The sequence below is a fragment of the Sphaeramia orbicularis genome, chromosome 11, assembly GCF_902148855.1.
Source record: "Sphaeramia orbicularis chromosome 11, fSphaOr1.1, whole genome shotgun sequence".
Taxonomy (NCBI): domain Eukaryota; kingdom Metazoa; phylum Chordata; class Actinopteri; order Kurtiformes; family Apogonidae; genus Sphaeramia; species Sphaeramia orbicularis.
The window spans coordinates 16841508-17085300 of record NC_043967.1 but is presented as its reverse complement, the minus strand read 5'-3'; the positions used below and the strand labels follow the sequence as shown (position 1 = coordinate 17085300).

Genomic DNA, 243793 nt, shown 5'->3' with positions numbered 1-243793 from the left:
GAACATGCAAACTCCACACAGAAAGGTCCCTGGTTGGAATCAAACCCAGGGCCTTCTTGCTGTGAGGCCACAGTGCTATCCACTGCACCACCGCCTGATTTTAAATGTTCTATCTCTTCATTTCTAAAATATTTTTTGTACTCTGACCGTACTAATTTTCTACCACAACTAACCATCTACTTTCTTTACATCTCTACACAAATTTGACACCTCTGACTTACATAATTATGCTATGAGGCTAATGATGTGACTTTTAACTCTTAACCTAACTACCACAATTCACATATGATGCTAAAAAATCAGTAAAACATGGATGTTGTAAGAATTCATGGTGTATTTTCAGAAATTAAGGTCCTAGCTAAAAGAAAGCAAAGGGATTGAGAACCTGTGCGTTAGAGATTATGGGAAATGACTGAAATGTAGCAAGTAAAACAAGATAAATACAGCCACTTTTTAATAATGGATTTCCATAAAATAACATTTGCATGTTAAATAAGGTACATAGCTGATGCTCAGCAGTATTGCACATCTGTTACTTTTTACATTCACTTGAAAAAACAGTTAACAATGTTATCTACATCCAAGTTGTAAACCACTTTTTGCACTTAAGTTAATAAATTAGACATATATAGAAATCAAGTGCAACCACAAACATTTGATAGGAAGTGAGAACACAGCTCTGCAAAACAAATAAATTCGAAGTATAAAATGCTGTTTGGATCGTTCATCTACATAATGAGGCAAAGTCAAACTGATTCTGTTCTGGGTTAAAGCAGGTTCTTAATAAAATATTAGCTTTATTTAAAATTAAAATCAATGTCTTTTCCATCTACACTCAGTTTCCCAAAGCACTGTAATACAGATATTAGCCTGTTATAACTGTAACATTTTATTTGAATATTATTTGAACATAAAATAATACTGTAACACATCTGCTAATTGCTTTTATACCAAGTGTGAGATAAAGGATGACACACGTATCAGTCATGTGTGTTACACTAACCTGGGAATAATCTGGTGTAGTATAGGGACAGGAAGCTCCATAGTGAACATGCTGTAAACCTTTTGTTCAAACTCTATACAACCTAGAAGCAGAATTAAAGTACATTTTTCAGGTTTAAGGGGGTTCCATAAGGGGACTACATCTTATGGCAAAGCAACAGTGTGTCGTTGAGAAGCAGACAGTGTCAGTCTTATTGTTTTGACTTTAAAGTCCCCGACCCCAGCCCTAAAAAAATAAAAAGAAGCCAATATGTCAGACTTCTCCATAGTTTATGAGTTAACAAAAATAATATTAAAACTAAGACAAACTTGCAAGTAATTGTATAATAATAATAATAATAATAATAATAATCATTAACATTCCAGGCCTTTCCCTTTCCCATTTAGATAACTTATGTTTAATTTCAATAAATAAAAAAATAACCACAAATCACTAGTTCTGTCGAGTTGAAGCAGGAAATATGCGAGTTTGGAATTCAATTTAAAGCTCCAGTGCTTGACAGTTTTTTGGCATCACTGGGCAACAATTCCATAATTACCTTTCAGCATATTGTAATTCAAGTGGTGTGACAGAAAAGAAGAATTCTACCCACTTTTCTGTTCTCAGGCTGAAAAAACAATCCACCCTGTGATGCAGACAGATATTTGCATGCAGATATTTTCAGACAGGTAGGAGGTTACATACATAACAAAAGTGTGAAAAGGCATGTTTATTCTTCATGTATTTTCATATTTGCTTTTCTGATTTGGACTGAGAGAAGAAAGCTGCAAAAGGCAGGTGTGTATTTTGATTTGATGGCTTTTTTTTTTAAATTTCAGTGACTGTAGCTTTAAGAGTCCGTTCAGGAGAACGATGCCAATAACTGTATTTTAGTTGATGGAAGCTCAGGAGATTGCAGAGAAATTTCTTCCAAGCCTTTAAAAAAAAAAAAAAAGCTTCAGAGCTCACTGTTTTAGGGTAAATGTGTCCTGATTAGTCAGTGCATTAACAGCTGAGTATGTTTTTGTCAGTCCTATGACAAACCTGTAGGAGCGTAGCTTTAGCAGCACCAATGTGAACTGCATCAAAAATGACAGGATCAAATCTGCAAGAATGGGAGTCATGACATTTAGTGCTACGCCACTTTTCCTCTGCTTCTAGTCTTTGTGGCGGTCTGGCTAAATATATCTCAGACTCGTCTGTGTATTTGAACCAGAGATAAACCAATGTCTGCTGTCTTATCCGAGTCTGGAAATGTAAAGCATCATTTCATCACAATCTGACTAAAAATAAGTGGTATCCACCTCTTGAATTTGCTGAAAATAGGCTAATCTGTGGCTAAATGACTTCAATTCAGGACTGAGAGGCACTTAAAATATTAAAAAACAAAATATAAATTTAATGTTTGGCTAAGCTTAAATAGGAATATGGCTTCGATCAGAACAACAGGAGAGACCAAGGCCATTAGTTTCACTGCATTATCAGCAGTGATGCGTTTCCACCCTTGTTTTAATATGGGGCTAAACAATTATATTCCATAATTTAAGCTACAGGCTTGTTTCACTTTAAACTAGACACATATGTACATGTATGTGTTATAATTTTTTACATACTATTATATGTGTGTATATATATATATATATATATATTTGATTAATTTAGCCCACATATGACATATAGTATATTGAACACTACTTTAGAACATATTTTAGTGATATTAAAATACAATAATTACATTCATGTTTTATTTACACAGCTACATAATAACTACATCATTATGTGTCGCCTGTAATCACTTAAAAAAATGACAATCATTGTAGTTTCACTGTGTAAGTTCAGGCTAATGTCAGCTGCACAAAATGAGAAGATAAGTTGCACATCTATATTTATCATGTTTTTTAACTTTTACTATTTGAAGCTAAAAAAGTGAGTGATTTCATTCAACTTCTGTCAGGAGCCAGATATGGATATTAAACTAGAAAAGGTCCAGTGTATGCAGAAATTCATGTGCTTGCAACCTTGCATAAGCTGCCACACTGGAACTCTTTGCTGAGCTTGATAGTTGATACCAAGTCAGTGATGCTTACTGACGTTAAGGAAAGTAAAACTGTATTTTAGCTTTAGTTGCTGTCTTTAACAGGTATTCAGGAAATACAACCAGATGATTTTTCTGTTGCTGTGGAGCCTCTAACTATAAGCTGTGGCCAAAATTCACACACATATTTAAGGACTTGTGTCTGCTCATGACTGATTGGACCTTCCATTGCAAATTTATGATGTGAAAAGGTCAGACCATGAAATATGTCTTGGACAAAACATAATTAACAACAAACCAATACGTGTGTTGAGTTCAGGCTGCTCCAGTTACAGCATTTACTAAACCAAATTTCATAAAGACTGAGAGAACTACTACACACATGTAGGAAAGCTGTTTCTGTGAAAATGTGGTGGAAAACACTATCTAGTCATAAAGGCCAGTTTCAAATGGAGAAATGTTCCCTATGGGTCCAGGAAATTCTTTCTTCTTGGCCTCACCATGCATCAATACGAACAAAAATATGACACATATGGTAGATTTTAGCCACAGGTGGTGCCAGTGGCATTTACCACAGGGTACACACTAAGTTTTTAATGTTTGTAGCCTTTGTAGTTTACTGTAGAGATACGGATATACTGGGTTTTGCAACTTTTAGGAAAAGGCAAATATTTGCAAATGACTGTAAACTTCATAAATGTGTCAGTTACTGAGTGGGCATGATGACTCATCCCTTTATCTTACTTTTATCTGCACAGTTATTGTCAGTGGGACAAAACTACGAAAATAAATTGTGTTCAAGTTTTCAAGAATTTCATTTAAATAACTATGTGTCGTCGAAGAAGCAAAATAACCTGATCCCGTTTGACCACAGGTGATCAGTGAGGATATGAAAAACACAGACGTTAAATAAACAGTGTATGAGTGTGTGTTGCGTTGTTTGTAAATGGCCAGTCTGTACTCTCCGGTGTTGAGCTTTTCTCTGTCTTCTGTTTGTTTCATACACTTCTGATGGTGTTTCGACATGCAAAGCAAAGCACCAGGTCAGATGCTGCAGAGCTACAGTGTTGGGGTCGGTCAGTGCTTTGTGATGGACTGCTCTCTCTCTCTCTCTTATTGTGGTCACGTAGCGCGTCATTAGTGTGAGGCCCATGTACCTGCCAACACTCCCTGCTCTGCCGACTGTGGTGTCAGCGCTGTGCCGTGTCCATCTTTGGAAGACCTCTTCATTTCATCTCTCGGGCTGGTTTTCTCTCTGATCCTTCATCATACCCTCACTGTGATCTTCGGCCGTTGACACTCTTCCTCCTCCTCCTCCCTCTGACTATCATAGGCTAACACTCCTGTGGTGCTGTTTGACAAAGCTCTCCTGCTTCTCTTTCCTCATGGCTCCCTGCTCCTGCTTGTCCCCGTGCTCCTGCTGGGGCCCCGGGGTCACCACCTCCCTGCTGACGGGCCTCTGCACTGCCTTCCTGTAACACTCCTCCCCCAGGACACTCCCGCTGTCGCTGAGGTCGCCCAGGTGCTCCACCGAGTCGCACTTCTCCAGGTCGGAGGCGATGGTCTGCAGGCTGATGACGGACATGCAGTCGGAGCCGGCTTGCTCCGCCTCCAGCCTCTCCCTCTGGCCCCAGCCACTCTCTCTGTGCCTCTCCACCCACAGCCGGGTTTTCTCGCCGTCCGCCCAGTCGCTTTCTATCCCACCCATGGCTGCGCAGCTCACGTGGACCCCAACGGCGGCTCTGACTTCAGCCTCAGCACCTACAGGAGAGCTCCGACCCCCGCACATTGCAGGACGGCCCCTGTTGGCGTGCATCCGCCCCCTCTGTGCGTGGATCTGCTCACTGATCTGCTCCAGGTTCCTCAGGGCGACAGAGTAGCGTGTTTTTACTTTGGCCACCTGCTCTTCCAACTGAACCACCTTAGCCTTATGTTCCTGAAAAAAGTGCACATTTATCCCATTAGCAACACATTCTTTTGAACATAACAGCTTGTACTGATTTTCTTTAAGGTTCAGTTTGTCATATTCAATAAAATCCAATGATAGGGATGCAGATTATGAATTGATTAAAGTATCTTAACATGTGAATGAGCAAAGAAATAGTGTGTTATTTTCTACAGCTGCATTTCTAGTATTGATGAAAGCAAAAATATGAAAGAAATAACAGAGCTGAGAATTCCTTCTGTTTACTTCTGCAGCTGTTAACGTTGTTCAGAGAAGATCCTGTCACCTTTAATAAGCAGAGAAGACGCAAATCGTGAAGACAGAATTACACCAGGGTAAATGCTGATAATAATGCAGTGCTTTTTTGTGACAAGTGAGCTTCAACCTATAAATCAGGGGTGTCAAACTCATTTAGTTCAGGTTCCACACTCAGCCCAATATGATCTCAAGTGGGCCGGACCAGTAACATAACAGTGAAAACAGTAGAATTACATTATTACATTGATTACGTCTACAAGGTTTCCTCAAAAATGTGAATAATTTAGTTAGTGTAGTTTTATTTCAAGCACATAGAATCATCAGATAACAAAGAACCATACAACATGGTCAAACAAAATTTTTCTGCGCTCGAAAAGGAGTGGGAAGAAGTACAACTTATAGACTCCAGCCCCTTTTGACATACTAATAATTAAATTAATTCCGCTTCCCTTACTTTGTTATCACACTTTTTTTCTGTATATTTTTCCAATAACACAAAACATCCATAAAAACCATTCGCATACACTTTTTTGGTCACCTCACACACAATCAGATTTGCATTATCAACCGTTTTTAATATAAACTAGAAGCACTCGGAGAGCGCAGACCTCCGCCAAGGCTGATCAGTGGCCCCCCCCGTGGGCCCCCCCACCCCCGATCACCATCAAAATTTAATCATTTCTTCCTTATCTCATTTCCAACAAACCCTGAAAATTTCATCCAAATCTGTCCATAACTTTTTGAGTTATGTTGCACACTAACGATCAGTGGCCCCCCCCTGTGGGCCCCCCCACCCCCGATCACCATCAAAATTTAATCATTTCTTCCTTATCCCATTTCCAACAAACCCTGAAAATTTCATCCAAATCTGTCCATAACTTTTTGAGTTATGTTGCACACTAACGGACAGACAAACAAACAAACAGACAAACAAACGAACAAACCCTGGCAAAAACATAACCTCCTTGGCGGAGGTAACTATAATATTTATATGCACTTTAAATATTTACTACAAATACAATGATCAATAAGTGTGATAATATCTTCTAATCATAATTAATTAATTACAATAATATCTTATTTCATGCATACTTCTATGTTATAACTAGATATTCACTTATTCAGATAATGTTCTAGATTTTGTTATTATAGTGGATTTATACATCCTTACATAACATGAAAACCCTGAAATATCTGAAGAAAAATAAGTGCAATTTTAACAATATTATGTGTCAGTATATCATTTACACATGTGCATTACAACTTCACTACAACTACAGATCACAGTGGATCTACAAATGCACAAAACATTTAGTAATAGGCAGAATATTGTAAACATTACAATTATTTCTGTTAAGATATTTTATGTTGATATATTATTTAGCATATTTGTTCAGGTTACACTGGTCTACATTTTTTTTATTATCTGCCTCAGAGATTAAATATCCTAAATGTTACGTATTTTAATAAGATTAATTGGAAAACAAATGACAAAAGTGCTGGTGTTTTCAAAGTATATGACAAAGTGTTACTCCACATATACATATATTGGTTTATGTACATTTATACATTAGATTTATAAATCTTTCACTAGACAGAACCTGTAAAGTGAATGTATTGTAATGTGCAGACAGTGTTTTGAAGTAGATCTGGTAGCTCTGAGACTAATATTCCTTTGGAATTAAACCCATTGTCTTCTTAATTCTCAAATCTCACATTTTGACCCAAGACTGTATCTTGGAAAATTCAGCCAACCAGCATTTATGACTTGATTTGTCTGTATCAGTGGCTGAATCCCAATTCAGCCCTTGGCCCTCCCCCTTATCCCTAACCCTTTGTTCTGCATGTACACATGAAGGGGTAGTGTTGTACAGATTCTCAATTAGACAGAGGGGAAGGGCTAAGGCGGACGGGTGTATAGCCCTCGAAAGTAGGAGAAATTTCCCATAATTCTGTTCAAATCATTGGCAAGATGGAGGTAAACTCAGCCAAAAAGTGCAGCAGTGTGATGAAAGAAACACACAAATGTATGTACTGTATTTTCTTCGTAAACAACTTAATCATTTGATCGATCGTTTAATGCAGTTTTAATGTGTGTGTATGAATGTGTGTGAATGTTCGATGGTGGTCGGAGGGGCCATAGGCGCAGATTGGCAGCCACACTTCTGTCAGTCTGCCCCAGGGCAGCTGTGGCTACATAGTTTACCACCACCAGAGGGTGAATGTGAGAGCGAATGAATAATGGATCCACTGTGTGCGCTTTGAGTATGCGTTCATAGAAAAGCGCTATATAAATCTAATCCATTATTATTATTATTATTATTAATGTGTTACAGATTGCATTTCTGCAGTTTATAGCTGATAGCCACAAAAAGATGACCAAAGCCCATGGAACAGAGATGGTTACAGCTATTGACGGCATGGGGAATACTTTCAGAAACAAAGTTTTCGCATCTGTTAACAGCGACATCAATGACTGCTGATGACGTAACAGGTCTCGAAGGGTTGTCCCATTTCATAGGAGAATATTTCTACCCCTACCCCTTGCAGCTCCGTTTCAAGGGGTAGTGTCAAGTGCAAGGATCAAGGGGTAGGGGTAAGGGGGAGGGCCAAGGGCTGAATTGGGATTAGGCCAGTGACTCATACATGGTAAAATTTCACTACTTTTATTCTGGAAGCATTTTACTTATAGACCAGTGTTATTCACATTTTGTGTGAAAGGATGGTTTGTAAATGTTAGCTTAAACAAATTTTAACTTAACTTACTAATACAAAAGAGAAAAATTTGAAGTTGTCATTATTTATAGGTTATTATGATAGTATTTTACGCCTCTGATCCACCTTAGATCATATTAGTCTGTGTATGAAAGATGAACTGAAAATTATTTGAACACCCCTGATTGTTAATACTGTATCTTCAGTGTAATTTTTGCAATTTTCATAAATTTGTCCCACGGGCTAGATTGGACCCTTGTCTGACACCTGTGCTATAGATACTGAGGAAAACATAGACTACATAAGTCGCTGTAAGAGACTTGATTTGATAATCCACTCATAAGATGTAGAGGCTGTTCTATACCACTATACCTTTCAGTGTCCTAAAATGGTCTAAACCAGGGGTGTCCAAATCCAGTCCTCGAGGGCCGGTATCCTGCATGTTTTAGATATTTCCCTCTTCCAGCACACCTGGTTCAATTAATGATCAGCTCATCATCAAGCTCTGCAGAAGCCTGATAATGATGGAATGCTTCCAGGTGTGCTGGAAGAGGGAAATATCTAAAACATGCAGGATACCGGCCTTTGAGGACCGGATTTGGACACCCCATGGTCTAAACTGTCTGTTACATCCCATACACAGGACAGCGTTAATCCTGTGTTTTCTTCACCTGTCTCAACATTAACAATAGGGTCAAAACATCTTCAGGCATCACCGTGCTTAGTTAAATCATCCTGTTGCTGAAAAATCACTGTTTGCAAGACACTGTGCTGTCAGCCAAGGATGATTTGTTCCTGAGCTGCTGCCAACTGGAAAAAATTAATACGCACTGGATTAAAAAGTGAGCTAAGTAAGAGAGAGTACTGAATACTACTATACTACATAACCATTTAAACTTTTACTGCTTTTTAACAACTCCTGGTTAAATAAAACCCAACCTGTAAATACAGACTATAAAATAAGAGTAAAATACAATAAAAAGATCAAACTGCAGCTTTGTTTCAGGTTACATGAACAAGATGCTATCTCTGCAGACAGGGGCCAGTTCCAAGTCAAGCACTCCAAATGGGCAATGATTTAGAAAGTCAGCAGTAAAGAAGTAACAGTGTCTGAATCACAGATTAGTACAGTATTCATGTTGGTGATTTACATAAAAATAACAGCCAAGTAACAAAGACAAACTTGCAGAATGTTTGTACACCATGTTAACCCTTTATGGCACTCATTGAAATACTCCAAATTAAAAATTCCAAATTTCAACCTCAGTGTGTTATTAGACATCGTCATCTACCTCCTCATCAGTTGCCCTGACAACAGTCTCCCTCCTCTTGCCATAAAACATGCAATAAAACAACTGTTATAAGGTCATAAACTGACAAAAATCACTCATACTCAGTATTTACAGCTTCAAAATTTCTCTGAATCACTGTATAGTGTTATAAAAACCAACATGCTTCTTGACCTCACTGAGGCACGGGATTGGCTCCATATTTAATGCTTGTGGAAATTACCAAAAGTAGTCACTTGCCCGATAAAGAGTTAAAGTAGATGAAGGATGATTAGCCATATTCAAATAAGTCTGTCTCTTGTTTAGGAATGAATGATTGTGACAAAAGCTTTTAGCATTAAGGTCACTTAACATAGCTAGCTAAGGTTTTTTGGATAAATTCATGTGTACATTAACCCATAAAGACCCAGTGCTACTTTTGTGTCAGTTCTCAAATGAATTTTTCTCTAGATTTAACTTTTCTTTAGTGATTTATCTGCATTTATTACATTATTATCCTCTGTCTGCTTGTGTTTTTTAGGTGAAAATCAGGTATTTCCTTATACTTAATTCACTGATCATGTAGATGTTCATAAAAGCTCTGATTAAAGTTGAGGGTTATTATATCAGAAACAGAAAACTGACTGAAAAAGGGAGTTTTTCAGTAAAGATATCAATAACTGAACACAGTTAACTCCAGTGTTATTTATCAAACTCCATGGGGTTTATTGGTGAATCAATGTTGTAGAAGATGACGGTGTTTCCACGTTCACTACGGAGCCTCTGAATGTCCAAATGGGTCATATCTGATGACCGTGAAAAGATGACAAACTGCATTTTACACCAATTATTTACATGGAATGACAGGATTAGAGGATCAGCAGTTATGACACATTTTTGATCAGTAGATGCTTTAGGTCGCTTGTGACTATTTGGGTCTTTAATGGTTAATGTTTATTGTTTAGACACTGGGTATGATGTCCAAAAAGACAATGAATGTCATGTATTAAAATTTACAAGAGTAACGGAACAGAAACAGCCTTAGTTTCGCAGATTGTTTTCAGGCACCTTTGGCGATCAGAAACTAACACTAACAGAGTTTTATGTTATTAACCCCTAAAGACCTAAAACTATTTTAGCAGTGACATCTGAATTAAATTTTCCTCTACATTTAACATTTCCAAAGTGGTTTATCATCATTTATTCTAATATTATCCTCGACATTTTGCTTTTTTATTGAAAATTTGGTATTTTCTATTAAATAATTTACTGATCTATTCTATTCTATTCTATTCTATTCTATTCTATGTAGATGTTCATAAAGGCTCAGAGTAAATTCAAGAGTTAGAGTGACTTTTTCAGCAAAATATATCATTAGCTGAATGTGAAAATCAATACTGCCATTTGTCATACTGTCAAAAAGTCGATCAACTGCTTTTTACCTGAATTGTTTCAATGTATTGATTCAATTAGTGGTTCAAAAGTTAATAAACATTTTAGCTGAGATGATGCTTTTGGTTGTTACAGTCTGTTTAGGTTTCTGAGGGTTAAGGTTCTAAATTAATAACAAGATGGACACTTTGAGACTGCATACCTCTGCCTAGACCCCACAGCACTGTAATTTAATCTATCTCCTGGTTCGTCGCTGACCCAAGCTGAACCCTTTCACACTGCACTGGAATGATAACAGGACATCCCAGGATCCAGCCTCCTAGACCGTACTATCTCTAGAATCCCCTCCCACACAGATCTGGCTCCAGTCTGCAGAGATACTAGGCAGTAATCGATGAGGACACATTATCACTACAGTCACACAACTCACTGTCACATAACAGAAGAAATGAAAGAATATGAATATTTTGGAGTCTATTCTTATTCCTTTTCCATTCAACAGCTCATCTGATTTTGGCATTTCTTCCTTCATCTGTACCTTTTCAGTAGAACTGTGGCATACAATGGGAGAATCGAACTTGAAAATATTGTAGTGCATTTCGTTCAGGATGTGAGTCTGAATATTTTGAGACGCACAGAGGGAAAAACACAGGAGTTGCACTGTCACTACATAAAAAAAGAGTAACATTGTGACTGAAGGCAGTAGTGAAGTTACACAAAGTACAGCGGGCAGCCAGGTGAGTTATCCTTAAAATTGGAATGAAAGTTACTGAAGGTTGAATTCCTTGACTTGCAGTTTGCAAAGCCTAAAGCCACAAATGTCTGCATAATTCAAGGTAAATTTCAACTATTAGAACAGGCACATTTTGCAAACCCAGCATTAAAGCTGCAGCTGAAACTAGCTGGAGGTGAAGTACAGAAGCAAAAGCTACTCAGTCACACACAGACTGTTTCCCCGGTCACGCCTCGTCACAAGAACTTAAATCACGGGCCAAGGTTTCAGTGTGTTCTGTGTGTTTCTCTTCCAAGTGTTTGTAATGTTTTCAGGACAGAAAATCACTGCTGCATGCTACACACCTCCAGGATATGATTGAACTGTGCCTTCAGTTCAAAGTAGGGTTTGGACTTGAGGATAACCTTCTTCAAGGCCTTCTGCAGCGTCTGGACTCGAGCCTCGGCGTCCTGGCAGAGCTGCGTGACTCGCTGGTGTTCACGTTCACTGCGAAGGCGCTCCTCCTCCGCCTCGTTCACCTTCAAACACACAAATGAGACCCACTATTGATTTCAAATTGATCTGAAAGTCTCCCTAAACTCAAGCGAGTTCTTAAGGGTCAAGGTCCACAGTATATTTCACGTCTAATTTATTTTACTTTACAAACTCTAGAGATCTCATATGTTCCCACAGTGTCTTTTAAAAGTCCACTGTATAATCTTTAGTGATATCTAGTGGCTATGTTGCAAACTCCACCACTCACCCTCCCTTAAGGTGGCCACTAAAAACATAAAAGTTTCTGCTTAGAGCCAGTGTTTGTATCGTCCATTCTGGTTTATTAGTTAAAAGGATAAGGAGGTAGTTAAGGGGATGATAATAATGAATAAAGGAAATCTGCTTGAACCCTATAAGGACTACCATTATAACAGGCCGCCTAGATTTGTCTTTTCTGCCAATTCTTTTTCATCTTTTGTCATGAAGAATTTAACTTTCAATATCTGGCCATTAATTATCATTATTATATGTAATAAATTATTAAAACAGTGTGTTACAGCAAAAAATAAAACAAGAAACTGACATTTTTTTTAAATCAATTAACTTCATGAGATTACACAAATAAACTTTCAACTATTTTACATGTGCTCAAACATTTTTGTTTGTCTAGCATTCTGTTTTTATGTTATAGCTTCTTATTTTTTTGTTATTTCTAGTCATTTTTTAGCCTGTGTGATCATCTTTGTGGCACATTCTGTCTAGTAGTCGACAGAGCCCCTCATGTGACTGAGAAAAACATCCATGATCTGCTGCTTTTGCAAACAGTGCATCTATCTATCTATCTATCTATCTATCTATCTATCTATCTATCTATCTATCTATCTATCTATCTATCTATCTATCTATCTATCTATCTATCTATCTATCTATCTATCTATCTATCTATCTATCTATCTATCTATCTATCTATCTATCTATCTATCTATCTATCTATCTATCTATCTATCTATTACAGCACACTGACTGATCCATAATGTAAACAGCAAAAACCCTCAGACTGCATGTCTTAAATGATCACAGGTGTTTGCACAGAGCTCTCCACAATCAAACATTCAAGCTTCTTTAGAACTGTCACATGTATAACCCAATCTTCTAAAATGTCCATCAAGATAGGATCCCATTAATGTAATTCATGCAGGTCTGAAATGTGTTTGATTCATATCAGACTTAATCTTATGTGAATATATCTGGGATTTGGCCAAAACATTAGTATTAATGTTTAATTTGGCGTCAAAGCTGGAGGTGTCAGAGCACAAAAGAGACTGCATGCATTTACACAGAACAGCAGCTGTATGTTCATTAACAGCAAACTGGCAACGATCTGATGGATTAATGTGTTCTGCAACTGTTAGACTTTGGGACTGCAGAGTAAGAAGGATACATTGATATGTGATACAGCAGCCTGATTATCAGTGGTGAGACAGAGGTGAGTTTACATGCAGTTAACATCAGCTTTCTGCAGGGCGTCTTTGCACCAGCCAAAATGCGCGCAGCAATTTGCGCTGATCTTTTCTGAAGTAAATGATTTTTTACACTAAAGCTTATTAGCATATATCTACATACAAAAATTCCCTGGTGTACAGCCATGTAAATGACATTTGGATGGATGTAAATTACATTAGTGCTATTGTCTGGCCAGATTGCAGTGAATTCCATCCTTTGCATGTGCTGTGTGTCTCACATGCAATAGTTTTGTCTGTTTTGTGAATCTGGCCCGTAGTCTTGTAAGAGCATTGGATTTACATGTTGAGCTCAAACTGCCAAGTACTACATGTTCACTCTAGTAACTAATATTTTGGCTTTTCTTCTGTTAGGGGCAGCTGTTTTCCGTTTCCCCGATTCTGTAATCAATCAAAGATTTCAGCAGACTCAGTGTAAACGCTTACAGGGCATGATGTAAACAACCTAGACATGTGATCCCCAACCTGGTGTCAGAACCTCTCAAGGGTGGCAAGATAAAGAACAAATCAGAAAAGAGGAAAACATGAACAGTATTACCCTCATTCACTGTTCAGTTTACTTTTTTTGATTTCCCTGAAGGGTAAACTCACAGCTCAGGCTTGCTTGCTATAATCATTCCTCCTGTTCATTCTGATCACTGGGATTTGCTGAATTCACTTTGATCTGGGACGTCTTTACTGTTGCTATGAGCAGAAGGAGTGATTATAGCACGTAAAAACCTGCATCAAGGTTCAGCTGGCAACCTGACTGTTGTTGACCCATGAGTTTATGTTTGCTTTATATCATGAATCACTGCAGAATTTTACCCTTTTAATCCTGTACATCTGAAAAGTTCAGGGACTTAAGGCGATGATACACCATATTCATACGGTACGGTTGTAACCAAACATCAGCTTGATTATCATCCTATTTTGTTTGGTGAAACTATATCAGGTCACAAAATTAAAGCATATCCCACTATTTAGCTTGAAAAAGTTTATTTAGCTGCTGCAGCATCAGCAGTCAGGGGTTCATATTTAACATATTCAGATCCATTTAATGAGACTAATATTTATATTACCTTACAACCCTGTAGGTCTACATGTCAAGTTTGGACCTTTGTGTTAATTCTTCCCTATGCCCTCTGAGAGTCTACTAATTCCACTTTTCCATTACACAATTATGGCACTACTCATCTCTACTTGACTCGATTGCTCAGTTTCCGTCATTTTCCATTACAATTGAGTACCCCCTCAATGTGGGTGGGGTCATCATAGCAACACAGCTGGAAACTCCAGTGACATCATTTTTATGCGACACAAACACAACACCTCAATGACTATCACAGAAATAAAAAAAATAGGCACGATGTCCCCGTATCTCATCGGCATGTTCTATCAAGAATCAATAAAAACTTGAATTGGTGAGGTTGTCAGGTTCTGTTGCTTCGTTAGAGTCTTGTGGTCCTGATGCAGGACATCAGTCTCCCAATAGAAGTGAGTGGTACTTTCACTGGAAGATAACTCAACTAATTAACTGAAAGTCCATATATGACTTCCTATCATTGCTCAATAGTGCTCCAAGGCGAAACTGCCTTCAGCTGTCGACTTCCAGGCAGTGCAGCCTGGGAGGCTGCACAAACATTGCCCTCAGCCAACCAGATCGTGAGCTAGAGCACGGCCAATCAGCTCAGCAGAGCCCGCAATCGTTAAAACGAAAGTAACCCGGTAATAGAATTGTTATGTCTGGTACATAGACGATTTTCAAAATAAAAGCTAGTTCATTCACTGTATAATGCAATTAATTCAAGAAAGAAAGACAGAAAATAAGTACAGGACAAGGTAAATAGGGGTGTCAGGCCAAAAAAGAAATCCATATCCATATAATTTATAAAATTTTTAACGTTTTCAATGCTGCACTTCATCATTTCTTTAGACCTGGCAAGCAATGTTTCAATATAATATACTATTTTTTTAATTGCTGCATGTGTGTTATTTCTGTATAGTTTTTCAGAGCATTCAGTGATTTGTGATATCTTGTATTTTTACATCACTAGCCTCCTTAAACTGAAACCTAAAAGGTAGAATTTCTCAATACTTAGTTCAAACTTTAAAACTTTTCATTGAAATCACAATCTTTTTCATCCCTAGATACCTATATAAGATTTATGAGTGAACATAAATGTTCACAATGTACCAATGATGAGCGTTCTTTTGCTGATTTCATGCTCTTTCACTAACTTACACAGTTGTCTCTTTTGCCTTCAGTCGTCAATTCCTACTTTAATGATTATGGGCTCTGGTGAGACTGGTGAGCTGACTGGCTGTGCTCTAGCTCGTGATCTGGTTGGCTGAGGGCAATGCCTGTGCAGCCTCCCAGGCTGCGGCGCCTGGAAGTCGACAGCTGAAGGCAGCTTCGCCCTGGAGCCTCAATAGTAGCTATATTGATATCTCTAGCCATTTCCATGTTATAAGCCATCAAAATAAGGCTCATTATAAGACAAGACAAATTTGTAATACTTCAGAAATTCATCAGAAATACAAAACTCTAAATTTCACTGAACTGTGAATAAACTTTGTAGAAATTATCTCAAGGAAGCTACATATAAAATTTGAAATTATTCTGACCAGTAGTTTCGGAGAAGAAGATTGTTGAAATCTAGACAATTGTGACCTTGAGTTTGACCCTTCAATGTCACTCAAGGTCAAAGGTCATAGTACCAAATGAAAATTCAATATGACTTCCTATCAGTGGTCAGTAGTAACTACAGTATATTGATATCTCTAACCATATCCATGTTAAAAGTCATTAAAATAATGAAAATCTCTCAAAACTGAATCCAAACTTGGCATTGTCCCAAGGAAGCTACATATAAAATTTGAAATAAATCTGGCCAGTCATTTCATCTTGCTAATGAAGACAACACTGACAAGGATGAAGACAACACCGGACACAGCGCCCTCACAGTCGCTCACGAGCTATGGACTGGTGATCTAAAAAGCAGCTGTGGCCAGGTTTTAAAAATGGTGAGTTTGATTTTTGTGAAGGACTCGCTCTTATGACTCCACTGACATCATTCCCTGGCCAATCAGTGACCAGATGTCTGTTCACATCACTATTATCTGATGGAAAACCCTAAAAAACAAGTCAAGTGAAGTAGAGGCGAGTATGTACTACAGGAAAAGCCCCATAAATGATCCCTGTACAGAATAAAGCGCATGAAAAAAGCCAATGATGGAAATTAGCGCATTTGTTACAATCTGGCATATTTACAGCTGCAATTGCTGTCAGTGTTCATTAATATGCACTGTCCCTAATAAATAAATGAATAAACAAACAAACAAGTAGTGCCAGGCATAACAAACCCCGCCCCTCGCACATATTGTAGCTTATTTTGGCATCGATCCAACTGATGTCATCATGTCTATGCATGTGCTGATGTCAGAATATCAATTGCCTCTATATATGTGCTAAGTTTGAAATAAATTGAAACAAAATTGGTGTTTTTATAGACGTGAAATTTCGCTCATTGTAAGTAAATGGGAGAAGAAAAAAGATTTTAAGAATTCATCAAAAAATTTGAACTTTGACCTACTTTCCCCAAAATGTTCTCACATCTATTCTGGGTTACTGGCAATCTATAAACCCAATTTGGTATGAATTCAACCAATAGTTTTGCTGCTACAGATATTTGAAATTTCGCCCATTATAAGTAAATGGGAAAAAGTCATAAAAAAATTTGAACTTCGACCTACTTTTCCCAAAATATAATCAGATCTGTTCTGGGTCACTGGCAATCTATAAACCCAATTTGGTATGAATTGAACCAACAGTTTTGCTGCTAGAGTGTTAACAAGCAAACTGAACCAAAAATAATACCCCTTGCCTCTCCTTCTGGGGGTGGGCTAGTAAATAAATAAATATTCAATGAGCTTTAGGAGCAGGAGTCTGGGCTTGTACCTTGGAGGTGGCGTGGTTCAGCATCTCCTGCCAGGTTGGGTCCATGGTGTTCCTGTCAGCCAAAAGCCCCTGCTCGGCCACGTACACCATCTCTCTGGCGGCGGTATGCATGGACACGGCCCGTTCATATCTCAGAGCTGCTTTCTGAGTTTCCTGTTGGGCCTGGGGGTGGAATCAGACAGCAGCAACAGTATTAGAGTTCAATGAAATAAACCGATCTTATTAAAGAATAATTAAGGAGATTTCTATACTGTTATTACTGCCAAGTAGGGCTAGCTAGTAAAGCCAATTACATAAGATTTTTGCTTTCTGACAATCATGAAATATGCATAAGTAGCAAAACTGTAATTATTCCTGGAGACCTTTCTGTCAAAAATTATTATTATGTTTATGTTTATGCATTTGGCAGACGCTTTTTTCCAAAGCGACTTACAGGGGAAAACCAATCAAATCCCTCAATCAATCAAATTTTATTAATTACAATTTTGAATTTGGTTATTATAATATAGTGGTTGTGACTATAACAACAACAACAACAACAATAATAATAATAATAATAATAATAATAATAATAATAATGATGATGATGATGATGATGATGATGATGATGATGATAATAATAATAATAATAATAATAGGTCGCCAGTTCAATTCCCCGGACTGGCAGAGAGTTGTTGGCTGATATGCCATTGAGCAAGGTATTTAAACCCTTATTTACTCCCTGGCAAGCCCACTGCTCCTAGTCTGCAGTGTGTGGTGTGTTACTGCCTGTTCTAGTGATGGGTTAAATGCAGAAGGTCATTTTCAGGGTGTGGTGCATGTCTATGTGTGTGAACTACATATTGACAAAATAAAGACTCTTCTTCTAAACTCAAAAACAAAAGCCATTTTAAATCATATTTTGTCTTGTCTACATCTTGAGTTCATGTACACAAAAAAAATTTAAATGGTGAATGGGCCAAGAAAAATGACAGCAAAAAAGTTTCCTTTTTTGTTTTTCCATATCTCCCAGCTCTAGTATTGAATATCTTACAGAAGCACAAACAGTAGCTATTGGCCTACATATGAACAGGGTGTACATGCAAGCTCATTTATCTGCTCTGTGCCTCCACGGTTGTTGGAAAATGACCAGACTCAGAAAGATGCAACTACCCTGTTGTACATTCTAACTTAAAATCAAAAACTAAATAAAACTTTGTAAATTCCTATAGCAGAATCTAAGGCAGTAAAAACTACAGTCAGGGTGCTTGCTCTTTATCCAAATGAAAATTCCCAACTGCTATTTTTTTCCCCCCAGACCTTGACTTTATGTACTTTTATACTTAAGTGCCTGCTTTTAAGGCTGAGATTGTACCTGATGTGTGTAGTAGAAAAGTTCATTTTAATAAATGTATGAATTAATTAATGCATAATTCACAGTAAGTTATGTTTTACTGACAGAAACGTTTTCAAAACCTATGAAAATCACAAAAGTGCAAAGATATCACACAAACAAGTTTCATTAGAATCATTCCAGAACCAACCTGTTAGTGAAATCATATCATGTTTTTATATGCTTTCCTCATGTATTTCTTCTCTTACAAGATTATGTGCCTTTGTACAAACTCTAAAATTTGACTATGAGAGAAACTTTTTTCAATACTTTTTAAGACTTTTAAGACCTGTGTAAGCACCCTGTACAGTGAATAAGTGTGTTTACGGTAATGAAGCACCTAGTGTTACTGTGTGTTCCTGACATGTTGCAATAGTGTTTACATATGAAAGTAGAAATTAATGCACATAAATTTAAGATCAGAAAGACACACATTAGTAGAGAATGCATTGTTTGTTGTCTCTGCTTAGGGCCCCGTGGCATTGTGTGGATGCAGTAGGTCCATTAAAGTGATCATTTCTTTGATGTTAAGGTTTATTTCTAAATTTCACACCTACAAAGTTACATGTCCAATACTCAGAGAACCATATTCTGAACTTAAAATCTGAGTTGAGATTCAGATCCTACAACTGAAGATGAAATATTCAAACCCCACAGATACCAAGGCCGTTAAGTCAGACCTGAACTGACTTGATGAGACCTCAAACCACTCCGGTTACTTTCTCCAAAATACAGAAAAAGCACAGGTGTCCTTTTTGCCTAAATGTTCCCATCTGGCATTTTAATATGAATTCAGCTGATGCAAGCTCAACAAACTGGCTTTGGACCTTGAATCAAATGGAAAAATCTAATACATTGTATGGTATCTTATATGAAGTAATTTCTACTCACAGAACTCAATAAAAAAAAATGAAAGGCTGTTTTTTTCCTGACATTATGACCCTATAACTTTCAGAAGTGGTTATATTTCATTAATGGGCCTATTGATGCTTGGGATATGATGTTTTCTTTCAATATATTGTAAAATTCCAAAGCATATTAAACTAAGTAAAAATTAAATGTATACCTTTAAGAAGATGCTGTTATTCCTCCTTTTCAAAGTTGTTCTGTCTAGTTTTAAGGCAGAATATGAGATATAATAGAGATATATGAGATATATAATAAGATCTGTCTCTGAACCTAAGTTTCAGTGTCACAGGGGTTCATCTTTATTAAACAAAGGTCAGAAATCAAAGTCCTGTAAGACATACTGCTCACTCTTTCCTGCCTCAATCTGGAGGTAGCAGCATCTGGGAGAGTTAAGGAGGAGACTGTTACAGTCAAGGTTAGCCTGATCGCATGGGAGGCGCTGGTCGACGTCTCTGCATGAGAAAGCAGCGGGAAGGCCCGTCTGGACGGAGAAGGATACAACATGGAAGGTCACCACTGAAAGATTGATGATTGCAACACTGTCTGTGGGACTGTTTTTTATGATTCTGAACCATGTGAGGACCTTGGTTAACATGTTGTGATTTACAAGATGAAAGTAAATAAACAAAAGAAAACTAAAACTCCTCAACTCCTCAAACATGATGCTCATTTTCTCATTTGCATTTTTATAACTACAAATGACAGTCCTTAACAGTTCAGATTAATAATCCATTATTTGCTTTATTACTTTTAATTACGCCTCTGCTCTTTACCCAGGCAATTTTCATTAGTTCAATTAGAGTTTCAGATGACTCTGTAGCGTGTTGATTAAACGTGACTGCCAGTCATATCCCATGATTCACACACTGCATTCATCTGGTATCCACGTGAAGTGTTCTTACAGCACTGTAACCGAGGACAGAAAACCAGATTAATGTAATGTGTTTTATGAAGAAAACAGCAAGTTTTATGGGAGCATGTGATTAGTATTAATAAAAATAAGTACAACAATTATCACTGAAGTGAAACAAATAATGCTTGTTTGATACACATTGTGTAGAAAGGTCCACATCTGTCTTTAATTTAACAATATTAATACATTAAGGTAGATTGTGCTCCACACATCTAGGCTCATACACTTACTCTGGGATGCTACTCAAATGCTATTGCTATATCCGATACAGTTTTAAAAGCTGACGTGTTGGTCTATAAGGTAGACCCTCTGTTCAGCCTTATTCTGAATTTGCTGAATGTGTTCTGATTGGCCGACTTTTGACAATGTCTGTCTAACGAGGGCCCAAGTCAGCTTTGAAGGTTTCACAAACAAACAGTATTAAGTCAAGAAAGAATTAATTAAAAATTTAAACTTAATAAAAAATGTGTGGACAATGTAGTGGACAACATAAAAAACCTCAACAAGATCAGAACAGGCTGTGTGTGGTAAATACTCTATTCTTCATGTGATTCCAGTGGGATCTACTGGCTGATTTAGGCATTTTGTCATAAGCAGAAAATATAAACATCTCAAATGGCAAATAGCCACAATAACATCTGATCTCAGTATTATAATGAAAACCTGTCTTCTCTTTCCAACGTCTCTTGTTTTCTTTGTCATATTTGTTTATGTTGTGCAGCTGGTTTTAATTTCAGTGCTGATATCTTTTAGTTACTGCCAGTTCAGCAGATATGCTGAGTTGTTGTGAAGAAAAGCTTCCAGGCTCTGCTGCACCTTTCCCAGTGACTCCCAGGATCAGCACCTTGGACAGAGACACTGTTATATTCTGGGAACAATAGTTCAGCCTGTAAATGATCATAATATGATCGGAACTACTGACAGCTCTCAGGCTTTTCTACAGATACACAGTAGGATCTAAAACTACTCAGAGGCTTAGCACATAAATTTGTTATAAATATATACTGTTTCAGCCTCTGTTAACCTAATTTAATTTAAGACACATTGGAAATGTCTTTGTCTTTTACTGACTTGATGGAAAAGTAGTGGACATGTGAAGCATGTGAATATGTAAATGACATTCATTTCACAGGCATAATCCAGCCTGATTCTGATCAATGCACTGGTGATAGGTAACATGTTAGCTACAGCACATAAGTGACTTTGCTTCTGGTTTTAGAGAAATTACTCTATCCCAGGAAATGAAAATACTGCAGTAACTGAGGATTTACACTTTATTTCATCCTCTGAATCTGTATTTAAACACAGACACAAGATCAGCCTGTGAAAAGTGTATGAATTCATGTCATTTTATACTGAGAGGACTTGATAATATTTTGCCCATCCCATTTGTAGCTTACCGGCCGATAGGCTGTAAGCTATTGTCATCACGCGGCCTCCGGCGGCATCTGTTGTTGTCTGTTAAAAAAATTTCAATTGTCTTCTTCTCTGAAACTACAATTCCGATTGACTTCAAACTTGGTATACAGCTTCTTTATGATGATGTCAACAAAAGTTAGTGAAATTATTTGGATCCGGATCTGATTCTGGATTTGGTGCAACTTTGAAAAATTTCCCCATTATAAGAGATAGGAAGTGCCGTTAAGTTACAGGGCCATTGGTCCTATTTTTATCACTGGGTTTGTTCATACAATCGAGGGCATGAACAGCACCCAAATGACAGACTCCAGAACGACCAAGGTGCATTTATAAACCTTGACACTAGGTTAATCTGATCCTCACCCATGCACATACACTTCACATTCATGTGTGGCTGCACACACGCACCTCCTTGGCTAGTCTGCGAGCTTCATAGTAGGGCCTCGCTTTCTCAATGCAGGCACCGAGCTGGGAGCCCTGGGCGTTCAGCTTCCTGGCAGAATCAGTAAGAATCCTCCTGTAGCTCGATCTTGCATCCTGAGGGAAGCAAACACATGGCACAACACCCTAAATCACAGTGTGTCACTCTGTGACAGCTGAGCCTGGAATGCCAGAACTACACGTAAACAGTCAGTGTTTATAGGTGATGACTGTGACACAAACAACTTTCTCACATCCAGCTGCAGCTCCAGCTTGTTGATCTCATCACTGGCCTGATTAAGGTGCTCCAGCTCCTCCTGATGACAGAGGGAAAATATATATTATGTTATGATTTATGGAGGAAAAACAAGGCTTGAAGTATTTCAAATAAAGTTGAAAGTAGGTCTCTTCATAGAGGGGATGTGTGCAGCCCACAGGTCCAGGCTACTGCTGCCTGTGTTGGTACCACTCTGTGAAAGGAGCAGACTACTGCAGGGAAGATATGCACCTCTGCGTCTACTGATGCACATGAACTACATGCTTACATAGTAAAATTACAGATGATTCATGTGGTCATAAAATTAGGAATATATACATTTGACAAGTTCGACACTAAACTTAATTTGCATCATGCCTGGATTCTTGGATCCAGCTCCTCTTCATATTTGCCTCCGTCCTCCTGCTCCACGGTTTTACTCTGGTTCTCTGCATCCCCATCATCCACACACTTTGCTTTTCCATCCTCCGCCGTGGCTTCGTCTCCTCCTCTTCTCTTCAACATCGCACTGCTACCCTCTCCGCCTTTCGCCTCTTCTCCCGGTGTCTCCTCACGCACACCGGCCGGTTTAGGGCACCCCGCGCCGGTTGTACTATCACGCGAGGTCCCTGGCTCCATTTGCGGCCTGTCGTCGGGCTCGCGTTGTTCTCCTTTTCTTTACTCACTGTTTACTTCCAGGGATAACACCCTGTTGTGGGTAATAAAGCGCTGTAAACTCTGCTGATATTTAAAAATTAAAAGTCACGCTGTCCCCGCATAATCGTTAACTACCTTTGGTAGTGTCTCCCAGAGCTAGCTGCTAGCTTCATAGCCGGGGCAGTTTCATCAGTCATTCAGACTACCACATGACTCCAGCTCCACTCCGTAACACTTCCCACTTTGGTTTATGTCTTTAACAGATCCCAAACTTAATACTTTAGTTTTTTCTTAGACGTGGAAATACTGTTTATGATTTTCTTCCTTAAGTTATATGACAATTATTGTAAGATCATTGCTGGTCTAAGTCTGTTTATTTATTTCCTTCACAAACTTAGATGATGCCCACATGTGACTTGTACATGATGGTTTAAAATGAATAAAACCACAGCCAAGAATTCAACAGCTTCTAACTTCCCTACTGTTAATTCTGATCTAGCAAGAAACGGACACTTTTAAGCAGCTAAACCACTACAAAATAACAGAATCCACACCTAAACCTGCATCCAGAACTGATAAGGAATATAATCAGCTAGGTACTTTGTTTAAGAAGATAAAATAAAAAACACAAGGAGACTTTTATCACTAAGTACAAAGAATGACAAGTTAATCCACTGTAGTTTTGTGTGAATTTTAAAATAGCTGACAACTTTAGTGCCTAAATCTTGCTTTACTGCTGCTATATTGGGCTTTTATTTGGTTGTTTGCTTTATATGTCTGTGCAAACTCCAAATGGAAACGGTGCTGCTGTTTATTCAGCTCAAAAATCTGTTATTTGTGTGAAGTGACTTAAAAAAAAGGACATTTATTGTTTTCTCCTGAGATGCTCCCTATCGACTTTTCAGTAACAAGTGCCTTTTCAGAATTGCTTGTAGAGATTTCCACATAACACTCACTAAAACTTAAATGCTGAACTTAACTGGCCATACGTGACACTGTTGATGTCCTCAAATGGAATCTAAGTGTCTGAACCAGTGATGATTTAAGGTGTTTCCTAATAAAGGGGGGTACTGTCACATTACATCTACTATACGTGTTGTAAACATTAAAAATATAAATAATTGAATGTGTCTGGATACCTTTTATAGCCATTGTAACACAATCAATACATGGAAACACTGTCCTTTTGGTTGCATTTCTGTAAACTGATCCAATAGTAAATATGCAAGGCCTTGAATTACAAATCATCAAAATCCCTTCCACATATCCTTGGACTGAGTAGTGTTGTTCTAATCTCTCTGTATTTGTATTACACAGATTTAAGTACATTAATCATTACGGCTGCGAATCTGAGAGCTAGTTAAATAAAGGAAATTGTTCACAGGATTTAGTTTTCTTAGCAAATCCATTTAATCCAAAATACACTTAATAAACACAAAATATTCATATTCTTTCCACTGTCTCTTTCAGCTCTGACATCATGTGACGCTTCACTGGTGTAACTCTGATCACTTGTGGAGTTGTAGCTTCCTGTTCGTCGTCCTCCTCTTGCTATGTGTGAGACTTTTGCCGTTTCCAGAACCTTTTGACTTCGCTGTGTCCTTGCGGGGTCACCACCATCACCCTGTGAGTCACGTCCTGCCACACCAGACAGCCCAGACCCTGCGGCAAAAACACCTTCATTAAAAGAGCAGTGTTCCAACGGAGTAGTGACAGTACCAAGGCTTCACTAACAGGGAGTTCATTAAAGACACACAAAGGTCAGCTGCCAGGAAATGCTGTTACTACGAGGAGTTAATAATGATTATGTGTTTAAACAGGCGCAGAGAGGCAGTGAGCTGAAAAGGTCAGGGAGATGAAGAGGATGATCCTTTTATAGGGCTATTGTTGAAAGCAAACAGTACGTGGTTCAGATGAGATGACTGCAGTAATCTCGGCAGGGATTATTGGATCATCACAGGAGAATGTGTGAAGAGGAATAGGATATACAGTTGATGTGGGTGGCCATTTAAGTGTATACAAAGAACATCAAAACAGTCCACCAACACTGACTCTGATGCTCAAACACTTTGTCAAAGGGAAGCTAAGTTTGTTAATCAGTCACAAAGACGGGAAACCCATTCCTACCTGAGCTCGGTCTCGTAGCACTTCAAAGTCAGTCTGGGAGAGGAACTGATTATAGAGCACTCCTAAAGGAGACATCGACATCACACACACACACACACACACAAACACACACACACACACACACACACACAGGTGAGAAATAAGGTTAAAGGCCGTCATGGCATCAATACTCATCCTCTCCATTACATCCTACAACGGGTCAGACAGTTCATACTTGGCTCTATTGACTGCGAAGCCAGCATCTGTCAGTTACAACCTTCAGCAGGACAAATGAGGACAGCCTGAGAAATGATTCAGTTCAGAGCAGCCCTGCAGAGACCTCAGGCTCCTCTGATTCACTTCTGAAGCAGGTTTCTTCTCAGATATTTAATCCTATCCCCTTAAACATAAAACACCGTAAAATTAAAAAGTGTGAACTACTGTAAAAGATCCAAAAATGGTCACATATGGTCAGCTCAAAGGTCATTGTCTAATGATGGTAATTCAATGAGGAGTGGTAAAATATTCTGATTACTGCTCTCATGCTTTTGCTCTCCCAGTGATGTTACTATCCCCATTTTGCCATTTTCATTTTTGACTGTTGTTAAGCTTCCGTCCATAAAACAATGCATGTCCTGCAGGTATTTCCAGGGGTTCCTGAAGAGGTCCTGAGTCGACTACAAACGTGTCAGATTAATCATTGTTTTTAAAGCTATAGCAGAACAGCACAACACCACCTCACAGCACCATGTGCGGACAAATCAATTTTTCCCCCCTACTCTGTAGAAATCTGATGTCTTGAGAAAATAAATGATGAGCTACAGCATTAAAACCTTTATTGCTTCCAAGATACTGAAAGTAATGTGATCCTTTCCTTTAAGTCATAGTACCAGTATAGCAATGTAAAAACTTTCCAAGTAACTGAACAAAGCAAAACTCCTGCTTGAGAAGTCAGTACAGAATTATAAGACAAAAATGTAGTTACAGTAATAATGTAAATATATATTACTTTAGTTCCTCTTACTGATATGTTATTATAAACAACATCTAGAGACGGAGTTCTATGTACAAATCTATTGTTGGCTTTTAGATGTTTCCCACGTCCTAGATTTTTTTTTTTTTTTTTAGATGAGATACTGGATGATTTGGACATTTATGGAAATAAAACCATGCAAGATGTTTAGGTATTAATTCATAAACACTACTTTTTTGTAAGATAAGACGACAAAGAGGTCGGAAAGCACTGGATTAGTCTTTATCATTGTTTCGAAGCTTTGTATACCAACTATTATGTAAAATGTTGACCTTACGGTTTTGGGAAATGGTGTGTAGAGTACTAAAACAAATAACGGGGTATGAGATTCCAATGTGCTGTGATGTACTGTATTTTTGTAACTTATCTGATGGAAATATAGCGGGAAACGACATATACTTGGTTAAGATACTTTTAGTGGCTTGCAAAAAAGCTATTACAAGGAACTGGTGAAGGACAGAACCACCAACACAGGACCAGTGGATTGCAGTTATTGATGGAATATATACAATGGAAAGGGTGACTCAGACTGTGACTACAGGAAGCTCAAATGGACAAAAAGCGGAACAAATGGACTGTTTACAGAGCTAAGAATGGTGGGAAGACTGGATAATGCAAATGTATTGAAATATGTATAATGTACCCAAGCAATGTTGGTTTGTTCGTTTTTTGTTGTTTTGTCAAATGTATGTGTAAAAAATTTCAATAAAAACTTAAGTGAAAAAAAAATGTTGACCTTAGAAGTAACTACCACCAAATGATACGGTTAAAAAGTATAGTTTTTCCCTCTGAGATGTAGTAAAATATGTCTAAAAATAACATTACATCAAACCACTTAGGTGACGGTACTTCAAAACTGGACAATAAGTAAAAGTACTTAGTCAGGGCACTGTATACTAGAGGCATTACAAAAAAGGGTCTAATTTTGGGGTTTTTTTTGGCTGTACAGGGTCAGACCTTAGCTGACGTCCTGCAAAATTCTGTTTAGGGCTTACAACTGAATGTCCAAGTCCACCATTATGTGATACAGTAAGCAGGTAAAGAGTAAAATATTTCCCAGATGTCAGCACTGTACGTTGTGGAGCTCTCCAAGGTGCTGATCCTGCAGCCAGGGATCAGCCCAGAACATGAACACACCAAGAAATAAACCTGCCTCCAGCTGTTATGTGCCAGTCAGTCACTGACCCCGCTCACACATTCGCCCTCAGCCTGTTTCACGGCATGTATGAACTTCCTGTCACTGTTAACCGAGAATGGACTAAGACACATACAGGCTGGTATGGCATAAATAAATCACAAACAGCTGCTCTGCTCGTATCAACGAATGGAAAAATATGGATCTGGACATGTGAAGAATGCTGCAGATCCCCTCCAGTGAAACCTGATGGAATCTAATAATCTCAGCGATCAAAAGAAGAACTTTGATTCTCCAGAAATACACACTACACACACATATCTGGCCGTGCTCACCCTCTGTGAACTGTAGTCGGTCTCTCTCCAGCTCCCACAGTCTGATCTGGTCTGTTATGGTTGGAGGCAATACTGGAGTCTGAGATACAGAAGATACAGAGTGGGAACAGTTAAAGGAACAAGACTCATAATTATTAAAAGGAACAGAAGGGCAAGAACAGGTGAGTCACTGTACCTGTTTAAGCATGACAGGGTGTGCTCTGGTCCTTAGAAAGTGGATGATCTGCACAAATTAATAAAGACTTGTTATACAGGGTGGGGAAGCAAAATTTACAATATTTTGAGGCAGGGATTGAAAGACAGTGTATGACCAATTAGTTTATTGAAAGTCATGAGAATTTATTTGCCACAAGAAAATTGACATAATAGAAAATGTTTTTATTCTATGTGTCCTCCTTCTTTCTCAATAACTGCCTTCACACGCTTCCTGAAACTTGCGCAAGTGTTCCTCAAATATTCGGGTGACAACTTCTCCAAAATCTCCTTTGGTGTGACGAGTGCATTCAGCAAATCACACACTCTTTGACGTTTGCTTTCCTGATTACTCATATGGGCAAAAGTTTCTGAAAAGGTATGGATAATAGTGTTAGGTATGATTATGACATCAATATATGTTTGGTTTCAAAACAACTGACGTAGTGCCTGCTGAGAAAAAACAACTAAATGTTCATTGTAAATTTTGCTTCCCCACCCTGTATATATTAAAAGATATTGCTCAGAATAACAGAACATGTTGCTGCAACTGAAAACTAAACTGACATCCAATCACAGCACCGTGACTTTCAGCTGACTTTGTATAAGTGCAATAAAATGTACAGTAATCCTCATCTCTGCGTTCTGTGTCTTTACCTTCAAACCCTTAGGCCCAATCCCAATTCCCATTCACACCCCTCTCCCTTCCCGTTCCCCTCCCCTTTGGCCCTTGCACTTGGCACTACCCCTTGAAACGGAGTTGCAAGGGGTAACGGTTGAAATATTCCCCTATAAAATGAGACAACCTTTCCAGACCTGTTACGTCATCAATGCCGCTATAAATAGATGCAACAACTTTGTTTGCGAAAGAATTCCCCATGCCGTCAGCAGCTGTAACCGTCTCTGTTGCATGGGCTTTGGGCATCTTTTTGTGGCTATCAACCGAAAACCGCAGAAATGTGGTCTATGATACATTGAAACGGCATTCAACGGTTGGTCAAATTTAGTTTTAGTTTAGTTTATTTCGAATATGCAACAAAACAAAATAAACCTACTTTGTCCTTATAAATGAAACAGATTATAAAAAAACCCCAAACAAAAACCTATACATTTACATGAAAACAATGTATGACTTCATTTGCATTTTTGAAAAGGAGTGGGAGGAAGTATAACCCACCCCTTTGATTAAGTTATTTATGAAAAACATAATTACATTTGTGTGTTTTTTTCATTACACTGCTGCTCTTTTTTGCTGTGTTTACCTCCATCTGGCCAATGATTTGAACAGAATCTTTCGAACCCCCTTTTCGAGGGCCAATCAGCCCTCCCCCTTAGCCCATCCTCTCTGACTCACTGAAAATCTGGACACCCCTACCCCTTCACGTGAACATGCAAAATGGAGGGGGAGGGCTAAGGGGGAGGGGCCAAGGGATGAAATGAGACTGGGCCTTACTCTACGATGCAATAGGTAAGTACTGGATTAGTCTGCACAGTGTGTAAGTACCTGCTGTGCGGTGATACCGTTGGCAATGGCCTGTTGCACTGACTCCCTTGTGACCTGAGCGACCACAACATTGGGGAAACGATACAACATTTCACTGAAGAGAGCCACCAAGGCGATCTGAAGTTCTGAGTCTGGAACACAGATGGATACACAGACACACAAAAGAAAAATCAGTGCAGTCAGTAAAAGCCAGCGTTAAACGAAGACTAAAATTATTAAAACATACAAAAAACAGAATTACAGTTAAACTCAGCCTACATCTTTTTCTCCCTCTAAATTTGTACTGTGAGGTGTACATGTAGTCTCACATAGACCAGACCTTTCGGATCTTCACACTCACTGTAATTAGCCCTAAACAGGTCTGGAGCCCTCCACTGTGATTTGGGTAAAGGGGTTATTATCTTGCGTTATTTGGCTCGCTCTTGGGCTGAGCGCAGGATGCCAACGTTTGTCACGAGAGAAGCTGTTTTTGTGGAACTTGTGCACATGCGAAAGTGCAACATGGTATTAAAATGACTGAATCCTAACAAAAGAAGACAGTCCATAAAAAGATGTGTGTCTTAGTCAAGACTTCAGAGTGAAAAAGCACAAATGGAGGAAGGCAGGAAAATGAAAATCCTGCCACAGCGCAACAAAAATATTCATGTCATACATTCTGTCATTGTGCCTTCTTAAATCAAGACTTCCATCATAATACTTGAAAAACTAGTAATAAAACTAAATAAACATAAATACTAGTCAAATAAGATAACCAAGACTTTTTCAAGGTTGCATTTCTAATTTTATTGATTTTAATTGTTCTTTTTCTTAAATTTTGAGCTTATTTTAGTACTGTACACCTGAAAATTCTTGTAGTTGTTATTGCCACGTCTTGTCATGTTTTTACTCCTTTATGCCTCATGCTCTGTCTGTATTCATATTGTTTTATGTACCTCAGCACCATTGAAAATTAGGATTTCCATAAATGCATTTTCCAAGGGTTTAAATAAATAAATGAATGAATAAATGAAATCCTCATTATAAAAATAAAACTATTTATCCATTCTTCAAACTAACTAACCCAAAATCAAACTGAGACTGAATAAAAATAAAAAAAATAGGACCAGTGGCCCTGTATCTCACTGGCATTTTCTATCAAGAATCAATAAGTTGAATTTGCGAGGTTGCAGCTACACAAACATTTCTTCACATTTCTTTATATCCATCCATGAATTTGACCCTTCAAGGTCACTCAAGATCAAAGATCAGGGACCCAAATGAAAATCCATATATGACTTCCTATCAGTGCTCAATAGCAACTATACTGATATACGTCACTATTTCTATGTTATAAGCCACCAAAATGTGGCCCGTTATAAGTAAAGGCAAATTAAAAAAAAAAAATTTAATCTAGCAAAAATTCAAAAATCCTAATTTCTCAAAACTGTGAACAGACTTTGTAGACATTATCCCAAGGAAGTTACATATAAAATTTGAAATGAATCTGACCAGTAGTTTAGTCAGAGAAGATGTTTGAAGAAATTGCTACAGAAGACGAAGACTACGAAGACAGCTGACTGCAGACACAGCGCCTTCACAGCAGCTCATGGCCTCTCAGCTGGTGAGCTCAAAACTACAGTAACTCTACAACAGTCTGTGTCTAAAAACAACTCAAACTGTGCATCACTTCAGAAGATGAATAAACCCCAGTCTCCACCATGTTGCTTTGATTCAATGCAGCTTGAAATTGCTGTAATTAAACATTTTCCTTCTTATGATTGTGAAGTACGTTGCTCAGCCACTAAGATTCTTTGATGAAGCCCTGCTTAACAGAATATAATTAATAAAGCGTGTCTGAGCATTTGCTGTTAAAGCCCTTACTCTGAACTGTCTACTCGTTGATTTAAGGTGCACTAGGTTTCTAACCTCAATTAAATCTTGTTTTAAAAGTAGTAACAGACATGGTTTTATTTAATTTGATCAGATCTATTTGGTTTATTTCATATGCACTTTCTTATTTCATCCTGTCCGCTTTTATGTCATTTTGTAAAGCGCTTTGCAACATTGTTAGTAGTAGATACATACATGCACATAGACGCTTAAGACACCTTTTTTTTTTTTTTTTTTTTTCTTACATCTTTACAAGAATGCATCTTTTTCTGGTTTATTCATAACTAATAACTTTGTCTAGTAGGAAGTGAGTACTTGTTTTGGCGTAAAAGTCACATTCACATCTTTAAGCAATATCTAATTAAAGGAAACGACTTATGGGTGAATCTCCCATATAATGGACTGTGGTGTCAACTCTACAACTCTAAAAATAGGAAGTACTTTTAGTCTTCCTACTGCTGCTTCTCTGAATAGTGATTGAAAACACACATAAAAATGGATTTATTAGGGCTAACAGACAAATTCCAGTGTGCATGCATACTTGTGTAGGCGTAGATGCGATAATTGGTTTCTACCACAATGAAGCCTGTGTCTCCAGCACCAGGAGTGGAACCCAAGGTGGAGGAAGAGGAAGAGGAAGAGGAAGAGGAGGAGCTGCTTGTGACTCCTGCAGCCAGAGTGATGGCCAGTCTGGTGGGGTAATACCGCCTCGACTTCCTCTGATTAAACAAAACGAAATGAACAACATTCAGTTTGTATAATGAAACTTAAAGTCACCTCACCCTCCTCCCATAATTTTCTAGTTTTAATCACATGGTCTTGACTGAATCTGCAGCAAGTTCTTGTTCATACAAAATATGCAGTGTAGTTTGATAATGACGGACCATGACGTTAAACATTTGAAACAAAAACTGAGGAAAAAGAATAACTTCTTAGTCTTGAGTTCATTATCATTCTGCAGTGACACTTGAAACAGATGTTCAGACTGGTACCAGTAGCTCTATACTCATTTTACTGATCTTCCAGACTCCTCATGCATAAAATTATCCAATTCAGAACAAGAACTGACAGTCAGACCTAAATCTAAAACAGAAGTACAACAACTGTTGATTAACTGAGGAAATAAAGAGAAAAATAACATTTAACTATCACAATTCTGCAGTAAAATCATCTGTGGTATTAGTTGTATGTTCACTATCATTTTGTGATCAATAATTTAAGAATTTTGTATGTTATTATGTTAATCAAACCAAATAACATGACGTTTATTTGACTAGTTTGCGACATTTCATTTAGTAATCAATTAATCACTTCATTTAAAAAATAATCTGAGGACAACCCAATAAAGAACGATAAATATTTTTAAGCATGACATTATATTGTCATATTTACAGTAAGTTTAGGCAATATTTATTGCAACACACTGATGTCTACTGACCTATGAACTGAGCAAAATGTGATTAATGTACAGCACTGTGCAAAAGTCCGAGGCCAACATTAGGTTTGTTGGTTTAGTAAAGTTCTACTGACCACACATGTACATTTCTGTGTCTGTATTAACATTCAGTCTGATTATATGTGAAGTATGTTCAGCAGTAAAAACAGAAGTTTCAGGGAAAAACAGCTTCTATAAACCAAAGAGGTCGTATTTAGTGTGACCTCCCTTTGCATTTAACATGTCTTTAACCCTTTTGTTCAGACAGTGAAATTTATTGCATTAATTTTCTGATGCTTTATACCAGGTTTCATTCAACACGTGTCACTAAATAGTCCCTTTAACCTTTACAACTAATTTGATTAAGTTTTTTGTGTCTCTTTTAAGACTGCACATATTTTCTGGTTGTGTTTGAAGAGAAGAGAATGACAAATAAATATGTATGTTCAGTTCAACCCATAAAAACCCTAAGACTTTTAATTTAAAAATCACTGTCCATTTGTCATGACAATATCATGGCATGTCTTAAATACTATTGCAATATACACTTTCACAAATTCTACTGTATATGTTTTAATTTCATCCTAACCTCATGATGACAGAAAAAAATGTATTAAAAAAATCAGCCGACTGGCGCTGTGTATCTCATAATCTGGTCATGATTAGGTTGTTAAACTTAAGGTGATTACCAGAGGCTTTGTAGAGCTACTTTATTTAACTTCCTTTTATTTCTCCAAGACACCGCAAGATATTATTGTACAGAAACTGGGTGCTAATGGATAGATGAATGTGGTTTTTTATTAGCATGCTGAAGCTGTGCAGGCATTTCAAGTCCATGGGATTGTTCAAAGCGACAGCCATTAGTCTATTACATTATCTTATAATTATGAGACAGTTTTCTCATTATATCTTTTTATGCCATGCTGATCCTCTAATTATTTGGTCTTTTCTTGCCATTAGGAGATAGCATCTCATAATTACTACATGGGACGTGGGCGATTACCGGATAAGTTTTCCAAAATGTTTATTCTTTTGAAGGTAGTGTATTTTTAATATTTGCATTTTTGCAGGTTTGGTTGGAATTCCTCATGTTTGAGTCGCTCTGCTGCTGTGATGTTAAAACAGATATTGCAGTCGTCTATATATGTTTCATAGTCTCATTTTAAAACATTAATGTCTTCATGTAGTTGTGATGCAGGTCTAGTGCGTTGTCTGCCATTATTGTTTTGCAGTTTCCATGACCCTGCTGACCCACGCTGATCATTAAAGTTTCTCTTCATCTGTAGCGCATGATGAGGAGGTGGGGGTACATATGTTATTGAATCCTCCTCTTTCTCCTCAGTGCCTTTACCTTCCTCTGGAAGACCAGCCCAAACTCCCTCAGGTGCTGCAGGAAGGTGAGTAACGACTCACTCATGCCCTCCACCGAGTAATCCTGCAGCGTACGGACAAACTGCGATCAATATCTACAACAGAACCACATCTACGCAGGAATTTTAATCTCTCACACCACTGCATAATGACACTGTGATGCTGCTTTCAAGTACGCACACACACTTCCCTCTGAGAGTTAAGTACAAACAGACAGCTGTGCACTCACCCTGCCCAGAGTGGAAAAACTCAGCTGGAATAAAAAGGACAAGATCTCCACCAGGTCCATCCCTCTGGACTGAAATGCACAAAGGAAATCGAAGCAAATTTACAACAACATTTTTAAAATCGTTGCCTCTAACAGCTGCCATTAACACACACACACACACACACTCAGAGTGCGCTAGTCTCCACCCTGCTCACATTTAAATAAATCAATACTAACTGCTCAAGTGTAACATGATAAGGATCCTTTAGTATTCCATACGCACAACGTGGCCAAACAGCAGAAGCTAAAGTTCACCGCTCTTCTTAAAAATGTATGTTATCAGCACCTCAAAGCTAATTCAATGCTCAACGAAGGAGAAAACAAAGAGAAGGAGACGTGAAATGTATTTGTTTGAGCTTATTAGTCATAAAACAGTCATCAATTTCTCACAATAAAGTTTTTTTGTTCATAAAAATGGTAAATACAGTCCATCCACAGTTCTCTTTTATTGTGGGTTTGACACAAAACAAGTATTTAAAACTATTTTTGCTCTCTGAAATGGTGCATTTTATCTTTGTTTTATTTGAAGACTAACATCAGTGGATGAGGCAGCGTCATGTTTATCTGTTTAGTGGCCCACTGTTTCCAATAATACTTTGTCAATAACTCATTATTCACTAGCTATAGCCTTATAATTATTGAATATATTAGTAGATTAAAGTTTGATCAGATGAATTCTCATGTGGGAGTACAGAATTACAGCACAGTGCATGTGTGCATGTGTCTGTCTGTACCACCAGACTTTATAAAGTGTTATTTGTTGTTCTACTGTGATGCTCTGATCCTTTCTGCCCTCTGAGGGATGAGCATATTGTCCTTAAAGTTGCCGATTCAATAGACACATGATGGTTTCATTTTTATCATGCACACATTTTTTATATTGAGTCAAGTTTAATAACAGCCACCAAAGGCCCTCTGCTGGACGTGAGTGGGGAGAAGAACCAGGTGAGGTTAAAGTCTGGAAAATCGTCAGAAAACCTCATCTCATTTTCTTTTATCAACTTTTCCACAGATATTAAATTCTCTTCATTTATTCTTGAATAGCTAGTTATACTTTCAATTGAAATTGCTGAAAAAACATACTGTATACTTACGTTTTGCCTATAAATTTTACACGACCAACCCCTGTGCATCGATGCTTCACAATTGCATGGATGGTAATAACTATAATTATTCTCCTGGTGTGCATTACATGAGTTATTTCTATTATTTCTCAGTATTTCCCATTCTGTGTGGATTTGTTCTTTCTATTCAAGTCGCGGTTGCAGAAAGTGGAGCATGACTGATCAATTAGTGATTATATTTAAATGAGTCCCATCAAAAGAAGAAAAGTGGAGCCCGATTGGGTTGACTGGAAATAAAGTTCCCTTATTTGCCTTGCTTAATTTTCTCCTTTGCTGAGAAATGTTTGGTTATTCAGAGCTGAATGATCCATTTCACTGTTTCTCAGTCACAGAAGGACTGTTTTTTTCTCCATCACAATTCACTGCTACTCAGACTCTCTTTGTCCTTTATTTAGTATTCGTTCCGCTCCTGTGATATACATTATTTCCCCTAAATAGGACATTGATCAGGCACCACAGGCCATTAACCAGAGCCTTGTAGAGAGCGGAAACCTTAGAAATGATTACCACAATTTTTTTTCCCCCCAACATCCAATCCCTGCCGGTGCTTGTGTAGCTGATTAGAGCCCACTCTGCTCGGAGATGTGTAATCACACACTGGAAGGACTCTTGAGCTTCAACGAGCCCACCGGTCTGATCCACTCTACATGATGTGAACCTAATCAGGTCAAAGTGGCAGGATAATAGGCAGGTACCTGAGCACTTTTGAGGTACTGTAAAGTGAAGTACCACAGCTGAGAGGCCGTGTCCAGGAGGAGGAACTGGAACCCAGCTGATGTGATGTAGGGAGCCTCTCCTGATTCACTGACGGAGACACAAAATGAACGTGGAACACATCAACCATACTCCTACATTCATGAATGTTCTCAGAATGTAAGGCTTATTTGCCACAAACAGATAGAAAAGACAGAAAAAAAGTTCAGAAATGATAGAACACTGTGCAAGTCAGAGTTACAAATGACTAATAAAGACACTCTGCCAATAATAAATATCAACAATCATAATTAATTAACACACATAAAAAAAAAAACATATTTTCATGTTTTAAAGACTGAGCAGCAACACTAAATACTCACAACTTCAAATATATTACAAGGAAATCAGTATTATTAGTATTATAAGTATTATTAGTTTTTACTGACTAGAGCCCTTTTCAGGTGATTTTGTATTAAATATGGGAAATGTGAAAGTAGACTGCAGTGATGGAAGTAAATTCTGAATATTGATTATTATACCAACAAAGCGGAAATACGTAGAGTGTCTTATTACCTCCATCAAGGAGGTTATGTTTTTGCCCGCGTTGGTTTGTTTATCTGTCTGTCTGTCCCTGTGCAAGATAACTCAAAAAGTTAAGGACGGATTTGGATGAAAATTTCAGGAAATGTTGATACTGGCACAAGGAACAAATGATTAAATTTTGGTGGTGATTGGGGGGGGCCACTGATCTGCCTTGGCGGAGGTCAAGTGCTTTTCTAGTTGAAAAAGAGTGACTGAGAAGAATAGAAAAAAAGATATATTTTAACAGAAAACTTGAGTTAGTTGTGTATATTTATACATGTAAACACAAGTCTGACACAGATTTACATTAAATAGTGATGTAAGTTCGGGCTTTCTATAAAGACGAACCGGCAAATCCATCACCATTTTTTAAGCAAAGTTAATTGCTCATAAAAATTTCTTTAAAATGAGAGATTCATGGGACATTTGGCCCAAACAGTACTCCAAATAAAGTAGAAAAAATAACGATAAACAAAGCTAAGTTATATAGTTAAAATACAATAATGAGTCATCGCATCAGCGAACAAACTCAATATACCAACTGACCTCATGGTCTAATTATGGACCAGTTCAGTTTGATATTTCATGTTTGTTCATCTACTATGACTCTTTCCTTTCTTTCTTTCATTAATTACCTGCGCCAAGGAGGTTATGTTTTTGCCGGCGCTGGTTTGTCTGTCTGTCTGTCCGTGTCCAAGATAACTCAAAAAGTTATGGATGGATTTGGATGAAAATTTCAGGAAATGATGATACTGGCACAAGGAACAAATGATTAAATTTTGGTGGTGATCGGGGGGGGGGGGGGCACTGATCTGCCTTGGTGGAGGTCTGTGCTCTTTGAGTGCTTTTCTAGTGCATTCATTCATTCATCTATCTGTGTTGGATTTTGCTCATATTATATCATACTAAAGTAGAAGTACAACAAAGAAGAATCTTGTTTATGGATGGTTTTGGAACGTAAAAAGCCATTAAATAATTCACTTTTTATGTGTTAAACTTGTACATGTACCATCCGTTTCTTATTCTCTGACACGGTCACAAATACAGTTGCAGAAAAAATTAATAGACCATCAAAAGTCATCAAAAACAATGGTTATGCAATCCAGTACTAACTCCTGTGTGCATCATGTGACTAAAACAGACAGAAAAGAAAACACAGAATGCCTAAAAGCACTGTTTTTGTCAGTACGATGCCATAGATATTGATGTAAGAACTGAAGTGATTTTGGTTATTACCAAGAAAACATGGAAAATGGATAGATATCAGTTCTGAAATTAAGCTCTTATGAGCTTTTTTTTTTTTTTTTTTGTTATTTGTTTTTATTTGTTATTTGTTTTTGTTTTTTTGTTATTTGTCCAAACAAATGTACCTTTAGTTGTACCAGGCATTAAAATGAACAAGAAATTGAAGAAAACACGGGGCGGTTTAATAATTTTTTTCCTCGACTGTATTAACGGTGTAGTAGTCAGTATGGGTTTGTCTCTTATGCACCCAGTTTCCAGGATTTTGAGTTGATATTCATTTTCATACATGGTCTTAACTGAATCAGTCAATACTGCATCCCATTACAAACCTTCATAGTGTGCCAGTTCATAAACATAACTACATATTGGTATTATATCTTTACCTTTTCATGAGGCCGGCTTGAACCAGCAGCTGTGCCAGGTCCTGACTGACAGCAGCACTGGGGGAACCCACCATAAAGTGCAGGATCACCTCCCAGCGCTCCATGGCGTAGCGGTCCAGACTCTCAATGTCCCGTGCGTGGCGGTCAGGTCCGAGACTGCTGCCCTCGTCTGCCCACGCTCGACCCCTGTGCACCAACACACCACAACAAACTGTTACACACCCGCACGTCACAGTGTCTGAAGCGCAATGACTTTATTCTGTGTAGCATGGCCAAGCTCAGTGGATACATCTTTTTGTATAATTCTTTGTCTGAAATCCTCCTGAGACGCAGGAAAGTAAAGGTTTGGGCTTTTTTATATTAACCCTGTAAAGCCTGACAGAAAATTCCAGTTCTTTGAAACTGGAGCCTTTATTGGTCCTTCTGAACAGCCCAATTTTTTTCTTTTTTCAAATATCAATTTCCATGTATGAGTTTCAATTTTGTATCATATTTGATACATCAGGTCTCAATGCTCAAATATTATTATTTTTGAACAAACAAAAACATAATATAACACAAACACGTCTAAGAAATAGGTAATTCCTTTTCAAAATTGGCAAAGTTCTGCCTCCTTCCTCATTAATGACAGTCTTGTAGTGTCACTGCAAAAGCCTCTGGTGAACATATTCCTCCCCCCGGTGGATTATCTGTGTATTGCATGTATCTAATTGTATACAGCAGGTTTTTCAAGAAAAAAAAAATCACATTGATCATGTAGAGGGCTTCAAAACTCATGTATCAAATATGATACATTTGACATTACAGGGTTAAATAATTAGCCTCAATCAGCATGATGCAACAGTTTTTACAGATATTTTTTTTATGGAATGTACTTTGCAGTGGACAGTGTTTTTTTTAAGTAAAGCTGTGGAACTATTGTCCTGTACAGAGAACAAAAATGCATTGGTGGGTCTCAGGAGAATATATTGGGAAAAAAAATGACACACTGACACACTGACACCAAGAATGAAAGATGAATGAGAGAATGTTGAGCTTCAAAGCAGTGTCTCTGCTGCATCAGTATCATTGTAAACGCCCTCAACTTTCATTCTTTTTTTTCATTGTGTTGTGATCTATATCTACACATATAGAAACATCTACACAAAATAACAGCGATAGAGGAAAACACAGATAAAAATCAACAACAAAAAAGGTCCTGACCTTACATTACCCTTAACATTGTTCGAGGGACTAAATTATTTTGTTCAGTCCATCTGAAAAAGTCAGGTTTTTTTAAAACTTTAACCTCCTCATATTTAAGTGTGAAGTTAATACTGGATTACATTTTAAATTGGAGTTTTTGTGGAGAAGAATTAAATAATAATAAAAAAAAAAAAAAAAACCTAAGCTAAGGCTAAAGAGAGGTTTGCATTTAATCTAGAGCTGGTAGTAGTTGTACTTTGTTTGTAACCTAGTGGGGTTTTTTGCTTCATTATTATTATTATTAAGGAAATAATGGTGGTATTTTGTTGGTTTTTTTTTACTATGTTGTGATACTTAAAACCATAGAATTCAAAGGCAGTGTACTTTCTTTTTCTCATTACTGTATTTATTTTTTTCCCCATTCTTTAACCATGAAAAAGTCAAAGTTCTTCTGTATTGTGATTATTCTCCATAAATTGAATATCCCTGGGGTTTTTAACATGATGTGCCACCATTTTCCAACATTTTATGGACAAAACAATTCATTGATTCATTGAGAAAATAATCTATGATAAAAACTGTTGGCTACAGTCCTACTATAATCTTTTAAGTCCATCTGACTCCATCCTTATAGCAGTTATGAGTACACAGAAAAAACCTGACAGGGACACCTCTGGGGTCGTGATTAATATTCAGTTTCAATTCTATTGAAGTGTTTTAAATGGACTTTCAGGTGAGCAGAGATAATGAAAAACACAAACCCATATCTGCTTCTAGAAAAGGAAAAAGTTCGGCAGCTTTAATTTTATAAAAGCAGCTTCAGAGAATAAACTGCCTGTGCTGAAAGGATGCACATATTTTTTAGTAAAATTAATCTGTAACAGTCAATTATTTTTAAAACTATTCACTGAATCTGAAGCCTTGCCTCACCTTTATGAGCTAAAATTGTTACATTTTTATTTCATAAATATCTGATTTACACCCAAATATTTTTTAGAAACATTTGTACTTAATCTTTTATTGCATATTGACTGGGTATTGTACACATTGTGTGCAATGTGTTTTAAATTGTAGTATTTGTACTAAAGGTCGAACAATAGTTATTTTTTAAAGGCTCATCTAATAATGAAAAAGACAAGAGCTGAACTTCACTGAACATCCTCCATATTGCCAGACTTCAGTTAATCAGTCTTCACTAAAATATAGAGGGGCATCTCTTTCAAGCAATCTACATCCTTCATTTCAACCAATATTTACATTATCCTTTAAAAAAACATCTGAAAAGGACCAATTAGTGATAATGTATAGTTTTACATATTTCTCTTGTACTGTAAGCTGCATTGTGTTTTGTTTTTGTATTCCTTTACAGTATATGTTAAATTGTATCAATGCCAGTGTTTTAATTCATTTCACTGGCAATGTGTAATATTAAATCTGATTGTATGTAATTGTGCAAATAGACTAAACTGAATCAGGACATAAACTATGTTCACTCATTCACTTTTGAACCACTTAATCCTCAAGAGCGTTGTGGGGATGCTGGGGTCTATCCCAGATACATCACATTACACATACAGAAGAACATTCATATTCTCCCACATTCACACCTACAGCTAATTTAGATTGACCGATTGATGAACTGCATGTCTTTGGATGATGGGAAGAAGCTGGAGTAATAGTGAAGTGAACACTGAAGTCAAATCCTAAATAACACATAAATAACTAGAAGCACTCGGAGAGCGCAGACCTCCGCCAAGGCTGATCAGTGGCCCCCCCCGTGGGCCCCCCCACGCCAAGGAGGTTATGTTTTTGCCAGGGTGTGTTTGTTTGTCTGTTTGTTTGTTTGTTTGTCTGTCCGTTAGTGTGCAACATAACTCAAAAAGTTATGGACAGATTTTGATGAAATTTTCTGGTCTGCGCCCCCCCCGTGGGCCCCCCCACCCCCGATCACCACCAAAATTTAATCATTTCTTCCTTATCCCATTTCCAACAAACCCTGAAAATTTCATCAAAATCTGTCCATAACTTTTTGAGTTATGTTGCACACTAACAGACAGACAAACAAACAAACAAACAAACAAACAAACAGACAAACAAACAAACCCTGGCAAAAACATAACCTCCTTGGCGGAGGTAATTATGGGTGGCTAAATGTTAACGTAAATATCACCCTACATATCAATGTAAACATACTGCATAAAGTAAACATATTTAAAACTAACAATATTTTCCAGCTCTGATTCCTGATTGGAAGCCTGATATTAGCCTAAGGTTGCTATCTGAGCCAAGGTGTGCTGATACCAATAGTTCCTAAAACGTCCTATTGGTGCCAGTTAATCCACCAACCGGATTAATGTTAATGTTTTATGCTGATTTCATAGGTCACTCTATGAGGCACAACAAACCCCGCCCTTTGCACATATTGTAGCTTATTTTAGCATTGATCCAGCTGATGTCATCATGTCTATGCATGCAGTGATGTCAGCATATCAATTGCCTCTATATATGTGCCAAGTTTGAAGAAAATTGAAACAAAATTGATGTTTTAATAGACATTAAAAATTTTGCCCATTGTAAGTAAATGAGAGAAGAAAAAGATTCATAGATAATTAGAACTTTGACCTACTTTTCACAAACTGTAACCACATCTGTTCTGCATCATTGGCAATCTATAAACCCAATTTGGTATGAATTCAACCAGCAGTTTTGCTGCTACAGACATGTGAATTGTCAACCATTACAAGTAAATGGGAATAAAACAGTTTTTAAAAAAAAAAATTTCATAAAACTTGAAACTTTGACCTATGTTTCCCAAAATGTGATGACATCTTTTCTGGGTCACAGGCAATCTATAAACCTAATTTGGTATGAATTCAACAAATACTTTTGCTGCTACAGACATTTGAAATATCACCCATTATAACTGAAAGGGGGAAATTTTTTTTTTTTAGAAATTCATAAAAAATGTGAACTTTGACCTACTGTTCCCAAAATGTACTCAGATCTATCCTGGGTCACTAGCAATCTATAAACCCAATTTGGTATGAATTCAACCAATACTTTTGCTGCTATAGACATTTGAAATTTCACCCATTATAAGGAATGGGTAAAAAAAAAGATTTTAAAAATTCACAAAAAATTTGAACTTTGACCTACTGCTCCCAAAATGTAATGAGATCTATTCTGGGTCACTAGCAAACTATGAACCCAATTTGGTATGAATTCAACTAATAGTTTTGCTGTTAGAGAGTTAACAACCAAACAAACAAAGAAAGAAATGAACGAAAAAATATTTTAATAAATCTGCTTCTTCAAAGGTAAGTGTGTGTTTGTGTAAAACATGTTCAAAACAGGCAGAATGAGCTTTTACACAGGTGCGTTTATGGTTAATGTTCTGCCACGTCTGCAGCTGGAAACCAGCCACAGAGCATGCACTACTAGTATACAGTTTAACACAATGCATGACCCGCTGCACAGACAGTACGTGAATGTTCATTGTTGAGTTGAGAGATGGGAGTGCTGCAGCGCTCTGATTAAAAGCAGGTAGACCTACCCGCCGAGCAGAGCTATCCTCAGGTTGTCTTTGAACACTGGATTTAAAATGTATCCCTGCAGACCACCCTGCAGCTGCTGACTGTGCCAGAGGCGGAGGCCTGCCAACACTGAGACGCATTCATCATGATCCCTGCAGGTGGAATACAAAAAACATGCACACAATGAGAAGCACTGCTGATACCTTAAACCGTGGAAAATTGCACAAAAATGTGGAGTGTGGTTTTTTTTTTCACATTTATGGAAGAAAAACCTGCTCAGCATGCAAACATTTCATTAAGCTGGATACCAGGAAGTGATTTCTTTTTACCGTAAATGTGAAAAATTGATTTTCAACATTTTCAGGTGATGACATTTTGCTCTACTTGCATTTATCTGACATAGTGAGATTGGTGCCAATCTATAGGTCCTGAATGGACAACAACAAACGTTACATAATGGAGGCAGCAACGGTTAACAGGTAACAGCAATCTGGTAGTACAGTAGGAGTGTAGAACAATGTTTTCTAACTGAGAGCTATTACTCAGGTGTTTATACCATGACAGCGTTTACAGCATGCTGAAAATTAAGGGTTCAGTGTTTAGTGCCATCTAATGGTGAAAAAAAAAAGGAACTAACTGAACACCTGTCGACTCCCCCTCCCGTACGGTAGTGGCAGAAAATGTGAAAGGCCCTCGTTGGAGCCAGCATTTGGTTTGTCCCTTGTGGGCTTTTCAATTAAGACAATATTAACTCTGGTCCACATTCAAGCATAGTTGGTGACAATAATGCACATTTAGATTATTATGAAATGGGAAAAAAAAGTAGAGAAAGTTCATTCTGAGCTTATGGAGACACATGCATAATGTGGCAGACTCTGTTCCCCCTGTAGATACACACGGCTCGTTCTGTAGTAATGAAAACAGGATTTTTATTTTTATGTGAACATACAGTAACGAAACACACATCATTTCTGCAATTAGGATCCACCTAAACTTTACACTCAGCACCTTTAACCAAAAACATTCTTTCTCATCCAAAACTCAAACACATTCATTACACAGCTCTACAATTTCTTAGAAAATAAATGCTTCAGATATTAAATGTGCTAAATCTTACATACTTTAAATAGATGAATCAGAAAACAAATTACAAAAGTGCTGGTTAGCTCATGTTTTCAATACATATGATGCTGTGTTATTACACATATATGTTGGTTTCTGTTCATTTAAATAATGGATTTATAAAGGTTCCACTAGAAAGAACCTGAAAAGTGAAAACATCCAGTCCATTTCCTTGTGAAAATATACAGCGGTTGCTGCATTCGTTTTGTTTCAGAGGAACTTGTAATGAATGAAATCGACTTAACATTATAGTAATTTTCTGAGTAGAAAACATATTTAAGGCAATATAAGGGTCCATGTCATCACTAAAGCAACATCCACTCAGTGCTTTCACTACAGATCCACATCAGCCTACATCCAAATGACGGAGCTCATGTTCACCTGTGTAATGTAACAAATAGTACAGGGTGATAAAATGGTAGTTATAATAATCAAGCTCTATTTTTGCACTATACTGCAATACAATTTTCATATTATATCATGATAATTTTTCCTTGGAGATCAGGGCAATAATTATTTCAATTATACTGTAATAATTTCTCATAAATGTTTCAGTGTTTCATTATTCTACTTTCTAATTCATACCATTGTATATGCTAAAGATAAAAAAATGTTACGCAAAAGATTCTTTCACATGTTCTACCACTAGTTTTAAGTAAAAGAAAACTACAATACTTCAAACCACAAAAGTCTTCCATGTTCACCCAGGGCACAAAATCTACCTCTAAATAGTAAAGAAATGATGGCTTTAACATTCATTGTGATAATTATATGAAATGTTTCATCACGATGACATTTTTGCTCATATAGCTGAGTCCTAATCACAAAACCAAAGATAAACAAATGAAAATTATTGACAAATGATTCATTCATTCATTCATTTTCTAAGTTGCTTAATCCTCTGGAGGGTCACAGGTGATGCTGGAGTCTATCCCAGATACCAATGGACAATGGTGGGATACAGTCTGAATGTGTCAGCACTTCATTGTAGAACTGACATAAACAGATGAACAACAATTCACTCTCACATTCACCACCTACGGGTGATTTAGATTGTCCAATCAAATAGCTGTTAGTTACAGTTATATAAAAGTAATATTACAATGATTAAAGGAGACTACTTCTGTAAAACACTGCTGTTGGTTATCAAAAAATATTCTGTATTTAAACGGCCCAAAAACCACCAACTGCCATTATATATTTCATTTCAAAATTAACTGACAAAATGGTTTAGTCTCCTGAGCTTTACAGGTGTGAGTTGGTGTGTATGTGTTTCCTGCTACTTCCAGTCTTTATGCTAAACTAGTCTAACCACCTCCTTCCTCCTAAACATGGTACTCTCAAAATGAAAACAAATATGCACATCTGAGAAGACAGAGCATTGCTGTTGGGTCAGTAGGTCAGTCAGCATCAGAAGAAACTCCAGACTGAGGTTTCAGAATTGGCAATTCAAGTGTAGACAGTTGTTCTCTCCACTAAAGAAGACTAGCTGTCTGGCAACAAATGACAGAACTCTTTACGTCCATTTCTGGAGAACTATGTGGATGTTCACACCCAAACTGTCCAGCTAAAGCTCCAGGCAAAAGATGTTATATAACAGTTAAGGAGAGCAGTTCATGTACCTCAAGGTACGGACAACATGGCTAAAAAAGGAAAGGTAAGTGACTTACTTCTGACTGTCTTTTTTTACCCACAATGCCACTGCTGCCTGCGGTAGAGGCTGATCCAGGAACAGCATACGCATCACATAATTCTTGGCCAGAGACGGGAGCTCTCTGCAGAAAATCAAAATGAAGAGGCTGAAGTAAAAGCACCGATTGTGTAAACATTATGCACTCTCCGAAGCATTATATAAATATGTACATACTGTGCACTTAAAGTATGACAGACAGACAGACAGACAGACAGACAGATAGACAGATAGATAGATAGATAGATAGATAGATAGATAGATAGATAGATAGATAGATAGATAGATAGATAGATAGATAGATAGATAGATAGATAGATAGATAGATAGATAAAGACAGGTAGAAAAAAATCAACAAACAACTGAGAAATTTAATATAAAAGAAAATTAGAAATTTGGTATTTATATAAATATTTGTATAGAGAATTAGAATTTTAAAATTTTAAAATTTAAACAGTACATTATTTACATTGTGGTTGCACATGGTGTGATATGGGGGTGGAGTGGGGGGGGTTTACTGAGAGCTGTTATAAAGTCTGATGGCTGTGAGGAGGAATGACCTGTGGAGTCGCTCCTTCTAGCTCTTATTACACTGGGGATGTAAAAGTCTGGTGCTGAAGGAGCTACTCAGGTAAGTCATGATAAGTCAAAGTACTCATTGTAGCAGTAAAATGATGTCTATCAGTGAACAAATAAACAAACCGAACCAAAAACAACAATACCCCTTGGCTCCCCTTCGAGCAGGGTAATAATTTTAAAATGAATTCTGGAATGGAAGGTTAACCAGTGGAGTGAAGCTAAAATCGGTGAAATGTGCTCAAACTGTCTTGTGCCAGTTAAAAGACATGCAGCTGCAGTCTGTACCAGCTGAAGACATGCAGTGGAGGACCCACTAACCCCCATATAAAGTCCATTACAGTAATCCAGCAAATCCAAGATGGTTTTTAAGAAGTTAACAGTTCAGTTAATCACAAACGTCAATACTGTAATACCCTGTGTTAAGCATGTTAAGAGTATTTTTGTGTTTCTGCATTATGTGGGTATTCATGTTCATGCAGTGACTGTTATGCTCCTGTGCCTTGGCCTTGTGTGTGCATGTGCAGAGAGTGGGGAGAAAAAGAAAAGAGACGTACAGCTGTGTGGTTGTTTGGTTGATAAGTTTTAGCCGCGTAAGTTGTGGCTGTAATAACAAGTCCTGACTGATTAGTCCATTAATAAAGCCTGAATCCAGAGCAACTACACTCACAGGTTTTCCTAAGATCATCTCTGGACCTGCTGCTGTGGTCCTGCCTCTCTCCACCTTTATCGTCATTACTCACTTATCCATATAGTTACGATAGTGTTTATTATACTGTTCTATACATGTTCTAGTTCAGTTATCTGTGCTTGTGTCTCCCCCTACCTCCCCCCTCTCCCCCAGTCTCTCTCTATCTCTATCGTTCTCTCTTTTCTCCTCCTTTACTTTCTCGCTTTAACCCCAACTGGTCAAGGCAGACGGCCATCCTTCAGGAGTCTGGGTCTGCTCCAGGTTTCTGCCTGTTAAAGGGAAGTTTTTCCTCGCCACTGTCACCAGTCATAAGTGTTTGCTCCTGGAGGATTCTGTTGGGTTTCTGTAAACTGGCTTAAAAATTTGATTTGATCTATCTCCCCTTTATGTGAAGCACTTTGTAACATGTTGTTTTAAAAAGTGCTATATAAATAAAGCTTTACTTACTTACTTACTTACTTACTTACACTCTGTCTCAGGTGTCATCGACTCCAGGGCTATTACAATTACAACAATTTGGAAATTTGTGGTTTTCAAAGGACAAGAATGCAATGAAACTTGAAACCTGAGAAGTGCTTATTAATTAAAAAACACTACAAAATCTGAATCCATGATGTAGTCAAGTAGAAGTCTACAGTTGAATGAAATCGGAACACCTCACACTTGTACTTTAGGGACTGTAGTCACTCCACCACAGTATGTGCACTTACCTGTAGACAGCCAGACATGTGGCTGGATGGTTGTAGAGTCTGTCTAGTATCTCAGGACTCAGCTCTCTCAGGTATTCGTGCAGATTCTTACACTGCAACTGGACACGCAGCTTCATCATCTACCAAACAAAGATCAGGAAGTCATAAATATATAGTATGCACGATTTATGATTATCCCTGAACTCACATAGACAGCTAAAATAATCAAATTACCCTACAATGCACATTTATTTGACTAAAAGACATATTCAAACAGATATCACTTCTTAGGTTTTATCAATGTATAGAAAACATGTCATATGCACAACAGAAATAACAAAGCCACAAAAAGCACAAACGGGTTATAATCATAGCATTACCTACCGCTGAAAGTCATACACAATATCAACGATCTTCAGAGGGAAAAACTACTTTAAAGCACAAAACATCTGTGCTGTTGTCATCCGGCTGCTCTATGCACTGATCCGTCAGGCGGCCATGTTGGGTCATGTGACCGAGTTCTTCTTCTTCGTTCGATTTTTTTCACGGAAGTGCGCATTACCGCCACCTGCTGACGCGACCGATACTGAGTAATGGTTCCGGAGGAAAACTGCAAAGTACTGTCAGCTTTCTTTCTTTCTTTCTTTGCAACATAATCGTTTATACAGGAGTAATTACAAATACCTGTCAAATGAATATGTTTTTTTTTTTTTTTTCATATATTACTGTCATTTTCATTGTTTTATAAGAACAGGCAAAAAACACAAACACATCAAAACAATCCCTACCACCCCCCACCCACACAATATCACCCACTCCCACTGCAACAAAACATATTTGACAGACACAGCTTAACTGACTAGACAGACAAGTCTTTTAACCCTTTCATGCATAGTGGTCACTGCAGTGGACAGTTATTCTACAGCTGTTCTCTTATATATTCATGGGTTTTGTTGTTTTAGTTTCATATCAGCCAACACAGTGGACAACTTATGCACCATCCCATAATACACTGACATTCATACCATTACTGTAACTTTGCTGTTGTTGATAAACCTGATCTGCAGTAACATGTTTGAGTGTAATTAAATTGCTATAAAAATTGGAAATATGATAAAATGTGAGAAAACATCAGATTAGCTGCATTAAAAATGTTTTTATTTCATAGTTTTCACACAGTTTATCACTTTCTGATCTTGCGTTTTAAATACATGGTTCACATGGTATCCAGCTGAGTGGACATTTTTGGAACTCCATGAAAAATAGGTTCATTAAAAAAAATTTCAATTGCATTGTTTTTTCGTGCCTAAAAAGGAATAAAAACACTCAAGGAAAAAATCTTGACTAATGTTCTCATAATTCGTGCATGAAAGGGTTAAAAATTGCCAAAAAGGTGTCCAGATCTTATAAAAGTTTTTGATCTTTCCTTTAGTTGGGTATGTCAGCTTTTCCGTTGCCAAGTTAGAAAACTTTTCTTTAATCCATTGCTTTGCCGTGGGTTCTTGAATAGTTTTTGATTTCAAGGAAATAGCTCGTTTGGCTTGTAATAAACAAGAATTTTAAAGTGTCCTTTTTCTTCAAATTACTTGAAACTACTCAGGGAAGATGTACAAAATACACAATTTTGGATCCACAGGGATAACACATTCTGTAAATCTAGAAATTAACTTAAGAGTCTCTTTCCAAAACTTCTTAAGTTTCTCACAGGCCCACATACAATGAAACAAAGTGCCTATTTCTTTATTACACTTAGTACAAATGTCAGGACTGTTTGGATTAAAACAGTGTAGTTTTACAGGGGTGACATATGTTCTAAAGAAGCATTTGTACTGTAATAGTCTGAACCTGGTGTTAATTGTTTGTGTTTGAGCTAAAAGACTGGCCCTCTCCCAATCCTCTAAAGATATTTCTGTTTGAAGATCATTTTTCCAAGCAGATAAATGAGAAAGAGAATTGTCCTTAGTACCTGCCAACAGCGCATCATAAAATTTTGTTAGGACGATGGTTCTTTGTGATACTTTCAATAGTGGATAGAGAAGGTTCTGATGTAGATTTAATTTGTATAATTATGTACTTCCTTATTTGTAAACATTTAAAAAAAAATGTTTCCTAGGCAAATTAATATGGTTAGTATGGTTAATGGTTAACATAAAATGCATAACTGGTATGAAATACTCTGCTTTAATTTTAGGTACTCAAGTTACTTTATGCAAGTGCTACACTCAGGAGAACCTCTATCACCTATCATGCATCATTACAGCTATTAAATCTGATGATATACATGATTCAGTCCCTCTCATGCTGAAGTGTCAATTTCCAACACAAATTACTGCATCTTGTGGCTGAAAAGAAAAGATTGCTGTGAAATGTTCTGAGCATGTCCTTCAGTCTTTGAGTCTTTCTTGTATTTACCACTGTTCGGGTAAAAGAACAAAGGAAAACGTCAACATTTTGAGAAGTTTAGACAAAGGCTGCCTTCACACTCCCAGCCTTAGCAGTCAGTTCTCATTTACTGCTCAGAAATATTTCTTTTGTTTGGAACACACTTAGCCCATCAACACTACTCATTCACTAAAACACTGCGCCGTCTAACCACACACAAGTGTAACTTCCTCCAGCTGTGCAGTGACGTCACGCTACAACTAGTTTCATTCATAAAGTGGATGAGCCCCCCATCTGTTACAGCCCACCTCAAAGATCGCAACCAAAAGAAAAGTAGCAAGTGGGGTCGGTGCAAAAAGAGCTTCTCTTACTTACAATTACATGTGAGAATATAATAATCTAAGTCCGTATGAGTCCATGTTGAAAACCAATCTGCCACACAACAGACCCTCATCTGGTGCTGCAACACCACTGTCTTCCCCTCCAGAAAACCGAGGCCCCACTGCTGCAACTGCTGACAATGGTTTACCTGCACGAGCATAATATGGTTTCAGCAAGTTCACATGACAGAGTTGGGGGGCTTTTCGATGGTTTGGGGTTGACAAAACATATTTCTGGTCAGACACCTGGTGCAGCACTGTAAAAGGACCAGAAAATTTGGCCTGAAATGGTGAATTAATAGCAGCAAGGCAAGAACCTGATCACCTGGGCCCAGTGTGGCGTTCATCTTTATAGCCCCTCCCTGTCCATCATGTCTCTCTCTCACTCTCACCAGAACTTGATCACTTTATCTTTTAAAATGTAGCAAGTACCAAATTCCAAATAGTCTTGAACTGACCAACAAGTTGAAAAGCAGTTAGCAATTAAAGCCCAGTGAGTGGCTCAAATTCAGGAATAAAAAAAATTTAAAATTTGAAATTGAAATTCCTCATTCCTGTTCAAAATGGTAAAATATTTGAGAGCTCACTGAAAATAAAAGGATCCGCATTAACCCATAAAGACCCAGTGCTACTTTTGTGGCAGTTTCTAAATGAATTTTCTTAATTTTAATCTTGTTATAGTATTATGCATTAGATTTTGCATTTTTAGGTAAAAATCATGCATTTCCTTATATTGAATTTACTGATCATGAAAGCTCTGATTAAAGTTGAGGATTAGACTGAGAAAACTGAAGAAAAAGGTACTTTTTCAGTAAAATACATCATTTACCGAACATAAACTTAGTGTCTCCATCCACTGTCATTGATCCAACTCCATGGGTTTTACTGGTGAGTCAACGTTGTAGAAGATGACAGTGTTTCCATGTTCACTACGGAGCCTCTGAACGTCCAAATGGGTCATATCTAATGACCATGAAAAGATGACAAACTGCATTTTGCACCAATTATTTACATGTATTGATAGGATTACTGGATCAATAGGTATTAAACAGTTTACATCAGTAAATCATTTTGGTTGCCTTTGGTTGTTTGGGTCTTTATGGGTTAAAGTACCTCATGATGCTGGATGGTTTCTGTGACACATAAGGAAAAATGGTCTAACATATGTGTTAAACACTTATAACTGAAGGAATGCGCAGGTGTGTTTACCACCTGTTGACAGAGTTCTTCTGTGCATGTTTTCAGCTGTCATAGGCTTAGTTGTTGTTTGTGTGTGGACATAATGTGACATCCTTACTTACTGATGGGGTTTGTGGATGCTGCCAACAGCTCTGCTTGTGCCTGGTTGAGGTCATTTTCCAGTGAATAGTTTTAACACACAAATCCCTCTGGTTGTTTTTCCTTTCTCTAGTCGTTATAAGGAATAGTTTTAACACACAAATCCCTCTGGTTGTTTTTCCTTTCTCTAGTCGTTATAAGGTAGAAAAATGATCTTCTGCGTCCTGTTCTGTACTTGACACAGAGACACTAAGATGATATCCATCTCTTCATCTCACCATCACTGAAAAAGTAAATATGCCAAAATGTTTTTCTGTGATGTATTTAGAATTAAATCAGCACTGGCAGTTTTGTATTTTTTGCCTCCTCTGTTATAATTTGTATTTCTGTCTAATCATCTCCAAATATCATCTATTCAACTAGATCAATAGATGCATAAATATCATCAATCACAGCAGAGAATGAAAGAGGAGAAAAATCATGTCTGCCTTTTGAAAAACAAGATGAAAAACCTTCATCTTCTTTATCAGTTTCACATCATCTAGTTTCAAAATGTTAATGTATTCTGTCCTCATGAAATCCTTTATTATGGGATTCCAATGAGACCTTTAAAGAGGCATCACTAATATAACACTGTGTAACACGTTGGATCTTTTCCTGACAAGGTTAAGCTTGATTTCCAAATTGCCCATTTGATCCAAATTACTCCACATTGACTCTTGTCAGTTCTTTGTGTCTTCTTATTAGTCTTGCACATTCAAACCTCCATCTGCATCTGATTTGTCTACTCTGCCAGCACAGAAGAAAGAAAAGGAAAAAGACAGAAAAAGAACTGTGCAAAAGATAATTTATTTGGATTAAGAAACAGGCAGTGAGCCATTTACTGTTTGCTTTTCCTGTTCCTATCACAGCGGCAAAACTGAACCAAATGAAGCGAGGTTTTAATCAAAAACCTTTGTAGCCTGATCTACAAATCTTACCCTGAAAGACATGAACAAGACATGTTTTTAATTCAACACAAAAACTAAGACGCAGCCCAAAATCAGTCTGTTTTGGAATGTGTACCCCCCCCCCCCACACACACACACACACAAAAAAAGAAATCTCTTCACACTGTCCCTAATTTCCATTTTTACACATTTCTTTCCAGAAAACTTCCACTGAATTAGAAGTGTAACAAGTGGTGCCACGCACAACAAACCCTGCCCCTCACATCTATTTCACCCATTATGAGTAAATGGGAAGATTAAAAAAATATACATCTATATCATAAACTTTTTTTTTTTTACTTTAACCTACTTTTCCCAAAATGTAATGACATCTATTCTGGGTTACTGGCAATCTATAAACCCAACGTGGTATGAATTCAACCAATAGTTTTGCTGCTACAGTGTGAACAATCAAACAAACAAACAAGTGGTGCCAGACACAACAAACCCCAGCCCTTGCATGTATTGTTGCTTATTTTAGCATTGATCCAGCTGATGTCGATATGTAAAGTGTCATGAGATAACTTTTGTTATGATTTGGCGAAAAAAGAAAAGATGTCATCATGTCTATGGGTGTGGTGATGTCAGCATATCAATTGCCTATATACATGTGGCAAGTTTGAAGTAAATTGAAACAAAAGTTATGTTTTTATAGACATTTGAAATTTGGTACGAATATGCAACAGACATGTAAAATTTCGCCCGCTATAAGTAAATGGGGAAAAAAAAAAAGATTTTAAAAATTCATAAAAAATTTGAACTTTGCCCTACTTTTCCCAAAATGTAATGACATCTATTCTGGGTCACTGGCAGTCTATAAATTCAATTTGGTATGAATTCAACCAATAGCTTTGCTGCTAGAGTGTTGAACAAACCGAACCAAAAACAATACTTATATTGTGTAAGTAGTAATAATGGTTAACTATAAAACTTGTAAAACCTCTTGATTCACTTACTATTTACTGGGGCTTTAAGAGTCTCAGTTTTCTTCAGCAGAACACGATCACTCTCAAAAAGTATGTCTGTTTATTTCCTTTTCTTATTGCAAACAAATTCTATGGAACGTCTAACATCAGCAGTTAATTTGTCCTGTGAAATATCTGTTTCTGTAACCAGGGTAGGCAGGGGAAAGTGACAAACGGCTCCGTCTTCTTAGGAGTCCTCCTTCTCCTGATACCTGTCATATCAAAGCAAAACGATCAGCACAGTGAAAATCAGTGTTTGTAACAGTGTTCAGCTCCACGTCCACGCCACAGTGTGTTCACATTTGTTACCTGCAGTGTATACAGGTGAAGAAGACCGTCTGGCCTTCATCTGCAGATCTCATCTGTCTGGTGTGGTAAATCATGCCCTCTTTATTGCAGCGTGAGCAACGTCTGTCAATCTGCGGGGAGCGGCATCATTAACATCCTGTAGATTTATCACACACACACACACAGCAGTGGCACACAGATTTTTCTCACCACAGGGCCCTTCAGCTCAGAGTCCTCCATACCCTCCAGGGACAATGATGACTGTTCCACAGGGTTAAAGATGATAGTGGACCTGATCTCCTGGCCAGAAAACTCTGGACAGAGAAATGACATAAAGGTGAGACATAAATGTCAACATAAACTGCACTTCATGTTGAAATCAGACAGGCAGCAACACTGGGATGTTTAGTCATGTAGTTTACTTTTAGATCAAAAAGAAAATACACATACAGGGTGTCCACAAAGTTGATTTACAATTTAATAAATATTACAAAAGCAATTGATGAGATACGTTAATCAGATTTGTTCTATGTACTCAGTGGTTGTCAAAGTTTTTAATCACATTGTGGGATCATGTGCAATCGAATCATTGGTCCATATTTCTTCAATGAGAGATCAGTTACTACAAATGTTTACCTGAACCTTTTGACTGAATATGTGTCACCACAACTGGACGACCTCCAACCAACCATCATTTTCCATGTAGGTGGTGCACCACCACATTGGGGACTGCATGTTGGTGGGTTCCTAAATCAAACATATCCAGACCAGTGGATTGGAAGGGATGGCCCAATTCCCTGGACACCTCGTTCACCAGATATCACTGCCCTGAATTTCTTTCTATGGGGTTATTGTAAAGATATCACGTATCGAACAAAGATACAGGACATCAACTACCTGAAGTAAAAGATCACTGATTCTGTTAAAACCATTGATGAGGCTATCATACAGCCAACATGGAAACAAATCCAGTACTGTCTAGATGTGGTTCATGGAACTAATGGTGCCCATGTAGAGGTGAATTAAATGAGGCAAAAAACTTCAATATCTACTTTTCATTTTGTAATAATTTCCACGTTTGTGTATTCATTTGATTTTGTAATAAATGTGTTAAATTTTAGAGACTTTATAGATACCCTGTATATCTTGTGTTTTGTAGATAAATTTTATTATTCTTCTGAAGCTGAATGTGCAGAAAAAGTGGCATTCAAACTTATTGCCACCCTAAAGAAACTAAAAAACAGTCCACAGTTGAATAATCTCAAACCCCACAGCAACAGTAATAAACAGTTAACGTCTGTGGTCAGATATAAAGAGAGTTATTTCTCTCTAAGCAGCTGTGATAATGTTATATGACCAGAGGTTTAGTGCTGCTCAGCTATATTTCAAAGGAGTATTTTCTCCTTTTCAGCCTATAAATAGTTTTCATTGCACATAAAACATTAATTTGTTCTAAACCCTGATGACACTCATTATAGTTAACATTTGAAGAAAGCAGCAAATGATATGGCCTCTCTGCAACACATCAAATAGTAAATGGTAAACAGATTTGTGTGTATAAAGCACCTTTCTTCTTAAATGGTTCTCAAAGGGCTTTGACAATGTGCCACATTCACTTATTTACACATAATAATAATAATAATAATAATAATAATAATAATAATAATAATAATAATAGTATCACTCAACAACAGCATGGCCTCTGGGAGCTACCTGGGCTTTACTATGTTGTCAAAAAATTATTCTAACCATAAAAATGTAAACAGTAACAGTTTACAACAGTTCACAGTACCACCCCCCCCAAAGAAAATTACATCAATACTAACATCATGTTCAACTATATTGAAAATATGTAAATATAATACGTATGCATGTACAGAACAACAAATATAATAAGCAGATTCTCTTATTTCCTGTTTCAATCTTGAATGTTTCTGTCTATCCTTTCGCACTTTGTTTTTTTTATTTTATTGCTGTAAACATTGCAATTTCCTCATGGTGGGATCAATAATGACATATTTTATCTTAGAAACAGTGGCACTATAAAGTCATTATTATCTAATGGGACATTTTTACAATGAAACTGTCCCACATTTACAGTCTGCTGACTTTACCTTCACTTTTCACAACAGCACGTGATATTCATTTCAACAACAAATAGACTTTATCCACTTTGACTTTCTGTCTAATGTGACCATGAAGTTTTTAAACTGCTGTGGAGAAAATGAAAACAAGTTAGTTGCTTTGAACTATGTATATGTGATAAAGTACCATTCAGTAAATTGTTACCATATAGAGTGAAAGAAGAATTTTATGTCTTGTGACTTCAAGTCATTCTTCAGGAAATTGGTAAACAACCTAATTTAGAAAATTTTGGACATGATAAATGAATTAACAACATGAATATTGGGCAAAAACTTTAGCAGAGCCTTTGCTAACTGACTTGTGCTGCAAGCTAGATCTGAACTTGGAAAAACGACTTTTAATAGTAGTGCACTCAACAAAATACAGTGAATACAAAATATGCTTTAGCCCTTTAAGAATTTTTTTAAACTTAATTTCTATTTAGTTTTGCTCATACAAATATACAAAGCTTTTAACATTTTACATACATTCATATCTAATCAAACACCCCTATATGTCATGTATGAAAAAAAGGATATCTGCAGTAGATACTGATTACAATACGAGTCACAAATGAATCTTAAAAACAAACCAAAATAGTAAATAAAATAAGGGGAGGAAAAACAAAACACAAAAAAACCCATATATGTAGATGACCACTTCTGAATGCTTATTGCATTAAAAAGTTAATCATGGGACTCCATCTGTTCATAAATGGCTCTCCCTGAATCCTAAGTACATAAGTAATTTAGTAATTTGCCCCATTTGATAGATTTCCCACACTTTCTCAATCAAAATGTTATATGTGGGGGATCTGGTTTCAACCACTTGATAGTGATACTTTAGTGGCTGCTGTTAGAAAAATTCGCAAAAGGTATTTTTGGCTATTTCCCTCTAAACTTTCTGGGACTTCACCTAAAATAGCAAACTTCAATTCTTTAGAAAATGTTTGGTTGAAAATGTGTTCAGAGCGCCAAATATATCATCCCAGAAAAGTCTGATCTCAGGACACGTCCAGAATATACGGGTGTGGTTCACCAAGTGAGGTCCACAATTTTGCCAGCAGGTATTTGGGTTCACTGGATTCATTTCTGAAATTAAGTCAGGTGTCCTGCCCTTTAAAAAATTTGATCTTAAACCTCACAACCTTTAGTTCTAATTTTGTTTTATACAACTCTTTTACTTCACATTTAAGCTGTCTTAATTGATCACGTTTTAATTGGCTCTTCACTAAACTGTGGCATTGTCTTTTATAATCAAATAAAAAGCAATATGTCTCTTTGTTGTTCTTCTGTTTGTCTGGAAAATTACTGTCACTGGTTGAATGAACAATAACAAGGAAATGTGATCATAGTCATGGTGTGCTGTGCCTGATTTGAAGACAGAATGTGGAGTTCAGGACTAATATAAGGAAAGGGAACAGTCAATGTCACAGAAGATGTTATTTTAAAACTGTTTGGTATCAGACATACATCAAGTCCAGGAATAAGAATTAGACAATTTTCTGGGAAACAAATATATGTGTCTGTTTCCCACAGTGAAAGATGTGCCCAGATTACCAAAATCATTAGTAAATCTTCTAATTATAGTTATCTCAATATGGCAAAAGTGACTGCGGTGGATTAACGTACACAATATAAGATTATCAGAAGATACATCATTTGGCAGGGTGCTCTGTTGACATTTTTTGGCAACACAGACTGGTTCATTTTCTAAGGAGAATGCAAACCTCAAAGGCATGAGCCTGAAGAGCTGTGCTTAAAATATAGCCGACAGCGAATGAGAAAATATGTTTTTCACCAATTTTGGTAAGATGACTCTTACTTTCATCTCTGTTCCAACAATTACAATGAAAGGCTGCCCAATTTGTACAAATGGCTTAAAGGAAACAGTAATCTAAAAGTAGCTTTTTTGGTTCACTTCATAACTATGCTCTAATATTTGGATTGTGCTGATGCTGAGTGGTGTAGTGTTTTCTGAGTGATTCAAAATAAGCTGCAGATAATGTACTCCCTTTCAAGAGCCGAGTGTTTACCAGTTGTGTAGGAGCTGGCAGAGTTTTAATACCTGTTACAGGAATGGAAAAGGAGCAGCGAGGGCAGCGGATAACATCATGTTTCCCTGGTAGAGGAAGAACATTCCCACACGTTGCACAAAAGTTAGGATCTGCACCAAAACACGACATCCCTCTGTAAAGAAAGTAAGATTAGTTTTGGTTACAAGATGCTTCAGAAGGTACTCAAGTGTCAATCACAATGGACAGCAAATAGGATTTCTTTGAGGTAAGGCATGAGCACAGCTGACACATGACATTGTATGTAAACACTTATTTTTGTGTGACAGTCTTGGTCTGAACATAGCTTCCAGCTCAATTGAGAATGACACGATTTTGCTGATTAAACTCAGTCATTGTTTACATCTAATAAAATGACCAAGTTTTTAAAAGTCTAACATTAGTACTTGAATACAAAAATAAAACAAGTAAAACCCTCGTTTTACATTTGTTAATTAAGTAAAAACTAGCTAACAGAATACATTACACTTCACCATTTTTAACACGTGAGACCAGTTTTGAGAGTTGCTGAACATTTAACAGTGAACAAACAGTATCTGACCATTACTCACCTTTTCAATGTATATCGCTAAATAAAAATCAAAATTTACAGTTTACAAGTAGTTTGTATTTCGCTGTAAAAACGACCACTGTTTCTTTCTGTCTTTAAACTCTGTCTGGCATCTGTACGGTTGCACGCTGAAGAGTCCTCCGCATCGTCGTCGTCGCTGGATGATTACGTCATTTAGATGCGCCTACGCTACTGTTTACTTTAAACATACGTTGAGGTTAATTTTTTTATCTCTTGCTGAAAAGGTATGTAGTGAAAATAAATGTGATTTTATACATAAAACATTAATACTACATGTAGTGGTATGCTTAATATAATACCAAAGCTCAGGTTTAAGCCTCTAAGTGTTTTAGTAGGGGTGTTGGAGTGCTGCGTATTAGCCATCGTGCTAACTAAAGCTAAAATCCAACCTGGTGAAATGCTTGGTTTTACTGGTGGCTGCATTAGTGAAACGTTTCATTGGTGTTAGTTTACTGTTTTTCCAAGTGAACTAAATAAGTTCTTTTGCCAATTTCCGCAAGTATGTGCATGGAAGGGAAGGTCGCGAAAATGATCTTTTTTGCCAATTTGCTGATACAAAGCACGAGATATAGTAACATATTTGGATAACACGTTTTTTATGTTGGTCAGGGGGCACCAATTCAAAGAATAGGTGTATGAAAATTTTTTTGACGTAGTGAAAGGCTCATATATAGCATCCCACACTGACATCCTGTGCATCCAACTTCATAAATAACAGTAGAGAAGTTACTAACAGTTACTATTATGTGTATGTATGTAGATGGCAACCTTTGTATTATAGGTGACTTACACGTAGGCAAATGCAAAATGTTTAATGACACGTTGAAGATGAATGAGGGTATCTTATAAATTATTTCACATTTTAGAATGAAATGAAATATTTGCACTCCGTATTTCTTTCGGGGTCTTACATTGAACTTGTGAATGTTTGCAAAAATATTGGATGTTCAACTCTTTAAAGCTGAGGGGCCACTTATGTGGGCTGTCCATAGGAAAACGAATGTGCTCTGTTAAAACACACATAAGTTTAAAATGGGACATGATATCCAGTAAATAGAATTTTACCTAACCATATCATTCTGAGACCCAGGAAAGTGAATTTTAGCTTTTTTTATATTAAATAACTGTGTTGATTGGAAACTGCATAATGCAACAGTTTGTTTGGTTTTTTTTTTCAGATACATTTTTAACATAATTTTTTAAAATTTATCTTTTAATGGAATGTCCTTTGCAATGGGCAGCATTTTTTAAGTAAAACTGTGGAACTTTTGTCCCCTACAGAGGACAAAAATGCATTGCTGGGTCTCAGGAGGATATTTAAACATTCTTGATAAACATTTTGCAACACTGAATAATGGATGCAACCTATATTAATTGTCATTAGCACCTGCTGTGTTTGCAGTGGTAAAAAAAAAAAAAAAATCATGTGATATATTTGAATGAATTTTTCTGGTTTTGCTTTTCATAAATTCATCTCAGATTAAAGTGTATATTAAGTCATTATTGATACAAAAACACACTTTAACAAGTTTAAAGTTACAAGAGGTTTAATTAAGTCACTATATATAAAGAGTGATAACCGTAGCAACAGATGCAGTCCCAGTTCAAAATAGTAATGATGAGAAAACTTCCTTCATATCTAGTCATTTAACATGATCAATACTTGCTTAGCCTACACTGTACTGTTTTTATTTAGCCAAATTTGTGCTTAGGTGGATAACGAGGGAAAAGAGAGCATGTGAGGGAATAACACTTGCTGAGAAGTGCGAGAAAGTACTCCGTATAATTGGAAAATGTAAATTTAGTTTAGACCATGAAAACAATGATGTGTGAATTTTAGCAAGTGCATGTGATGTGAGTGTTCAAGGCTATGAGAACAACAGAGGGAAAGAGGAAAAACATGTTGCAAAGAACAAGTGAAAAGGTATTTCATGGAAATCACACGCTAGAAACATAAACGGGGTATATTAATATGACAGTAAAAATGTGAGGAAAATTGTTCTCTGGGAATATCTTGGGTCATATCACATTCAGGAAGTAGTTTGTTGAAACTGCAGTGTGGCAGAAGATCTTGCCCTGATGAAGATATTTGTTATTTATAGACATAGACTTTATTTGTTATTCCAGATTTTACATCAAAAATGATTTCGATGCAATTGGCTCAGGAGGCAGCAGCAATAAATAAAACAGGCACTATATGTACAGGATAGAATAAATATGCATATAAAAACTATGTGTGAAGTATAAAAAAAACTATGGTTCTTTGATTAAAAAAAAACTTTCAGTAGTGAATAATGCACAGTTATATTGCACACTGGAGCAGTCTTATGTAGGTGAGGGAGGAGACGAGATATTATGTTGAGTTCAGGAGTCTTATGGCATGTGGAATGAAACTGTTTCTGAGCCTGGCTGTTCTGCTACAAAGGCTACGGAACCTCCGAGGCCAGCAGCGTTAACAGTTTATGCTATAACAATGTAGTACACCCATAAAAATTCAATGCTCATAAGTGAATGCAGTTTTAAAAGCCTCTCTTAATGCTGATATGTATCAAACAGGTTGGTTACGTCTCTGTCAGGATGAGTGAGAACGACGTGGACAATGAGCTTCTGGACTATGAGGAAGATGAGGTGGAGGCCGGTGGAGTCGGGGATGTTGGGGGCGCTGGTGATATGTCGATAAGGAAGGAGGGAGTGAAGGGCTCTTATGTGTCCATTCACTCCTCTGGATTCCGAGATTTTCTGTTGAAACCGGAGCTGCTCAGGGCTATAGTGGACTGTGGATTTGAGCATCCGTCTGAGGGTGAGTACGCACAAAAATAAAAAATGGTGCACTCTTAGCTTTGTCACAGTATTATGTGTCTTAATTAATAAAGAGACATTTTACATGTTGTTTTTTTTGCAGTTCAACATGAATGCATCCCTCAGGCCATCCTTGGTATGGATGTCCTCTGTCAGGCCAAGTCTGGAATGGGGAAGACAGCAGTGTTTGTTCTTGCTACCCTGCAGCAGCTGGAGCCCGTCACTGGACAGGTAAACCTCTCAGGTTATTCTTTATTTTCTGTAATGTTACATTTCTTTAAGACAACATGCAGTGGAATGTTCCTTAAAATTTAAATTTCAAGCTGTCTATAAGATCTATGATCTATCTATCTATCTATATACCACAGCAGTGAATATTTTATGACAACGGCATACACAGTTTCAGAAGATCTGAGTTGCTAGGAAACAGGTGTCATCCAAATTTAGTTACTGTCAACTTTTACAACATTTACTTTTAACAAAAGTATCACAGGAAAAAGACTTTTACCTGTTTAGACTGTTTCTAAATTAGGATTGAATTATTAAAAAAATAACTCAGTGATTAAGTGTTTTTTCATTTTATCTAGAAACAAAGTATTATAGTTTTGCATTTAGCCATTATACTTTGTGCCAAATTTCAATAATCCAGGTAAATACCTGCAGATAGACTACTTCCTTCAAATGCTGTGAGGCAGGACATTCATGAATCATTAGGATCTAATTATTACTTTGACATTTAGCTCACGATCCAAACAGAATTTATTTGTGATATTTTTATAGACGTTCCCTTTACTGTTGCAGCACAGAGAAGTTGTGCAGAGTCCCTGATTTCAACAATGTTATTGATTTATGTAACTTCTTTGTATTCCGTCACTATACATAAATACATAACATACTGATATATGTGGGGTACCTGCAAAGCACATTGTAATGGAAAGGGAATGATGCAAAGTCACATGCTCAGAGGTGTGATAACTGTTGCCACTTTAACAATAAGAGAATGTTACCATAACTGTATCATCTCTCTTCAGGTGTCTGTTCTGGTGATGTGCCACACCAGAGAGTTGGCCTTCCAAATCAGCAAGGAGTATGAAAGATTCTCCAAGTACATGCCCGCTGTCAAGGTAAACACTGATTCCTCTTTTCTGAAAAAGTTGCTGTCATCTGTCTTTCTGCCTACTAACATATGTAATACGTGCCTCTGCCTACAGGTGGCAGTGTTCTTTGGAGGCCTGTCTATAAAGAAAGATGAGGAGTTGCTGAAGAAGGACTGTCCTCATGTGGTGGTGGGAACACCGGGCCGGATCCTGGCGCTGACACGCAACAAGTCGCTCAACCTGCGTCACATCAAACATTTCATCCTGGATGAGTGTGACAAGATGCTTGAACAGCTTGGTCAGTAAACACACCATCTTACAAAATGTAGAATACATAAGAAAGTAAATCGAAAACTGTATCATATGCAACCATGTGACCCATGACAGAAGTCATCTCTTTACCAGGACATATTTATTCTTATGTCAGGGTTTCTGCAGGTCATTAAAGAGCATTAAAAGTCATTAAATAGATTTTGTGAAAATTAAGGCCTTATATGGCATTAAAAAGCTTTAAATTCAATGTCCAGAGGCATTAGAAAATGAAATACTCTCGATGGAGAAAAAAGCATTGTTATTCACGATTTATTTTGATTATATAAACATTTTATAATTTTGGTCAGAAGTATGGTGTGATGATTGACAGGCAGAACCCTTTAATTGGCTATTGTTTATGGCCGATGCACAAAGTCACAACACCGGATGCGTACAATACAACATGCTGTGAGCGTGCTCATGCCGTGGCGAAAGAATGGAGGGAATATTAGCAAATGTCAGAAAAGTGGGAAAAGGCAAGTTTCAGCAGAAGTGATTGGAGGAGGAACTATTCAGAACCTGGTTAAAGCCTGTCAACGATAAACCGTCCTAAAGCTATATATAAAACTGTATCTGCAGTTGGACATGAGCATTAAATTTGTTTAAAGTGGTATTAAAAAGGGCATTAATATGCATTAAATTAGATTTGCTGATACCTACAGAAACCCTGTATTTGATGACTTTCTTCTAGTACTTGTAAATAAAATGCAAACTGAAAATTAGATCCCTAAGTTTGGTTTTAATTCAGGTCTGTGTGACTCATCTCCTGCAATATGTGTACATAATGAACTAAAAACTGGTTGGTACAAACCATTTTACATTCACCATCACAATTTCTCTCTTGTCAAACTTGCTCTGATCCCGACTCTTGCTCATTTTATTGTTTTTAACACATCAGCTTGGAGGACTAAATGTTTACTTGCTGTCTTGCACTTGCTTAACCCATAAAGACCCAAACATCCACCATTGACCCAAACCATCCACTGATCTAAAATGTTTAATACCTGTTGATCCACTAATCCTATCAATACATGTAAATAATTGATGTAAAATGCAATTTGTCATCTTTTCATGGTTATCAGATATGACCCATTTGGACGTCTGTAGTTACTGTGGAAACACTGTCATCTTCTACAACACTGATTCACCGGTAAAACCCATGGAGTTGGATCAATGACAGTGGACAGACACACTTGATTTTATGTTCAGTTACTGATATCTTTGCTGAAAAAGTCACATTTTCTTCAACTTTCTCTGTTTCTAATATAATGACCCTCAACTTTGATCTGAGCTTTTATGGACATCTACATGATCAGTGAATTAAATGTAGGAAAATATGTGATTTTCACTGATAAATTGCAAAATACAGAAGATTATATTATAATAAATGGTGATAAATTGCTTTAATAGAGGTTAAATACAGAGAAATATTCATTTGGAAACTGCCACAACAATACCACTGGGTCTTTATGGGTTAAGAAAAGCCTAGACAGGTGGGAGAGTTGGTGTAACATCAAACAGCTGTAGCTAGAGTAAAATAAGGGACATTTTACTGACAGACAATAGACTAACAGTACGAGTGCTGTTTAAAGAGTCATTCCTGACTGTTGCTTCCTACCATTATGTCAGTGACAGAATAAACAATGATGTACGACACTGTTCTCTCTCTCTCTCTCCCTTGCAGACATGCGCAGAGATGTTCAGGAGATTTTCCGTATGACTCCCCATGAGAAGCAGGTGATGATGTTCAGCGCCACCCTGAGCAAAGAGATCCGTCCAGTCTGCCGAAAGTTCATGCAAGACGTAATTACGCCTCTCCTCTTGCATCCACCATGCCTCCTCTCGCTCCCTCTACACCTGCACTACTCCTCCCCCAGCTGTGCCACGCCCGTTGGAACAGCCCGTCACAGAGTCCATGTTGCCCTTCGACCTCCATGAATACAAGTTACAAGCGATGAAGAAAGTAAACGCCAACCAACCCCTCAGTGCGTGGGGCAATGTGGGAAGCATCTGCCCACTGTGCTCAGCCTCTGACAACAGCTGCCGTACCTCAGTTCACACAGCTACAATATGCAGCTTATAGATTTGAGCCAGGAAAATTCATGATTCACCTCACTTAGTTAGCCTGAGTCAGAGGTTTTTAGCATAAAAGTCAGTGCCCAAAATGAAACGACAATAGAAAGCATGTCATCTGGAGGTAGAAAACCTATTTTTCACTGCTTTCTGTTCGATCGCCCACTGCACTTAGGTCAGTTCTCTAAATGATGGCCTTTTAGTGATCTAGGTTCACACTTTTATGCCCATAGAAAAGGAGTTACATGTAGGAATATAGAGCCATGTATGAAAGCGCAGCAAAAAAGATAATAACAAAATCATTTGGAGTGCAATCTGGCACAGCAAGGGAATACACAAAGTGATGTAACATCTTATCAGAGGCATGTTTGGATACAAAAGCACAAGGCCTCTAGAGTCAGTCTAGTTAGTTCTGAATGATTCATACTGCCAGTTTCTATGATTCCTCCTGCAATATTAAGACCATGACAACCCTTAAGAGCCTTAGACAACCATCGAACTCCTAGCTGCCTTTAAGTTTCAGAAAGGGCACAGATGATAACACAAACCAACGAAAGACTCATTTATATTGATTTCACTCATTCCTCTGATGATCCCCTCAGTTGTCCAAAGATGGTTTATGTCTGTCTTGGAACACTCACATCATTCCTCCTGTTCATATTCCTGTTAAATACAAGTTACTAATGTGACGGAACGTGAATGGGAACCAAATCCACAGACCTCCATCTAAAGATCATCTGGAGATAATTTTCAGGATCAGCCTCTTGAGTCACATCATTCCAGTAGATGTTTTACTGTCTTTGCAGCTCAGTATGGAAATACTGTCTGAGGAGGGAAAATAGACAACCTAACTTTGCACTAAAAAGACTGTCTCTCTGGAAGGTATCATAACTGTCACTCAGCTGATACCTCATACCATCGACAGTTGAGCGTGTGTTTGCAGAGAACAAGGACTGTGGGTTTTGTCCCGATCACTTCCACTGAAAGCCCTTGATGGAAGGATCTTTCAGTCAACAGTATGAACAGAAGGAATGATTATAGCAAGAAACCTTAAGGGTTAATGCTCATACATGTGGTTGTAAGACAGACTGAAAAATTTCTTTTTTTTTTCCTGTGCTGCAGAATGCATCTGTACAAATATGACTAGATAAGAAAACATGCATCTTCAGATAATCTAAAAACACAATTGAAAATGACAAGAACTGTAGCTTTCATCCTCTGTGACTCACAGTTGCATTGTACAAGCATTTTTTTAATGTTCATGGTAAACTTAAGAAACAGTTAGAGAAAGCGAAAACTGCTTTAGTCATCATATAGGTACCTCACAAATGTTTTAACTTCATGTATCAGCATTTATTTTGAGTAATTTCACAAATATAAGCTATTCTGATATGAACGCCATTTTCCCCACTGCTACAACAGTCCATCATCATTACATATTCATTGACTTAAAATAGGATGAACAGAAACTCTCACTGCTAAAACTGATCTGGAAACTGATTCCATTAAACCTATAGTAATACTGCAGAGACTTGGAAAAGAGACATTTGGAGCAAAAACATAAAGCCTGAAATCCTTAAATTGTGTGGTTAGTTTACAGAAAGGTGACAAATCAGTGCTCCAGTATAGCCACACGCTCTGTGATAATACACTAAACTGACATTACAGTGTCTCTTCAGAGCTTTAATGTACTTATCTGTGCTTGGAGAGAAGGGCTCATAAAGCTCATATAAAGCATTAAGAACTCCACATAACTCAGTGAGACAGCCTGCAAAAGAGAAAAGAGCAGAAAGAGATGAGAAGAAAATCATAAACACTTAGAGGCGAGTCAGATCTCTGCCAGAAAGAAAGTTCAGATTGTTTTGTTTGGACTTGAGCTTGAATCCAGGCCTCGCACCATGTGGAGCCGATGAGCTAAAAACAAACAGGAGATGACAACAGCAGTATACGTGTGCAGTGTGGTAATTTTTTAGAAGGTGCAGCTGGAGATTAGGGTTGTGATTTAGTGGCATCTGGCTGGTAAATGCTGACTGTGTTCTGCATTGTTGTCATGTTTCACACAGCCTTAATTAACCTGCTTGTTTGTTAACCCATAAAAACCCAAACAGTCACTGACGACCAGAATCATCTACTGACCTGAAATATTTAATACCTGTTGATACACTAATCCTATCGGTATATGTAAATAATTGGTGTAAAATCTTTTCATGGTCATCAGATATGACCCATTTGGTCGTTCAGAGGCTCCGTAGTTACCGTGGAAACACCATCATCTTCTATAACATTGATTCACCAGTAAAACTCATGGAGTTGGATCAATGACAATGGATGGAAACACTTGGATTATTTTTAGTTAATTATGTGTGCTTCTATTAAACTAGTCCCTAAAAACAGGACATGGGGCTAAAAATTCAAACCAGATGTAGACTAATGTTATGAAGCAAGTTTGGAAGCACTTTGGGTCTGTTTTAAAAATAAATATTTACTGAGATAAAAGAGAAACTATTTTTCAGATAAAACACATTTTTATATTTTTTTATATTATTTTTTTTATAGAAAAATCTGCATGTAACATGGTAAAAAGGACACGTGCTACTATTATTTCAAATATCTCTTTATTCTCTCACAGGTACATTTTGGGAATCAAACTAATTATGCAAGGCAGAGTGTTTCACAAAAATAACCGCTATTCATGTTAAACTGGGCAGGTTCTGCATGTAACGTGAGTGGACATGATGGGTTACACGCAAAACCTGGGATGAGACTGAGATTCATGAAAAACCCACATGTCTGGATTAGAAAAACCACTAGGATCATCAAATTAACACTGTCTTTATTTATAGTGGTATATGAGACCATTTAAAGCCATGTTTTCAAGATAAACTGCACTGACACCTAGGTAGCTTTTCATGTCCCAATTTTGGTCCTATTTTGACCCCAGTATTTTATTAAAAATTCATTAATTTTGGGATGGCTCAGAGCAAGAGTATATAATTTTTTGCATTCATCTAAGGTCATTATTAGGTACAGTCTGGGGGGAAATATGTCTAAATTTCTCTTATTATTGGGTCTAAAAAAGCTGGCAAAGTGCCAGACACCAAAATGAACCCAGTTTCATAGAAGCACCCTTATATAATTTGCTGAAAAAGTCGCTTTTTCTTCAGTTTGCTCTGTTTTTGATATAACCCTCAACTTTACCCCAAACATTTGTGGACATCTACATGATCAGTACATTAAATAGAGGAAAATACTTGATTTTCTCTTAAAATGCCAAATATACATCAATATATTAGAATAAATTTTGATAAATCACTTAAGAAAGGTTAAAAATACAGAAAAAAAATCTTTTGGGAACTGTCAAAAAAGTAGGACCGGATCTTTATGGGTTAAATATAAAACTGGTTAGTGCTGAGGGGCTGGTGTTGTAAAGGCTCTGGTTATGAATAGAATCTGGTAGTTTATGCCACACAATAACTTTGGATTTCTGCTTAATGTGTTAGTACATGGACTGAATTGGGCAGGTGCTGATTAATCTGACATGTTAAAGCAGCACTAATGAAAGGTTTTGTATTCAGTGGTTGTGGTTCATTTGATTTTTTTTTTTTTTTTTTTTTTACTGTTAAGCCTCTTTTGGATTGGTTTTGGTTTAGTCTTACTGCTTTCATGAGTGTATTTCTAGAAGTAGCAGGAAGCTTTTTGGTGACACATGACAGGAAAATGAAAGAATTGTTCTACACCAAACTAAACCTGGTTGGACTGCGATGTTAAAAAAAAAGTTGATTTCTACTTTAAATTTATGAGATCAGTCAAAGTTCTGTAGAGTTTCCCTAAAGTTTAAAGACAACAGCTTTAAATTAGTTCTGTTTAGTTGATGGGAGGAGTTTATTTGTTTGGAAGTTAGATGGAATTAGTGCAAAAAGTGATGCCCTGGTGTGTTCTGTGAGGCTGAATATTCTGAGTGAGTTCAGCAGATGAAGAAAATAGGTGACTTGTGCAGAACAGATGGTGCTGTGTTATCTGCTCTGGCTTCTTGGCGTTGTTTCACCCTGTTAGGTGTCTTTGGGAGGTTTTCTCAGTGTGTTTGTGGGTTACCAGTGATTGTTGTGCCTCTGTCTGCTCCCTGATACCTGTCCTCCTCCTCCTCCTTTGCATTTTACTCTCAATGATATTCTCTGTTTCCTGTCACATGGTTCTTTCCTTATTGATACCCCCACCCCCCTCTCTGTTTCATACAAACTGCTGTATATCTCTGCTAATCTGTCCTGTACAACTTTCCCCTCACACTGCCTCACTCTGTCTAATCTGTTTAAATAAACTCCCACCTCCACACCCCCTTATTCCCACTTCCATGTCCTTCACCCCCCCCTAACCCTTTACAACTCCTGCCCGCTCCAGCCAATGGAAATCTTTGTGGATGATGAGACCAAGCTGACTCTGCACGGGCTGCAGCAATACTACGTCAAGCTGAAGGACAATGAGAAAAACAGAAAGCTCTTTGACCTTCTGGATGCTCTGGAGTTTAATCAGGTACTGTGCAAATCACAGGTGTGTCCGAATCGTCCTTTTTGGCTAGGAAGGTTCCTAACAATTAATTATGATAAAATCTATCCACCAAATTTTATGTATATGGTGCCACATCATAACAAAAGTTATCTCATGACATTTTACATTTAGAGCTGGTCTAAATTAGACTCTTAAGCCAATTTACACACACCAACAGAATCCTCCAGGAGCAAATACTTGGTGACAGTGGAAGGAAAAACTACCTTTAACAGGCAGAAAACTGGAGCAGAACCTGACTCCTGGGGGATGGTCATCTGCCTTGACCAGCTGGGGTTAAAGAGAGAGATTGGGGGGGGGGGGGGTGATAAAGGGAGACACATGGATGCACAGCAGACTGAACCATTAATTAGAAACTAGAATTGCTGCTACTAGTATAATTACCAGTAACTAGTACCAATACCCATAGCTGTTATTACTACTCCAAATACAAGTACTAACAGTGGATATACTACTACTGCAGCTGTTGTTATCAATAATAGAAACCTGTACCGTCTATGTAACTATATGGTGATCACTATTACAACTGTATGGATAAATGAATAATGATGGAGGCAGAGAAGCAGGACCAGACACGATCCAGGGAAAACCTGTGAGGACATTAAGGACAGAGACTCCAGGGAAGAAAAGTTATAAAACTGTCTGAATTCTCTAAATGCAAAAGAAAGGAACTTCAGTGCTTCCTGTAGTATCTCCTCTGGTGCAGCGTACACTGGACCACTTTACTAAAGGAAAGGACAGAATGATCCTTCCTCCTCTCTCGTTGTATCCCATGGTCTCTGTGTATCCATCTGTTGAGTAAACACTAGATATCAGCATTCATGATGTTGACTTCCTGCAGCCACTCGATTCCTTTGAGAGTCATTTTCTCTGACAGTTCACATTTTTACTGATTTGAGAGTGTGTTGCTGCGTTGTGCAGGTGGTGATCTTTGTGAAGTCGGTGCAGCGGTGTGTAGCGCTGGCTCAGCTGCTGGTCGAGCAGAACTTTCCTGCCATCGCTATCCACAGAGGGATGTCTCAGGAGGAACGGTAACACAAATGCAAAAGAAGAAATTTAGTCATTCTTGTTTCCAAAAGTGCTTGTTTGTTCTATGTCATTGTCAAGTCACAATAACTAAATAATGATAATCATGAGCATTGATTTAGTAGCATTATTTTGTTTTGATTTATTTGATTAGGGAGTCACTGGAAATGTTGAATGAATCTTAAGGGTTTTTTTAAGTAGCTTTTCATGGGGTCTTTATAATAAGGCAGTTTCAGATATTTCACAAGTAGTTCAATATCTACACTTCTCTTAGACTTTACTTTGTTCTTTCCTTTTTTCAATTTTTGTTCCGTTTTTGCTTCTGAAGTCTTCAGACCTGTGCTCAGGTCTGTGTAGAAGCATCTTCGTGAACGGCGTCATATTCTCTGTTGTTTGTGCAGTTTGTCTCGCTACCAGCAGTTCAAAGACTTCCAGAGGAGGATTCTCGTGGCCACGAACCTGTTTGGACGAGGGATGGACATCGAGAGAGTAAACATCGCCTTTAATTACGACATGCCAGAAGACTCTGACACTTACTTGCACAGGGTAGGACTACAACACAACCCAGAGTTTAGTCACAGATTTAAAAACAACTCAATAGGATATAATATATTGTTTGTAAAATCATATTTAATATCAAGTAGAACTTTATTGATTTTTTTTTTGTGACCTTTAAACAATTCTCATTTACAATGACAACCTGTCCACTGAAGCTGCACAAAACAGGACAAACAAACAACAAATAAGGGACAAATCCACAATAAACGATATTAAATCATTCATAACAGATGCGTGTATAGAAGGAAAATGGCCAAAAGCAGGTGCAACAGTCACAAAATGTTGCCCTAAATTTTTTAAAAGAAGAGAGTGGAATGAATGAAATGAGTTTTAGTGTCACCAGTGATTCCAGTCATATGCAGCAGAAAATGGAAATGCTGAGCGATCAAAAGTAGTGCAGAGTTTGGAGATGAGGAACGAAGAGCACGATGCCTAATCAGAGAAATTTGGTTTGTCACAGCAGCTGAATAATACAGAGGGTAGCAAAGATAAAAGGATAAAATACAGCAAAGAACAAAAATAAAGGTAGGAAACTATATGCACTATTATTCATAGAACTATGAACACAGTACAAATATATTTACAGTCTAAAGCAGGGGTGTCAAACATACGGTCCATGGGCTGAATTTTCAAAGTGCAAATATTACACTGAAAATATTAACAGTCAACAATGTTCAGGGGCCACATACAGCTCAATGTGATATGAGGTAAAATCACTACATATAAAAGGTGAATAAATGTTAAATTACATTATGAAAATATCTCCATTTACGATCTATCCTTTAACAATAAAATGTGAATTACCTGAACAAATAAGAGAAACCTGAAATTTCTTGAGAAACACAGTGCAATTTTAAGAATATAATGACTGTTACTAAATGGTTTGTGCATTTGTCGTCCCACTGTGATCTGTAAATTGTGTTAATAATGTGCTGAGGCATAATATTGTTGAAATTGCATTTGTTTTTTTTTTAAAGATGTTTCAGTGTGTGCATAGTTGTTTGTGTTATTCACATTTTCATAATGTAATTTACCTTACACACTAAAATCAAGAGAAAAAATTAGATTATTGTTTATAGGTTATTATGCCTATTATTTGACTGGTCTGGTCCATCTGAGATCACTTTGGGCTGAATTTGGCCCCTGAACTAAAATAAGTTTGACACCTGTGGTCTAAAGTGTGATACAATGGCAGATAAATGCTGTGAGGTGTAATATTTTAATAGACTGAAGTGTGAAACGGGCGACACGGTGGTGCAGTGGTTAGCCCTCGTGCCTCACAGCAAGAAGGTCCTGGGTTCGATTCCAACACCAGTTGACGGGGGGTGGGACCTTTCTGTGTGGAGTTTGCATGTTCTCCCCGTGTCTGCGTGGGTTCTCTCCGGGTACTCCGGCTTCCTCCCACCATCCAAAGACATGCACTAATAGGTTAATTGGTTAATCTAAATTGCCCATAGGTGTGAATGTGAGAGTGATTGTTTGTCTCTATATGTCAGCCCTGCGACGAACTGGCGACTTGTCCAGGGTGTACCCCGCCTTTGCCTCTATGTAGCTGGGATAGGCTCCAAGCGACCCCCGTGACCCTAGTGAGGATTAAGCGGGTTCAGAAAATGAATGAATGAATGAAGTGTGAAACTTATTTTTGGTACAAAGCTCTGTTCAGTAGATAAACACTCAACCAGTGGACCTGTGGTGGGAATTATTTGGAGGACTGCTGTTTTTTTTCTTTTTTTTTTTTTTTTTGTAATTATCTTTTTATTATTTTTTTCAGTTAGCATTATCTTATCAGCATTTTACATCATGTACATAACTTCTATGTATGTAAAGAAAAATAAACAAAAAAACAAAAGCACACTCATACAGGGGAGCATTTACAGAAATAGTAAAAAATAGACACAGCAACCCAAAATAGTTAAAGGGAAATAAGTGTAAGTGTAATAAGTGTTTTCCCATTCCAGAAACCCTTTTCCCCTGTATAAGATGAACACCGAACATTTAGAGTGTGTAGCATTATCCAAGGGTTTACATGGGTCTGTACACGTGTTACTCTCATTAAGTAAAATCAGCTCTTAATTGTGTCACAAAATCAACCCAGTTTTTCCAATAATTGGTGAATTTGTCTGAATCAAGTCTGACAGAAAAAGTCAATTTCTCCATCCTATAGACCTCATGTAGAACCTCTATCCATCCCTCCATTTTTGGGGCATCCTTTTTTTAGCCACTTCCTTGTGATGGCTTTTTTACCTGCCACCGATAATATTCTGAATAGATACTTATCCCGTGAATTTGTTATCCCCTGGTTCACTTTTCCCAAGTACATAGATTCAAACGTGAATGGAAATTGGACTCTGCCAATAAAGCACAATTTAAGGGCAATCCCAAAATATATGAAAATGATTGGCTTTATTTTCACCACATTGTTTCCAGCATCTTGTATCCTGAGATTTCTGTGCTGGTGTTGAAGGATTACTGTTTTATAGTCCAGACTCCTCTTCTGGCTTTTCCCAGATCTTTAAACCACATCAGACCTTTACTGTATTAACTGTAAGAGTTTGTCAGTCGTCATGGAGATGCATTTAGGTCTAGTGGATGGATTACCGTGCCATTGGGATCATGTAATAACTCTGGTCTAATTGTGTGAATAGGAAAAATATAACGTATGAGCAGTGTTGTTGTGTATCAGGAGGCCACAGTGCAAACGGTCCCCACGGGAGGTATCATATTTCTAAATCCAGACTGGATAATGAGGTCACCTGGGCGGGAAGCAGCAGGTGGAAAATAAGCGGTGTGCTGTTGGCAGGTGGCCCGGGCCGGCAGGTTTGGCACCAAAGGCCTCGCCATCACCTTCGTGTCCGACGAGACCGACGCCCGCACGCTCAACGATGTCCAGGATCGCTTCGAGGTGAACATCAGCGAACTGCCCGAAGAGATCGACATCTCATCTTACAGTAAGCTCCGATCCGTGCACTCGGCTTTGATTTCCCCTCCGATCTGACCTCCCGCTAATCTGCCTTCTTTTGTCCCTGCAGTTGAACCAGCGCGATAGACGAGCTGACCGCGGATGTGGCTGTTACTTTGTACTTGCAGTTTCAGTCTGGTAGTAGCAGACTGTCTTTATATCAACCCTGGCATGTCAGACAGCAGATATTTTCCTAATTCTGTGACATTTGCTTTTGGAGAAAAAAAGTCTATTTAGTACAGCAAGGGTGCAGCTCCCAGTGAAGGACAGATTCAGGACTTTGACATTAGTCAGGAGTGTTTGTTTTATTTACGTTTATCCTGTTAGTGTTCAGTAATGAATATTTAATTATGATATTAAGTTGTTTTATGAAGGATAACCAGTTTTCTAAATGTGTTGAGTTGACTTATTGTATACTGATTGCAGAAAAGAGGACATTTCACTGCTGTTTGAATGAATAAATCTGGTTTTTAACTGACATGGTCCCACTCATTCTTGATCCTGATGCTTTATTTGCTATTAGAAGAGAGCCAATGTCTGCGGAAATGTATTTTCTTTTTTTTTTAACCTTTATTGAAATGACACCAAGTGACAAGGAGACTTACGTACAATATTATACAATATTTACATTTACATGAAGTCATCATAATGTGTGTGTGTGTGTAGGGGGATGTTAAAATATATGGCATGTAATATACAAAAGAAACAAAATGTCTGACTGACCAAGTAGTATGAATCAATGTCCTGTCTTGGTTGTGTAAATGTTTTGTGTGTGGTGGAGTGTGTAAGATGTGTATCTGGTGTCTCTGTTGTGATGTGGGCTTTAAAAAAAAAAAAAAAACAATGAAAAAAATAAGGGATATGACCAAAGATAATTATGAGGTAAATTAAACTAAATGAGAGGAAGAGAAAGGAAAAGGAGAGAGGGGAAAAAAAGGAAAATGGGTTGTAAAAATGAGTAAGTAAATAAATGAAAATAACCAAATGAGATTAAAAGTACAATTTATCTATATTTGATGCCATTGCCCCCACTGCCTCTCCTTGCCATCACAGCACTGTTGCCACTTTTTCTTTTTTTAATGGTGAAAATAAACTCGTGGCCTATGTTGGGAAATGCTTGTAGGAAAATGTCTGTACTGTGCATTAAAAACACACATGGTTGTTTGGTCTCACCCCTTACTTAGCATCCTTCCTCTTTGTGTATGTATAATTTTTTGCTGCATGTATGAGTGCCATTTATTTGACACCATTAAAAACATTGCACCTGTTGATGTAAAAATTAATTGAATTTTAGAAAAACCAGGGTTAAATGTGGCAATATGGGGCCAAAACTAGGTATATGATGGCAAAAGGGGCAGTGGCAACAACAACAGCATCAATAGTACTCTAATAACAATATGTAACTACTGCGGAAATGTATTTTCAGTCCTGACTCTCAATAACTGAAGCTACTGCAGAGTGTCTGCAAACACGACTAAAAGGCTCCTGAAGTTCATTCAACAGATAATCACTAGTTTTTAACAAATGCTCGTAAACAGAAGGCAGCTGGTTAATGTGTTGGGGACTGTTTCCAGCTGAATAATCTCCACATGAAATTGTTTCCTGCAGAACTACACTTGAAAACCATTTAAGAAACTACAATAGTCTTTGCCTTTTCTTCCACTTGCCACTGACCTACATTTGGGAAATAAATTTTGTCTTCGATACTTTACTCGAGTTGACAGTTGCACAAAGCTGAAATTTTTGTGAGAACTATTGTTTTTTTCACTATTTTTTCATATTTGGTACATAAAACAATTCATGTTATTGTTTGTTATTGCTCTACAGTGAGACTACAAAGTCTGATGTATTTTTATAGATCAAAAATATACAGTGGTTAGAATTGGCTTCCCCACCAACATCAGGATTCCCACACAAACAATTTCCATGTTCACAGCTAAAAGTGTACTATAATTAAGAGTTAAAGTGGTTACTTCCTGTTACTCCTGGTTATTGTCATATTCACTTCACATACTCCAGTCACGATGCTAAATTCCATGGCTTTTCCAGGTTTTTCGTGAGCGTGGGAACCCTACACCCACACAGTCCTGTTATTAGATACTCACCATTAATACTGAACCAGATCATAAGACGTATAACACACTAAGAACTGGCTGCATTTACTCACATTTTATACACTTCTGTCATTGGTCAGCTGTGCATGCTTGTCTTATGACTCATGAAACAATAAAGCTGCTGTTTATACATACATTCCACAAAATATAACAGAGCACTGTGTGTACACGTGTTGTAAATTCAACATATTTAGGTTCCAAAACTAGAATAAATAACTCTGACAGTTTTATGTGCAAGAAATGAACTTTACTCAATATTCCAATAATGTACAAAAGGATAGGGACAAATGTCTTGTTAGTCGTCAGTACTCAGCAGAAAGTGTCTCATTCTGTGGAATTTACAAGATACTCCCCTGTCAATACCTACTGTAAGTATATACAGTTGTGGAAAAAATTATTATACTATCAAAAGTCATCAAAAACAATGGTTATGCAATCAAGTAGTATCTCCTGTGTGTATCATGTGACAGAAAAAAAACATGGAATGCCTAAAAGCACTGTTTTTGTCAGTACAATGCTATAGATACTGATGTAAGAACTGAAGTGATTTTGGTTATTGTAAAAACTATGAAGGGTGATATTGAAGGGCTGATTGCGATGAAATAATTTAAACTTCTAAAGGAAGGTCCGCACAACCTGTGAGCTCCCAAAGCATTTATTCAGTGATGTTTCGGGCCGAGGCCCTTCATCAGACTAAGGACAGACAGACTTACACAGGTGTTTTATATGTAGCATCTAATCACAACACGTGACCTGCGATATACGTCATTTTGGAATAACAGAAAAAAGTCTATTAAAACTTTTCAAACATATGATCAATTAAAAATGATCAAGAGTCAAACATTCCAAGTATCCACAAATACAAAATACACAGGTGTTTTATATGCAGTGTCTGACCACAATAGCACGTGACATGCAATATACGTCATCTTAGAAGAGCAGAAAACGTTGCCCAATATAGTTTTTTCTTTTGTTTTTGCTTTTGTAAATCAATTTTTGTAAATCTGTTCTTGTATTTTTGTCAATAAGAACTGTGCACACATGCTGTGGTGTTTGTCACCACATTCAGATGGACAGTATAACTACATGGATCTGTAGAAATTTGATTAATATCTGTTTATAAATATGAGTGCAAAGCAGTTTGATCACTAAAAATTATGTATATTTGTAAACATTTGAAACATTTGACATTGTATGATTGATTATATGTATGATAAGGTTTAATAAGTTATTTTCTGCTCTTCTAAGATGACGTATATTGCATGTCACATGTTATTGTGGTCGGACACTGCATATAAAACACCTGTGTATTTTGTATTTGTGGATACTTGGAATGTATGACTCTTGATCATTTATAATTGATCATATGTTTGAAAAGTTTTAATAGATTTTTTTCTGTTATTCCAAAATGACGTATATCACAGGTCACGTGTTGTGATTAGATGCTACATATAAAACACCTGTGTAAGTCTGTCTGTCCTTAGTCTGATGAAGGGCCTCGGCTCAAAACGTCACTGAATAAATGCTTTGGGAGCTCACAGGTTGTGCGGACCTTTCTTTATTTTTTCATGGTTTAATTTTTTGGGAACCTGCACACCTCTTATTTTGGATGTGCGTGTCGTTACCTTTTTTCATAATTTAAACTTCTGCAATGGCATATGGTCAGATATGAAACTGGTCAGGGATTCTGTTTATGCTTTTATTTTATCTTCAGCAGGATTATTACAAGTTGAATGGATCAAATGATGACATGCATATATATGTAAATCTTAAACAAAGGAAAACAATAGTTCCATTACCAAAACAATTCCAAACATATTTAAGTACAGGGTGGGGAAGCAAAATTTACAATGAACATTTAGTTGTTTTTTCTCAGCAGGCACTACGTCAATTGTTTTGAAACCAAACATATATTGATGTCATAATCATACCTAACACTATTATCCATACCTTTTCAGAAACTTTTGCCCATATGAGTAATCAGGAAAGCAAACGTCAAAGAGTGTGTGATTTGCTGAATGCACTCGTCACACCAAAGGAGATTTCAAAAATAGTTGGAGTGTCCATAAAGACTGTTTATAATGGAAAGAAGAGAATGACTATGAGCAAAACTATTACGAGAAAGTCTGGAAGATACTATTAAAGAAGAATGGGAGAAGTTGTCACCTGAATATTTGAGGAACACTTGCGCAAGTTTCAGGAAGCGTGTGAAGGCAGTTATTGAGAAAGAAGGAGGACACAGAATAAAAACATTTTCTATTATGTCAATTTTCTTGTGGCAAATAAATTCTCATGGCTTTCAATAAACTAATTGATCATACACTGTCTTTCAATCCCTGCCTCAAAATATTGTAAATTTTGCTTCCCCACCCTGTATATTCAAGTAACCATAACACAAAACATAACTCACTCAGATATGCATCTATATCCAGTCAATGCATTTAAGTCTTAGTCTCTTCCTCAGGCTGCATGCTCCCAGTCAAACAAAGAAATTAGAGGATGTGCTGGGCCTGATCCTTACTCTTAAATGGTTATGTGTGGTCTGATAGGTGAGGCTAGATCCTGCCCCTCCCCAACCAGTAAGTGGAGTTTTAACAGTTATTATCAAGAAAACGTGGAAAATGGCTAGATATCAGCTCTTAAATTAAATGCTTATGAGCAATTTTTTTGTTGTTATCATTATATGTGTTCAAATAAAGGTACCTTTAGTTGTACCAGGCATTAAAATAACCAAGAAATTGAAGAAAACAAGGGTGGTCTAATAATTTTTTCCACAACTGCATATATAGTATATTTGACTATATATATGTAAGGGTAGAGACTGCGATCTGGTAGGATCGGCGATTCTACCAGTAGAGACTCCGATCGTAGTCTCTACCAGTAGAAACTCCGATCAGAGTCTCTACTGGTAGAAACTCCGATCCTGCCAGTAGAAGGGTTAGGGTTAGGGTTAGGGTTCGGATTGGAGTTTCTACCAGTAGAGACTCTGATCGGAGTTTCTACTGGTAGAGACTACGATTGGAGTCTCTACTGGTAGAATCGCCGATCCTACCAGATCGCAGTCTCTACCCTGACATATACAAATAGCTTACACATAGAAAGAGCCACCCAGTAACTGTCACACTTCTAGCACTGAAACTGCAGATTGCAAACAACTGTGCCCACCCCCCACCCCTTGTTATAGTCTGTCTTTTGTCTTTTCTGGACTTTTATTTAGAGGGATAATGATCCTTGTCCGTACTCAGACATAGTAGTTGACAGTAGGGATGTCCGATATTGGCTTTTTTGCCAAAAAACCAATATGCCGATATTGTCCATCGCTTAATTTCCAATTCCGATATCTACCGATACTGCTGCCGATATATGTGGGATATTAAACTAATTTTAGGTAACATCACATATCTCCTGTCATAGAATTAACACATCATGCTTAACTTTATTGTGATGCTCCATTGGATGCATTCTCAAATGCAACAAGGCTTTCATAATGTAAACACTGTCTGTGCAAAGAATACATACTTCAACTTAAGTTGTGGAAAAAATGCCATATTTATTTATTTTCTCTCCCTCCCTCCATGAGTCTATTACAGTGTGGCAGCTCTACTGTACAATTTTGAAAACTGCACATTTCTTTCAGCTACAAACAATGCTTCATTTACGCGTCAGTAAATGCCGGCGAAATCAAGGCACTATTTTATCGGTTTTAATGATAGGCAAAAAAACTGATAACGATATTCACCGATATTACATTTTTATGCCAATATCGGGCCAATGATATCGGTGGGCTGATATTATCGGACATCCCTAGTTGACAGCAATGCACACTTGTTTCAGCCTCCATAAGACAAGAAACCAGAGAAAACGAAGAATAAAGAGGTGGATCCATGTTCTCTATAAATGTAAACTCATTCCAAACAATGACTCTTATCATATAAATATAAACTAATGAACTCTCCATTATGAATATGAGATTGCTGCTATGAGATCTTCCTACATTTTGTTTTGCTATAAAGACTCCTTGCATCGCTCCAGCTGGTGCAGATGATTCACTGGATGCAGTTTCTGGGTCATTCTGGGAGGGTCATTTATCTCTGTGTATGCAGCAGGGTCCAGGAAAAGCTCCTCCAAAAGCAGCATCCTCAGGTTTCTCACATAATCTGCAAAAGGTGGTGTTTACATTAACAAACAGGTGCAGTTTCACATATACGATTCAAGAATGAAAAGATAAAATACTCAATTACAGAGTGGCTCATTCAGATAAATAAATATCCGACTACGTGAGGAGCGATATCTTTTTGCTGTGAATGTTGTAGCTTGTGTTAGTCTGACTATATCACAGCTGCAGTGGTAGGTTTTGGTAAGTGTAGATGCTACTTCAGAGTCGTGTCTGCACAAAATGAGTCAACATTTTGTGTGTGAATGTGGACCAGAGGCTGGACTGGTCCTTAAACACAGATACGCTTTACTGAAAACAGGCTTAGGTTCTTTTATCTGCAGTAAAATAATACATGCAATGGAAACGAGTTCCAACAACAACCTCCTATAATGTGCTATAACCTTGTAAAATCATGAATTATGTGCAATAAATCATGCAATAATCCTCTGTTCTTACAATAACTGCAATATTCATTCAATATTTATTCAAATACACTATTTTATAGGCTTTCATAGATATACACACTGTTAATATTGCTGATATTCATACATATACATACTGTTAACACTTAATATTGTGTCTATTCATATGTTATGTCTATTTTATTCTATTTTTAGTTCTGCTCTTATTTTGCTTTTGTTACATTTTATATTGTATTTTCTTATTTAACTTTTTTTGTGTGTAATTTTATATACCACTCTATTGTTATTTTCTAACACATTGGTTTTGTATTCATTTTGTTTGCACTGACTGGAGTCGCCCTTTTAATTCCATTGAACACACAATGACAGTAAAATCTGTTCTATTCTACACACTACACTAGGAGGCTGGACAACCTGGTGAGAAGGCTGAATGTGGAATACGGCTCAGTGAATGATTACCACTATTATATCATGTCTTATATTTAAAACACACTTTCTCCAGGGGACTGAATAAAGTGTCTTAAGAGTCTATGAACAAATCAGATATTGATCTTGTACCCATACTGTAATAGTTGTAGAAGATGAGTACTTTTTGTTGTTGTCCTGCTGGAACCGAGCCTCTCTAGTGATTGAAATCCATTTAGGGTGAATACAGTTCTTCTCATTCATTGCCTTAAAATGTTGACAACAGGTTTTATGTCATCTCACAATTTGGGCTTAAAATCTGCCTTCACTAAGGTGAGAAAAGGGTAAACATATTGCTGAAAATTCACAGTTGCTTGTATGAAAATAAATTGTTGGCAATATTGTTTCGTTTTATGCGCTCTTATCTGGGAAAAGTAAAGACATTTTAAACGTAAAGTAAATAAAAACATAATGTAGTAATCCCCCAAAATCCCATACTTGACATTTTGAGATTTTAATTCCTTCTTTGTTTAGGGATCTTAATTTCTTTTTTATTTTATTTTCATTTAGGATATAACTTTCGTGTTTTAATTGAACTTTTTTTTTTTCCTTAACTTAATTAATCAAAATTTGGACATACATTCTAAAGGATTCCATATTCCATTTTTTTTTTCTCCAGACTGAGCATCAACATCAAACTTATGCTGAACAGTATTTGTAAAGAACATTATATATAAAAAAATAATAATTAAAAAAAAAAAAATTAAAATGAAAATAAAATAAATAACAAAAATAAAGTCAGAGGTCTAATCAGGTATCACTACATTCAAATTTTCACAAACAATCAAGGCTTGTTTGGTTTTTACATATTTCAGTGTTTTTTTGAAGTTTGTTATTTCATTTATGTAAATTGAGAACAGTGGGTGGTTCTTCATAAATCTACATCTGTGGATAAATTGTGTAGTAATAATAATTAAAATGTTGTACATAATTTCTCGTGTTTTGTTTTTCATTATAAAATTTAATGTCTTTATTCTCCAGTTTGGGTGATTGAGTGTCCTTCTCAGATGTCCAGAATTGAAATGCCAAAATGCCCCAGTGTATGAACAGTCAAAAAACAAATGTTCTAAAGATTTAATTTCAAATTCACAGAAAACACAGTTATTTTTCTCAATATTAAATCTGTGTCTCAGAAAGTCATTGCAAGGGTAAATATCATTTAGGGTTTTAAAATGTGTTTCTTTTGCTTTCTGTGATCTGGATAGAGTCAGGTATTTGGTTCTAATCCTGATTATAATTTCTTTAGGATAATCTTTTAATAAATTTTTCCGTTTTAATGGTAATGGGAAAGAGATTTTGATTTCTTCGTCTTCGTTTAGAGATTTTAACTTTTTCTTCTTCTTCGTGTGTATTTATTGGCAGATCACAGTCTAGCACACAAGCTGTCAAACACACCTGAGAGTCCAAGTGGAGCAAGAAATCTGATGGAATCTTATCTTAAAACTAGTTAAAACTTTAAGCGTCTGTTTTCATCTTTAACCCTGTGTGCACCCGGTAATTCCATGCATTTATTAACATGTATTATCAAGCAGTACTGAAGAAATATGTAACTTTTGTCATTCTTATCCTGAAACTACTTTACACTTGTTCTTCCATTGTGTGCATTCTTCTGACTTCTGGTCTAAAATTGAAAACTATCTTATATCTAAATGTGAAGAAAATGTAGCTATAACATCTCAAAATGTACTTACATATTTTGAACATGGCATATGTAATTTTGAATTTATTGTTAATTTGATCATTTTATTCAGAAAATATCACATACACTAAAGTAAATATGCCAAAACATGCCCAAATTTTAAAGACTTTACGATTGAATTTGAAAAATATATTAAATCACTGGAATTTATCTTTAACAAGAAAAGCACAAACACTGACAATATATAAAGAATTCTTTACAATGGATTAATTTTACTCTCTGATGTATTTTTTTTCTCTTATTTATATTTTAAGTTATTATCATTATTATTATTATTAGTCTTTTCTTCTTTGTGTCTGTAAGCCTGTGCATTATGTTAATTTATTTGTTTGACGGATTTTTCCTTTTAACGTCTTGATGTTTGTTCAAAATTTCTTGATGTTTTGTATAAACATATATTTTCAACTAATAAACAAAAACCTACCAAGCAGTACTGATCTTTCTAGAACTTAGCATAAATACACACAGAAAACACCTTTGTATGGTACAGAACAGTACTAGCAAAGTAGCACCAGTTTAAAAATCATCTCTGCTTAAATATCTCGACACTCTACGGTCTTCAATACACCTCTTCACATGTGAATCAGCTGCAGCTCCTTCACCAGAAGTTGTGGGGAAATACATTGATCATGTAAACAGAGTCAGCACAGGATGTACAGTCAACTAAAACCAACTACTTTGTTAGTTTTATGCATATTTTTAGCAGCAAAAAGTGTGAACTACACCGTCCTCTCTTTCATCTACTTTTGGCAATTCATACAATCATGTCGACTTTTTAATCTCACAATTATGACCACGGGGATATATTTTTTTCATATTATGACATACAAAGTCATAATTATGAGACAAAAGTCAAAATGAGGTAAAAAGTCATAATTATGAGACATGGAAGCCATAATTATGAGATAAATAGTCAAAATTATGGAGATAAAAAGTCATTATTATAAGATATCAGTCATAATTATGAGATAGTCAAAATTATGGGATAAAAACCCATAATTGTGAGATAAAAGGTCATAATTATGAGATAAAAGTAAATTATGAGGACAAATTAATAATTATGAGATAAAGATATAAATATGAGAAATGGTCGAAATTCTGAGGTAAAAAGTCATAATTATGAGAAAAGAAAGCCATAATAATGAGATAGTCAAAATTATGGGATGAAAAGCAATAATTGAGATAAAATGTCAATTATGAGATAAAAGTCTAAATTATGAGCTAAAATTCATACTTATGAGATAAGAAAGACATAATTATGAGATAAATAATACAAATTATGAGATAAAAAGTCCAAATTATGAGGTAAAAAGTCATAATTACGAGATAAATAGTCCAAATTATGAGATAAAAAGCTAAAACTATGCTCCTGAGGCCAGGGGAAACTATTCTGAGTGGGGATATGTACCTTTGCACAACACCTGATCCGTGGCGCTGACCCCCTCCTCAAATGACTGGGGTTTTCCATGCATTCTGCTGTAAAGTTAAGTACAAATACGAAAAGATAGACTAGGGAGCAATCTGGGCAAGTCGCCAAGAATAGAATCCATCTATTTGTATGTCATGCTGGATGCACTGCAGCCACTAATGATGATGCACTTACTGTGGCTGGGTTTCAATGACATGGGAACACAAATCTCTCCACAGTCTCCCAACACTTGGGGGTGTGAATTCCAAAGCCTGCACATAACAGCGCCCACTTCAGTTACACCGGCATCATCTGTTTGTATGTACCCCATTAGTGCTTCCATAAAAACAGACTCCTTCAGCATATGGACAAATATCAAAATAGTTGATTTTATTTATAATGTATTAAAGTTATAAACACATCAGGCAGTGGTTGTACACATCACCATACAGACAAGGGAATCAACCATTCTTGTGGATAATCTCCCAAAGCTAAATACAGTACAGTGATAATCATTTCTTTAGCCAACCATCAGCCTTCTTGTTGCAGAGACTCACAGAAACTATCCAACAATCACTGGTTTTTCAACAAACCTAAGCCTGACCAAACTACAGTTTGGATGTCATGTCATTACATAATCAGGGCATCGTGTCAGACTCACGCAACCCTGTTACAACTTTTAAGTTCGACAGTTAAATCATTTGAAAATATCCTTCATATTAACAATTTCCAACATATTTAGACACTGAGTTCATTGCCCCGCAGTGAGTGGTGTGACCCAAATGCAGATATTTAGCATTAACGTGTTCTTTTCTTCAGCAAAGCAGTTCTCTTTGACTTAGAGCGAGGTTTAGGAAACAAAAAAAAAAAGAGGATCTTTTAAGAGCAGCTGGAGCCAGAGAGCAACCATAAAGGTCTCAGTACGCTTCAAACAAGTGGTCTTCACATGTAGGCTGTCTGGCTTTGTAGCTTTCAACACTGACATGGGTCCAGCTGTGTGGAGGTGTAAAAGCAGGCAGTTTTTTTCTGTTCTTCACAACTACTTTGGTCACATTGGCTGAATCCAGATGTCTGGACTTCTTTGCACTTCATTTTTTTGTCAATTCAAAAAACTCAACATCAATTGGACTACCCATATTTCATTTTTTTTGGAAGCATCTTTTTTATGCCAAGCTAAAATTGATGTACTTGAAGTAATGCTTTTGCTAAACTGCCATTAGGTACTCGCTGATTTTATATTTTCTTTCATGGCAGAGCTCTTTCCCCAGATGCCAGTGTGTGAGCTGTATGAAGGCCTGGTTCATCAGCCCAGAGGGGGTTCATTTGGATTCAGCTTTTATATGAAAACAGCAACATAAATGTCTTGGAGCTGAGACCGACTGTGGAGCTGCTCTGCACAGGCAGACACATTTGGACTTTTCAGAGGTCTGACAACATGTCGTATAATTTGTCTGAAGCATACTGAGGCCCTGACACTGTGAGTCACCTCTGGTTTATGCGTTTAGTGTCGGACAGCACTGCTGACAATTAAAGAGAATCTCCACCCCCATCGCTCTCTGTTGTCACATAAAAAACATCATATAAATGTTGTTTTTTTTTTGCTTGAACTCTCTCAAACTTGTCACTTAAATTACATCCTTCAGGAAAAGTGGACAAAAGTCCTCAAGACACTTCAGGAGCTACCACAGATGTAGCCCTGATCCAGCATCACACAGAACACATCACCATTCTATACTTCTCATTCAAAGAAACTGACGTATTTGGGTGGCAAAAAAGAAGATGAACAGGGTGGTGTAGGACTAGAAGACCGGCTTCATTTGCATTATCAACATTGTTCTCCAAAGAAACCTTGTTTGCTAGTCAGAGACTAAGACGTCAGAGTTGTGGAAGTGGTAGAACAGTGATGTGCAGGATGATAGTCCTGGATCAGGGGCTGTTTGTTAGTGGGAACGTTGGTAGAACTGCTCTGCGAGTATCATTTCATGTTTACTTTAATCATCCGGCATAAATAATTAACCTGGTACAATACTAAGTCTGACCCGTTTACCACCTAAAACCTAGAAAGGAGCCTTCATTTTCTTTTGCACACAGCTCTGCTTCTGATTACTTTTATGGACTGGAACAGAAACATGATCCAAGTTGGATCACTCACTGTTCTTGATTTTTTAAGGTGACAGCTTAAAAATAAAAACACAACCTAAAACCAATGACCCAAGATTTTATACACACTTCAACAAGAAGGCAGAGATGATCCCTCTGCTTCTTCTCAGCCTCCTGTGAAATATCACTGTATTAATGACTGATAGTCAAACTCAAATGAACCTTCCTGGTTGTAACTTCACCCCTTTTTCTACCATCAAACTCCACTTTTCTGCTGCAAATGTCTGCATGTGATGTTAACTCTACATTTGGCCATTTATTGACAGGAATAAAAAATACACCAAACAAATGGGCCCAGAAAGCAAGGCACGTTGCCGATAGCTGTGTTGAACAGTGTTTAAGGGTGGAATTTTCCTTTCTCAAAACTGTGGAATCCACGTGGCCATTGAACTTCCCAGTCCTGAATAAGCACCCTAACTTAGAAGATCCTGAAATTCAGGCCCAGGTCAACACTTCCCCGATGATCCACTGATATGCAGCCCGTCTCAGCGGCTGTAATATCTTATCTTCATGAAGCATTGTATCTGCCATATTCTTTGGTCTAAGAGGGTGTTCCTCTGAGTAAGGCTCTCTTCCCTCTTCAACACCATTCACAATGTCCAGTCTGGATCAGGTTCTCAGCTCCAGCTGATATCATACTGTGTCCATCCCTCTGGTGGAGCCAAGAACACTCTTCGACCCCTGTACAGGAAACTGACCACACCTCTGTAGCCTGTACGAGGAACTCCAGATTTTAGGTCATCCATTGCCCCAAGATTTCGGGCAAAGACCTTAAAACTGTCCCGGCTGGAGTACTGCACCCTGTATGGCCCAGGTCCTCTTAAACCGCCCCCTTGTTGCAGGTCCTCAATCTTTACTAATGGGGCACTGTAAACCTCTATAATAAACTTTTCATCATACTTCTCTTTTAGCAAATAAGATAAATCCTGTTTGGTAAAAGGCACAAATTCAGTGTTTAGCTTAATATAGCGAAGGTACTGGTCAAAGAATTGACCTAAACTGACGCCTTTCCGGCCAAAGGTGATAGTCCGGGAGATTTCAGGCCGGATGCAGGACCGGTCCTTGCGCTGCTCTGGCTGACGCATCCAGTCGTCCCAGAAGGCAGAGGGCCACTTGGGTTCCAGTTCATTCCACATCTCCTTCAGGAGCATCCAACCCAGACCGGGGAAGAAGTCTGTTCTGTAGAGGAGCTCGGCTTTTGAAGGGTCCACCAAGGCGTCTCTGCCGTTATCGTTCCAGGCGGACACACACCAGAGGGACGGGTCACCTCTCAGAATTGGATACAGGGCCCGGAAGTACTCGAAGAAGTCTGGGGCCACCTGAATGAGCACAGGGAGATTTACACAGCAGTCAGAAGCCGCCACAGCAGAAATAACCACAATGCAATGATAACTGATAGGTAGGAGACCACTAGATTCACTATTTATACATACATGTTAGGCTCACTCTTTTTTTTTTATGCTTTGTTTAAGGTCATATCTTTCTCTCGATCACATTCCAGAGGTTTTTACTTGGGTTCACATCTGAAAATTTTGCCTGAACTGTTTTTTTCCAGAGCTGTACACAACAATAGGCAGAACTTTGCCATGACTGTAATGCCTTCATTTATTGGACTCCGAATCAACACTTTTAGAACAAGCAGAGTGGACAGAATAAGTTAATCTGCCTCTCTGTAATATGGAAACAGTAACAGTATGGTAGTGAAGAGTGACAGTTTATCCACATGTTCTACTGTATCATGACAACAGACTGACAGTGAGGATACTTGAAATGTTCCCATTTATGTTTGGTTAAGTACAGTCAGTGTACTCTTCATGTTCAGTTTAGGTGAAGCATATACACAGCTCATTTCTTTTACACCATTTAATTGCTTTGATGTCTTGCCTTGTTATTAATGTGGATTATGGTTAAACTGGTTACTACAGACAGTCTGCTTCACATCTGTTTCAGTTCTTTCCACTTTCTGCTGTTTCATTTTTGCTGAACAAAAACAAACCTTAACATACTACTTGTGAGGATTTTCCACCACTGATTACACAGTCTATAAGTTTGCATCATGGGAGACGAATTAAGTTTGCATTCTTTACTTAACCTTAGAAAGTGTAAAATGTTACTGATAAAGACTAATCCTATATTCTGTATTATTATTGTTGTTTTTTTTTAATGTGTACCTTGTTATTTGGTAAATATGTGTGAAGAAAATGTTTATTTTTGTTATTAAATAGCTATTTTTCCCCCTTTCCTGCTAAATATATTCTGTGGATTGACTGGTTAACCTGTCTGTCCATCTGTCAGTTTGTGATAGTAGTAGGTAGCAGGTGGTGTGGGTTCATATTTTAGTCACCAAAACTAAAAGCAACTGACATGCAAGTAATGCATTTCATTCATATCCACACAGTCCTATCTCTGTATCTCTCCACCATCCTGTCTAGTGCACTGTTTTCACAAAGCCACACCCCCTTTTGATCAGTCCAATCACATCTGAAGGATCCGATTTAGATCCTTTCCATAACTAAACACTGCCACCATCAGACTTTAAGGCACATCAGTGTCTAGTACAATGACAAATCAAAAACAGAGCTTTACAACTTGTCTATCATACACTTGTACTTGTAGTTTGATCAAATGTGGGGGGAGTCCTGACAGAAAAAGGGGGGGAGGGTGGTTGTACTCAGTACAGTCCAGTTGTGGACATTTGCAGCTTCCATCTGTAGCCAGTAAATCCCCAAACATCAATCAGAAGTTCTAGTTTTGTTTGACAGGTTTATGTACAGGATGCATGGATCCAACAGGATGAATGCCAAAACAAACTAAACTAGTCCCAGAGTTGTCAGTGATAGAAAAGAAGAAACCAATGGAGAACAGTTACATAAGTAAACCCAGATTTTTTCCCCTTTGCCTGCAGAAATAATTGCTGATTTACAGGGCACAGTTTCTCCCCCAAGCTGCTGGTAGAAGTCAAAGTTACTCTGAATTTCCTGTTACTTATTTCCTGCTGCTGAGGCACTTTTTACCAGCCAAATGTTCTCTCAGATGTTTTTTATCCTCTTCAGGCAGCTGGAAGGAGTTTCAAACTTTCAGTTTATGCTCACTGTCGGCACAGATAACCCAAAAATCTGCAACATATGCTAATCTATGAATGCAAACTGAGATTAGAACTACTCTAAAATACAGTTTCTCAAACATATTCTCTCCCCCGGAGAAAAAAAATACAACCCAGTGTAACTTCAGATATCTAATCTGTTGCTCAATCTGCACAGCTCATTTAAATGGAAACTGCCCTTTGTGACGACCACCAAAATGGAGAGAGTTCAAAGCTTTCACCAAGTACGATTAAGCTACTGCGTCATTTTTTGAGAAAACTCCTAAGTGAAGAAAACCATAGAGCTGTGGGGAACACTGTGGGACCAGCACCGCTCATCATTAACCCACATTTGAATGGAAGCCACATGTAATTATACTTATGCTACTGAAAGGCTTCAAACCTGCCAGACTGAAGCTGGTCCTACAGGCACATTTTCACTTTACTGCTTACACTCAGCTCAGTTACCAAATATGGCTGGATTTGAGAGGAAATGTCCACAAGACACCTAGACTATTCCAATGTGATGAAGTAATGAAGCATCTTGTTTCACTGTGATTCATGACACAGCTGCAATAAACAATGGGTTGGAACAGAATGATTGCAAACATGCATTTCCTGGGGACATTTTAAGAACAGAGTAAAGAAGAGTGAAGGTTTTATGAAGATTTATTAGCCCCATCTTGGGACTTGTTAGTTTAGTGTGAGTCAAGTCCAAATATCCAAAATATGATGTTTCTTGATACAGTTGGTAAGCTTAGTAAGTTGAGGTGCATCTATTATTCAAGACACTATAGTTCTCAGAAACAGATGAGCCACATTTGGATGACTCTTCTGTGGTATTAAATGTGTTGTTAATTGGTGTGTCTAGACTGTGTTAATGCATCTGTATCACCACCAATGAGAGTTCTATCATATCTGTCTTCATACTAACATGATCTGGCAGTATATGAACAAGAGGTTTGTGAAAATGCTGCCAGCGGTATCAAACTGCTTGCATATCACCTGTGGGAATGTTTCCTTTTTTACTGTAATTCAGCTTGTGGCCTCAATATGTTAGTCATAGCTCAGTGGAGACAATGAGAGGGGATATAAGCCATGCTTTGGTGCTCTGTGCTGGGAAAGTAGCTGTATAGAGCTGTTCTTGTGTAGTACAGAAAAGGGATGTATCCCTGGTGCAATAAGGGCATTTGTTGTGATAAATCCCCTGAGATGAACTGTCTCATTTCTGAAGGGGTCCAGACATTAAAAGTAGGGTTAGTCACTCCCATGTTTCAGCTAACAAGTAAAATTAATAAAAGAACGTTACTCTACACCTCAAATGCTGTCACACCCCGGATTTGTCCTTGTAATAACGCTAACAGGTCAAAAGTATAGGGTGGAATAGGGATAAAAGGAAGGTGTGTTAAATAAGTATCAAACTGATAGTTTCCATCAGTTAATCTTAACTATTCTTTCCATATTAAAATCCTATTTGACTTTGCCAAAACCTCCATTAAAAGATCCTTCCAGTCGTATTACAAGACCAGATAAGATATGTCTGGAGGGGTTCTTATTCTGATGGTTTTTAGACAAAAAAGTTTGATGACCCCATTAAAACATATCCTGCTCTCATAACAGCAGTAATGGCTTTGTATGGCCACAAGGCTCTTGTAAAAGTTGCAGACTATTCCCCCAACTGGCTGATTGGATTCCTGATGTTGTAATCATGCTTGTAAGCACAAATGATTAACTTATATCTTACTTGAATAGATTACAAAACCCTTAAAGACTAAAAGCACCACTATTAGGGAATGACTAGAGAAGCATATTCTCAAAGAACATAGTACAACAAACAGGTTAGATATTCCATTTTTGTTTGGCAAGAAAATGTATCCAGAGGATGCTTTCTCAAAATTTGGCAATTTAGGCATTGCAAGTGAAAAAGTAAGCAAAGATCATCCACACCCCCCACCTGGTTGCACAATACTTTGCCCTCCTGCTCACTGATATCCTGCCTACCCAGGGATTAATTTTGAGTCAAGCTTTTCAAAAACTTTCTAAAAATTTGTAAAACATGCAAAAATTGAAAGAAAGGTATATGTAAAGAACGTGCTACAAAGAACTGGGTGAATAGTGTCTGAGAAATGGGTTGGACCAATTGTCCAAGTTTAATTAAAAAAAAAAAAGGAAGAAAAACCCAAAACTGAAATTCAGCCATCAAACTGTGCACTGTACCTCTCCTAATGATAAAGAACATGTATGTCAAATTTGAAAAGAATCAGGGGAACAGTGTCAGAGAAATGGGTTGGACAAAATTCTTGGATGGACAGATTGAAGGACAGACAGAATTCCTGGAATATCTATACATAATGTATTATATAGTAAATTATACCCCTGCCTTCTGGGGCGGACGAGGGTATAATAAAATCTTAATCTGGTCCCAGATAAAAGCCTGCTTAGGTTTTTGAGGTGACAGGGACTTTAAAGGTAAAATGCCACAAACAACCTAAAAATAGATGGTGCCTTTTACAAACAGAGTTAATGTTAGTGCATGTAGGTCACCACTTGCCCTCTGAAAGTCTCATAAGGCAGAGGTGTGAGAGCGCTTACCTCCAGGTCATCCTCCACTATGACCACAGTGGAATGGGAGAAAGTGTTGAACACCTGGTTCAGTGCCCAGCGGTAATGTCGGGCAATCTTGTAGTAGCCCTGGAACTTCCTGTGTTCAGGTCGGACCCTAATGTCCGCCAGGTCTGGTTGGGAAATGTGTGTCAGCTGATCACCGTATGAGTCAATCACACGGGCTGTCTCAGTGTGGCCGCAGTCCTGGCTGACAATAATGGGGTAGAGTTTTGGAGAGGGGCGGTACTGGATCAGTTTGTCTAAGCTACGTTTTACCGTCACTCTGTCACAAGCGATGACTAGAATGGGAATCACCACCTCTGGAGTAGCAGTCGTAGTCACAGACTTATTGTCCTCAACAACCTCTTCCTGTTTTTCAACAGTCTGGGGCTGTTCTACTTTAGAATTCTGAGCAGCTGTGGGAAGGGGCTTCTGTGTGGGTTTTTCTTCACTGTGCTCCGTGTTATCTACATTGGGCTTTACGGAAACTGGAGAGTTCGCCGGCTGGTGGACGACCACCTCTTTGACTTCTTTTGTATCATCGGTTTCTCTTTTCCCGACATCTTTCTGGCGGGCCCACACTGCTCTGTGGCTCTCGATTTGCTTCAGTAGTTTCTTCTGGGTCTCAAGCTGAACTTCCACCTCCTCTGCCAGGCGGATCACCTCCCCGGCCAGGTTCACCCCACCTGCTTTCCCTCTGCCCACGCCCCACTCCTCCTTTCCTCCTGGCTCGGCTCCACCGCCTTCTCCGAGGCGGCCGATCGGCGGGCGACCCCAAAGATACAGTAGAAGCAAAGCGTTCCAGGCGACAAAAAGGAAAGCACCGCATAGTATAAGGGAACCTTTCTTGCGAACCATGGCCCAATGACACTAAAAAGGGATGGGTTGTGGAAAAGAGTAAAGGTAGGGAACAAGTAATAGGACCAGTCTAAGAATCCTACAGTCTGCAGTCTTGCATATGCAGGACGTTGTTGAAATCCAATCACCATCTATTTATAGATACACATCTAGAATATGAGAGTCATCCTGTCTTTTGATCAGGAGGGTGTCAGGAGCTGGACTGTCCAATTTCACATTCATTTTCATGATCTCAGTGAGCAGTGCCTGTTCTCCATGAAATCCCATAGAGATGTGGCAACGAGCTGACGCAGGCAGAAGTTCAGTGACGATGGGGCGCAACAGTGCAAATAAAGGTTCACAGACAGGGAGGGGGGAGGGCAGAGGGGGTCACTTTGGGTTAAGGGAATGTGACTTCTTAGATGTTATCCTTCAGCCATCATCCTGAAAACACAAAAGGAAAAACAAACACGTGAACATAATGAAGCAGGAACAAAGCCTTTTGCAGACATGCTCTGCACACTTCATAGTACAAAAATGTTGTGATGCCAGTAACAGAAAGAGCATTACATTTGACATTTGGGATCAACAGATTAGACTCTTACCAGCTGCACGCTGTTTGTGAAAACAGCTGAAGTTCGCTCTAAAGCTATTTAACATAAATAGACTGAATAATCACATAACATGATGCAGATTATTAATTAAATATCGACTAATCTCTGGTTTTAGCTTCTCAAACATGAACATTTGCTGCATTTTCTGGTTGATGGATCAGTTGCAGGATGATTTTCGTTTTGTTGTTGTGGCGCCAAACTAGAAATCAAAACCTGCTCTGTAGACAAGACTCCAGTTAACCCCTTATGGCACTAAACTGTTTCAGTATGACAGACAGACATCTCTCCACTGACACCATCATCTGATACATACTCCAGCTATAACCTCAATGAGTTTTCAGTTAGTTGAAATTTAATTAATCACTATTTTTAATTAATCTTTGTGCTTAGGCACAAATTTTACACACGTTTTAGACATTTTAAAGACAAAACAACTAACTAATTTTCATTTTTTCCCACTCTTTTTTCTGTTGCTTTTCTTTAATTATGGTTTTATCGTCTCTCTTCTGAGATTTTATCATTTCTTTCCAATTGTAAGCCTATTTTCTGATTTTTTTTTTCCTTCATATTTTGAGGTTAATTTTCTGTAATCTAATTGAAATGCCACATGATGAACTAATATTTAACTTCAGTATGTTTCTTTTGTGGTTTCATGCTGAGGAAATCTATTCAGTGTTGAAACACACTGGCTTATTCATGAGGTAATAAAAGGATTTTTATTCTATTTTACAATCCAGCTATTTTTTCTGACTAGCATTCTTTATATTGTACTTTTTGGGATACCAATTAATAGTAATTTATGACTATTTTTCTGCCTTTTTTAAGTTTCATCAGTTGATTAATTGATCAACAGATTAATCTACAATGGAAATAACAGTCAGTTGCAACCCGAACACCGATATTTTCTGATACTGTCTGAGCTTAACAGCGGACTGAAGAAAAGAGAAAGAGTCAACAGATTAAATGAAAGCAAATAAGTTGAACTGATATAGCAAAGAATTGAGGATTAGAGGTTTAGATGTACATATACAGGGTGGGGAAGCAAAATTTACAATATTTTGAGGCAGGGATTGAAAGACAGTGTATGACCAATTAGTTTATTGAAAGCCATGAGAATTTATTTGCCACAAGAAAATTTACATAGTAGAAGATGTTTTTATTCTATGTGTCCTCCTTCTTTCTCAATAACTGCCTTCACACGCTTCCTGAAACTTGCGCAAGTGTTCCTCAAATATTGGGGTGACAACTTCTCCCATTCTTCTTTAATAGTATCTTCCAGACTTTCTCGTAATAGTTTTGCTCATAGTCATTCTCTTCTTTCCATTATAAACAGTCTTTATGGACACTCCAACTATTTTTGAAATCTCCTTTGGTGTGACGAGTGCATTCAGCAAATCACACACTCTTTGACGTTTGCTTTCCTGATTACTCATATGGGCATACGTTTCTGAAAAGGTATGGATAATAGTGTTAGGTATGATTATGACATCAATATATGTTTGGTTTCAAAACAACTGACGTAGTGCCTGCTGAGAAAAAACAACTAAATGTTCATTGTAAATTTTGCTTGCCCACCCTGTAGAATAAATTATCCAGTCTTAACACACAGAATTAAATGTCTAGATAGTTTGTGATTTCAGACAGGTTTATGAAATGACCACCGATTTAAAGTGAGACATTATGGCTAAAATGTTGAAAGTGTTAATTTTACAAAAAGAGCATGGCATTTTTCCACAGAAGACACACAGCAGTCTTATTGTGTAGAGAAATGGCGTTAAGGTGGAGTGATTTGGTATTTATGGAGTTTTCCCCTCAACAGACACTTTATCTGACATTTACAAAAAAGCTGACAGAACTTCCTGCTCTTCTTCATGTGATGTGCATCCTTTCAGCAAGTCATGTGAACATAGCGGTCAAAGTTCAAGACAGCCTTCCTGCTAAGCTTTTAACCTCTTCATTCATTCTTACCAATTTCACAACCTCTGGTAAGAGGAAAATGCCATTTTTAGTAGTTAGCTTCTTCTTTGAATATTGTTTTTATACACATGAGTTACTGTTGCTTGAAGCTGACATTTTAAGACATTTCCCTACAAAGATTTATTTTTCTAAATGACAAGTAGTAGTGACATGTTGCAAGACCACGGGGATCTTAAACATTCTGAACGCTGACAAAAGCAGTCTAAATGTCCCCCTTTACAACTTTAGAACAAGCTGTTATAACAGCAAACAGCAAGACTTAAGAAGGACTTCACTTTTGCTCTTGATACTATTATCTATTTAGTTATTTATTAGAGAAAGTGCATATTAATGAACATCTACAACAACTGCAGCTGTGAAAATGCCAGATTGTAGCAGCAATGCTAATTTCCATCTGTAGTCCCTACTAGACTATACCCTGTAAACATATACAGTAGAATCACTGAAGGGTTGATACTTTGACTCAGATATGCAAAAGATATGAAAATAATGCAGTTCCTCTTTCAGGGTGGTGGCCCAACATGTCTTTATCTTGGTTTGTCCTCACATTGTTCAGCCATCTGTGTCTTTTCAGATAACAAACACATTAAAGACAGTCTGTACTAGGACTAGACTGCAAACCTATGACAGTCAGACAGGCAACTGAATGGATCCACATGAACCAAGTCTTTAAATTAAAGTTCTCAGCTGTCTATAAACAACCTATATCTGACTTTGTAGTGGAGCCAAAACTGACTTGCCATGAACACACTTGCACTGACATTTTCCAGGTAAACAATACTAAGTCAATAATTTGAATGTGACAGTTGTTTCAGCACTAACCAGCAGGAAAATAACAGTAAGTGTGTAGAGAATGAAGGACAAACTGAGCTTTCACCAGAAGCTCCTCAGCATTAACGACCATAAACCAATTAGTGTGGATAAATATAGGCTCCCAATAATCTTGTAAGAATGGATGTTTGACTGAAGAACAGTGATGAATATCTGTCTGCGGTTCACTGATCTGATCAGGACAAACTCTGCTCTGCTGCATTTACATGTCAGAATCATTGTTATCACCATCTCATCTGCCTTTGAGCGAAGTTCTCAGTATCAAATCAATTTTAAGCCATTATCATACAAATCTACCTTATGCTGGAAACTAGATAGTGACACACATCTCCCAACACATTACCAAGGCTTCTTTGCCATTTCCCTAAAAATAATCTGAATAAACACTTGAGTTCATATTAAGCAAAGTAAAATGTAGATTTGTGTCCAAGGATATTTCTACATAACATTTATCTTCTACAAGATAACAGACATATGGCCTTGTGCTGAACAAGGTGACTGGCTTCTATTCAAATGTTCTTTCTTTACACACACTAAATACTGTAACATAAAGCAGCAACTCAAGGTTTAGTAAAACTACCATGGACACATCAAATAATTCCACATTCACAGAGTTTCAAGTCCTTGAAGTGAAAAAAGATACAAAAGAGGGCTGGTGAGATTAAACTGCCAACAACAAGAAGTGAAAAGTAATGTAAAGGACCATTTAGGTGAGAAACTAACCTTACCTGAACCTGGAGCAGCTTACAGATTTGCCATGTCTTCCTTTCAGTAGTGTACTTAGCAAAGCTTTGCAGACAAGAGGAGACTGATTGTGAGCAGAGGGAGGATGGGCAGAGTGGGAGGGAACTGTTGCTCTTCACACAAACTGTACCAAGCTAAAACTCTATTCTTCTTAACCCCCTCCTCCCTCCAGACACACAACGTGGAGCTGACTGGTAGGATGAGTGCGTCCAGGAGCCCACTGAGGCAGCCAGCACTTAGTGTACCATCCACCTAAAGGCTCACTTGAACTGACAGTGGAAGCAGACGAAGGCTGTCAGGACAAACACTGAATAACTGCCTTTCAATGGCATGCAAATGTCTCCACTGCAAAGAGCAGGTCGCCAGGGGTACAGCTGTCTGCTGTGCACAGATGAATTCCAGCTGTTACACTTCTCAGACTTATTTCAAGCTATTTACCGAGCTGACATCAAACTATCAGTACGCAAACATGCTTAACACAGCACATGTTAAATGACTATTGCACAGTCAGTGTTTCTAAGTCTCAGTCATATTTCTGTGCGTCCAGGCTGCAAAGTGTGTGTTTAATGCAAGCTAACCCGTTTGTGCTGACGTGCCGTTAGCTAGCTTGCTAACCCCCCGGCATCAGCAGCAGCAGTGAGGGTTTTCTCATTCAGAACTCGTCCTGACAGAGGACATGGATGTGGCAGCCGGAGGTAGTTTCACTCACCTCTCACATGTCTTCCCGAACAAGTCGGCGCGGCTTGCATCTTGAAAGGGGACGAGGCTTACATGAAGCTGCTCCACTGGCCGGCTAGCTAGCTAACATTAGCTAGTCGACGTACGCTTGTATTTCCTTCGGTGTCACATTCACAGCACATCTCTATGTTGGTACACATTCGCTCCGGTGTTGCCAGCACCCCCACCTTTAGTTCCCATTATTAAATCCCCCGGCTCTGGTCTTTCTTATCCCGCACTATGAGATGCTAATGTTAGCGGGCCACTGTGTTTTAGTCCACTCCACAGCGTTACACTGCTCCCAGCGAGGGTGTCCACAGTGGCCCTTTCCAGTGTTCAGTCCTTCCCTGTGCCCTGCTTCAGTTTCCCATACTCCAGCTGGGTCTACCGGAGGCTGCTCGGCTCTGTCTTCTGATGTATGATGACGGCATTTTTCATTTGACTACTCAAAACTACACTTCCGGACTATTAAATCGTTTACAGCCGAGTCGAGCCGAAAACAGCCGAGGTCCTCCTTAACAGATGTACAGTGCATCTAAATCATAATCACTGCACTTCACTGTTCAAGTGTGGAAACAAAACAAAACAAAGTCTGCTCCCGTTTTTATCATTTAACCTATAATTCCATCAAATTTCAGGAGAATCTGCACTGTATATATATGTTTTAAATTAAATTAACCTTTTGACACAATCTGTCCATATGCATCATCTGCATAATCACATTTTAAAATTCTGCATGTACTGTGTTTAGCCTGTGAATGCTTTCCTTAAACACTTAGATGCAAACCTCTAATCTCTGCAATACAGATTACTAGTTATCACTCTGAAATGCAGAATAGATTTGTCAAGAATTTGATGTTACACCCATATATTTCTCTATATGTTCACTATTGCACTTCTTACAATTCCTCTTTAACCCTTTCATGCATAGTGGTCACTACAGTGGACAGCTATTCTACAATATAATTTAACCTGAACTTCTAAAACAGTACCTGCATATTATCTGCATGAGTGAATTTGAAGGCAAGGAAATAAAATGTTATTAATACTGAACCCATAAAGACCCAGTGCTTCTTTGATGGCAGTTCCCAAATGATTTTTTCTCTCTATTTAACCTTTCTTAAGTATTTATCACCATTTATTATAATATTATCCTCTGTATTTAGCATTTTTTTCAGTGTAGAGTAGGTATTTTCCTATATTTAATCTGTTGATCATGTTATTTTCATTAAAACTCAGAGTAAATCCAAAGGTTATTAAATCAGAAACAGGGAAAAAAGAAAAAAAAAGTGACTTCTTCAGCAAATCTATCATTAATCAAGTGTGTCCATCCACTGTCATTGATCCAACTCCATGGGTTTTACTAGTGAATCAATGTTGTAGAAGATGACAGTGTTTCCATGTTCACTACAGAGCCTCTGAACGTCCAAATGGGTCATATCTGATGACCATGAAAAGATGAAGAACTGTATTTTACACTAGTTATTTACATTTTCATAGAGTTAAAAAATGTCTAGCTGAGTGGACATTTTTTTTAACTCCATGAAACATAGGTTCATAAAAAATTTCAATTGCATTGTTTTTGTCATGCCTAAAGAAGAATAAAATCACTCAAGAAAAAAATATCGACTAAGGTTCTCATAATTCATGCATGAAAGGGTTAAAAGACAAAGCTGTGCAATTCCACAACAAGTACTTTCAGGTCATTGTCAAGTTTATACAAATCTTTGTGTTCACAAATCTGTAAATCCTAGTTCAGTGGCTTAGTTGGTTGCAGGTTGAAATGGCCTCAATCATACAGATCTTAAAGATAATTTTTAAGGGATGTTTTTATTTCCATGCATGTTTGCTTTGGAAAATATATATTCAAGCACATGATAATTACATCAGTTTGTTCCCATAACAGTCACATTGTGATAATGATGTACACAACCAGTGGCTGATAAGGAGGAACCTCTGAACTGCTGAAAACATCTGTCATGACCTCATTGAATTAATTTTCCTCTCTATAGATGCCTGCAGCCCACCACCACTCATTTAGCAATTGGGTATTATTATACAGAGATACTGCATGACGTGACCAATAGAATGATGATACTGTTCTTTCAAGTAGTGTAGACATCTTCACTCCAGTGGACATTATAGTATAAGAATAATCAGTTCATCATCTCTGTCAGGTCCTTCATCCTGATGCCTTATCTGTAGTTATTCTGCTGTTTGAGTCTGTTGTAGCACCTTCAGTTGGTCCTCAATGTTCTTCAGTTCCTGCTGCAAAGCTGACATCTGAAAGGAAGGAATAAACACAAGGGAATTATAATTGAAAAATGATCAATACTCTAATAAGGCATTCCAAAATAGTTACTATTAAATGAATAATAAAGGGTTACATAACTATTTATTTATAATTACTTTATATATTGGTATCTAACGTGTAAAAACAGTAAAAGCAATAATTGAATAAATAACACATAAAAATAAAATTAATTTGTATATATACACAAGCATTGTATATTATGTACAGTAAAATGCACTGCTTTAATCAAATACCCATACACAAAACATACAGCCAATGTGTGTGTAATAATGTTGTTGCCAGAATACACAGAACAATGCTAATGTGCTAATAGACCCTTTCACATTTATATATAGTCTATGTGCTTACCAGCTTAGTTAACATGTTACAATGCTTGCTGATCACTACTTAACATGCCAAAGTAAGGTTGAAGCTAGAGTGAACCCCACATAGTTTAAGTATGACCTGATGATGATGATGCTGGATAAAGATGTCAAAACCCTTTTACTTTATATATAACTAGGTGATTGTTCTTTTCTTACTGCCGCTCATCAGTTCATCAGACTCTTTACTAGAGAGTTGAAATATATTCAGGCAGTAATCTTTTGTACTACTTTGTTAAAAAAAAATACTCACAGAAACAAAGATATTTAAGACATTTTACAACCATAACATGCATCTCAACTGTAACATCCTTCTGTTTGGTTTGAGGAAAGAAATTATGGCTCAAAATCAAATATAAAAATATGGTTCAGGCTATAAAACCCAGTCGAAGGTGTGATGAAGTCTGTGTGGCTCTACTGCTCATTACTGTCAGCTGCTGTGCTCACCTTACTGTCCACCTGCTCCCTGATCTGAGCTGGGACCTTGGTCAGATAGTCTGGAGACTGGACCTTGGAGAGGAGCTCCTCAAGTTTGGGAATAAGCTTGTGTCTGCGCTGGGAAAGCTGTGTGATCTGTTTGTCAATGTTCATTACACCCTGTCAAAGAAAATCACATAATACAGAGACATTAGAAATGATCAGTGATGGCTTCTTCTCCAGATTAACATTCTAACAATGCCCAGAATTCTGGTTTGAGTTCCTCAAGCACCTTCCTGATATGACAAATTGGTGGAGAAAACACTAGTGTCTTTTTCCATTAACGTCTGCCCAGACTGACACCAATTTTTTTCCCCCCAAACCTGTTAGTCTTGACACAAAAGTAATGTACATCTGGGAAAAAAACAACACTAAAACTTTATGGCGTTGCTACAGATTGCTAGAATTGTCAATGTCCATTACAACTGATAACATAGAAGTAAAATACCTATACTTGTACTAATTAATGGTGGAGAAAATGTAAAATTTGTATTGATGGTGGTACTAATATTACTGATTGTTTTCTTCATTTTGATATATTTCAGAGACTGGATAGTCCTGAAAATACTGGAATTCATCCTCTGCTGATCATGAATAATTAACCCATAAAGACCCAGTGTGATATTTGTGCCAATTACCAAACGGATTTTTCTCTCTATTTGACCTTTCCTAAGTGATTTATCACCATTTATTATAGTATATGCATTTGGCATTTTTTTCCCAGTGAAAATCATCTGCTTTCCTATATTTAATTCATTGATCATGTAGATGTTCACAAAACCTCAGAGTAAATTCAAAGGTTACTGTATAAAACAGAAAAAAATGAAGAAAAAATGATATTTTCAGTAAAATATATCGTTAATTGAACATAAAAACAAGTGTGTCATTTATCCAACTCCATGGGTTTTACTGGTGAATCAATGTTGTAGAAGATGACGGTGTTTCCACAATCACTACAGAGCCTCTGAACGTCCAAACGGGTCATATCTGATGACCATGAAAGGATGACAAACTGTATTTTACACCAATTATTTACATGTATTGATAGGATTAATGGATCAACAGGTATTAAAGAGTTTAGATCAGTAGATGGTTTTGGTCATCGGTGAATGTTTGGGTATTTATGGGTTAAATCAAAGTTTACTGTATCCCATTAATCCTTCTTAAATGTGTAGAAAATAAACATTTTACCTCAAGATTAGTTAACACCGATTACCAATTTTAATGTGAAAAAAAAAAAAAAAAAAAAAAAAAAAAAAAGGATATATTTATACACCATCATAAACATTTTTAGAGCTCCAGGATCTGACCCGTGTTTCAACCAGAGTAGAATCTATATTTAGTTTCTCAGTCAGTGGTGCTGATGCACAACAAGTCTCGTCTCTGAGGGGAATATTTTCTGATGGCTCAGGAGTTTTCAGAGCTGAACATCACAGACTGGTCAGAAACAAACTCTGTACTATATTCTCTCTACATTATACCATTTATATTAAGTGATGAGTCCACATAAGTTAATTTAGTGGACGACTGCAGCCTTCTTTAATCCTTTATTAGTCTGATTTGAAGTGAGTGGATTAAATGTGACATAATCCTGCTATCAAATCACAACCCTGGAAAAAGCCCCTACTCTGCTTTGTTTCTATGGATTACCTTTAAGCCTGCCTCACACAATTAATGTAAGGTCTAAGTCTGCAGATACCTAACAATATTTCAATCTATTATTTATGAATGCATCACAAAATTATTTAGAGCTTCTTTCCTCTGTGGGTTTTATGAGGAGCACTTAAAGCCTGAGGAGAAGGAAGGCGGAGGGGCGTACCTGCACGTGGAGGTGTAGCTTACATATGTGATCGACCACACCGACCAGGCAGCCTTTAGGTGGAGGCGTGGCAGGGATGGGGAGGGGGGTGTCGCCTTCCTGAAGACAGCTGAGGTGGAAACAGGAGACGCGGCTTAAAGTCGAGATGGCTGGTCCAAAGTGAAGGAAGATCTGGGCCTGGCTGGGTGAACACTCCACCCACACTGAAGCACAAAGCAGATGCAAGTGGAGAAGAAGGTTATTAAGATGTTAAAGCGTTAAAAACATGTTAACCTGTTGCATACTAAACCCTGTCAATACAGGATGAAATAGCCTTCAACACAAGCACATGGGTCTGAGACAGAGGTATTTAACACTATGCAAATTGTGTTAAATACAAAAAGTCACAGATTGAATTTTTTATTTTTGTATTTTAACTCCAACTAAAGCTTGAGCTATTAACCTGGTATTTATAACAGACATCACTTGGACAACAGGATCTTGGTTTTGCATAAATTAGCCAGTGCTACAGAGAGGATGGTTTCTGCCTCCATTCTCTGACCTTTTTGGTTTTAGCCCTCCTTTATTGGGCTTTGAAAGTTTATGAATGTTACAAAATTTCTGGCATATCTCTTGAAAGGATCCATTTAAACTAATTTGCAACTGAATTTTGTGGTCTGAACAAAGTGATGCACTTACTTTTGCCAAAAATGTTCGGTTGAGAGTCAACAGATGCAAATGCACTTTCAAGGCAAAGTCAGTTGAATTTTATGTTTTAACATCACTGTAATTGACAGATTAATGGCATCGTGTCACATTCTACCGAGGGAATTCTTCTGCTGTCTCTGCTAACAGAGATAAAGGGGTGTACAGAGTGAACAGATCAGTATCTTATGCTGAATCTGTGAACCACTGACAACATGAGAGATGAGCAAAATACCTGTAAGTGAAGAGAGACAGAAGATACAACAGGACTGAGGCCAGAGGATATGAGATGAGAATCTCATGTTATATAAAATTAGGACAGACACTGTTAACTCAACAGGAACACTAAAGACAGACTGATGCTTGGGAGGTATACTTCATTAAAAGGTTTATGTCTCCTTTTGTTTGTTATACTTTGAACTCCTTTGAAATGAAAACATCTGACCAAAATTGCTCACAGCAAAAATAAGGAACAGGTCAAAGATCATTGACCAGGAGTCTGTGAATGCCCAGAGAAAAATCAAGTAGGACCTTTACATACACATCAGAGGTATGGATCTTCAGTCATACAAGGATTTACTAAGAAAAGCATTGTTTAATTGGGAAAACCAACAGATATGGGTCATATTTTGAACTGAGCCATGTTGTTTTTTTTTTTTTAAAAGCTGACTCTTCAGAATGAAACCAAACACTTTTCTGAACAAAAAAGAAAAAAAAAAGAGTGATGGGTTTTAGTTCATAAAAATAGAATCCAGATCAGTCTATTGTATTTATTGTATTATGTGAGATTGTTTGTTTTGGTGATATATGAGATATGTACACTTCTGTTGCAAATCAAATTGCCCTTCGGGGACATTAAAGATTTTCAATCAATTCAATATTGAAGCTACTGAAATAAGACAGTGGTAAACCAAATTCAGGATGAAAACTGAAGAATGAAACTAAAAGCTAAGGGAAAAAATCAGAAGAGCTGCTGTCTGTGCTTCAGAACCTACATTGTCGTCACTAAAAACAGAGAAAGGAAACAGTAAAATGACTCACTGGCTGGTTTTTCCTTAGTAATGCCACACTGAGCTCTTAGCGATCGGGCTACTCGGATCACTTCCTGGACCAGCAGGAAATCTCTTTCCTCTTCAGGGAAATGCCAGTGAGCCTGTCAGGAAGAAGAGGTGATAAAAAAGAACAAAATCAGCTGAAACACATGGAAAGTCGAAAATCACGCCGAAAGCAAGACAATATATCAGGAGTAAAAATAACTGCCATCGAACAAACAACAGAAACGAACAGTGACTGCTATTCACCTCACTGCTGAACTGTAGAGGACATCATCTGTGGGAATATCTGGAATCGTCTTAAGTTACAAACTATTCGATTGAATTCATTTCACTTTTATTTGTAGAGCCTTATATCACAACAAGGTTGCCTCGCAGGGCTTTAGAGAATTTGTTGGATATGAACTAGATATGAAAAATCCCAAATCTGCTTTGCCTTCTGCGTCAGCCACTCTACGTGCACCACATGTACATATAATTATGGTTGTTTTTCAGCAACAGCCTTGAAAATAACACCTTCCGAAGTACAATGATACAGCATAAAACAACTGTATGACTATGTATGTATCATTCCATAGAACAGTATCTCTAGAAAACAATAAATCATGCAGTCGTAGTAGTAGTAGTTCATTCATACAAGTGTTAATGTGCCCGTCTTCAGCTGGAGAGAAAATAAATATAATACAGTCCAATAGGGATTTTGTGAACAATAATCTACAGATACTGTAATGAAACATATAGAGATACTTATGGCAAGACTTTTTCACATTTAATAGCCATGATCTGATTTTGATTATCCAATATACAAATTCATTAATTACACTCAAACATATCATTACAAATATCTACAACCATCATAAGTGAGGTTTTGGATACTGAACACGTGTGAATACCATAAGTGACACCATTTGTTCTGGGAAGAATGACATTGTGGAAAATTGCAATATTAATTTGGACTGGGAGAAAATTAATTACAGATATTGCAAATACGTATGAGGTTGAGCTTTGGGACGTTAAAAAGGTCGTTTATATTTTTTAAGGTTCTTAGTTATCTTAAATTAAATTTTGACAAGTAAAGTTGAATTTATCTTTTCCAATTTCTACTGATATGAAAGTTATTGTGGATGCCTTTAATTACCATTCTAACATGGCAAGTCAGAATCCATTTTGACAAGGTAAAATACTATTACACACCTCAAATGTAATTACAGATAAGAATGTGGCTCAACTAAATGTTAAAACAGCTTCCATACATGACTCACTGAAACAATTTCAGTCTTAAGACATTTGTAGTCACAGAGGGAGACTTTACAGCTACAGGTTAGGCAGTGAATTAAACCGCAATCATTCAGACAAAAATACGTGAATATATGCATGTGTGGAAAGTCTATGATGAGGGTCACTGAAGCCATCACGGTGGCTTGTGGAGTTTCCTTTTGTTTGTCACACATTTAAGATCAAAATAATAACTGTGTGTCTCTGGCAAGATAATGGAATTTCTCGTCATTTCTTCATCCTGCACGTGCATTTCTACAACCTGGATATAGTAGCTAACTTTAGGAGTTCACATAAACTTGGGTTTTATCAATATTCCAGTGATTTCTCTTGCCACCAGTAGCATCATAAGGACAATAACGAGATGTACTGTGGATGGTCAAGCTGTGATCTGCTTTAATCATATTCTAAGTAGTGACACTGGCTTACGTATATGCTTCAGTGACTGAGGATACATTCAGGTGAGTTTGATCTACATCTCTAATGTACACTGTTACCCATAATGTTGGAATTATTCATTCCTCTTTTTATTCCTATTTATACACATCGTTCATTCATTTTCTGAACCCGCTTTATCCTCACTAGGGTCACGGGGGTCGCTGGAGCCTATCCCAGCTACTTATGGTTGAAGGCGGGGTACACCCTGGACATTTCGCCAGTTCATCACAGGGCTGAACATATAGAGACAAACAATCACTCTCACATTCACACCCATGGGCAATTTAGATTAACCAGTTAACCTATCAGTGCATGTCTTTGGATGGTGGGAGGAAGCTGGAGTACCTGGAGAGAACCCACGCAGACATGGGGAGAGCATGCAAACTCCACACAGAAAGGTCCCACTCCCATCAACTGGTGTTGGAATTGAACCTAGGACCCCCAGGATTATACACATCAGTTATCACCTTTTACCAGGTGGAATGATTGTCATGAATCCCATATATGATCTATAAATAAATCATATCGTCACAATCACTTCATTAGAAAAGTAAAAATGTTTCATTCTAACTTTATGGCCAACAGTGTATATCATATCACCCTGTTGTGTTACTAAAAAGGAGGCTAATGCGGTATGTTTACAGCCTTTATAATTGTTCATTAAGTTTCAGGTTTCCCATGAAGATGCTATTGTTAAATGTATAAATAAGAAAATAAGATGAGCCTGTTTTGAGTGGTGATCTCCAGTATCACTGTAACATACATGAGAAAACACAAGCCTCAACACAAAGTCTTGTTACATTTTTTTTTTTTTTTTTGTTGAGGTCAACATCAGACACACCCTCTTAAAACACAATCGTAATGAAACTAAGCCTGTTTTTTCTGTGCTCCCACAGGATGAGATGTGGCCTATCCCAGCATGCACACTGTCATCCCCAACTGTACTGGCCCCAGGACATCTGCTAGGTCCTGTTTGTTGTGTTGTTTGCAGTGTTGCTTACAGGTTATAAAAACCTACCCATCCTGACTGCAAGGTATATTCATCTCATCTGACACTGTTTTCCAGGTTTAACTTTCTTTGCAGTTTCCTGGTTTGAGTTACAACCAGTCTGTTACATGTGAAAACATTCCTACAAGAAAAAAGTTGAATATCCTTAAATAAAACTAAAGTGTTGTGTATTAAGCACAGAACTGTGCCAATAATAAGCACATAACAATGTACCAATTTTTTTCTTAGAATATTTCTTTGAAATAAAGTAAACCTAGCCACAGAAAATGTAAAACTTTAAGCAAATGCTTATTACAAGCAACAGAAATACTGCTATTTTATGTTTTAATTGTAATTGTGTGTTTTTAACCCGTCTCTTTTCCATTTCTGTAAAGCACTGTGAATTGCCCTGTATATGAATTGTGCTATACAAATAAATCTACCTTGCCTTGCCTATTTGAGAAGGACTTATTATTCTTAAACTGAACTAAATTGCAGGTGGTCTCACTCATAAGGGAAAAAACTTGTACCCACTATGCAGACCATTATTTTAGCTACTAATTTACTAATTGAATCCAAGTCAATATTAGCTGGAATATCATATTACAACAAAGTTTTAGATTTCATTAAAATCATGTTACTTTTCTAATGAAAAACATGCTTTACAAGACCAATACTATTCTAAGAGAAAAAATAGGACTAATGGCTGTGTGTCTCACCGGCATGTTCCATCAGGAATCAATAACAAGTTGAATTTACTGAATTTACAAGGTTGTCCGGTTCTGCCGCTATGTTAGTGTCCTGTGGTCTTTTCTGTATACATGTAAAAAAAAAAAAAAAAAAAAAAAAAAAAAGGAAATTGTGCAACAATTCATTTTCAATTGCTTTGTCACATATGATATAGTGTTTGTATCGCCCAATTTCTGCAGAACTCCAAATACACAAAGGTTGGGAAAAAAAAGAGTCCTGTTGTCTTGATGCAGGAGATCAATCTCCCAGTAGAAGTGGGTGGTACTTTCACTGGAGGAGAACGCATCTAATTAAATGAAAGTCCATATATGACTTCCTATCAGTGCTCAACAGTAACTATATTGGTATCTCTAACAATTTCCATGTTATAACCCATCAAATATGATCCATTATAAGTAAAGGCAAATTTTTAATATTTCAAAAACATCAAAATCGTGAAAGTCCTTTTTTTGTCATATAGGAGTAAGTGTCAAATTATCTGCAGTTGTTTAATATAAATTCAAGTGGTTGAGAAATGTTAAAAAATTTGCTGTAGTTTTCCTTACTTGCTACAGTCTCAAAGCCAGACCATCACTCAACTCAATAAGAATATATAAAAATGGTTTATGTAACACCCATTAGCTATGTTTACATTGGCAATATTTCAATAAATTTGTCTGATTATAGATTCCAACTGAACCAAATAAAGGGATCTAATGTGTTTTCATGGTCCAAAGCATTTAATCAGTGTACGAGTGTTATGAAAATCAAAGTGGTTCCACCTGCTGAGATGTGTCTATTCATACAGAAATGTAACAGAGTTTTGTGGTTGAGCTCAGACTCAGAGGATTTCATCTTCATTCACTGTTTCAAATATCTGATTGAACAATTCATTGTTTCTAGTCTTTTAAGCATTGTGACATTCAATAGTCTTTCATTCTTTTAACTTGTATCAGACAAAGACAGTTTAGTTTTTCTGATTCCATGTTTGTTCCTCCTATAAAGTCATGTCACCTAATGTAGCTCCACAGAAGAAAACATGAACATAAACAACATATTAATACCAACCTGATTATTGGACTAGATCTACAGATTTATTAGGCACTATTTTTCTTCAGTTTTATATATTAAAAAAACAAAACAAAACAAAAAACACGCATTGCCCTTTATTTTGCTTGGCTTCTAGGAATGTCTTTTGGTGACTGTGTTTTATGTGTGTTTTACTTATGTATGTGTTTTTAGATATGTTTACTATTTTTATCCTATTTCTTTTATTTTATTGCTAGGACCTCAGCACATATTTTGTTCTTTCATGTGCTACATTGAATGAATGATATTACTTTTTTTTTAGATTTACAGAATTGTTAGGCACTATTTTTGTTCAGTTTTTACTCCTCGGCCAAGGGGCACTGTAATTGTTTTGTCGTCTGTCTGTCTGTCCATTCAACGACATAATTGCATTATCTGAAGAATGCATTGAGATATCTGCACCAAATTTGTACCGTGGATGCATCTTGGCATGGAGCAGAAGCCTACTGAAAATACACTACAAAAAAAAAGTTAGGGATATTTATTTATTTTTTTGTCTTTTTTTGGTCATTTTTGCCATTTGTAAATGTAACTGTCTGGTCTTTAAAAAAAACGTGTTTCAATTCAATTCATACACAAAAAAGCAAAAAGCACTCTGCAAGAATCCCAACTTGAAAAAATAGCCCAAAAATGTAAAATATCCTTAACTTTTTGTTTGTAGTGTAGGTGACCTTGACCACCTTTTTCAAGGTCAAACAGCCTCGTGTAGTTACAATATCTGAGTACTTTCAAATATAAATATGTTTGTAATAAGTTTTACACAAAGACAGTCTAATCTAAATTATAGGGCAGTAACTTTCAACAGAATCTTACACTACATTTGGCTGAGGGGTATTAAAAGTGTGCAGCACGTTATGTTATTTTAATTGTGTTACTATTCTATTAGTGGAATGTTAAGGTCCGTGTAAACACTGCTGCTAAAACCAGGTGGATTTTGACATCAAAACGATCAGACATTATTCAACCCTAGTGTGGAGGGACAAACCCCTGGATATGTTTATTCTGAGGGTGGGCGTTGGCGGTCGTACCAGCTGGGAGGAGGTGGGGTATGGCTGTAAACTCAGACTGGCCGCAGCAGGAGCAGTTTGTGGCCTGAATGGTTGGAGTCTCTGCCACAGCTCCTCGGTGATGAAGGGCATGAAGGGGGAGAGGAGAGTCAGAGATGTAGACACACAGTGGTAGAGGACGCTACAGGCCACCTGTCTGGCTCTGTTTCCGCTGTGGTCTGTCTGATCCTGGACCTGTGACCCACCATCCTTCTGAGCCAGCAGAGGCTTCATGTACTCCTGTCAGACACACACAGAGCATCAGTATGGACTGAATACACATCAGTGGTGAGCACCTGGAATTAGCCTATATGACATTTTTTTCATTACACAATGCCAACAATGAATGATGAGTACTGATGATTAGTACTTAACAAGACTAACAACTGACATATTACCAGGAAAATGGAAATCTTGTCAACATTTAGAATATTACATTTTTTTCTTGCCTTTAAACGTATATTAAAAGCTTCATTGCATGTTACTTTTTTGGCATAACTGGGCAAAACAAAAATTCGATAAATATCTTTCAGCAGATGACAAACTGGAAGAAAACTCCAAGGCACTCTCTTTAAACATTAAAATGCCTTTATTGCCATGGCATGGTCATATCTAGATGGTCAAGTCTAGATATGACCATGCCATGGCAATAAAGGCATTTTAATGTTTAAAGAGAGTGCCTCAAAGTTTTCTTCCAGTTTGTCATCTACTTTATGAATCCCTTTTTCCAAAGAGCACCTCGAACAAACTCTTTTTTGGTCCTAGAAGCATTCCTTCCCATGAATTTTTGAAATATCTTTCAGTATATGGTATATGACTTGTGGACTTTCTCCTGTTTAAGGGCTCCATTGAAATATACACAGCATCCATAAATTCTCTTTAGAATTTAACACATTTATTACAAAAGCAAATGAATGGACTACTCTGTGGAAATTATTAAAAAATGAAAAGTTGATATTGAAGTTTTTTTTGCCTCATTTAATAAACCTCTACATGGGCACCACTATTTGCACAAAGCACCTCCAGATGGTACTGGATTTCTTGCCGTGTTGGCTGTATCATAGCCTCATCAATGGTGTTAATGGCATCAGTGATCTTCTGCTTCAGGTCGTTGATCTCCCATATGTTTGTTTGATACAAGACATCTTTAACATAACCCCATAGAAAGAAACCCAGGAGAGTGATATCTGGTGGACGAGGTGATCACAATCCCAATGTCATTAAAAACTTTGATAACCACTGAGTAGATACAACAAACCTGATTAACATATCTCATCAATTGCTTTTGTATTTTTTTTTTTTTTTTATTGGAAAGAGACTTTGTGGACACCCTGTATAACTAATCAAAGGTGTTTTCAGAGACATAGAGAGTTAAATAATAGGGGTGGGTGTTGCTCAGGAGGAAGAGCAGGTCGTCCAATAACCAGAGGCGGTTTGAATCCCGCCTAATGTGCCGTTGTGTCCTTGGGCAAGACACTTCACCCATCTTGCCTCCAGTGCCACTAACGCTGGTGTATGAATGTTTGGTGGTGGTTGGAGAGGCCATTGGTGCCCCAGGGCAGCTGTGGCTACAGATGTATATTACCACCACCAGTGTGTGAATATGAATGAATAATGGATCCAATGTAAGCGCTTTGAGTATGCAAAATAGAAAAGAGCTGTATAAATGTAATCCATTATAATTATTACCTCTGCCAAGGAGGTTATGTTTTTGTCAGCGTTGGTTTGTCTGTTTGTTTGTGTGCAAGATAACTCAAAAAGTTATGGACAAATTTGGATGAAAATTTCCAGAAATGTTGATACTGGCACAAGGAACAAATGATTAAATTTTGGTGGTGATCAGGGGTGGGGTAGGTGGGGGGCCACTGATCTGCCTTGGCGGAGGTCTGCGCTCTCTGAGTACTTCTAGTTAAATATGTGATTGACAGCTTTAAAGGAGTGATAATGTGCTTTTTTAAATGGAATTATGCATTTTAAAACATTTCCCTGTGGTCTACATAAACTGTAAATGCTATGCTTGGATCTGAATTCTTCATTAATTCAACTCCACAGGTCCATCTTCAACCCTATTTCTGAGTAATGACACAAAAAAAGTCGTTTTGAGCACTGGCCCTTTAAATGCACATGACCCCACCCCCTTCCGGGTTGCTGGCTGTGCTGCTCTGTCCCGTTCAACCAACAACTGAACATTTTAGGTAATTGGCTCGAAGTTTGGACATATTTTCAGTATGAACAACCGCTGCTACTGACAAACAATTTTGGCGTACTCGGAGAAATGTTCGTCGGAAGTCTTGACCTTATATGTGCAAATATCGTGAAGTAACTAGTTGTAAACGTAACAAATTAAGCAGGAATTGAAACAGGTTGTAGAAACCCACTCAATTTTTGCCAGAATGAATATAAAGATATCTTTGCAGCATCTGGAGGGTTCAAATTCAAACTTTATGAACTATTAGCATCCCCAAATATACAAATAAATGTACCAAAGACTAATAAAAATGGATTTAGCAAAATATGACCCCTTTAAGTAGAGTCCAGCCCTGTGATGAACTAGCCACATGTCCAGGGTGTACCCCGCTCTACTCTGTGATTTGTCAGAGAGACACCACGGCAGCTCCTGTAACCGTGATATTTTGGCTTAACTGTTTAACGATGGAATTAAACTATTTCAGTCTTCATATTTAGTCTTCTGATTTGGACATTCCTGAAAATGTTTGCATTTTCCCTCCACAATATTTGGTCCACCAGATTTAAACCAAAGAAAAATTTTCAACATTATCTTTAAACAAAAAGAAATTGCATCAAGCAGCACTTCTCATAGAGTTAACTGAACATTTTAATTAGAAAATAAGTAAGTAAAATAGTGCTTTAAACTGTCCTGAAACTTGAATGTCAATAAGAAGTCTCATGACTGTGGTGTAGAAGAAGAGCTGAAGTAACAAACAGTGGAGAAAACACTCCATATGTACACAAATGCCATTCAGACTGTAAGTAAACCTCAGAAAGCCTTCCAGATGGCTTAAAAAATAAATACAGCCAATATGTTAATTACAATAGTGATTTGGCTCTGCTTGAAATATTATTTTTTAATCAGTCCTCTCCAATACTATGACGTTTCAACTTAATATACTTCATCTAGTTCACATACACACAACACAGTGAGGATGCTGATCTTGGAAATCAAATTGCAATATTGTTAGCCTCATAGCATAACTGCCTAAGTCATATTTTTTCAGGTCATAGCCAATAATGTAAAATGAAGCAGCAGTTTTAGGAGAGTAAAATTATGCAGATATCACAATTTGACCAAAAATATGACTTAAGCAATTATGCTATGAGGCTAACCATATATCATGCATCTTGAAAAATCAAAGCCCCTGATAATGAAAAACATACTACAGCATTTACAGCATTATAGATTAGCACTCATTACACAGGTCATATGCTTCATATCTTACTCAGAACCCCTACGCTGTGTAGTATGAGACGAAGAAACACAATTGGAAAGTGCTTTGTGTCTTCCGAAACTGTCAGCACTGTCAGTATCACCACTGCTGTTGCAAAGTGTGAACATTCCTCACCAAGTAGACGTCGCACAGGCTGTGGACCCAGAAGGAATACAGGGCTGACGTAACAGTGTGCAGCTCATAGGCCTCGAAGTTCTGCTCGCACTGTACGACGGTGCTGTAGAGTCTGGAGCAGATCCAGCGGTCCATGCTGCTCAGGGGGTGCAGCTGAATATTGAGGGAAAACAAAATGTGTTATTTTCAAAATAATTCCCCACCTTCTTATTCACCACCCCACCAGTACATGAAGACACAGTATACTTATTCATCCAGTCAGCTGAATACCTCATGGATGCAAAGAATTACTTACATGGTGATAAAACAATGATATTACCCTCATCCTGATATTGACTTTTACTGAGGACAACATAACTAATGTCACTGCATTTTGTCTTAACAAGTTGCTAAGCAAACTGTAACGATGTGTAAAAACTTTTAACACATATCCAGACTGTTTTCTAACATTGGCTTTCCCTTCCTCTGCCATCTGGTGTAGTCAGACAGCGTTCGCTTTGTGGAGGATGAAAAGTTCTCTTCCTGTTTTGCACCACAAAGTGATCTCTCTTTGTACAGTCAAGCAATTCAGCAGATTTCTCCACATTTCTGCCCCCGTGGCTAAATATGTATTGTGAAGGGAGGCAGTCTCTGTAATTTTATCAGAAATTATAGATATTTCTAAAACTAATTGTGCTTATCTCATTCATACAAAGTGATAAGCTCAGCCTAACCCAATCTACAGAATACATCAGTTTGTGAAAACACTCAACACAAACACTACATTTGTATTCATCCTAAACAAAATAACAAAGCTGCTTCTGTACTGTACTTCCTCCAGTGCTTCCACTGATGCTGTTCCATCACCCAACGCTCCGAGTGTGAACCGCAGCGTCTGCCACATTTTATTACAGAAGTGTCTGCAGCTCAGGACCTGAGAGATGGACAGACTGATATCCTCTCCTGATGGACAGTCAGAAAAACAGAGTCAAACACAGTGTAATAGGATATATATCGTATATTGACATGATGGATGCTGTATATTCTGTTCATCTGCTGGTCTATATTTATCTAGGTATTTGGTCCATAGTATCAAAGCGGGTGAGACTGTTTGATACAATGCTCAACTTGACACCTGTGCTTTGGTTCTCAGCTCTCTACGACAGAACCAAAGAGGCCAAATAAGAAAGATGACACTGCCCATTTGCTTACACTCTGGTTTTAACATGTGTTTCTTGGATCAAATCTCACTCCTTTCCCCTATATGCAAGTAGTCCAGCTCATCTACGAGCGTAAATGTAACATAAGCTTTCATTTCCTGCAGCTATTTTAAATCTAGCACAAGCTGTCCATGTTAAACAGAGTGGCTTTGCAATTTTTCTTGGCAAATGCATCACATTTAATTCACTGCGACGCTCCAAAGCAGCTCTCAGGGTGGATTGTTTACTTGTATGTTGTTCAATGTATGAGATGACATTGTAAATCAATCAGTCTATACCAGTGTTTTTCAACCCTGGGGTCGGGACCCTACGTGGGGTCGCCTGAAATTTCTAGTAATTGATAAGAATAAGGGGAAAAAAAATTACTAATAAAAAATATATGGTGAGTTGAGAGAGATGATCACAATATATAAATATTAATATATATTATATAATATACAAAAATGCATGTTGAAGTGGAGGTCTGAGGGAAACGGACACATGTAGCTGAGGAGAGGATGTGATAGAGAACTTGTGTCACTGGTGATCAACTGACACAGTAAAATTTTTTGGCAAAGATCAAGACAGGTAAAAACAAAAGCATGAAAAAATAGTTCACCTTTTGAGGAGCTACACTCAGGTTTACTGTCAGGACCGAAAGAGCTCACTGACTTTTTTCCTTATCTCTCCAGACATTCCATAGCTTTAACAAATGGCTGTCCTCATCAGATTAAAGATGAGAGTCGCTCACCTTGCATCTTGTGGGAGCAAAGGGCAAAGCGTAGAGCGTCAGTCCCACACTGAGGGATTCCCTTTGGGAAGTCTTTCTTCTGTGGGGAAGCAGATGGAGCAGACAGATAAGAGGACAGGTCTTAAGTGAACCCAGTCAGCTAGAAAACATGCAAAAACAAGAGTGAGAGACAGGGGAGCCGACCTGGGCTTCCATGGCAACTGCCTGCTCCCTAGGGTCAAGGTTTCCCTCTTTCACTTTTTCTTGGAGCCTCTGGAAGAAAAAGCAAAAGGGTTTTTTTTTTTACACAAAATAGTATGTATGGTTTTTTTTTATCTGTCTCTGTGCCTCTACATAAAAGAGCCTCATCTATCCTCATGACGCAGCGGTATTCTTCTCACTTTAGAGCGCTTGTTTCTGGTTATTGCTTTGTGTTGGCAAAATGATACCCAGAGCTGCAGCAGCAGACAATGGGGAACTCCTGACTGATGTGTTAAAAGTGTAGTTTAAAAAGTCTGGGATATGCTTGAAATATTTAATGTTTGTGAAAGTGAGATGTTAAATATGGAACTGGAGCAACACTTTAGTAAGCTAAATGTGGTGTAATTATCTCTGCTTTTGCTAGAACTTACTGTGCACAAGCTTCCAGATACAGTCAGTGGGTAGAGGTTTTGGTTGTGGCCCCCACATAAACACTTTTTAAATTATGTAGTATTACGTGGTGATACTACGTGTTGACATTGAGTAGTTTTTGGGGTTTTGATAGACAAGAGTGGAGCTCTTTGACATCAAAAATGAACATCAAACTGTATACATATCACACAATTCTAGACATCTTCAGTGCAGTTTAAGTTAGGATGTTTAAAACATCTTATACAAAAGTAAAACACTTCTTGGGCCTCAGTCTCCGTACCTCCAGAGAGATTCCATGTATGACGTCTAATGGGTCGATGACATTGCCCAGAGATTTACTCATTTTCCTGCCATGTTTATCTCTCACCAGAGAATGAAATAGGACCTGAAGGAAGGACAAATAAACGGGAGAGGTGGACAAAGACAGTAAAAATACATATATAATATTTTAGTTCAGTGTCTTATTGGAAATAAACTTTTATAACTATGACAAAGCCTAGTTCAAAGAGCTCATTTTACTGTTCAGTCCATTTCTCAGACTGACTATGCTGATTACTGAGATCAGGTTTGGTTCTGATTTTGACTTTGTTAGCAAGTAAGTTTAGCCACAGTGTCACTCAGGCTAAATGCCAAAATAGCAAAGTCTTAAAGTTAGACAACCATGAAAATACATGGTCTAATAATATAATGATACATCAGGTACACACATTTCCTAAATCAATATTATATCCCCATTAGCAAACATTAGCAACATTATGAAAAAGCTGGCAGCATCGTTAGCTGCTGGAAGTGGCAGTTGCTACCTGGTTTGTGTGGAACAACTGACTGGGATTTTTTTTTATGGATTACTTTGTGGAAATTAAATTTTATATACAATAAATTTCCAGTCTAACCATATCCAATTTAAACTCAGTATCAGAGAGTTTATAAAAAACTTTAAAGACAGTATTTTGGATTTGGACTGAAAATAATTTCTAATGCTTTTTGAAGTTAAGTATCAAGCACTGTAACTACAAAAGGCCTTAAATTACATGTATTGTATATATAAACAAGGCTTTAAGTGGAGGAATGGCATTTTATTGATACTTTATTGTAAACAAAGACATTATAAACTAACTTCTCACCTCAAAATTCAATCTTGTAATTAACAGACAACAATTTGGATTAATATGGTAACATGGTGCTGTCATGGTTAACAGCACCGTTTCATTATTACTCTTCCTGCTGCTGTAAAATATCAAATTCCACCATGAAAAATAATAAAGGTGTGTCTGCCTGTTTGTTCTCTATCATTTTTCCCCTTTCACTTTCTCTAGAGAAGAGCTGACAAACAAACTGCAGTACAAACTGCAGCAAATGATGTCCAACTAAGAGGTATTCTGTGAAATATGAATAGGAAAACTTTATTTACATGTCTAAAAATTGTAAGTGTGTTGTTTTTGTTCACTATTTTCATTACACGACTTGCTTAGTCAAGTATCATGTCTACTGTGTAACTAGTTACTTGTTTAAAAGGCAGCTGGTCAGTCAGTTCCACGCCCAGCATCACCATTCGAGCCACCCAGAAGAAGATTAGGTCACTGCCCGTCTCCAGAATGGAGTTGGGGTAGAAGTGCTGAAGGTCAGCGGTCTGCGGGATGAGAAGGTGTGGTTATAATACCAATGAACAGGGCTGTTTATTCAGGAGGGTTTGGTGCAGGAGGAGGTGTAGTACCTGCTGAGGCCAGCCCAGCATGGCAAATGGAAACAGCCCAGAGGAGAACCACGTATCGAGGACATCAGGGTCTAACACAGGAAGGACGCAGATGTAAACAATTATAAAAAGTTCATGTGGATTTAAAGGAGAAGGTTTTCTTTCATTAAATCTATCACTAAAAACATATTATTGTTAATTACAGTACATTAAAGACCTCTCTCTAGTGGGCTTAAATGGATTTAAAGGATGGGAAAAAATCCTGAGTTACATTTCGGTACAAACTGTTATTAAAATGTTTGTCTCAAATAAATGTATATATGGTCCAGCTATAAAAAATCTAATCAACTACAGAAAGAGGATCTCATCATTTCAAGTGAGGTGGTGTAAAAATCCAAGAATGATTATGGCAAGCATAACCCATTTCATTGTACGGGCACCTGACAGTTGCTTTCAGAAATATTTGAAAAACTATACTGTATGTTATGTCATAGAACTTACATTACATCTGTATTTGTCAACAGGGCTTTAACCCAGAGCTGCACAATGACACCATTAAAAAAACAGAGTATTATTTATTTATTTTGCACCCAGGTGAGTACAGCCATGAGCAAATACATAATATATCAACTGCACAATAATATGCACAGTTAGTTTCAGTGGGCATGACATTGTTTTGCATAAATCAGATGCAGGGCTTTCACCCTGTCAGTGCTTTTGCAGGGAAATTATGCAATTTTGACGCAAAATTACTTCAAACTATATCTTAACAGCCCTCTTATTAGCTGCTGACATGCTGTATTTGAGAGCAATGAATGAAAATGGGTCGACTGAGTCAGCCTTGCTAATGTGTTTGTGAGTTATTAGTAGTAGGAGTAGTAGAACAGTCCCAGTCATAGCTGCATTAACTGCATTAATGGCTGTAGTATAAGTAATAGTAGTGGACACAGTGGTACAGCAATGATACTGGCAGCAACCAGTGTATGACAGGTTAAGCTGAGTCACCCTGAGTCAAAGAGATGGCCTCTGGTTTCACTCCATATTTGACAGCAGCTCTCTGTCGAGCCTCTTCCTCACTCCGTCCCCAAACCCACTCCTGCAACAAAACAAACACATACATACACACGCAATGAGTTAGACCAATAATCACTTCATGTGCTCAAAAGTGTTTTAAATACAGGAAAGACCAGGATCTGTAAACCTGTCCTCTCATTAATACTTTAGCTTCTGCACAGAATTAAAGGCTTTCTGTTTGATTTCTGCCATAAAAAATGCAAAAATCCAAATCTCACCAAGGGTATTTTCCTCATTTCTAGTCAAATATTGCATCACACTTAAAATAAGACATGATCACCTAAAGCAGGAGTGTCAAACTCATTTTGGTTCAGGGGCCATATTTAGCCCAATCTGACCTCAAGTGGGCCAGACCAGTAAAATAATGACTTAATAACCTATAAATAATGACAAATCCAAGTTTTCCGTTTTGTTTTAGTACAAAAAAACCCAATTAAATTATGAAAATATTTACATTTTACAAAAAAGATGTGAATAACCTGAAAAAACAGAAATTTCATTAGAAAAATTAGTACAATTTTAACAATATTATGCCTTGACTTATTATTTCTCCATGTACATTTACACACAGTGTTACATAAACATTTGGTAACAGACAGAATATTGTTAAAATTTTGGAGTTTGGAACTAAAATTTGAACAATTTCTACAATATTCCATCTCTTATTATTAACACAACTACAGATCACAGTGGATCCATAAATGCACAAAACATTTAGTAACAGGCAGAATATTGTTCAAATTGCACATTTCAGGTTGTTCATCTTTGTTTTTATTTATGTATTTATTTGCATTTTATTGTGAAAGAATAGTTTTGTAAATGTAAATATTTTCAGTGTAATGTTATTTTTTTCACTTAAATTTTTTCCACATAAGTTTTCACAAAGAAAATTTGTAGTTGTCATTACCTCCGCCAAGGAGGTTATGTTTTTGCCAGGGTTTGTTTGTTTGTCTGTCTGTTTGTTTGTCTGTCCGTTAGTGTGCAACATAACTCAAAAAGTTAAGGACAGATTTGGATGAAATTTTCAGGGTTTGTTGGAAATGGGATAAGGAAGAAATGATTAAATTTTGGTGGTGATCGGGGGTGGGGGGGGCCCACGGTGGGGGGGGGGGGCACTGATCGTTAGTGTGCAACATAACTCAAAAAGTTATGGACAGATTTGGATGAAATTTTCAGGGTTTGTTGGAAATGGGATAAGGAAGAAATGATTAAATTTTGGTGGTGATTGGGGGTGGGGGGGCCCACTGATCAGCCTTGGCGGAGGTCTGCGCTCTCTGAGTGCTTCTAGTTATTTATGGGTTATTGTGTTGTTATTTTTACTGTAGATCACATTGGTCTGTATGTGGAACCTGAACCAAAATGATTTTGGCAACCTTGACTGTTCAGGTTAATTTTTGCACTTTCATCCTGCGGGCCGGAATGGAACCTTTGGCGGGCCAGATTTGGCCCCCAGGCCACATGTTTGACACCTGTGACCCAAAGAGTAACTTTTCAGTTAGATGTAAGAACTTATTTTTAGACAACAGATCTTGAAAATCTTATTTCAAGAAATCTTACCAAGATCATTTTCACTTGGCAGATTTTTTTTGCTTTATTCAAGATTTTTTTTGGTTAATTTAAGTAAAAAAATCTGTCACCCATTTGTCACCAGACACATACATCACAATGTTTAGAGACATAGGAATGTTTAGGAAATCGACAGGTGTGACACTCTTTATTCTCTATTAGAATCTAGACTTCCTTATGTTAGTCAGTCACCTGCTGTTGTATGTACTTGAGTCCTTGCTGCAAGTAAACTCTTTTAATTCCAGAATCCAGCGACTCTGTCTCTTGTCTCAAAATTTTCCTATCAAGTACATGGAGAAACCCTGCCTACAGACTAAAATAAAAAAATATGGTATTCATCTGTGAGGTTGTACTGCTACCTCACAGTAATTACAGACCATGATCCATTAAGTACTTCGCCTCAGATGTCCCTTATGTCCCCACTAATCTTAGCTAACGGGTTTCAGGTATTACGCACCTTTTAAATGGAATTAACTGCAAACTGCCCTCAGCCTAGATTTTTATACCCCATAGAGAGGTTAATTAGCTGATGTTCTCTCTAATTCTAATTTGTTTCTCGAACCATGTATATCTACATCTGTTTTGGTGTTTTTGTCTAATTATGAATGTTTTTTTCTGTATCACAATCCTGCAAAAAACAACTGGATTAACAAGGTTCTGTTTACATATTAACATTGGTATTTAATGTAGGGACTGTCCTCAGCCACTGATATGATGTATGTTCCTCCCTGACCTCAGCTCTTTCATCCCGTTACCCAATCAGTTTAATAAAAATGGAGCAACTTGGAACTTAGATTTCACAACAGTGTTATCCAGAGGAAAAATACTGATGAGATCAACCTCTTGTTTGGCAGGAGAATCAGGAAGCTCCACTTGGTAAGCAGGAATCTGATGTCCCCACCAAAGCTGCCTGGAAATGCACCAATCGCTGCAAAGCAAACAGAGCCACATTGTTGACAAGCCATACATTACAACAAGGACTCATTCAACATCAGGGTGGTGTCACTTCAGGCACATGTCCCATCGGTGGAGATGACACCCGGCACCACTGTACATCTTCACACCATTGTTTAAAATATATGAACATTGTTTGAGAGGAGGTTACCTGATGTTTGACAGCCAGTTGTTCCATGTTTTGGTGTAGAAGTGGGGGATGATCTCCAGGTGTCCGTCCTCCACAGCCTCACAGAGTCACACAATGACATAACATTACATACTTCTGATTTAGAGGTATTTAAATGAAAGATTTGTTCGGAAGTTAAACTTACCTGGATAGCTTTTTTAGCCATTTTACCACAGCGCACAAACCACTGCTTCTTTAGTAGAGGCTCAATGATGTCCCCTGACCGGCTGAAAAAGGACAGAAAAAAGGAAAAATCCAAGTAAGAACATCAGCGCATTATAGATCACCATGTATTGACATATACAGTGGTGGAAAAAATGATTAGACCATCAAAAGTCATCAAAAACAATGGTTATGAAATCAAGTACTAACTCCTGTGTGTATCATGTGACTAAAACAGACAGAAAAGAAAACATGGAATGTCTAAAAGCACTGTTTTTGGCAGTACAATGCCATAGATATTGATGTAAGAACTGAAGTGATTTTGGTTTTTATCAAGAAAACATGGAAAATGGATAGATATCAGCTCTTAAATTAAACTCTTATGAGCTATTTTTGCTGCTATATTTATATTTGTCCAAACAAATGTACCATTAGGTGTACCAGGCATAGGTAAAAGCACTAAAGTTATTTTAACGCTTGGTGTAGGTAACTTGATTCTTACATAACTAATTGGAGTTTATTTTAAGGACAAATAACTTTATAGGATTAGAAACTGATTTCAGGTACAGTAACAGATATCCCCAAGAGGAAGTTTACAGACCTTTAGTACATGCAGAGTAACAACAACAAAATCATTAGAAAGATGAAATTATTAGCTTAAAATGAAAAGTATTCTGATTATTTAGTCAAAAGTAATGAATCACCAAGAGAAATATGGGTAACTGGTTGGAACAGCAAGCTTCTGCCATAAAAACAAATAACAGAAAAATTGTTTAAGTATAGTAAGTAAAGTAAAGTAAGTAAAGTAAATTTTATTTATAGAGCACTTTTCACAGACAGAGTCACAAAGTGCTTTATCAATTCAAATCAGAATCAAATTAAGTTTACAGAGACCCAACAGAATCCTTCAGGAGCAAACACTTGTGATTGGTGACAGTGGTGAGGAAAAACTTCCCTTTAACGGGCAGAAACCTCGAGCAGACCCAGACTCCTGAAGGATGGCTGTCTGCCTTGACCAGTTGGGGTTAAAGAGAGAGAGAGAGAGTAAAGGAGGAGAAAAGAGAGAGCGATAGAGATATAGAGAGACTGGGGGGGGGGATGACACATGGAGTACGTTATGATGAATACATAGAGTGTAATCAGTTTGTGGTGGTCCTGGGTCAGGTGGGAGACTAAAAAGCCTTTTTGAACAGGCGGGTTTTGAGGTGTTTCTTAAAGCTCTCTACAGAGTCCATGGACCGTAGGTGTAGAGGCAGGTCAGTAGTAGTAGCGATTAACCAAAACAACCCGAAAAATATGAATAAAATGTAATAATTAAAATAACTGCACTAATCCAATAATAATAATTTAGTAAGCCTAAGGAGGTTTGTCTTGCTGCTCTCTTGATATAATCTTGCCAAACTGTGCTCAATAATATAAAAATAATGAGAAAACTTGTGGAACTTGCTTAATACTTGTGTTTAACCCATAAAGACCCCAACAGCCACTGGTGACCAAAACGATCTACTGATATAAACTATTTAATACCTGATGATCCACTAATCCTATCAATACATGTAAATAATTGGTGTAAAATACAGTTCGTCATCTTTTCATGGTCATCAGATATGACCCATTTGGACGTTCAGAGGCTCCATAGTTACCGTGGAAACACCGTCATCTTCTATAACATTGACTCACCAGTAAAACCCATGGAGTTGGATCAATGACAGTGGATGGAAACGCTAAGTTTACGTTCAGTTAATGATATATTTTGTAGAAAAAGTCATGTTTTCTTAATTTTTCTCTGTTTCTGATCTTATGACAATCAATTTTAATCTGAACTTTTATGAACATCTACATGATCAGTGAATTAAATATGGGAAAATACAGGATTTTCATTGAAAAAATGCAAAATACAGAGGATAATATTAGAATGAATGGTGATAAATCACTTAAGAAAGGTTAAATAGAGAGAAAAAATCATTCGGGAACTGACATAAGAGCACTGGGCCTTTATGGGTTAAAACAGAAATATAAATAAGTGTGACTTTAATTTTTGTCTTTGTCAATTTATTTTGTACATTAACCCTGTGTTTTGTGTTAATAAAAAATCTATTAGCTTCTTTTTTTTTTTTTTTTTTTTTTTCAAACTGTGCCACTTTTAAATCAGCTGACCCACCACACCACACATCCATCTTGCCAGTCCCTAGTATCATGGAATCCAAAGTCAGACATCCCATATAGGATGATTCTGAATATTACACAATACTTTCTCTGACTCTTTTCAATCTCACCTGACAAATACCCCATAATAGTAGAAAATATACTATATCAAACTTACTAAACTAATTGAAAGTGAAATTGAGAATGAGAAGTCAGAGGAAAAATGCTAATGTACTGTGAAATATTGACAGGTTATAGAGGTTATAGATGACATCTATAGGATGGAGAAGTTGACTTTCTCTGTCAGACTTGATTCAGACAAATTTACCAATTACAGGAAAAACTGGGTTCATTTTGTAGCATTGTTAAGAGCTGATTTTACTTTATAAGAGTAACGTGCATATTGACCCATGTAAACCCTTGGTTCATGCTACACACTTTAAATGTTTGGTCTTAATCTTGTACAGGGGAAAAGGGTTTCTGGAAGGAAAGAATGGAATGGGAAAAACACTTGTTATTTCCCATTAACTCTATTTTAGGTTACTGTGCATATTTTTACTATTTCTGTCATTGCTCCCCTATATGAGTATGTTTTTGTGTTTTGTTTGTTTTTCTTTACATATATAGAAGTTATATACATGATGTAAAATCCTAATGAGATAATGCTGCCTAAAAAAATAATACAAAAATAATTACAAAAAAAAATTAAATATTGACAGCCCACAGTGAACCAATCAGAGCATATGTTGCTCTACCTGCAGATAGGTAATGCCATGCTGTGATCCTTCTTTCCTCTAAACAGCTTCCTCTCAGTGAGGGCATCTACCACTCGCTGCCTGGCGTCAAAACGTTTCACTCCCTTCAAAGATACAGAGTAACAAGAACAGGTGAGATCAGGTAGAGTTTATCAGGTAGTCAGTGTGACATAGTTTTAGTAATAATGGCAACTTCATCTGTACAAAATAGAGTAGAAAATTATTTAATTTTTTTTCAGCAGGTCAGAGTAAATAGAGTAGACAGTGGGTGCACCTCCAGCCATTGTCCACAGTGTGAATTCATCGTCCCGTCTTCTCCAATCACAGTGATGCGTGGCAGTGAGTGCCTCTGTGACAGCAGGAAGTCAGTGTGGTCATGTGCAGGAGTCACTTTTACTGCACCTAAAAAAACACACAAATGCAGAAAACTGTATCTATGAAAAAGTATATGGATCTTCTTTAACCCATAAAGACCCAGCGCTTTTTCAGTGACTGTTCCTGAAAGAATTTTTCTATCTATTTAATCATTCTTAATTGATTTATCACCACTTATTATAATATTATATTCCATATTTTGTGTTTTTTCGGTATAAATCACGTGTCTTCCTTTATTTGGTTTACTGATCATGTAGATGTTTGTAAAAACTCAGATTAAAGATGAGGATTATTATATCATAAACAGAGAAATCTGAAAAAAAAAGTGACATTTTCAACAAAATATAGCATTAATTACACATAAAACAAGCATCTCTATTGACTGTCATTGATCCAATTCTATGGGTTTTACTGGTGAATCAATGTTGTAGAAGATGACAGTGTTTCCACGTTCACTACTGAGCCTCTGAATGTCCAAATGGGTCATATCTGATGACCATGAAAAGATGACAAACTGTATTCAACACCAATTATTTACATGGATTGATAGATTAGTGGATCAACAGGTATTAAACTTTTTAGATCAGTAGATGGTTTTGGTCACCTGTGGCTGTTTGGGTTTTTATGGGTTAAAGTTCAGATGTCAAAAATGATGTGCCAGTTGCCGTTACCTGTTCCCAGTTGCATGTCCACCATGGGGTCAGTGATGATGGGCATCAGTCTGTTGGTGAAGGGGTGCCTGCACTGCTTCCCATGAACAGCCTGGATCATACAAGTAACATATAAGTGCAACTATCAAAAAAAGGCAATATGTAGCAACTATCCTTTAGCTCTCAGCAAAAGCAGGGATGTATCAAGAGGCAGATTTCCATCCAAATGTGGTGAACATTTTCAGAAAATCAGCAAAATAAAATACAAATTCATGTACGCTTCCATACACTACTTTTGTGTGAATGTGAAGAGTTGGTTCTTTATCATGATCATGGTTTAAAGAACACACTAGCTGAGCTGCATCAAGGAGACGGCAGACAGGTATTAGATACTATAGTCTCTAGATAGTCAGACACTGGGTTCTACATCTCTTGATACATGGCATTTTGTGACTTATCTTACATTTTCTAAAGTGAGTGCCTAGAAAAATGATGTATGGGAAACACTGATATGCAGTAAAGTACATGATAGAAAAATGAATAACACTATTATATTCTCTTACTCCATTTGGATTAAAAAGATCTCATGCCATGAATATGAACAACAAGATAGAGAATATACACAAAATGCTTCTTGTGTGCTATCCTGTACAACTGCTCCAATATTACAATGTTACTTTCAGATTTATTCCTTAATTTGTCTTTTTTTGTTGAAATCTCATCTCAGACTGTTTCCATGGATACCGGCCTGGTATCGAGGATCATCAGGGTGAACGGCTACAGCCACGTCTCCCAACATAGTCTCAGGACGGGTGGTGGACACAGCTACTTCTCCATCTAAAAACAAGGATTTCAAAAAATTAAAGAGGAGAAGCTCTAAAGAATTGATGCCACACTTTCATCCAGACACTCAAACTCACTGTAGTCTTCTACTGGGTAGGCAAAGGTAACCATGGTTCCAAACTCCACTTTATGCTCATAACCAGGAACAGACAACATCGTCTGGCCAGACAGCTCCTTTGAATCAACCTAACAAGAAAACCATATATTTACTTTACAAATCATTTCCGACTTACAGTGTACAGTATTTGTTCATCATCAGTGTATTAACGTATGTACTGAAGCTAAATTACAGATACAAAGCATATGAAATTTTCATTTGTTCTTCACTTTTTAGTTTTTCAAGGTATTATGATAAAGATCTAGATCTGGATTCATGGACGCTAAAAAAATATAAGTTTTCTGTGTTGTGATGGTGCCACCATCTGGAATTAGTCTGTTACTGCAAACTACAAAAAGTGCAGATTTTACCCGCATCCCTGGTTTCGTTCCCTGTTTGTGTTTTTGAAAACAGTTATTTATAATTATATTATGACATTTTTCCCTCCTACTTATAGTTGTTTGTTAACAATAGAGCTGACCCTAACTCTGTTGTCAATCATGTAATAATGGCTGAAGCTTCTGGAAGCTTCCTTAACTTAAGTTATTTCATTGCTGTACAGTAAATAATTACATTTGTGCCGGTTTCTGCATTGCTGTTCTACTTAACACATGAAGATCCCTGGCATCTGTTTATAAATCATTTCATTGCCGTCATCTACATTAATAATGAATTGTGCTGCTTCATTCATTGTTACTTGATGTGTAAAACTACAAGTTGAAATTAATTCATGGAACAAATCCTGACAATACAGTATGGAAATGAAAACACCATATGGCTCATCATAGTATAACTGCATTCACTCATTAACTGCTTGTCAAACAACCAGTGATGTGTGAATACAGCAAAAACACTGAAGCGTGATGTAAAGCAACAACACCAGTGATTATGCAAAAAAGCTTATTTTTTTTTAATGTTACAGTTTGTGTGTATGTGCCTGTAGGCTTGTAGTACCTCTATGTCAGAGATGGCAGATTGCAAAGCACAGCTCCAGTTAATCAAAGCCTCTGATCGATAGACGAGCCCTGAGTCACACAACCTGACAAAGGCCTCAGTCACTGCCCTGCTGAAGGCCTGAAGGAACAGTAGCAAAGAGAAAAAGAATAAAAAGGTACAACTGAACATACATGTGTACAACAAGATCCCTTTAAAATTCCACACACCTTCCATTACGGCTAATGTCATGTTTCAATATATTGGAACATGTATGATAAAAACAAATGTCTATTTCAGTCACGCAAGTCCATATCATGAAGCTCCCGTTGGATTTGAAACTGTGTAACTCACACATTTAATTGTGGATCCAGCCAGAAATTTTTTTTGTTAAATTATCCCATGTGATTATCAATTTGTGCATTTCTGGTGATATAACTGTTCATAAGGTACACCCTGTCACACGTATGATATGCACTTAAAATATAGGTGTGTAATTTTATTTTATTTTTTTTTCACTTTTACAGCTTCACGTATCAGAACATTTTCCTTCAGAAAATACTTTGGCTGAAAATGTGTATGGTATTTACTAGGATTAATAATAGTGTTCCTCAAAGTATGAAACAAATCAGAGACAGTCAGTCAGGAGGCCTCCAGTGATTTCTCATAGACGGATCCATTTGACACAATTTCAGTATAGGATGCTTACATTTCATTCATCTGTGCACTCAATTTCCTAATAAACTAAACTCAGAATCACAATGAAAATGAACATATTGTGGTTTTAGACAGATTTTTTTTTGTGAATTAAATGTATGATTAGTGTCCTACTGGATCCATGGTGAAACAGGCTCTTTGCCAGTCCAGAGATGCTCCAAGCCGCCTCAGCTGGTGGTAGATTTCCTCCCCTTTCCTGACACACACACACACACACACACACACACACACACACACACACACACACACACACACACACACACACACACACAACTAAAGTTAACACAACTGATGCAAGGTGCACCAGTGAGTGAATGGGCAACGTAGTGATGACTCACTCATTCTTCCACCTCCACACCTCCTGTAGAAACTCCTCCCTGGTGAAGTCCTGCCTCTGTTTCCCTTGTTCCCTCAGCAGTCTCCTCTCCACCACACTCTAACAAAGACAGTAACTCATAAATTATGAACCTAAACACCATAATCTGCCAATTATTAGTAACAAATTATGCCTATGCTTTACAGCGGTCCAGATGATGTAATATGCAACACAGTTTCATGACTTTAAAATGCCTCTTTTATTGTGATATCAAACATTTGATGACTAATTTTACATTTTAAAATTAATGTGTTGCTAAGATGTTTATATCTATACATCAGGCTTCAATTAAGATCTGTCAAAATTATTAATAGTCTCAGAATCCCAAAAAAATAGCAGCTGCAGAGCTTGTTAGGTGTCAGTGTGTAGTTGTCCCCTTGTAAGCTGTCAGTGACTTTGTACCAACTCATGCTATGCTTTGTAACTGAGATTTCCTCCCTATCAATCTATGGTCATTACATTGGAAAACAGTCAAATGGCTTTAAGTTATACAACACTGCTCTCTACTGGATGGAAGTTTAAACACAACACAAAAAGCACCACTTTCTGGAAAAACTGTGCTCAGAAGTGATACAATATCACAGAATATTACATTACAATACTCAAAAGTATCAGTATTTCCTTACACCCCTCATGTTTGAGACTATAGCCTTGATACAATTAAAGATGATGATATGCTGTTACTGACCCTGTTGTATTCAATATGAATAAAGAGCAGAGTTTGTGGATTATTAAGGGAGATTACTGTTGTTGTTTAGATGCTATTATACTGAAATCCGAATGATTCAAATTCTACCAAATATTACAATAAAGCCCACTTTTCTTTCAAAAAATCAGTTCTGCCAAAAACTGACCCCAGTGCTTAAGAATTAAGATGAATAAACCAGCTACTTACCTCAATTTCCTGAGGGCTCTGCCTAAAGGATCAATAAATGGTAAAAAATAAAGTTCAATCTAATCTAATCTAACCTAATCTATTTGGTGATTTACTGTCGTGTCTTTACTATTACTATCTAACAAAGGAACAAAAAGCTAAAGATTAAATTAAGGCTAATTCAATCAAAACTGATCATAAAATAAAAAGCTGTCCTACCTGTGTTGCAATTCCTGCATGATCACACCCTGGAACCCAGAGTACTCTGCATCCTTGCATCCTCCTCCTGATGGATTAAAAAATAAAAATACCGATCCATCTCCTTCTGTAATGATTGAGGACTAAAAATCCACACACCGTGCTGTTAGTTACCATCGAACCAGAGCATCCTCTACAGCCACAGTCAGAGCGTGGCCCAGGTGCAGAGTTCCTGTCACGTTTGGTGGAGGGATACACAGAGAGAAAGTGCGATCCACAGCATGAGTGAGTTTCTCCTGCAGAAACATGACCATGCACATTTTATACACATTTCATCATTAGTCCAACTGAAGCAGTGAAAGTCTAAATCATATTTAGGAAATATTAAAAGACAATGCTGTGCTAATAAGCTGAACAGTGATTTAAGATGTAAACAGCTGCTGAAAACATTGAACATTTTATTTTAATTTGGTATTTAAAGTGGGACGGATCATTTTTAATACAACAGTATAAAAACCTTCATTCTTTAGTGGACTAATTCACTTTTGCACTAGGATTTGTTATCACTTTACATTTATCAGTGCTGGGGATTCTATGGAATAGACAGATTTAGTAAAACGGTTTATGTCAGATATTTTCCTCAAACAATTATCTTCAGTAAAGGAGCCCTTAAAAAGGTGTAATATTTTATATTATTTAATTACATATTTCAATTATGAATAGTCAAAAGTGTTAATACAAAGGAAAGAGTGAGACAGGAAACACAGTTTGACTGATATTTGCCTGTCTGACCCTATTTCTTTTGTTGCATCTCAGTTCCACCTTCATAATGTGTACAGGTTCATGAAGTGTAGTAATTTTACATAGCTACTACATACTGTACAACTATGCCCAGTTTTAATACCAACCAACCAACCAACCAACCAATCTGTTTACCTTTGCTAATTTACCCAAACGAACAAAAGGAAATCACAATATGTTCCTTTTCTCTGGTCTACTGTCCTATAGTTTTTCTTCTGTATACATCAGGTTATCCAACTTTTATGTGTGTGAAGTATGCCAGGGTCATTTCATTTTCTGTTATGGTTAAAGTGGCCATTTATAAAACTCTCACATGCTGCTCTGGGCTGAAGTATCCCTCCTTCTCCCACCACTGATACCAGCTGGATTCCACATAGTCTGGACTGTAAGATGATGGGAAAGGCAAACTGGTGTCTGCAAATGGAATAAAAAGCATTTCTTTTAGTTTGAGGAAAACTAGTAAAGACCAACACCTCTAACTAGATATGAGTCACCTTTCTTTATTCCAGGTGGAGTGTGGGCTGTGTATGCTACTGCTTCTTTCTCAGTCCATTTCGCTTGATCTTGTGCCTGGAAAACAAAATTACATCAAATGTCAACAGACAAATAAACTGGAGACAAAATTAATCATTTATGTTTGGCTGTATATATTTTGCTTGATATACAGTATGTGCACATTTGGCCAAAACAATGCAAAACAGTTTGGGGTCGTGGAGTAAACAAGTAGTGCCAGAAACAAAAGCTGCATCAAAACTAAAAAACAAGTCCCTGAAATTTTAGAATTTTTCACAGTTCAAGGTTTGAATTTTCTTGAATAAATTAATACAAAAACCAGTACGGCATTTGGGTCTATCAGCTTGGTTATTATCATTAGAAACAACATAGGAAAATATATATTGACTTTTATTTTGCACATTTTGTACCATAAATATCTTTGCTTAGTGTCTGAGAATATAAATATTACCAAGAAATTTGAACTGATTAATTGTACTTGAGGTTATACTAGTTATTTGTTTAAGCATTAAAAATGTACTGTCACAGAATTTGCTAAATATAGTTTCAAAGATTCATTTCCCCAAAAAATTATTTGAATTTACAAAAGTTTGACGTTGAAAGTTAAATCCCAAACTATTAATATTCATTTTAGATATATAACAATTTGAAAGATCTCCATCATTTGATAAAAAAACCATTACCCCCTTTTTATCAGGAAAACCTTGACATGAGCTGAAAGGCCTTAGTGAGTTGTGATAGGTAATGACCCAGTCAGAAGGACAAACAAACAAACAAACAAAAAAATCACATAAATAAATAATGTAATGGAAACATCAAAACTCATAGGAGGGAGTTAAGAAATAAAAGATCTTACATTGTGTTGACTGGAAAGAATGGCCTTCTCTCTCTCTCGCTTCCGTCTCTGTTTCTCAGCCTGAGGTCGTGGGAAGGATGAAGAGGAGTTTGAAGGTTTCAGTGGGTTACTGGAGCAGAATCTGACAGTGCTTCTCTCTGCTACAGTCAGGACACGACCTGCCCTCCACATCCTCAGTAACACTCTACCCCTGGGATAGACACACACAGCCACGATACATGTCACCAAAGGCCAGCTGTGGATTCAGTAACTATCAGATATGTAATATACATGAGGAATAGTAAAACCGCAATGACATGTAATATTTAAAGTTTACTTACTGTGCATTCAGTGAACTGAGTGTTGAGCCATGCCAGCTACGACCTTTCCGAATATTTCCTTGTTAAATTGAGAAAGGACATTTATGTAACGTTTTTAAATACATATAAACAAATTGCTTATTTATGGATACAGAAAACAATCCTTTCGTCTGATATTACATTGTTATATATTTTATTTCCTTCCATTCTCGTCATGCGGATGCAGGTTTTTGACGGACAGTTATAACATTACGGACAACCGGAAATAAGAGTGGTCCGTCTGAAAATATATTCCCCTCCACTTCCTGTGTCAAGCCACAGATCAAAAGTATATAAGCATCCTGTTCACGTTCACAAATAATATTTATACATTTTGTAAGTGTCGGGAAAAATCTATTACATTTATCTCATAAGTGTATCGTGGCTTTATTTTACATTTTTTGTTTTGTTTTATGATTCCGACGCGATGTCTTTGTTTTGTAGTTAAACAGAAATGACGTGACTGTATTTATTTTAACATGAAAACTGTCAAGTTCCGTTTTCAGTCTGGCCGACCATTGGCGCAACTTAACGGGTGGCTACATCCCAACATCCTCCCTGTGTGCTCAACACTTCGTAGTCCTCAAGTTAACAGCCATTTACCTCTCATTCCCTTTGAGAAATAATCGAAGACAGACATTGTTGACATCATTAGGCTATACTGCAGGCACTGTCTTTTACTGACAGGCGACTCCGGTTATTTACATCTACCAGCTAGCTAACGTTAGCGTTAGCAGAGAAGCTCCAGGGATGGCGGAGGTTCCCGGGACATCAAGTGAGACGATAACGGAGACGGTTCAGACCAGCACACCGCCACCGCCCCAACAGGTAAACGATGAACAGCTGGTCAAATACACGTTCCGACATTCCTCTATGAGTCGGACTGTATACCGTCTAAGTCCCCCTGTACCAGTCAGGCCGCACAGTGTCCACCTTACCTGCCTAAAATAAATTATAACACGAGTATTAACCGTTGCTTTGTCACCTTCATAGGAAGCGATTTATCGGTGTTTATTGTAATCTGCCTCTCCCCAACAATGACATGCCATAATATGAACTACCACCGTTACAGCAACACAGTAGCGATGTTAATGAGGACAAAATGTGCTAATCTTACCCATTCTACAAGACCGGACTCATTCAGTCCCTGTCTGTTTTGATTGTATTAATAATGTACAGCTGCTGCTGTGTACCTTCTGTTAAAATGTCATCATCTGAAACTGTTGGGATTAGAATTTAGGTTAATTTGTCGTCAGGGGTAGCAGAGAAGATTGGTTGAGTTAAGGATAAGGTTGGTTTCAGGTTAAATTGACTCACCACCCCAGTTTAGGTATTATTCTGAAATCTAGGACACACTCCAGTTTCTGAACCCAGTTGTTTGTGCGGAGGGAGATGCAAGAACAATAAATAGAAATAGCACATAAAAAATAGAAGTGAAGATAGGAGCATAAATCAGCACAAATTACATAAAAGACTACATCAGGTACAGTAGTATCTGAATTCACCCATCCTTAAATGATAAGGTACTTGTGGTCTTTGTCTGTTATGTATTGTTATCTCTTGTAGTTTTAATGAAGGAAAACTGGCAACATGCTGCTATATTTGAATGAGTTGCCTTCAGAGTGCCAGTTCCTGTAAGAAATGGTTTTGCCAATTTTTGTGGAGGCACTTGACTGGTCGACACATAAACACCCTAGGCCTCATCATCAGCATCACTAATGAATCCAAGAAAATCCTGCAGCCAGGTTCAACATCAAGAGGAAAGCCTGAAACCAGGAGAGGAGGGAAGAGGACTATGTTAATATAATGCTCCTAATATCACACGTTCCACATTCTGTAACACTTTTGGTCTTGACTATTTCCAGATTAACTAAAATTAGGGTGGGAGATTACAGAAAAGTCTGACTCCTCGGGTGAATACTATGTGAATTTATATGAAAATCTTAGTGAGTGACTGTAGATGTCTGACCTATTACAGGAGGGACGGAGCTTGACAATCAAGCTGAGAAAGAGGAAGACCGAGAAGAAGGTGGAGTGGTCCAGTGACACAGTTGACAATGAGCACCTGGGAAGAAGGTCTTCAAAGTGTAAGTCCCATACTCTGTAAACTGTAAAATACCATATATGAATAATTAGTTTGACACAGAGAGGAGAAGGGAAATCTCTAGTCTTCAGTCAGTGTTATTAGATTGTACTGTGGGATGTGTCATAGATGACTGATTGAAATCTTAAGAGGCCAACTGTTCCCTGTCACTATATTATGAAAAATGTAGAAACGAAGTCTATCAACGTGACTGCTACTTTGGCATTCTACTGTAAGCATGGCATAACTTGTGTACACTGTATACTGTATGCATTTCCTTTTTACATCCATTTCCTTTAATTCAGTACCACACACATTGTGATCGATTGTGAGAAAATGAAATTCACTGTGAAAGTCCTCAGTTATGTCTTTCTGAGTCTTAGATGATGTGAGACAGGTTTGTTTATATCCAAGTCTAAAACACATGTTTTACTATCCGCCCACAAGCTAATATTTGTGTGGTTGTATATGACAGTGGGATTATTTAGTCATCCCAAGTCACATTTGATAGGATATATTTATATAAGCAACCAGAATTTAGGATGAGCCGTCTAAAATGTTTCACTCAGTTAAAAAGATGGGCATAAAAACATATGTCTTTCACCTCTGTCTGAGATGAGGCACCTTTTAACACAACTGTATGCCTATGTTAGCATGTATGTTAAATTGTAGTGGATTAAGTGCTCAGTGGACACTCAGTTTATCACTGCTTTAAGTCTACCAGCCTGCACCTCCAGCACAGCTGGAGAAGGACAATGAGTGGCTGTGTACTTCGATTTTGATGTTTCTCAATAACTTTCCTAACAGCTGCATTAATTCACTAAAGAGTAGACATTCTATAATTTATTTGCAAAAACCAAACTGCTAGTTCACAAAAAGTAGATGCAATAGAAATAGAAAACAGTGGTCACAAAAGGGTGTATCCTTATTGCGCAGTCACTTGGAATCTGTGCCTTGTCAATATTTTATGTGAGAACCATTGTTTTTCTGAGCAGCCTTGATCCTATTGGGGTTCACAAGAGTTGAAAAGTGGAAGAACAATGTGGGTCATTGTTGCACTGAATTACAGCTCAAGATTTTGCAGGGAGAGCTCCATTCTCTCTCTTAAAGTGTTGTAGTGCGCAGTGGAATCCCAGCAAGATCATTCAGTCCCATTCAGTCCCATTCAGTCATCCACACACTTTTCTTGGTGTCTTTTATCAGGTCATCAGTACCTACACAATCACATCTAAACAATGTTGATCTTTGTGTCTTTAAACCTCATTGGTTTAGAATGATTTACTTCAGCAAAGTCTTTGTTAGTCTACTTGTGGCTTCAGTAAAATTTTACACCTTAAATGGTATGCAAGCAAACTGACCTTGTGCACTATACTATGAGATGTATGGTTTACACACTCACAGTTTGACCAGATGTTATGGAAATCTCTCCAGTAATACTGGTCACATTTTTTTTGTCTGTCCTGATGAGCCAATGTGCAAACTTGGCCAACAGTATATGTAGGTGTTTTCCTTGGTCTGCCTTGAAAAGTCTGATTCGTTGTTGTATGTTGATCATAAAATCTCAGAATGACCTTTGTTACAGTTTTTAGCTTAATTTCCAAGATGTACTGAGCTACTTTCATCTATAGCCATCTTTATGATGGCCAACAATATTGTCCTTATGATCTTTAGTGAGTTCTTGGCCATGAGTTACCGTACTGGCAACACCTTGTGTGTTGTTTATGAGTCATGTAATTGTGCCACTTAAATATCTACCATCTACCAGCACATTGTGTAACAGCACTTAACAACTATCTTTCATCCAAGTCATGACTGGCCAGCTTCAAACTAAATAGTATCCAGTGTACTCACTTCTGTTTCCACTGTTTCATTTGTACCATTGTTTTATTTTGTCAAGTACCAGTTTTACTCCAGATAAATCAGAGATTGTCTACTCTCTCATTTGTCAAAGGACATTAACCTGTCTGCTAATGCAGCTGCTTGGAAAGTAACAGTGAAGTAATTTAAAAAGAATTAAATGTGTCCTCAGTTTTGTCAGTGAATGTATACAGGTAGCGTATGTACTGTACAGGCATACAGGCAGGAAACTATGAACTGCAGTAAACCTACATACCTTTAAAAATGTATATTACAGCTGTCTTTGCAAGTTAATACCATAACTGATGACCCAACCGGCATGCTTAATTTGTAGCTACAATGTCATAAGGGGTTAAATATGGTTTGTGTGTAGTAGGGATGTGAGGGTGAATGGAAAATTAAAAATGAGGTTTCTTAGTTCATCTTGCTGCTGCACTATTGGATTATTCAAATCAAACTGGCCCTGATGAGCTATTTTTATCACTGGCTGCCTTTTGTTTCTATTTCCAACCACAACAGTCAAGTAAAGTGACAAGTTGAATTTGGAGCTTTTATCTGTGAAGGCTGCAGCCATTCACTACGAATCCTCCGTGTTGTGTTTCAGGCTGCTGTATTTATGAGAAGCCCCGGCAGTTCGGAGAGTCGTCTTCCGAAAGTGAGGGAGATGAAGAGAACGACGAAGGCTGCGGCAGCGCACACTGTATCCTGGGCCACAGCAGGAGAGGCCATGGACAGAGGGGGGGTGGCGGGACCACAGTGCCCCCAAATTCTGGGGGGTCGCACTCCCACTAATGAGCACTGTGGGCTGGTTCTGGGTGGTCTTTCTCACCTACGACAATGACACATTACAATACTGCACTCTTTATTTTGTTTTTTTTTTTTAGTTTCAATAGTTCCATCACTGAGGGACAGGCAGGCCTGGGCTGCGTTCCACATGTGTTAAAAGCTCCCACAGCTGATAGATGAAAAGTACATCTGCACTGCAGCTCAGAACATCAACAGGATTATTGAATTAAACTAATTGTTCTCCTCATAATAACTGAAGCATTGTCCACACCCTGCCAGCTGCACAGCGCACTTCACACAGAGTAATAGGCATTGGATCATACTGTAAAGTTTCCCACTTCTCTTAAACAACAAAGTCATTTTGCAGAATTAAAGATGCAGTTCACACAACACTTCTCATCCAGCTGAAAGTGTACTGCTGCATGATTTCCATTCATTTCACTATGAAGTGAAAATCTGCTTTCAGAAATTTCTTGATCATCACATGAAAAATAATGTGCATGTTTATGGTTAATATCAAATTTTTTCCATAGTTTTGCAAAATGATAAAAATGGCCAACTCACTTTACATAAAATTTCATTGTTTTGTAGAATTTTGAAAGAGTTTTAGTAGTTAAATGTAATTCACATCATCTATTGTTTATACTTTATTCCACTGTTTACATTGTTTAGTTTTTACAGTTTTAAAAAGTGGCAAAAATGTGTTGTCTAAAAATAATATAGAAGAAATTTACTTTAGTTAGATCTTGATTGTTATGCATGGGAGACACACACACACCAGAACAGATCAGTCTATCAGGTAAACATATTTTACAAGAAGTATTATTTCAATAGAGTAAGATAAATAATAATAAAATAAATTCAGCAAAATTGCTGCACAATCAAATCAAATGCATAATCAGTCTGTACTTAGATTACTACACGCTATTCAGATAAGTAATTTTGATAACTGGAGTGTATTGTGGGTATCTTGCATTAAAACAGTGCAAAGGCTATATAACACTTTCTACTGCAGTCATGTAAAATATCTGATGTGTGATAAAGGAGGAAAAAGTGTAAAAGCCCTGGTTTTGTATCTAAATGGCATAGAGTGTGTAGTGATGTCACCATGCAGGAAAACACCATTATGGATTATGGAATTATCCAAAGTGAAACCCTTCTCTTCTTTCAGCAGCTAAAAGCCTGTTTGATACTGTGCCAACTCACTTTCAGCACTGAGTACACAGACAATACACTTTAAAAGACTAGACGTATGTTTACTACAGATCACATATAGTGTATGTACATGGAGTGTTTTCAGGTCCAGCATTGGATTTTCGTCATGTGGTAAAATGAATGGAATGCAGCAGGAGCTCAGAAGATAAAATAAATTTTATATAAAACATGCAGCTGGAGATTATACTCAACATGCATACTTAACAATCACATTGCTGTATTTGATAACTGGTTGCCCACTCTACAGCCTGATAGCTATCATGTGGTACTTTTACCGAGCAGCCCTTTGGACTTGGTGACTTCTTCTGGAACGCAGCATATGAGAGGAGATAGATATAGATAGTGAGGCCATAAGTCTGGCTGTGTATTAAACTTCTGACAAAGTGAATTGTATATAATCCAGCTGTTGTTAATTTTCTTTTAATTTATTTGCTGATCTTAACTCTGAAGCAGTTAATACTTGACATGCAGTTGACTAATGTGTGAGAGTTGGATCTAATTGAAGAGTTTGGATCTGGTTTTGGATTTGTAGAGCAGTTTGACAGCTGATGCCAACCTTTAATTGATGTTTGCTTTCAGAATGCATTAGACCAACCTGTAGTAGCATTATTATTACAGCACATGTTTTAGTATAATCTGTTAGAGCCCCATGATCAATATTAGAGCACACTGCCTGTGGATAAGTCGCTTTGATTCGATATTAATGATATGACACACGGCTGGATTTAACAGTTGTTCAAAGATAGTGTCAACATTTATTTCAAGATGGAAACTAAAACTTACATTTGAACAGCCCATTCCATTCTTTTAAATAATAATCAGAATGATCACAATTGTAACTTTAAACTTACACATGGGAAAGTCTTTAGGCTATTATTGGGTTTGTTTTAGCAAAGTTATAGTAAAAACACCTTTCTCAGTCTCTGTATAGAAATACTGCTGGAATATATATAATTAAAAACAGACCAAAGTAGTTAGTATTTAGTGTGACGTCTGCTCAGATTTCATTCAAGAAATGTTTCTTGGGCTCAGAGGTTGCACTAAGTACTGACGTTTGCCTGTAGAACCTCTTCAGTTCCAGTTGTATGTTAACAGAGAGTGAGAAATAAATGTGAACTCATTAAAAGAAGGTAAAGATGACCTACGACCTTTGCACAGTCCTGTATATATAAAATTATTTTAGGCTCTAAAATAAACTGATTAATCCATGTTCTTCTAAAATTACTACCACATTGCAGTTCATTTCAGGAACCTTCTTGGATATTATTATTAAAAAAGACAGAAACTACAGAGTTGTAAAATAAAGTGTTATCAAATGTTATAAAGATCAATTCAACTCAGAGTTCTTGCCTCATTTGTGTGAAGTGCACAGGCCTGGATGGACTCAAAAAGATAATTTGATTCAAATTTATAGTCATATTTATTTATAGTCATACAGACTCGCTCCTTGTTTGGTTCTGCAATGAAAGGTTTGTGTTAAATTTGAATGACAATAAGCTTATCTTTTGGCCACTATTAACTTACTACATATTACTAATGACATCAACTATGTGTCACCTGATAGGTAACAGGAAATTGTGGTTTGGATACGTTACAGATAAAGCAGAAACGTGCTCTTGTTTATATAGCTTGTCCATTCATGTCTATTGAATATTGTCTGATATTTCATCCTATCAGATTTGTCTTAAATATCAGCAGCAGCCAGAGCAGACTACAGTTTAGAGCATGTTCATATCAGAGTGTGCTGCCGTGGTTTCTGCACTCAACTTGTACACCTCTCAAAACATGAGTGTGCACCAAAATATCTTCACGCACTTCAATGATAGCTGAGGGTGATCGTTTTATCTGCCTACCATAGAAGAACCCGGTCCACATTCTGCTTGTTTAGCTCTCACTTCTTCACATCTAAACAGTTCAGGTCCAGGAGTAAATTAGCAGAGCTGCAATGAGGGATTTAAGATCAGTAGGTTTTTAATTGTCTGGCTTTGAGATAGCAGAATGAGTGTTAGTGTTTTGAACCTGTAAATCTTCCTCTGGTTTTCATTTGCTTTAATGACTAGATAAATCTGGTCTTATCCAATGTGGACAATCCCAGACGTGAAGGCATTTGACGTTTGCCTGATTTGTTTTTGCGGTACAGTTTGTCTTTGCAGGATGTATTTAATGAATGAAATGGGGAGTTTATAGGACACTGAATCACAATCAGTGTGGACAAATCGAGCTTATCTTTCTTAAAACACCCAGTCAGAAGATTACCATTAAATTCAGCTGCATGTCGGTCATTAATGTCTCCACTACAGTTGGATAGACGACCTGTTCAGAGACTATAAGGCTTTTACTGCTACGCTCCGCAGACATCAGATGTAATGTGGCATATAGGACAGACAGGTGAAGGTGCATGACTGTCGGCCCAGGCTTTGTACTCATGCCTCAGCTATGACCAAAACTCACCCAACACAGGCTTCATCACCATCATCATCCTCAGCAGTTTCAGACCATGTTTGATATGTCAACCTACTGGGGATCCCACTAACTCCATGTAAGCCACTGTTTTCTGTACTATCTGTTACATATGTACATTGTTCTTGTACTGGTAATGCACCTTTCTGTATATACTATTAAGCATATGAGAGCAGATTTAATGTGAATTAAAGTTTTCAACTGTGATTACATTTGCCAAGGAATGTGTGATGCTTGATATTACATAAAACAGGGGTGTCAAACATGTGGCCCGTGGGCTAAAACCAGCCTGCCAAGGGTTCCAATCCGGCCTGTGGGATGAATTTGCAAAGTACAAAAATTACACTGAAGATGTAACTGTTCAGTGTTGAATTTGTTTTAGTTCAGCGGCCACATACAAACCAATGTGATCCCAAGAAAAATAATATCATAATAACCTATAAATAATGAGAACTACAAATTTTTGTCTAATATGAAAAAAATAAACTGAAAGTATTTACATTTATAACCAATCCTTTACAGCAGTGTTTTTCAACCTTGGGGTCGGGACCTCACGTGGGGTCGCCTGGAATTCAAATGGGGTCGCCTGAAATTGCTAGTAATTGATAAAAAAAAAAAAAAAAAAAAATTACTAATAAAAACTATGGTGAGTTGAGAGAGACAATCACATACATAAAAAACATGACAAACTGTGAAGCTGAAACTGAAGTACTGTGGTACAGTTTATCTTTCAAATGTTCATTGTGGTCAGTTTCAGATGCTGCAGCTCTTTCATAATTCATAGTTGGAGTTCTTGTTTGTTCAGTATTAATTGTCACCCTTGTAAATCCAAGCTGGACTGACTGTACATATCCTGACCAAGGAAAATCAAATTCTCACTTTGTGCAGTAATCTACACCGGCTTTTCTGCCTCCATCCATAATAATATACATTATATAGACCAAACCTGGGCATTGTACGGCCAGGGGGCCACATGCGGCCCAATAGCTGACCCTGACTGGCCCGCATGAGGTCACTGGGAAATTAAAAGTCAATGCAAATATATATCACTGTAATAGATGCAACTAATACAACAGCAATGCTTTTATTTTGAAGAGTCTGCTAAATTAGCATATTTTGTGTGTACTTTCTGTATTTAGCATAAGGTTTATGCACTGATTGGTTTGTTGGTCAGCCAACGCCAAAAAAAGAAAGACTGATTTGGATTGCAGAGTTTTTAACAAGACATGGACTGTAAGTATTTCTTTGCTGAAGTCAGAGGTAAATAAAAAGAAAAGGAACTGAGATATTCAAACAAAGGTGGATGAATTTATTGTTTTTCATGTAAAGTTAATGTGCAGCTGGTTTTGCACATTTTCAAAAATGTTTTTGTGAATATTCATTAAATAGTTGTATTCTGTGCTGCACATTTTCAATGTATTGTTTCATTTACTGTTTTTATAGAGATATATATTGAGCAGAGCTGCAAGTGTATTGATCCGGTCCTGAACAACTGTCAAACTTTCTCATGTGGCCCCATCAGAAAATTGATTGCCCACCCCTGATATAGACTAAATGTCATCCAAAATTAATGTTTATTTGCAATATAATATAGCAAACTGTTACATTATCAAAAACAAATTAATCTTAGCAAAAAATTTTCTCCGTTTTGAATGTCTGGGATCGCCAGAAATTTGTGATGTTAAAATGGGGTGACAAGTGTAAAAAGGTTGGAAACCACTGCTTTACAGGGTTCCCACAGGGTCTTAAAATGTCTTAAAAGTTGGGAATTTACACATCTGCATTTAATACCTTAAAAAAGTCTTACAAAGGTGTTAAATTTGACATGGTAGGTCTTAATTTACATTGCCATAAACTTGTTGGCTGTTTTGTGTGTGTCTGGGAAAACTGCAAAGAAAGTAGCGTTAGTCGACTCAGTTATATCCATTCCAACCTGACAATTCAAAATGAAATTAGGAACCAATTATCACTAACGTTGCACCCTCCAGTGAGAAATGACTCACGCCATTGGAGTAAATAAACATATTTTCCTAAATTCTAGGAGTCACAAATTTTTGCCAGAATGGCCATAAAATAGGCTGTGAGATGGACATTAAATTCTGTTCTAAGTAGTCTTAAAAAGGTCTTAAAAAGTGTTAAATTTAACTTGTAGAAACCTGTAGGAACCCTGCTTTAACAATAAAAAGTGAATAACCTGAAAAAATATGAACAACCTGAAATATCTGGAGAAAATTACGTGCAATTTAACCAATATTCTGCCTGTTACTAAATGTTTTGTGTATTTTTAGATCCACCGTGATCTGTAAGTTGTGTTAATAATAAGTTAAGCCATAATATTGTAGACATTATTCTTATTTTAGTTCCAAATTCCAAACTTCAAAATTTTCACAATATTATTCCTGTTACCAAATGTGTGAGTAACATTCTGTGTAATGCACATGTAGAGATGATAAGCTGAGGTATTATATTGTTAAAGTTGCACTTGTTTTTATTACAAAATTTCAGTTCCTTCAGGTTATTCACATCTTTTTAATGAAATGATAGTTTGCAAATGTAAATATTTTCATAGATTAATGTTTTTTATTGCACTAAAACAAAGAGGAAAAACTTGTAATTTATAGATTATTATTATGTTTTTATTTTTTAACTGGTCTGGCCCATTTGAGATCAAATTAAGCTGAATGTGGCCCCTGGAAGAAAATGAGTCTGACCCCTGACATAAGAGAAGAAGAAAACACCAGGTGTACACATATACTTATTTCTTACAGGACATACTGTATTTACCATTTAAGTTTGAGGGGGTTTTTTTTCCCTTCAAATGAATGCTAATGTGTAAGTGCATGGATGATGTTTTTGTCCTTACCAGCCTTTATAGTCAGAAACTTTTCTTTTAGTTTCTGCTGCCCCCAAGTGGCCACAAAGACCCATCATTTATCTCTTTCTCATTTCATTTCCTCATCATGAGGTCCTCCTTCAAAAATGCTCCCTTTGTGAAATGATTAAAGCTGATTCTGGCATGAATTTTACATAATTTTTAAAGGATTTTGATGCAAGAACAGAGCTTTTACCTCTATCAACAGAACTCCTTATCAACAAACTAGAGGAACTACAGATGTTTCACTTCGTACTTGAACAAATTGTCCCTTTGGAATTATAAGATTCTATCTGCACTGAGAACCGTTTTGAGATATTGAGGATTAAAGTTTTAGCAATTTTAATACCAAAAGTAATTTGTGAAATAAGTTTCTTTAAATTCATGTAAACTGAAGACACTTTAAAGGCATCTCAAACCTACAGTACTAGAATCCTTAAACATTGACCGGTCACACAAGCACACCATGGCTGGATTAATATGCGAGAACTCCCCTATGTAGCACTGACTGTATCTAGAGCAAAACTTGAAAATGTCTTCTTCAATTTATGCATTTACAAGGATGTATAAATCCATTATAATGACAAAATATAGAACATTATCTGAATAAGTGAATATCTAGTTATAACATAGAAGTACGAATAAAATATTATTGTAATTAATTGGTTATCATGATAAGAAGATATCATATTTATTGATCATTGTATTTGGAGTAAATATTTAAAGTGCATATACATATTATAGTCTATATTAAAAATGGTTGATTATGCAAAGCTGATTGTGTGAGGTGACCAAAAAAGTTTATGTGAATGGTTTGTATGGATGTTTTGTGTTATTGTAAAAATACACAGAGGTGTGTTAGCAAAGAAAAGGAAGTGGATCTAGTTTGATTATTAGTTTGTAAAAAGGGGGTGGGAGTCAATAAGTTATACTTCTTCCCATTCCTTTTCAAGCGCAGAAAAATTTTGTTTGACCATGTTGTATGGTTCTTTGTTATCTGATGATTCAACTACTGACATATGTACACTACCAGGCAAAAGTTTGGACTCACCTTCTTATTTAAATGACATGAGATGGACCACAGATGGCCAACAAGTGCTCAGCATCATTTGGAACTCCTTCCAGACTTTTGGAAAACATTTCAGGTGACTACCTCATGAAGCTCATCGAGAGAATGCCAAGAATGCACAAAGCAGTTCTAAAAGCAAAATGTGGCTATTTTGAAGAATCTAAAATATAAAACATGCTTTGAGTTTTGTCACATCTTTTTAAACTACATAATTCCATATGTGTTCATTCATAGTTTTGATGCCTTCAGTGAGAATCTACAATGGAAATAGTTATGAAAATAAAGAAAAACCAGGTGAGTCCAAACTTTTACCTGGTAGTGTACGGTCTAAAATGCCCAGCCTTGGCACCTGCTACCCATGGCACGAAGCCACAGCAACGTCCGCTATCTGTGGCAGCAGTGCTGGAGCCACTGGAAGTAAACCACAGGCACCAGAAGTAAGCCACGGTGCCAGAGCCACTTGAAGTAAGCCACAGGCCACAGTGAGATTTCGTCCCTACTGTGCATTTTAGGGTTAGGGTTAATCCTGTCCTCAGTGACATTTTCAGGCCTAAAAAAGTTGAATTAACTTTGAAAGGCAGGAACAGCTGCCATGGGTAAAGAAATGAAATTGACATGGTGGCCAAAGTGTTAATGCTGTGACCTGGCAATTTTGTGGAAAACAAGATGGATGCCCATTGTCCCCTCCCATGGCCTTTGATTGGATTTAAATCCCATCACTACTTTGCGCAAACCAGTTTTAACTTGGATTGCAGTTTGCCCCTGCTCACTCATGCATGAAAACCTGGGTCTGTAAATTTGGACAAATATCCACCAATCCCCTTCCTACCGACGTCCATAAAAGAAAATTCCAAAAATTATCAAATGTGGAACTGGTACACCCTGTATATGCAAGCACTGTGTATAATAGATAGAAAAATGACAGTGGAAGGAGCTCATGTCCATTATTGATTGCATAAACAAATATACTTTTGTAATTTTAGGAGTTTATTAGCTTCCTATACCTAGTCATCCCCCCATTTATTAAAAACTTAAAAGTGTTAAACATAACATTTCAAGCAGTGTAAATAAAAGAATAAATAAATGATCCAAGCACAGTCAAAGCAGACACTGTGATAAAACTCATCACTTTTATTGAGCCAGTGAAGGCGATACAACCTCAGTGTAGTGTTCAGTTCAAAGTGACTGTAAAATATAAGTACATAGAGTAGAACATCACAGCAGATACTTCCTTCCAAAGTTCTAATTAGACTGTGGGTATCTCTGAGGTCCTTCCTTGTTATTTGAGGAAGGACAGGAGGTTTTTCGGCTACAGTGATCCAGCACTTGTTTTAATAATGAGTTAGCGGTTCTATAAAAATAGCTTATCACTGTGAGAGAAGCTCCCGATCAGCAATGAAATGAATAGCTAAAGACTTGAAAATACTGTATCACTTTCATATTAGTATTGACTTAGGGGCACTAAAAAAATACAAGACATTCATTTGGTGGAAGTCTTTGGATGCCAATATTAAAATTAAATGCAGGAAACTGTGTAATGTTCGGCAAAATTACACTTGAATTATAGTAATGCTTTCAAAAATGATTTAAAAACCCTTTAACCTGTTTCTAGTATCATAACTTTGTGAAATCTGTTAAAATGTCTTCTTCCAAACACATTGTGATCTGCCCTTAATTTTCAGGATGCAGTATCAATTGAAGAAGTCATTTTCCTATATTAATGTTGGCAGTGATTATGCTTTTCTATGAACATGTCGTCTTATTTTGTTAAACATTGTGCACTTCAATAGGAACTCAAATGCCTGGTATAATATGGGCATCCACAGACCTCCATACATACAGGTTGTCTTTCAGGTAAGCACATCCATATAGCTCCACCTCATCCATGCTACAGAGACAATATCAGAATGTCAAGTGCAAAACATGCAGCTGTGCACTACAAATTACAAATAACATGTTTGGTCTCCTCATTGTTGTGCATTTGGATTGAAAAAGTGAGAGCGTGACCTACATTCCCAGGTAAGTTTCATGTTCACAACTAATATCATGGCACAGAAAAATCACGAGGCGAAAAAAAAAAGGAGTATGTAAAGAGAAAAACTGCAAACTGCTGCTGGTATCGTGTCAAAACTTAACATAAACACCAATGAAATTCAGAGTATCAATGTCACTTTGTACTGTAGACTGCGTACAGTAGTTTTAAGGATTTCAATGCACAAAAAAAAAAGAGGTGAGGCCACAGGTCCTTACATAAATATTAATATAAGCTCAGCAAACATACTGTAGTGTGATGGCAATGTAGTTTGTCATGCCATTTTCTAATTCAAGCACTCAAGCTTCAACTGGCAAGAGTAGAAGATGGAGAGAATCAAATGCACTGCATAATAACATCAAAACAAAACAGTGATGGCCCCTACAGGCACCCTACATGGGTAAACAGAGGCTGATGATCCTTAACATATGGACTTCAACAAGTCTGTTCAAAGTTTTCCTCTCTTCCAAAATTAAACAGAGGTGGAAACAGTTCAAAACTAACAAGAAACACTTAAAACAGGCAAGTAATTGTAATGGCACCTGGAGATTATGAACCGTAACTGGTTGACCAAACAGGTCGAAGAGTTAGTCCATGTCAATGTAAGCGCAGTGTGCTCTGATTAAGCACAGTGGTTTTTTTTCACATTCACACGCGTAGATTTTGGCTGTGGTATAATAGTATAGCACTTTTACCCCTTTGGCCTGACTTTCAGAGACACTCAGGTTTGTCTGGACTTCTTTGCCTTCCCTCAACACTTCAGCATCCAATAATGTATTATTCAACCATACTGAGCTCATTTAAGATGACACAGCTGGCATTTCTTTCCTCTGCTCCACAAATTCAGTTTGTATTAAATTGGTTAAGGGTCAAATATGTTTCGCAGACTAAATTGACTTCCCTGGCCCCAGAGCAGGGGACTGTTTCATAGATAATGAAATAAAAAAGATATACAACTGGATCAAATGCAACAGGGCACACCCTAAACTCTGGGTGTTTCACTTTCTGACTCAGACATTTCTGTAACATTCAAAATCACACACCCTCTAATAACTGTTCTCCTGATTATACACTAAGTTTTGTACAATTAAATGTGCCAAGTGTCCGATATTGGGTGACAATATGAGGATCATGCAAGTAACAGTCCATCAATGACTGAGCAATGGCTGTAGACGAAAGTAAAAACTCAAGAGTGTAATCAATGTGCAACACAGTTCTTTAGTCCCACTGCAGAGCACAGTAGTGAAGTGACAGTCCCTCTGCTCATCATGTCAAACGTGTGGAGGAGGTCTGATCCAGCTGGACTAGGGTGTTAGTGGAGGAGCAACTTTTCACAGCCTGAAAGAGAGACAACAACACAGTTACAATCAACACTAACATTGCACTCACACCAGTGACCAGACCAGTACAGATGGTGCTATAACACAGGGTAGGTGTTCTTTTTTTAGATTTACATACACAAAAGCCTTTAATTAAATATCAATCACTGTCACGTTACTGCTTTACAAAACCTCTGCTGAAGAGTGTGAGTTATAAACATTGCAGGTATTGCTTATGCGGCCATTTTTTTCTTTCTATAATTCTCTTTTACGTTTTTTTTTGTTTTGTTTTGTTTTGTGAAACTGCCAAGACTCCCTGGAAGAAGAGCTTTTGTCTCTGAACAGGACCTTCATGGCTATATGAAGTCTAAAATAAATGAAATCAATGGAAAACCCTGCAGTGTTTAACTTCACTGACACAAAGACAACTCATAAACAGTTTTATGGGTTAGAGTTAGCCAAGGCCATTTAACTAAACCAACAAAGCATGGCCAAAGCATCAGGATTGGAGGAGTTACCTACTAATAATACAGAGGGAGGAGTAAAACTGCACTGAGGAAATGCCTTTTAAAATCCTGAATGGTGAGAAACACTGTGGTATAAAAGAGTGTTATGATAACACACTTGCTGTTTTAAAAGCTGCACCATTGGGCTTTCAGTTCATTTAGACCAAGAACACAATATTCCCGGCTCAAGTAATACAAAACATAAAAGCTCATTCTTGTTCTGCATCTTTGGTGCTAATTAAAAGGTTATGGTCAGTGGTTGCATCGCTAATAACACTGTTTTATCCAAGTAAACAAGGATATCTGAACATACTTGCATATTTAGAAAACAGTGCATAGTTTATCACCATAGTTTGCAGATCCACTTCCTGTTTCAACTTCAGTCTGCTGTGCTTGTGGTGCACAGATTTCCAGTGGGATGTTACACAGTAAGCAATATTTTTCACTGCTTGCTTTTGAAATATTTGTTAGAAACATAAAAGTTGGCTCTATATTTTCTCTGCAAAACATCTCCATACAGTAAATGTCCACTAAGACACATGATTCAGTCAAAATTTCAAGAAAACTGACCTTATATCAAAAATCAGGTTCCATCAAACACACTGATGGAACTATGATAGAATATATCATATTTATTTCAATAGATCAGTCAAACCTCTGCTTAAAAGTGGCGTGCAGACACTGATGTGATATTTCTCTGTTAACAACAAGTGTGAACATGGATTCGAAGTAGTGGGAGACCAGAAGCCTGAGGCCTATCAACTGAATTATCTCTACCTCACAGAGGAATCCTTCTATTCTCGGTCAGCGGCTCCAGTTGGTTTACGGCACTAGAAGGTCACACTTCTTTTGCTATGGTTGCATGATGAAAATAGCTTGCAGATGGCTTTACAGTATGTGATCCGTGCCCAAAGCTGTTTATATTTTAATCATTCCTCACTAGCATGTACATTACAGAAACCTGTAGTCATATATAGTAAAACCCCTGCAAAAGTACATCAATGTATATGATAAAACTTCTTCAGAAATGTATGGACGTCCCTTTGCTGTTGCCTTGCCCCCACTGGAAACGTTCCAGCACTAATATTAAATTCCAGATTTTCTCCAGGAATGTCATCATATGCTCTGCTTTGCTTTGATATTTTCGTTGTCCATATGCAGTCATTTAAAATTCTTTATAAAACTTGAACATAAAAAAGTGATTTTTGGTGGTCATTTTAACCAATGCAGGCTGATACCCAAAACCTAAAAATCACATTAAAAGGAAGGAAAGCACTCACCCAAACCTTAACTTGTCTTGATCTTCTCCTTTGCAGACACAAGTTTTTCTTTATGCTCCTTTATGTCACTCAATGCATCAGTCTCTTTACCCTCATCATCCTTGTGTTCTTCCTCATCCTCTCCAAAAATCACACTTTGTCGGACACTGACGGAGATGACCACTGCCTGCACGATGCCATACACCAAAGCAAACTGAGGAAAGTACTCCTGGATCAACCAGAATAACCCTGCCATCCCAACTGTGGACACAAAAAACATGGCCATACCATGAAACCACAGCCTCAGTGCTCCCTGAACCCCCAAAATCTCAAGGATCAGCTTGGTGGGAGAAGACACAGTCCACAAGAATCCAACCACAAACAGATCAAACAGATGGCGGAGGAAGTTGAAACAGATCTCATAATGCTCTGGTAGGATTTCAACTTGCCAGCTGTCTGCAAAAAATCGGAAAGGAGACGTTAGAGGTGAGGAAGACGGTGTAGGGGATGGAGGTGGTGTTCCATAGTCAGAATAGTCCCCATCCAAGTCAGGATCCCTTGTACCTCCATGTTTCCGTCGTTTTAATCCACTTGGCTCTGCTTTGCTGGGCCAGTAAATGTAGTAAGTTGGAAGAAACTTATTCCACCATTTAGGAACTTGTTTTTCTTTTGCATTGGTCTCCTTTTTCCCTGCACCGAGGTCTTCTATTTCCATTGGCTGAAGTTTGTCCGGAGCCTCCCAGAACTCTTCCACTGGACTATTTTGGTCACTTTGACGCGTCCAGCCTCCCCAGATCCAGGAGGTCCACCCTCGGCCTCCCTTACCACTGCTGCTCTGCTTCTGCTCCTCAGTCACTGCTATGGGGGCAGGTTCTGACACAGGCCTGCTCCAGGAGCCCCAGGAGCGCACCCACCCCCAGGCTCTGCCTACCACAGCTGTCATGGTTTCTCCCTACGTGGAAATACGTGGACAATGAGCAGACTTGCAGTTTTCAGCTGCTCTCGCTTTAGTTGCCGGTGCAGTTCCGTGAACTTAGTAGAAAAATATGCATGTGTTGACGGCTGAGATAAAAAGTAGTAGTACTAGTTTAGGACTCAGGCTGTGGTAAAAGGGCGTCCTGGGGCCATAGACACACCTGTGTGCGTGTGAACAGTTTAACAAACACAAGGAATGACTCCCCCTTACATTACTCACAATGCTCTTCATAAAAATACTGTTTTAATGGGAGTTTGGAGTTTACATGTCTTCCTCATCGTTTGGCCACATTTTCCAAATGTCAATACAGTTTCACTTCAGGATGTCCTCAATACACCGGCTAGCCACAAGTATCCAGGGTTTTTATCTATAATAATATTAAGAATAGTACATTACTACTTGGCTAACTTTTTAGGGGTCCCCTGAGTCCCGATGCTTCACTCCTCGAAGCTGCAAATAAAAGCACACTGTCTTAAAAACTCGAAGCGTGAAAATATTTCAATTGTGCGTCAACATCACTGCGAGTTAGCTAATGTTACACAGGTTTTATCTGTTATTTTAGCAAACCCGCAGGTTCACACTAAAGCACATTTACAACCTACTGACGTCAACTAATCTTAAATTTGACGTTTAGCACGACAGCTACGCCATAATTTGGATTTTTCCGCATCTTTACACTACAATGGCTAACGTAACAATAACCTTTATGGCTAACTGGATGCTTACCTTCAGAGCTGTTAGCTAGCTGGAGCTGAAGCTGGAGCTGGTCCGATCGGAGCTGGCCCTCCTTTATAGATCACACAAGTCGACACAAAAGCAAAGTTCTTAACTTCGGCATGTATTGCTGGACATTCATTAACGTCTAATGCCTGACATTTAGATTGACTTCATACCGAACATTGGCGAATGGAGAATGGAGGTGCCCCTGCCAGCTCATCTGAAATGTTTGGCTAATTACAAGAACAAAAGAAGACTACCGGTCCGGAAAGGATCCAACCTTCAAAATAAAACCACGGTAAACACTGTGGAACACCGCCCTTCTATATGCAAATACTTCAACACTTAATAATTGACGCTTTCCCGTAGCATTATAAAATTATTTTATCTTCAAGGTTATAAAAGTTACCAATCAGATATGTCAAATACACACTTACAGTGGCCTCTCCCCTGGACGCATGCATACACATACATGTAGCTGATCCAAGGGCGTAGTCCCACATGGATTTAATGCCTATGTAACATCATGGTTCAGCCAACCTCTTGAATATATTTAGTCAACCTTCAACCATTAAAATGGCTTCTATGTACAACATTCTTACCTCAGTAAGCATAATGACTGTTAGTGAAGTACCATGTAATCACTTCACTAAAATTACTTTACCCAAATCAAATACTCAATTTCCGTTTAAGTTTTGCATACCCCAGAAGAAAAAAGCCCCAAAACCCTGGCAATTATTTTAGGAGGGGGATATTCTTTTACACTGTGGGTGTGAAGTCAGCTCCACTTCAAGTGGTTGTTAGTTTTATGCCTCTTAAGTGACCAAATTCCTTCTGAAACAATATACAATACCGCAAAATGTACATAAAAATATTAATTACCAAAAAAACAAACAGGAAAGATTTAGATTTGGAGTAAATAAAGTTGACAACTTTATTCAATCACTGTAGATAAATAAGACACTGCAAAAGCCTTCATCTTTTAAGTTAGAACCATTTATTTTCAATGAAAAAAACTAAAAAAAACAACAGCATGTTATGCAGTAAAAGCAGTGTCTGATCCGAGACGAAAGTCAAATGAATAACTTGATAGTAGAATCTCCAATAAAGCTTCCAACAGGCCCAACTCAAACTGCATCACCTGTGGAAAACCATACATTATTTGTCATATTGATCAACAGTCCAAAGCCTCATTTACACTGACATTTATACTAACCTGGCCAACATGTGTTCTGATGTCATCCAGCTCAGATGCAGCAAAACCTGAAAATACACAAATAGTGAGTTCATAGGTAAAAAGAAAAAAAATTGCCTGCAAAATTCAGAGGCTCAAAGCATCCAAGTTGTCTCAGTGCGCTGCGAGTAAACTTCAGTTAAGATCAGTAGAACCGAATAACTGCATCATCATTGATCAACTTGGACACAGGTGAAGCATATTCAAGCACCATTTGGAGGTTATGCGTTTTGATTTCAGAGTAGCTTTCATCCAATCAAGTGTGTATCAGAGGTCACATTAGACAGCTTTGTAAAAAGCAGAAAGGCAATCCAAATGGGGCGCATTTTCAAAATAAGTATTACTTACAGCTTTTACAGCTGGGGACTGAGGAGTCTGGCTCTAGTTTTCATGTTATGGAGCTGCTGCAAGGAAAAAGACAAAAAAAAACCAAACAGGCATTAATACCAGCACATGTCAAAACCAAAAATTTCAGGAACCAGTGTTTTGATGTTTTAGCATATTTTGTGCTGCAATAAACTAAATCATTGATTTGTGAAGCAACTACAAAATAATCCACAAATGAAGTGTTAGACTATACCTGGAACAATCTGAGTCTCATTCCAGTGTAAACACCTGATGAAAAGATAAGAAAGTGTTAGTACGGGTTGTAAACAGTTTGAACATAGTATTAGTAATATGCATGCTCAGTGAACTGTGAAAGAGCTTCATGATATAATCAGAGACTCTAGTCTAGTGAATCATCATAGAAGCATGTTTATTTTCTGAACCTCATCCCACATTTCTGACACTCACCCATCAACTCAAGGCCAGTCTTCTTGGGCATACAGCTTACACTGTACTACATGACTAAGCATTCACTGCTCCAAGGAGCCTGAAGTAGCTGCATCTCTGCAGAGAGCCTGTAAAGAGGGAGTATTATATTTAAAACTCAGGTCTATGCACGTTGTATTAGTTGATCAGATTCTTGTTTTAAAGCTAGTGATTGATAAACTGAACTGTGTGTAATGTGAAAATATAAAAGTAAAAAATGTAAAGTAAAAAAGCAACATGCTACTAATATTTAAACTACTGAGTATAAGGCGATAAAGAAAATCTGAAAGTAAAATCACCAAGACTATAAATACAGTCATCTTAAATACAGGATAACGCACTTTGAATGGGTGGGTATGCACGTTGTGCGCAGCAGGCTTCGGCCATGACCTTAAAGTCTGGCCTAAAAGCTAAAAACCACTCACCTGTGTCTAAATCACCCATCTTTAACCTTGCCCTCCTGGGTGTGGTGTTTGTTCATGTGGACAGTCATTACTCAGACTGTGGGGAAACAGAACAGAAGAGTTACGCTAGCTGCCGCCGCCGCCATGCCATGTGCTGATCACTGAGGACAAACCATGCACTTGTCGGACTCATTTGAACGCTTCACTACATATAATTAACAACAAATGAAAGTTAAAACGGCTTTGTTCAAAAGCCATTACATCTCCCTAGAAGGTATTGTTCACAAAGTTTTAAAAGTCATCTAAAAATGCAGACTTACGACTGCTCACTCACCACAACGAAGTCCGACGTCAAACAGAGTGTAGAAGCGCGTGCCCACTGTTTATATAAGAGGGTCCTTCCAGTACCACGTGCTTTAGGTTCCGTATATATTGCCTGTTTTTTTTTTCCCAGCAATTTAAAACATGTATTTTACAATTAAATAAATTACGAAGTTTAGTTGATATAGTAAAAACAATTGTTTCCGTCCAAATCATTATGAAACACAACTTTTCTATCTCTTTAATTGATGCTTATCGAACAAACTAACGTTATCACACATGTGAGATACATTTAAATGTCCCTCTTTATGTACGTTTTTAGAATAAAATCCAAACGTAACCTTTAAAAAGTAATAATCCGCGAAATGCTAAATCAGACTCTTGAAACTGACAGACAGAAATTTCGCATGGATAATTGTGCCACTTAATTATTTATGTCGGGAAAGAATAAAAAGTAAGAAACTGTATCTGACGTGACGTACCACACTTATAGCACATGCAAATGAAAAAGCCGAGCAAAGTAATTACATAATTACACTAAATACCACCCCTCTCGCTCCTTTTATGGATGCCAGGTTGTGCGAAAGAGCTGCATTTCAAGCTGTTCGTCTTTGAATAGGCTGTACAACTTGTATCTGGCAACAGAGCTAAACCCACTCTCACTGCTGTCGTCACTGAGGTCAGGTAGACGGAGCGAAGATGGCGACTGCCTACGAGAGATACAATTTGTAAGTACATGCAAATATACTTTGCCCTTTGGGATATTCCCCCCTTTTATCGTAGGTTTTTAAAACGGTAAACGACGCATAAGGCTCGTGACTGACGTATAGAAGGAGCTGGTGTTCAGAAGTGGCGTTAAGCTACATGACACAGCGGCTGAAGTTCACTGACAGGCTCTGCTGGTAGAGCAGGAACCAGTCAAGTTTCACTCCTCACTCATTCATTATGTACAGTTTATATTGGCATCATTATTTAGGCTTGTTAGGTTGTCCGGTTGCCAATGTCTTTCCTTACCAAACGCCCTGTGTAGGTTTTTAGCCCGTAATACGGATGTAGAGTCAGTAAGTTAGCTAGTATTAGTATTAGCAGAGCGGGTTGTTTTTATTAATTTTGTCCTAAAGGTCCAGCTCTGTCTGTCCCATTTTGGTGTAGCAGTCACACACGTTTTTGTATTTCTTGTATTTCCTTGAGTCGTTTTCTGCTTTTCATTCTGCTACATTGACGTTTATTCACATTACTTCATACCATCGATGAATTCAGGTGGCTGTGAAAGTTGTCAGCGCTTCCTGTCCATTCCTGCCACACCTCTGTTCATAAGAGCAGGTGTACTACTTTGTCCCACCCTGTACTGGGACAGTGAACGCCTCTGTGTAATGTCATATGTATGAAAAGAACATGCAGAGTTTCAATCTGCTGCACTAGACGTCCTAACACGTGATCAAAAGGCGTAAATCAAGTTACATAATATTTTATCACTTAATACTAGATGTAGAATAGAATAGATTTTATTGTTACTGTCACAGGAACAATGAAAATCAGTTTAGCAGCTCAGTTCAATTTAGCAGCAAAACACTTTGTGCAAAAGGGATTGTATAAAATAAAATACAAATATTAGTGTTAAGAAAAAGTGGACTGTACAAGGGCTTCAGAATAAAATATCAATACACATGTGCTACTAAAGTAATGCTAGAACTCCTGACATAAACAAAATATACAGAAAGAATATACGAAAGCTAGCTCCATACTACAGATGAGAGATATGTACAACGAATAAGATATATACAGGTAGTAGTAAGTAGGATGTACAAGTAAGTACATATATACATACATCTATACATACAAGGAAGTGGTATGTATGTAGGTTTTATACACCAATATGCCTCTACCTAATGTTAATACTAGATGCACATAACAGAGTACTGTACTAGATGTGCAGGAAATGGACATGAATATGCAAAAACATTGGCAATGTTGTAAGTGTCACTCAGTAATACTGGAGTATCTTTGTGTAGCACAGGCATGTTAGATTATGAAAGTCTAACAATGGAGTGTTTGTGTGGTCATATCACTAGAGCGGCTGAGTGTTTTACTACATCACCATGAGCTCCAAACGTCACTGTGGCTAAACAGCAGGTCACATTTTTCAGCCGGAGGGATTTAAAACTGCTGATGGATTCCATGTCCATTTAACATGTTGAATGAGGTAGCCTAAGAGCAGCAGGGTAGTTGCTTAACAGCACTCTGCCAAAACTTGCATTAATTAATTAGTTTGACCGCAAGCCGGAAACGTTTGTCTACGCTGACATCCAGCATGAATGATGACAAAGCTTTGCACTAAGCTGATTGGTTAGTAGAAGGGCTAATAGCTATAGTAGGTTACCTGTGCAATGTAGGTTATCATAGTGATTTGGATGATTACAAATAGAGATGGGTGATTAATGGGTTCTGATAAGACATTTTACAGTCTATCTTTATTGGCAGAAGTTGGCTCTAATAATGAAAGATGACTACTCCCAGGCTTCCCAATAGTAAAGACTTACTGGAGAAATAAGGTCTCAAAAATGAAAAATTAGACCTAGAATTGCCTAAATTTTATGTAGTTTGATATGAAGTTCCAAATTAATTGATTAATTACTCTGATGTTCAGTTCTCCAGATGGTTTTATTATTTAGTTAATTTTAGCACCTCCTAATTTTATTCCTAAGAGTCAAAGATTATATTCAGACAGTGGCTGTCACCTTTTAATTTGCAAAACAATTGCCTTTTGTGTTGGCCTTGGTTACAGTCAACAAGTTTAACGACTCTGAACACCTGGTGTATAGCACATCTAGTGTCAACAACATCCACAACAGCATTTTTCGATTTTTGTTGTGAAAAGTGCTAAATTAAGGAAACCTGATGTAAATATTTAATAAATACCAGATACTGCACATGCTTAATTTCCCATCGATGTGCCTTGTGAGACATTGTCAGTTCACTCACCGCCCTACTGTGTCAACAGAGTGACTATATTCAGATGATTAATAAGGAGCTTGTAGTTTTCTTCACACAAGAGGGCTAAAGCCTCTGGTCGGAATCCAACCTTAATCACTAGGATATCTTTGTGATACAGGCTCCAGGGTACTATCCTATGCACACTGTGGCCTATTTCAGGACCCTTTTTTTATCTTGAAATAAGGCTAATGAATACCATTATACTTTCATGGCACTTCATGTAGAATTGATTCTGATTAAAAAGGCTTTATAAAGTTGCCTTCATTGTCAGCTAAGTAAATGTCATCTCCAAAACAGCTAATCATTTACTAATGTCTGGTTTCTTTGTCACTCCATTGTGACCAGAGGCGTTCATGTTTTCCTCTTTGGTTGACAGATGTACTACTCCTAGCTTTAATCCTTAGGGTGATGACAGAGTTTGTTGACTTTTTGCATTGCACTTCTTTACTGTTTGGGCGTATAGTGAGTTTGAGAACCCAGTTAGGTACTTGAATTGACATGCCTTTGCTTGGGACAACATTGTGTCCCAAGCTACACCTGAGGCTGGTGGTGTGAGGAAAGATTGCTTCAATATGGCCACAAAGCTGTGGGTTCCTTTGTTGATCATTTTCTGGGAATTATGCATTTGCTTATTTTCAGACACCAACTGAACACATTACAACTGGTTAAACTTACTGTTGTAAAGTTGTGACAGTGATGTAATGTGTTTTTGCATCATTTTGTATAGTGTTTTCTTTGTGGGTTAAAATAGTTGACCTTCATATACATTGCATCCTCAAACCAAAGCTGTGACACAGTTGGATATTTGGTGAGGCTGATGGCTGTAATTTATCTCCTAGACAAAAATATCTTTAGCCTCTGTCTGCTTTTCTTCAAGGCACACAACTCCTGAGAAGTTCTTCATCGAGGCCTGTGATGAGGGGGCTGATGCTGTGCTGGCAATTGACAGGGTCTCTAATGAGATGACCCTCACAGGTAAAAGCTCTTTGAAAGTTAAATGCCTCTGCACCATGGAAACTACAAAAACACAATTTTAAATCCAGCACAATTTTAGCTTGGGTTTCACTTTTTTCAACTGATTTATGGCCCACTCACATCATTTCCTTGGCATGTCATGTATTGTTCTGCAACATTACATAACTTTGATAAATATCTGTGTACATCTTTAAAGAGGAATAATAACACTGTAATGAGTGTCTATGTCAGAATTTACTGACAAAAATCCTTAGATTTGTTCATAAAAATCACCGTTACGCAGTTACCTTTGTAAACATTGTGTGGTTTTCAGGAAAGAAGGATGTACCTCCCTCCGCAGTCACCAGGCCAATCTGTGGCATCATGGGAACCATTCGCTTAGTAGCAGGTAGATGCTATGATGATGTACTATGCATTGATGCCCTTAAAGTCTGTTTAGTATAACAGCTATGACGTCATGTTCCCAGGGATGTACCTGATCGTCATCACCAGGAAGAGGAATGTAGGCAGCCTGCTGGGCCATGCTGTGTGGAAGGCTGTGGATTTTGATGTCATCTCTTATAAGAAGACAGTTCTGCATCTCTCAGAGATTCAGGTGAGGAAAACTTTGTGCGTGAAGCTGGTAAACCACATTAGAACATTTAACTGTCTCTACACTTTACATAGAGGATGAGAACTGTGTTTAAAAGATCAACTTTCAGATTCAATTTGTTCTACTTTTGAATGATCCAATATTGATTAATACAATCCTGAGATCACTTATATCTTTTTTTTTTCCTGTGAATGACTGAAGTTTTAGCTATAGCTGTTACCTCACCTGCCTCTATATAACAGAAAGCATTTATTGGTGCTTGTTGGTTGTGTTAAATAAAATATACATGAACTGCTTTGAAGTCGGTTGGCTATGTAAACATGAATACTCTTAAGAATGCATCAGGTTAGAGTGTCCTTTGCAGAATTTTTATCATTGTTTCTCTGTGAAGGTTTTTTATATCCATGCAGAATTGCTGTCAGTGTTGAGTTGGACATCAAATCGAAGTGGGACCTTATGAATTAAAATACAATTGATTCAGTAAATGAGTGGTGACACCCAGGCCTAACAGACATCTCATACTCTATCTTTCTAGCTCTAACTTAAATGGATTTCTTCACACATTTTTCAATATCAGCAATCAAAGACCTGCTTGACTTAATAACATCATTGCTCTTATTTTACTGGTCAGCTCAACACTGATGCCACCTTTATTTTCGATTGAACAGTAATTCTGTCAGTGCAGGATGTAAGTCTCTGTCCTATTAAGACCTTTGAAAATTGTGACAACCCTCGTTTGTTTCCTGCATGTGTGTAGTGGCTCTGAGTGAGACCTCATGTTTCATTCTGGATTCAAACTGTGTGTATCTAATTTCCGTGAAGCAGACAGTACATTATTAATCTGCTGCAGTCTAGATTGTTGCTGCACTAATTCTAACAGTGGCCGTACAGGGGAACAGTATGATTAATGTGGAAAAATGTGGAATATGATCTTCATTGTAGTGCATTATAGTGTGTGGCATTATCTTTGTCAACTTCCTTGCACCTAGTGTCTAAAGGTAGTAAATTGCAATGAAAAGGAAGGTAAGGAGGTAAATTAGTGAGAAGAATGCAAGTAAGCAGATGGAGTCAGTGAACAGTGGAGGGGTGGAGGTGTAATGTCAGCCTCACTCTCCGAGCAAACTGGCTTAGCAGCCAGATCCTATTAGCTCAACAGAGATGCACAAAGCTCAGAAAGCATGCAATACCGTGGCAGGTTAGCTGTTGTACTCCTCATAACACTGGATGGAACAAGGAGTATTCACTATATTATAATCTCAGTCAGGGTTCCTGCAGGGTCTTAAAAAGTCTTAAATGTCTTGAATTTACAAATCCGCATTTAATACCTTAAAAAAAATCGTTAAAAGTTATTAAATATGATATTGTAGGTCTTAAGTTATGTTGCTATAAACTTGTTTCCTGTGTTGTGTTTAAATGTGTCTGGGAAAGATCCAAACTGCAAAGAAAGTAATGTTAGTCTACTCAGTTACACCCGTTCCAATCTGACAATTTATACCAAAAGTAGAAACCGATTATCACTAACTTTGCCGCCCCCGGTGAGGGATGACTTGGAGTGATGGGAATCAAGGCGTTGGAGCAATAAAAGAAATTTTCCTAAATTCTAAGAGTCACAGATTTTTGCCAGTTTGACTGTGAAATAGGCTATGAAACGAGCACTAAATTCTGTCTTAGTGGTCTTAAAAACTCTTAAATGTAACTTGTAGGAACCCTGTCAAGAAAACCTAAATATTCCTCGATTGTAAACACTAAGCACTGAGCATAATTTCCAAGAAAATGCACAAATCTACTTAGAAGTAGATGTAGGCGCTGTACTCTTAATGCCAGAAAGTATTGAAACTTTTTATGATTGAAAGCTGTTTGTTTGCCAAAGGTTTGTTCATTCATGTTAGGAAATACTCGCATGCAGTTTTGTAACATCCTGTAAAGTGCACTGTCACGACTTTTTCCTGGAAACTAAAAAGGCTGTCTTGTGTCCTGTTCCAGTCTCAGGAGAATAAGACCTTCCTGTCCATGATTAACAACGTGCTGACTACAGATGGCTTCTACTTTTGCACTGACTTCGACCTGACACACACCCTGCAGCGTCTGGCCAACACCAGCCCTGACTTCCAGGAGATGACCCTGCTGGAGAGGGTGAGGGAGCAAAATAACAGTAAATTACCTTTGAGAGGCCGAGGCTGTGTTTATGTACCCATCTGAGTTTTATGTGCTAATGTAAGCCCCTGCAGATGAGACCCCTGTATGCAGATAATGCTCCATTTGTTAATTCTGTTAAATTACCAAAATGCTGCTAAATTTATGACAATAGCAAATTCAGTGTTGTACAACTACAGAGGCAAGTGATTTTACCCTTTTCTTTTCAACGCGTCACACGGATATGTAAATCCAAATCTTTCAGTAATAATTTGTGGCTGGAAATACCATTTGTTCTTTCAGTCACTATAAGACTGAAATTAAGCATTATATAAATATGTTATAAATGAGTATAAATCTTTTTAGTATGGCAGTACATGTGCATTTCTATTTTAATATGAACATTTATGTTTATGTAATATAATGTTAAGATTTTTAGGCTTTCATTCAAGCAGGAAAACATTGGTCCACAAATGATAGTAATAGTTAAATCAAATGTAAAAGGGGACTTTTTGAAATATGCAAAAACATCAAAAGTTATTCCACCTAAATCATTAATAATACCATACACAGGCAGGCAGAGAATCAGGAGGAGATGAAAGAAACATAATATTAAAAGAAGTAGCTTCAGCGTTTTTGTAATGCAGTGATTATAAGCAGACATTATACATCGTGCATTATTTCTTTCTTTCTGCTTAAACTATGAATGATTTTCAGATTTTTGATGTTCTGTTTTGTTTTTTGTTTTTCCAGGCTGATCAGAGGTTTGTGTGGAACTGGAACCTCCTGAGAGAATTAGCAGCACAACCGGAGGTAACACAAACAACCAAAGCCTTCATGCAAAATGTTCTGTGCATGTTTTGTTCAACTTGCATAAACTGTCCCCTTAAATCCCTTAGCTCCACAGGTTTGCGCTGCCTGTAGTCCATGGATGTATCCTTTCTCAGTGAAGCAGCACTTACTCTTTTCTTGAAGTCTGTAAGCATTCTATGGTTAAGATGAAATAGAATAGAAGAAAGTCTTTCCCTTGACCTTCATGTTCCAGTCATTGTCATGAAACCATGTCGCATAAACGGCAAGATCTTTGAGTGGATCCTCATATCCAGGAGGAGCTGCTTCCGAGCCGGAGTCAGATACTACGTTAGAGGTAAAAGCAGCGTCTTTATTTCACTGCATTTTAAGTTATATCTGTGCAGATGGCAGCCAAAGCATTTTAAAACTTTGAGTCTCCTCATTTAGAAAGTGGTACATTTGTTTAGGTCTAAATCAACATAACTCTGAGTTATGTAATTGGTCTGCAGCTGCAGAGGCTTCATAGTTCACTTGTAAAAGGTATTAATGTAGTAAGTGATCATATTAAAGGAGTGATATTTTGCTTTTTTAAAAGGAATTATGCATTTTAAAACATTTCCCTGTGGTCTACATAAACTGTAAATGCTATGCTTGGGTCTGAATTCTTCATTAATTAAAGGTGCAGGAGATTTTCGTGACCAATTTTTCATCACATCTGTAAAACCTCAGTCATAGCCTAAGTATCACGAATCTGTAAGTCTTTCTGTGATTACTCACCTGAATCTCTTGCATTACAGTGAACAATTTTGAAGTGCAATCCACCATAAACAAACCGTGTGTTTACAAACTGAGCCGGGAGGTCACTCGGGCATCTTCGGAATTTTGTTGTGATGTGCACTGTGGGAAAGGGAGGTTCGCACAGCCACCTGACAGCGGCAGCGCAACCATATGGTATTATATGGATGAAATAAACATGACGCAGAAACGCGGAAATGGCTGGAGGAATATGCATAGAGGGAAGGGAGCTCCTGCTGTTTCCACGTCACGTCTGTTCCAGCTGCCACTGTAAGGTGGCTGCGCGAGCCTTCGCTTTCCACAATGCACGTTGTGACCTCCCGGCTCGGTTTGTAAACAAATGGTTTGTTTATGGTGGATGGCACTTCAAAATTGTTCACCGTAATGCAAGAGATTCAGGTGAGTAATCACAGAAAGACTTACAGATTCGTGATACTGAGGATATGACTGAGGTTTTACAGATTTGATGAAAAATTGGTCACGAAAGTCTCCAGCACCTTTAAACTCCACAGGTCCGTCTTCAACCCTATTTCTGAGTAATGACACCAGAAAAGTCATTTTGATCGCTGGCCCTTTAAATGCACATGAGCCACTTCACGCCTCACCCCCTACAGGTTGTTGGATAACAGAAGGAATATAACAGAAGAAATTCAAACAGGTTGTAGAAATCCACTCAATTTTTGCCGTAATGAATATAAAGATAGCGTTGCTGCACCTGGAGGGTTCAAATTCAAACTTTATGAACTACTAGGGTCCAAATACACAAATAAATGAACCAAAGACTAATAAAAGTGGGTTTAGCAAAATATGACCCCTGTAAAACTCCTGGATGTTTCCTTTGTGATCCACAGGCATCGATTCTGAAGGCCACGCTGCAAACTTTGTTGAGACTGAGCAAATAGTTTTGTATGAAGGAGCAAAGGCCTCATTTGTACAGGCAAGTATCAGAGTTATGTCACATTGGTAAAGATCATTTCAGCACTGACTCACTTGACTTACCCAACTTTTTTTTACACGCTTCTGCGCATCATTTATTTTTGAATTGGAAGGTCAGAAAGAAGCATTTTACAGATGTTTTCCTCACCCACAGACACGAGGTTCGATGCCCTTTTACTGGAGCCAGAGGCCTAACCTCAAATACAAACCCAAACCCATCATCAGCAAAACCACCAATCACGTAAGAGCAAGTGTTTTCATGTTGTTTTTTTTTAATATTAAGAGTTATGAAAATACTGATGCTAACCACCTGAAATCTGTGTACAGATGGATGGTTTCCAGAGACATTTTGACTCTCAGGTCCTTATATACGGAAAACAAACGATCTTGAACCTGGTAACACTCCTCTTTTCTCATTATGTTTTTAAAAAGAACATAGTTTACTATGTACTCACTACAATAACATCCAACTGTAATTGCCAACATGTGTCAACCTGCTTTTCCAGGTGAATCAGAAAGGCTCAGAGAAGCCTTTAGAACAAGTTTTTGCCAAGATGGCGTCCAGTATGAGTAATGGTTTGCTCAAGTAAGTGTCATTCAGTACCTTTTCCAGCTTTGATTTATGAATCATCAAACATTGTCAATGTATCCAGATTGAATTTAGAGTTTTGAAATGAATATATGCTCAGAGACTCATGAGGTCTAAAGTACAGGGGTTGGACAAAATAATGGAAACACCTAACATTGTGGCATCATAGAAGGTGTTTCCATTATTTTGTCCAACCCCTGTAGTTCACACATTTACTTTCCAAATACTTTTTTAAGAAACAAAACTTGATTGGAATCTGTCAATATTATATATAGGACTTGTTAGTACATGTCTGTCTGAACCTATAATGACTCTGTTTATGCATCTGTTCGCTGAAATGGTGACACTATCCCAATAGAACCAGTACATCTTGTTTTTCTGTTTTAATGTGTTAGATCTGGGGTTTTTGCTTTAGAAGCTAGTGCATGTGTACATATCATTCACTTGTATTCCTTATCAGTAACCATCTCCAAGGTAAAGCACTGAGGGCATTATTTCACGAACAAGAGAAACAATTCAGTAATAGGCATGTTTAAAACTGTACAAATATGAAGAAGATGCCACAAATCTCAGTGCATAGCATTGGTGCTTAGATGTGTACAGCCTGCAAACTTATTTCAGTATCTAGTGGAACCAGAGCTCTTGCATGTCATTTAGTATCATCAGGATGGAGGGTTAAAATCTTAATCATTCAGAAATTAAAGTGTTTTTTTTTTTAATATGAGCCTTATAGAACCTGACCTGTTTTTTTTCAAACTGACATGAACTTTGCAGGCCTCCTTTCTTTGTATTTGTAGTTTGACTCGTCATCACCACTGTGTCTGAAGCCATTTATTGACACTAATGGAGAAATGAAGCTGATGCTTTACCTGGCTGCTGACTAAGTTTTTTTTTTTTTTTTTTTTTTTTTTTAATTTCATCTCTTGGAAACTGTTACTTTTGTAATCAAGTTTTGTGATGAGCAAAGATTTAAATCAAAAAGATCAGTTTGAGGGAAAAAAAAACTTACCATAAATAACCAAAGCTGTCTGTAGTTTATTTAAACTTAAGCAAATAGCTGAACCAAGACTAACTAGGATGACCAGAGGCTACAGACCAGTGGTCCAACAAATGACCAACTCTCTGTCTTAGTCTAATGTGAGGAAATGTATTAACAAAGACAACGCTGCATGTGACTTAAACCCATTAAGACCCCAACAGCCACCGGCAACACAAACCATCTACTAATGTAAACTGTTTAATATCTGTTGATCCACTAAGCTTATCAATACATGTAAATAATTGGTGTAAAATGCAGTTTGTCATCTTTTCATGGTCATCAGATATGACCCATTTGGATGTTCAGTGGCACTGTACTGAACGTGGAAACATCGTCATCTTCTACAACATTAATTCACCAGTAAAACCCATGGAGTTGGATCAATGACAAAAATAGAGGAAAAATTCATTTGGGAACTGCTACAAAAGTAGCACTGGGTCTTTATGGGTTACTAAACATTGTAAATTAGTGGCATGATTATTCTGTACAGTACGTGGGGCAGAAATGTCACCACAGCATCTTTTCTAATCTGACTTTATTACTTTATTGTCTTTTACCAGTTACATAGCCTTTGACTTCCACAAAGAGTGCAGCCACATGAGATGGGACCGTTTGCAGATCTTGGTGGATGCTGTTGCAGAGACACAGGATGAATACGGGTAAGAAAAACAGCAGGTGGTTTATCATGGGCAACTGTAGTTACATACAACAAAGGCAAACCTTTTCTGTTTGTCGGCAGATACTTTATGGTAAACTCAGACGGGAAGATAGTGGCCCAGGAGAAAGGAGTTTTCCGTAGTAACTGCATGGATTGTCTGGACAGGACCAACGTCATTCAGAGCCTGTTGGCCCGACGCTCCCTGCAGTCACAGCTTCAGGTAACTGCACAAAGATGCAAAGGAGCAAGACACCACAGTCTGTTCAACAGGCAGGTTCTTCATAATGTACATGACCTATATTTCTATTATTACCAAGTGAAACAGTGGAGGTTATGTTTTCATTGGGGTTTGTCTGTCTGTCTGTCTGTTAGCAAGATAACTCAAAAACTTATGGACGGATTTCTATGAAATTTTCAGGAAATGTTGCTACTGGCACAAGGAACAAATTATGAAATTTTGGTGGTGATGGGGGTGGGGGGGGGGGGGGGGGTTGCTGATCTGCCTTGGCGGAGCTCTGTGCTCTTCAAGTGCTTTTCTAGTTCATTCTCTGTGGAACACATTTGACAAAATCATGACTACAGCTTTTTACAGCTTTTTTTTGGAGCTGGTGCATTTATAGTGTCATCATTTATTGCCTTTTGCTGATGAACACATTGACATTTTGTTGAGGGTTTAAACAATGATATTTGGATGTTTCTGAGAAGATTACTTTGTTGGGAAACATGAAGTTTGGAATAAATATAGCTGGTCCTTTTACTACACATGAACAAGTCCATTTAATTAGATAAGAAATTTTTTTTTTAAATCACCCAAACACTTCCAATCTTACTGTAGAACCTACCAAAATAAGCCTGTCATAATTATTGCAGATTTACACTACCACAGTTATTTCAACAAACCACAATTATCATGCATAATGGTGGATAATAATGTATTTTTTTTGCATATTGTAGGTGTGGTTATTTGTCAAATCTGCCCTGTGTTTACAAAGCTTGAAAGATGCACAAATTGCATTTCAATTGCGTGTAAAACGGTTGTTAGACTTATACTATAGTGGCATAAATTGGACAGGAGGCAATTAAATTGTTAATTGCAGTCAGATTCAAAGACTGGTGAATAAATGGACAGTTAAAGTGTGTTCATGTATTCATGCTAAGTTACGTGTGTGTCTGCAGAGGCTGGGTGTCCTGAATGTGGGCCAGCGGATTGACGAGCAGGCGGAGTTTGAGAAAATCTACAAGAATGGTAAGAGCAGTCCTCCGTCAGCAGACTTGTAGCATGTCAGGTGTGATTTAGCCTCTGATCGTAGTCTCACTCTTCTGTGTGCTGTCTAACCAGCATGGGCTGACAATGCCAATGCATGCGCTGTACAGTATGCAGGGACCGGGGCCTTGAAAACAGACTTTACAAGGTACAGTAACATCCTGCAACACACCAGCTCACTAACGTGTTTTACACGGTCATGTTATCTGGCATCATTATTATTATTATTATTATTATTATTATTATTATGTGGTGGCTGTTTGATTAAAGTGTCTTTCGTTTCAATCAGGACTGGGAAGAGGACCCAGTGGGGCCTGCTGATGGATGGGTGGAACTCCATGATACGTTACTACAAAAACAACTTCTCTGATGGTTTCAGACAAGTATGATGTCAATTACCTTATATGCTTTGAAAATGTTATTACTGAAGAAATAATCCATTGCGCAAAAAGTAATCAGTTTCAGTAATAAAGCCTGAATTTAGCCCGCTTAGAAAACTGGGCAGAGGCCAGAGTTACTGATGGGTTTAGTTGACATGATTAAATACAACTGATTTAAAACATCACTTCTTTCTGATGGTAAAGCACTTATTAAAAGGCACAACTCAAATATGTCCTCCTGAAGTAGACTCTATTGGACTGAATCTGAATAATAAAAGGTGGCATATGCCTTTCACATGTATTATCTGAATATTTAAGTTTTTTGTGAAATGTTTTAGGAGTTTTGTTGTTTGTTTGTTTTTTCTTCTGCATCTCCTGGTTAGTGCCACACTATAGACTTATAGGCTGTGCTACTATGTACAGCATGGCTGTTATTAATTAATATGCATAAACAGTGCAGTCTCAGTATTGTTCTGTTGCTTCTAGGACTCCATTGATCTGTTCTTGGGTAACTTTGCTGTGGATGAGTCAGACGGGCCGACCCCTCTTCGTGTGCAAAAAGACTGGAAGTTCCTCACGGTCAGTTGTTAGTATTTTCTTGATCAGGAGCATCACAGTATTTGACATGTGAGTGTAATCATCAGTATTCTGTTGTATCTGCAGCTGCCCATCATCATGCTGGTGGCATTTTCCATGTGCATTGTCTGTCTTCTCATGGCTGGTAAGTTTTTGCCGACTGTTCAGTCTCCACTCATTTAACCTGTGTTGCTTTAGGCCAGTACTGCTGATATCAGCTAGTACACAAGACCAAAGAGCCAGTGTTGGATAGTTGCAGTAAAAAAATACAGGGTTGTCGGCAAAAAAGTTCAGCTTCTCTCAAAAAATAGCTACATCGTTCACTAAAACGTTGCCAGCAAATGGACATTCCAGGTGGATAAGATTTGGACTTGAACTGCATAAATCTATGGTTTATTTCTCTATTACTTTGAAAAAAACTCAAACTTAAATAATTCTAGCTGCAGTAATTTCCCTAAGTTTCATTGTGTTGTCAGCCCAGGGGTTTCCCTAGATTTAAAGAGAATTTAAGTGTTTGGTTTTTTTTTTTGCTTTGTTGTGTTTTGTTATTTGACTAAAATAGTCTTTTTGGTAATTTTTGAACCTGCAAAATAGTTTTAAGAAACATGAAACATTGTTTCTGCTCTCAAATCAACATGTAATTCCAATGTTATGAACAGTAGACAACTGTATTTTTGAAAGCTAATTTCAAGAAGAAAAAAATATTGTCTACTCAGTCTCCGATGCAGTGCTTTTCTTTTTTGACCGTGTTGTGCAGAAATCCTTACAGGCTACACCTAAATCTTTTAATGGTATTGAAAACCCTGCAACATCTGTGCAATGTTTCTACTTCTGAGACGCTTCAGCTTTTCTGACCTGATTCTCACACTAGATTTCCTGGATGCTGTTTTGTGTCTCTCTGGTTCCTCCACCTACTCTGCCCACACCTTATTTGAGTCACAGTTTGCTTAACCAGTGGGGAGCTGTTGGTTTCCCATTTAACTGATCATCTGATCACTTGTGTTTTATAGTAGTATACTTCTTTTTGAAATATCCCTAGGGCTCTATGAAATATTAAGACAAATTTGGGATCAAATGCAATGTGGTGAACAAGGAGAAAAAGCCACCCAATCATGTAGGAGGTCTCAGACCGCCTCTAGTTCGCACACTTTTTCCAAATCAAAAGTAGACACAAATAAGGGGCTAAGCCTCTGATTTATATGTAAACTGTTTGTTACTACATTTACTACTATTAATTTGTCATATTTCTCCTTAAGTTCAAATGATGTGAACAATCATAAGTGATTACTTATGGCTTTTTGTGCAGTGCTAGATAATTCAAGGACTATTACAGCAGTTTCACTAGATTTGTTAACATGAAAATGGAAACACTGAGACCTAGGGCTGAAATTAATATTTAACTGTCAGGTTAATCAAATGTAAAAACAGTGAAAAAAGGCCCTGATAATCTTGTGAGGGCCAAAGTAAACCAAAAGATGTTTCACTCAATCACTGTTACCAGTGATTTAATATTTGATGAAGTGGCTCATTTGAGAAGCAGATGATATTGTGTGGAGATAGGATAACTATGTCCCCCCATTTTGTCTGTCTGATTTGAAGACAGACAGAACCAGCGTCTTTGACAGAGAATACACGTGATATCACACAGCTAATTATGACCCTTCTCTCCTGACTTGTTTGTTTTGTCTTCCAGGCGACACGTGGACAGAGACCCTGGCTTATGTGATGTTCTGGGGGGCTGCTAGCGCCATCACAGCAGCTATCATCATGTTTAACGGTCAAGACTTTGTGGACGCCCCCAAACTGGTTCATAAGGAAAAGATGGACTGAGAGTGGTGTGTGTATGTGTGAGAGTGTGTGTGTGTGTGTGTGTGTGTGTGTGTGTGAGGAGCAGATGCGCTGGGCAGACTCATATACTTCATCATGTTTTTCCTCCTCTTCTTTCTGCCATTTGCTTTGCTCCTCTCTGGACTCAGATTGATCTGCCTCTGTACTGCCCTCCAAAAATCTTGTCTTTGTTTACAACATGTTTAATTAACTGTCCTGCACACACTCCTCCTTGTTGTGTTTTACATCTGATTGCCCACATGACTCATACCATATCATGGATTTATTCTGCTGGGGCTTCAGTAATCATTTTTCTGTGACAGCACTTTAACTATTTCAGTGTTCTTCAGTTTCCAGTCCTCAACAAATAGGTCTATAACCATTGCTGTCTTTTTCTCTTTTTTTTCCCATTCTTAACATCTTAAATCTAAAAAAAAGTCATATCAGGCATTTTTTTTCCCCTTATGTTTGATTACTTTTCTTATGTTTAAAGGTACATATACGCAGTGAAACAAGGTGGAAAGAAAACACTGATACATGAAGATGAGAAAAGTGTATTTATTTCAGACAAGTTATTGTTGAAAAATACCCTTGACTCTAAAAACCCTAAACAGTCCCCACTTGGACATGTGACACTTACATCTGCACATTGGTTTTATCTGACTGATTGCTGAGCGTTCTATACAATATGGACATGTTTGAGTTTTCATTCTGAATGTAACAAGCCTTAAAAAACCTGATGATGATAATGACGATAATGATGTTACTGTTGTACCGGTGTATTTGGGCTGATATGTATGTAACCTGGTGGAGTAGGAGTGAACAGTATGTCTTCCTATTAATCTATCTTGGGAGAGTGAACACAGGGATTCTCTTTTGTCATCTTGTTTTTGCACCTTGGAGACCAGTGAAGTGATGGAGTGTGCTGCTGCATATTAACGAGTTATCTATTAGTATTTAATGCTGGTAGAAATGTGTCTTTGGTAGTTTCCCCTGGTTCCAGACCTTTAAGTAGCTTCCTGCATTACTGATTTGTTCACACAAGTCTAATGTTGTGCTCATTGGCAGCATTTGTTCTGCGATTAGAGAAACAGTACACCAATCTGCACCTTGTTAGTCGAATAGATCCAGTGTCTTTCCACTAGAGATGTTGCGACATACATTCACATGAGGGTATACATGCTTATTATCATTTGAAGTCAACATGCTAAATTTGCTTTTTTGTTAAATTAGATAATCTCACACTTTAATACAATTATTCCTGGTAACTGGCACAGTTTAAGTATGTAAAGTATGACAAGCACTTGCTACTTCTGTTCTGAGTTGCAAGTCTTTCAGAGCCATTTTAGTTACTGTTCATAAATGTAGACTTTTCGGGAAAGCAGCGAGGTTGTGTTTGTCCAGTCTGTGGAAAAAGCCTCCAATGAGCACAAAAATGAACTAACATTAGAAATGTGAACGATGTAGCAGGTTATGAGTAAAACACTGCTGTGAAAATCTAAGCAGTTGCACTTTCATGACTAGTTGGCCAGTTCCACGCACCAGATTGACTTGGCACAGATGACTATGACAGTAAATGCTATGAGCAAATCAGTGGTCATAAAGTGCGACCAACTCATCACACAGTTTGGTCCAGTGTACCACTGCATCAGCTCATTGTATGAAACAACAGGCTTAGATGTTCACTGCAGTGTTTCACTTCCACAGTGTGACCCCTGGGAGCCTTGATGGTCTGACACCAGGATAATGTGTTTAGAAATATGAAGTGATTCAAGGTAGTGATCAAAATTGTAACTGCTATCTAAATACTATACAAAGAGCTCAGACATATTTTTATGGCCATCTAAACTAAGACATGGGTGAACAAGTTTTTGTACCTCTTCGATTTGTCCGTGTTACATCATCTGTGTGGGGTCTTACATATATGTCATATTATAATGTTACTGATGTCACCTCCATTTGATACCTTTGAATACAGGATCATTTTTTCAGTTATAGAAACTTATAAAAATGTGTGGAAGCACCACAGGAACATTGTGTGTTAACAGTATATTCAATGTATAGGATATAGTGTTGATAATTAAATTGGTCTCTCAGTTCATAATGTTTGGAGGACCCCATATCCAACTACACACCAACTGAACAATGTTTGTTGTTTTGAGTTTCCAGTTTCCTTGCTGAAGTTTATCATTCAGTGTAGAAGAGATTGAGTCCCCATCTGCCCTTGGATCACTGCCTTACACAGTTGGCCCTCAGTACAGAGGGCATGAACATTAGTACCTTTCATATGATCTTAAAGATCTGGATGGGCTTCCTTCCATGTGTAGTTTTTGGGGAATCACCATGCCTTCTTGTTCTGTGTATGATTTCATTCCAGCTGTGTGGTGTTAGGTCTAATTTTTTTTCTGTTACAGATCATTCCTGCAAACTGTTTCTCATGGATCACAAACCAACAAGTAGCACAAACCAGTGGTTGATGTTAATCTCTTGTTAGCAAAACCTGTACTTAGATCTCGCTAGATGTTTGAAGGGGTGGTTTAATCTTTGATGCACAACTTGATCTAAACTGTGTAACTTTGTCTGACAAGAGAAAAAAATTCTTAACACATGCGCTAGTAAGTTATTTAACTTTGGCAAACAATATAATTTGTGTGCATGAGCTAAATAAATCATATTCCAGTAATGCTGGAGCTCTCGATGCTCTCGACTTTTTCTCAGCTTTCACATCTCATGACCTTCATTAACCAATAAATTAGTTACCATAGTTGTCATGGAAATCTCAGCAAATGGACCTTGAATTAAGATTTTTTATTTACTTATTTTTTTAAAAATCAAATTACTGCTGAGCGATTGTGTTCTTCTATAAATTTAGCTAGCAGTGTAGGTGCAGTTACTCTCCTGAACATATGTAGTGTAATTTTTGATGGTTTAATCTGGACACCAGTGGCAAACATTCAGCACTGCCTTATTGGCACTACAATGTATTTCTGCTTCTCAAACTATTTTGGCATTTATTTATTATGTTTTTACTTAAATTTCTTAAAATGATTCTGATGGGTTGTTTGAGATTACTCTAGTAGAAGAAATACCATTCAGTCAGTGACAGTCTTCACTACTAGTAATGTGTTTTTATATCTACAGTAGCAAAAAAAGTATGTGAACAATTTGAAATTTCCCAGTTTTCAGCTTGAATTTGTCATTAAATGTGATCTGATCTGTTTATAACTCACTAGTATAGATAAACAGAATGTACTTAACCTAATACACAAATAATTATATTTCATGTCTTTACTGAGCACAGCTATTAAACACTTACAGTGCTACTTGAAAAAATAAGTGAACCCTTAGGCTAATGACTCCAAAAGAGATAGGGTCGGGTAACTGCCAACCTGAATTCCAATTAATGAAATGACATTTGAGCCATGTATAGGTCCATGTTGACTTATTTAAAAAAAAAACAAACAAACACTCAAACATCCTGAGTTTACTGTTCTCAAGCATCTATTCATGTGAACTATGCTTCAGAAAAAGCAGATTTCTGAAGACCTTCAATCAAGTATTGTTTATTTACATGTGAACTGTATTATTAACTGTATTAATGGTAGCTGTGGAGCTCAAAGATATTTGTTGAGTTCTGGTGTAGGCTCACATTTTCCTCAACACATCTCTGACCAAAGCTTTCTACAGGGGTTGGACAAAATAATGGAAACACCTAACATTGTGGCATCATAGAAGGTGTTTCCATTATTTTGTCCAACCCCTGTACATGGCCATTGTAGAGGGAGCAAACTGTGGACTGCAGGTTTTTTCTACTTAAACAGACATAGACTGGGGGGAAAGGGATGGACGTTCTGTTGTTGACACATTTGCATGCAGATTCAAATAAGCACTGAGTTGTATTTTGTTGGATGTGAGCTAAAGGCAATTGGCTAAAGAAGTTATTTAACTATAAATGTCACTGATGCTCTAGAAAACCAGGTGGAGTACACAGGCTAATTTTGTGTGTCTTGTTATTTATTTGACCTCCTGAGACCCAGGAAAGTACAAGTTTTGGCTTTTTATATTAAAATTTATATATATTGGAAACATCGTGATCCAACAGTTTTTTTCAGATGCATATTAAAAAAGAATGTTAATGTCCTTTGCGGTGGACAGTTATTTTTTCTTGTATTAAGCTGTTAAACTCTTGTCGAGCGTGTCCAGAAAACCCATAGCTGGGTCTGACGAGGTTAAAACAGACTTCCCAACACCTCGGGTTTGTGCATCTTTGGTTTCTCAACCACCAATAAACATCCAAGAAGAAAATACTACTTCCGGTGTAGCAACGCACTTTAGAGTGTTGCGTGACGTAATGACGTAGCACTCGTGCGCTTAATGCTAGCACAGTTAGCATGAGCTTTTTGGGAGCAAGTTTACATTAACCTCTAACTATTTTTTTTTGTTTTCACTAACTACGCCTGGAAGGTTACATCTTCGGCAACACCATGAGCACATTATGGATGGGGAACGTGAGTTTAATTTTTTACTTTTAACACCGATAAATGATGTGTTTTGGCTACGACGTTAGCTTTCTGTACAGCGTTGTGCTAGAGAACGATAACGTGAAAATCCATTTAGAGTGAAGACGTTAAGTTTAAGAAGTCAGAACATAGTGGTAATCTTGACGGTACAAAGCTGATGGTCGAGTCTTGTTCCTCGCTGTTATAGCGATGCAACACGTAGCAATGAGTCCGTTGGATGGTAGGCCAACTTTTTGAATTGGTTTACATGAGTCTCTTGCAGTTTAGGAGATGGCCAGAGTCTCAGTCATTCAATGACTGACTGTTACCTTTTGGCGTTTGTGCACGTTTTTATCGCAATATGTGCCTAATATGTAAAGAATCTGTCATTATACTTATTAAAAGTTCAAGTCTGGTCTCTATCCAGATCATCTCAGACCATCTGTATCAAGCGTTGGTGCCAGGCATAAGCAGCATGTTCAGTCATGACACTGTGAGAACATTTAATAGGCATTTCACAGTTTTCACTCATATCACATTATACCATGGGTCTTTGCATGTAATCAGAGGTAAAGTAATTTAACATGTGTTTTTGCTTCTTCAGACCAGATTCCTGTCTAAAACCAAACTAATCAGACTAAAACCACTGTACTATTACAGGTGTTAAACCTGGAGTCAAACCCTGTTTCTGCCTGTTGAGTAGCACGGGTATGAAAGATGCTGAGAAAGTATATTCAAGATTTGACAAGTCTTGCATCAAGATGGGGAAATAACTTATCATAATTGTTACCACAAAATGAAGGCATAAAAGAAAATGCAAAGAAGCCACAAAGTGATGGAAACAATTATGAGCACTAATAATATTTTTAAGATGTCTCAACTTTAAGGTGTGTTATGGTTTGTAAATTGTAGGGAAATACTCTCATTATTTAGTTTGTCAGTCACAAGCTTCAGTTTCAGCCTATAATGACTAAATTCTGAGTGCTTCTTTATTTTTCTTTGGTCTACAGCTGGAGACGTACATGGACGAGAAGTTCATCACCAGAGCTTTTTCAACCATGGGCGAGCAGGTGGTCAATGTGCGAATCATTCGCAACAAGATGACAGGGTAAGAACTGAAATCATGTGAATCCCTCTTTTGTCCTGTTGTGCACCGATTCTCTTCTAATGTTAAATAGTGTGTCATCACCCAGGGGTGCTCTGGGTTATTGCTTTGTGGAGATGACAGATGAGGCCACGGCTGAGAGGTGCTTGCGCAAAATCAATGGAAAGGCCCTACCAGGAGCAAATCCAGTGAGTTGCATGTCTTTTCCTTTTCTTAACTAATGAAGATTCCTAAGGAAGCCATTTTTAATGAATGTTTGTCTCTGACAGCCAACAAGGTTCAAGTTGAACAGAGCCACCTTTGGAAAACAAGAAACAGGGTGAGTCCAAATAGAGGGACATTTTTGACAATGACGGCGTTTCTACTTTGACATTTTTCATGCATAAGTAAAGTGAACATGACCTCTGAGTTGACATTTCATTGACAAAATTCTGCTTATTACATCTTGTATGTCTCCCCTTTGGTCTTTAGTCAGATGTATTCTCTGTTTGTGGGAGATCTAACACCAGAAGTGGATGATGGGATGCTTTATGAGTTCTTCTACAACCGCTATCCTTCCTGCCGTGGAGGAAAAGTGGTGCTTGACAGCATGGGCAACTCCAAGTGAGATTTAACACATTAATACACAATAAAGAAAAAGAACAGGTATAGATTTAAATTGTATAATTAGAACTTATTGATAAATTGTGAGATATGACATTATGGCTCAATAACGAAACTACCTAATTTTCACACAGTTACTTCTGTTGGTTAAACAATATTTAGTGAGTATAGATGGAATAATAAAGTCACTGCCACTCTTGTTGTGTTCCATGAAGCCTGTACCAACCACAGTTGTCCTTCTGGGATGTGATGCCTGTCAGTCAGCAGTCTCAGTGGCTGACTGCTTGTCTGAGCTGTAGACAGCCAGCCTGATTTGAAATAGAAGCTTTGGTGTTCATCAGATATAAAATGGTACCAAAGCCTGTCTGAAACTACTCCTGCTTAGTCACTTTATTTTGCTGGAGAATACAACAGACAATAGAGAATAGAAGGTGCAGACTTTTCTTGATAAAGAAATTAGTGACAATGATGTAGCTACCTGTGCTACTTATCTCCTCATCCACCACATGAACCAGTACAGAATCTACCACTTTGCACAAGGTGACAGGTCATTGCACTTAGATGATTAAAATAAAGTCCCAGGTCATGTGGACTCAAAATCATTTTTCTGGTCCTGTATGATGATTGTGTGTCATTGCAGGGGCTGTGGCTTCGTTCAGTTCCCAGATGAGCGGCTGCAGAAGCGGGCATTAGATGAGTGTCAGGGTGCTGTGGGACTGGGTGGGAAACCTTTGAGACTGAGCCTGGCTGCTAACAAGTAAGACCCTCTGACTTTTTTTTTTTATGCTATTATTGTTCTAGTCCTTGAGGTGAATATAACAGTGTCTTTTACCTCTCTCAAGTTTAAGGAACAGACCACAGCAGCAACAGCAGTCAGACAACAGGTCTTGGAATTCCAGCACAGGATACAGGCCCGCTTACGACCAGTACAGCCAGTACCAGCAGCAGGCGTATCCTGGGTATTATCCCTCTTGGGGCTATGACCAGACTGCATATGGCTACGGGTATCCACAGTATGACTACACACAGTATGCCATTCCACAGGTACGATCTGTCTGTTTATAAGCCACTGTTTACGCAGTCGCTGTCAACAGAACCAGAGTCATTCTAACATGTTTTCTGTTTTTAGGAAACTGCAGAGGCTGTGGAGGTTGAGGATGATGGACTTGAAGGTTGGTACAGGCAATGGGGGAAGTTGTTTAGTGTTGGAGATTGTATTAAAAACAATAGACATTCATATTTAAATAGTATCAATCTTTTATGACTGTGGAACAGAGGCTTGGAGTTGCATAGATCTATAGATTTAGGGAAAAGAAATTGAGAGGCCACTGGTTTAACTAATCACAGGTACACATGTGAGTCAATTTAAAGGAGTGATAGTTTCCTTTTTTTAAATGGAATTATCCATTTTAAAACATTTCCCTGTGGTCTACATAAACTGTAAATGCTATGCTTGGGTCTGAATTCTTCATTAATTAAACTCCACAGGTCCATCTTCAACCCTATTTCTGAGTAATGACACGAGAAAGGTTGTTTTGACCGCCGGCTCTTTAAAGGTGGGGTCTGAGATGTTTTCTGGAGTATTTTTTACTATATTCCTTAAAATCCCCTTCACACCCTGATTACAACTAATTAATTAAATGCTCTAACACAAAAATTAAAAAAATCAGTCACCTGTGGAACGAACAGGACTGAAAAAACACCATCCAATCATTTTGAGCGCCCACTCGAAATGATTGAATGGTGGTATGTCCATCAAACTCAACTGCCATTCACCCCCCCTCTGCGCGTACTCCTCTTCATACATGAATCGCACGTTCCCAGAGGCTAGAAGCGCTTGTACAGGAAGCAAAGCCAGAACCTGGCTATATTACTTCTATTAGGATGGAAAGTTCACCGGCAAACTGTTTTGTCACTAACATAAATCACTAGGAAATGTAACATTAGTCACATAGGTCTGAACTGGGGCTGTTCTGGAAGAGCAGGTGTGTTAGAGGAAACCGAATGAGCTATGCATGGATACGTGAGCCAGAGGCTCAGCCGAGGCCATAGTCGGGGTAGAAGCCCGAGGCGTACGGGACTGGAGCAGGGGACGGAGCCTCAACCGGTGTCGGAGACGGTTCAGCTGGGCTGGACCAGACTGTAGATGGCGACGGAGCAGAGCCTCAGCCGGTGAATTGTTGCTGTGCACTGTGCAGCACTTGTGAACCCTTGGGAACAAGCATTGCGCGTGCCACTATTCTGGAGGCGTGGCTTCGGGGGACGTCTGAAGAAAGGGGTTTGGACTTTTGAATTGAGTATTTTCAACATGTAGCTTGCTCGAACCGCTTTTCTAAGATCTCAGACCCCACCTTTAAATGCAAATGAGCCACTTCACGCTGCACCCCCTCCAAGTTGTTGACCGTACTCTCTGTCCTGTTCAGCAACTTGTGTTCGTTAATAAAACCAACAATTGAACATTTTAGGTAATTGGCTCGAAGTCTGGACATATTTTCAGTTTTTACTACAACCGCTGCTGATAAACAATTACGTCGTACTCTGAGAAATGTTCGTTGGAAGTCTTGACCTTATATGTGCAAATGTCATGACGTAACTAGTTATAAAACGTGACAAATTAAGCAGGAATTGAAACGGGTTGTAGAAATCCACTTGATTTTTGCCAGAATGAATATAAAGCTAGCTTTGCAGCACCTGGAGAGTTCAAATTCAAACTTTATGAACTATTAGGATCCAAATACACAAACAAATGTACCAAAGACTAATAAAACTAGGTTTAGCAAAATATGACCCTTTTAATTTATTTTATTCATTCAGAGCATAAATTTGAAAAATTACATTTGGTTAAACCAATCACCTCAAATAATCTAAAAAAAATAATTTTTAAACAGCACTCTACTAATGTACAAAACATTACATGGTAGAATATCCCTGATTTTCAGTCACGGCTTCCGTACATGTTTGTGTGTTCTCCACCATTCTTTGACATCACTGTTTCCTGCTTTATGCCATTCATGGTCCAAAATGCAAACAGCTCAGTTATGTTTGATTACTTGTGACCATCCATCTTCCTCCACATCGTATTCAAGAGGTTTTTGATGGGGTTCAGTGTTAGAAGATTGGAGTGGAGCTGTGCATGTGACACATTTCAAGTGTCTGAAGTAAGAACAACCCAAAGTCCTAATTTATGTTATTTATTCTGAAGGTCCTCATGGATGTTCGGACTTCAGGGTGGCAATAGGTGTTAGGATTGGTGTGCAGATGTTTTTCTCCTTTGATTTTGAGTGGTCTTGCAGATGGAATGATAAAACAATTCCAAATTTTGTTCAACACTGTTTACCTGCTAGTCACCTTTTATCACCAGAAAGACTAAATAGACACATAAAGTGGTTTTAAGGCGACACAACTGTTAAGTCCCAGTCCTTTGAGTTCTTGAGTTATATTACATTTTAGAAAATGTGATTACTTTCACTATTAAACACAGCTGTGAATTCTAATGTGTTTTTTTTTTTTTTTTCTAATTTAATTTCACCAAATATTTAAACAATTTTCAATCGTGATCATGTAATATTTTTTTTCCTAGCTACATTTCTTCCTTGAAGGTGACTGTCCACCATCATGCTTCCAGGTTTTATGTGATGGACAGTTGTTTACCAAGTTTTAGTTTTCTTTGCTTGATGCAGGCCAATAAATTGAACATTCTGAAACAATCACATTTTCTATGAGGACATGTCCTCAAATATTTTTTTTAAATTTCAAATATGGATATGATACAAGCTTCCTGATTACTACTATTTGACTTATTTGCACAACATAATATAGAAATGAAAATTCAAGGAAGCATAAAATAGTGATAGACACAAAAAGAAAAAAAGTCACATTCGAAAAGGAGTGAGAAGAAGCATAGCTTATTAGCTCTCACCCCTTTGTCAAAACACGGTTGTTTAAGAAATGGAAAGCTACTCACTGCGTCAGATAGGGTTAAAGAACTTGATGCAGCCCAAACGTATTAATCACAGCAGTAATTATCCAGTGGAAGGATCTGAACTATTTGGTTAGTCCATTGGCCAGACTGTGTATATTATGAAGCATGTTAAACATGGGTAAAGGTCTTAAACCAGCTGGACTGCTCATTGCTTCATCATTTGCTGGTAATGTTTTAGTGATCCTCAGTGTGTGTGTTTCAGATCCCAGTCCGGAGATGGATGTGGTCGAAGCCAACAGGCAGTTCATGGAGCACAGCGAGGAGTTGTACGACGCACTGATCGATTGTCACTGGCAATCGGCTGACTTTACAGCAGAACAGGACTACATGATGTCCATCCTGCCAGAGCCCATTCACTGCTGATACTGAACTCTGTTCCTCGGTGCTGTTCTATCACCACCAGTGTGCCAGAAGTGTGACTGTGTCGATTTATTTTTTACGTAAAGGAGGAAGGCCTGTAAATTTATTTGTTTAAATGAACTGTGAGCATACATGATAAGTATGCTTTTAATTCTTATTTGATACATTTGATTGATTATTCTTTTAAGGGTGTCTTTTTTTTTGGGGGGGGGGTTATTTTATTTTATTGTATTTTATTGTATTTTATTTTTTTCCATCCCTGTTTGTAGCTTCAGTGTACAGAATTGATTCCCCAGTTAAAAAACATGTATTTCAGAAGGGAGAGGATGGCCTAAAGTGTTCATTCTACGATGTTTAGAATATTAAGCTAATATCAAAAGGATCATTACCCCAAAAAAACAAAGAAAGAAAACATATGTCTCATGTTTTTTGTCATTATGAATGTAAATTCACATTTCTGTTGCAGTTTGTTCTGTTTTCACTATGGCCGAGTTTTTAAAAGTCCATCTTCATGTAAATGATCAGATATTGATCAACCAAAGTCCTGCTGTTTTGTTTTTGTTTTTTTTTAAATTTTATATATGATTGCTCTGATTGATGAGTAAAGCTCAAACCTAACCTGTGCGTTGAGTCACCTATACACAAAAAAAAAATGACGTATTGGCTCTAAAAAGGGTTTTTATCCAATGGCCTTTATGTCAGTGTTTATTGTAAACATCTGAGAATCTTTCATATTCGAGCAAAATTAACATTGTGGCTCAGACATCTGTAACTAAATTTATACTGAAGTGAATTGATTCAGGAAATTGGTGATGTTACGTAACCCTGGTGCTCACACTGATTATTATATGGGTAAACGACATTGTTTCTCATGCAGGCATATGGCAAATTTATCAGCACTGATGATCACAGTATATATACAGTTGTTGAACCTTAACATAATTCTTGGTTAAACGCCTTATACTTTTTTACAGTTGGAGTTGGATATTTAGTCTGAGTTCATTAATTATGAATCATTAGCTGCAGCTTCTGAGAACTATCCCCAGTTGTAGATGAACGGTGATGCACACGTAAACTATCACCCACGACATGTTGGCTGCTTATAATTGGAGGTGTCTTTATCAGTGTCAGCTCTGACAACTTTACACATGATTAGTTCTAAGTCAGAATACCATTTTGTCGTCACCCTCCATGTGCTGGATGTGTGTTAACAGTTAATAGCTCATAGATTGTCTTATGTAGCCTGTGGTGAAGGGATATGAAGGGAAAGAGGGCACAAAACATCAGAGCTATGCATAATGTCCTTGAAATATACTGATTAATTAAGCACAAAAGTGCATTAAATATGTTTCTTTGAAATTGTGCCTAAAATTGTCTGTTTCACCCAGCTGGTGAATCTTCACACCCGGTTAATTTATACTTTGCATTCATTTCTCTACTGTGCTCTCACATATTAAGATGCTTGTGTCTTGCTTTATGGACAAAGCATAGCATTGGCACCCACTGAGGTTTCAGTGAAACCTAATTATAGGAAGTATTCTGTGTTGCACCTCAGTTCCTGCCACCAATCCAATTAGTAAACTGCACTGCAGAAGAACCAACTGTGAAGTTATTTTCTAAGGAAACAGTTTTTGTCTTGACTAAGCCAGAAGGTTTCTTCTATCTTCAGGTGATTTTGAACCTGTGCATACACAGGCAGTGGTTCTGTTCACTGGAGACTCAGACTATGGATCTGTGTGTGCAGACCCACATATTTACCGACATGGATTGAGGAGGTTGAGTCATAGATAAGCAGCATGTAAATGGAACCAGTTGAAAAACACAGCAAAAGGTTTTGCAGCTGTATCCGCTTGATCCCCTCGATATCCCAACATAAAGCATCAAAAAAGAATATATCGCTGTTCAGTGTTTCCAGTTACATCAAAGTTACATTATTAAATAAATCCATGCCTTTCTTATATCGCTATTCCATTTTGGACTCAGAGAGAAAACTGAAAACATTAAAAACAAAAGAAGCCAAATAAATGAATTTAAAAAAAATAGCAAGAATCTCACACTAACAGAAAATACTTAATGAGCTGTTGTTTGCTGCTCACAACCAAAATGAGCACAGCCTTGTATATATGTATATTTCTAGCATTTGTGCTATTTCTGCATTTTGACTGCACGAGGACACCAGGAATACACAGTTCATTACTGTAATAATGTCAGGTTATTTTTTAATCATTGTATAAAGAAACCAAACATGACTGCACTGAATGGAAATGAAGTCCAGGAGGAATCATTTTGCTTCTGTGTATTTCCTGAGAATATATAAACACATGGTTTTAAGCAAGTCATCTTTTAATTTTACAGAACTGCCATCAATCAACAGAATTGATGAACACTTCTTGATAAATGGACATTGATCCTCAGATAAAATTAGACTGTTTGACCTGAGTTCAGCAATTACATACAATTACATAGTTACACTACAGGATTTGTTATGATTAGTTATTTATTTTTAATTCTGTAAAGGACTCGGATAAAGATGGAGGAAAAATACGTGAAATAAAACAAGATCAGACATAACACTGATCTGTCATTATATAAGAGTAAAGTTGGGACATGAATGAAATCAGGGTGTAAACTGAAGGTTTACATCATCTGTCTTTATTATTCTGTGGGTTTTCTTTGGTTCCATCTCTGCACTGCACTGTAAAATAAAAAGAGAGAGCATTTACTTAATAAAATAGGCTAAAGGTAGTCTTACCTAATGTTAAGATGAAAACATTTAAATCTTTTATTGATCAAAATTTGACTGATTGATTGATTTAACAATTCCACATGGAAAGAATCTAATAATATAATAGTGAATATGCTTTAATAATGAAAGAATGAGGAAATCCACTTATTTTATAAATCCTCCTGAGACCCCGGAAAGTGAAAGTTTTGGCTTTTTTACATTAAACGATTGTCTTGCTTGGAAACTGCATAATGCAACAGTTTTTTCAGACACATTTTTAAAATAATTTTTTTATTAATTTATTTTTTAATGGAATGTCCTTTGCAATGGACTGCATTTCAAAAGTGAAACTGTGAAACTTTTGTCCCCTACAGAGGACGAAAATGCATTTGGGTCTCAGGAGGATATAAAAACAGTAACTGTAAATAATAGCAATACATTTCAAACTTTCCTAACATTTTAGGTGTTGTTTTAAGAATAATATTTCATACAGAAATATAAAATCTAGGGATATTTGGATAATCAAATAAATGCTATTGTGAAAAATAAGGTTTCCATGCATTCCATGAATTGATAAAGATTTATTTTTTCCTTTTATGAAAATCTTGTGAATGATAAGAGAGAAGAGATGAATTCACTGTGTAGCCTGATGTTATACTATACATACTGTCCAAAAAGTGTTTGGTGAAGTTAGGTGAGGCTGAAGAGAAGTGTAATGTCTTCACTGTGATGACTGATTCCTCCACTAGATGGAGACTAAACCTCTCTGTCTGTTACATCCATGTTGTGTCATATGTCCACACACAACTATCAACACAGCTATCTGATCTTATAGACACACACACGCGCGATCCACTGGTTGGTGTAAATGCAACGTTCACTGTTTAACCAAATTTAATAAACTGAATGTATCATAAATCATTGAATCATAACAGATTATAACTTTCAACTATATTTGAAGGGTTAAGTGTGTAGATTAAAGGACAGAGATTTGAACTTCACACCCATTCCCAGTGGACGTGGACACTGAAAGAACTTTAGGAAACTCCAGACCAACTAATTCCAGTCATTTTAGTTTGGATATGTCAATGTGTTTTCTTGCTTATGTGCTGAAACTTCAGGGGAGATGTGTTCTTCTCCTTAAAATGTCAAGTTAAGTGAAGTCAGTTTTATTTAATCAGTGCAAAATCAGACATTTGCCCAAAGGGACTGTTCACTCGACAGCATACCAGCCCTTTTGTTCTGAGACGATTGAGGAAAAACGACCCTTTATTTAAAAAAAAAAAAAAAAAAAAAATGGAAGAAATTTCAGGAAGAATCACAGCAATCACAGCAATATGTGTAATTTGCGCAGAAATGTGCACACTGGTGGAATGTGGTACTTTTATATTAATTTGTATGAATTAATTGTATTAATTAAGATACTTACTTAACCCATAAAAACCCAAATATACATCGGTAACCAAAAGCATTTACTGATCTAAAATGTTTAATAACTTTAGAGCCACTTATCCTGACAGTCCATGTCAATAATTGCCACAAGAGGTAACACATCAGCACCACAAAGCTGTTATATCCTCCTGAGTATTTTTTCATATCGCAATATACACAGCAGGGTTAAAAAAAAAATTGCAATGTCAGTTTTTTCCAATATCGTGCAGCCCTAGTATTTAACCCATAAAGACCCAAACAGCCACTGGTGACCAAAATCATCTACCAGTTTAAAATGTTTAATACCTGTTGATCCATTAATCCTATCAATACATGTAAATAATTGGTGTAAAATACAGTTTGTCATCTTTTCATGGTCATCAGATATGATCCATTTGGACGTTCAGAGGCTCTGTAGTGAATGTGAAAACACCGTCATCTTCTACAACATAAATTCACCAGTAAAACACATGGAGTTTGGTAAATGACAGTGGATGGAGACACTTGGTCTATGTTCAGTTAATGATATATTTTACTGAAGAAGTCCCTTTGTTTCTCCAAGTTTTTTTATTTTTGATATGATAATCCTCAAATGTAATCTCAGCATAATGATTAAAATACATGATCAGTAAAATAAATATAGAAAAATACCTGATTTTCACTGAAGAAAATGCAAAACAGAGAGGATAATATTATGATAAATGGTGATATATCACTTAAAGATTAAATAGAGAGAAATATTAATTTGGGAACTAAACAAAAGTAGCACTGGGTCTTTATGGGTTGAGTGTTCATCATCATCGTCATCATCATCGTTGTCATATATAGGCTTTTGTTACAGATCAGATCTACCTGTTTTCTCCATGTAATCATTATGTGACAGACCCATGAACCTGTTTTCTGTTGCATTCCTCCAGATGGTGGTCATTTTTGTCCAGTACCATTTTATACCAATTTATACCTCTAGTCCTCTATATTTATGATTAAAATATGTTTTTGCTTCACTACATTTGTCGAACAATTTGTGTTACTTTTCAGATCACAGTTTTTCATCCCCATCTTCCAGTGAAAACCGATCTTGTAGTATTCCTTTATACTAAAAAAAAAAAAAAATCTTGCTTCATAACTTCAACAAACTCTATTAAAAAAACCCCATCTTGGACCAGCTGGAAAATGCATCATTATGAACTTGAAAACAGGTCTAATTTTCTGAAAAGTTGAGTATTTTAGAGATACAGTCGTGGAATAATAGCGAAAATAATCCTCAGTCCGAAAAAGTTTACACCATAATATAGACCATTCATAGTAAATGGTTGTACAGAGAGATTAAATGGAAAAGGCTTTGCTATTTGGGAGAATTTCCAAAGAATTAGAGCAAGAATTAGAGATGCAGATAGAACTAACGGTCCAGGCTATATACAGACACAGCTATGTACAGTTGAGGACAAAATTATTAGACCATCAAAAGTCATCAAAAACAATGGTTATGCAATCAAGTACTAACTCCTGTGTGTATCATGTGACTAAAACAGACAGAAAAGAAAACATGGAATGCCCCAAAGCACTGTTTTTGTCAGTACAATGCCATAGATATTGATGTAAGAACTGAAGTGATTTTGGTTATTAGCAAGAAAACATGGAAAATGGCTAGATATCAGCTCTGAAATTAAACTATTATGAGATATTTTTGTTGTTATCATTATAGTTGTCCAAAGAACTGTACCTTTAGTTGTACCAGGCATTAAAATGAACAAGAAATTGAAGAAAACAAGGGGTGGTCTAATAATTTTTTCCACTACTGTATGTAGTTCTCACAGGACAGTGTTACCACAAACCTGATAATCTCATAGAATTTGATGCATTGCTGCAGATTAACCCACCAACAGTACATAAAATGGTTAATTATGCAGCAGTAGATCAACATAAATATGAGTGGAACAGTAAAACGAACCTGAAAACATCATACGTAATAATAAAACGCAAACAGGGACCATTTTACACAATAAACACTTTGACTTTTCATTCTTTCAGTACATTTTACTGATAATACATTCTTTTACTATAATGTCTTGAATGCAGATTGTTTACTTATGCTGCAGCTTATTCTCCATGTGGTGTTAGTACTTAGTAGGATATCTTTCAACACTGCATTTACAGATACATCAGTGAATATGTATCTTCTTGACTGTCAGTGGACAAAACCTCATGTACCAAAATAAAACATACAAACAACCATGCATACAAACACAGATAAACAGTGTAGCCTTATTTTCACAGCTGAAGTTTCTGCAGCAGCATTCCTTAATATTACAATAGATGATAATATCCATAGTCAGTTAAAATCATTCAGTTTCCCAGCAGTTTATATGCAATAGATTTACTAAGTGTAACACAGAAAAGCTCTTGCATAATGTTGCACTATGAATGCACTGGCTGTGTTTGATGGTAAAAGAGACATGGAGAGAGAGAAAAAAAAAATTATTTATCAGGTTAGCACAAATCACAAATTTTAACAATGTCTGTTGGGTTTGGAAGTAAGAAGCTGTTCCCTAAATATATCATAATGGCTTATTAGGTGATAATGTGTGTTTCAGTGACATACGTAGCCTTGAAAAATGTGTTAATTTAGTAGTTTTTCACATTGTTACCTCCGCCAAGGAGGTTATGTTTTTGCCAGGGTTTGTTTGTTTGTTTGTCTGTTTGTTTGTTTGTCTGTCCGTTAGTGTGCAACATAACTCAAAAAGTTATGGACAGATTGTGATGAAATTTTCAGGGTTTGTTGGAAATGGGATAAGGAAGAAATGATTAAATTTTGGTGGTGATCGGGGGCGAGGGGGCCCACGGGGGGGGCGCAGACCAGAAAATTTCATCAAAATTTGTCCATAACTTTTTGAGTTATGTTGCACACTAACGGACAGACAAACAAACAAACAGACAAACAAACAAACAAACCCTGGCAAAAACATAACTTCCTTGGCGTGGGGGGGCCCACGGGGGGGGCCACTGATCAGCCTTGGCGAAGGTCTGCGCTCTCCGAGTGCTTCTAGTTGTTAATGCGTTCAACCTATTATCAAGTTAATACTCCATATTGTGAATATTGTGTCTGTAAAATCTACCCTTTTCTGTAGCTAAATAGGGTAAATATGTACATTAAAGGGGGAATCTAAATATCATAGGTGTTTTTTTTCCCTCTAAATCGCACATATATGCCTCATACACCTTTCAGAAAATGTAACCTTTTTTCTTAACAAATAAATAAATAAATGTAAAAAAATGTTATATTTTTATATTTAGGTGAGCATATTTTCCTATTTATACCATGAACACTGGCCCCTAATAATCGGAAAATAGGTGTTGGCAGACAGCTATTGTGCATCTGCTACTTAGGACAGCACATCGTAGTGAAAGGACAATTACGACCAAAATGTGGGAGTATTTTTAATGTTGAAAGGCACTCTGTGGTGATAGTGACCTACTTAATAAACACATTAATCTTACCCTTGGTTGGCATTATTGTATTGAGCATTTTTTAAATATAGATACAGACAGGAAGTGAATGTAGACTGTGATATGACATAGTTTAACAGAGGATGATATATTCACATGTCTACAGTCAGACCACGGTATCATTTCCAATAACCTATAAAAGCATAATTGCATGATTGGATTTCCTGTAAGGTTAGAAAAACTATAAATTTCTTAGAAAAAATAGGGAGTTATGACTGATCCCCATAAATCTGTGCAATCCTAAACTTTTACATAAATTGGATTTAACCCATAGAAACCCAAACAGCCACTGGCAACACAAACCATCTACAGATATAAACTGTTTAATACCTGTTGATCCAATAATCCTACCAATACATGTAAATAATTGGTGCAAAATGCAGTTTGTCGTATTTTCATTATCATCAGATAGGACCCATTTGGGCGTTCAGAGGCTTCGTAGTTACCATAGAAACACTGTCATCTTCTACAACATTGATTCACCAGTAAAACCCATGGAGTTGGATCAATGACAGTGAATAGAGACGCTTGTTCTTACATTCAGTTAGCAATATCTTTGCTGAAAAAGTCACTTTTCCTTAATTTTTCTCTGTTTTGATATGATTAACTTTGAAATTACTCTGAGTTTTCGTAAACATCTGATTGATCTGTGAATTAAATATAGGAAAATACATGATTTACATAAAAAAAGCAAAATACAGAGGATAATTTTTTTTTAAAAATGGTGATAAATGAGATAAGAAAGCTAGAAATAGAGAAAAAAATCATTTGGGAACTTCAACTGCCACAAAAGTAACACTTGTCTTTATGGGTTAAGACCTGCATTCATTATCTTTATCCACATTTAGGTGTTTTTTTTTTGTTTTTTTTTACTGTTATGATTTTTTATTTTATATTGTTTGTGCTATCTTGTGTTTTTGCGCCTCTGCACTTTTTTCTTGCACTTTATTCTGTTGCTGTCTTGACCGTTGAATTTTGTGGGATCAGTAAAGTCTAATTTAATTTAATTTAATTTAATTTAATTTAATTTAATTTAATTTAATTTAATTTAATTAATTTAATTTGATTTAATTTAATTTAATTTAATTTAATTAATTTAATTTAATCTAAATCTAAAATAATCTAATCCAATCTAATCTAATCTAATCTAATCTAATCTAATCTAAAGTAAATCTAAAATAATCTAATCCAATCTAATATAATCTAATATAATCTAAATCTAAAATAATCTAATCTAATCTAAATCTAAAATAATCTAATCTAATCTAATCTAATCTAATCTAAATCCAAAATAATCTAATCCAGTCCAATCTAATCTAATCTAATCTAATCTAATCTAATATAATGTAATCCAATCTAAATATAAAATAATCTAATCCAATCCACTCTAATCTAATCTAATGTAAATCTAAAATAATCTAATCTAATCTAAAATAATCTAATCTAATGTAATTCTAAAATAATCTAATCTAATCTAAATCTAAAATAATCTAATCTAAAATAATGTAATGTAATGTAATGTAATCTTATCTTATTTTATCTAATCTAATCTAATCTAATGTAAATCTAAAATAATCTAATCTCATGTAATCTAATATAATGTAATCCAATCTAAATATAAAATAATCTAATCTAATCTAATCTAATGTAAATCTAAAATAATCTAATCTAATCTAAATCTAAAATAATCTAATCTAATCTAAAATAATGTAATGTAATGTAATGTAATCTTGTCTTATTTTATCTAATCTAATGTAATGTAAATCTAAAATTATCTAATCTAATCTAATCTAATCTAAATCTAAAATAATCTAATCTAATCTAAAATAATGTAATGTAATGTAATTTAATGCAATCTAATCTAATCTAATCTAATCTAATCTAATCTAATCTAATCTAATCTAATCTAATCTAATCTAATCTCCAGCAGCCTATAAAAATACAATGGGCTCTATGCACAGCCCCACTACTTCCTGAACTTCAGGTGGGTCCTTTATTTCCTGTCTTTCATTATTGGACTGCTAATTAATTAAGCACACCTGGATTAATCAGTGTGTCCAATCATAAAAGACAGGAAATAAAGGACCCACCTGAAGTTCAGGAAGTAGTGGGGCTGTGCATAGAGTCCATTGCATTCTCTAATTCATTTTCAAATTGACTTCAGACTGATCCCCATAAATCAACAGGAAACTCTAACATAAATAGCCCCTAAAAATTCCACTCATGATCATAGATTAATACAAACTGAGACTTTTCCAACAGTAGGGTGTTCCTGTTTGAGTCATGTCCGTGGGTTTGATATGGAAGTAAAGCTGTCTCATCAGATGTTGAATTATAAAAGCCACTGAATTTCTACCACTGAATTTTTTTGCACTGAAATTAAGCATCTGAATTTTTTCGGTGTCACATGACCAACCTAACGTAACTTTATTGGCTGGCTGTCAGTTCGACTTGAGATGGAATCATTGCTTATCCTTGGTGTCCCTGGATGTGTGATCTGAATTTTTTGCATCTGAATTTTTGCAACTGAATTTTTTTATTCTAAATTTATGAACATAGTAAAATTGAGAGACAAAAAATTCAGATACTTAATTTCAGTGCATAAAAATTCAGATACTTAATTTCAGTGCAAAAAAAAAAAAAATCAGATACTTAATTTCTGTGCAAAAACAATTCAGATACTTAATTTTGGTGCAAAAAAAAATTCAGATACTTAATTTCAGTGCAAAAAAAAAAAAAAAATTCAGATACTTAATTTCAGTGCAAAAAAAAATCAGATGCTTAATTTCAGTGCAAAAAAAAATCAGATGCTTAATTTCAGTGCATAAAAATTCAGATACTTAATTTCAGTGCAAAAAAAAAAAAAAAATCAGATACTTAATTTCTGTGCAAAAAAAATTCAGATACTTAATTTTGGTGCAAAAAAAAATTCAGATACTTAATTTCAGTGCAAAAAAAAAAAAAAATTCAGATACTTAATTTCAGTGCAAAAAAAAAATCAGATGCTTAATTTCAGTGCAAAAAAAAAATCAGATGCTTAATTTCAGTGCAAAAACAAATTCAGATACTTAACTTCAGTGCAAATAAATAAATAAATAAATCAGATACTTAATTTTAGTGCAAAAAAAAAATCTGATTCTTAATTTCAGTGCAAAAAAAAAAATTCCGTGTTAGAAATTCAATGGCTTTTATATTTTAAATCTGATGAGACAGATGTACTTCCATAGTTTGAGCCCCGTCAATACTTTTATTTTGAAAAACGCACCCATTGTGAATGGGAGTCATTAGTTGCCGCTCACTTGACAGTGTTGGTCCAGCTGAAGCGTCCGCAGACACACACACACACTCACACACACTCATACACACACACACATCCTCCAGAGCGGTGCGGTGCAGGGCTGGGCTGGGCTGGCTTGAAGAACCCAGATCAGAATGAAATGAGGTTTGTGTCAGCAGGACCCAGAGGAGCAGTGGCGGAGCCAGCAGTGTCCTGTGCAGGGCATGTGTGCTGGTGTGGATGAGGGTTACCAGTTGGATGTGTTCACACCCTGGGGACACTTCAGCCCAGAACCACCAGGATGGTCCGCGTCCTCCAACTATGAACAAGCTGCAACAGGATCCGAGAAAAACAGGCAAGTTTAGCAGAAAGTGTCCAGGCTTGTGCCCAGCTGAAGGTGGATGTCTGACAACTTTAATGACAGGGATGCAAAAGAACCTACAAGAATGTGGTGCGTTTGAGTGATCGGCGCTGCAGTGGGAGTGGAATTGAATGAAAGTCTGTCATTGTTGTGACTTTGTGTTTCATAAATCACACAGTGTTTATGAGATGCTGTGCGCTGAATGGTAATGTAGTGTGGAAGTGGAGGAATGCAGCAGCATGGTCATATCAGACACAGTCCTGTCTGTCTGGAGCCTCCATACAGCACACTCAGTTTTTAGGGGGATAGTCCGGCACAGCTCGGCGCGGCACGGCACGGCACAGCGCGGCGCGTCAAACAACGGGCTATCCATGATTAAGGTAAAGATGCAACGCTTTTTAAAAAAAAATTATTTATTTTTTGTCCCGATTGAAAAGCTCCGTGTTAGTCCAGACACTGTGGTGCGTTCAGGGGCTCCCTCTGCCTCATACAAACAACCGCGGCTCCTGCTGGTGTTGTTTTGGCATCCGACAAAATGAGACACTTTATGGGGATGGATCCTCCCTTCCACAGCCGCCTGTGGGCTTTCTCAGCCCACATACACTCACTTGCGTATTCCATCATCAGGCACAACTTGTGGCTTCCCAGGACTGATGTGGCTCCGGTCCAGCTCCCTGTTGTGGATGGAAAACAGCAGATGAACAGTGGAATAAGGCTGCCTCTGACACATTCAATACATGCTTCCCTAAAAGGCTGCACAATACAGCTTATACTGTCCAGCACACTGCCGTTTGGACAGTCCAAATATTATTATTCCTGTTTAATGAAGTGAGTTTACAGCATCTCAAGGATCTCCTTCTATCTGCTCGTATAAACTTGTGTCAGATGGTGAGGACAGGCCACAGTGTGTCAGCTCTGGCATCACTGATCCTCCAGTGGACATGTTTGTCTTTGTGCTCCAGACTGGAGACCTGTGCACTTCCAAACAGAGTTGGAATAATATTCTAACTGCAGCTAAATTCAACCAAATCACATTATGATGTTTAGATATCTTGGTTGTTTAGGGGTGATTTTAAGTATACTGTACATTAAGAGCTGCAGCCATTAATCAACAATAATCTACAGTATTTTTTTTTTTCTATTTAATTTCACTGATTGCACGTTTTTCCAGTGAGTATTTTTAGTAGTTTTTTTTGCTCTTTTGTGATAGTAAATTAAATAGCTGTGGTTTGTGGCCAAACAACAGCATCTTGTGCTTTTGGAAACATTTTTTTCCTGACATTTTATAGCCCACACGATTAATCACTTAATCAACAACATCCTCAACAGATCAGTTATAATGGAAGCAATCTTTAGTTGCAGCCCTGACTATATATATGCATATATTTATTTATTTTACCTGCTTTGGTTATTAGAGATAGAATGATTTGTTGGTTTGGCCACATTAAGACACAGTATGTTCATTAGTAGATACTGAACTCATGTCTAATATCTCAACTGGAATTAATGGAAACATAAATGAACAGAAAACATAAAAAGGTGTTTATTTACATTTTTGTTTATTCCTTTTACTTCAGCGTTCACTCAAACAGCTTCTACTGGTCAAAGACTGTTCTAGTGTTTTCACGGGATAATATTGGCCTGCCTTAACAACTATTGATCGACCTGTGTGTTGAATAAACTCATCCTAATTTGAATTTCAATTAATAGACATGTTGCTTATATGATGTGTACTGCATTAGCTAGCAGGTCAAGACAAGTACCATTATATGAACATTTATCCTAATAATCAGACAATATAATTAACCCTTTCATGCATGAATTATGAGAACCTTAATCACGATTTTTTTCCTGAGTGTTTTTATCCCTCTTTAGGCATATAAATAATAATTCTGTTGATTTTTGTTTGCCTGTTTTTATGGAGTTACAAAAATGTCCACTCAGCTGGACACCATGCATTTAGTTTTAGAACCAAAGAAACATGTATTTACTGATATACTGTGTGAAAACTATGAAATAAAAACATTTTAATGCGCTAATCTGATGTTTTCTCACATTTTAACATGCATGGAGATAATATGCAAAAAAAAAAAAAACAACAACAAAAAACCTGGTAATTACAGTCTAATAACAATTGGCAGTTTTTTTTACTCTCAAACATCTTACTGCAGATCAGGTTTATCTAGAACAACAAAGTTACAGTAATGGTATGAATTGCAGTGTATGGGATGATGCATAAGCGTCAACTGTGTTTGCTGATATGGAACTAAAACAACAAAATCCATGAATATACAAGAGAACACTTTTGAACAGCTGTCCACTGTAGTGACCAGTGTGCATGAAAGGGTTAATGAACCACACAACATCAGATAAATAATTAAAATACAATATATTATTGTGCATCATACAGAGGGATCAGAGTTGCAATAAGAGTTGGTAAACCTTACTCATTTTGTTACAAAACAGTAGGCACTAAGGATATCTAACCAATATCTTAATATTGATTCATCTGCATATTATTTCAGCATTTAGTTAAATAGTCATTGTGATGCAAATTTCTGTAATTAACTATTACAAAAAAGGTGATAATAACTTCACGTTGGTACTATTTTTTTTTTTGTTTTGTTTTTTTCAAATTTGTTTTGGACCTTTAAACTGCAAAGATTAGATGGATAATGATCTTTTTGGTGGACTATGTGGTTTCACACTTGATCCATTCATCACCAAATTCCACACATGAAAAGATTTTGCTTTTTATTTTAATTCTTATTAGTATTTGTGACAGTCTGCTTCCAGGATTTCCTTAATTTTTTGGTTCTCTTATAAAAATAGATAGATAGATAGATAGATAGATAGATAGATAGATAGATAGATAGATAGATAGATAGATAGATAGATAGATAGATAGATAGATAGATAGATACTATGTCCTATTACTGAAGTTTCAATTTGTCAAATGCACCAGTGATTAATCTGTGAAAGAAATGACCTTTGTCCATGTAAAACAGCCTGAAGACTCACTTGGAGTATAATATGGTCAAAACTTTATTAACAAAGTGTTTAAGACTTACTCGGAAAATTAACACAGTTCTATCCAGTACCTATTGAATATGAACACTTTGTTTTTTCAAGGACAGGAGGATGGCTCTGCTTTTTCCTACCCTTCATTCCACCATCAACAATGGTTCATCATCGTCAGCCATCTTCACCGTTGTCTTAATGGCGATGGCGTTTGCCCTTTACCCATAATAATTTATTCCATTTGATTTGACATTGATCGATTGCCAAAAGTATGAACGAATTAATCTGATGGTGGATACTAGAGGAGGAATTTGACCGACTTGTCAAAATGTCAATGATATACAGAACCTGAGCAAAATACAAAAAAGTTCTCACCTGGATTGAACTCAGTAAATTGATCCATCCCTTCTGTTGGATAATTACTGCAGTGATTAATATGATTGAACTGCAACAACATCTTTAACCCTAATGGATGCAGTGAAAAGCTTCTCATTTCTCAAACATCCATCAGTTTGATAGAAAGCGTAAAGATTGGACAATACCAGGATTCATCGGGTTCATCCGGCTTGTGAAGAGTGGTTCAGGGAGCATGAAACATCATTTTCACACATGGATTCACCACCACAGAGTCCAGACCTGAACCCCTCTGAGAATATTTGGGATGTGCTGGAAAAGACTGTACACAGTGGTCCGACTTTCCCATTACCATGGCAAAAAATTAACGCAACTATGTGATATTTGTTGTGATACTGCGATAGCATTGGACATATTCACCTCGGCGAATGCGTTCTGTAATCAAAGATCCAATGAAATATTGAATGTGGGACTTTTTATTGGCTGAGCAGTGTGTATTCTATATACAGGGTGTCTCTTTACAATTGAACACATTTACTACAAAAGCAAATGAGTAAACAAATCTGTGGAAATGACAAAAAAAATAGTAGATTCTGAAGTTTTTATTTTATGCCTCATTTAGTACACCTCTATATGGGTACCATCAGTTACATCAGTGGTTCTCAACTGGGGGGGGGGGGCAGACACTCTCCTGGGGGGGCACGAGCACAGGACGGGAGGGAAAAAGAAACACAAAAACTCCATTACCATTAGAATTATCACCATGGTTGTTACTGTTTGTATTGCTGATATTTTCTTGTGAGGGTCTTCGCCAACTTCTTCCTTCTTGCCCTCCCCCCATCAGGTCTGGCATCGAAATGTGGTTCAACAAAACTCATAATAAAGATAGTAGAATATCAAGGGGAGCGTCATATACTTTATGAAGTTTCCCTTGGCAAAGCAAATTTGTTCAGCACCAACAGGCAGCCAGACCATTCTGCTGTTAGGATGCTGGACAAGACAAGCCAGAAAGAAAAAGAAAAAAAAAAAACACAAAAAATCATGGACTCATTGGCTATTAGTACAAAGGAGATGCAGCAGACCCCCCCCCCCCATGTCGAATGGAAGTGGTTGGACTATTACAGTGTTTCTCAACGAGGGCGGTACCCCCACGTAAAGACCTGGTCTAAGCTCCAACATAAAACAGAGGCATATAACACCCCCCCAGGTTTATGGATTGAGGTCTGTTGTGTAAATTTTTTTTCGGGGGGTGGCAGGTGGGAAATGATGAGGTCTATAGATCTCTACAGAGTTATATAACCCACCACGTCCTCATACTGGTCCATTGCGTTACTTTTAGAATAACATACCCTCCCCCCAAATTTTTTTGGGGATGGGGGGGTGGCAGGAGGCTCATGATGCTGTTAATGGGCCTTTGTTAAAAAAAAAAAAAAAAAAAAATAATAATAGCTTTATTCATATAGCACCTTTTAAAAACAAAGTTTACAAAGTGACAGACAAGTAAAGGGCACAACAGCAGGATACAAGATGTAAGTAAAAAGACTAAAACAGAAGCAACACAATAGGAGAGATGTGTACAACAATGCAGAAACATGACACTTCGAATAAATTAAATGAATCGGAATAAAGAGGGCAGGGATAACGTAACATGATGCTGTCAAATCAATGCAAAAAATAAAGGAGTGAGATAAAACAACATCATGCATGAGAATATAAACCAACAATCAAACAGGATAAGATTCAAATTTAGAAAAATGAAAAGTTTAAAATTAAAAGGGACAAACATCACATAAAAGCAAGTCCATAAAAATGTGTTTTAAGAAGTGATTTTAAAGATGTCACTGATTCCGCAAGCCTTATCTCTCTCAAAAAGGTTGAGAAACACTGATTTACATGAACTACATCCAGATGGTGCTGGATTTGTCTTCACGCCGGCTGTATCATAAACTCATCAGTGATGTCAATGGCATCAGTGAGCTTTTACTTCAGGTCACTGATGTCCCGTATCTTTGTTCAGTACACGGTATCTTTAACATAACCCCATAGAAAGAAATCCAGGGCAGTGATATTTGATGAACGAGGCGGACAGGGAATTGGACCATCCCTTCCAATCCACCGGTCTGGAAATGTTTGATTCAGGAACCCGCCAACATGCAGTACCCAATGTAGTGGTGCACCACCTACCTGGAAAATGATATTTGGTTGAAGGTCATCCAGTTGTGGTGACACATATTCAGTCAAAAGGTTAAAGTCAGCATTTGTAGTAATTGATCTCTTGTTGAAGAAATATGGACCAATGATTTGATTGCATATGATCCCACAATGTGATTAAAAACCACTGAGTCCATAGCAAGATTATTATTGTTAACGAAAACTAACGAAATGAGGAAAACTAGAATTGAAAAAAACATTTTCATTAACTGAAATAAATGAAAAACTATAATTAAGAGAAAAAAAACGATAACTAACTGAAACTGTTTTGTGTGTTTACAAAACTAACTAAAACGGATAAAAACAATGGATAAAATTCCCTTAGTTTTCATCTTTGTCAATGTTGGAATAATTGATTTATTTCGTTTGAGCAATTTTAGCTGGCGGCACCATACGACACTTCACAGTCCGTCATTTGTGGTCACTTGTGGTTTCCAGTCGTCTTCTGGCCCCCACTCTACCTGGAAACATGGAGACTAAAGTTGGGAAAAAGCAGCAGAGTCCTGTCTGGGATTTATTTGAATATGACAGAGAAGAAGAGAAAAGATAAAAAAATAAAACTAAACTAAAACTAAGCATTTAGAAGAAAATGACAACTAATACAAACTAGCAAACCTACTCTAAAAATGAATTAAAACTAACTGAATTAGAGAAAAAGAAGTTAAAACTAAATAAAACTAAATTATAATGAAAAATCCAAAACTATTCTAACCTTGGTACATAGAACAAATCTGATGAAAATATCTGATCAATTGCTTCTGTAATAAATGTTTTAAATTGTGAAGAGACTTAGTGGACACCCTGTACTATTAAAACAAAGACAGAAATATGGAGGCTGAGAACTGTTTATTAACCATATTTTCAATTAGTTGATTTTGTATTATTTACAGTCCCTCAAACCAAAAAATGGATTTGCCTAGAAACAGATCACAGTTGACTGAAATGACACAGCCGTGGGGCATCTGTCAGACAGACAGCAGGGTGAGAACATTTTACTGTTACCTTCAGCGTTACTGCAGTAAGAAGTGTCTGAAGCACTTTTTCCATTTCACTCCACTTTGTTTATGAGCATGTGGTATTTAAGAAGAACAGCACATGTGCAAGTGTTTTTCTACGTTATGTTTGTACCTTGTTGAATTTACAAGCTCCCCACAGACATAGAGGGGTTTGGAACTGTTCGACGGAGTTAGACGCTAATTATTTTCAGTGGTGATTAACATTGAAAAACGACTGTGTGGTAAACAGCCGCTGAGTAATGGATGACAAAAGTGGAGGAAAGTGGTCTAAATAAGTCTGAATTCCATCTGTTGATGTGTAATGTCTCCATCGTCATGACAGATAAAATGCATTGCACATAGAAAAACAATTCGATGTTAGAATATTGCAGAGAGTATGTAGTATGAGTACAAGTTCTGCAAATACTCTTTTATAAGTTAAAATGTTTAATTTGAGTGGTTCTAAAGGTAAAATTAGGTCAGCATTAATATATGCTAGACATCCTACACTAGTGGTATAACTCATTTTGCAAAATGATCCATTTTAGAATACATTTTTATTATTATACAGTGGTAACTATTAACCCTGTAAAGCCTGAACCATTAAATCATTAACAGAAAATTCCAGTTCTTTGAAACTGGAGCTTTGTTGGTCCTTCTGAACAACATTTTGTTTTTTTTTTTTCAAATAACAATTTCCGTGTTTAAGTTTCCATTTTGTATCATATTTGATACATTGGGTCCCAATGCTGAAATACCATTATTTTTGAACAGAAACATAATATAACACAAACATGTCTACCAAATTGGTAATTCCTTTTCAAAATTGGCAAAGTTCTGCCTCCTTCCTCATGAATGACAATCTTGTAGTGTCACTGGAAAGGCCTTGGGTGAATGAATTCCTCCCCCCTGGTGGATTATCTGTGTATTGCATATATCTAATCATATACATCAGGTTTTTCAAGAAAAAAAAAATTACACTGATCATGTAGAGGGCTTCAAAACTCATGTATCAAATATGATATGTTGGGATAGGATTAAATAAGTTTATACTTCTTCCTACTCTTTTTCAACCATGCAAAATTCAGACTTGTATGTACTTGAAGATAAATTCTGTTCATTTAAATGTGATTTTGTTTTTGTCTTAATTTGCTTCTTTTGTTTTATTTTGTTTTTGTGCATGCATGATTAAATTTTGGTGGTGATGGGGGGGGGGGGGCTTGCCCGCACCCCCCGCACCCCTATCACCACCAAAATTTAATCATTTCTTCCTTGTGCCAGTATCAACATTTCCTGAAAATTTCATGAAAATCTGTCCATAACATTTTGAGTTATCTTGCTAACAAACAAACAAACAAACATGCACGCACGGGATGCAGATCTGTCTTGGCGGAGGTCTGCGCTCTCCGAGTGCTTTTCTTGTTTTAACTTGGCAGTACCTATCAATATTGTCATCCTGCAGTCTTTTAATTTACCAGGTCAGAATCCACTGGAAGACAAGACTGAATTGTGCTGAAACCACCAGTTTCTCCTGGCTGCTGGATGTTCTGTGTTTTCATGTTTGCTCTGACACACAACAATAATATGTGTAATTTTGTTATTTGGAAAATTTCAGGAGGTTAGCATACTATGCTCTGATATACATTAATTTAGGCAAATCCTTGTTTCTGTGCATCTTTGAAGGTAATGATAATAAAGTTTGTACAACCTATAGAACAACCGCAGCCACTTTTATGGAATTCACAGCCCATAAAAAAAAGCATAAAAAAATCCTTTAACTACTTTACCCAATGTCAGAGCAGTCTATAATCATATGTCATAATTGATGTATTGGTTTTATTTGTATTTATAATATGGCTCTGCAAAGTAAAGATGTCAAATAAATATAGTGCAGTAAAAAACACATTACACTAAGGACAACACCAGTCTTGTGTCTGTGTTGAGCTAGAGTCAGGATGTACTTAGCATAGCCTGGAATCTGGAAGGTGTAACAACTAGTCTTGATCTGTCCTTGATCTGTCAACACCTCTAAAACTAACTCATTACATCAGTTTCTTTAGTCTGTACATAAGAAATAATCAAACTAAATATAAAAGCAATGTAACTGTTGGCAATCGTGTGATGGTTAAAAACTGCTGTACTCCATTAGACACCATGAAATAGGGCATTAACTGATACTGTACACCCACACTGACTCTTATACATGTTGAATGAATAGCTATGTCATTATTTTTATATTAATTCTGAAATGTCCTTCATTTTCAAGACCTTTGACAGGGTGAGATAAGGAGCAGAAGCTCTGGACCCACCTGCATGATGAAGACCCAAAAGGCGCGAGGTGTTAGGACATCTTCTCCCTCCCGCCGAAGAAAGTCATCCTGCTTCGCCTTACGAGGCAGAAAGAAGAAGGATGGGGTGATCCAAGGCAAGCTTCGCATCCGCTCCATGCCCGGAGCCTTCCTGGTGCTAGGGGTCATCGTGGTTGTCGTCGGTACGGCGCTGGCTGTGGCGGGATACTGGCCCTACCGGATGTCGAAGTCTTCCCTGTTGAGTGCTGCAGATGGGGAGGGCCTCTCCGAGTCAAAGAGCTCAGGCTGGAGTTTCGGAGCTAAGGGCCTGCTGTCCACGGCCAGTCTCATCCACAGTGAGCGGATGAAACTGCTGGGTCCGGTCATCATGGGAGTGGGACTCTTCATCCTCATCTGTGCCAACACGGTCCTGTATGAGAACAGGGACAGAGAGACGCAGATGCTGCTGGCTCAGATGCGTAGTGTGATCTGTTCTGTGTCTGCAGCTGTGCCCTCAGCGGACCTTACAGAGATAGCAGCAGCTAACTCCATGGCTAAACACTACCAATGGGTGAGCAGTTTACCAGCTGCACACCTCAACATCCTCTGTCTGCAGCAGCTGGCTAGCTCTGAGCCTCTGCTTCAGACCAGACACCCCAGAGACCAAGAGGAAAGCAGGGAGGTCATCTACCAGCAAGCCGTGCTTCAGACCGAGGCCCTCCACCATCAGGAATCGGAGCCTCCACCTTCCCTCCACTCCTCCCAGTCTAACTCATGTAATTCCAGTCAGACAGACTTTAACACACAGTCTGGCGCTGAGCACGGCGGCTGTGTCAGCTTCAACCCTCAGCCTGTCCCCCTCATCAAGCTCAGCAACTGCCTGGTGTCTGCCAGTTCCATGTCCACGCTGGGGGTGGATGAGGTGGACATCCCACCTGCCCAGCCCCGACGCTGCCACAGCATGAGCTACAGGACTAAACCTTACGCAGGCCAAACAGTTGCACGTCTGAAAGAAGGACTTCACGAACCCACGGTGGATGGTCAGACAAATGAGCCGGTGGTCCCGAGGAGAGAGGCGGGGTCACAGGTTTGTGTGAACATCCCGGGACAGGTTGTGGATGCTACAGAGGAGCAGACTCACCGCAGTTGGCCCCGGCTAGACCTGGGCAGTGGGAGGCGATATCTGAAACTGGAGAACAAAGAGGATTCCGTGGACAAACTGCTGGACCAGTTAGAGCAGCAGTGTTCGCAGTGGGATAAGAGTTTTGGTTCAGGGCCTTTCCAGTGATGGCTGTTTTAGCTTCACAGTCCTGAGGCCACTTCTGGACAATATGCTACACTGACAACGAAGGAGTAATGATGTTTTCCCCTGGAGTCTAAAACTACGCTGTATTTTTGGTTTCATATTCTGTATGGAGCAGAGTGAAATCAAGCCTGAGATGATTTGGAGATACAGTTTTTTTCAGCAAGGATCTTCCAAACCTCCCTTTCTCAGTCCGCAGTGGAATATTGGTAAATGGTCTTTGCTTAGGTGGATTTGGCAGATGTTTATGCGATTGAAGGAGAGGAACAATATACAGAGCCAGCACTGTCACAGATGAGAGAAGCAATTTGACACACTGTTTACTTCTGCAGTTTGGGTTGGCAGTGATGTCAGAAATCAACTTACAAATCTATGTAATCGCCAAATGGGTTTGCCTTTTCCAGAACAAAGTGTGCACAACCCATTGAAGGAGAGTGATCTGGGCCCAGGAGGGTGGGGGATTGTTTTCACTGTGCAATCAATTTTGAACCAAAATATCTGGACTCCTGAGCCCATGAAGTGCTGATAAATGCAGTATGTAAAAGTGGGCCTTTTTCCTCAACAGGGGTCCCATACTCTAAATGCAATGCATGGCAGTGATGTACAGTATGTTACATCTTAATACTTATGCAGAGTAATGTCTGTGTTGGTTTCATGTGTATAAGACGTAACAGTGGTTGAAGAATAGTTTTGGTTTAGTACAGCTTTGAGTTATACGCCATGTCTGCACTGAAAACATTTCAGACACATTCACACTCTTTCTTATGTTTGATGTTGCAGGCATCATACTGACCCATGTTTCACTCGTGTTAACACAACCCAGTGCATAAGCTTCAAGTGGTTTTCTTCAAAATTCCAGTAACTGTGTGTTGGGTACTGTATTCACATGGGCGAACTATGCTCAACACTCATTACAGTGTAGACACATACAAAACTGAAGCGGCTGCTGCATATTCAGTGGTTTTAGTGTAGACATGGTGTAGATAAGTTTTAACTCTTTACTGCCAGTTCAACTAAGATCTGGGAACATGGTGACATCCCTAAAAAGACAGTAGATAAGGCAAGAAACAAGCAGTTACACAGAAAACTAACATCCACATGACCCAAACTCCTTACTGCTTAAAATGATACAAAGCACATGATGTTGACACAACTGGGGAAGCCTTTTAATTACATAGTAATACGATGGAATTGTGAAGAAATAATCAAGTAAAGAGGAGTCTGAATCTGAATCAGAATGCCTTTATTGTCATTGCATGTACTGCACACAATAAAATTTCAAGTCTCATTAAAAACAGGAACTCAGTCTCTCACACTCAGAAAATCTCACAAGCGCCTGTAAAAATGAAGCTAAAATAAGCCAAAAATAGACAGATATAAAGTAATTATGCTTCCTGTAAAATTAATAACATGAAGTAGCATCATCTCATGAATTAATCTTTAGCCCAGTAACATAATCAGTATGATTAGACATCCCATTGTATCCACATTTACACAAAACAAAAACAAGCAAAAAATTGAAATAAGCCTCAAAAAGTCCCTTTTTTCTCATGAACAGATTTTCATGATCACAGCTGGACCACTGTTTTGTTAAATGTGTCCTCATTCTACAGCATCCCCCAGTGTACAGCAGTGTGAAGACAGGAGACCATGTAACCATCACACACTTCATTAGAGCTATTTATTTTCTTGTAAAGTGTAAACCACATTTCAGTCCCATTTTCTTTGAATCTGACATGTGAATGATATGATCTGACTACATGTGGTTATCAAAAACCCAACCCCTCATCTACAGTTCAGTTTATTTTTCTGCTTTTGAAAGCCATTAAATCATCAAATCCACTTTACAACAGACAAGATAAGTTCATATTATTGACTGATGGTGACAGCATGTTCAGGTGTCTCAGTGTCATTATGAGTTTATGCTGCATTTGACTTTCTATATATAATTGTTACCTTAGAATGACCTGAGTCAGTCATGTTACACCACCATGTTTCTGAAATAACTCAGACTTCCACTTCTTATTTTTTACCATTTTATAGTAAGTAAGTAGCATCTCTATATGTTTGAGTGTCTCCTTATCCCATAAAGACCCAGTACTACTTTTGTGGCAGTTCCCAAATTATTTTTTCCTCTATTTTTAAGTGAGTTATCACCATTTATTCTAATAATATGGTCAGTGTTTTTCATTCTTAAAGGGGTCATATTTTGCCAAACCTGCTTTTATTAGTACATTTATTTTTGTATTTGGACCCTAATAGTTCATAAAGTTTGAATTTGAATCCTCCAGGTGCTGCAAAGCTATCTTTATTTTCATTTGGGCAAAAATTGAGTGGATTTCTGCAATCTGTTTTAATTCCTGCTTAATTTATTATGTTTTATAACTAGTTACGTAACGAACATTTCTCCAAATACGCTGTAACTGTTTTTCAGCAGCAGCGGTTGTAGTCCATACTGAAAATATGTCCAAACTTCGAGCTGATTACCTAAAATGTTCAGTTGTTGGATGAGCGGGTCAGAGCAGCACACCCAACACCCTGGAGGGGGCGGGGCATGAAGTGGCTCATTTGCATTTAAAGGGCCAGCGCTCAAAACAACCTTTCTGGTGTCATTACTCAGAAATAGGGTTGAAGATGGACCTGTGGAGTTTACTTAATGAAGAATTCAGACCCAAGCATAGCATTTACAGTTTATGTAGGCCACAGGGAAATGTTTAAAATGCATTATTCCATTTTAAAAAAAGCAAAATATCACTCCTTTAAGTGAAAATCTGGTATTTGTCTCCATTTAATTCACTGATCATAACTGATGTCCATAAAAGCTCAAATTAAAGCTGAGGGTCATTATATCAAAAACAGAGAAAATGGAGGAAAAAGGGACTGTTTCAGTAAAATATATCATTAATTGAACATAAAAACAAGTGTCTCCATCCACTGTCATGGATCCAACTCCATGGCTTTTACTGAGAAAGATGACAAACTGCATTTTACACTGATTATTTACATGTATTGATAGGATTAGTGGATCAACATGTATTTAACTTTTTATATCAGTAAATGATTTTGATTGCCAGTGGGTGTTTGGGTCTTTATGGGTTAAATAGAAAATGTAGGACCTTTGTGTTTTAGCTGCCACCCTAGGGGAGGGTGAGTTAAGGGCAGAGGGAGAGGTTACTCACTTTGATTAAATTTGGTTTTCCAGTGCTTCAGTACGTTCTTAGTCCCAGCCCCTCACATTTGATGCTTGGTCATGGCGTCTTACTGCTGTCCCTAGAGTCATTTTTCAACTTATGGGGAAGCTGTGATTTTCTAACATACAGACTAGTCTGACAGTCATCTGGACAATGCTGTGGTTGGTGGTTTTGATTTGACATGAAAACAACTATGGTTGAGGAAAAAGGATTAGGGCTAAGGCTAAAATGAGAAAGACAAAGGCAGAAAGAAAATGCTAGCATAAGTATAGGATGAGATGGGACACAACCCACTATAAACACCTCTTACTAAGAGTGTCACCTGGCCCATGTTGTCAATTGTCAATGTCTACAAGTTTACACTGACTTCTTTTTGGTGATGTATACATTGAAAATCGATGCTCTAGTGCTTCTTACAGGATGCTAAAAACAGACACCTAGATATCATGACCAAGCACCTCTTTGTGAAAACTTCAGAGTGAGAACAGGTTGAGTTTCCCTCATGTGAAATACGTATAAATCAGATCCACAAATGGGATTTAATAGTAATTTTTTTCCCCTCATAATTTTCTAGAAAGAGCAGCAGATTCTGTCTTCAATTATTGCATCACAGTCAGGTCATAGTAAAATTAAACTGCAGACAGAAAAAAGGTTATGTCAGTAAAAATTCAGCTCCACACTTCCACTCTTTTCATGAATATCAAAAATGCACTCAGATGGATATCTGAAATTGAAAGCCCAGCATGCACAGATGGCAAAGTGTCATCTTTCTTCCCGGGAAGAAGGGTATTTTTGATATGTGAAATGTTCATTTTGACTCAGAGGACGTGAATTACAGATGTCTTGGCAAGCTGTTGAATGTTGAAATGGCCACTTTGACATATTTTAAATGTAGTTTTAGTACAGTCAAATTTTGAGACGTCTTCAAATACAGTTTTTACCAGTGAGAATGCTGTTGTGGATAGTTTAAAGCTAGCTTTCCATTTAGTAACAGTGCACTTTTGACCAGGAGAAACATTATTTTGGTTATCTATAATATATGAACAGATAGGAGTGTGTTTTAATTATACATTATACATTGACATTATCATCCCTTATCTCTGTTCACACTGAAGGACAGGAATGCAACATTAGTCCAACAGTGATGTGATGTTGATAAGTCTATAAATATATTTATGTAAAAGTATGCACATTTTACTAAAAGTTTCTAAATGCAAAATGGATATTTGCACTGATGGCACTGCTCCCTGTCTGTTTAGTTAATCTAGTCAAAAATGCATCTGAGTGAATCATGTACATTTTCATTTACTCCCATAAACATTTCTTTCCACTTAATAAAATCCAATCAAGCCTCCAAGTAATTTGTCTAATGCAATTTTCTGATCACCCGACCCATTTAGGGACGTCACCATGTTCCATCTTGGAATAAACAAACAAACAAAAATTAGAACCGTGCTTAATAAATTGGATTTGTCCTTTTGACTGTATTAAAGGAGACTTTCTGTCTGTTGTGAGACGGGGTTAGCTTGTAGGAGAGGCAGGCACGGCCCCTCCCTCTGGTCTCCTGGTGATCGTCTCTTCTCAGAATGCACCCAGTATTTATGAGGAGGGTCCCTCTGCCCACGTACGCGTCCCTCCCCTTTTTCCAACCCCCTCTTTGATCAAATGGACAGAATGGATTGTGCAGACGAGGCAGGTCTGCAGTCCTGGATAGATTTAGTGAGGTGATCAGCGTTACTGCATACAGCTGGGCGTGTGTGTGTCATAGAGTAGAGAGAATATGAATCCCGAGGGCCCCCCCCCCCCCAGTACTCCACTCCTCCCAGCTCCTTGCATACCCCCTTTTCCTTTCAGATGTGCAGATGTGCAGAGGCGACCCCCTCCATGTTTTAACTAACAGTCTTACTCTTGTTTTCTTTCTGTCTGTGTTGCCTGTTCTGTATGCCATGTGTGACACTTTGTGTTATAAATGTATACTGAGCAATATGTGGTCTGACTGAACAATCAATGGCTGTGTCTTGACCTGTGTCGACCACCAAATTAAACAACATTGCCGTGCCTGTGTTGCAAATATAAGGCAAAGCAAAAGCAGCTCCTGTTTGCTGTTGTCTCATTTACTGATGCTGTCATAGAAATGGCACCTGGTTGTATATGTATGCGGTGTAATCATCTCCATGCTCTCTGCTGACGACCCCATCCCTCACCCTGTTGGCTATAGTCTGCATTGCATCCATATTTTTCAGGCTCACACCACCATCCAGCTGGGATTTTGACCAACACGGCCACTGTTAACTTTATCACCTGATGAATGAAAGTGGGAGAAATGGAATTTTTTCCATTCCTGGTCCACAGTTCCTCCTCAATGTTTTTTTTCAAGCAGACCTTTGCAGATAGAGGGGTGGAGTGGCAGGGCGGAATTCCCCAGCTGCAATTATCCAAAGCAGAGCCTCCTGCACGCCTCAAATTTTTTCCCCTTCTTATTAGATTTTATGGCTCCTTCCAGGCAGGTATGCAGTCCCTTGCGATCTCTTTTCGTTTAATTGGTCGTTTACAGAATGGCTTCTGGGTTTCTAACAGCTCATAAAACTTGCAGGCTGGACCTCTTGCCCTCTGCAAAGAAAGCACAGGAAGGTAGAAGATTACGTGGCTGCAGGAGAGTACGGTGGTGCAGATGTGAACGCAACTTCTGTCTTGGACGCCGTCTGCTCTGCTCAGCTGATCTGTCAGGCTTTCACCACACCGCCTTTCACCAAAACAGAGCAAAATTAGAGAAGGCAATAATGAATGGCTCTATTGATTCAAAATCATTTGCACTGGCAAATAACTGTTGTGGTCCATTAGCTAATATATCCAATACATTAGTATCTGGCAAGATGGGATTAAAAAAAAACCCAGTCGGATCTGTAGAGTGAGTTAAGAGTGGGAGAATATTTCATATCCACAGAGAGTTTAATTTTCAACCAAATCATCAGAATTTAATATAGGAGACAAATTCATTGTTTTGGGTTGTTTCCGACAATTCATATATATTCACTGCTGCCACATTTCAACAGCATATGTGGGTGTAAATGATGTATTTTTAATGTCTTTCCCCTCCATTCAACAGGCTTTCATTCTTCTGTGTTTCACCCCAGTATGGAAACCAACTTGTCAAAGTTGTCATAATGTTGTAATATAACACAGTTATAACCCCAGTGAATCAATGTGATCTTATAATTGCACCACAATAACATAATTTTAGCAACAATAAAAGCAGATGTGATGTTTACTGTAGAGGATTACCTGCAGAAACTGAATAGAACTTGTAGTCTAGGTCTGCAATGGTTGTCTGAAAATGTGAAAAACAGGCCCATACTATAATCTGGGTGATGCTCAGGTCATTTATTGATTTTATTGTGAATATCCAGGTTACAGACAACCAGATTTTATTTTCATGACTCTGCTCCAAAACATAATGGTTTCCTCATGGGACCAATCCTTCCATCATGTTACAAGTTACATGCTGTATTGTGTAATCCCCCTGATAAACCAAACAGACACTGGTAAAAATGGGTGAAAACATAATCTCCTACACAGAGGTTGTAAAATAGACATGAGAAAAATTTAACCCTTAAACCAAAGCAGTGTCTTTTTTTACCCCGTCCTCCGAAGGGGAGGCAAGGGGTATTGTTTTTGTTTGGTTTGTTTGATTGTTAACACTGTAGCAGCAAAACTATCGGTTGAATTTATACCTAATTTGGTTTATAGATTGCCAGTGACCCAGAATAGATCTCATTACATTTTGGGAACAGTAGGTCAAAGTTCAAATTTTTTATGAATTTTTAAAATTATTTTTTTCCCCATTTACTTATAATGGGCAGAATTTCAAATGTCTGTAGCAGCAAAACTGTTGGGTGAATTCATACCAAATTGGGTTTATACATTTCCAGTGAGGCAGAATAGATGTTATTTCATTTTGGGAAAAGTAGGTCTGAGTTTCCATTTTTTAGGAATTTTTAAAATCTTTTTTCTTCTCCCATGGGCCAAATTTCACGTCTATAAAAACATCAATTTTCTTTCAATTTACTTCAGACTTGACATATAAATAGAGGCAATTAATATGCTGACATCACCACATGCATAGACATGATGACATCAGCGGGATTGATGCCAAAGTAAGCTACAATATGTGCGAGGGGTGGGGTTTGTTGTGCCTGACACCACTTGTTTTGTATTTGTCTCATTTTACTAATCCATCGAGTAATCAGATGAAACACAATGAAGCAGGCTTTCATGCTTTACATGAAAACGATAGTCAAAAAACCAAAATAAGAAATGCTATATCCCATTTAAAAAGGTGCTACACATTAACGATATGCTGTGAATCTTATGAGTCATCGCAATGCTATGACTAAAAAAAGAAGTTGTCTAGTGTGAGGAAACCTTAATTATGTGCAGCCATATCCTCCTTCACAGTACATAAAAAGGTCTAATCATGTTCATGTTCAATGAAAATATCTGTAGAGGCTTATTTAATGAGCTAGTTCTACTTAGAATACAGCTTTGGAAATAATTATTTGACCACCTGTGACTTTACACAGAAATTCAATATAATATGGTCTCACAAATTACCTTTTAACATGGAGCTTTTTGGCACATTAATTGTTTATGTATTTTTTTTTTTTCTCATCATATCTTCTTAATTATACCTGCAGTGTGTGATAAGCAAAGTATCATTGGGCAAAAATTCTAGAATTGCCTTTTCAGGATATTGTAATTTAAGTGGTTTGAGAGGATGTCAGACTTCAGCATCTTCTCCCCCTGTATTTTCAGGCTTTAGAGAATGTACCCTGTGATGAAGACTTCAGTTAATCACAAGTTTTCAGACAGGAAGAAAGGTTAAATGTGTGTTTGACAGCTGTATTAACCAATCGCTCATCATATTTTGTCATTTGGAGATGAAACAATATCAGATTCATATTTAGTCTTGATTTGGACAGAGAGGAAAGAGATGCAGAAGACATTTCTGCTGCTGCAGATTTAGCCTCCAAGGCCAAACTGTACGTATGCATTGTTGTAAAATAACACCAGAACCTCTGATCCTATGAATTACTTTGTAATGTCAAATAAAGTGGAGTTTAACCTCTAAATTTGTCATTTGAATGTTCTGAAGCTTTGTAATGAATGTGCAGTTGTATGCAAAAATTTGGGCATCGCTTGAACAAAAAAAGCATAATTTACAGGTTTTTTAAATTGAAAATATAAAAACACAGTCTATGTATGATAAGGAAAAGTGACAATATTACTAGCAATATTTATGCATCACTTTTTTATCTTCATAAATTGAAAATAACATGAAAATAAAATTAAATAAACACAAATCTGTGGCATGCACAAAAAACGGTATTTGTTCAATTGATAGTATAATTCTGTTTTTACATGTGTACATGGTGAGTTAATGAAATATAAATACATATTCTAAAAAAAACACAATGATATTGAATACTGGAAGCTGAGAAACTCAATTTTGTAAAAAAAAAAGCTGAATCTCTGACATATAACTTTTCGAGACATATAACTTTTCGTGACTTTCTTTTTTTTTGTCGTAAAATCCATTGTTATCAATTCTCACATAAAGAAAATATAAGATCTGGACTCTGGACTTGGGGCCTTTTAAGGTTAGAAGTGTTTGTTATTCAGAACAAAACTTAATTGTCATTAACATGAATACAACCTATTTTTGACTCACATTTGGACACATGAAAACCCTATGTCTATACAAGTGACATGTTCACACAAGTATTGTCACAGGGATCTAATTGCATTAAATAATTATCTCTGAAGCTGTTGCGATTATATGGTTAATAGAAACCTGATTGTTTTACTAGGAAAACAGCGATGTCCTATGTTATTACCATATCTTCATTACTATGGTGTCACAGATATATTAAGCGACAGGACGCTACAGTGTCTGGAAAGCTGTCTTTAGGGGCATTAAAGTCTCAACACTCATTTGCTGCCTTTACTCAGCCTAAAAGGCAAAACCCAGGGCAACCCTGTTCGCCAAACATATGTATGTGTCTCGGGACAGAGGTAGTTTTTAGAGGCAATTTAAAGACGCACCACTGAGTAAATGAAATTGAAACTGTAAACAAAATGCAGATGGAGCGTCCTGGTAGCCTAGGGGTTCAAGATGTTCACCATGTAATTGCAACGTGAGCAGTTTTAATCCAGCTGAGGATCTTTATTGCATATCATCCATCTGTTTCACTTCTCCTTACCTACTACCGCTCCATTGCAGTTTTTTTTTTCCTGTAGCAACTTCTGTGTAAAAATGTCCAAGAATGTTGGACATTGTGGACTGAGATTTTTAAAAAAAAAATTATGCATGCAGCTATACTTCAAACATAGTTCTTTTAGTAAAAACATGTGGTACTATGTAAATGCACTGGGAGCTGGGACTATTTTTGGCTTGTTCTGGTCCGACTGTCTTCATCTACATCTATGTAAGGTTTTTTAAGAACTGAATGAGAGGTGACTGCAGCTGAAATGAATATTTCATGGAATAAATGTAGCCATGAGTGACCACATGCACCACGACTTCCCCGGGTGCTCCTCTTCTGAACATATGTAACATTCATAATGTGAGCTCCAAGGGACATCAGATTTATTGCAGGAGGAAGAAGGGATGAGACGTCACCTGATTTAACTATGCATGTAGCGTATGAAATGCACTGGGACCAGGATTAACGATGCTTAAAGCTGGTTGTAATTCCTCCCTCCAAGAGACTCAGTGAAAGTAGAAAGCATTTACATACAATTACTCCTACCTTGTCATAGATAATGTTACTGTGACACTTATGGTCAATACATACTTGGGGCAATTTAGCTGTAATCTACTATATTATTACCATTTCCCATCTGCTCATCTAAAAATAAATGTCTGATCCTTTTACAAGTATTTCTGTTTGTTGGAAGTGATATAAAAAGAAATGTGGATGAAGGAGATTAGCGTCATCTAACAAAAAACACCATTTATTTAGATAGTCATATGTGATGTATTTATATCTAGTGTTTCAATATTTAGATAAATCCAACATCTCAATTACAGATCACTTCTTTCTGTGCCAAATCATCAACAACACATGTCTGAGTGTGTTTTCATGGACTGAATGTCCTTGATGGTCATAATGCAGCAGTGTGAGCTGATAAACTATTGGATCCAAAATTATGGCAGCCAGCAGATTCAATTAATTTTTGCAAATTAATTAATGACAGTGAGTCTTAGTCCATAATAGTGTCCCTTGTCCTCCTGCAGACTCCTCTCAGCGTCAGATCAACAGCACAGTTTGCTCCAGGCTTTTAAAAGTAGATTAAGCTTTACTGCCGAAACTAGAAATTAATAACAAAAAAGCCGTCTTTGGCCTCCCTCCAGTCGATGTATCCTCAGCGACAGTACGTCTAAAAAAAAATTCAATGGCTATTGTTTAAGTAAGAATAAGAAAGACTTCAATGAAAGCCTCCAGTATGGGTTAAATTTAAGAGTATGCTGGTGGTGTTTCAATAAAGAAGACTCATCTGTTATACAGAAATGTCATACAGTGTTTCAGCTCATCATTCGTAGTAGCACATACTTCTAATACAGAGCTGGGATTTTGTGCTGTTGAGCTGTAGCGTTGCCGCCAATGATTTGTGATTCACTGGGGATTTGTGTAGTAAGATCAGAATGTAGACTACACACTCTGTTTTCACTGAGCCTGTTCCCATGCACACCAATACTACCATCATTGTCCGATTTCTGGAGTTGTCAGATTATTCAAGTGACCATGTAAACAGAATAATCTGATATGTTTTATCCGATAATCTAATTATGAGAAATCAGATTAAAACACCTGGAATTCTCCCCGATACGCCGATGTCTTCATGTATACAGGTTAATCTGATTTATTTAGTTCTTTTACATCTGTGTATGTGTAAACAAATAAAATCATAGAGAATGGAAATTACGAAGTCAAACATGAGCAGAAGACAATAACAGGAAGTTTAACTGCACCATCAGTAAAATACATACGTACTCCGAAAAAAAATCAGATAATGGACTGGGGTGTCTAAACCAGGGTTTTTCGATTATCGCATTTTTTAAGTGCATGTAAATGCGTTAGATCTGATTATTAAAATTATCGAATTACTTCCAGTTATCAGACTTTTATGGTCATGTAAACAGGCTCATTGATTAATCCAATCTGTTAACCCAGTGGTTCCCAACCTTTTTTGGATCGTGACCCCATTTTAACATCACAAATTTCTGGCGACCCCAGACATTCAAAACAGAGACATTTTTTTGCTAAAATTAATTTGTTTTTGATCATGTAATAGTTTGCTGTACCACGTTGCAAATAAACGTTAATTTTAGATGACATTTAGTCTATATGCTTAAACAAGAAGGAGCTGGCCCGTCTACAGTTTGTCCAGAACTCTGCTGCCAGGCTCCTGACCCGCACAAACAGGAGCACCCACATCACTCCCATTCTTAAATCTCTCCACTGGCTCCCTGTTTTATATTGTTTTCATTTCAAAATTCTGGTGCTAACTTTCTGGGCTCTACATGGCCAGGCCCCTGCATACATTGCCTCCCTGATCCAGCCCTACAGCTCGACTCGTAGCCTGAGGTCTTCAGGACAGCACCTGCTGATGGTTCCACACACCTGTTTTAGCACATGCGGTGACAGGTCTTTTAAAGCTGTGGCACCACGTCTATGGAATGACCTGCCTCTACACCTACGGTCCATGGACTCTGTAGAGAGCTTTAAAAAACACCTCAAAACCCTCCTGTTCAAAAAGGCTTTTTAGTCTCCCACTTGACCCAGGGCCACCACAGACTGATTACACTCTATGTATTCATCATATTTTAAACTGTCTTAATGGTACTTTATTGGGTTTTACGGGTATTCTAACTGTATTGTACTTGCACTGTTTTATTCGTTTTTCGCAATGTAAAGTTGCTACTTTACAGTGCCACATGTACTCCATGTGTCTCCCCCTACCTCCCCCCTCTCCCCCAGTCTCTCTATATCTCTATCGCTCTCTCTTTTCTCCTCCTTTACTCTCTCTCTCTCTCTTTAACCCCAACTGGTCAAGGCAGACAGCCATCCTTCAGGAGTCTGGGTCTGCTCCAGGTTTCTGCTGTTAAAGGGAACTTTTTCCTCACCACTGTCACCAATCACAAGTGTTTGCTCCCGGAGGATTCTGTTGGGTCTCTGTAAACTTGATTTGATTCTGATTTGAACTGATAAAGCACTTTGTGACTCTGTCTGTGAAAAGTGCTCTATAAATAAAATTTACTTACTTACTTACTATATAATGTATATTATTATGGACAGGGGCAGAAAAGCCAGGTGTAGATTACTGCACAAAGTGAGAATTTGATTTTCCTTGGTCAGGATATGTACAGTCAGTCCAGCTTGGATTTACAAGGCTGACAATTAATACTGAACAAACACTAACTCAAACTATGAATTATGAAAGAGCTGCAGCATCTGAAACCGACCACAATGAGCATTTGAAAGATAAACAGTACCACAGTGCTGCAGTTTCAGCTTCACAGTTTGTCATGTCTTTTATGCATTGGGATCGTCTCTCTCAATTCACCATATATTTTTTATTAGTACGTTTTTATTTTTTTATTTTTTATTCTTATTAATTACTAGAAATTTCAGGTGACCCCATTTGAATTCCAGGCGACCCCACATGGAGTCCTGACCCCAAGGTTGAAAACCACTGTGTTAACCTGTACCTTTCTACCTTTTAATTGTGCTTAAAGGCAATATATGTAACATACAAAAAACACAAGAATCCTTCTCAGTCATTTCTGAACCTTTGTCAGAAACATGTTTGTACCTCTTGCCAATCAATAACAGCTTTTTTGCAATGTGCATAGGAGGAACAATCTAACAACATAGCGACTCATGTTTGTTCTAATACTCAAAGTGTGGTGCAGTTCAGTCTGGCTGTGAAAACTCTGTGCACATCACACACACACACACACACACGCACACACACACACACACACACACACACACACACACATAGAAATATTTCTGCTGCCTTTCTCGAATACACACACACGTCAGTCGGATACTGACAGAACAGTAGTGATTGTGTACCTCAGTTGTGTTCTTTCTAGAACATAAGACACACATACAGTTACGGTGGTAGTGTGGGCTGGTGTATGTATGTTTTAGAGCATAACCCCATGAAAAATAAACAGAAAATAAAGTTTTATTTTTTGATTTAAAGTTTTTTTTCTCTCCAATTCAGTCTACTATAATTATCAGACTTTAATACCATAATTTTTACCTCATATTTCTTTTATCCATGTATGTTGGGAGTTTTTTCTGGTCTTTTATCTTTTTATTGATTTACTTTATGTGTGTTTTTATTTAATTTTTTTTCATGTTTTATCCTATTATCCTACTATTTTATAATTGTAACTTATTGCTTTATTTTACGGTCTATACTTTTAATTAGTATTTTATTACATTTTATTCTCGATTCATTTTAGCAGTGAGTTGCTGGCTTTTTTGCTGCAATTCGTGTATCAAACTTTGCAGAACACATTGTGCATCCATCTAGAATGAAATGTGCTTTGTAAATTGGGTTGTGCTTGCTTGTTTACTCACTTGTGTAATCGAGGAGTACTGGTCTATCTGCATCAAATTGAATCATCAAATCAAATCAAACTGTATTGATATAGCACCAAATCATAACAAAAGTTAGTTCATGACACTTTACATTTAGACCAGACTCTTGATAAGCCAATTCACAGACATACAATAGAATCCTCCTGTGTTGAGTAGAAAGACAGGGATAGTTTACTTTTAAAGGCTTAAAGTCACTTTTTCTTTTTTTTTTTAACCCCCCCCCCCCCCCCCCCCCTTTGGAGGACAGCTTTACTTTTAATTACAGCTTGTGTTGAAGTAACAATCTCAAACTTTATATTCACATGTTCATCCATTCCTTGCTTGTGTACATATACATAGAGGGAGGGCTCACATAGACAAACGAGTACAGAGACAGGACAAAACAAGACACTGGGACAAAACAGACATAAGACAAGACAGTGGGACAAGCCAGCTAAGTGGTTGCTGTTGAAAACATAACCAAATGTGAAAGATACAACAGTAATTAAGACAAGACAAAAACAGATACTGATTACATATTCATCATTATACATTGGTGTGTGTGTGTGTTTAAAGTGACTTTAAGTATTGGTTCTGGTTGTTATGTGGATCTGTTTCAATCAATCAATCAATCAATCAATCAATCAATCAATCAATCTTTATTTATATAGTGCCAAATCATAACAAAAGTTAACTCATGACACCTTCCATATCGAGTTGGTCGAAACCAGACTCTGAAGTCAATTTACAGAAACCCAACAGAATCCTCCAGGAGCAAACACTTGGTGACAGTGGAAGGAAAAACATCCTTTTAACAGCAGAAACCTGGAGCAGAACCTGACTCCTGGAGGATGGATGTCTGCCTTGACCAGTTGGGGTTAAAGATAGAGGGTAAAGGAGGAGAAAAAAAAGAGAGATAGAGAGAGAGTGGGGGAGAAGGAGGGGGGTAGGGGGAGATACATGGATGCAGTTGATGCACAGATAACTGAACTAGAACTGTCAAAAGTAGATCACCTGGTGTTAGTAGAATTACTAAAAACCAGAACAAATGTCCATGACTGTTAATACTACTACTACAAATACAAGTACTAACAGTAGAGGTACTAGTACTACAACTGTTTGTACAAATACTAGAAACCTCTGCCATCTATGGAACTATATAATAAACACTGTCATAACTATATGAATAGGTGAGTGATGACAATGAAGGCAGGAGAGAGGCAGGACCACAGCAGCAGGACCAGAATTCCTAAGGGTATCCATGCTGACCTCGATCTACTGCACGTAATTATCCGATTAGTACAACCTGGACTTGATGTTTCAGATGCTATTTCATTACTTAAAGCAGTAACGGACATGAGTCTGTCATTGTTTTCTAATCTCTCTGTGTTCCCTGTCCTCACAAATACTCACAAACTGGAGTTCAGGAAAACCTTTATTTTAGAAATGGTTATGTGGGGACTAGAAGCCCAAACATATTACATAATACTGATTTTGTAAAATATCCACAGTAGTGTGCATGTGGGGTACAAGTGTCTGTGTAGTTCCAGTGTTTGTTTTGTCTCTTCTGGAGTGTTTAGTTAAAGGGATGTTAACTGTGGTTCGCACTCTAAAGTAGATGGCGTTAATTCTGCAGTACAAAAAAAGGACAAACTGAAAAAAGAGCAGTTGTTTGTGTGATTATACAATAAGGAAAACATAATCATAAATATCTTATTCTTTTTCTGCAGTTACATCTGCTTAAATCCCTTTAAATCTTTTCATTTTCAGGATGTGAATTTAATTGTTTACCTAGAGCAGGGGTGTCAAACTCTTTTAGTTCAGGGGCCACATTCAGCCGAGTTTGACCCCAAGTGAGCTGGACCAATAAAATACTGACATAATGATACATAAATGATGTCAACTCCAAACTTTCCTCTATGTTTTAGAGTGAAAAAGGTCAAAAATTAAATGATGAAAATGTTTAAATCTACAAACAATCCTTTGAAATAATGTGAATAACAAAAACAAACTAAAATTTCTTAAGAAAAATAGGTGCAATTTTTTTTTTACAATATTATGCTTCAGTTTATCATTCACACATGTACATTAGAACTTACAGATCACAATGGATCTACAAATACATAAAACATTTAGTAACAGACGTAATATTCTAAAATTGCACTTCTTAAATCATTTCAGGTTGTTCATATTTCTTCAATTATTTCATGGTTTTTGAGAAATGATAGTTTGTTTTAGTGTAAATACAGTAAACTTACATGAAAATATTTATATTTTCAAGGACAAAATCTGGAGTTGCCATTATTTATAGGTTATTATGACAATATTTTACTTGTCTGACCCAGTTGAGATTGAATTGGTCTGAATGTGGAACCTGAAATAAAATGATTATTAATATCTTATGGGTAATTTTTGGATTTCTCAAATTCATCCCATGGGCTGGACTGGACCCTATAGGGGGCTGGATTGGCCCCCTGGCCGCATGTTTGACACCCCTGACCTGGAGAATTCAAGAGTATTTGAAAGAAAACTTGCAGGTTGTAAGAGCTCAATGTATGAATTTATTTATTTATTTATTTACTTATTTTGAACTGGTATTGTAATTGTTTTGCATCATTTTGTCAAGTATATATTTACCTCCGCCAAGGAGGTTATGTTTTTGCCAGGGTTTGTTTGTTTGTTTGTCTGTTTGTTTGTTTGTCTGTCCGTTAGTGTGCAACATAACTCAAAAAGTTATGGACAGATTTGGATGAAATTTTCAGGGTTTGTTGGAAATGGGATAAGGAAGAAATGATTAAATTTTGGTGGTGATCGGGGGTGGGGGGGCCCACGGGGGGGGGCACTGATCAGCCTTGGCGGAGGTCTGCGCTCTCCGAGTGCTTCTAGTTGCTTATGTTTTGTTTGTTTTGTACTTCCTGGACATGTAGTTTTGCACTTGGTTTTGTATTCATTTTCTATTATCTTTGGATGTATTTTGTTTGGTTTGTCTGACTTTATACAGTATGACTTTATAGTTAGTTGTGTATAGCTAACCATTAAGGCTATTATTATTTAGAAGGGGGCAGGAAATATAAGATTTTCTTCATCCTGCTCCTTTTCGAGCATGGGTGTGCAAATGTTTGTTCACCTGATGATTATTGGATGTCTTTTGATGAAATGCACAGCCATGAATGAAATAAATGAAATGAATGAATGAAAACAGGGGCAGATCCATGGTAGACAGTTAGGAAACCAATAGTTTGTCCAGATGATCTAAACCAACTCTTGCTTCTTGCTGATAGTGTTGACATCAATGTGCCTGTCTCAGAAATATTATGCAAAAGTGGTGAAGCATTTACCTCCAGGTTAACATAGAACAAACAAAGACCTTATGCTGGCAAGAACTGAAAGATAATTGTTTGTTCTATTGAAAAAGAATCACAAAGCAATAATGTCCTTCACACTTACAAATAAGGTTGTGTGCTGGGGGGCTTTATTTCCAACTAGATTAAAAATACTGCATTTGAAGACAAATAAATAAAACTGGGTCTGTAAACTGTGCCAGATGAGAACAACATACCATCTAACTAATCATTTCATCTCTTCCAAATAATTACTTTGTCTGACCTGAGGGGTTATTTCCAAGTGGAGCAATTAAAAGACCGCTCATGTTTCCTGTCCCATCTGACATTTTACAGGCACAGCATACAGTACATCACCATAACACTGAGTGAAAAGGGGAAAGCACAATATTAATAACCAGAAATAAGGAGTGGGGAGGAAAGCACATATTTCACCTGTTATAATAATCTCAGGGAGCTCATTATGTAATCTTTTTGAAAATCCCATAAAGACCCAGTGCTACTTTTTTAGTTCTGAAAATTAATTTTTCTCTATATTTAACTTTTCTTAAGTGATTTAGCACCATTGATTTGTAATGGTATCTTTGTCATTTTGCGTTTGTTCAGTGTAAATCAGGTATTTTCCTATATTTAATTCATTGATCATGTAGATGTTCATTAAAGCTCAGATTAAAGTTGAGGGTTTTTCTATCAAAAACAGAGAAAACTGAAGAAAAAGTGACTTTTTTTAGCAAAGATATCATTAAATGAACATAAACCCAGTGTCTCCATCCACTGTCATTGATCCAACTCCATGGGTGTCACTGGTGAATCAATGTTGTAGAAGATGACTGTGTTTCCATGGTAACTATGGAGTCTCTGAACGTCCAAATGGGTCGTATCTGATGACCGTGAAAAGACGAATAACTGTATTTTACACCAATTATTTAGATGCATTGATAGGATTAGTGGATCGACAGGTATGAAACAGTTTAGATCAGTAGGTGCTTTTGGTCGCTGGTGGCTCTTTGGGTCTTTATGGGATATACCAAATGATCCACAAACATGTGATAAATATTGATGCTATATGTAGTATTTCTACTTTCAAATATTAAAAAACAATCTAAAATTTTTATCAGAATGTTTGGATTAAAGAGTCCTGAAGTTACACCAGTGTATTGGATTAGAGATATGAACAGAATCTATTCCTCCCCTAGACATATGTAACCACTAGAGGGAGTAGTGAGTCAGTCTGCCATGGTGAGGAAAACTAATGCCACGGGGCCTTTTACTAAAGAATCAGAATCAGCTTTATCGGCCAAGTATGTGAACACCTACAAGGAATTTGGCTTCGGTTTTTCTTTGCTCATGACGTACAATTTCAACATGAACCCAAAACAACATGAATCCAATCACACTTGAACATAGACCTAATATAGACAAACATTCGACCAGAGACGAAGACAACAATGGGTTGAGATTTAAAGTGGATTTATTTTGTAATATGTACAGAGTGCACATTGGAGTTTTTATACAGTGAGTGGATGTGTACAGGGATCTGGACTGTTAAAAATATATGTTAATGTCTGTGTTATTTACAGTGGGTTATACAATGTAATATGTACAGAGTGCTAATTGGAGTTTTTTGTTTTTTTTTTAAAGCGTCAGAGTCAAAGAAATGTGACAAAGTGATTAAAGCTAGAAGTACTCTTGTTGTTTTCTCCTCTGGACTACAACTGTAAATGAAAAGAATGGAGTTTCACACAGTGTTCACAGTGTTTCTTCAGAGGGACAGCTCATGTTGGACATTTTGGGGACAAAGTGATCGAGGCCAGATTGAGATGGTTTGGACATGTGCAAGGGAGGGATAGTAAATATACAGGTGGAAGGAATACAGATGGAGCTACCAGGCAGGATGGAAACAGATGATGTGGGGTGGTGATCCTTAAATGGATCAACTGAAAGTGGTAATAGTGGTAGTAGTACAGTAGTAATAGTACCAGTGCTTCTGTGAGTTTGATTATGAGGCTTATGAAGGTATAAAGTCATTATGTGATGTTATTATCTTTGCTAAGTTCACAGTTTGTTGGTCATTGGTTCAGACTAAACCAGTGGATCCCAACATTTTTTGGCTTGTGACCCCATTTCATTACAAATTTCTGGTGACGCCAGACATATTAAACCAAGACATTTTTTTGCTAAAATTAATTTGTTTTTGATCATGTAATAGTTTGCTATACTATGTTGCAAATAAATGTTAATTTTAGAGGACATTTAGTCTGTATAATGTATATTATTATGGACGGAGGCAGAAAAGCCAGGTGTAGATTACTGCACAAAGTGAGAATTTGATTTTCCTTGGTCTGAATATGTACAGTCAGTCCAGCTTGGATTTACAACAATGACAATTAATACTGAACAAACAAGAACTCAAACTATGAATTATGAAAGAGCTGCAGCATCTAAGTGACCATGTAAACAGAATAATCTGATACGTTTTATCCGATAATCTAATTATGAGAAATTAGATGAACACAGCTGGAATTCTCCCCGATATGCCGATGTCTTCATGTATACAGGTTAATCTGATTTATTTATTTCTTTTACGTCTGCGTATGTGTGAACAAATAAAATCATAGAGAATGGAAATTACGTGGTCAAACGTGAGCGGAAGACAATAACAGGAAGTTTAATTGCACCATCTCTACATACATACGTACTCTGAAAGAAATCTGATAATGGACTGGGGTGTCTAAAGCAGGGTTTTTTGATCATCGCATTTTTTAACTACATGTAAATGTGTTAGATCTGATTATTAAAATCATCGGATTACTTCCAGTTATCAGACTTTTATGGTCATGTAAACAGGCTCATTGATTAATCTGATCTGTTAACCCAGTGGTTCCCAACCTTTTTTGGCTCGTGACCTCATTTTAACATCACAAATTTCTGGCGACCCCAGACATTCAAAACGGAGACATTTTTTTGCTAAAATTAACTTGTTTTTGATCATGTAATAGTTTGCCGTACTACTTTGCAAATAAATGTTAATTTTAGACGACATTTAGTCTATATAATGTATATTATTATGGACGGAGGCAGAAAAGCCAGGTGTAGATTACTGTACAAAGTGTGAATTTTATTTTCCTTGGTCAGGATATGTACAGTCAGTCCAGCTTGGATTTACAAGGCTGACAATTAATACTGAACAAACAAGAACTCAAACTATGAATTATGAAAGAGCTGCAGCATCTGAAACCGACCACAATGAACATTTGACAGATAAACAGTACCACAGTGCTTCAGTTTCAGCTTCACAGTTTCTCATGTCTTTTTCTCCGCCAGGAGGTATTGTGATCACTTTGCTTTGTGTGTTTGCATGTTTGCATGCATGTTTGTTTGTTTGTTTGTTAGCAAGATAACTCAAAAAGTTATGGATGGATTTTCATGAAATTCTCAGGAAATGCTGATACTGGCACAGATCTGTCTTGGCAGAGGTCTGCACTCTCCTAGTGCTTTTCTTGTTTATCTATTGTGATTGTCTTTGTCAACTCACCGTATATTTTTTATTGGTAAGTTTTTTTTTTTTTTTTTTTATCAATTACTAGAAAATTCAGGCAACCCCATTTGAATTCCAGGCGACCCCACGTGGGGTCCCGACCTCAAGGTTGAAAAACACCAGATTAAATTATGACAGTTCTGACCTTGTTCAGATGATTCCAAACAGATCTTTAGTTCAGCTACTGACAACACAAACTGTACAGAAAACTGAGGCGATTTGTGGTTTTACTGTGGCTGTTTTCTGTCTGAAAACAGAGCTAAGATAACAGAGCTATAATGTAAACTATCAGCTGACACATCATGTGAAGACAAATATGAGTCAAAAAATAAGTCTTAAAGAAGTGGGTGCAAGTTTTTATTTGATGAAGACTTAATAATGCCATAATATAGATGTGTGAACAATGAGTTTTATACTTGATTCAGTTAGTGATAGTCTGTGGCAGTGGTGATTTCTCATAGACTGTAAGGGAAGCTCAGCTTCACCTAAAATTACGAAAATGAAATGGTTAAATATGTACGGTTGTGTTGACATTTCATTGACTACAAATGTGTTAGAACACGTTCATCTCAAAGATGAGTTCGTTCAAATCAGCTTTATCACAAACCAACAGATGTGATGTTCACTTCTCATCCATTCCCGTTGCGCTGTTTTCTCATTCGATCTCTGCTCAGTGCATTTGTCCGTAGACTGTGGGCGTCTCTGGGCTTCAATGTGACTGAGTGGAACAGTTTTTTTCATTGCCTCAAAACTGGACGGCAATTGGATAAATACCATGATGTTGTCCCGCCCCCGGACGCCGGGCATCTCTGGGGGTGAATGGAGCTGTGGGCGGAGCTTGGCCGGGCTGGACGCCAGAATCCCACGTTCTGATTGGATGATCAGTTGAAAGGCTGAATCCCGTTTGATTGGCAGCTATTTTGAGATCTACTCCTTCACTGACACAGTTCAGTTTAATACCGTCACACATTCTGCTGTGAAAGAGAGAGAGAAACCACTACGAAATTACTCGTTCATTTTTTGCACTGTCAATAAAACACACTCATTGGACTTCCTTGTTTCAATTTAACATAATTTCAGCGTTTTCTTGTTTCAGTTACGTAATTTAATCATTTCTTGTTTGAGTTTAATATCGTTTTGTAGATAGTTAAATCAATCAAATTGTCGGCTAGGTCGGAGTGAAAGGAGCATCTGTTGTTTAAAAAGGCTGAAGTTTTACACCCACAACACAATGGGCCAAGGCTGTCTAAGCAGCCCAGCTCTGCTGGACATTGACAGGACACTGGTCCAGTCCCTGGAAAAGACGCCCACTTGGTACGATAAGGTCACTGACCATTTTCTTAAAAAGGAACAGAGGGCCGAATGTATGTTTAAATAACTTGACAATTTTTTTTTTTTAAATGTAAGTCGACAATGAGCTTCCCCCTGTCTGAAGGACAAGCAGCCGCCACTGGTCTGTGGATATATAGTGTTGATTCATTTGTGATTTAAAAAATCTTCTCCGTGCTGTTGAGAGTTTGGAATATCAATATCACCCTCATAAGAGAAACATAAAACCAAAACCTTTTGGTAAGTGGACAACACATCTATGTTTGACACTGTGTTATTACTATTCATAATGTAAAAATCAAGCTCATATCTTTATTTGTCTGGTGTGTTTTCACCCCCTGAACCAGGTTACAGTGTAATTATTTCTTATAGAAATGACTTTTTTGTAGCAAACTAAGGTTATGCTTGAATTATTCCAGTGTGTTTGTTGAGTTTTCAGACCAAACAGATTTCATCTCTTCCTGCTGAGTCACTGACTCTTCACAAAGCCCTATTCATGTGAGAATAGTAGGAAGTTATCTGTCTTCCAAAAAACACAACGCCTGGGGGTCAGTGCATCTGAGTTCAGCATCCCTGAACTGATTGTTTCACCACACCCTGATGTAACACGTACAACCAGCACAATGCAGCGCTCTGTTCTTCTAACACAAATAACTCAATTAATCTGAGGTGAAGGATGAGAGCTTTTTTATATTAAATTTCTTCAAAACTGAGGAACCATGAATCATGACAAGAGATGCTTTTGTGAAGACAACTGTGACAAAAGCAGGACAAGGTCAAGCTGACATAAAAAAGAGTTGGATTATGTTCAGATACTTTTGTTTACAGCCTCTCTGAACTGATTCTCTGAAGTGAATGACTGCTGCTGTTTTTTTTCCTCTGAGGCAACAACAGAGCAGTGCTGTTGTTACAGTTATGTATTTACAAAGAGAACATTTTGCTGTTGAGAAATAACAGACGTTTTTAGTTCATCACAGACAGTACACTGCAAAAGTCAAAATCTTACCAAGTGGATTTTTCTCATTTCTAGTCAAAATATCTCATCACACTTAAAATAAGACATAATCACCTAAAGAGTAACTTTTCAGTGACATATAAGAACTTAATTTTAGACAGTAGATCTTGAAAATCGTATTTCAAGAAATCTTCCCAAGATAATTTCCACTCGTTCCATTGGCAGATTTTTTTTTTTTTTTTTTGCTTGAATTAAAGCTCATTTTTCCAGAACACTCTTTTTCCTAGATCTTTCAAAAATCATTACGATTACCATTTACAATTTACTGCATGTTACAATTTTGCTAATATTGCGGCTTCTTCTCCAGCTTCTGGTACAGATGTGATTGAAATTACCCTAATGACCCAATAAAGCCTGTAAAGTGCAACATCTCAGGTTTCAGAAACCACTGGAATTTTTCGAATTGCACAAACAGTGAAAGAGTTACAGCCATCCAACATGTATATACGCAGGGTGTGACACATCAGGTTTTAAAGGGTTAACTGATAATTCAAACTGTAGTATGTTACAATACTTTAACCATATGTACACTGTTGCCCACATACTTGGAATAAAATATTTATAGCTCTTCTCATGAAATGACTGTGACAATGTTATTCTTCATAGATAAAGTGTAACTTGGACTCAATATGTAATCATTCCACCAGGTCAAAGGTGATTACTGATGTGTATAAATAGGAATGAAGAGAAGAATGTGTCTGAAAACAAAATTATTCCATCTTTTTTGGAAACAGTGAATATAATGTGTTACATTTATGCTGTAGTACTGCTGAAGCTGGAGAAATTAAAGGAAACAATAGTGTAACTAAGGTAAAAGCACAGAAAAAAAATGAAGGTGATAGTTGAAATTTAATGAAGTATAAAATGGCAGCCTAAAATAGAAGTGTAAAGAGTTTACTTTATGTTCCAGTTTCAGTCCAAGCTGTGAATAAAGATGAAATGTCAGTTTATGAGTGAGCGCTGAGTTAAGTTGAAGAGACAGCTGAAGAAAATGTGTTGAAAGGAGCTTAAAATTCAGTGGGCCTCCAAGCAGTAAAAATAGGATGAAATATAAACACTGAAAGTGAAAATGACTGATAAACTGACCAAGGAGGAAGCTTTTGTCAAGTGCATAAACTGAATGAAGAATGGTGGGTGAAAATGTAAGCAGTCAAAGTACTTAAGTGTGAACCAGGGTTGGAGTCAAAACCACCTAAACTGAGACCACAGAGTTAGACACTGATACAAGAACAAGGCTGTGAGGAGTTGAGACTAAGTTCAGACCAAACCAAATCAATGGCTCTAGATGGAAAAGGCTGAAATATCCTCCCCTATATTTGTGAGTAGTAAAGAGGATATTGCTGTGCTTGTGAGTTGGATTCAACGACTGAAAAGAGATCACATGAGACCAGATGTGTTTAAGTCATTTTCTTTTTTTTTTTTTTTTTTTTTTTGAATTTTTTATTTAGATATTTTCATTTTTCCACAAAACAAAACATTCTCTGACATAGGACCCTAAGAATTAAAGCACAAATAAATGGAATACAATAGGAATACCATAAAAGGAAATCACATGAAAAATAAACATTTGTTTTTACCAAAGAAAGGTCATTTTCATTTATTTTGGTAAATCAATTAACCCATAAAGACCCAGTGCTATTTTTATTGCACCTCCCAAATTAATTTTTCCTCTACATTTACCCTTTCTTAGTGATTTATCACCATTTATTCTAATATTATCCTCTGTATTTTGCATTTTTTCAGTGTAAATCATGTATTTTCCTGTATTTAATTCACTGATCATGTAGATGTTCATTAAAGCTCAGAGTATATTAAGAGTTATCATATCAAAAACAGAGGAAACTGAAGAAAAAGTGACTTTTTCATCAAAATATATCATCAACTGAATATAAAACAAGTATGTCCATCTGCTGTTATTTATCAATCCATGGGCTAAACCGGTGAATCAATATTGTAGAAGATGACGGTGTTTCCATGTTCACTACAGAGCCTCTGAACGTCCAGATGGGTCATATCTGATGACCATGAAAAGAAGACAAACTGCATTTTACACCAATTATTTATATGGATTAATAGGATCCATAAGTATTAAACATTTTGCAACAGTGGACAATTTTGTTTGATGGGGGGTGTTTGGGTCTTTATGGGTTAAAACACAATCACCTAGACTGATTATGGCCCAATTCACCCCTTAGCCCTCCCCCTTACCCCCTCCCCCTTGGCCCTTGGCACTATCCCTTGAATTGAGTTGCAATGGGTAGGAGTTGAAACATTCTCCTATGAAATGGGACAACCCTTCGCGACCCATTATGTCATCAGCAGTCATCGATGCCACTACAAACAGATACGACAACTTTGTTTGTGAAATAATTCTCCATGCTGTCAGCAGCTGTAACCATCTCTGTTCCATGGGCTTTGGTCATCTTTTTGCAGCTATCAACCGCAAACCGCTGAAATACGGTCTATAACACACTGAAACTGCATTAAATGGTCGATCAAATGATTAGTTGTTTACAAAGAAAATATGTACATTTGTGTGTTTCTTTCATCGCACTGTTGCACTTTTTTGCTGTGTTTACCTCCGTCTTGCCAATGATTTGAACAGAGTTATGAGAGATTTCTCATACTCCTCCGTTTGTAGTGTGGTCCTGAAAAATCTCAGTTTCAAGGGCCAAACAATCGTCCTCCTTAGCCCTTCCCCTCCGACTCATCGATAATCGGGACACCCCTACCCCTTCATATGAACATGCAAAATGGAGGGGTAGGGGTAAGGGGGAGGGCCACAGATGAGTTTGTTCAGAATCAGCTTTATCACAAATCAACAGACTCAATGTTGTTCACTTCTCATCCATTCCCGTTGCGCTGTTTTCTCATATGATCTCTGCTCAGTGCATTTGCCCGTAGATGCTCAGCGTCCATGCACTTCAATGGGACTGAGTGGAACAGTTTTTTTTCATTGCCTCAAAACTGGACGGTAATTGGATAAATGCCACGATGTTGTCCCGTCCCCGGACACTCGGCGTCTCTGGGGGTGAATGGAGCTGTGGGTGGAGCTCGGCTGGGCTGGACGCCGGGCTTCCACGTGCTCATTGGAGGATCAGTTGAAAGGCTGAATCCCGTTTGATCGACAGCTAGTTTGAGATCTTCTCCTTCAGTTGTCAGTTCAGTTTAATACCGTCGCACATTCTGCTGTGAAATCGAGAGAGAAACCACTACGAAATTACTTGTTCATTTCTTGCACTGTAAATAAAACACACTCATTGTACTTCCTTGTTTCAATTTAACATAATTTCAACGTTTTCTTGTTTAGTTGGTACGATAAAGTCACAGACCATTTTCTTAAAAAAGGAACGGAGGGACGAATTTATGTTAAAATAACTTGACTTTTTTTTTTTTTAATGTAAGCCGACAATGAGTTTCCCCTCTCTGAAAGACGAGCAGCTGCCACTGGCCTATATCTATTAATACTGAGCATCCCATTATCATACGTTCAGTTACTGGTATGCCTGCAGCTGTAGTCTTAACCAGTCTTGAAATAATCCTACATCCTCTTTGTCCAAGTCTGAAACAAGATGCAGGAGTATGCTTACTTCTGAGATGAGGCAGAGCCCTTCCAATAGTGGTCTCTAGACTAGAACCAGGACCACGATCAGTCATGAGTACTGTAACACCAGTGTGAACAGTGGAAGGTGATGCTGAAGACCTGAAAACCGAAAGCGTCTTCAGTATCAGCCAGGGTATAAATCTTAAAGGGAACTGGGTTGGCAGCTCAAGTGGGATCACTGACAGCAAATGACCTTAAAGTATGATATATACAGGCTTCTGTATGCGTGTACACCATATATATTTGGACCGTCAGTTAGCAGTGGAGGCGGTTAAACTGTCAGTTGAAGTGTAAGTGATGAAAGCTGTGGAGAACAATCTGAATAATTTCTGCAGCCATCTGAAGTGAAGTTGATCAAAGCAGGTGAAATGTTTCAGAGGGAGCACTGAAAGGAGTGATGTGATGATGAGTAGTAGCCCCTCACCCTCTGAGCTGGATATGAAACAAATTAAGATAAATGCATTTCCTTAAATTCAGTTTAAGACCATTTTATACATGCAAATGATTACAGCATTTAATCAACTTAAAATGTACAATATTAGAGTTAAAATAGACTCTAAGATGCAGATGCAACACTAACTGGTATTACACATTTGTTTCACTCTCTTTATGCAAAATACTGATAGAAAATATGGATAAAATATGGACTTTATATCTTAGGTAGGTTTTATGAATAAAACATTCCTAGTTGCTGTAGGAAAAATAGTGCTCTGAGCTGTTATCCATTTCCCTATTAATTCCAAAATAACATAGCAGTTACCCAAGATAATCCTGGTTTAATTTACCATCTCTCTGTTGCTGTGAAAGAACTCTATCATCTATATGCATCTGAGTGTCATACTGCCAACCAAAAGCCATTAACAGCCAATAGTTATTCAAGTTTTCTCCTTTTTTTTTTTTTTTTTTAACTTTTTAAACTGAATTATAATTTTGGGGCAAACTCAAAAATAACAACCAAAGACACTGCAGTCAGTCCTTTTAATGCAAACTCTTTTCCTCTGTCACAGAGAATAACAACTATAAGACTGAACTAATATTCAGACCACAGGCTGATGCTACTGATTTCAGAATCCTCACATGTAAGGATGCCGTCTGCAGATCTCTTTCTGGTTTGCTCATGATTATTTAACACATTCCTGGTTGAGCTGCAGATCTTCTCTCACAGAGCAGATATCTGTTCCACACAGCAGATGACTGAGCTCCTCAAAAGACACACAGATCACTCAAGTTATTTCCATATTGTCTGTATCCACACCAGTGTTGTGCAAGTTACTTCCAAACTATAACACATTACCAATTACTTGTTACTGTTATTAGTAATTAAGTAATTCCTTACCTTACAACAGTGATTCCCAACATTTTTTGGCACATGACCCCATTTTAACATTTTTTTTTGGCAACCTCAGACATTCAAAACGGAGACATTTTTTTTGCTAAAATTAATTGGTTTTTGATCATGTAATAGTTTGCTATACTGTGTTGCAAATAAATGTTAATTTTAGAGGACATTTAGTCTATATAATGTATATTATTATGGACGGAGGCAGAAAAGCCAGGTGTAGATTACTGCACAAAGTGAGAATTTGATTTTCCTTGGTCAGGATATGTACAGTCAGTCCAGCTTGGATTTACAAGGCTGACAATTAATACTGAACAACCAAGAACTCAAACTATGAATTATGAAAAAGCTGCAGCATCTGAAACTGACCACAATGAACATTTGACAGTTAAACAGAACCACAGTGCTTCAGTTTCAGCTTCACAGTTTGTCATGTCTTTTATGGATTGGAATTGTCTCTGTAAAGTCAACATACATTTTTTGCTAGTAAGTTGTTGGGTTCTTTTTTTTTTTTTATTAATTACTAGAAATTTCAAGCGACACCATTTGGATTCCAGGCGACCCCATGTGGGGTCCCAGCCCCAAGGCTGAAAAACACTGCCTTACAGTATTATTGTCTCAGAATTGTAATGCGTTACATGACTCCTGTATTACTGTTGAGTCCAAGTCAAATAACAACAGCCCCCCCAATAGAAGAGATAGGAGAGCCTTGGGATGCATAAATTTGTGCCCCGAAGTACATGTGGACGGATAGCTCAGTAAGTAACACTACGGTCTACGATGTTCCAATCCCAGCAGGAACGCTTGCCTTCTTTTCAACATTTTACATGCTCAAACGGGTCGAGGATGCCGGTAGATAAATCTGCAATTGATAAAGAATTCTACCCAGTCATATAAACGTTAGCTTACTTTATCATTGCTGATCACAGGGTTCATGCTAACTAGCTTCTTAAAGCAGGGTTAGGGTTAGTAATGAGCATACGTCCATGTGGACAATGGACTGTCTTCTGCCGTCTTCACCCATTGGCTGAACTCTAACAGGAAATAGAACTTTACACATGTATTTTTGACTCCTTGAGGTCTCATGGTCTTGCTGTTTTTTGTTTTTTTTTCATTTGAGCAATTAAATTATGGACAAAAAGTGTGTTGTAACGCAAGGGCTATTGAACATGTACCGATTAAAATATTACTGAAAATTGATTAGTTATGCCTTACACTACTGCATTACACTGATTCACACCGCCAGTCTTTTCCTCTGAATCAGAGCTGTTGTACACTTTTTAATCTTCCAGATCAATAATGTGGAAAAGTCTCTGAGGGGCACTTTGTTTCTGCTCACTGAGACGACATTGTGCATTGCAGTAAATTGCCTTTATTGTGTATTTGAATGGCTTCTCTCAGAGGACTGTGACAGGCAGAGACCTTCAAGATGTTCCTGTCAAAGGATTCTTTTACATGAAAATCACGAAGCAGCAGTTTATGCCTGTCTATCTGTGTGTGTGTGTATTGTGAGATAAGTGAGTCAGGTATTCTCCACTTAGAATGCAACACGCTAAACCGAAAGGAAAGCATCGGGAATTGTTGCCTTCAGTGGAGGAATTACTGAAGTGCTTACACTGTCTGTTATACTTGCTCCATTTCCACCAAACAAATCTCTAAAATCACAGGTCTCTTGACACTTTGCAGCCAGAAGTATTGAGTAGCATTTCCACCTAAACACAAGTAAAGCCCTCCGACAGATACAGATACCACTGAACGTTATCGATCCCCAGGGAAAAATTACCTTTCATCAGGTCAAGAAGAGCAAATTGATACGACTAAAATAGAACAGATAAGGATTCTTCACTACATGAGTTGTCAGACTAAAGTATTGTAGAGGCTTATACCAGTGGGCTGTCCTTAGAGAAATACCTGAATCTGTCCTGTTCAATAGAGTGCAATGTTGTGTTCAGGGACCCCAAGATGTCTGAATGTATGCAATGTTCACCCCACATATGTGGACTGACTATAGACGGTTTAGACTCTGACATCCACCACCATTCCTTTGGTCTCAGAGGTGTCCAGTTGAAGGCAAATTTTGTGACTCCATTTACAGAGGCTTTGCTCAGGTCCCTGAACTCCCCTTCCACTCCATTCCTGATACACACCACAACAGCTGTGTAATCAGAATATTTGTGGATGTGTAAACTCATGCCACAAAAGTTCATTTCTGAATGTTTTAAGAACATAGTTTTGATTGGTTCTTTAACTCCTAAATACTCCACTATGACAATGATGGAAAAATCATGGAAAACAAGTGGTGCCAGGCACAACAAACCCTGCCCCTTGCATATATTTTGCCCATTATAAGTGAATGAGAAGATTTTAAAAATTCATAAAAAAAATTTGAACTGTGACCTACTGTTCCCAAAATGTAATGCAATCCATTCTGGGTCACTGGTAGCCAATAAAGTAAATTTGGTATGAATTCAACCAATAGTTTTGCTGCTACAGGCATGTGAAAATCCGTCCATTATAAGTAAATGGGGGGGGGGGGGTGTAAAAATTAATATAAAATTTAAACTTTGACCTACTCTTCCCAAAATGTAAAGAGATCTATTTTGGGTCACTGGAAATCTGTAAACCAAATTTGGTATGAATTCACTCAAAAGTTTTGCTGCTACAGACATTTGGAATTTTGCCCATTATAAGCAAATAGGCGAAAAAAAAAGATTTGAAAAATTCATACAAATTTTTTTAACTTTGACCTACTGTTCCCAAAATGAAATGAGATCAATTTTGGGTCACCTGCAATCTATAAACCAAATTTGGTATGAATTCTACCAAGAGTTTTGCTGCTAGAGTGTTAACAAACAAACAAACAAACAAACAAACAAACTAGAAAAGCACTCAGAGAGCGCAGACCTACACAGAGACAGATCTGTCCCCCCCCCGATCACCACTGAAATTTTATCATTTGTTCCTTGTGCCAGTATCAACATTTCCTGAAAATTTCATGAAAATCCATCCATAACTTTTTGAGTTATCTTGCAAACAAACGAACAAACGAACGAACAAACAAACAAACAAACAAACAAACAAACAAACAAACAAACAAACAAACAATACCCCTTGCCTCCCCTTTCGGGGTGTGGTAATAAGTCCAAAACACTAATAGAAATATATTAAAGACACTGAATTGATGATGCTTTTTAAATATAATTGTATTTTCTGATGTTTAAATCATTTAAATGAACAAAGTACACAACTATAACACAAAACACTAACACTCCCCTGACAGCGTCCCACCCCCTCCCATCAGCGTCATCCTCTTGGCAAAACAAAACAGTCCTGATAATCGTGATGTTCTAATTGTCTATTCAAACAAATCCATTAGGAAATGCACAAAGGGTGGCCAATCCTTCAGTCCGTTTTTGTGGCGGAGTAGAAATAGGAAATGCAATCCCTAAAATGAATAAATATTGCATCTTTTTTTAACAAATATCCTGGAGATCCCTTCCAGATATGTGAAAAATATACAAAGCTTTGAAAAATTACTTGTGTCTGATGTAGCTCATCCTCAGAAAAGATAAATAACCATCTCAGAAATTGTTGAAATGACATAACGTCAATGAAAACAAATACTTTTTTGTTTTTTAACATCAGCTGTTGGACACCAGATGTTTACTGCTCTTTTATTGTCTGAGCAATGACTGCTTCATGCTTTTAAATTACAACTGGAAAAGTTGCGTAATGGTGTCTGTCATCACCTTGTCTCTCATTTTTGGTCAGGGGCCCCATTCAGCCCAGTATGATCTATAGTGGGTCGGACCAGTTAAAAAAATAACAGTGAAAAAAGGACAATTACATCATGAAAAAGTTTACATCTACAAAGTTTCCTTAAAAACATCAATAGCATGAACAACCTGGAATGTCTTAAGAAAAATAAACACAATTTTAGCAATATTATGCCTCATTTTATCATTTACACATGTGCATTACAACCTACAGAACACAGTGGATCCACAAATACACAAAACATTTAATAACAGGCAGAATATTGATTAAATAAAGGCACTGACTTCTCCCAAGACATTTCAGGTTGTTTATATTTGTTCAGGTTATTCACATTTTTTGTTAGAGGATAGTTAGTAAATGTAAATATGTTGATGTGATTTTACTTTTTGGCACTAAAACAAAGAAAAATTGGGGTTGTCATTATTTAGAGGTTATTATGATAGTATTTTACTGGACGATCCAGTTAAGATCAAGTTGGTCTGTATGTGGGACCTGAACTAAAATGAGTTTGACACCCTTGATTGTTAATATCTTGGCGTAATTTTTTACACTTCACAAATTCATCCCAGGGGCGGCACTGGACCCTTTGGCTGGAGGGTTCAGACACATGACTTAGTGATCTACTGGACTTACAGGGTGGGGAGGCAAAATTTACAATGAACATTTAGTTGTTTTTTCTCAGCAGGCACTACGTCAATTGTTTTGAAACCAAACATATATTGATGTCATAATCATACCTAACACTATTATCCATACCTTTTCAGAAACTTTTGCCCATATGAGTAATCAGGAAAGCAAACGTCAAAGAGTGTGTGATTTGCTGAATGCACTCGTCACACCAAAGGAGATTTCAAAAATAGTTGGAGTGTCCATAAAGACTGTTTATAATGGAAAGAAGAGAATGACTATGAGCAAAACTATTATGAGAAAGTCTGGAAGATACTATTAAAGAAGAATGGGAGAAGTTGTCACCTGAATATTTGAGGAACACTTGTACAAGTTTCAGGAAGCGTGTGAAGGCAGTTATTGAGAAAGAAGGAGGACACATAGAATAAAAACATTTTCTATTATGTCAGTTTTCTTGTGGCAAATAAATTCTCATGACTTTCAATAAACTAATTGGTCATACACTGTCTTTCAATCCCTGCCTCAAAATATTGTAAATTTTGCTTCCCCACCCTGTATATTTTGTTTACAGGGACTTGAAAAATATTCAGGCAGAGATCTTCAAGGTGTATTTGCTAAAGGCTTCTTTTACATGAAGATCACAGAGCAGTAGTTTGTTACTGTGTGTGTGTGTGTGTGTGTGTGTGTATTGTGAGATAAGTGAATGAGGTATTCTCCACTAAAAAGAAGAATGCAACACACTAAACCCAAAAGGAAAGGAACAGAAATAGCTCCCTCTGTTATGATATCAAGTTAAATAAATATCCACTCATTTTTATAACAGTGTAGTTGACAGTGAAGAATTTTCACATAATCTCTCACTATTTTCTTTACAGTGGAGAAACCAAATAGGGCATTTAAAGGCTGCAGCTCATTATTCATTCAGCTGAGAAGATCACTGGCTGGAAACACCACCACCACCACCACCACCACCTCCACCTCCACCACCGCTGATCAGACACACTCCTCCAGGGCTAAGGACAAAAGGAGACAAGTAAAAGAATGAGATCCATAAAAAACACCGTCTTCCCAGAAGCCCTTGTCTCTCTAAATAACTAAACTGCTGCTATCATGCATTATTAAATTACCAGTGGTGTGTGCAAAAATAAGTTATAGATGTATACATCTGATTCTTGCTCTTGTCACTCCCATATACAGTATTTCAGTTGGTATCCCGTTGCACTTACTTTCTGTCAATGACCTTAACCCATAAGGACCCAGTGTTACTTTTGTAGTCGTCCCCATATGAATTTTTCTACATATTTTACCTTCCTTAAGTGATTCATCACCATTTATTGTAATATTACCTTGTGTATTTTGTGTTTTTTCAGTGAAAATCAGGTATTTTTCTACATTTAATTTAATATTCATGTAGATGTTCACAAAAGCCCAAAGTAAAGTTAAGGGTTATTATATCAAAACCAGAGAAAACTGAAGAAAAAGTGACTTTTTCAGCAAATCTCTCATTAACTGAACATAAACTAAGTGTGTCCATCCACTGTCATTGATCCAACTCCATGGGTTTTACTGGTGAACCAGTGTTGTAGAAGATGACGGTGAAAAGATGATGTCCAAATGCGTCATATCTGATGAGATGACAGATGATAAACTGCATTTTACACTAATTGTTTACATGTATTGATAGGATTAGTGGATCAACACGTATTAAACAGTTTAGATCAGTAGATGTTTTTGGTAGACGTTGGATGTTTGGGCCTTTATGGGTTAAATCAAATTTTTTATTAAGTAGCTTCTGTTCTTATTTCTCACTGCATTTGTGAGAGTAAACACCAAGACACTATATTTGGATCTTCGTGTATTTCTTCTAATAAACAGATGCTAATTCTGATGAATAAATGCTACATATAATTTTGGTGAACACTGGAAGCAGCTCTGTTCCAGACTATTAATTGTCTACAGGGTGTCCCATAAGTCTCCATACATAGGAGACATAATACATTCCATACATATATGGTTCTAACATGTCTTTCTTTATATTTCTTCTTTACAGTTCTTCAGCAGTGGAGGACACGCACTGAAATGTGTTCCCGACAAAATGGCAGTCATATAGAGCATATTATATAAATAAAAATGGTTTATGTCAAGAAACGTTTATTTTTCCTATGTATGGAGACTTATGGGACACCCTGTACGTTCCTGTGTGTGTGTGTGTGTGTGTAGGTGTGTGTGTGTGTGTGTGTGTGTGTGAGCGAGAGAGAGAGAGAGAGAGAGAGAGAGAGAGAGAGAGAGAGAGAGAGAGAGAGAGAGAGATTTGGCTTTAACCCATAAAGACCCAGAGTGGTGTCCAAAACCATCCACTGATCTAAACTGTTTAATACCTGTTGATCCTCTGATCCTATCAATACATGTAAATAATTGGTGTAAAATGCAGTCTGTCGTCCTTTCATGGTCGTCAGATATGACCCATTTGGACGTTCAGAGGCTGCATCGCTACCGCGGAAACACCATCATCTTCTACAACATTAGTCGCTTTTCCATTGACCTTCAAATTGCGTGAATATAACTTGCACATAAAAATTTACCTGATCTGAATGGAAAAACAACAAAAACTTTTAATCGAAAACATGAGGTTTGGTGAAAACTCGTTTTTCGATTAAAAGTTTTTGAGCTGGCAAGAGCTGGTTCTTCAGGTGTAGCGCAAATGATATATCATGCAAAACTGCAATGGAAAGACCTTTTTTCGCAACTAGAGTCATGTGAACAAACCCCCCCCGATGTTGACGGACTTTACAACAAGCGAATAAGAAGAGCTTTAAAAGAAACATGGCGTGGTATGTGTGGAAACATCAGGAAACTGAATCATTTTTTTTATTTTAGTATGAGATAGAGGGGTAATATATAATAATAATGAATATATCTGTAAATCAATGTATTATTTATGTTCATCACTACCTTTATGGAATGACTTCTTGTGTCATCTTCCGATAAAAAATAAACAAATCATCACAATTGTGATTTAATGGAAAACCCGACATTATATGCACATCTGTTTTTTCAACATTTAGTAAATGTCGGTAAAGTTTTGCACAGATGTTCAAGGGAAAAGTGACTATTGACTCATCAGTTAAACCAATGGAGTTTGATCAATGACAGCAGTTGGACACACTTGTTTTATGTTCAGTTAATGATATATTTTATTGGAAAAGTCCTGTTTTCTTTATTTTTCTGTGTTTCTTATATAATAACCCTGAACTTTAATCTGAGCTTTTATGGACATCTACATGATCAGTCAATTAAATATGAGAAATTACCTGATTTTCATTGAAAAAGTGCCAAATACAGAGGATAATACTGTAATAAATGGTGATGAATTACTTGAGAAAGGTTAAATAGAGAGAAAAATTCATTTGAGAACTGCCATAAAAGTATCAGTGGGTCTTTATGGGTTGAACATCAGCTCAGTGTGTCCGGTCAGTGTATAAGCCTCAGGAACACTTCCTCCTGTGCATGTCCTTCATTCATATATTCATATTCTCGCCTCCATATGCCAGCATCACGCAGACCATTAAGTGCTCTCCGGGTTAGACCAGAAAAAACACGGCTCTCTCATGAACATGCTGGAGTTTTATTTCTGACAAGATTTCTACGCTGATCTCTGTTTATGTTTGCAAATGTGGAGCTGGATTTGATGTTTGCAGCTGAGCAGATCTGTCCATTTAGGGCTGAGTTTGTGTGTGTGTTTGTGGTGGGCTAGTGCGAAAAGGCTGCGAGAAGCTCCTTGCATTCCTTAACTTGTTTACCAGTTGTCTCAGGGTTGTAGCCATGAATCTGTTCCGTCCTGCCAAGGCGAGGAGTGCGGGTGGGGGTGGGTTAGAGGAGATGCAGTGATCTGCTATTCAAACAGAATAATCAAGCTGGATCTCTCTCTCCGTTTGCCCTCCAAGCCACACTTTATCTCTGCGCAGTCTCTCCCTCAGCCACCTTATGTAACATTATCAATTTTGGATGGATAATATGGAGGCAAATCAAGAGACTGGAAGAAAATAATTTCTCCTTGCTTTCAACATCTCCATCTGCATATTAAGGATCTGTTGTTAACATCAGCTGAATTTGGAACCGACTTTAAAGGAAATTCTTCAGGGAAAGAGGAGGCAGCCATAAATGTATGTGTAATGTGCAACATTTTCACTCAATTAAATGCTATTATTATGCCACAGTTTGCTAAAATTGTTGAGCGTTTACTGCCAAAGAGTAATCAACTTAAAGGATCAGTTCAACCCGTTTACAAAGACAGTTTACCACTTATTCCTTTTCTGGAATGAAGATGGTTTTTGTTTTATGAGCCAAGATTCAGAGCTAAAAGATGTTTCCCTTCTGCCTCCACCCCAGTTATGTGGCGCAAAAAGCACTGAAATACTAAGAATGGATGATCCATTTTGTGGTGTTTCAACACAGAGATGTAAGATTTTATGTTTGTATGAAAATACATTCCTATTTGGTAATGACCGAGAGGAGGTCTGTGATTGGGTTGTGTAGGTTTTCCAGTAAAACCTTCTACCGGAGCTTATGGCTGACTCATGTTAATAAAGTGTGTCCTCCACAAAAGTTCGTCTTCTTAGATTTATTGAGCAAAAATACGAAAAAACAAAAAGCACATACATACAAAGTTCCACTGTATATGTTATACTGTCCACAACACGGCGAAAATACATACAACCTTCCACAAAACATCAGAACATGGTCCCAATACAGTCAGAAAAACCATCAGCTCCACTCGGCCCTAATGCCGTATACCCTCCTGACCTGTCGCACACCCCAAGCTCCGCCCATTGACACACACAAAAACCAAAACACCTTTTTAAATGAAATTAAATTATAAAATCAACACGGTGGTGCAGTGGTTAGCACTCGTGCCTCACAGCAAGAAGGTCCTGGGTTCGATTCCAACACCAGTCGACGGGGGGTGGGACCTTTCTGTGTGGAGTTTGCATGTTCTCCCCGTGTCTGCGTGGGTTCTCTCCGGGTACTCCAGCTTCCTCCCACCATCCAAAGACATGCATTGATAGGTTAATTGGTTCATCTAAATTGCCCATAGGTGTGAATGTGAGAGTGATTGTTTGTCTCTATATGTCAGCTCTGCGATGAACTGGCGACTTGTCCAGGGTGTACCCCACCTTCGCCCCTATGTAGCTAGGATAGGCTCCAAGCGACCCCCGTGACCCTAGTGAGGATAAAGCGGGTTGAGAAAATGAATGAATGAATAAATTATAAAATCACTAATCAGTAATTAATAACAGAGCTGAAATTTGCAAATGGCACCTATAGGTTGATTTTACAGTTTATGATTAGTGCTATGGCACTTAGAGCCTTTCCCCCTGTCTTCTCTCTTGGACTATGGAGCCTTATGCAGTGACTAACGTGTTCATGTGGCTATGCTTAAAATAAAAGGAAATAGTTTGATTTTTCCTGAAGTCTGCAGTTGTGTTTTTCCAGTGATCTACTTAAACAATTAAAACCTTTTTTTTTTTTGTGTTAAATACACAACACATCACTTAAATGGGTCATATTTTGCTAAATCCACTTTTATTAGTCTTTGGTTCATTTATTTGTGTATTTGGACCCTAATAGTTCATAAAGTTTGAATTTGAACCCTCCAGGTGCTGCAAAGCTATGTTTATATTCATTTTGGCAAAAATCAAGTGGATTTCTACAACCCGTTTCAATTCCTTTTTAATTTGTTTTATAACTAGTTACATCATGGCATTTGCACATATAAGGTCAAAACTTCCACTGAACATTTCTCAGAGTACAACATAATTGTTTGTCAGTTGCAGCGGTTGTAGTCCATACTGAAAATATGGCCAAATTTTGAGATGATTACCTAAAATGTTCAGCTGTTGGTTGTATTAACAAACACAAGTAGCTGAAAGGGGACAGAAAGCACAGCCAACAACCTGGAAGGGGTGGGGCATGAAGTGGCTCATTTGCATTTAAAGGGCCAGCACTCACAACAATCTTTCTGGTGTCATTACTAGAAATAGGGTTGAAGATGGACCTGTGGAGTTTAATTAATGAAGAATTCAGAGCATAGCATTCCAAGCATAGCATTTACAGTTTATGTAGACCACAGGGAAATGTTTTAAAATGCATAATTCCATTAAAAAAAGCAAATTATCCCTCCTTTAAGTTCCACCAGAAAAAGCCTTCTATTGCATTAATTGTTCTGTTCTTCTATTAATCATATATTCAGTGAACTGGTATTTTAACATAACCACATAATGGACCAATGTAAATTACAGCAATTTTAAATCAATATGTTGATGAATAAATATCTTCTTCCTGTAAATCAGCACCCACATTTGCCTTTTTTTAATTTGTTCATTCTGTTGTTCAGTCTAATAATTACCCTTTAACTACATCATCTTATCTGTTTAAAGCTTGACATCATCTTCATGTTGGCAAATTTGTTGCTGGTAGGCGGCTGTGATTGTTTTGCCACAATAAGCGACTCATCCATCAAACAAAACATTTTGCGTCAACACCAAACTGTGGGAGCAGATGAAGCTTTTATAACCTTGTGGTAAATCTGAACATTGTGAATCAAGGTAAGAAAACAAGTCTACACTTGGGTTGATTTGAAATTAGTTTAGAACTAGAACTATTTCACTCACTGAACAGTTTATATTAAGCTGGAAATGGATAAGTCCTCGTATCGAAATGACAACTTTGGTTGGTTTCCACTCGCTCCCAAAATGTGCAAGCACAAAATAATCTTCTCGATGGTGTTAAAAAATACTAGCACTGCATTTAGGCTTTGATAATGGCATGGTTAAGGTTTGGTTTGTTTTAAGCACAAAAACAACTGGGTTAGGAAAAGGGACAGAGAAAGGAGGAATATATGGATCACAGAGAAACACAACATGTTGTTGTTGGGGGGGGGGGGCACATTTAATACTCCCTTGTGTACAGGAGAGACTGAATAATTCTATTTTTTATCGTAACCTCCTCAGATACACAACTGTCTCTATCAGTTGACTTTATTTTTTTATTGGCTGATCTGGTGCAGGTGGTGTATCTGACAGCAGCTTTCACTCCCCTGGGGTGAGTCTAGTGATTGAGTAGATGAGACTGTAATTATTTTAGTGTAAATTTCATAGTTGGGTGTCTCTTTACAGTATTTAAAGCAATACTATGGAGGGTTTCAGCCTTCAAAGTATATTTTCAAGGTCATTTTGGTGGTACAACAACTCCCAATAGGTTCAATTACACTTTCATCATTGCTCCAGAGCATCTGTATTGCCCGCACTGGCACTATGCAACTTCTGGTTTTGGGTTGTAACCCCTACACTAAAAAAACTACAACACTGGACTGCTTTACGGCATACGTCACATCCCACCTCCACCTTCAGAAGATGAGGCAGGTGAATGAAGTTACGAGCAAAGGAAAGCTACAAATGGTCACGGCTGAAGCAGCAAGAAAAGCAAAGGGGGTAAGCGTGTTGTCCAAAGAGACAAAGAAAAGAAAGTGTGAGAGTGATCAAATAAGAGGCGGGACTAAGGTGAATATTGGCCCAGTTTTCACTGGCTGGAAGAGCTGAAAGAAGAGGAGGGATACCCCACCCATGGAGACCTGGACCTGGTACTGTTGGACTAGTAAGTATAAAGTCCTCTATAAATTCTTCTGCGTTTAAGCTAACTATGTTTCATGTCGTGTTATTGAAACCATCGCCATCAGTTTATGACCATATATCAAGTTATTAAAGCAGTAGCCATCTGCAGTTTTATCAAGCCAGTAGTTAACGTGATAAATGTTTCAGATGTTTTTAAAAAATAACACAATAATGTTTGTATAAAATGCTGCGAAGCTGCTTTACCTGGCCTGAAGACATGGTTGAACACATATCACATATCACACATTGTCTAACCTCAGGAAGTTTGCTGGTATCAATGGCTTGTCAACAAACGCACAAGTATTACCGATATACAGATTTTACGACCGTTGTTACAGACAATACCGTTTCTTGACTTTAGGGGGACCCCACGAGCAAATGCTCCATGGTGTTTAAGCTTTAAAAGGGTCATCTTTTCAGTGTTTCACCTTAGAAGATCTCTTCAGGGTGAAGATGCGTTGCTAAGTCATGCTACCATCTAGTCTTATTTTTAAGAAATGAGACTATAAGAATTTCAAAGTCAAGTCAAAAGTCAACTTTATTGTCAGTTTTTGCCATATGTACCGTACATCGCACACAGAAAACTGAAAGTACAAGACTCTAAGGCCCAACGGTGCAAAATGAACACAATAGAAAAAATACCCCCAAAAATAGAACTGAATATAATTATAAACAATAAACAATACAACTATAAACATAGAATATAACAATGAAAATATAGACATTTCTGTATTTCTATAAGACATTTTGCCCATGTTTCATATTTAGAAGTCTTTAGGAGCAACTCTTTACACAAGAGGCTTTTATGAATACAATAGGACTATGCTGACACTGGCGTTTCATGGCAGGTTTTGTTTAAGACAGAATGAATATAATAGATAGTTTTGTTTCTATTGTCTTTTGATATACTTTCAACCTTTAGCTTTCAGAGTGCATAGGTAATTTGTCTTCTGTTGCTATCGAAGTGGTTGACACACAAATCCGACTCCTTAATGATCTTTACAAACATAATCATCTCATTACACATTTTTTTCCATCATGAATTGTGGTCTAGTGGTTAAAAAAAGGCATAGTCTCCCAGTAATGCTGGTGTGTGAGCTGCGTGATGACACTATCGGTAATTCCCACATGCTCTTTCCTCTGTGGATTAAACACCTATCAGCCTCTCTGGGATGATAATTACACACTATCTGCTTTGGGCTTGTCTTCTCTGCTGCTTAGTTTTAGTCATTTGTCAGCTCAGAGTATCAGTTAGTTTTCTGAGGCTTTTAAAGGTTTCTCCGAGCATCTCTGAACCTAATCCCAAAATCAGGATAGGGGCTATAACAGGGGGCTATTCAGGAGAAACTGCAGGCAGTGTGTTGTGAAAGATGATTTTAGAATCTGTCGGACAGCCAAGGCCGAAAAACAATACAAACAGAAAATGAAAGGATTCCAAATGTACATAATGGTGCGACCCTCTGCAGGTTTTAACCAGGCCCTCAATTT

At 37.4% G+C, this 243793-nt stretch overlaps 11 protein-coding genes and 2 long non-coding RNA genes across 21 annotated transcripts; 5 read left to right on the top strand and 8 right to left on the bottom strand.

Annotated features, from left to right (window-relative positions):
• Positions 1–441: 441 nt before the first annotated feature.
• sh3bp5lb (SH3-binding domain protein 5-like, b) lies at positions 442–23426 on the bottom strand. Its single transcript, XM_030147561.1, has 6 exons — positions 22930–23426; positions 22550–22612; positions 22284–22412; positions 17263–17424; positions 11673–11846; positions 442–4953 (listed from the first exon to the last, which is right to left on the bottom strand). The coding sequence occupies exons 1-6, from the start codon at positions 23188–23190 to the stop codon at positions 4345–4347; spliced, it is 1398 nt and encodes a 465-aa protein (XP_030003421.1). The 5' UTR covers positions 23191–23426; the 3' UTR covers positions 442–4344.
• Positions 23427–24608: 1182 nt separating this feature from the next.
• gtf2h4 (general transcription factor IIH, polypeptide 4) lies at positions 24609–48479 on the bottom strand. Of its 2 annotated transcripts, none has more exons than XM_030147559.1 (14): positions 48357–48479; positions 47994–48112; positions 45997–46101; positions 43225–43356; positions 38487–38672; positions 36276–36384; positions 34418–34486; positions 34169–34252; positions 31924–32101; positions 29514–29644; positions 27993–28040; positions 27818–27896; positions 25336–25397; positions 24609–24870 (listed from the first exon to the last, which is right to left on the bottom strand). In XM_030147559.1, the coding sequence occupies exons 2-14, from the start codon at positions 48110–48112 to the stop codon at positions 24760–24762; spliced, it is 1413 nt and encodes a 470-aa protein (XP_030003419.1). In that variant the 5' UTR covers positions 48357–48479; the 3' UTR covers positions 24609–24759. The 2 variants fall into 2 exon arrangements, with proteins under 2 accessions (XP_030003419.1, XP_030003420.1); XM_030147560.1 differs by having other exon boundaries at positions 48372–48470.
• LOC115428488 (uncharacterized) lies at positions 26444–27807 on the bottom strand. Its single transcript, XR_003936629.1, has 2 exons — positions 27084–27807; positions 26444–26619 (listed from the first exon to the last, which is right to left on the bottom strand). It is a non-coding gene; the product is annotated as an uncharacterized LOC115428488 (long non-coding RNA).
• A 5301-nt stretch (positions 48480–53780) lies between the features above and the next one.
• On the bottom strand, positions 53781–59153 carry polr1h (RNA polymerase I subunit H). The gene is made up of 5 exons (XM_030147692.1): positions 59004–59153; positions 58446–58567; positions 54465–54568; positions 54276–54385; positions 53781–54178 (listed from the first exon to the last, which is right to left on the bottom strand). The coding sequence occupies exons 2-5, from the start codon at positions 58561–58563 to the stop codon at positions 54154–54156; spliced, it is 357 nt and encodes a 118-aa protein (XP_030003552.1). The 5' UTR covers positions 58564–58567; positions 59004–59153; the 3' UTR covers positions 53781–54153.
• ddx39b (DEAD (Asp-Glu-Ala-Asp) box polypeptide 39B) lies at positions 59141–74885 on the top strand. The gene is made up of 11 exons (XM_030147691.1): positions 59141–59247; positions 61580–61823; positions 61926–62053; positions 62854–62946; positions 63034–63217; positions 64916–65034; positions 69700–69831; positions 70786–70895; positions 71292–71436; positions 74249–74396; positions 74478–74885. The coding sequence occupies exons 1-11, from the start codon at positions 59164–59166 to the stop codon at positions 74492–74494; spliced, it is 1404 nt and encodes a 467-aa protein (XP_030003551.1). The 5' UTR covers positions 59141–59163; the 3' UTR covers positions 74495–74885.
• A 10153-nt stretch (positions 74886–85038) lies between these two features.
• Positions 85039–98703, bottom strand: mgat1b (alpha-1,3-mannosyl-glycoprotein 2-beta-N-acetylglucosaminyltransferase b). 3 transcript variants are annotated; one of them, XM_030147368.1, is made up of 3 exons: positions 98230–98703; positions 92506–93798; positions 85039–88150 (listed from the first exon to the last, which is right to left on the bottom strand). In XM_030147368.1, exons 2-3 carry the CDS (start codon positions 93373–93375, stop codon positions 87449–87451), a joined length of 1572 nt encoding a protein of 523 aa, XP_030003228.1. In that variant the 5' UTR covers positions 93376–93798; positions 98230–98703; the 3' UTR covers positions 85039–87448. The 3 variants fall into 3 exon arrangements, with proteins under 3 accessions (XP_030003228.1, XP_030003227.1, XP_030003229.1); XM_030147367.1 differs by lacking the exon at positions 98230–98703 and adding an exon at positions 97505–97689; XM_030147369.1 differs by lacking the exon at positions 98230–98703 and adding an exon at positions 96768–96791.
• A 1345-nt stretch (positions 98704–100048) lies between these two features.
• Positions 100049–132956, bottom strand: vars2 (valyl-tRNA synthetase 2, mitochondrial). Of its 2 annotated transcripts, XM_030147366.1 has the most exons (31): positions 132863–132940; positions 132704–132761; positions 132384–132573; positions 131509–131584; positions 131328–131428; positions 130388–130509; positions 130235–130301; positions 129104–129201; positions 128880–128961; positions 128070–128189; positions 127096–127204; positions 126924–127012; positions 126197–126287; positions 125425–125552; positions 125151–125254; positions 122234–122315; positions 122071–122147; positions 121806–121893; positions 119331–119421; positions 118347–118417; positions 118137–118262; positions 116913–117017; positions 116204–116272; positions 116021–116099; positions 114903–115033; positions 114092–114244; positions 110493–110750; positions 104935–105046; positions 103210–103412; positions 101361–101510; positions 100049–100520 (listed from the first exon to the last, which is right to left on the bottom strand). In XM_030147366.1, exons 3-31 carry the CDS (start codon positions 132552–132554, stop codon positions 100443–100445), a joined length of 3231 nt encoding a protein of 1076 aa, XP_030003226.1. In that variant the 5' UTR covers positions 132555–132573; positions 132704–132761; positions 132863–132940; the 3' UTR covers positions 100049–100442. The 2 variants fall into 2 exon arrangements, with proteins under 2 accessions (XP_030003226.1, XP_030003224.1); XM_030147364.1 differs by having other exon boundaries at positions 132384–132618; positions 132704–132956.
• A 278-nt stretch (positions 132957–133234) lies between these two features.
• ppp1r11 (protein phosphatase 1, regulatory (inhibitor) subunit 11) lies at positions 133235–141329 on the top strand. The gene is made up of 3 exons (XM_030147372.1): positions 133235–133549; positions 134700–134808; positions 137266–141329. The coding sequence occupies exons 1-3, from the start codon at positions 133472–133474 to the stop codon at positions 137451–137453; spliced, it is 375 nt and encodes a 124-aa protein (XP_030003232.1). The 5' UTR covers positions 133235–133471; the 3' UTR covers positions 137454–141329.
• Positions 141330–146171: 4842 nt separating this feature from the next.
• c11h6orf47 (chromosome 11 C6orf47 homolog) lies at positions 146172–152131 on the bottom strand. 2 transcript variants are annotated; one of them, XM_030147371.1, is made up of 3 exons: positions 151882–152131; positions 150206–151605; positions 146172–148438 (listed from the first exon to the last, which is right to left on the bottom strand). In XM_030147371.1, the coding sequence occupies exon 2, from the start codon at positions 151120–151122 to the stop codon at positions 150208–150210; it is 915 nt and encodes a 304-aa protein (XP_030003231.1). In that variant the 5' UTR covers positions 151123–151605; positions 151882–152131; the 3' UTR covers positions 146172–148438; positions 150206–150207. The 2 variants fall into 2 exon arrangements, with proteins under 2 accessions (XP_030003231.1, XP_030003230.1); XM_030147370.1 differs by having other exon boundaries at positions 146172–148433; positions 150201–151605; positions 151882–152130.
• A 718-nt stretch (positions 152132–152849) lies between these two features.
• LOC115428378 (uncharacterized) lies at positions 152850–155145 on the bottom strand. 3 transcript variants are annotated; one of them, XR_003936617.1, is made up of 7 exons: positions 155127–155145; positions 154345–154420; positions 153902–154008; positions 153687–153721; positions 153455–153510; positions 153089–153135; positions 152850–153013 (listed from the first exon to the last, which is right to left on the bottom strand). It is a non-coding gene; the product is annotated as an uncharacterized LOC115428378 (long non-coding RNA). The 3 variants fall into 3 exon arrangements; XR_003936616.1 differs by lacking the exon at positions 155127–155145 and adding an exon at positions 154644–155105; XR_003936615.1 differs by lacking the exon at positions 155127–155145 and adding an exon at positions 154658–155105.
• A 99-nt stretch (positions 155146–155244) lies between these two features.
• On the top strand, positions 155245–172890 carry sacm1la (SAC1 like phosphatidylinositide phosphatase a). The gene is made up of 20 exons (XM_030147383.1): positions 155245–155372; positions 158516–158613; positions 158927–159001; positions 159081–159208; positions 161189–161338; positions 162092–162151; positions 162238–162271; positions 162384–162485; positions 163777–163862; positions 164016–164102; positions 164189–164257; positions 164368–164447; positions 166050–166148; positions 166229–166367; positions 167324–167393; positions 167487–167559; positions 167701–167794; positions 168278–168370; positions 168455–168512; positions 170061–172890. The coding sequence occupies exons 1-20, from the start codon at positions 155344–155346 to the stop codon at positions 170195–170197; spliced, it is 1761 nt and encodes a 586-aa protein (XP_030003243.1). The 5' UTR covers positions 155245–155343; the 3' UTR covers positions 170198–172890.
• A 1647-nt stretch (positions 172891–174537) lies between these two features.
• Positions 174538–182019, top strand: LOC115428707 (tRNA selenocysteine 1-associated protein 1). 2 transcript variants are annotated; one of them, XM_030147881.1, is made up of 9 exons: positions 174538–174702; positions 175704–175801; positions 175887–175986; positions 176068–176117; positions 176270–176401; positions 177042–177158; positions 177244–177445; positions 177531–177573; positions 180586–182019. In XM_030147881.1, exons 1-9 carry the CDS (start codon positions 174679–174681, stop codon positions 180744–180746), a joined length of 927 nt encoding a protein of 308 aa, XP_030003741.1. In that variant the 5' UTR covers positions 174538–174678; the 3' UTR covers positions 180747–182019. The 2 variants fall into 2 exon arrangements, with proteins under 2 accessions (XP_030003741.1, XP_030003740.1); XM_030147880.1 differs by having other exon boundaries at positions 175872–175986.
• A 9872-nt stretch (positions 182020–191891) lies between these two features.
• tmem200b (transmembrane protein 200B) lies at positions 191892–203716 on the top strand. The gene is made up of 2 exons (XM_030148081.1): positions 191892–192038; positions 200892–203716. The coding sequence occupies exon 2, from the start codon at positions 200939–200941 to the stop codon at positions 202199–202201; it is 1263 nt and encodes a 420-aa protein (XP_030003941.1). The 5' UTR covers positions 191892–192038; positions 200892–200938; the 3' UTR covers positions 202202–203716.
• Positions 203717–243793: the final 40077 nt, after the last annotated feature.

Coding starts and splice junctions, on each gene's coding strand:
- sh3bp5lb (XM_030147561.1), bottom strand. CDS start 23,190: ATGGAGCCAGGGACCTCGCGTGATAGTACAACCGGCGCGGGGTGCCCT. Junction 22,613..22,929: donor AGCTGGATCCAAGAATCCAG/GCATGATGCAAA, acceptor CTCTGTCATCAG/GAGGAGCTGGAGCACCTTAA. Junction 11,847..17,262: donor TGAACCACGCCACCTCCAAG/GTACAAGCCCAG, acceptor GTGTGTTTGAAG/GTGAACGAGGCGGAGGAGGA.
- gtf2h4 (XM_030147559.1), bottom strand. CDS start 48,112: ATGATGAAGCTGCGTGTCCAGTTGCAGTGTAAGAATCTGCACGAATAC. Junction 38,673..43,224: donor AGGATAGCTCTGCTCGGCGG/GTAGGTCTACCT, acceptor GTTGGTGCACAG/GGGTCGAGCGTGGGCAGACG. Junction 32,102..34,168: donor GGCTGGTCTTCCAGAGGAAG/GTAAAGGCACTG, acceptor TTGTTTAATCAG/AGGAAGTCGAGGCGGTATTA.
- polr1h (XM_030147692.1), bottom strand. CDS start 58,563: ATGTCGTGTTTTGGTGCAGATCCTAACTTTTGTGCAACGTGTGGGAAT. Junction 54,569..58,445: donor CTTTTCCATTCCTGTAACAG/GTATTAAAACTC, acceptor TTCTCTGTCCAG/AGTTTTCTGGCCAGGAGATC. Junction 54,179..54,275: donor TTCACCTGTATACACTGCAG/GTAACAAATGTG, acceptor TTGATATGACAG/GTATCAGGAGAAGGAGGACT.
- ddx39b (XM_030147691.1), top strand. CDS start 59,164: ATGATTACGTCATTTAGATGCGCCTACGCTACTGTTTACTTTAAACAT. Junction 59,248..61,579: donor TTTTATCTCTTGCTGAAAAG/GTATGTAGTGAA, acceptor TGTATCAAACAG/GTTGGTTACGTCTCTGTCAG. Junction 65,035..69,699: donor GCCGAAAGTTCATGCAAGAC/GTAATTACGCCT, acceptor TGCCCGCTCCAG/CCAATGGAAATCTTTGTGGA.
- mgat1b (XM_030147368.1), bottom strand. CDS start 93,375: ATGGTTCGCAAGAAAGGTTCCCTTATACTATGCGGTGCTTTCCTTTTT. Junction 88,151..92,505: donor TAGTGGAGGATGACCTGGAG/GTAAGCGCTCTC, acceptor GTGCTCATTCAG/GTGGCCCCAGACTTCTTCGA.
- vars2 (XM_030147364.1), bottom strand. CDS start 132,554: ATGTGGAGGGCAGGTCGTGTCCTGACTGTAGCAGAGAGAAGCACTGTC. Junction 131,429..131,508: donor TCCACCTGGAATAAAGAAAG/GTGACTCATATC, acceptor TTCCATTTGCAG/ACACCAGTTTGCCTTTCCCA. Junction 128,962..129,103: donor GTGTGGAGGTGGAAGAATGA/GTGAGTCATCAC, acceptor TGTGTGTGTCAG/GAAAGGGGAGGAAATCTACC.
- ppp1r11 (XM_030147372.1), top strand. CDS start 133,472: ATGGCGGAGGTTCCCGGGACATCAAGTGAGACGATAACGGAGACGGTT. Junction 133,550..134,699: donor CACCGCCACCGCCCCAACAG/GTAAACGATGAA, acceptor GACCTATTACAG/GAGGGACGGAGCTTGACAAT. Junction 134,809..137,265: donor GGGAAGAAGGTCTTCAAAGT/GTAAGTCCCATA, acceptor GTTGTGTTTCAG/GCTGCTGTATTTATGAGAAG.
- c11h6orf47 (XM_030147371.1), bottom strand. CDS start 151,122: ATGACAGCTGTGGTAGGCAGAGCCTGGGGGTGGGTGCGCTCCTGGGGC.
- sacm1la (XM_030147383.1), top strand. CDS start 155,344: ATGGCGACTGCCTACGAGAGATACAATTT. Junction 164,103..164,188: donor TCAGCAAAACCACCAATCAC/GTAAGAGCAAGT, acceptor ATCTGTGTACAG/ATGGATGGTTTCCAGAGACA. Junction 164,448..166,049: donor ATGAGTAATGGTTTGCTCAA/GTAAGTGTCATT, acceptor GTCTTTTACCAG/TTACATAGCCTTTGACTTCC.
- LOC115428707 (XM_030147880.1), top strand. CDS start 174,679: ATGAGCACATTATGGATGGGGAAC. Junction 176,402..177,041: donor GACAGCATGGGCAACTCCAA/GTGAGATTTAAC, acceptor GTGTCATTGCAG/GGGCTGTGGCTTCGTTCAGT. Junction 177,159..177,243: donor CTGAGCCTGGCTGCTAACAA/GTAAGACCCTCT, acceptor ACCTCTCTCAAG/TTTAAGGAACAGACCACAGC.
- tmem200b (XM_030148081.1), top strand. CDS start 200,939: ATGATGAAGACCCAAAAGGCGCGAGGTGTTAGGACATCTTCTCCCTCC.